Source organism: Dreissena polymorpha, chromosome 5, assembly GCF_020536995.1.
Source record: "Dreissena polymorpha isolate Duluth1 chromosome 5, UMN_Dpol_1.0, whole genome shotgun sequence".
Classification (NCBI taxonomy): domain Eukaryota; kingdom Metazoa; phylum Mollusca; class Bivalvia; order Myida; family Dreissenidae; genus Dreissena; species Dreissena polymorpha.
Window position 1 is genome coordinate 18,896,481 of NC_068359.1, and position 285,679 is coordinate 19,182,159.

General features: G+C 35.1%; 4 protein-coding genes and 2 long non-coding RNA genes across 7 annotated transcripts in view; 4 read left to right on the forward strand and 2 right to left on the reverse strand.

Annotated features, from left to right (window-relative positions):
* LOC127832232 (uncharacterized) overlaps positions 1–492 on the forward strand; it is a 1,592-nt gene extending 1,100 nt beyond the window's left edge. Inside the window, exon 3 of the long non-coding RNA XR_008026754.1 lies at positions 38–492. This is a non-coding gene — a long non-coding RNA (uncharacterized LOC127832232). The remainder of the gene's footprint in view (positions 1–37) is intronic.
* Positions 493–42,785: 42,293 nt separating this feature from the next.
* Positions 42,786–109,706, reverse strand: LOC127831084 (calmodulin-binding transcription activator 1-like). The gene is made up of 21 exons (XM_052356071.1): positions 109,582–109,706; positions 89,600–89,724; positions 84,119–84,219; positions 79,711–79,914; positions 78,698–78,769; positions 77,894–78,032; positions 77,605–77,636; positions 71,840–73,348; positions 70,810–70,936; positions 68,724–68,870; positions 67,858–67,946; positions 66,953–67,140; positions 66,239–66,314; positions 63,380–64,223; positions 62,604–62,798; positions 60,394–60,661; positions 59,162–59,355; positions 57,888–58,030; positions 53,867–54,054; positions 52,434–52,508; positions 42,786–42,945 (listed from the first exon to the last, which is right to left on the reverse strand). Exons 2-21 carry the CDS (start codon positions 89,658–89,660, stop codon positions 42,801–42,803), a joined length of 4,797 nt encoding a protein of 1,598 aa, XP_052212031.1. The 5' UTR covers positions 89,661–89,724; positions 109,582–109,706; the 3' UTR covers positions 42,786–42,800.
* Positions 109,707–110,925: 1,219 nt separating this feature from the next.
* LOC127831627 (F-box/WD repeat-containing protein 7-like) lies at positions 110,926–171,750 on the reverse strand. 2 transcript variants are annotated; one of them, XM_052356606.1, is made up of 12 exons: positions 171,603–171,750; positions 145,230–145,591; positions 137,377–137,453; positions 133,808–133,931; positions 132,348–132,469; positions 131,258–131,344; positions 128,328–128,414; positions 125,150–125,238; positions 123,355–123,577; positions 121,110–121,232; positions 115,749–115,908; positions 110,926–114,176 (listed from the first exon to the last, which is right to left on the reverse strand). In XM_052356606.1, the coding sequence occupies exons 1-12, from the start codon at positions 171,717–171,719 to the stop codon at positions 113,993–113,995; spliced, it is 1,755 nt and encodes a 584-aa protein (XP_052212566.1). In that variant the 5' UTR covers positions 171,720–171,750; the 3' UTR covers positions 110,926–113,992. The 2 variants fall into 2 exon arrangements, with proteins under 2 accessions (XP_052212566.1, XP_052212567.1); XM_052356607.1 differs by having other exon boundaries at positions 171,574–171,697.
* Positions 171,751–174,387: 2,637 nt separating this feature from the next.
* Positions 174,388–199,811, forward strand: LOC127831085 (uncharacterized). The gene is made up of 11 exons (XM_052356072.1): positions 174,388–175,603; positions 179,277–179,432; positions 180,858–181,184; positions 182,730–182,772; positions 188,614–188,685; positions 192,852–193,001; positions 193,277–193,501; positions 193,632–193,778; positions 196,218–196,394; positions 196,995–197,222; positions 199,618–199,811. Exons 1-11 carry the CDS (start codon positions 175,106–175,108, stop codon positions 199,809–199,811), a joined length of 2,217 nt encoding a protein of 738 aa, XP_052212032.1. The 5' UTR covers positions 174,388–175,105.
* A 4,502-nt stretch (positions 199,812–204,313) lies between these two features.
* LOC127880752 (uncharacterized) lies at positions 204,314–205,986 on the forward strand. The gene is made up of 5 exons (XR_008049726.1): positions 204,314–204,458; positions 204,556–204,771; positions 204,894–205,118; positions 205,491–205,667; positions 205,844–205,986. It is a non-coding gene; the product is annotated as an uncharacterized LOC127880752 (long non-coding RNA).
* Positions 205,987–247,461: 41,475 nt separating this feature from the next.
* On the forward strand, positions 247,462–284,100 carry LOC127882411 (acetyl-coenzyme A transporter 1-like). The gene is made up of 9 exons (XM_052431042.1): positions 247,462–247,545; positions 267,649–268,263; positions 269,495–269,649; positions 270,653–270,837; positions 273,198–273,382; positions 274,314–274,434; positions 276,145–276,253; positions 276,970–277,076; positions 278,157–284,100. The coding sequence occupies exons 2-9, from the start codon at positions 267,695–267,697 to the stop codon at positions 278,313–278,315; spliced, it is 1,590 nt and encodes a 529-aa protein (XP_052287002.1). The 5' UTR covers positions 247,462–247,545; positions 267,649–267,694; the 3' UTR covers positions 278,316–284,100.
* Positions 284,101–285,679: the final 1,579 nt, after the last annotated feature.

Sequence of the window (285,679 nt, forward strand, 5' to 3'; positions counted from 1 at the left end):
ATTTCAAAAGGATTTCATATGTATTTCTGTTTTTCAGGCCCAGATGGTCTTATGATGACTCAACAATGGATGACAAGGAAAACACAAGGACACCTTTTTAAGACGAGGTCCACTTTTGAGAACTTTGACTGGAAATCATAGTGCTTCATTTGTGGTGAAAAGTGCAGCCGTCATAGAGACAATACATCAAGAGGTTTTAGCAGAAGTTGGTCCCTAGGGCCAAACAACAAAAATGTGTGTTTCGGGAAACGGCTGAAAAAAAATAGGTAGGGTAGGTGTTTTTTTCTGGTCTTTGCGATGGCTCACATGCTTTTGCAATGGGAATATCCGAAAAAAACATCGTACCGAAGTATGCGCGTCCTAGAAATTAGACCATATTCCGTTTCTTGTTGTATTCTCAAATGCGCATAATTTAATTTGTAATCCGAAACACTCTTCCCTATTTACTTTTTACTCGACGTTATCACATTCTTCAAACAAACTGTAAATGTACAGTGTGTTTTAATCTTTTCTCTCGAGAAAAGCGCGCGCAAATTATTCCCTACATGAACAACGTCACGTCAAACGCATGGAAAGCGTGCGTGCATTTAATTTCCGTTTAATGTTCCGTGGTAAATTTTAACAGAATGATATAGCGAATGATTTGGAATTTGACATTTCCTCAAAATTAATTGCAAATCAAACACACTGTATATTTATCGTTACGGACGTTTACATAAGTCACTATTGAAACGGTTATTGTACTGTATACTGGTGCAACAGAAAATCCAGACGAAACTGGATTAAGTGTTGGGTGTCAAAACGAATCCTGGAATAAACCCCCTTCGAAAGAAACACCCTTCCCTTAAAACAGCATAGCGGAAGAAACCCCCTTTCACATTTTGCATAAACGGAAGAAACACCCTTCCATAGCGGAACAAACGCCCTTCCAGTTTTCAGACAGGCGGAATAAACCCCCTTCATAACTGTTATTCAAACTGTTCGAAAAACATTGACACGTAATTCGATTCACAATTTTCCTGTTTGAAGCAATAATAAACATTTTGTATATTACATGCCCACATTAGTATCACTACATTATATATATAAACTGTGCAGTGACAAACTTGTGTCAAGCTCGTATGTACCAATAGGGGTCGTCGTCAACCGGGTTTCATGTTTTACTTGTATACGTATACCAGGCCACTTTTATGTACTGAAAAGCATTTAGAAAAACAAAATTATGAAAAAAAAGTGGTTGATGTATAACAACAAAAACACAAATAACACTATTAAAAAGTCTTATAAGCAGTACGTTGACCATATGTTGTGTCAATTTCATAGATCTATATGTGGGCTTTTAATTGCTAATTATATTTTTAAAAAAACAGTTTGACATAATTATACACCGAAGTTTGACAGGGAGTTATGTAGGAGTCACGCTGTTGGGCGGTCGGTCGATTGGTTGGTCGGTTGATTGGTTGTTTGTTTGTCCGAATCAAATGTTTAAAAATTGTTGAGCGACTTCATTTGTCAAGCTATCGAATTTTAACTTGGAATATGTAATCTCCTTTAAAGTGAAGATGTTCAAGACACTTTTTCATGAGCAGTGATCCACACGTTCTTGAGTTATTTAGCCTTGATAGTAAACCTATTATGGCAAACGTATACAATTTTCTCCGTTTGTGAAGTGATCTTTTTCCATATTTATCAAGCGAAAGAATTGAAACTTGAAATATGGCAATAACATGAAGTGTATGATGTTCAAGACACAATTTTGTTTGCTGTTTCAAAGTGGTGAGAGGGTATGTTAAGTCATTTTTGTGACAAAGCTGTAGGTTATGTACGTAAAATGCATCACGTATAACGATCATGAAGTTTAAACTTAATTAGTTTTAACCCAATTCCAAATAATGGAACAATTGTTAAGAGTTTAATGGGCGGATATATTGACTTTTATTTAACATAAATGAAATAATGCATATTGCCACTTTTAACCTGAACGTGTTTTTAAATAAACCTTGTAAAATTCTACTTGCAAATTATCTGATAACCTGTGTACTTATTATATTATGCTTGCAAAAACTGTGCATATTTGTTTTAAATGAGACACTCCATACATATATATCAGCGCATGTAATTTAATCATGAATAAGGCACAATTCTAATATTGGGAGATTAATCTCCAAGTATAAACAAGCTTGACATTGATGTCAATAGATGCTACAAAGTGGTTCATTTCTGCAAGATTCTACACATCCATGTTCTCAACAAGATATTGTTCCCAAACAAACGATACTTACAGATAATTCTTACTCACTTAAGATCAAATCCGTCGGTGGATACCGTAATCCTGACAAGTAAACAAAGATGAGAAGCTATTTATCATACTTGATATGGAGAGTCCTCAGTTTATCTGCACTAATCAGAGCAAATTATCAGCTATATTTGTTCGAGTGGACAGAAACCAACGCGTTTATCTTGTAATATAAAAGTGCTCAGTTTAAAAATTATTATAGGGCGGTTAACAGCATTGCTTGTAAAACTTGGTTGACAAATTAAATTGTTGCAAAATTTTGCCCAGCTCTTCGACTTCAATCTGAAAAAGCCATATATACATGAACATAATAATCTGCAATTCTGTCGTGTGTGTTTCTTTCCCCATAGTAATACTGTATTCGAATAGTAAAGCTTAATGCGAGTGAACTCGTTTATATTCGAGGGTGAAGATAGCTTACTTATAGCCCTCTACTGCTTGATAACCCAAGCTAAAATAAGTCGTAGCTTGCTGATTCAAGCCGAAATAGGTCAGAGTTTGCAACTTCGATGATATGCGTGTCACAGTACAGAATGCATGCTTAAATATACGTAGTACGTTTGAAAAAAGAGTTTTGCTTAACTATAATTAGTACTTATAAAACAAAGTGACTTTTATTTCATTGAAACGAATTTTGTTTGAACAAAAAAAAATGTGTCTGTTCAAAAGCGCTTGGTGCGATATATATGTTTACTTATTTTTGCGTGTGTACTTAATCGATTAACTCTTAAGGCTTCTAGCGCAATCGCTTGAATAATTTTATCTATGCAATTAATTATAGCAAATTGTTCGTTATTCTACCGATTACAATGCGTTTTTTTTCAGTAACGTGTTCATCTAAATCAATTTTTTTCTAAGTGTGTTTGGAATTGGATTAAAGGTAGATCCAAAAGTGTGCTTCTGCTCGTTGGCGCTGTTCGGCAAATGTTGCTGTAATTTCACCCGACTTATATTTTAAGTTATGTCCAAATACATCCTTGCTTGAAATTAATTCCTGAGTCAGACAAAAAAATGAGATAAAAGTCATTAAACTTATCCTCGGCGGTAAAACAATTTGGCCGCCTGTGAGAAGTTTGTTTGAAAAGCTCTACAAAAACAAGGATATTATCATTAAGTGTGGGAAATCTTAACTCTGCACAAATGTAAAGACAATTCTCCCCATCAAGTGATTTCTATTGATAGCATGTTCTGATTTCTTCGCCAAGCTGTTTGTTTTCACTGCTGATGTGTGCACAATAATTTTATCTTATCTGAGTACACATTGCTCACGAAGACCTTTTGTGAAAATATTGTGTGCGTCGTCTGTTCGTTATCATGTACCATATTAACACTTCAGAGCACACATGGATTGCTCAATTTTCACGAAACTTTTTCAGCACATTTTTTCGCAATGATAGTTCGGACAACGTCACTAGGTCAGATTTAAAAAAAGGGCTTGTGAAAACTCTAGAAGAAACATGTGTTACACAATCTTCATGAAGCGTACCCAGAACATGTGTTTTTATGATATATCAGCAGAGTGTTTGGAAACGATTTTTGTTCGTTAAAAACATGGCTGTCTTCGGGAGGGGGGTAGCAGCTGTTATAACATGGGTATAGTCAAACCTTGTGACACTCTAGAAGTCTGATGTTTTTGCACAATCATTATGAGACTTGCATAGAACCTTTTTTTTCAAATGATATATCAGCATAGTTTGAAAATGGCCCTTGTCCTTTTAAAAACATGGCCGCCGTTGGGTAGGGCAGTTTTCTTATGTGGCTATAGTGAAACAAGGAGGTGACGCAGTTGTTCGAGGCTATAGTAATATATTGTGGACGCGCTAGAAGACAATCATCATTAATTTCAATTAGAACATTTTTTAATGATATCTCGGCTGAGTTTGTAAATGATTCCGGTCTGGGTTTTCCTCTTTTGCGTCTGGAAAACCATGTAAACACTTAAAAACACATATAATTTTGCCCAATCATCATTAAACTTGCTCAGAACATTAGTTCTAATGATTTCGAGGTCGAGTATGAAATAAGTTCCGGTCCATTAAAAAACACGCTTAGCGGTTCTACTGACCTATTGTGTAGACAGCGATGTTTCAACAAAAGGGATTAAAATGTGCGAAAGCAACTCTTTGCGGATAATGGAGCGTGTCTGTCAAAATCGTCAATACTATGCGTATCCTTGGAAATTTATGAAATTTTACGCTGGATTATAGTGTGCAATCGATAATTGCCGGGCGTAAAATCGAATGATTGATAACGATAGCGGAAGTGGCAAATGCGCGGTTATTTTCGGGCACTATTTTTTTTCAGAGATCTTTTTTTTACAAGACGAAAAAAAGTAGGGTCGGGACCAAAATCGTAGGTAGGGTCGTGTTACCCGAAACACACATTTTTGTTTGGCCTAGTTGAAACTTCTATATATCTTCAGACTCTAACTCTATATATCGCAAAGTGTAAGATATTGCTGCTGCAATAAATGATGTAGCCATTATTGACAGATTGGCAAGTGTTCCAAATGGTGATCTTGTAGCCATTGAGGCTCGATATCATAGAAAAAAAGCTTGTTTGACTAAATACTACCAGTGTTATACTTATGCATTTTCCGGGATGACACCCAATAAGGCCTCTTCTGAAAACCAAACAATTTCATACACAATAATTGATGAGAAAATCAAAAATGAATTTGAGCATTCTAATGTTGTTGATAAAAAGGTGTTCTTCTTTCCTACATATAAAAAAACGTTTTGTTGAAATTGCTGAATAAGAAGGATGTTCAAATGATGCAAACTCTTATAAAAGTCCCAATTTGAAAAGGTTGTTTGAAAAAATATGGCCATAGGTATCCTTTATTCATCAGCATGAAAAGCTTGACGTCAAGTTTGACTATTAATGATGCTGTCAGAAAGTCAAAGGAGATGGAACAGGTCATTCAAGATGACAATTAGTGTTCATACGATGAACAACCAGAGTCAGAGGACGACACAGATGAAGCTGTAGTTCATAAGGCGATGGTTATTTTGAGAAGACGAATTATAGATAATAATCCTAAATTTGATGACTTCTTTTATGCTCCAGAAGAAATCAAATTGTCAGATCAGAAGCAGTTTGTGAAGCCTCTTCTTTACAAGGCAGTGTGTTGGTTACATGACAAAAATGCTACAAGGAAGCTTCTGAGAGGACCATTAAAAGATGTCTAGATGTTGCTTGTGACCTAACTACGCATGTCACGTAAAACCCATCCCCTTAACACCTGGGCTTAGGGATACACCTCAACAACGAGTTTGGCAGCCGCCATCTGATTGAAGATATGTACTCTCTTGTTTATTCCATCTCATATCCAGATCTTCGGTGTTTCTTGACATCAGCAGCCCAACAGAACATTGCATCACACAAAATAACAAACTCTGGTAGTATTGTACCAGACAATATACTACCTAGAGACCAAAGGGGGAAGCTTGTAGTGGCAGTTGCGGATAACTGGAATCTGAATGAGCGAACAGTTGATGATAAAAGGAACACTCATGCGATGACAAGCATGTTGGTCAGCAGTGCGCAAGCCGAGTCAACGAGGATTCCACGACTTCCGAAAGCAACAAGTAGGACGTTTGACATTCAGTCACTTCCTGGTTTACAGGAGTTGTTTTTCAGTGTTTGTAACTTGAAAACATAATTTGTTATTTGCATCATTTGTATTAGTAAATAAAATGTAAAACCTCATAATTTACAACATTTGTAAATAACGTTTATGAGTCTGTATCAAGCACTAATACCTGGTTAGATTTGATTGTTGAATAAATATGATACATGGAACACTGTATAGCTGTTCTTTACATTTGCCTTGATAAGTCTTAAAGTAGTTATTAAAGATTAAAAGCAAACTTATTAAACTTTATGGTTATAATGCCAAATGACTTTCCACGAACCAGGAAAATGGCCACATAGCGTATGTAGTCTTGGTTACCATGGTTACCAACACAATTTTAGGCATTTGCTTTTGTTTAAAATGAAGCTTGAAAATGTGGCTGTTTAATAAAGAGGTTAGTTATCACAGCAAATGTAAAGCATTTGAATTAAAAAAGAAAATGTTATGTCAATACTCAAATTTTCGTTTATTTTTCCATTTTGACCATGAAATGACCTTGACCTTTGGTGACCTTGGTGATCTGTTTGGTAGAAGCCCAATATCAATGGATTACTTCTATCAGATATTAAAGTCAGTACATATAGGTGTTCAATAGACGTATTCAATTCATCTTTATTAGTAATTGAATCATAAAACGGCGGCCATCTTGGACGCCATCCTGGATTTCTAAGCCCTCCAGCACTTTCCAGAAAAACGACATCTTGTTCTGAAATCTACAGACCCTGACGAACATTTTTGTATATTAAACCCTCTGTTTATGAGTTGTGGCCAGTTAGATGTTATAAAGCTTAACAAATTTGCAGCAATATTACTGGATTTAGTCGTGCAATCGCTGGACTTTGGAACGCGGAGAAACTCCCCTCTCCTGCCAATCCAGCAGCTATGTGTGTTCCTTAGAGCAATGGCCACGGGATCCACAGGCAACAGTATCATAAATTTGCCTACCCCCCGAGCTTCTGGGGTTCCAGATTGTTAAATGTACAACTATTGTGTATGGTTTGACTTTTCAACAACGAATATTGACAAAAATACACAGTTTGAAAAAATAATCCTCGTATATGTATTATATATACACAAGGTATGAAACGCACTATATGCCTATTGCTGAAAGATTGTGGAACACTGGACGTGACCTTTTTCATCGAAAACACACATGTTCCCATGCAGTTGCCGACAAAATGCAACTGGATTCGTTAAAACACAGTAAAAGCAACGAGATTACACTACTAACCGATCTCCTGCTCGGCTAATAACTTTAATGTTCAATTAAATTCGACTTTCTCGCTACATGTCTGTGTTGTGCTGTCATATTTTGTCGATCGAATGCTCGGTTCTAAAACGCCATATCAATGGCCAACAAAATAAGAACAACCAACCAGATGACGCGTTATAAAATTAAATGGTGTACATGTGTAGATGAAACACCGAGTGACATATAGCGAGACAGTCAAATTTAATTGAATATTAAAGTTATTAGCCGAGCAGGAGATCGGTTAGTTGTGTAATCACGTTGCTTTTACTGTGTTTTAACGAATCCAGTTGCATTTTGTCGGCAACTTTTACTTTTACTTAGTCAAAATTGGATCTTTGTGTCATTTCGTTGCAAATTCGCAGTTATAGTTATATGATATCTTCATTCCATAATCTAAATGCATTTTTGATATCACTCTATGGAATACAACAGTGTAGTGATTAAATAATTACACATTAATATACCCTTCTTTAATCTCATTTCACTGTTGGTTTTAGCATGCTATCCTCCACACCTGTATATTTATCTGTCTTTGTAATGTCCCCTCGCAAAGGGGGAGGCGGAAAACTACAACGGGCGAGGCATGGTCAGGGGTGATAACCCCAAAAAAGGGTTAGGGTAAGGGTTAGGATTAGGGGTCGGGTTAGGGTTAGGGTTGGGTTTAGGCTAACCCAAACCCTAACCCGACCCCTAACACTAACCCAAACCCTAACCCTCTAACCCCCCCCCCCCCCCTTGCGCAATACCATACCATGCCTCGCCCGTTGTAGTTTTCGGCCTCCCTCGCAAAGGAGGTGTGGGATTATAACAACGCTGTTAGTCCGCCCCTCGGTCTGTAGGTCCTTGATACATATTTTATTTCCGCTCAATATCAATAAGATCATTTTATGCAGATTGTTATTAAAAATTGTACTCCAGTGTTACTAGTATAAAAAAGTTGTGCTGAAGAAATGACTCAGTATGCCATTTTTTTTCTTAAATAAATAAACATAATTGTTCAATTACATATACTTGAAGCCTTGTTGAAGATCACATGTAATGTATGAGTTAATGTAAGTAATGACTATGCAAACAATGGTATTAAGGGGCATGCACTACTTATATTAGTATAACCATTGAAATAACCACTCCATATTTTGAAATATTATTTTGAATAAAACATATATTGCCTATGGGAAATGCATTAAATGTACAAACATAATAACTTGAATAACAAATAATCATGGCACTTTAATGTAACAGCAAATATTAATATTTTGTCACAAAAACAGGAATATCAATATTAACATACATTTTTATGGTGAAACAAACATATATGCACACTGATTGCATTGTAAATTTAACTTATCTAACATATTTTTTTATTCAGGCTTTCCAAATGTAATCGGTCTGATCGATGGTACCCACATACGTATTCAAAGGCCAAAGGACAATGAAGGAGATTTCATCAATAGGAAAGGATACCATTCTTTGAATGTGCAAGTATGTTCTTTTTTTTGCTATTACCACAACACATTTTTAAAGTACTCATATCTGTATTTTTTAACTGCTGTATGACATTAACTAATATTAAATATTCTATTTTCAATAGCACTTAAATTATTTTGAAAATTTACATAAGCTGTATTATTCAATTAATATTTTTATAACAATACACTACTATGTCAGACTTTTGGGTATTTTACAACAGATATGGTAGTTTACAAACATAAAAACTGCCCAATAAGGTACACTGCTGGCTAATACTAGCAATAATGCAAACAAATAAACTTAAAGATAATAAGCTTAGTAATTGCATATTGGTTTAAACATCATGCTTATTTTGTAATTTATTTATGTATGCTTTAATGGCCCTACACATAGCCTGATCTATGAAGATAAAGAGTGTTAATACATTGGCATGTTCATATTCAGATACATAACGAAATACAGTTAACAACAAAAATGATACTTTTTATCAAAAGCTACCCATTTGTACACATACATTATATATACATAGACAAGTATGTATCATTTACAAGTACAGTTGTTTATAGTCCACTATAATATCAGTATGATTAAAAAATAATAGTATAATACATTACTATTTTTCTTTTTATAATTAGATGGTATGTGACCACAACAAAAAAGTGTGCAGTTTAACTGCAAAATGGCCAGGAAGCACACATGACGCTAGAATATGGAGAGAGTGTCATCTACGTAATCAGTTTGAACAAGGTAAATATCAGATACACATGTCTATGGTTATGACCAAGCAAATTACATACAACTTGTGTCATAAAAGTTTAAATACATTTAAAAGATGTGTTTGTGAAACACTATGTCCCCCTCCATATATTTGACCTTTGACCTTGAATGACCTTGACCTTTCACCAATCAATATGTGCAGCTCTATGAGATACAAATGCATGCCAAATATCATGTTGCTATATTCAATATTGCAAAAGTTATGGCCAATGTTAAAGTTTGACCTAACACACCAACAAACAGACAGGGCCAAAACAATCTGTCCCCCAGTTTAGAATTGGGGACATAACAACAATACATTGTACAACAGGATTTAATTGAAAAAAATTGTGTTACGAATGATTAAAAGAATAAAGTCATGAATTATGCAGTATGATAAGAGATAATGGTTAAATATGTACCCCCCATATGAAATATCCAAGGCCAAATAGTAAGCAAGTTCAAAACACTTTTACTGTTGTTAGAACCTTTTTAAATTGATCTTTTGCCTGTTGACCTTAATATTTATAGTCATATTCAAGTTTCTTATGAGTAACCACTATACCAATTTTAATTATTTACCTTACCTGGAAATTCATTCTTAATATATATTGCAAAAAGGATAAACGCTTGTGACATTTACCTTGATCCCAAAAATGCTAAGCCTAAGTGTACACATTGACTAATTTTATGAACAGAATGTTTCATTTCTGAACAGGAACTCATAATGGCTTCATTCTCGGAGACTCTGGGTATCCATGTACACCCTACCTGATGACTCCTTTCCGAACCCCCGAAGCACGCAATCAAGAGAAGTTTAATCTGGCTCTTTGTAAAACAAGAGTGATTGTGGAGCAGACTTTTGGTATCATGAAAAGAAGATTTGCGATACTGCATTACGGGATAAGAATCGACTTGGCGACAGCAGTGACATATATCACTGCGTGTGTAGTAATGCACAATTTTGGGATTGAGCATGGAGATATCCTTGAACAGGATTATTTGGCTGATGGTGATGACGAACATGCTGTTGATGAATATGTTGAAATAAATGCAAACCATGTTGGGAACATTGTTAGACAACAGTTGGTCAACAGATTTTTCAATTGAACAAATAATAAAAAAAATAACGTCCATCTATTTACATAGGAATTACATTTATGATCCTAGGCGTACGCATTCTTCAGTTATCATTCGGAAACCATTTTACTGGTTCAAGTCAATGTGACCTTGACCTTTGACCTAGTGACCTGAATATCAATAGGGGTCATCTGCGAGTCATGATCAATGTACCTATGAAGTTTCATGATCCTGGGCCTAGTTATTCTTGAGTTATCTTCAGCAAACCATTTTACTGTTTAGAGACCCTGTGACCTTGATCTTTGACCTAGTGACCTCAAAATCAATAGGGGTCATTTGCCAGTCATGATCAATGTACCTATGAAGTTTCATGATCCTAGGCCTAAGCGTTCTTGAGTTATCATCCGGAAACCATCTGGTGGACGGACGGACGGACCGACCTTCTGACATGTGCAAAACAATATACCCCTTCTTCTTCAAAGGGGGGCATAATAACTGCTCAGTGAATACGAGCCCTGGCCCAACTTAAGGTTGCTAGGTTACATATTATAGGAAATGTATGAAAACTTTATTTAACTAGCCTAAAAATTCTTATGTGCACAAATATCAATGATTCCGCACTTAATGACTAAATATACTAGTCGTGAACATGCCCTCTACTGCAATTGATAATTATTGTGTGACAGTTTTTTTAACCTCGTAAGAAATGTAGGATTTTTAAAAATTATGAATGATTGTGAAATGGGCAAACCAATGGAAATATGTACAGATTGAAATGATTTTATGGTGGCATAATGCAAAACTGAAGATTTAACTTTCATTATTTGTTGCTTTTAGCATGTTAATCTCTTCCTCAATTTTTTTGTGCCTGTAACCTGGCAACCTTCAGTTGGGCCAGTATTAACCTATTCTTTAGTCTAAGATTAATTTGTTGCAAATTTAAATTTTTCTTCTCCAGTTTCATATTTTCTTCCACTTTCCTGTTAAAACTTGACCTCGCTAAAACAAATAACAAAATTAAATTAATTATCTTAGAAAATTAAATAAATTAAACAAAATTAAATAAGAAGAAAATAAGGTCAGAATTATGTAATTATTGCTATAATTGTAAAACTATACGCATAACACTGTGTGATTACTGTGTATTAAACCAATCCATGTACAATTCTCACGAAATATGTTCAAGAAAGATGTTTATTTCGTGTCTTTTCAGATTAACTGTTCTTTAAAATGGTGTGTGTTTTTTGTGTGTGTGTGTGTTCTTCAAAGCATGCTGTTATGTATTTATATGTATGTTAACGACGATGGGCTTCACATGCTTAAGTCAAAAATAAACTATTCTGTTCTGTTCTAACATTAAATTTAAATTGACATACATAGCAAAGAACATAACATATAGTATGAAATTGTTTAAAAAAATGTAACATTTACTTAATCCATTGAACCTTTTTTATTATGTTAATTTCATGTATATCACATATAAACAAAAACCATTTGAAGAAATGACACAAGAAGTAATTGCTTGTTCACATTTGTCATATTGACATAATAACATTTACATATTTCATTACCTTCATCAGAAGCAGTGCTTCTTGAACATTGACTTACACAAGTTTAGTTATTGTTGTTAATCTAGTTTATATGTATGTTGTGTACCATGATTCAGTTCCATGAATAGTATACCTGTTGATTATCAACATCATGCTAGCCATGAAAGATTCGCAAGTTTTCAAAATGATTAACAAATTAATAAATTCTTTTCATTTTTGGAAATGTTCCTTTTTACTACTTAGTGTTATAATTATGTATTTCTATGCCATACAGTATTAGAAGCACAAAACAAGATGATCACATTTTCAACTCTGTATATATATATATATATATATATATATATAAATATATATATATATATATATATATATATATATATATATATATATATATATATATATATAGCAATAGAATTAAAACATAGAGGCAAAAAATGACTATTATAATACAAATATTTGTATGTGTGAATATTAAATAATTGTTTACCTCTTTTACTCTTGTTTACAGTGGACATTTTCATTGGTTTGATTTTGGTCGCTGTAAAACAATTATTAAATCATGAGAATCCTGGAAAGTGAATTGAAATGGACTTTCAGATTTGGCAAAATGTATACCTCACTTTCATACCTGCACATTGGTCTGAAATTGCCCTTACTAGCTTGTGACCTCACACAATTACATGGATAACATGATCGAGTGATGTTTCATTCAATTGAAAAGTGATATTTTAATATTTCAATTTTTTATTATTGAAAAAAAACAGTGATATGAAATGCTACACATGATAGGGATGAATTGAATATGTATGCTTTAGTAAAATATGAAATAAATTTACTTATAATACTCACAAGTCCCTGACGAACATGGTCCAGCTTTATCTACTGATGCAAGTTGGGATACACAGCATGACGTCTTTTTAGCACCTTCAAATATCAAACAATTTGTTAGTTTTTAATGAAAATAATGAAAACAAGGGGTGTTTGTAAAACACGCATGCCCCCCAAATGGGCTGTCAGTTGTAGTGGCAGCCATTGTTTGAATACATAGAGTCACTGTGACCTTGACCTAGTGACCTGAAAATCAATAGGGGTCATCTGCCAGTCATGATCAATGTACCTATGAACTGTCCTGATCCCAGGCCTAGGCGTTATTGATTTATCATCCGGAAACCATTTGGTGGACAGACCGACATGTGCAAAACAATATACGCCCTCTTCTTCCAAGGGGGGCATAATAAAAATAATGCATCCCTTCATGTATAATTAACAAGGTGTATCATAACACAAAATGTATGCAGAGGCTAAAATTGTTCATGTTATTTGCTAAATTTAAAATGGACTTTTTCAACAAATTTACCTATTTGTCATGTATTTACTTACACAACTTTCATACTTCAAAATGTTTTGAATATTTATTTTTAGTTGACCAACAAATTAACATAAAAATAAGGCCCTTGTCACTAACCTCTTTCATCTAATGTAAATGTCATGCTTGTGGCTCCATCTGTGTAATAAACACAACATAAATACATAATGCATCAGTGTAATTTGTATTCACTCATTTGCAGATTTTTTTTGTTCATCTATCATAAAACCACTTGAAACATTGGGAAAGATAATAAGTACAACCACAGATATTACATTTTGATGAACCTTATGGTAGTTTAAAGAAAACAAAATGATGTTGTATTAAACAATGGATGGTATATGTAATAAAAGAATGTATATACTTTCTTATAAAGCATACTTTGTTTGACAAGACACGTCTTCCTCACTGCATTTTAGCAATATTACATACATATGTATTGAGAATAGAAATATTTAACATGTTATGTTTAACACAAAAGCTTTGCCCATTCGCAAATTATTTAAATAGCAAAGATGGATAGCGTAATCTTGTTCAATTGTTTACCTGTTGGAATCTTGCCTAAATCTATTACACTGGGGAATAGGGTATCCTCTTGAGCTAAGTAAATAAAGGATAAATTTCATTTGAACAGTTTATAATTAACAATCACACATAAATTTTATCTGTACTGAAAACAATGCAATTAGACAGACAAAGGTGAAATATGAATAATCTTTAATAACATACTTTTGTTATGCAGTTAAAAATTATTGTTTTTCATTCCAATCATGAATTAATAGTATCTTTGTTAAGCATTACCTTCATAACTGAATACCAAAGCATAATGCCAACAATCAAACAAGTTCAATGAACAAGCAACCACTTATATTAACTTCAAAAGCTTTAAAAAAAAAAGGTATTATAATGATAAGCAATGAAAAAGGTATGATATTTTATATAAACTGTACAAACCATCAGTGTAGATTGCAATGGGGACCCTTGCAAGCGAGGCAGAATCCCCAAAATGCTCTAGCAGAATGCTTTCTGGTATGGTGAACTCCTTCACCCGGGGCCCTCCACCAGTGCCTGGCCTCCTCATTTCATCATTTTTTGTCCGTGCTATAGTTAATTTGAGAAGAGACTGTGTAATTTAAGAGTCTAAAATAAACAGTAGGAGCAAAAGTTAAACCAATGTTTGATTTGATGCTATTTTAAGCACTTTTCATGTATCTTGATTTGCACATTATGTATGAGTATGCTGGGCCAGTGAAAAATTGCAGTGTAGTTATTTATTTAACAATGTTCGAAATTTCTTTAAATTCCCCAAAGTTAATATTATTTTCAATTTTTTAAATTATAGATCTCTTAACAATATTGCTTGTACAGCATAGGCTAAAAATATAATAATGAACCTATAACAAAAAAAATAAATAACAAATTTTAGCTACTTTTCACACAGTAACTATGATGTAAACATGTGAAATAAATTAAATGTACCTATTATCTTCATTACAGAAGAAACAGCAAGTTCAGAGAAAACTAACACAGGAGTTAATTTATTAAATTTCACTAACTCTTGTCTTTCATGTTGTACAGTATTTCTTTTTCACCTCAGGACCTGTGCGCTTATAGGTGGAAAATTGGCTGAAATAAATGAAATGCAATTTAGCACATTTTTTAAAATCCTAGTCTAAGATATGCATAAAAACAAACAAATGATTTGTTAACTCCTCAAAACAGTTTTCCACATTGCATTCTACATTTCCTGTGTATTTGACACAAACAAATTTATTTTATGAATTAACAAATGTCAAACAAGAGCACCGCCTTGCGGGTGCAGACCGCTTATCTATTTTCTTTTTAAAGGTGAAGGGACTCTCATTTTCAATCACAAAGGAGGGAGGGTCGGAGTGAAGAGGGGTGTATAGTGTGGGTGTGTGGACATTTATTACATTATTTTCCAAAAATGCAAAAAAACTATATATAATTCGGGGGGGGGGGGGGGGGGGGTGGATTCTTGGGTGCGATGGTTGGACGGTATTTCAAACATAAAATAATAAAAATAAATAATTGTGTTTTTTAACCGTTAAAAAAAAATAATTGGGGAGGGGGGGTGGGTGTATAGTGTGAGGGTGTGGTGGTCATTTGTGAGATGATCTGAAAAAAAAAAAAAATTAAGGGGGGGGGGATTTGGGTGGAGGGAGGGGGTGGGTGGGGGGATTCTTGGGTGCGATGGTTGGACGGTATTTCAAACATAAAATAATAAAAAATATATTTGTCTTTTTTAACCGTTTAAAAATAAAATAAAATTGGGGGTGGGGGGGGGTGGGGTGGGGCGGGTATAGTGTGAGGGTGTGGTGGTCATTTGTGAGATGATCAAAAAAAAAAAAAATTTAGGGGGAGGGGGATTCTGGGGGGGGGGGAGGTCACGGGGGGGAGGGGGGAAGGGCACAGGGGATGGTTTGGGGGGAGTCAACTGTGGTATGTCAGGTAAGAGTAGTTTTGTCAAAGTATCAATCAAATCTAATCATAAATAAAGAAGTTATGGCAATTTTAGCAAAATTTAATAATTTGACCTTGAGAGTCAAGGTCATTAAAAGGTCAAGGTAAAATTCAACTTGCCATGTACAGTAACCTCATGATAGCATGAACGTATTTGAAGTTTTAAAGCAATAGCCTTGATACTTAAGAAGTAAAGTGGATCGAAACACAAAATTTAACCACATATTCAAAGTTACTAAGTCAAAAAAGGGCCATAATTCCGTAAAAATTACAACCAGAGTTTTGCAACTTGTCTTTTTACTGTACCCTTATGATAGTTTGCGAGTGTTCCAAGTATGAAAGCAATATCTATGATACTTAAGGGGTAAAGTGGACCAAAACACAAAACTTAACCAAATTTTCAAAGTATAAAGGGCCCATAATTCCGTCCAAATGCCAGTCAGAGTTACATAACTTTGCCTGCACAGTCCCCTTATGATAGTTAATAAGTGTTGCAAGTATGAAAGCAATAGCTTTGATGCTGTAGGAACAAAGTGGACCTTAACACAAAACTTAAACAAATTTTCAATTTTCTAAGTATAAAAAGGGCACATAATTCTGTCAAAATGCCAGTCAGAGTTACATTACTTGGCCTGCACAGTCCCCTTAAGATAGTTAGTAAGTGTTGCAAGTATTAAAGCAATAGCTTTGATACTTACGGAATAAAATGGACCTAAACACAAAACTTAACCAAAATTTTCAATTTTCTAAGTATAAAAAGGGCACATAATTCTGTCAAAATGCACGCCAGAGTTATCTAACTTTGCCTGCCCAGTCCCCTCATGATAGGAAGTTAGTGTATCAAGTTTGAATGCAATAGCATTGATACTTTCTGAGAAAAGTGGACCTAAACGCAAAACTTAACCAAAATTTTCAATTTTCTAAGTATAAAAAGGGCACATAATTCTGTCAAAATGCACGCCAGAGTTATCTAACTTTGCCTGCCCAGTCCTCTCATGATAGTAAGTAAGTGTACCAAGTTTGAATGCAATAGCATTGATACTTTCTGAGAAAAGTGGACCTAAACGCAAAACTTAACCGGACGCCCACGCCGACGACAAGGTGATGACAATAGCTCATAATTTTTTTTCAAAAAATAGATGAGCTAAAAATGGTTTGTTTGAAAATTTGAGAAATTTTTAAACCGGGTTGCATATTTTTAACATAGTGAAGCATTATAAATTTATATTTTGCCTTTTATGGTCAATTTTTGTGTGCTAAAATCATCTACTGGTAACAGGTAAGTGCTTTTTATCATTATTTCACATAATCTTTAAAATTCTGTTTGTTTTTAAACTTTGCACAAATTAACAATGATATATTAATCAATTATTAAAATAAAATAAGGATTAATTGTATAAATATTCCTTCTGCTAGAATTGACAAAATTTGGAAAAGTGACAACATTAAAATCTAAATGTTCAAACCAGTTTAACACATTCGCCACCGCTTCCCAGCCTTTCCTCCGAACCTCTCCAATTTTCTGAACCCCACAACCGGTCATTGGGCCGAACAGGACATCATAGTTCTTGATGATCTCATTCGCAGTTTCTTCCTGTTCGGCCCAACGATTTTTGGTAACAGTAGCGTTTATGTTTACGTTCGCCATTTTGTGTGTTGTGACAGAAGACGCGAAAACGGTTCCGAATTCTCTATGCGTTTCCGCATTTGCCGGGTACCAATGCCGCTTACATCAATAACAAATATCTTTATTCTGTATTCTTAAGTAAAGAATTGTTGGTGAATACGGGCCCCGGGACGTCTAGGTAATGTTTTGTATGCAACGTTTTGGCAACGTTCGGTAATGGTTGCCGACGTTGCGACCTAAATATTACGTTGCAGCAACGTTCGCACAAGGTTTGATGCCCACTGGGTAGCAGTAGTAGTAGTAGTAGTAGTAGTAGTAGTAGTCGTAGTCGTAGTCGTAGTAGTAGTAGTAGTAGTAGTAGTAGTAGTAGTAGTAATAGTAGTAGTAGTTGTTGTTGTTGTTGTAATAGTAGTAGCAGTAGAAGTAGTAGTAGTAGTAGTAGTAGTAGTAGTGTTTTTAGTATTGCTACAATAAAGAAAATCTGGCAAATGATTGTTTGGCAGTACTTACAAAGTCGAAACACATACAACTTTTATTTGTGTATTCTTCTAGATGCGTGAACGATTACTACTTGTCCTTAAATAGGAATTTCATGTTCTATTTAACAGGTAGCCTCAATTATACAAGACTGATGCGCATTATCAGGGGTGTCAAATGGCCAAAATCTAAAATCCTGAAAATAAGCCTAGCATGTGGGGACCAGTGCCAAAAGAGGGTTAATAATTCATTTAATTATGTTAACTTGGTACATGTAACAATACAGTATGTCAACGTAAACTAATTTGTGTTTAAGATGACATTTTGTGACAAAATATTAAAATACCAGGAAAAAATCCTCTAATTTATATTAATATAAAAAGCAGTTTTTGAGGGCCTAAATCCTGAATTCAGGAATAATCCTGAACTTTGACACCCCTTATTATATGTTTTTCCCTCGATGATACCTCACGAAGCTCATACTCAGGACAAGTTTTTAACAAAAGTATATCAATTGCTCATAGCGATATGCTAAAATATGACAAAAGTTAACTTAAATCGCACAAACGAGAAAACCTACTTATATTAACCTGCTTTCTGACAAAGCACTAATATAGCTTACAAAAAAAATACCACAAAAAACTGAGAGGAAACCTAATTGGATTTAAAATGCAAAGGATTGTGCTTCAAACTAGTTTTATTGATCTTAAACTTGCCCAAAGTTATTCTCGTACATGGATTTATGTTTTTATAGAAGTTAACATCTCAATTTAACTCTTCAAATTAAATGTCGGTTAAATACCAAATGTTAATAAAATATTTAACTATTTAAAAGGCTGTATGCAACCCTGACAAAAGCTTAAGTGCCAAAAGAATTTCAACTTAATTTCTATATTAAATTAATTCATTTTAAACAAAGTCAAACATTCTAAGGCCATACGCGTATGGTTATATAATGTCATTAAAAAAAGTAAAGAGAAATGTGTCGTTTTTTTTGTTTTTTTTTTTAAACTCCTAGAAGACAGTACAAGAATAATTTTCAAAAACTGGTATAAAGCTAATATGTGTTGCTGTTTGTGGAATGTTAACCTGTTACCATCTTCATAAATACCGGTACATGGTTTCCAATATTCACACAATATTAGCAATATTAAATGTACCTTTAGTTACAGGTATGCTATTCTGGAACGAGATAGTAATTGTAAATATACATTCTTTGGAATGTACTTACTAGATGTTCAAAAAGTAATCCACGAGGTCAAATTGTTATGACCCATATAAAATATTTTCAAAACCACAAACGGTTAACCGTCTCTATAATAATTATTTGAATGAAATTACAATCAGTACTTTGAAAATGTTCAATGTTGTTTGTACCTTCGTATTAAATAACATATTTCAAAAGTTGTGGAAATCACTTTAACACATCTGTTTCATAGTTCAGTGAAGAAAGAAGTCTTCTATCTAGCAGTACACAGATGAACAAGAAGACCCAAGCTGATCTGAGAACAAAGTACAGACTTTGCAGAGGCTGGCGTACAAAATGCCATGGGCCAATGGTCCGTCCCCACCTGCAAGTAAGAAGGAGAATGTGTCAGTGTCAATTTGAGTAACATTAGCATAATTAATTATATAACATGCACAGTCCGCCAACGTAAACATATACAAACAACATGAAAGATACATGTATATACTACATTTAAAATGTTAAAAAGTTACAATTGCACAGAACCCGTACTTAAAAAAACAAAAGTCGTTCAAAGAAATAACAAGTACTCGGAGTGTGGTAAGGTATATTCCTTTTTCTAAAGAAACGCGTTTATTCAATTTGTTCAAAATGCTAGCGTCTTCTTTATTCTTAAACATCATCGATAGTGCGTGAATCATTCGTTCAAATCACTCTTACAAAAAGGCATCGCTAGTGTGTATTCTAGTCGTATCAAGATTTGCTAGTATGTATATAACTCATACAAAAATCACTAATTCCGTATGCACTTAGTGTGGTTGAACATATAAATTATTCGATAAAGCATTTCGTTTATGAACAAGTTTCCGGTGGCAAACGCATTTTACGAAGTTTTGCATTTATTTATTTAAGATCTATGAATGTGCACGTTACAGAAACCACTTGATTGTTGTTTACACAAACATGTTTAAAGTCATTCCAATTTGCTACATTTAGTTAAATGTACATCATAACGACAGGCCGATATGGCATTTCAGACATTTTTATCGTATGAGGAATTCGTTGGATTAATGCAAACTGCACTTGATACGCTGACTATGATAACTGGGTATTATTTTATCTTGAAAAAATAAACATTTTGTATATTTTGCTTATGTATCATTTTGTTCTTATTGGCATTGTTTTATCGCGAATCAAGTTATCTTACTATGTAACTATCTTACAGAACATATCGGGGCACTGCTGTGACGTCCTTGACATCTGGGAGAATCTGCAGAGAAGCTTCGGTGCAAAACTCATCACTTGTTCTGCAAATGAGTAACACAGAAAATATGTTTGTAAAATATTTTGTATATTTAATTTAAAACAACACCTCAATAGATATACTATAGAAACGATCTATAAAAAATCATTTTAACGTTATGAAAATACTCTACATGTTGTTTTACTTTGCAGGAATACAATATCCACCGTATAAACTCGCACTTAGCCCTCAATAATCGTGCGATAATAACTGCATTATTATAGAAATAGATTATACTAAACGCTTCAATGTGAATTGATTGACATGAATCGGAGTAACGAATGTAACACAATATATTTTCTTTATCTTTTATATCTGAGCATACAATCAGACATGACAAACATCAAATAAACTGTGTGTATTTTGTTTTGCACTTCTCTCACAAACAAGTGAAACTATTATATATTTACCGATCAGGTCCTGACTGTATCCCGACTCGGTTGTGGTATCTGTAAGATGTGATTTATGAAAGAAAAAAGTTTAAAAGTTTTATTTGATTCCGAAGTTTAAAAGAGTAATAGTGTATCTTGGTAAATGTTTAGTATTTAAATGCCATCACATTAATCTTCAACATTGAATATGTTCGTTAAAATATGAAAGATACAAAGGTTTAATTACATTGGAGCGTTGATGCAAACCTTGAATTTAATAATTGTGTTTAAATATTTATTAAAAACACATAAAATGATATATTGATACATTCTTGTTTAAACTTGTACATCTTTATAAAGGGATCGATTCGGTTGATATTGTGCAGTTTTGGTCCATGCTTACCTGCAAGAGGGCAGTATCTGTTTGCAAGGACGTTTTGGTAGAGCTTGGTTGAATGGTCGCAAACCACTGCGCTAAGTACGGAAAAGGATTCGTGGTCTGAAACATGCACATATATTTTGTATTAAAATAATTTATCAAAAACCAGTTTAGGTGCTTTTCTTTTTACAGTGTTCACGCAAAAATAAAACAATGCATGTATGTTTTCGGTGTGTCCATTCTTGCAATTAGTTTGTACTGGTGCTGTTTTGTCGTTTCAATTCACTTATAATACCATACTGCAGATCTATGTGAGGATAATCTGTTTAAGGATATTATAGAGAAACATTTGAACAGAAATTATAGCAGATATCAACAATTGCAATAGGCAATCATGTTGTGAAGCTGCTTTATAATTACTACACATTCAATTGATATAGCTATTTAAACAGACATTAAAGATAACAAGTGTCCCCACTATGGCTCATTTTTAGCAGAATCACAACTTAATTTTAGTAAGAGTAAGCTAAAAACTGAGTCGTTCGCTTCTTTACGCTGATCACTAACAAAGACAACAAGCTTCAAGTTGGTAGTGAATAAATTGCCTTAGTTCAAGGGAACATAAGCAAATAGCGCGACGTACACAAACAAACACTAAAAACAACACTCCAATAAAGTTGTGTTGATACACACAAAACTGTTCGCGTCACAAATATAATGTGACGTAAGGTTACAAAATATACCTAAGTTAAAGGTCACGTTACCCTGCAGGATTTCCATGCTCTAATTCTGCGTATACACAACATGTTGATACGCAGAAACCTGAGGGATTCGTTTGAAACAAAAATGAAACATGTGCAAAGAAGTATGTTATCAAAATTTGCCTTTAGTCAAGAGCAAATAACTCTACAATTAAATTCGCGGAATACATGGAAATAATGCCTTGCACTTTTACGTTATATGAACAAGATATGTATACAATTTCATATTGATACGCTGAAAACTGAGGGACGAGTGCACGACACAAAGCTAACACGTACAATTGTGTAAGTTTCACAAATTTGCCTAGTTAAAGGGCAATACGCTGCAAAGTATATCGGAGCAAAATAACGTATAGACTCTTTAAATAGTATGAATAACATATCTATGAAGTTTCAAGTTTAAAAAATGAGACACTTCTTTGCGACACAACGAACACATGTTCAGCGTGGCAGCTTGCCGACCAACAGACAGGGAAATTCTAGTATACCCCCAACCTCGTTATCGGGGATATACAAATGCCTAATTTAACCAAAACAAACCAGTGAACTTCCGTGTTACCCAGCTTCATACTGCCAGAATGTATAAATAAAATATTCACTATTTATTTACCGATATAATACCATAGGACGTGTCATCGCAATATTATACGGGCAAACGTTTAATGAAAACTGTCGTTATAAACGTACTTACCAGAAACGTTGGCCGTGTAATTTGTTGAAGGGATAATTGTTGTTGATTGCAAATTGTGGGTTGTAGTTGAGGGAACGTTTATTGTTGTTGTTTGCGGTGATGATGCGCTTGTCGTAGCGGCGGTTGTTGACGCAGTTGTTGTTGTTGATGTTGTAGTTGTAGGTAGTGTTGTTTCGGAAAATGTTGTGGATGGTTGCGCAGTTTCGGCGCAGGCGCAGTGCGATTGTGGACAATCTCCTCCGAGGGAACACACGCTGTTGCACCAATCGTCCATCCCTGCAATGGAGACAATATTACAACTACGTTTGAAAATTGAGCCTTATATTGGGGATACTGTGCTTAATACATGTGCGTCCCGTGATCGAATCACTATCGTACTATTGGGAAAAAGAAAAATTCAACACAGCACCTGACAATGAAAATTATAATAAATATTGTATGGTTTGCAAACATATTGCTTTATGTCTAGACAATTCATACAATTCAAATATAAGTAAGAAAAAAAAAACGCTAATGTACTGACAATTTATCCTCACGATAAATGCATCACTGATTAGGAATGTGAATACATATGAAATATTAATTTGACTATGCGTTTGATTCTACACTTTATTCAAATAACCAATATTAACAAGTAATGGATTATTAGCGTTAGGCAATGTTGATGAATATTTTACCCTCGTTGAAAACAGAATAACATATTTATGTCATAAAATTGACAATCATGCAAATTTTCTGTTCAATCAGTAAAACAGAATACTCATTCAGTTGCATTTTCACATAATGAGAACAAAATAATAAAAATGTGCTTTTAAATATGCAACCTTTCACCGCCTGAAACACTAATGAGGCCGTCCAACGGATACACGTGCCAACCAAGATGGAACCGCTTTGAGGGGACTCTGTAATAAATGTACTTGCTTGAATATTGCTTGAATATTGTTTCTTATAAATATATAACTAATTTACAAAGATTGTACTAATTTGTATTCGATGCTTTATGCTGAGGATGATAATTCGACCATAACACGTGCAAAAAAATAACAATATTTGAACAAGGGCTGTTTGTAAAACATGCATGCCCCCCATATGGGCTGTCCGTTGTAGTGGCAGCCATTGTGTGAATACGTTTTTTGTCACTGTGACCTTGACCTTTGACCTAGTGACCTGAAAATCAATAGGGGTCATCTGCGAGTCATGATCAATCTACCTATGAAGTTTCATGATCCTAGGCATATGCGTTCTTGAGTTATCATCCGAAAACCATTTTACTATTTCGGGTCACCGTGACCTTGACCTTTGACCTAGTGATCTCAAAATCAATAGGGGTCATCTGCGAGTCTTGATCAATCTACCCATGAAGTTTCATGATCCTAGGCGTATGCATTCTTGAGTTATCATCCGGAAACCATTTTACTATTTCGGGTCACCGTGACCTTGACCTTTGACCTAGTGACCTCAAAATCAATAGGGGTCATCTGCGAGTCATGATCAATCTACCCATGAAGTTTCATGATCCTAGGCGTATGCATTCTTGAGTTATCATCCGGAAACCATTTTACTATTTCGGGTCACCGTGACCTTGACCTTTGACCTAGTGACCTCAAAATCAATAGGGGTCATCTGCGAGTTATGATCAATCTACCCATGAAGTTTCATGATCCTAGGCGTATGCATTCTTGAGTTATCATCCGGAAACCATTTTACTATTGCGGGTCACCGTGACCTTGACCTTTGACCTAGTGACCTCAAAATCAATAGGGGTCATCTGCAAGTCATGATCAATCTACCCATGAAGTTTAATGATCCTAGGCGTATGCGTTCTTGAGTTATCATCCGGAAACCATTTTACTATTTCGGGTAACCGTGACCTTGACCTTTGACCCAGTGACCTCAAAATCAATAGGGGTCATCTGCGAGTCATGATCAATCTACCTATGAAGTTTCATGATCCTAGGCGTATGCGTTCTTGAGTTATCATCCGGAAACCACCTGGTGGACGGACCGACCGACCGACCGACCAACATGAGCAAAGCAATATACCCCCTCTTCTTCGAAGGGGGGCATAATAAGAAGTATACACCTGTTACATTTGGAAAATATGGTATGCAATAACTACCATCGGCAAATCTGTTAATTTCTGTGAATCGCATTGAAATAGCTTACCATGATAAAACAACCAATATTATTAAAATAAATTGTTAATACACTCCCTATGAACGGAAAATGGACCATATATTGTTCATATAATTAGATTTCAAATCGCTTTCTTTTTACTCTTAATATGACACCATCATAACAGTTTTGAATCAAAGCCAACAAGTTCAATAGAGTGTATTTGTGTTCAAATCCATTTAATAAAAAGTGTTTACTTTAGTTTACATTCATATCGTAATATACCAGTTGTTTCTGTTGGGCAAACGCAATACGTCGCCGGACACGTGACGTAATCGATGTCATGTTTACAGTTGAGGAAACACCATTGGTCCAATCCATCAGCGTTCGCCCAATCAGGATGCGCGTGACATCCGCCGCTATGCCGTGTGCCTTGACTCATGCCTTTTTCTATCGAACGCCGAACAATTCTACTGGAACCTGCAAAAATATTGTACGTCAATGTATTGTCGAAACAAAACTCTCATCAAAGCAAACCCTATTGGCACAATCATCGTTTACAACCTGTGTACGTATCAATTCTCAATAAGTGAAACTATGTATTAGTAACAATCGATAGTACATGTATTCGAAAAAGAATAACTTAACGACTGATTCGGATTGAGGTCAATGCAATCCAACAGAACTGCGTAAAGCATGTTCTAAGTAATAATAAACGTATTGGTCACATCTTCTCTTTTGAAATAACAAGATTGCATTGGTTTAGTGGATACTAGTAGGGTGTCCATCATCACACCGGAAAGCCCCAGACTTTGTTCCCCACTCAGGGTGCGATCAAGAAATCTTTGTACAGTCAATATTTCTTCTGTAGAAACCGCAACGAGAGTGAATAGTTTAGCATAAGCTTAAAATTCATTCGTGCGTTACTAATTAGGTTTAGACCAATGGTACTTTACTCACAATATTCTGAGTGGCATTCCGGGAACAGCGTCCTGAGGCTGCTGCAAAAAGTCTCCATCATTGTTATGGTGATGTTAACAATCAGGCGGTCTGGGGCACCTTTGATAAAGTATAGTGTGCAAGCACGTTGTAATGGTATGCACCGAGCAAGCGCAACATATGAGTTAACGCATAAGTAAAGAATAGGTTTAAATGTTATGAGACCTGCATAACATGACACTGATGGAAAGTGTAATTCAAAGAGCAATTTACACCGTGCCCGTGTGTTATGACTACTCAAATAACGATTTACATATAAATGTTAATTTAAATGTAAAAGTCTCGTATAGCATATGTTCATTGCATCTATGCATAACATGTGCATTTAAATTATGCATAGAAGTGTGACCTAGTAAGGACAGTTGTATCAGACAAATGCGAACCAAAGTACAATAACAGAGTGTTTCTTGATTTCCAAATTTCAAAAGAAAAAATCTTTAAACAAGTATACAAAATCATTTGGACCCTTGGCCACGACATCGGCCTTAATTTATTTTAAATGATAAAACTGTGGGGAAAATGTTGAATTAGCCACCTAAAACAACACGAAAAGATATAATGATGGAAATATATACATGCTTACAGAAAAGACGCGTGCATGTGCTGTCCTGTGGCTTGCAGTGTGCACACATGACCTCAGCCATACCGTGAAGCTTCTCCTCCTTGCTGCCCTCGTATGGGGTGGATACAGCATCCGCGTCTGGGTTTGGATGACATGATATAAGTGTTATACGGTGTTAGGAATAAATAAATGACATGATATAAGTGTTAGACGGTGTTCGGAATAAATAAATGACATGATATAAGTGTTGGACGGTGTTAGGAATCAATAAATGACATGATATAAGTGTTGGGCGATGTTAGAAAAAAACCAACTCCAATTTATTATCTGGAGATAACGTGAATTTAACACCCGCTAGTATTTTAATATTTTATTTTAATGAAAGGGATCAATTGCCTATAAAATACAGGACAAAGCGAACAGAACTTCGTTAAAAAATATAATTGATTTAAGCTGTGTTACCATGTTTAAACGGTAAAATTAAAGCTTCAGTCGTTGAAACCACCGTTTGTTAAATTTTAAATAAAATATGTTAAGGTGTAAAAGATTGGGATGTAAAAAAGCAGGTATATTTGATGGAAACAGATGTGTAAAAATGTAAGAAAATCATTATTAATATTTGAGAAAGAAAGGGGTACAAATACATAGACGGAGAATGTATAATTCTTAGAAAAAAACGCAGTTTCAATGCCCCAGATAATTATTTGGTTAATAGGGTTTTCACCCATCGATTTTGAAAAATAGGGTGATTTCATTCTTGAAATAGGATGAAATGATTTATAAAAATGCATACCTTAAAATCATTGCTGCTTTACTTTTGTTGAAGCTGCACACTTGTATGGATTCAATAAAAATGTAAACTATCATAATTAACTTTAATAAACTGAAGTTTCATAACATCTTTAATCCTTGAAACTGTCCTTAATATAAACTTTAAACTTAACAAGAAATATCTTTAAAAAAAGATATACGGCGTTGATTGTGGTCGATGTTTATGAACGATCAAAAGTTATCTCTATGAGATAAAAAGTAGCGGATGCCGTTTTTCTGCGCAGTTCTTAGCTCCATCACAAGCAAATCAATTACGGGGTGTTGCGCCAGATTTCGTGGCTTATTTTGCTTTATGTGATATTATTACTCAGATATCTATATTTACAGAATAGAAAAACACAAGAAACATGAAAATAAACGAGTGCATATAGGTCAGCCGGCAATACTCGAATCTTATTTGATTGCATAATTATAGTATAGGTAATTATTGTGCTCATGCTTAATAAACTGGTCTAAATGGATAAATATTTCTACTTAATTTTATCAAAATTGGTCCTTATCATGCAAATGTTGAATACATTTTAAAAATCGATGATTGACATACCACAATAATATCGCCGAATATCTTTTTTTAGTATCTTTCTGATCAAAACAGACTTCAAGTGCACAAAGTTTACGAGACGGCGTTTATATAAAGATTTCTGCAACTGACCGCAAACTGACCTTGATACCTTGCGGATTGGAATGCAATGCATTTAAGTTAGGTAACAATTCTGCTGCTGAAACGACGGCTTGTTTACGCCAACTGTACACGACCAAGGCAACAGCTGTGCCTAAAATATTGATATATCGACAAAGCGACAAAGCGACTAAACGAACTATTTACTCCATCAGTCAAAAATAGCATAGATTCCATTTTTTTCCTTCAATGAAAAGATCGCAACCCCTTCTGCGAACTCCGGTGATGAACTGTATATAAACTCTGACTTTCACACACTGGCCGCGAATTGACCCGAAACCTCGCGGGTTTAAATGCAATGCAAGTAAGTACTAAATATGAGTAGCCTTTAGTATAAACGCTTTTGCGCTGGTAATTCTCTGAAAATAAAAGGAGAACGCACAAACTGTATTTATGTCGAAAATTGATTGTAAAACTGTTCTATCTATTGAGCCTTTTCATTAGAGATAAAATTGTTTCATGCAGTAAAACAGTGTTACAAAGACGCGGATATGTTTCCAATGTTCTGGTGTTATACTCAAATCAGCCAATGGAATAAATGAAGTGTATTCATTCGTACCTAGCCGCGGGAAATTTTATTTGAATATTATTGGACACTTACAAAGGTCAAGTCAGGGTGAAAAGCTGGCTTAATACAGCTTACGCCGAAAAAATTCGATAACACGAATATTCTGCACTTATTGGGTCTTGCTTTCTTGATTCGAAAAAGTTTGCAATCGACTGATATTTTGGCGCAACAATCGCGGACGTCTTTCAACCTCTCTTAAACATTCTGATTTCGCATCCTAATAGAAACTGAAAGTACAGACGCTTTACAAATACATGCACAATGAGCGACGAATTATGTCATATTGAAAACGCATGTTTGTCTTCGTCAATTATTTGGTCAGACGCTTTATTTTACTGTGAAATCTAGTCCGCAGAGCGTTTTAATAATATTGACTCTCCGTTATCCGTGCGCTTGCTGAATGATAACGCTCGCCGTGTTATGATAATAATGCCAAAGTTAAGAGAAAATTCCGAAAACGAGCAAAGCATTTTCGATCGAAGCTATTGCATCGTACGCATCAAATTTGACAAATTTGCGTAAAAGTCAAATTGGTTGCGTTTTCAATACGCATGATATTGTATTTCTTTGCGTTTTAAAACATTTTAATAGGGTTAAAGACGCAGATACGCAGCTTATCTGGGGCACTGAGTTTGAAATACACGTATTGCTATCATGAACAGTGAACTAATTAGAGAAAATTAAAAGAATATGAATGAGATCATTTACCAAGTACATGTGTAGGTCATCGAAATTGATACATTAGGTCTAATCGTAATGAAAATACCGTTCTCTCAAATCTGTACAAATGATGATAACGGATGCAAAAAATGCACAACTTCTTCAAGTGCGTAGTATGGCGATAAACAACTTGTTTCCGTTAACATTGCCAAACATACAGGGAATGTATGTCGACAATACTTGATTAGATAACTTTAACGAAACACAAATTATTTCCCACTTTAAAAATGATAATCAATTATTGAAAATTTCCATATCTTTGTGTAGAAATCTTTTCTATTTACATAAGAGTTTACTTTGCGAAAATGATCTTAAGTATGTTTTGTGTCGGAACCAAAACATAGAATCGATAAGGTAAGTGGAAAGAAAAAAACATGTGTATGCATAATGATAATGCAATTTTATGTTTTACGGCTCAAACGTATTGAATTGAATTGGTCATTTCAATACATAAATAGCACTATGTACTTACATCCGGGACAGTAGGGGCTGGCGACGTTACCAAGTGTCTGCTCGTGCGCGCACGTGGCGGTGATCAGCAACTTCGACAATGGAGGTATGTCACTTCCTGTGTTGCGAAACAAGAAACGAAAAGTCCTGTAATAAGCAAAGAAACGTTAAGTGTTTGTCCGAAAAGTGTAAATAACGATATAAGTATGGTCAATCTGAAATTGGATAAAAAACACGTGAGTCGTGTATATATCGAAAAGGAACAAAGCTTTATATAGTCGATGAATCCTCAGCATACACCATCTGTAATGTTTAAGAAAATCAAATAGTTAAGTATTGTTATAATATAAAATATGTATCTCTATAACTAGTGCAATATGAATACAACGACACCGTTGCTGAACGTGTATCAACGTTAAAAATACCTGGCTAGCATACAATGTATACAAAATTATAAATTTGCATATTTTAATATTATACAAATATAGCAAGAAATAAATGTAAAATTGCAGCATCTGTCTGGTCGTAACATGTATCAGGACAATATGTCCACATGTCCATTTTATCCCAAAATGCCACGAGGTTTATCGAATGCTCTTCCAGATTGTGCGGCCTCTTCCACAACGCATAGTTCCACAACATCTCGAACATTCGGGAGATAATTTAACTCCAAGTCCAAACACTGCAGCATGCATCCTGAACTCGCATGTCATTAGTATGGATAAACTGCTATATTCTCTTCAGGTAACTCTGATGTTACTGTAAATATATTAAAATGAAAATATAATGTTGATTAGTGAAATATATGGCAACGAAAAATTCGAAAAATGTATATTTGTAATGTAAATATATAATTGTTATGAATTATTTAAAATAAAAATACATTATAATAATTAGCTATTCTAAAAAACTATAAATACAGTTCAATTATAATGCTTAAGATACAGATGAAAAGGTTTGTTCTATTTTACTGTCATAAACATCATAATTCAGGAAAAAAGCCACACAACATCGAAACATTGGAGTAGTCACTTCTATTAAGGGTTCCGAATTCTTGCAAGGTCGCACACTGTAGCCAGAAGAAGTTACATGTAAGTTTAATTTAGAACATTTTTGTATAGAAACACAGCCGTAAATCCATCGCCGACATACGGATAATGAACAATTAAACATTGAGGGAAAACACTTAAAGGTAATCCATGTATTCTTGAGAATCATGTATATATTCATCCTTGTAAAGCTGACTATGCATTGGTTATGCCACGACCATAATAATAATCCACGGCGCTATACGTCGAACAGCCTGTGTATAATAGTAATTATCTTTTGTCTCTTCTTAACTATTCACTTTTTTAAATCACGTCTGTACATTAATATTGGAAATTTTAAATTCAGCACACTCAGACATTTAGCGCAAAATGATTGGTTCAGTTATGACAAAACCGCAACACTACACTGAACATACTGAATATGTCAACAGAAACACCCTCACCACTTGTTCACTAGACCGAAAACCAGGCCGGTCCGTTTTGTCCTTAGTTCGAAGCCCGAGGCTCGTGCTTTTTACACACTTCATTGAAGTAATGTTTGAGCCATGGCTGATTCGGATATGTGATTAGTTTGATATACTATCAATGATGAATCAGTTATATTTTTATTCGTCCAAAATATATAGCTATATACCTGCCCTAGAGTTATTCACCAACACTTATTAAATTGTACATTTGTGAACTTGATGTTTATATTTCCATTTGTTTTACATGTATTTTCGCGCGTTACGTGTACTTAAATGAACTTCCTATATCATGATGTCGTTTCCTGATAAGTGTATGTGCAAGTTATATAAGATTTGTCAATAAAAATTAAAATATAGTAGTTTTATTTTTGCATGTTGTATGTGTTTTTGCGTCATAAGAATGTAAGACAATCAATTTAACACACGATAACGATTTATTCATCCATAATTAAAGGTGCTGTGGTCGCCAACAGTCATTCCGCTCACACATGTTTGAAAATGTGCGATGTGTTTGCGCTCTTTATTTCAATGGGAAAAATGTATGATGACGCATTGAATGATGCTGACATCATTATAGTAAATATAAACCTTGAACAAAAATACGGCGATAAAGAGTATGCATAAATACTGGCGAAACAAGCGAACCCAGTAAAAGTATGGGTGTGGTCACTGATTGCCGTGCTTGGACTGAAAAACTATTGCACACGAAAAACACCAATTACAAACGATGCGTACCATTTAAACAGACCTATGAAACATACTGAAATACAAAAAGCATCATCAAATTAAAAAGTAGTTAAATTGCGTGTTATTTGTGAAATCGGAGCCGAATTGTATAAAATCATGCAGCAAGATATCACACATGTGTAAGCTCCATAATAAAATTCTCGATGTATTTTCCTGACACTTGCGGTAAACGAACGATTTTGTTCTTCAAATTGGGTAGCAGACATGATCAAAGTAATTATAATGCAATGTCATCAATCAATATAAAGGATAAAATGCTCTATTGTTTAATAAACGAACGCATACAGTTGTGGACGAAAGAAACAATTTAAGTCGAAGAATTAAACGCTGGTTTTCGAGCGGAGACACCGTAATTGACAACCTTTTTGTTTGCAATGTATGGTGCAATAATATATTTCTAAGCCTTTTTGCCGTTTCCATATGCTAAACGTTTATATGAAATGGCATATGACCAAGGCAGCCATAGTAAATCGTTAACACAAATCTCATATAAAGCGGTATAAACGGTAAATTTACGAAATAATAGATGTTTATATATATTTTAATTTGCGCGCGCGTCAAAGTCAAAGGCAGTGCTGAAAACCACCTGTAACATTACACTTGGCAAATCGACTTAAACTGATAACTTAGTTATCTTTAAAATAAATGGAGGAATGCCCTTTTTTCTATAACGAATCGAGATTCCGCATATCTATTTTATAATGTATGCCGACCACATAGAACAATGTGCTGAAACGGCAAATAATTCCAACAAAAAAACGCGATAAGATGTTTCTTTAATTATACGAGATTTCAAGTAAATATCAAATACACGAAAAAGTACACGATACATCGAGTTGTTGAAACATGTTTTCCAATAAGCCCTCTGGGTAAAATGGACATGTCATTTTGGAAGATAACGGTGTCTGATAAGCGTTTGCTTGCACCTCAACTTCGAGTGATTGTAGCAATAAAACTGCGATAAGATCTAGAGACCCGTTGAAAGTACAAGTCATAAAAAAACTTTTTCTTCGTCTATCGCTGTACATCGAACAATGAAAACGGTTTTTCTATGATGCGCTGGAATCCACGATTGGCGTTTGTTGGAGGGATTTAATAGCAATGAACGCATCGAGGTGTGTTTATGGGCAGATAGTTGAAATACTTTATGTGGAATACGTTTTTTTTTCAAATGCCTTTGCAATGAAACTATAGTATGTACATGGTTATATTGCTTTGTCAAAAGCACATTAAGTCAGAATTAGGTGCGAGTTTTTACGTTGTTTGATGGTAGTAAGATCAGTGTGAGTTTTTACGTTGTTTGATGGTAGTAAGATCAGATATGAACCTCGCTCAGGAAATACGCGGCATAATGCGTGTGCGTTAGTTAAGTGTCGCCCCAGCTTTGCCTGTACATTCCGAACATGAAAGTGTGGTCGCTGCGTATCCTGTGCGGACTGCACAGGCTGATCTCGGATGACTATTTACGCACATGCATTAAGCCCGGTTTTCTCTGAGCCAGACTTTTGCTTTGTCAATAGATCAGCATCAATAGATCAAGATCAGCAAGATTTGTGTAAATTTGTGTCAAAACTGTGACCTCAATGTGTTAAAACGAAATAGTCTTGAAATAGATGTTATCAGGATTCAAACTATCTTATAAAAAGAACAACACACCATCTACACCATCTAATTCATTGATATATCTAGAACTGACCAATGCTATTGCCAAATGCTAGTTGCATTCAAATAAAGGTTTAATACATGATTTAAGGGCAATTTAAACACATTTTTCACTAATATTGATATGTTCAACTTTTTTGTGTGTAACTTTTTTGTACCAAAGATCTAGATCTTTGTTTGTAATCAATATCTATAAATAAATATGGTTGTTGATAGATTCTTGTTTGTACTCTTAGATTAGTGGATTTTCCAACAATCTAGCCCATTCTGGAGTACGGGTAAGTACTAGTACATTGCGATAATAGTTTCACCTTACGAGTGTCTTAACCCATTTATGCCTAGTTGACTCTCCCATCCTAAATTGGATTAATTTATTTTCCAAAATTAGGTATGTCTAGTATATTTAATTCTATATGTAGATTATTTCTTACAGAAATTCCTTTAAGCAAAGAGCGCAGACCCAGATGAGACGCCACATTATGCGGCGTCTCATCTGGGTCTACGCTGTTTGCCAAGGCCTTTTTTCTAGACGCTAGGCATAAATGGTTAACAAACGGCTACCTGCCAGGAAACATCATTATCTTTAAATTTGACCAAAGGAATAGTTTTATTTAATTAACGAAAGCTGGCTATGTAAACAAAATAAATAAACAGTGTTTAAATTTTCCAAAGTTTTTATTTTTGTTGACAAATTTTAAGTAAAAAAGAGAGAACATTGAAAACATGTTTTATCACAATAACAAATATATATATAAATATAAACTGTGGACATGGAAAACATGGGATTCACTTTGACTAATAATTATTACAACATATGATGATCAAACATTTACAAAATATTATATCAATAAATTAATCTGTTTATCAAATCAGAAAGTGAAAGAAACATGAAGAACAAATGTGGTAATTTAAAAGCAATATACTGTACTATTCTTAAAACAACATTTTGAATTGTAAATTACTTAACAATTTTAAGCTTCATTTATAAAATATGCATACCACAAAGTGAAAAGTCAAAAAATATGATTAACTACTTAACTATTTTTTTAAGAACATAATGATCATATCATGGTTAAAATGTTCAAATTTGCAATAAATTGTCAAATATAGTTGTTAGGATTAGTGAAAACAATTTGCTAATTCTTTGAAAACAGCATATACATCTCCATAAGATTATAATAAGCAGAGCTGATAATAATCAGTTGCAAAGCTGAATGCTAGTTATGAAGCAGAAAAATACAAAATACACAAACATAACAAATATACCATGTAGCTCCGAAAGTTTTACCTGACACTAAATGAAATAGATCGTATGGTGCCGAACATTTGCTTATTAGCAATCAAGGCTTAAGGTGACCAATTGTAAGAAACGTTTTAGTCAAATAAAAGAAAATGGCTGCATAATCTATGAGTGGTTAAAATAACGTCACATTTGATCATTAAATTTAATAAATCAGCAAATTAAGATAAACTAGAGCTTTGTCACAGACGTGACGAATACCCCCACATGCCGCATAATATTTTGCATGTCATCTTCACAAAAAACAGCGGAAACCATGCTCAATTTTTAAAACACACTAAGTGACCCCTTGACCTAGTTTTTGACCCAGAAAGGCCCATGTTCTAACTTGGCCTTACGATCATCTCCATAAAACTTCTGACCAAGTCTGGTGAAGATCGAATGTAAACTACTTGAATTAGAGAGCGGACACCATGCTGAATGTTAAAAAACGCACCCCGTGACCTAGTTTTAGGCCCGGAATGGCCCATGTTCAAACTTGTCCTAGAGATCATCGAGATAAAACTTGTGCCCAAGCTTGGTGAGGATTGGATGAAAACTACTTGAAAACTAGCGGACAGCATGGTGAGGTTTAAAACGCACTAAGAAACCCCGTGACCTAGTTTTTGACCGGCATGACCCATATTCAAACTTGACCTAGACATCATCTAGATACAACTTCTGACCAAGTTCGGTTAAGATTGGATGAAAACTACTTGAATTAGAGAGCGGACAACATTGTGATGTTTAAAATGCACTAAGTGACCCTGTGACCTTGTTTTTGACCCGGCATGACCCATATTCAAAATTGCCCTAGCCATTATCAAGATACAACTTCTGACCATGTTTGGAGAAGATCGGATGAAAACTACTTGAATAAAAGAGGACAACATGCTCAATGTTTAAAACGCACTAAGTGACCCATTGACCTAGTTTTTGACCCGGCAATGCCCATGTTCGAACCTGGCCTAGACATCATGTAGATACAACTTCTGACCAAGTTTGGTGAAGATCGGATGAAAACTACTTGAATTAGAGAGCGGACACTTTATACGGACCGACAGACAGACAGACCGACCGACAAGTTCACTCCTATATACCCCCCTAAACTTCGTTTGTGGGGGTATAATAAAAGGTGTGGAAATCAAAGTTGTTTAAACGGCTTATTTCTGAAATTTCAGGTTAATTTTATCCAGCCAATAATACAGATAGTATAGCTGAGGGTACCAGTATATGCATTAATAGAGAAACTGTATACTGACAAACATATAACATATACATTCCTGCAAAGGTACATTGAAAAGCTGCATAAGAAGAAAAGAAGTGACAAAAACTGCCCTCAAAAGAAAACTGAGAGTAAACTTTCTAAATGTCAAAAGTAAACTCGTCAAAGTTATAAATAAGTCTCAAGAAAAAAACATTTTTTTTTAAATAAACTTGATCTCAAAACACAACATAATAAATAATGCATCTATGTACAAAACAAAAATTGTTGATAATAATATTTAAGCACATGTATTTTAGTGATAAACACAAAATAAATTGTCAGCATTATTATTATTGTTCCAATATTTTAAAGGGACCTTTTCACAGTTTTTGGCATGTATTGAAGTTTGTCATTAAATGTTTTAAGTAGATAAATGTAAACATTGGAACAACAAAGCTCAAGTAAAAACATGAATAAAACAAGAGACGTGTTCGTCAGAAACACCATTTCCCCTATTTATTTTTTTTTATCTTTGACCTTGAAGGATGACCTTGGCCTTGAACTTCCACCACTCAAAATGTGCAGCTTCATGAGAACGCCGCTTTGAATTTTTAAATTTTTTTTTACCTTTGCCCTTGAAAGATGACCTTGACCTTGAACTTCCACCACTCAAAATGTGCAGCTTCATGCAAACTCCGCTTTGAAATTATTTTTTTTGACCTTTGACCTTGAAGGATGACCTTTACCTTGAAGGATGACCTTGACCTTGAACTTCCACCACTCAAAATGTGCAGCTTCATGAAAACGCCACTTTTTTTTACCTTGAAGGATGGCCTTGACCTTGAACTTCCACCACTCAAAATGTGCAGCTTCATGAGATGCACATGCATTCTAAATATCAAGTTGCTATCTTCAATATTGAAAAAGTTATGGCCAATGTTTAAATTTTCGGACGGACAGACGCCATATATTTGACATTTGACCTTGAAGGATGACCTTGACCTTCACCTTTCACCACTCAAAATGTTCAGCTCAATGAGATACACGTGCATGCCAAATATCAAGTTGTATCTTCAATAGTGAAAAAGTTATGGCCAATGTTAATTTTTTTTTCGGACTGACAGACAAACTGACGGACAGTTCAACTGCTATATGCCACCCTACCGGGGGCATAATTAAAGAAAGAAAAAAATTAATCCTAAACTGGACTCGAACCTCTGACCCTTGGAGCAAAAGTCTAACACTTAAACCACTCAACCATCATACTCATACAATTTGTGGTGTATTTTATACTTTATATAAGCATTAAAGCAATCCTCATGGTGCCGTTAAATATAACAATAACAACATAACCCTCCAAATTACATGTATTCAATTGTTTCGCATGTGTTAATCTTTATACTTGTAAGGTTATTAAATTGTCAAAAGATGCATATAATGGATATTTGAGAGCATGGTAAATGTTTAGTATAACTGTTTCCTCACAAATATCATTACTACAATGAAAATGTGTGATTTTGTCAATTTACCAAAACGTTAAACGTTCCATTTAAGATACAACTATATTTAACAAGAGTGCCAAACTGTCACAAGATACGCCCGTTTGAAGGTTTTGGACAACTTGATAACTTAACCATGACCCATATTTGAACTTGACCTACATATCATCAAGACACAACTTCCGACCAAATTTGGTGAAGATTTAATGAAAACTACTTTAATTAGAGAGCGGACACCATGCTAAATGCTTGAAATGCACTACGTGACCCTGTGACCTAGTTTTTGACCCTGCATGACCCATATTCGAACTTGACCTAGATATTGTCTAGATACAACTTCTGACCAAGTATGGTGATTATTGGATGAAAACTACTTCTATTACAGAGCGGACACCATGCTAAATGCTTGAAATGCACTAAGCGACCCTGTGACCTAGTTTTTGACCTGGCATGACCCATATTCGAACTCGACCTAGATATTGTCCAGATACAACTTCTGACCAAGTTTGGTGAAGATCGGATAAAAACTACTTCAATTACAGAGCAGAAACCATGCTAAATGCTTGAAATGCACTAAGTGACCCTGTGACCTAGTTTTTGACCCGGCATAACCCATATTCGAACTTGACCTAGATATTGTCTAGATAAAACTTCTGACCAAGTTTGGTGAAAATCGGATGAAAACTATTTCAATTAGAGAGCGGAAACTGCTGTGGACGCCACCCGCCCGCCGCCAAGGTGAAACTATAATACGTCCCGTTTTTTTTAAGGGGCACATAAAAATGAGATAATAAGATGTGGGTTTTTTTCAAACAGAGAAAAAAAGTTTACCAGAACCTAAAACCATTCAGCAAACTTAAATTAACAGTAACGAATAAACCTGAAATGCATTATCACATAAAAGTAATAAGTGAAATAACACAATTCATGTCATTATAACACACGCTTAACAAATAGCAATACATAAATAAGGAGAACATGCAAATAGCACAACATTTCTATTTTATGAAATAATGCTTATAACATTTGAAATTATTACCTGATGTCTTATATAAATGATAATTAATTAATTTTTGCTATTTCCTCGTAGAAAAAGAAATTTGCAATGTTTTAAACTGTTACCGGTGAATATCGAACTGTTGACCGGTAAACAGTTTGAACTGTTGCCCGCTGAAATAATGACGTCATTTCGTCGAAAAAATGACGTCATTTTACAGTTAAACAGTCAAAATAATTTATTTTATCGATTACTGTTGTGTGTAAATAAAAATTTAGTTTGCTGTTATTTCTAGGTTGGAAATTTGATCAGGTAATAAAACACTTATTTCATGGATGCTTGGTGAACAGTCAAAACTGTTGTCCCTCGGTATCAGGGCTGACATTTGAAACTGTTGCCCTCGGCCTATCGGCCTCGGGCAACAGTACCAAAGTCATCCCTGATACCTTGGGAAACAGTTTTGACTGTTCACCGCGCATCCATGAAATAAGTGTATAATGTTTAATACAGTGCCTGATTAAGTAGATAAAACACAACAATAATGAAACTGCATGACAAGCAAGACTGGGATGTATATCTGCAAAACAATTGTATTGGTGCTTGGAAAATTTGGTTATTAAAATAACCATCAACATTTACCTTAAGCCAAGAAAAATTAATAAAGATAATAAGAAGCAAATTCCTATTAAGGAATCGTGCAAATATGTTGATATTTAGAAGCTTCTTTAGCCCAGCCTTACATTTGTGTGACACTCTAGCCAGATCCCCAAGAACTGCTTTGACAAATTTGACATTACCAACTTCAATAATGAAAATATATAAATATAAAATATTTATTGTGCATTTAAATGTGCATCACTCCATACGACTGGACATTTCAACAATGGAAAAGTGCTTCAATAAATCATAGTTAAACTTGAATTAACAAGGGACAAAATTGTCACAAAACCAGGTTTTCAATTTTAAAAAAAGTCTGATAAAGGGAGACAATTCAAAATGTGCATTGTTACCCCCTTGTTTCAAATTCAATCTATTTTTACTTGTGGCGACCTTGATTTCAATTTGAAAAAAAGTGTGATAAAGGGAGACAACTCAAACTCAAAATGTGCATTGTTACTGATTTTTCATACATGTAGTTACCCCCCTTGTTTCAAAATCATTCTATTTTTAGTCGTGGCAACCTTGGAGTTATCAATGTAATTCTTGCGCGCAACACACCGTGCAATGATGATGAACAAATGTGCCAAATGATTTTTAAAATCTCACAATGAACGACATAGTTAAGGCCCGGACAAGCTCATTTGTGGCCATTTTTGACCTTTGAACTGGAAAAATCGACGTAATTCTTTCGCGCAAAACACCGTCCAATGATGGTGAACAAATGTGCCAAATGAATTTAAAATTTCACAATGAACGACAAAGTTATGGCCTGGACAAGTTTGTTCCGCACGCCCGCAAGCCTGCCGACATGCGCCAATCTAATAACCAGTTTTTTCCTTCGGAAAACCTAGTTAAAAATCTTCAGTATACACCACTTCAAAACAAGATGTAATAAATAGTATATGCGAATCTTGCTCTAGTACCAAACAATTAAACAGCAATAAAATATGATAAAATATTAGTGACAGTTTTGAATTTTTAAAGAGTTTTTCCACTTGTTCATGTGTTATCTTTAACATTCTCAAAATGACAATACAAATAATAAGACAATTCTCACCAAATCATTTAATAAACTTTAAACATGATTATACAGATAAATAAACAGTTGTAAAAGTATGGGACTTATATAAGGAAAACATTGGCATTTTATATTTGTTAGCACTTTTCAATGCAGGAAATGAAAAAAAAGCAGTTACTATAGCATAACAAAACAAGGGACAAAATTGTCACAAAACCAGGTTTTCATTGTGAAAAAAAATCTGATAAAGGGAGAAAACTCAAACTGAACTTTTGAAATGAACAAACAAAATTAACCCCCTTTGTAAGTTTGTTTTTAAAAAAATCTATTTTTAGTAGTGGCGACCTTGACATTGGAGATATTGACGTGATTCTTTCGTGCGACACACCGTCCCATGATGGTGAACAAATGTGCCAAATGATTTTAAAATCTCACAATGAATGACATAGTTATGGCCAGGACAAGCTCATTTATGGCCATTTTTGACCTTTGAACTCAAAGTGTGACCTTGACCTTGGAGATATCGACGTAATTATTTCGCGCGACACACCGTCCAATGATGGTGAACAAATGTGCCAAATGATTTTAAAATCTGACAATGAACAACATAGTTATGGCCCGGACAAGCTTGTTCCGCCAGCCCGCCAGCCAGCCAGCCAGCCCGCCCGCATTCGCCAATGTAATAACCAGTTTTTTCCTTCGGAAAACCTGGTTAAAAATCTGTTACCCCCACACACAAAAATGTTGATATTACACTTGAAATGTTCTTCCTAAAAGCAATGCCATGCTTTTCTAACAAGAACATGCACAACTTGTATGGTCTGAAATTGATTTTATAAGTTCATCTTATTTGATAATATATCATAAATAAACTGTTTCTGAACAATTGTATAAGTAATTTTATGTAAAAATTAACATTCAATGTCAATAACACAATCAATAGTTGCATACTTACAATTAGTGGCTATGAAAAAGTAACGAGAAGTTGATTATGAACTGTGAGTATGGCCCTTTTTGCAATAAAGGGAGGTTATCCAAGTTTTTGGAAAGCCCTTTGATGAAATATATTTTTAACAAATGAGCAAGAAAATAATCACAACACATGAATGTAGTTCCAGTAACTGACAAGATAATCTTTTCCCTCTATTATCTCTGAATTAAGTCTTAAATAATTAAGTTATTAAAATGCAATTATTTATGTATTATCGTGATAACTCCAAGTTATTGGATATTTTTTTTTATATTTTGTTATGTCCGAATATTCAGGTACAAAAATATTTAAAAAATATAGGTGTCAGAAAATTTAGAGACAAAAAAGGTGTTATAATTTTTAAATACACTCTAACAACATAACATTTTTGATCAGATACTGGTAAGCAATGTGTATAGTGCCAAATTTTTTAACGGATAATTATACGTGCTTGTAAAATACCTCGCTGTAAAGTATACATTACTTAAATTTACAGTGTCTATGTTTCACATTAAGATGTAGGGTGAAACCATTGTCTATTGCTGGTATACACAAGTCATTTACCCAATAACGCAAATGTAACGGAAAAGAGCCTTAAGGAATTCGTCCGCCAGGTTTTATGACCTTAAACCATTTGTAAAAACACATGAACAGAGTGTCATAGGATAATCGCAACAGGGAAGAATTCTAGAAAAATAGTATAATAATATAAACTGCCGGAAAATTTAGTAATTGATAATGGCATAAAAACAGTACGTCAAAATTTTTTTAGAGTCATGACAAAATAATTAATTTTGCTAAAAATGCGGGTGTACGCAAATTTACAGTGAACACTACTAATGGAACGCTTTATTAATAATATAAATGTTTGTTCTGGGAATTATACAAAAACATTAAATGCAATCCTTCAAGAAAAAATTCAAAGAAAATTACTGTAATTTAGAATTAAATGACATAATACCACAAGGACTGAGAATAAAAAACATTGTGCAAAATTCTATATGTGCAATTATAATAATGATGTTCATTAAAATATTTGTATAAAGTTATTAACAAGCAATTTCTGTTCACAAGTCAGGATGACTGTTTGTGATGAATTTTTCTGTATTATGTTCAATTTTCTTTAAATAATTGTTTCCAACTGGACCCCTTCATTGCAGCCATACTTTCTTCCTTTCTTATTACCACAAAATCCTTGTCAATAATAAAAAGAAAAAAGAAAGAAATACTTCTTCAAGGGTATGAAGATGTACCTCGTTTTATACTCCTAATCCCCACATGCAGGGGCAAACAACTTTTATCTGTTATGCACAAAAGAATCAAAGTCACTTAAATCTAAATGACAATACTTAATCGCATCAATCCGTTCATATTTGTTATCCTCATTAGTGTTGCATTTTGGATCACATCCGAGGTCTTATACTCATTCCATTGGAGATTCATTGCAATTTTCAAATCTTTTATTTCCGCTCTGTGGGACTCATTGATTTATGAATGTAGGGGAAATAGGACCCATGACTTGGCAATTGTAAATAAAACACTGCCTCATGTCAATTAGGGAGAAACCAGTTGTCACCGCGTTAGAATTCCAACAATCATCAAAAGAATATCTCTTCAGAGGTATGGGAAGATAACTCAGTTTAGCGGCACCTCAGCTTTATCTCCCTCCATGTCCTGAGTGGTCCTCCCTGCTGATTCAGCCTGATCACCAGATGGCGTCGGCATCTCACTGGAGTCTTGGTGGCAGTCGTCGATGGCTATGTTTGCTTCTTCCTGGCACCTAAAGAAAATACCCAGATTTAAATATATGACCCTTAGATTATTAGCCTGTGCAGTCCAATCAGATGCAGGTATTATTCAACACTAACCTAGCAATATTTATTATGTACATATAATAATACAGAAGAGGCTTAACAAAGGCTGAAATATGAAAAGAAATCCATTAGCACTTTTTTGACTTATCACCTGGGTAAAGGCTGGGTTAACTGTTGCCATCAAGCAAACATTTCCTGCCTATTTTGATTTTTTCCCACAAAACAAGAGGGACCATATTTGGGCAATAGAACGCTCACTTGAAATCATATTATGTTTAGGTATTATGATATATCTCAACTCCTACAAAAATGACCTAATCCGATTGGCTTAGAGAGGTCACATTCCCATGGTGTATTTTCCATACACCCGAGTAATCGAGTAGTCGGTTGAGATATTATCCGTATCGTTACACAGTTAGTAACTGATGGTGTACACCCTCAGTACTTTCATACCATACTCGAGCTTTGCTCTCGCATGCTATGAAATTACTGAAGGTGTATTTCCAATACACCCTCAGTTACAAACAGTGTAACTTATAATATTGAGCTTATGTTTTCAATATAACAATAAAAGGAAAACTTTTCCACCAAGGGATGACTATGTTTGTCAATGTAGTAGAACCATTTTCAAACTCCACCAAGAAATGAGAACAATAGTTTACAAGGCAATTTAAATACCATAAGGCAAAGCTTGTGTCTTCTACAGTGTTAATAATCTTTTAATAAACTAAACACATGGAAACTGCCCCTCCTCCTGGCAGCAATGTGTGTCAAAGAAATTGAACAATTTTGGAACTTGGTACAGAAATCGTTTCAACAAATTTTTAATGTTTTGAGTTTTATAATGATTGGGAAAACACGTGAATTCTGAAGTGATCAAAAGCTTCTACTATGACCATATAAGTAAAATTGCCCCAAAACTTAGCATTATATTGTAAAGTGGAGCTGAAGAAGTTTCAAAACTTGGTTAAGGTCTAGGTTTTGTAAAAAGTTGACAGAGTTATCTAGTTTTTGACCCAACGTGACACAGTTTCACATTCAGATGAGATATCATTAGAACTATTGTCCAAAGATGTTTCACAAAGAATATGAAATGTATGTTACTTATAAAGTTATCAAAAGCTTGATGTTGACATACTTATGGCAACACACAACTGACAATAGGCGATCACAAGAGCTTACAATGAAACCACCATAAAAGCACACACAAACAAAACAAGCATCAAATTCAAATAGCAGACAAAAACTTTATGGAAGTAATAACAAGTGTCTGTGGCACTATTTTCATCTAAATATGCACCATTACAGGTAACCACAGGTATGAGAACAATAAAAGCCAAGTACTGTATATACTTTGTAATTCAAACTGCATGCAGAACTAAACATTAATGACAATTAAGTATATCATGCACACAATATAAAAAAGTTTGAACATGAACTGGCTTAATATTTATAATTATCAAATCTCTGTTTAAATCCTAGCTCTAAACCATTAAAATAAATTTGGCTGTGCTCTGTGAAAAGGGGGTTCAATGCACGTGCGTAAAGTGTCTTCTCAAATTAGCCTGTGTAGTCGTCACAGGCTAATCAGGGACGACACTTTCCACACAAAAAACTAGATTTTTGCTATAAAGAGACTATCTTTAAAATAAAAAAATACCATAAAAGCAGATAGTGTTGTCCTTGATTAGCCTGTGTGGACTGCACTGGCTAATCTGGGACGACACTTTACGCACATGCATTAAGCCCCCTTTGGCAGAGCACCGCTCAATTGTTTTCTATGAAAGTTTCCAGACACATATCTACATATTTATTTAATAAATCAATTGCAACTATATATTGGTACAAATAGCTGATTAATCATATTTCCATGACAACTTTAATTTGGTGGGAAACAGGGCATTTTTGAATGCAGTAAACAAGTATACTGTACTTAAAATAAATTATTGGACACAAGTTTTTCTTTCTAATACCCTAACAATCACCCAAAATAGTTATATCTTTATCGTTTTGCCTGAGGAAACAAAGGATTGTGTAACCAAAGTCAGAGAAAACCAATCTGAAATATGACTGCATCTGTTTGTTGCGTGTTAAACAATATTATAACTTACGACAATACTTTCTTATAAAATTCTTCAGACATCATCTACAGAATAGCTATTAGATGCAAGATAAAAAAGACCATTTTCAGTTTGAAGATTTTTTTTGTATACTGAAAACATTAATTGATTTACATTTAATAAGTTTAATACCTTTTATATGTTGTAATGCATTAAGAGGTTCCATATTCATTCAGGATATGGCAGTTAGGAAGTCATTGTGTTTGAAATACAAATACAACAAACAAGTGTCCACAGAAAAAAGAATAAAATAAATAAAATTCAAATTTATCCACAGCAACATGTTCACAAAACTTCTTTATTTAAAACTTTTACAATTGTGTCTGATTACGTGTAAATATTTTGAAATAATAAAATACTGTTGCATAACTATGTAAGATTTTATAGTATTAAAAATCAGTAGATTTCACAATGCCAAACTGCCTAAAGAATTTCACTTAACTTGCAAATAGAGATATTTATAAGGCATATTGTTAAGTTATTTAAGATTTTATCCTTTTAAACAATCGATGGATTTCATAATGTAACGCTGCCTTGAGAATTTCACATAACCTGAAAGTAGAGATACTAATAAAGAATTTTGTGAATATGAGCATATGAGAACAAATGTGTCTTGTTATGATAAAACTTGGCATAGTGCATGTGCGTAAAGTGTCATCCCAGATTAGCCTGTGCAGTCTGCACAGGCTAATCAGGGACGACACTTTCCGCTTTTATGGTATTTTTAGTTTCAAGTTAGTCCCTCCTTACCGAAAATCAAGTTTAGGCGGAAAGTGTCATCCCTGATTAGCCTGTGCGGACTGCAAAGGCAAATCTGGTACGACACTTTACGCACATGTAATAAGCCCAGTTTTCTCAGAACAAGGCTCAAATGCAACAACAGCAATGACATTTATACCTGGAGGTGGGTCTTAAGTGTTTGCTGTAAAATAATAACATAAATAATTATTTGATTCTAAAATAATAACACAAATAATTATTTGATTCTAAAATAATAACACAAATAATTATTTGATTCTAAAATAATAACACAAATAATTATTTGATTCTAAAATAATAACACAAATAATTATTTGATTCTAAAATAATAACACAAATAATTATTTGATTCTTTTTGAAGCGACAGTTTAGATGGATTATTTTGTCCAATTTATAATACATTCGCCAAAGCAAATGTCATATTATAATATCATCATTCTATTTTAGATAAAAAAACATATTTAATATTGTAAGGAAAAATGTTTTTCGTAGTACTGTTGTCATATGATACTTAATTCTTTTCTATTTTTAACAAATATTATAAAGAAATCTTAATATTGTTACCATAACAGTTTTGATTGTGAACATCAGAGTAACAGACTTGTTACAGAGTATTTAATTTTTATAGGCTAAAAACACAAGGTGCGGTAAAGTCTGACAAAGTCCTGCAAAATTCAAAAGTTACAAGACCTCATATCCTGCAGATTATTTATGTGTTTTTTTTCTTTGGTAACATGTATTCCACATGACTAGAAAGTTGTTTTTTTAAATCAAACATTTCAAGGGACATGTTTACAGATCTTAGCCTTTATAAATGTATAAACATTTGAACTAAAAAACCAGTTTCAAGAGTTGTGTTTTTAGAAACACAATGCCCCCTACTGCGCCACTTTGATTTATTTTTATTTTTTTATCATTTGGCAGGCAGATAATGATCTCCCTTTAAAGCTTATTTTTACTTCCCTTAAATTTGTTTTTTTTTACATTTGACCTTGAGATACACATGCATGCCAAATATCAAGTTTCTATCATCATTATTGCAAAATTTATCGCAAAACTTTAACCAAGGTGAAAGTTTTGGGACAGAATGACAGACAGACCGACAGATTGACAGAGAGACAGACAGGCCAAAAACAATATGCCCCCGATCATAGATAAGAATTAAAGAGAAAGACAAATTTACCACATGTGAACCACTGAGCCTTGGAATAAAATGCTATCACCATACACACTTAGCCAAACTGGCTATTACATTACAACATGCATTTTAAATTTTATACAAGAGTTCCGCGGTCGGAGATGACCGCATTGAAGCCGGATTTTTGATTTAAATGACAGGAAAGTACCTTTCGTGTTTTTGTCAATGCAATACTTAAATTACTGAAATATTGTTCAAAGGTCAAAATGAAATGTAAGTACTTTTCAAGGCATGAGCAAACCTTGTGTTATGTTTTGAATGCATGCATATACATGAACAACAATAACATTTAAGGTCACAAATATGAACTTTAACATTTTTACCTACCAAAGTTATAAGAACTTTAACATTTTTACATTCAAGGTCACAGTGACCTTGACCTTAGAATGAATGACCTTGAAATGACCAGTGGTCATCTAAGTGTGCTTGCAAACCTTCATGTCAAGTTTGAAGACTCTATGTCCAAGCATACCAAAGTTATAACAATTTTAACATTTTAACATTTAAGGTCACAGTGACCTTGACCTTCAAATGAATGACATTGAAATGACCAGTGGTCATCTTCTAGTACTGGCCAATCTTTATTTCAAGTTTGAAGACTCTAGGTACAAGCATACCAAAGTTATAACATGAAATAAGAACTTTAACATTTTTACATTCAAGGTCACAGTGACCTTGACCTTCAAATGAATGACCTTGAAATGTCCAGTGGTTACTTACTAGTTCTGGCCAACCTTCATGTCAAGTTTCAAGACTCTAGGTCCAAGCATACCAAAGTTATAACAACTTTAACATTTTTACATTCAAGGTCACAGTGACCTTGACCTTCAAATGAATGACCTTGAAATGTCCAGTGGTTACTTACTAGTTCTGGCCAACCTTCATGTCAAGTTTCAAGACTCTAGGTCCAAGCATACCAAAGTTATAACAACTTTAACATTTTTATATTGAAGGTCACAGTGACCTTCACCTTCAAATGAATGACCTTGAAATGACCAGTGGTCATCTGTTAATCCTGGCCAACCTTCATGTCAAGTTTGAAGACTCTAGGTCCAAGCATACCAAAGTTATACCATGAAATAAGAACTTTAACATTTTTACATTCAAGGTCACAGTGACCTTGACCTTCAAATGAATGACCTTGAAATGACCAGTGGTTACTAACTAGTTATGGCCAACCTTCATGTCAAGTTTCAAGACTCTAGGTCCAAGCATACCAAAGTTATAACAACTTTAACATTTTTTATATTGAAGGTCACAGTGACCTTGACCTTCAAATAAATGACCTTGAAATGACCAGTGGTCATCTGTTAATCCTGGCCAACCTTCATGTCAAGTTTGAAGACTCTAGGTCCAAGCATACCAAAGTTATACCATGAAATAAGAACTTTAACATTTTCGAGCACGCCGCCCGCCCGCCCCCCCGCCCCGCCCCCCCGCCCGCCCGACAACATCAATCTATAAGCCGAGATTTTTTCGAAAAAAATCCGGCTAATAAGCAATCCACATATTGTCACAAAATAAAACAAAACAACAGAAATACAGGAGATATATAATTAACTGTTTTGATTTTGTAACACTTTATAATTTTTTCAACTAATTATTATGATTAATCTAAATGAAATGTAGTTTTAATTTGAGTACAAACACTCGTACTAAAATTCTTCTTAATTACATGTAGGTTACATTAGAGGTATTTACTGTTGAAATAATAGGGTCTTCAATGTTTTCTAGGTTTTGACCCTCATCCCAGTTGACCCTAATTCAAACTTGACCTAAATACTGTCAAGATTAACATTTAGGTAGAGTTGAATTAACATTTAATAAAAAATGTGGCTTCTAAAGAGGTAACAAGGTTTTTCAAGGTTGTTACCTGGTCATTTTTATCTCATATGACCCAAATTTGATCTTGAACTATATACATGTACTGTTAAGAAAAAAGTTATAACAAAGTTCCATCAAGATGGAAACAAACCTGTGGCCTCTAGAGTTGTAATCAGATCTAAGTTGACAGTGCTACTGAACAAGGTCATACATAGATTATTACAATAGCCCACCTGAAGCACTTTGTTTTTAGGTGAGCCGAAAATTCAAAAATGTTTGTGCACACAATTCAAAACACTTACATTCATATTCTTACAAAACCAGCAAAATAAAGAAACAAATTACATAGAAAAAGAAGACCTTTCCTTGAAAATTGTTATATGAATTATATCAACAAACACCATACATAACTGAACAATTGAACCCCTACAGGAACTTTGACAACTAAGTAAATTAACCTCCCTCTTCAAGACTCATCACACAAAAGCATGTGCAGTCCGCACAGCTTATCAGGGACGACAATTTCCTCTTTCATAGTTTTTATTAAGGACGCATCCTTTTCACAAAAATCCAGTTTTGATTAAAGGTGTCATCCGTGATTAGCCTCTGCGGGCTGCACAGGCTAATCTGGAACGTTTATTAATATGCATGCATTAATCCCAGTCTTCCCAGAGCAAGTGTTAAATGTAATGTAGAAAGTAACCTCTGAACTAGTTCTTACTGCTGTACAAGGACGTCCCTGACCTGTGTGAACAAAACCTATTATAATTGTGTAAAACAATATGGACAAAAGCTCAACAGCCCATGACAAAATATCAGTTAGACTTGAAGTTAAACTTTTTACATGTACCATGATTTTTATCAAGAAAATTTTTTTCCAATTAAGAGATGGACAATTTATGGGTTTTGTTTGGCACTTTCAAAAATAAAACATATTTATATAAAGACAATAGATCCTAACCATTAACCCGTTACCACTTAGATATGTATTTTTACGCAATTGTAGTCCCTTAGAAAGTTAAATTTAATTAAAGACCTTTCTTACAAGATTCAAGTTTTAAAGACTTCATTTCCATCCCTTAGATACTGATGAGCAGCAAACAGTATAAAACCTGGACAGACTGAGAGTTACTAACAGGCTGTTCTAGTCTTAGGATGTTTGCACATAGCCAATTTCACTTTGCTTCTTATGGGGGAAAAGGTTTATATCTAAGCTGAATACCATGTATACCCAAAGTACACCAATAAAAGAATACATGAAAAACAAAAGCAGACTTTTTTCAAAGGCTGTTGTAACAATAGAATGCAGGTGTCCCAATCAGTTCTGTTAAATAGAAGCATCCATCAATGAGCAACTAAGCAGGTTTGTTTTCTGCATTATGAAAAACACTTGAATAATAAAAAAAACATATTCCTTCTTTGGGTAAGAATTTATGTCCTTGGAGAGATGTAAACTGTTAATTATAACAAGTGTGTATAATCTTCAAACAAATGCAGCACATAGTGTTAGAGAGAAAAGATATGAGATGTACTCAGGGAAAAACGTGGCTTCATGCATTTGCATAAAGTGTCATCCTAGATTAATGTGTAGAGTCTGCACAGACTTATAAGGGACAACATTTTCTGCTTTTATGAAATTTTTTATTTAACCCTTTACCACTTAGATACATATTTTACACATTAGTAGTCCCTTAGGAAGTTAAATTTAATTAAAGACCTTTCTTACTAGATTCAAGATTTAAAGGCTTTATTTCCAACCATATGATACTGATGAGCAGCAAACAGCATAAAACCTGAACAGACTGCGAGTTACTAGCAGGCTGTTATGGTTTAATGCTGTTCGCATATACACATTTTCACGTTGCTTCTGAATGAGTACAGGTTAAAGAAAGTCTCTTTTTGACCAAAAATAAACCCCAAAGAATTGTCCCTGATTATCTCTGCACACTGCACAGGCTTATCTGGGATAACAATTAACACACATGATTAAGGCCCAGTTTTCCCTGAGAAGACCTCATAGTTTTACATGTAGCTCTTTGCATTTTAATTTAATGCCTTTGTAACCCAGCAATGCTTTTGTATGAAACAGATATTATATTATTACAGAAAGATTAATACCAAAAATTACACGTCACTGAATTTACATCCATACACTTGATATTGCTTCAGAACTGAGTGTTCAACACTGCACTTTTCACAATAAACGTTACGCCTCACTATAAACGTTACACACCGTATGTCCCTTCCAACCTTTCCAAAACTCTCTGAGCAAGCAATAATAGAAACATCCAGCATTAGTGTCATACATTGCTACATAGCTATATCATACACACCAAAACTATAGTGTATGCTTGCTACAATTAACAATCATATACATGGTCACCTACATAGATACATTCTAACTTTGAATGACATGCATTTGCTCAGGGGTCACTTAAATGAAAAGTATTGCTTATGGTACCAAATCATGGCAAAGAACTTTTTCCCCCAAGTCTAGAGTGATTGAAAATTATAAACAAGAGCACCACATAACGGGTGCCACGCTCGGCTGCGAAAGCTTGTCAGAATTTTTTTATTTTTTTAGAGGTCACAGTGACCTTGACCTTTGACCTAGTGACCCAAAAAGGGTGTGGCGTGTAAAACTCATCAAGGTGCATCTACATATGAAGTTTCAAAGTTGTAGGTGGAAGCACTTCAATTTTAGAGGGAATGCTAAGGTTTTTGTTAAAGTTTTATGTTAGAGGTCACAGTGACATTGACCTTTGACCTAGTGACCCAAAAATGGGTGTGGCATGTAGAACTCATCTTTGATTTTAGAGCCTATGTTAAAGTTTGATGTTAGAGGTCACAGTGACCTTGACCTTTGACCTAGTGACCTAAAAATGGGTGTGGCTTGTAGAACTCATCAAGGTGCATCTACATATGAAGTTTCAAAGTTGTAGGTGGAAGCACTTTGATTTTAGAGCCAATGTAAAGGTTTTAGCACGACGCCTACGGCCGACGTCTGACAAGCTTGCTATGACAATAGCTCAGGTTTTCTCTGAAAACAGTCTCGCTAAAAATCATATCAGCTTTGAAGTTTTCTTTGGTAGTTTAATAAAATAAACGAAGCCTTACGGACATTTCTTGGTAATATTTGGTAAATATTTATTTATATGTATGTTAATGACGATGAGCTTCACATGCTTAAGTCAAAAATAAACTATTCCTTTCTGTTCTGTTCTTAACTACCTTATAACTTTAAGCCAAGACTTTTAATGCAGTTCCCATACAATTCAACTTGCTACATATTCTAGGAAATCTGGGCTGCTTGCATGTGCCAACAGTGTTGTCCCACATGAGCCTGTGCAATCTGCACAGGCTAATCAAGGACCACACTTTCTGCTGTCAGGCAATTTGATGTTTAAAAGATGTGCCTTAACCAAGTCCAATAAAGGCAGAAAGTGTTTCCCTAATAATCCTGTGCAGACTGCACTGGCTAATCTGGGACAACACTTAACGCACATGCATTAAGCCCAGTTTTCCCAGAATGGGGCTCATTAGTCAAACCTACCCGTCAGTGTCTGGTACTATCTGCACAACCCGGGCACCTTTTCCAGCAACAATTGGCTTCCTTTGGTAGTGGCTCCTGGGGAAATATAAGTGCAATGTTACCAGGAAATATAAGTGCAGTGTAACCAGGGATCGTGCTATTAACCACGGATAGATGTGTTAAAAAAATTAGCTTTTTTATTTGAAATACATTAATAATCATTTTATTTTTTACTACTCCCATCTTTGTAATCTTTACTTCTCCCATGAAAGTGTAAATTATTATTAGTCCAGTGTAACCAGCAGGGCTAGTTATGGTCACAAAATACATTAATAATCATTCTATTTTTTACTACTCCCATGAAAGTGTATATTATTATTAGTGCAGTATAACCAGGGATAAATTTTGTTAATAGAATTTGAGAAATTTACTTTGCAAGACATGACAATATTTGTATTTTTTACTACTCAGATGAAAGTGTATATTATTAATTATGCAATGTTACCTGTGATACATTTGGTAAATACAAATTTAGATATTCGCATTGCAAGACATGAAATATGTTTGTATTTTTGTTACTACACTCAGAGAATGGCCGTAGCAGGGATTTCTTGACCGATACCCATACAAGTAATGTGTCTGGGCTGGTGATCAAACCCTAAATTCTTAGTTCTGTAGTCAAGCCCTCTCTACCAATTATGCTAGAAGCACCAATTTTACCTGTCTGTATCTCAAAAAGTCAAGTTGAATTTCATTGTAACTTTTAAAATTATCAGAATTATTAATTTAAACAAGATATGTGTTTGTCAGAAACACTAAGTCCCCTACTGCGCCGCTTTGAAGCTTTATATCTGACCTTTGACCTTGAAGGATGGCCTTGACATTGACCTTTCACCACTCAAAATGTGCAGCTCCATGAGATACACATGCATGTCAAACATCAAGTTGCTATCTTCAATATTGCAAAAGTTATGGCAAAATGTTTAAGTTGGAGCAAACAAACACACAAACCAACCAATTGACAGACAGGGCAAAATCAATATGTCCGCCACTATAGTGGTGGGGGACATAAAAATACTTTTCCAAAATAAACCATGGTTGCAAAAACAACTACTACCCGAATCCTTTTGTGAATATCTACAATATAATTTTCATTATAAAACAATTGTCTTATACTTTGAACAGACTAATCTCTAGAAAACTTGCCTTCAAGAAATGTTCATCATGCGATATTGCAAATTTTCTATAGACCATGAAAACGAAATCTCTTTATGAGGTTGCTGTGGCGTAGTGGATGTTTTGGCCACCTAGCGACCAGCAGGTCATGGAAGCATTCTTTAAAACTCCCCAAATGATACCAAGTACTGGTTCTACCCAGGACAACACACAAGAGTGTTTCAATTAGCTTTAAGCTTTTGATTAAATCGAACTTAAACAAATATTTTATAATTTACCGAAATCTCTGAGTGACAGATTTATTTCCCCCTTTCTTGAGTCGCTCGTGTTCCTTGTAGCTGCGGTATTGGTTCTGTATTACGACGGCGGCATCACGACTCTTTTTGAAGCGCTTCTGTGCATAGTAGCTCCTGAACTGGCTCTGAATGAGAACTGCTGCCTGGGTCATCTTCTTGTAGTAGGCATACTGTGGGGAGAATAGTTTAATTTATCATACCAATACATTGATATCTGCCTGATATAACGCTGCCTGATACATTTTTTACATTTTTTTATATATCAAGTCAACAGTTAGTTGTTATATTAGTAAATGTTTGAAGGTAGGTCTTATTACTAGGAATCAACAAACTGTAAGGGTTAATATTTGAGACTATACTGTTTTTAAATGAAAACTTTAACATGGTGAAATATTTGAGACTATGAGCCATCTTCTGTGAAGACTGGGTTTAATGCAGATGTTCAAAGTTACGTCCCAGATTAGCCTGTGCATTCTTCAAAGGCTAAACAGGAAAAACTCTTTCAGCTGAAACATGATTTTTTGCTAATAAGACTTTCTTGTAACAAAAAATGCGATAAAAGCGGAAAGAGTTGTTCATGATTAGCCTGTGAGAAATGCACAGGCCTTTCTGGGACAAACTTTACGCACATGCATTAAGCCTGTTTGTCCCTGAACAGGGCAAAATACTGACTTGAATGAAAGCTTTAACACATTGAAAACATTTTGAGTATTTACTGACTCACTGTAAGCTATAACATTTGAAGATATCTGAGTCTATACTGACTTTGACTGAAATCTATAACATGGTGATAACATTTGAGTCTATACTGACTTTGACTGTAATCTATAACATGGTGATAACATCTGAGTCTATACTGACTTTGAATGAAAGCTATAACATGGTGATAACATTTGAGTCTATACTGACTTTGACTGTAATCTATAACATGGTGATAACATCTGAGTCTATACTGACTTTGAATGAAAGCTATAACATGGTGATAACATCTGAGTCTATACTGACTTTGACTGAAATCTATAACATGGTGATAACATTTGAGTCTATACTGACTTTGAATGAAATCTATAACATGGTGATAACATTTGAGTCTATACTGACTTTGACCGAAATCTATAACATGGTGATAACATCTGAGTCTATACTGACTTTGACTGAAATCTATAACATGGTGATAACATTTGAGTCTATACTGACTTTGAATGAAAGCTATAACATGGTGATAACATCTGAGTCTATACTGACTTTGAATGAAAGCTATAACATGGTGATAACATTTGAGTCTATACTGACTTTGAATGAAATCTATAACATGGTGATAACATTTGAGTCTATACTGACTTTGACTGAAATCTATAACATGGTGATAACATTTGAGTCTATACTGACTTTGAATGAAATCTATAACATGGTGATAACATCTGAGTCTATACTGACTTTGACTGAAATCTATAACATGGTGATAACATTTGAGTCTATACTGACTTTGAATGAAAGCTATAACATGGTGATAACATTTGAGTCTATACTGACTTTGAATGAAATCTATAACATGGTGATAACATTTGAGTCTATACTGACTTTGAATGAAAGCTATAACATGGTGGGAATATTTGAGTCTATACTGACTTTGACTGAAATCTATAACATGGTGATAACATTTGAGTCTATACTGACTTTGAATGAAATCTATAACATGGTGATAACATTTGAGTCTATACTGACTTTGAATGAAAGCTATAACATGGTGATAACATTTGAGTCTATACTGACTTTGACTGAAATCTATAACATGGTGATAACATTTGAGTCTATACTGACTTTGAATGAAATCTATAACATGGTGATAACATTTGAGTCTATACTGACTTTGAATGAAAGCTATAACATGGTGATAACATCTGAGTCTATACTGACTTTGAATGAAAGCTATAACATGGTGATAACATTTGAGTCTATTCTGACTTTGCATGAAATCTATAACATGGTGATAACATTTGAGTCTATACTGACTTTGAATGAAAGCTATAACATGGTGGGAATATTTGAGTCTATACTGACTTTGACTGAAATCTATAACATGGTGATAACATTTGAGTCTATACTGACTTTGAATGAAATCTATAACATGGTGATAACATCTGAGTCTATACTGACTTTGAATGAAAGCTATAACATGGTGATAACATTTGAGTCTATACTGACTTTGAATGAAATCTATAACATGGTGATAACATTTGAGTCTATACTGACTTTGAATGAAATCTATAACATGGTGATAACATTTGAGTCTATACTGACTTTGAATGAAAGCTATAACATGGTGATAACATTTGAGTCTATACTGACTTTGAATGTAATCTATAACATGGTGATAACATTTGAGTCTATACTGACTTTGAATGAAATCTATAACATGGTGATAACATTTGAGTCTATACTGACTTTGAATGAAAGCTATGACATGGTGATAACATTTGAGTCTATACTGACTTTGAATGAAAGCTATAACATGGTGGGAATATTTGAGAATATACTGACTTAGGCTGAAAGCTCTTTCATGGTTAGGAAATTTCAGTCCATAGTGATATTGACTGAAAGCTTTTACACAGAGGACATTGAAAACTACAAGCCATTCTCTGGGATATCTGAGCTTGAAGTCAGTAAAGTGTCGTCCCTGTCAGTAAAGTGTCGCCCCTGATAGTGATAAGCCAAACTGGATTTTTACTTAGAAGAGCCTTTCTTTCAACCATAACAGCTGAAAGTGTCATTCTCTCATTAGTCTCTGCTGACTGCACAGGCTAATCTGGGACAACACTTAAACCACATGCATCAAGCTAAGTTATCCGAGAACAAGGCTCCTTGTGTTTCTGAAAGCTTCAACATGGTGAGAACATTTGAGACTAAACTGAATTTTGACTAAAAGCTATGACACGGTGTGGACAGTAAAGTCTATACTTTCTTTGACTGAAAGCTATGACATGGTGAGGACAGTAAAGTCTATACTTAATTTGACTGAAAGGTATGACATGGTGAGGACAGTAAAGTCTATACTTACATTGACTGAAAGCTATGACACGGTGTGGACAGTAAAGTCTATACTTTCTTTGACTGAAAGCTATGACATGGTGAGGACAGTAAAGTCTATACTTAATTTGACTGAAAGGTATGACATGGTGAGGACAGTAAAGTCTATACTTACATTGACTGAAAGCTATGACACGGTGTGGACAGTAAAGTCTATACTTACTTTGACAGAAAGCTGAACACATTGAGGACAGTAAAGTCTATACTTACTTTGACTGAAAGCTAGAAAACGCTGTGAACAATATTGAGACTATATTTGACTGAAAGATATAACACATCAGGAACAATTGAGACAATATTAGACGAAAAGTTATAACATGGTGAGAAAATTTGACCCAACCTGTATGTATCTCCTTTAGTAGCTCTATATTTGACCCAACCTGTATGTATCTCCCACAGTAGCTCTGTCTTCTGAGTACCCCACATGTTTTTATCTCCTATATTAGCTCTCTATGAGTAGCCCATCTTTTTTTATCTCGTATAGTAGCCCAGTATAAGGACTTCACCTGTTTTTATCTCCTATAGTAGCCCAGTATAAGGACTTCACCTGTTTGTATCTCCTATAGTAGCTCTGTATAAGAACCACACCTGTTTGTATCTCCTATAGTAGCTCTATATAAGGACCACACCTGTTTGTATCTCCTATAGTAGCTCTGTATAAGAACCACACCTGTTTGTATCTCCTATAGTAGCTCTATATAAGAACCGCACCTGTTTGTATCTCCTATAGTAGCTCTATATAAGGACCACACCTGTTTGTATCTCCTATAGTAGCTCTATACAAGGACCACACCTGTTTGTATCTCCTATAGTAGCTCTATACAAGGACCGCACCTGTTTGTATCTCCTATAGTAGCTCTATACAAGGACCACACCTGTTTGTATCTCCTATAGTAGCTCTATACAAGAACCACACCTGTTTGTATCTCCTATAGTAGCTCTGTATAAGTACTGCAGCCTCGCGCTCCTTGGCCTGCTGCTTGCACTGTTTGTCCCGGTACTGCCGGTACGCACTCTGTATCACCTTGGCAGCCTCGTATAGCTTACGCTGCTCTCGGTCTGTCAGGAGAAGAAATGGTACATTGTATTACATATGATTTGCATTACAGTTTAAACCTATTTATTTCAGCTCAATTGCATCGAAAGCAAAACGCTAATTGAAAATCTCCAGAGTTTGTTCCATGGGTCGAACCATTACTTGTTGGCCTTCGGGGAGCATCTAAGGAATGCTCCCACAATGGTGATCAAACCCATGTTCACTAGTTGCACTACATATCCAATATGCAAAGGCCACTTTAAAAAAATTATTTTGCATATGACTGGCATCCCAACAGTTTTAGGTTTTTGAGCAAATTATAATCACCTAAATAGACTTTTAACACATTTATAAACAGATATCTGCATAAGCCACCATCTGAGGAAACTGGGCTTAACACAAGTGCGTTAAGTTCCATCCCACATTTGCCTCTGCAGCCTGCACAGGCTTATCAGTGAAAACACTTTCTGCCTAGAGAGGATTTTCGTTTAGAAGAGTTGCTTAAATAACAAGAGATGTGTTTGTCAAAAACACAATGCCCCCTATTGCGCCGCTTTGAAATTATTATTTTATTTTTTTGACCTTTGACCTTGAAGGATGACCTTGACCTTGAACTCCCATCACTCAAAATGTGCAGCTTCATGAGAACGCGGCTTTGAATTAATTTTTTTGACCTTTGACCTTTAAGGATGACCTTGACCTTGAACTTCCACCACTCAAAATGTGCAGCTTCATGAGATGCACATGCATGCCAAATATCAAGTTTCTATCTTCAATAATGCAAAAGTTATGGCCAACGCTAAAGTTTTTTTTTCGGACAGACTGACATACACACATACTGACAGACAGTTCAACTGCTTTATGCCACCCTACCTGGGGCATAAAAATTACATAAATTATAACGATTGGAAAGTGACTAATGTGCATTTAAACCTGTTTTCCAAGAGAAAGGCTGATTTACTCCTAATAAAACCCTTTTCAACTCAACAAACAAAAAATGGCTATATGCAACCAGCATACAACCGCAACAGCCTGAAAGTAACTTGCAGTCTATTTAGGCTTTATGCTGTTTGCTTTCTATCAATATCTAATGGGACAACACATGTGTCCAAGTGCATACCCAAACAGTAAAGGGATAACAACTTGAGACATACCTGACAATGTGAGCTGTGAGAAGTCCTTCTCCATGAAAGTGGCTGGTGCGTTGAAGTACTCAATGAACTCTGCAGCTGTGGGCGGGGGCGAGTCCAGGTGGAATGTGTAGGGGCTGTAGGGGCTATGCAGGCAGGTGGAGTCGGGGCTGAGGGACGAGGCTGGGGTGCCCAGGTCACTGTACACGTCCGGGTACCTGTGTGCGATTAGAAATTAGAAATCTCTTAATTGATAGCAGGGTCCAGTTGCTGAAAACTTAACGCGCAAGTTAAGGTAACTTTAGAATCAAACTTTTATGGATTCTAAGAGCATTGTTAATATAAAACATGTTCAAATTCTTTGAGCATACACATTTGCTTACAAGGGACACATATATTAAAGTCTAAATTTTTAGTAAACATAAATAACTTTATCCCCAAATAAACAGCTGTAAGCATAACTAGACGTTACATTTCGGATCAACCGACGCATGGCTCTATAGTTTGTTACAATTAAATGTTTCCTTCCCCAAACAACGTACGCTGCGGGTTATAAGACCACTATGATTTTCTGGGTACCTGCCGGGGAAATTTAGAATTGTAATGATTTGTAAATTTGAATTGTTAATGAAATAGAATTGTAATGATTAATGATTTGTAACCAGATATAGCTTCACAAATTGCAGGGCAACCTTTGATTAGAAAGTGAATGCAGCACCGTTTTCCAAAATATGGTTTACGTGTCTGGATACCTGTGTTATATGAAAAAATCTCGTGATAGGAAAAAAGCCCAAAACCATAACTGATGATTCAAAACTTGTATTCATGTAAGTTGGAATAAATTAGTATGTGATACTTAAATCTACAAATTATTATAACATAAAATACAAAATTAATTGTTTTTGAAAAGAAATGAAATATTTTGCTTGATTACATAACAAACATTAGAGCCTAGTTTTGGGTAAAAAATAGGCATAATGCATGTGTGTTAAGTGTTGTCCCAGATAAGCCTGCCCAAAGTGCGGGGACAACACTTTCATCTTTATTTGATTGTTGCTAAGAAAATACTTTCTTTTAATGTAAAAAGAATAGGAACGAAAATATTGGCTTGGTCCAATTACAAACATTTCAAGCACCTGAACACTTCAAAAGCTGACTGAATAAAAGCGGACTGTACAGGCTAATCTGGGATGACACTTCACGCATATGCATTAAGCCCAGTGTATACAGAGCCAGTATATTTCAAGTACTAGTACCTGTATTCTTCGAAAGCTAGGCTGTCATGCATAGGGGTTGAAATCCCAGAGTCCTCCCCGTAAGAGGACAATGCCTCTCCGAAAGACGAGGCAGCATGAGGGGAGGCGGAGTGTATCGAGCTGTAGGAACTACTTCTTTCTCGCTTGAATTCCTCGGCCAGTGATTCGTCACAGCGACTGGGTGAAGACTTGATTCTCTCTGGCATCGCTGCAATAATCTGTTTGGCCAGGTGAACCATCTGAGACTGGTTGTTTTCAATGTCATCGCCTAAGAGACATAGAATTTTGTAAGGGATCGACCTTTTATCATGGTTTGTGGGGTTAAGATTGGGATCACAATATCAGTGTTAGTAAATTTAAGTGTGTGACCAGTTTTGAACTTTGAAGCTAAATCATTGGAACAAAATAATGTTGTGACCAAATTTCATAAATATTTGATACTAAAATAAGGCATGTTGTAAGCACAAGGCAAATGTTGAAGAAGGATGATGCAGAACGGAAAACAAACATTGGCCGAAATGTAGTCACTAAAGCATACAATTTGGTCAGGTTAGCTAAAAATATATAAAAACAAGAGGGCTTGAAAGGCCCAAAGTTGCTCACCTGAGATAACAAGATGTTATTGGGACAAATCTTCTGACCAAGTTTCATGAATATCCGAAAATATATATGGCCTCTAGAGTGTTAACAAGGTTTTACAAGGCCAAATAAGGAAAAATGCCCCGCCCCCTGGCAGCCATGTTTTTCAACCAACCGGCATCATTTTTGAACTCTTCCAAGATATTATCGAAATGAATCTTCTGACTAAGTTTCATGAAGATCGGACAGTAAATGTGGTCTCTAGAGTGTTAACAAGATTTTACTATTGCCATATAAGGAACAAGAATATATTTATATCAATAAAACCAATGTTTTGACCAAGTTTCATGATGATTGGGCAAAAAATGTGACTTCTTGACTGTTCACAAGCCTTTTTTACTATATAATTATAAGTAAAACTGCCCCGTCCCCCTGGCAGCCATGTTTGTCAATGGACCAGAAACATTTTCGAACTTAACTCACGAATCTAGAAAACAAATGTTCTGACCAAATTTCATGAAGATTGGACCAAAAATGTGACTTCTAGAGTGTAGACATGTTTTCACAATATACATATTGCGAAAACTGCCCGCCCCTTGGTGGCCATGTTTTTTTACCAATTTGGACCATTTTCGAACTCGTCCGAGATATCAATAAAACCAATGTTTTGACAAACTTTCATGATGATTGGGCAAAAATTGTGACATCTAAATTGTTAACAAGGTTTCTCTTTAGCCAAATAAGGAAAACTGCCCCGCCCACTGGTGGCCATGTTTTACAACGGACTGGAACCACTTTTAATTCAACCAACATATCATAAAGACAAACATTTTGACATAGTTACATGAAGATTGGGCATGAAATGTGACTTCTACAGGTGTTTACAAGGTTTTTCTTTTTTTTTTACCTAGTGACCTAGTTTTTGAACCAGCATGACCAAGTTTCGAACTTGATCGAGATATCACTGGGACAAATCTTCTGACCAAATTTCATGAAGATCGCACAAGAAATGTGGCTTCTAGAGAGTTTACAACCAAATATGGACAGACGGACGACGCACGGACGGACGTACGACGGACAAAGACCGATCCCAAAAGCTCACCTGAACAATCAGGTGAGCTAAAAAATCAATCAAACCCCTGTATCAGAACAAAATCATGAGCTTCAATCTAGGGAAAACAGGGTGTAATGCATGCATGTACAGCATTGTTCCAGATAAGCCTGAGCAATCTGTACCGGCTAATCATGGACAACTCTTTCCACTATTAGAGCATTTTCCATGCCCTTTGCATGCTGGGAAATTTATCATCTGCTCAAATGTCATCTGCTGAATTTCTAAAATTAGCATTTTATTTTTTTCACAGAATACTATCAGAATAGCAAACAGTTTGGATCCTGATGAGACGCCATGTTCTGTGGCTTCTCATCTGGATCCAAACTGTTTGCAAAGTCCTTAAAATTCGGTTCTCACACTGAAAGAGTTAAAAAGAATTCTAAACTTCACACAATTCCAAAATAGGCGGAAAGTGTCATCCCTTATAAGCCAGTGCGGACAACACACTAAAAACTAGGATGACACATTATGAACACGTATTAAACCCCGTCTTCCCAGAGCCCATCTTATATGTCACCTTCAGCAAGCATTCTTCTGCGTATGTCCTCATCATCAGACGACACGCGTTCCACATCGATGTCCGAGCTGTTGCAATCCTCGGAGACATTGTCAGTATCCATGGTTACCTGGCCTGAGGGACCGACACCCAGCTGTAAACACTTGTGGCCATGACGATCACAATGGTCTAGCTTCACAAGCATGTCTGGGGAACCTGAGAGGGGGAAAAAAAATCGGAAAAAATTCTTGTTTGTGTTTGTCTATTTGGATTGTCTTCTGATTTCAACAGTATTTTAGCTTACCGTTCCTGCTTGCACTTTTCCTGAACAGGTTGGTTTATCAGTACTAAGGGCACAAAACAAAGAACAATATTCAAATCTTACAAAACACAAAGAACGAAGAACACTAGTAAAATGACAATCGGACATTGTTAGAATTAACTCATATAAAGCTCAAATAAATTCTACTCAAACGAAGAATAACTGATTTCCTGTACTTAATTTACAGTTACTGAAGATATGAAGATTTTTTGCAGGATATTTAATAATAATTCACAAAATATAAATATATTTTCAGCAAATAATACATGTAATAATAAGCACAACTGAGATGCAGAATTTGATATGCCATAGTAAAAATATTCACATCCTTGACTTTGTTGCAAAATATTGCAAAATGTTACAAGCATGTTGTTTAAACAATATTGAATAATGATTTTGTAATAACCCCCTGTCCTTGAGACCTTCTATCAAACATGAACATTCTCTCTGGTAAAAGAGGACATTGACTATTTACCTAAATCCCTGCCCTCAGAAAGCATGGGATTCGACTGACACATAAAATGCTCCAGATTTCCGGCGGCTAAATGCGGCTCAGAGTTTGCCTCGCGCACCGGTCGCTGAAACGCCTCTGATGGAGAAAAATGCACTGGCTCTAGAGTCTGGTTAGAGATTACATCCACAGAGAATCGCTTCTGCAGCTTCTGGCGCTTTTCTGATGCTGACATAGACTTAGAATGCATTTTGTGACTCGTTGGTGTTCTCATTACAGTCTTAGAATTCTGGACTTTGCTAAAGTTTGTTGAGATTTCTATACTCTGAGATTTCTTGTTTGTGTTCCTGTCTTCTAATGGAATTTGGATATGTAATTCCCCAAGAACACTTGAGTTTTCTAAGATTTGATGTTGTGAATCTCCTAAATACCTGCTGGTCGAACATGAGACGTTATCTGTGATTGGTGTCGATGTGGCGTTTGGAAAGTCAGGATCTGTTGAAAAACATCTACTATCTATTGAGCTTTCAATGGAGACAGTTTGCAAGTTTGAACACATTTCACCTGGATTTTCTGAAGTATCAAAATCTGTCACACCTGAAGTGGAGAAGAGAATTTCAGGCTCACTGCCAGAGAATTGGTCATGTGATCTGCTTTTGGCTGGTGATGTCATCACTTCTTGTGTACTACGTGACTGGTCACCTGACGCAGTCGAACCTTCCAATTGGTCGGCAAGGAGGTGGTGGCCTCGCTGTCTGGCAACCAGCAAAGGGAGATAACCCTCTCTATTGAAGGTGAGTAGTGGCCCTTTGTTCCAGTTGTTCAATATTATGGCTGCCTTGGAATGACCCTTGGCACAGGCCCACATCTGATGGGGAACACATAATTATGACAAATAAAGAAAGGTAATGCAACAAACAAATAGGGAATTCATAAAAAAACACACATTTTTTGCATAGACTTTTATGGATGTTTGGATATACTACCTTTTTCAAGATAATAAGCAAAATATTTTAAAGGTCAAAAGTAAACGAGGTAATGTAGATTTGCGGGAAAATAATTATTAAACAAGTATAATTCTGTACATGATTTGTGTTGCATTAAATATAAAAACTCGGATTTTTTTTTGTTAAAAAGATGGCTGTTGGCAAGCCTATAAGTATATAACAATTTAATAATTCTTTGGATGACTTTTTAAAAATAACAAGATGTGTTTGTGAAACACAATGTCCCCCTATATGATGTTTGACCTTATAGGATGACCTTGACCTTGACCCTTCACCACTCAAAATGTGCAGCTCCATGAGATACACATGCATTTCAAATATAAAATTGCTAGCTTCAATATTGCAGAAGTGACATTACATGAGCAATTTTGACCCATATATTTGACCTTGAAGGATGACCTTGACCTTTCACCACTAAAAATGTGCAGCTCCATGAGATACACATGCATGCAAAATATCAAGTTGCTATCTTCAATATTGCAAAAGTATTCATAAAATTAGCGATTTGGGCTACATATATTTGACCTCTGACCTTGAAGGATGACCTTGACCTTGACCTTTCACCACTCAAAATGTGCAGCTCCATGAGATACACATGCATGCCAAATATCAAGTTGCTATCTTCAATATTGCAAAAGTACTCATAAAATGAGTGATTTTGGCCACATATATTTCAAATCTGACCTTGAAGGATGACCTTGACCATTCACCACTCAAAGTGTGCAGCTCCATGAGATACACATGCATCCCAAATATCAAGTTGCTATCTTGAATATTGAAATACTGCAAAAGTGTACATTAAAAGAGCGATTTTGACCCATATATTTGACCTTTGACCTTAAAGGATGACCTTGACCTTGACCTTTCACCACTCAAAATGTGCAGCTCCATGAGATACATATGCATGCCAAATATCAAGTTCCTATCTTCAATATTGATAAAGTTATTGCAAATGTTAAAGTTGGCGCAAACCAACCAACCAACAGACCAACCAACAGACCAACAAACAGGGCAAAAACAATATGTCCCCCACTACTATAGTGGGGGACATAAAAATACCTTGTAACTTTTGCTCAACTCTACTCAATCTCAGGCTTCCTAAAGATATGATGATATGTAATAGGAACAACCGGATATGTCCATATCCATAACATTGAACAAACAAACTCATCTTAATTTGAGCCACACACTGGGAAAACTGAGCTTAAAGTGTCATCCCAGATGTGCCGACTCCACAGGCTAATCAGGTAAGACAATATCCCCTTACACTGGATTTTCTTTTTAAGTTTCAGAAAAGACATCTTTTAAATACCAAATTACATAAAAGCAGAAAGTGCGGTCTCTTATATGCCCATACTGACTGCAGAAAGTGTGGTCTCTAATATGCCCCTACTGACTGCAGAAAGTGTGGTCTCTAATATGCCCATACTGACTGCAGAAAGTGTGGTCTCTAATATGCCCATACTGACTGCAGAAAGTGTGGTCTCTTATATGCCCATACTGACTGCAGAAAGTGTGGTCTCTAATATGCCCATACTGACTGCAGAAAGTGTGGTCTCTAATATGCCCATACTGACTGCAGAAAGTGTGGTCTCTAATATGCCCATACTGACTGCAGAAAGTGTGGTCTCTAATATGCCCATACTGACTGCAGAAAGTGTGGTCTCTAATATGCCCATACTGACGGCAGAAAGTGTGGTCTCTAATATGCCCATACTGACTGCAGAAAGTGTGGTCTCTAATATGCCCATACTGACGGCAGAAAGTGTGGTCTCTAATATGCCCATACTGACTGCAAAGGCTAATCAGAGACCAAACTTTATGCACAAGCATTAAGCCCAGTTTTCTCATTTTCTCAGAGGCTCATATGTTTTACCAGTGGAGTGCAGGTGTTAAGGTCCCCGCTGTTGGCATCCACCTCATATTCCAGCATCCAGTTAGAGCTCTCATTCCTGCAAAAGCATTTCCTTTAATTGCTTACTATACTTAAAATTCTATGAAACAATATATAAATCTAGGACAAAATAAGCTGCAGGAATTATGCAATTACTTTTTTAGCTACATTTTTTGTAGGGAGAATGTGAATAAGTTTTTATTAAATTTCCCCAGGCTGTATGTGAATGCATTTTACTGTAATATACCCTAGGAAGCATTTGAGTACCATTTAAAACAAAAATTTCCTATGAAGAATGTGAACATGTTTTAACTATAAGTTTCCATATGAAGTATGTGAAAACATTCCACAAACAATCTATGTGACTACGCATTTTTTTAAATTAAATTTTCTCAATGAAGAATGTGTATGCAGCCCCATGGCCATATCATGTACATTCTTAATGTTGAGCTTTACACATAATATGAAAATTGAGTTTCCACTCAGCTGAATGTTTGGAAAGTTGGTCAGCAAATAATCACAAGTCTCAACCATCAAATTTTGCACATCATCCGAAAAAAAACTCAAGATTGAGTCAGACCAAAAACTTCTGTGAACTTCAAAATGAGCATGATGATCCAACTCAACTTAAAGATTGAGAGAAAACTCAGAATATTGACTAATGTATGTTCATGATAATGGCCCCAGATGTGTCACCTCCAAGCAATGAGGGCCTGTATGCACTGCGTGAGGCCTAGAGCAGCTGCCAGGTGTAGCAGGCTGAGTCCCATGTAACCACTGTCCGGGGTAGCGTTGTTTTCTATCCACAGTCGGGTTGACAGGGACGCGATGTGCTGACTCAAGCATGGGTCTTGCTGCTCCACTGATGGCATGCTTCCTAGCAACTGAAGTGAGGATTTTTTGGGTTGTCAAGGCCCAGTTGTTAACATTCTTTAAAGTTCAAACCCAAATAAAATTATACACATCTATTCAGTTTGCAAATAAGATTATTAGATTTAGAACATATAACAAAATATGTGCTGTCTTCATACCAACATCAAATAATTTATATGTATTAGTCCATATACATTTTTATATATTGCTCTTCTTATTAATTTTTAACAAATGCAAAAAGGTGTTGAACATCATGCTGATATGTTTAAGCTTCAAATGTGTCTATTAGTGAGAAATTTCCATAAAGAAAAGGAAAAGACTAGAGTGCAATGGAGGAGCTCTTTTTGCATACTAAATGGTTGCTCTTCAGTGAAAATACAAACAATTCTTAATTACATAATTGACCATACTTTAGCAAAAATCTTATAATCTCAACAGACTGGCGTTATCTTTCAAACTACTTTAGCACCTTTTAACAGCTAAATCAACTTTCACCTCTTTAGGCATGAGATCTTTAGTACGAGAAGATAAACAGAGCCTGTTCTCAAGCCTAAACTAGATTTTCTTTTAGAAGAGACTTGCTTTGAACATAAAATCCATGAAAGCAGAAAGTGTCGACCCTTATTAGCCCTTACAAACTGAACAGGCTATTCTGGGATAATACTTAACTCATATAAATTAAACCCAGTTTTACCAGAAAGAGGCTCAATAAGTACAGTAACCCTCACCTGTGACACACTGACTGCGTCTGGAACTTTGCTGAGGGCTGCCTCAAGTTTCACAAGCTTGCCAACGAAACATTCGAACAACTTGGAGTCTAAAACAAATAGAATCTATAGTGAAACCTATTTTCAGAGGTTATGTCTGAAAAACAACTTTCTCATCACACCTAGACCCAATTAAATCAATACTTTTGTATAGAATTTTTTTTACAACTTATATTCGGTTTTACAGTATTAGACAAATGTACGTTTTGTTCCATAAATTATTTTAAGGATCTGTGTGTTTTGGTGTAAACACTCAACAACTTTTCATATTGGTCACTTTAATATTGAATATTGTAATTATCTGCTTTTTGATCTACATGTATTCATTTCATTTTGCTCTAAATGAAGTTCAAGATGAGAAAAATAGTCTCATATGTATATAAAATGTTAACATATTTTTTTTTTATTCCTTATCTTCCATGAGCAACAGTCATTTTTGTAGCTTCCACTGAGAACAAGTCAGATTTTGTTATCTAGCTTCCACTAAGAACCAGTCAGGTTTTGTTATCTACTTTTCAGTGAGAACAGGTCAGATTTTATTATCTACCTTCCACTGAGAACCATTCAGAATTTGTTTCGTACCTTCCAATGAGAACTAATCTGATTTTGTTCACTAATTTTTTACTGAAAACCAGTCAGATTTTGTTTCCTACCTTCCACTGAGAACCAGTGAGATTTTGTTTCCTACCTTCCACTGAAAACCAGTCAGATTTTGTTTCCTACCTTCCACTGAGAACCAGTGAGATTTTGTTTTCTACCTTCCACTGAGAACCAGTCAGATTTTGTTTCCTAGTTTTACTGAAAACCAGTCAGATTTTGTTCCCCACCTTCCACAGAGAACCAGTCAGATTTTGTTTCAGACTGGTTCCCAGCTGGCTGTGTGACAGGCAGGGGCCGGTACTCGAACATTGCATTGTTAGAGATGACAGTGCCATCACACGAAACCTGCAGAGTGACTGGCCCTGGCTTGTGACCTGTAAAACACAAATAATTCACAATCTGCCACCCTAGTGTCTTTACAAATTTGGTAACATCTCTGAGGAGGAAACTTTGCTACACCTTAAACTGGTTGAAATCTGTTTATTGAACCTCTATTGGAACAAAAGCCTCAGGTATACTAAATTAATCTGTTTCATTTGTAGAACCAATACTTAGTGTCTTTAAGAACACTCCTAAAAGAAGATAAATCATTCCAGTCTTTAGTTGGAAACCTTATAACTCTTATTGAGTTGAATATTCAAGCTTGTTGTGAGCTTTAGTGTGCATTTTGACTACTTGAGACAATTGTTTGAGTGGAAAATATGGCGAGTATTAAAATCTTGAACAGAATTAAATGTATTATATAAAAAAACAGTAGCATCCTTTAGTTTTCATAACATGAAATGATGTGGATCATACAATTTGGCTTTTTTGTTTGATCTTCAATTCATGAATTTCTAATATAAAACTTTTAACTTGAGCCTTTGTTGAGAATTTAGTGTCATTGTTGAAAGGACCCACCAAATCCACAAAAAAATAAAAATTCAACGAATACTATTGGATTCACAAGACTTTCCAGCGATTGTCTTCATTTGATTTCTGTGTTTCCTACAGAAAATTAAACCAATTTTTTTAAGCTCAATTGTATCTAAAGCTGAAGGTTATTGAAATGCTCTTAAGGTAGCGCACCTCTAATGATTTCCCGCGATTTATTTTACGATCATTGCCGATCTTCAATGATCGGTTATTTCCGAGAGATGCATTTTATTTTTTTCAAACTTCGAATTTTGTTATATGTGTACGTAATTCCTTTAGAATACATTATTTTCAAAATAAATATTGACTTTGATCCAAATATCATCTGAAAAAATATGATTTCGCGATTTCTTCAAAGATTGACGAGCCTTTTTACCTGTTTACTTATAAATATCTAATTTAAGCTTACATAAATGTGAAGTTGTCGTGGCCTAGTGGTTAAGGCGATGGACAACAAATCTTTTGGGATCTTCCCGCGCAGGTTCGAATCCTGCCGACATCGCAAACTTTTTGCGACACGTTTTATTTCTTTTCTAACGTAATTTGGTGTAATGTAGCATATATGCTATGTTTTTTGTTTAATATGTTGAAATTTTTATGCACATCCTTCAATTTTTAAAATTAAAACAACGTTATGGCTAAATTGGGTGATTTACTGCTGAAAATACGAATGATGCATGTTGCATTTTTATTATTATTTCAAAAAGTAAACGGTAAATCTGTCTATTTCTTGGTATTTTTGCTGTATATAGTGTTTCTATAAAAACAATGTTTAAAATATAACTTAAATGATACTATTTTGAATTTTATGACACTTTGTTTTTAACCGACTCAATTTTTACTTGGCTGAAATCACTTACATTTCATGGCGCTCTTCCATAGATAAAAATTTGTAAAAAATCAATGTCTGTAAAAGAATACTTATTTCATCTTGTTTAACCTTTAAACACCTTTACTGCATCTGTACACACCAAAAGCATGCTCATATTTGGAAATTTGAATGAATTATGGAACTTTTATAAACCCTAGGGTTGAAAATAAACTGGACAAAAGCTAAGCGTGGGGTGGTTTTGAAAAAAACAGTAATTTTTTTTAAAAAGCATGGAAAGCCTACCTACAAATTTGCATGTAGTTCAGTGAAATGATGCTGATTAAGAAAATAATTAATTAGAATATATTTGGACATGTGCCCATTAGAGGTGCGCTACCTTAAGTCCGTTTCTTAGGTACAAACCATATTTGGTGTCTGGGGGAGATCTAAAGAATGCTCCCACTGTGGGAATGGAACCGAGGACGTCCTGGTAGCTAGGCGGAAACCATATATATATATATATATATACACAGAGGCGACCCATACAATTTAAAAGATAATGCATTACCTTAAGAAAAAGCCCGTACCTGGAACGAAACACCTGAGCACGCCCGGCTGTACAAGGGTAGTGGCGACCACACGTCCGTCCATCAGCACCGTGTAGGTGCCCATGTTGGAGTGCCAAGGTCCCGTCACCAGCAGCTTCGTCTGACCCTTCAAACAGATTGCAATAATGTGATAAGGATATGAGCCTTGCTATTAACAGAGCTTGATGCATGTGCATTAAGTGTCGTCCCATTTTAATTCAAGTATGTGTAAATGATTAGAATGAGCAGACCACACAGGCTAATCTGGGATGACACTTTCTGCCTCAACGTTTTTTTCACTAAGAAGGAACTTTCTCTATACAAAAAATACAATAAAAGCGGTAGGTGTTGTCCCTGAAATCTGGGATGCCACTTTACAAACATGTATTAAACTCACGTTTTCCCGGAGGAAGGCTCAAATGCTTTCAGTCTGTTTTTTAAGGCAAGCTAATTAACAATAAGGCTTCAACAGTACTGAAACAGTCTCCACACTGACCCACTGGCCTAAAGCTTGGGGTTAGTAAAGTGCAAATTGAGCATGTATACATTTTGAACACTTCTACTCAGGAAAGTAGCGGATTGTGTAAGTTGACTACATTTCATGATAATCTCTGAAAGTGCTGTAAAGTGTAGCGTTGTTTTAAAAATTACAGGAGTCCATGTCCGTGAAATACCCTTATCAATTAATATAAATATAGTGTGTTACTTTCATCTTATCTCTACACATTTAATATTTAAACCTTCTTCCCATTTGGCAAAGCATTATATATGTAGATGATTTATTTAAACATTTTCTTGACGTTTTACTTCTTAAAGCAAGACTGGTTTCAGGGACCTGTTTGTAAGCGCATTAACATTTATACAGTCAAATGAGTTTGTTGATCTATAAAGATTTCTTTTTATGCACACCAACTTTCAAAATATTAACTTAAAATTATATAAATTGCTACTACTGTGTTTGCTACTACCTGACTTTTTTTAATGATATATATATAATATATATGTATATATATGAGACATGTAATAATACCTCTGTGTATGACCATTCAGGTGAAAAGTCTGTTATTGTTGCTATGGTGTTTGGAGTCTTCGTAGTGTGAACAACACTACTGACAGAGTCTTGTCGACATGACGAGGATTTACAAGGCTGACCTTGACCTTCGACATGAGTCGACCTCGAACTTTGAACATCACAACCACATTGACCACAGGCCATATTAATGTCCGTAACAGTCGCGGCCATCGTTGAAACCCTTGAGACAGAGGTACCCGGATTAGAACTAGCTAAGGAAGATTGAGCGAAAACATTTAATGTCTCTGAATTCGAACTAAGCGTCGTGCAATGGTGACCACTTGAAGACACAGACACGTTAGCACAATCTTGTTTAGGTTTTAGATGGGGCGACGTGCCCCGGCTAGTTGTTTGAGGTGAACACATGCTAACTTTTCGGTGCTCCTCCATTGGTGAAGACGCGTTGAGTGCCATCTCGTGACACATGTGGTCTAGATCAGGCATGTCCATCAGATCCAGCTGGTCCAGATTCAGCTCTGAGCCCTGAATGGTGCTCAGACTCGGCTGAATACTCTCGAAACTATCGCCAAGGTGTCTGAAGGACTTCTTGTTGCCATCGCCGGGGTTGGTCTCGGACGACATTAGCTCCTCTATGAAGGAATTTACGATGGAAGTCGAGCATTCGTTTGTCAGGTACGAGGATGACTGATAATTAGAACTATCACAAGATTGTTCGTGAGATTGTGATAGGCTATCCGTCTGATGTTCCGGTAGGCACAAACCCTGGCTAACTGGTAATGGAGTTTGGTGAAAACCGTTAGAAAAAGACGCGTTTTGATATGACTGGAACATGGCAGTCATGTCCTGCAAGTACTGATAGTTGTTGTTGCCGTACATGCAGTTGTTTTTGCTGTCTGCTGCGTTAATATGCGCCTCGTCACTCTGAGATCGCTGTATTGCCGACTGGTCATACTGTAAATGTTGCGGGTCGCACAGTGATGCTGAACGTGACAGGCATGGTCCACTGTTGCCCTGGGCAACATAATGATTCATCATAATTGCAGCAGCTGCATCCCTGGACATGCTTGACTGGAAACCACTCAGCGGGCTGGAAATACTACTACACAGGGTCGACGAAACTCCTTGAGACAAGTTAGATGAATTGGGACATAGTGAATGCGTCTGCAGGAGCGATAGCTGGTTTGGATTGGTTTGACCCGTAACAAGCATCACTTGCTGACCATTGGGTAGATTACTAAGGTTGACGATGACACTTTGAGCATAGTTCACAGACTTTTGGGGCGGGAAATGATTTCCGCCCATCGAAAGCTGACAAGAACTGCGATCAGAGCAATTTTGCTGTAACGCAGCACTGCTGGACTGCGAATCCGCTCGATGACTGACGGGTTGTATGTGGACATTTCTCTTTTTCTGGGTGGTGGTGAGACCCTCTATTGGATGCTCCCCTCCAAGCTTGTCTTGGTTGTCCATCAGACGCTGAACCAGAGTCTCCATGGTCTCATCCAGCTGAAACATTGACACAGGTCTCACTTAATCCATGTGAGTAAAGTGTCGTCCCAGATTAGCCTATGCTGACTGCACAGGCTAATCTGAGACAACATTTAAAGTAAATGCATGAAGCCCAGTTTTCCCAGAATTAGACTCAAATAATTACATGTGAACTTTATTTATCAATGCAATTGTCACATTTTAAAGGCCATGATTAAGAAATGATCTTGTCTCATTGTGTATTGGTAATATAAACTCTAATCTGTATCTTACATGTTTTTTTTCTTATACTAGCCATGATTGAGAAAACTGCCTTAATGTTAGCGTAAAATCTCTGCTGATACAATTTTCAGATGGGTGCCAAAACACTTTAGTATGATACAATAGGTTAGGAAGGTCAAATAAAGAATTAAATTAAAAATTATTAAGTAAAGTGTTGCTGTTTTTTCAATCTCTCATTGGGTTTTGTTGCATCACCGAAAACTTAATTGTAAGCCTACACAGTGCAGATGGGTATTGCAACTGATCAGGTACGCAACTAATTTATTTAAAAATGTATTCACGTACTTCTAAATATGTGCATTTTATGTGATAGCAGGCAATATTATTTTAGTTTAAGGTATATCAGTAGCGTAAACAAATGATTTGTCATAAATAAACTTTTTATCTGGTACTGGTTCTACCCACCCAGGAATCTGTGTTAATTAATTAAGGTCTTCATTTAAAATGACAAAAAGTAAGATAAGCAATAAACCTAGAAACATGTGTTTACTCAATCAGGATTTGATAACATATAAATCACAACACAAATTAGAGCTTTGTCACATATGTGAAGTATATCCCCACATGCCGCATTGACAAAAAATATTTTGCATGTTGTCTTCACAAAAAAACAGTGGACACCATGCTCAATGTTTAAAACACACTAAGTGACCCCATGACCTAGTTTTTGACCCGGCATGGCCCATGTTCAAACTTGACATACACATCATCGAGATACAACTTCTGACCAAGTGTGTTGAAGATCGGATGAAAACTACTTGAATTAGAGAGCGGACACCATGCTCAATGTTTAAAATGCACTAAGTGACCCCGTGACCTAGTTTTTGACCTGCCATGACCCATGTTCAAACTTGGCCTAGACTTCATCTAGATACAACTTCTGACCAAGTTTGATGAAGCTCGGAAGAAAACTACATGAACAAGCAAATTCGTTGAATTGATATCCCCGCCAATATGCTTCTGGACACAAAAGTGATATATTTGACACTCAAAAAAGCATTTTTTCAAGATACAAAGGGTAATAACTCCTTTATTATCCAATGGTGTACAATGCCATTTGGCGTGCATCATCCTCTTATCCATATATATACTCATACCAAGTTTCAATGAAATCCGCAAAAGCACTTTCAAGATATGGCTCCGGACACAAAAAAGCATTTTTCCAAGATACAAAGGGCCATCACTCTGTTATTAACAGATGGTGTACAATGCCGTTAGGCGTGCATCATCCTCTTATCCATATATATACTCATACCAAGTTTCATTGAAATCCGCCAAAGCACCTTCAAGATATGGATCCGGACACAAAAGTGCCGGACGGACGGACGCACGGAAAGACGGACTGACGGACAACGCCAAAACAATATCAACCATTTGGCGTGCATCATCCTCTTATCCATTTATATACTCATACCAAGTTTCAATGAAATCCGCCAAAGCACTTCCAAGATATGGCTCCGGACACAAAAAAGCATTTTTCCAAGATACAAAGGGCCATAACAGATGGTGTACAATGCCATTAGGCGTGCATCATCCTCTTATCCATATATATACTCATACCAAGTTTCATTGAAATCCGCCAAAGCAATTCCAAGATATGGCTCGGGACACAAAAGTGCCGGACGGACGGAAGGAAAGACGGACAGATGGAAGGACAAGGCCAAAACAATATCAGCCATTTGGCATGCATCATCCTCTTATCCATATATATATACTCATACCAAGTTTCAATGAAATCCACCAAAGCACTTCCAAGATATGGCTCCGGACACAAAAAAGCATTTTTCCAAGATACAAAGGGCCATCACTCTGTTATTAACAGATGGTGTACAATGCCATTAGGCGTGCATCATCCTCTTATCCATATATATACTCATACCAAGTTTCATTGAAATCCGCCAAAGCACTTCCAAGATATGGCTCCGGACACAAAAGTGCCGGCCGGCCGGCTGGCCGGACGGACAACGCCAAAACAATATCCCTCCGCCTATGGCGGGGGATAATTAGTGAGCGGACAGCATGCTCAATGTTTAAAACATACTAAGTGACCCGTGACCTAGTTTTTGACCCAGCATGACCCATATTTGAACTTGACCTAGACATCATCTAGATACAACACCTGACCAAGTTTTGTGTGAAACCAACTTGAATTAGAGAGCGGACACTTAATACCGACAGACAGACAAGCTCACTCCTATATACTGTGAAACCATTTATTTTCGACAGCACAAAATTTCGTCATTTTTATAAAATTGACAATTTCGTCAGTACTTAAAAATTTGCCGATTTCTGATTTTGAATTTTTAAAAAATGGGTCAGTCACTATACGATTTGTGTGTAATACATATTCACCATCAATCGCAGTTGCGAAAAATCGTGGTACGAATGCGGCAACACACTTTAGAATCACTGCAGGAGGTGGGGCCTGTTTGTCACATGCCAATTAACTAGTCTTTTGTTATCAAGGGACAGTAATGGACCCTCTTAATGTATGCCATTCACACGTTCATTGTTATGATTAGCGGACAAGTGGGATCGAATAACCGTTAACAAGTGTTTGTAACAACGAAGCCAATTGCCAATTAGTCTTAAAGCTGGACTGATTTAAAAAAAATGTCCATGTTGTGTTGATGAAACAATGTTGTTTCCTGTTTTTTTGCTCTCTAAATGAAATTTTTTTTTTGCAAGCAAATCAAACTAGTCACTTTTGTTTATTTTCTTGGGTATGTGTTCTAGTTGGTATGATTTTTATTAAAATGCTGTCAATACCGTTTTAAAACTGTTTGTGTTATACGAAAGAGGTTCCAGTTTGTTAAGTTTTTTTTTTTCAAATAAAATGCTTTTTTATTTTGATATCAACATTAAAATTATAAACTCTATGTGTGTGTTTGTTCTTAAAATTTCTAACACGGCACGTGCCAAATTTCATATAAACAAAGAAGAACTTCCGGCCGTGGGTTATTCGACAACAAACTATGGGCGTATTAATGAGAGAACTTCACATAAAATAGTATACAAGAAAATAAGATACATTGTATACGTCTTTAGTAAAAACCGTGTTAGAATCGAAATAATTCTTGTACGTTATAGTTTGTTGTCGAATAACCCATGGCCGGAAGTTTAGATGCATGGTTTCAAATAACTCGTGCTTCGCACTCGTGATTTAATCCCTACGCATCTAAACTTTCGGCTGTGGGTTATTCGACAACAAACTATAACGTACACGAATTATTTCTTAAGTAAACTACCGGTATATAAATCAATAATGTCAATAATTTAAAAATAAATAAATTGATACATATAAAATAGTAATAAATGTGGTTAAACGCAAACAATCAAACAACAAACAGCAATTAAAAAATTCTTTATTAATTTGTGATAAATACGCATGTTGATCACACATCGTCATCTTTTCATTTGGTTAATTGTCTTTTGTGATGGCGGATATGCAACACCCCTGAAAAACACAATGCACCTAATGGGTAATAAAGTTATAAGCAATTAGCGCTAATTCATTACCATTCTACATAAACGAAGTCAACGCATTCGATACAGCTGTACTGCACACGCGTTTTAAAGAAGTGTAACGTGTCAGTTAAGTACCTTGTGTAATCTACATCCCTTTGTGTCAAAACCGGATTAATCTTGATTACGAAACAGCAGTGAATGTGTGCATGGATTATGTTGGAATTTAATGCCTCATGTCTACGGTAAAGTTTTAAAATATTGTTCAACTTAGTGTTTGTTTTTGTTCAAACATAGAGCATGATTGTTCGTTAGGATCTTAAATTCGCCGATCGGTCGACTGACGAAATTTATGAAAATTAATGCCCGACAATTAATAATGGTTTCACAGTACTCCCCTAAATTTCGTTTGTGGGGGTATAATTGGTACAATCTAGATGTTATATTGGTACATTGAGTGTACCTTAAATAAAAGTTACATTTAAGTGAAAGGCAGTTATCAGTATAAACTCAATATAATTGCTCACCACTGAAACATGTTCCTGTTCTGAACTGGAGACTGAAAAAATACAGCAAGAATTTAATAACAAGAAACATAAGCATTTTATTCATAGGATTCATATATATACTTATATACTGTACAAAGGAAATGCCCAATTTCTCAGTTGATTTTCATGGGGTCAATAACGAAAAATCTATAGTAAAAATAGCTCCTTTAGGTTACTCGCAGGCTGTTCAGGTTTTATACTGGTTGCATGTAGCCATTTTCACCAGGCTTCTGAGCGGTAAAGGGATAATGTAACTTAGTCGGCTTACACATGGGTTTGAGCTGTTGTGTGAGCTCTTCCTTGGTCCATTCCTTCTTCTCCATGGCGATAGATAGAACAGGGATGCTCAGTTTGGTGTTGCTTGGATACGGCACATTCAGGTAATGAACAAGCACTATGTCCGGATTCTGAAACAGAAAGCTTCTTTTTTGAGAATCAAGTTTATTTTCCTAGATAAACTCTTTCCAACTCAGAAGCAAATTGAAAATGGCTATAAGAAACCAGCATAAAACCAGAACAGCCTGCGAGTAACTCGCAGTCTATTAATGTTTTATGCTATTTCCTGCTCATGAGTATATTAGGATTGGAAATTAATAAAGCCTTTAAAACATGAGACTTTTAAGAAAGGTCTTCAATTAAATTAAATTATAATTGACTACAAACAGGTCCAAATTCATATCTCAGCAGTTAAGGGTTAATTCTGCAACAGAAATATTGTTTTTCACGTTTTGTAAGCCAGTATTACACAGTTTGTAATACAACAACATAATTTCATCATCAAATTATTTATTACCAATAATGAATATGAATGCAGAGTATCTATGAAGTTTTAAGTTGATATTGCTATTAAGGTAAATTCAATTAATGTATGGATTTCCCATTGTTACCATTAAAATTAAATAAGCAATTACACTTGTGTCTACTATTCTATGCAATTGATGTTACTTTATTAACTCTGATATTTAGATATTTATATTTAGAGTGGTTATTTATTTAGAAGAATATTTTGAAGATTCAGGAAATAATGTGATACTTGTATGTAAATTATAAAATAGCATTATTACATACAAACCTGCAATAACCAGTAGCATCTTCGATGAAAAGTTGGAAGAATGGCCGAGTGGACATAGGAACCATAAATGCACTGAAATTAAAACAAGCCTTTATACCTCATACCATTGGACTCCAATTCTCATATAATGTTCTTATATGGTGACAAACAGATTAAAATTAAGACAGCTAAAATATACCGCCAATACTTGCACTATCAGCTTTATTATGCGACACAGATAATAAGTTATACTTATAGGCCCTGGACTTTCAACTCAGATTTATACCTCTAGGTCCTGGCCTTTCACCTAATATTCATACCTCACGGCCCTGGACTTTCAACTAAGATTTATACCTCACGACCCTGGACTTTCAACTAAGATTTATACCTCTAGGCCCTGGACTTTCAACTAAGATTTATACCTCTAGGCCCTGGACTTTCAACTCAGATTTATACCTCAAAGCCCTGGACTTTCAACTCAGATTTATACCTCTAGGCCCTGGCCTTTCAACTCAGATTTATACCTCTAGGTCATGGCCTTTCAACTAAGATTTATACCTCTAGGCCCTGGACTTTCAACTAAGATTTATACCTCTAGGCCCTGGACTTTCAACTCAGATTTATACCTCTAGGTCCTGGCCTTTCACCTAATATTCATACCTCACGGCCCTGGACTTTCAACTAAGATTTATACCTCTAGGCCCTGGACTTTCAACTCAGATTTATACCTCTAGGCCCTGGACTTTCAACTCAGATTTATACCTCTAAAGCCTGGACTTTCAACTAAGATTAATACCTCTAGGCCCTGGACTTTCAACGCAGATTTATACCTCTAGGCCCTGGACTTTCAACTGAGATTTATACCTCTAGGTCTTGGCCTTTCACCTTATATTCATACCTCACGGCCCTGGACTTTCAACTAAGATTTATACCTCAAAGCCCTGGACTTTCAACTAAAATTTATACCTCTAGGCCCTGGACTTTCAACTAAGATTTCTAACTGTAGGCCCTGGACTTTCAACTAAGATTTCTACCTCTAGGCCCTGGACTTTCAGCTTCATGTGATCCTCCCTGATGGTACGCCCATCCTTGCGTTTCTTCCAGCAGTAGCCGTCCTTCCGGTATCGCACACTGTTCCGGTTGAAGAGCAGCAGACATCCGCTGGGTGGTCGCAGCCTGACCTCGTGGTGCTGCCATTGCGAGTGGCTGGAGAATGCAAGCAGGATGCCGGCTATCTCCTGAAACAGGCCAGTTTAGTTTAGTTGTAACCTATTTGAGACTTGTTCTGAGAAAACTGGGCTTACTGCATGTGTGTAAAGTGTCATCCCAGATTAGCCTGTGCAGTGGTGGTGGTTGTTGCAGTGGTGGTGTGGAGATCTAAATGTGCAGTGGTGGTGGTTGTTACAGTGGTGGTGTGGACATCTAAAGAATGCTCCCACAGTGGGGATTGAACCCATGACCTCCCACTTGTCGGGCGGACACCAAATCCACTAAGCCATGGCAACCTTCAATATATGATTCCTTATAAATGGCTTTAGCATAACCCTTTACGAATTTTGACCACTTTGTTATGCCTTATATACATTTAATATTAATCGTAGCTCACATGAAACAAAATAAAATATTTTGACTCTTAAAGCTCACATATATCAAAATATATGTAATTTGATTCTAAGCTCACATATAACAAAGTATAATGTTTATGTAATTTGACTCTAATGTCACATAAAAAAAAATATACATTTTTGTATCAAAGCTCACCTACATAAATAAACAAGAGGCCCCAAAGGGGCCTGGGTCGCTAACCTGAGAAACTTCAATGGAAAGAAACAAAGATTAAAACTCTTCAGCAAATATTTCAAATTATAAGTATGACAAGACTGACTTTAAAAATAAGGTGTTCCAAAGTATTCACTATGGGCCTATATAGAAAATTACCCCACCCACCCTGGCAGCCATGTTTTTAATACCCAAATTTAAAAAAAAATATATATATGTAAGGAAAATGCTTCTTACAAACATATAGAGAAAACTGCCCCATTCTCTGGCGGCAATGTTTTTCCACTGATCACGACCATTTTCAAACTCATCCGACATATCAATGAAACCAATGTTTTGACCAAGTGTCAAGATGATTGGCCAAAAAATGTGACTTTAAAAGTGTTCACAGGCTTTTTCAATATATAAATATAAGGAAAATGACCCCCCCCCTGGCGGTCATGTTTCTAGATGGATCAAAACCATTTTTTAACTCAACCGTCGTATCCAGGAAACAAGGGTTGTAAACGTTGTTTTGTGAAAAGAAGAGGTTATATATGCACTATCAGTAGTTTTGTGTGTGTGTGTTAATTTTTTTTTAAATAGACCTTTGTTATCCGTTGCGACAAAGCTTAAATTATTTTGGATAAAAGTAATATGAGGACATTAATTCATAATGAGCATCAGCAAAAGAAAATGGAAGTACATTTTTCAACAAATTGTTGTCCAAATTTGAGATCATGAGATAAGCATTTCAGCATCTTATAGGGGATGACTGTTTACAATCTGTTTAGCAAGAACACTTTTAGATACTGAAAACAACCGTTTTTGTTCAAAAGATTGTGTTTTTATAAAATAGTTTTTGCATAATTAAATACAGTATGTTGAATTGTATTCATATATCAAAGTCAGTTATAAACAAGAGATGTGTTCGTCAGAAACCAATGTCCCCTATTGCGGCGCTTTGAAAGTATTTTTTTGACCTTTGACCTTGAAGGATGACCTTGACCTTGAACTTCCACCATTCAAAATGTGCAGCTTTATGAGAACGCCTTTTTGATTATTTTTTTGACCTTTGACCTTGAAGGATGAAGCCTTGATCTTGAAGGATGACCTTGACCTTCCACCACTCAAAATGTGCAGCTTCATGAGAACGCCGCTTTGATTTTTCTTTTTTTTACCATTGACCTTGAAGGATGACCTTGACCTTGAAGGATGACCTTGACCTTGAACTTTTACCACTCAAAATGTGCAGCCTCACGAGAACACCGCTTTGATTTTTTTTTTTACCTTTGACCTTGAAGGATGACCTTGACCATTCACCACTCAAAATGCGCAGCTCCATGAGATACGCATGCATGCCAAATATCAAATTGGTATCTTCAATATTGCCAAAGTATTCATAAAATGAGCGATTTTGGCCACATATACTTGACCTCTGACCTTGAAGGATGACCTTGACCTTTCACCACTCAAAATGTCCAGCTTCATAAGATACACATGCATGCCAAATATCAAGTTGCTATCTTCAATATTGCAAAAGTTATGGCCAATGTTAAAGTTTTCGGACGGAAGGACGCACGGACGGACGGACTGACTGACGGTCAGTTCAACTGCCATATGCCAACCTACCGGGGACATAATAAAATGTTATGTACACAATAATGTTTAAAGTACAATTACTTTAATCTCCATAAAGATTAATTCCAATCAGGTGGCATTTTCCTTAAATTGAAATCAAATTTTATTATTGGTTACACTGCAGATTCGCTTTCAGCCATATATAACTAGATGCCAGGTATTTTTCATCAGAGAATAGAAACAGTCACAATCAACACAAGCTGTCATCATCTCATTAAACTTCATTTACCATTAGACCAACTCAATCTGTAGACAATATGGAATGGAAAGCGTCATTGACTTGATGAATGTTGCTGTTACATACTTTTTCATTTGAATAGATGTCAAAGAGTTTTCATTAAAGCAGTCACTAAAGATCAATAGCAGATTCTGTTGAACCAGTAATCAACGACTTTCCCATTGAGCATAGATTCATTGTAATGTGAAAAAGTTACTTATAAGTGAATAGGTTGAATGAAAAATGTTAATCTGCCATTTCCTCACACATGTTGTGTAAAAATGTGTTACAATAATAAAAATTAGAATGAATTTACATTAATTGCAATGAAAATGCTTTAATGATCAATACGACAATATAATAAAAAGATATGAGAAATATTGTTATTCATTTAATAATTATTTTTGTATCAATAATAAAAATGGAACAAAAGATCAAGAATATAAAAAGTTCAAATCATTGTTTTATGTTGCATATATAAGACCTGGTTTGGGCAAAGTGCATTGTTTGCAAACAATAGCAGAGCCTATTTTCGAAAGGCTAATTAATAAGCCAACAGGTGTAATTAACATTAATATATAAATATATTATGGTACTAGCATCCATATTGTAACCATATTAGCATGTGACACTGCGGCATAAGTATCACTTATACCGCAATACAATTATTTACTTTGTTTAGATACCAAAATAGAAACAGAAGCAGCTAATTGTAGTTTGCATTATTACCAAAAGCAGCTTGTTTATATAGCCTTATTCATCTTCCTTGAATTAATAAGCCCCTTTATATCAGATTGCGGTGCTTAATGATGCTCATTACTATGTCTTCTGAGAGAGATGTAGAGACAACTGAGAACTTGAAGAAGAAGGCAGCTAAGAACTGAACAAAATTAATAGTATATTTCTGATAAAATTGGGCGAAGTGCATGTGGGTAAGGTATCACCCAAGATTAGCCTGTGCAATCTAGAAAGGCTAATCAGGAAGCCACTTTCTGCTTATAATGCAGTCTTTTAATTCAAAGAAAGTCTCTTCTCAGAAAAGATATAAGAAAAAATAGTGTCATCCCTGAATAGCCTTTTCCAACTGCACAGGCTAATCTGGCACTTTTTGCGCATGCTAGTTTTCCCTCAGCGATGCAAAATGAAAATCTGGTTTTCTGACCTGCACTAAAAATGCTGTTACCTTATAAACCTGGATTTAGTCAGTCAATGTGCATCTTAATAAAATTGTGAAGCAAAGGGTTACAAGTACTTATAATGTACATTACAAAATATGAATGATTTTTTTTCAGTACTTATTAGTTTTGGGCTAGAATTTTAATTCTGACCAGCACTCAAAGTTAAACAAGAGATTGCCAAAGAATATGGTCCCCTTTAAGTACGGGTAAAACTCCACCATTGTCAGTATTTTTTTTATTTGTTGCCATAGCAACCAGAATTCTTGATGTATGAACAAAATGAATTGACGTGAATAATCTCCATATTACCATCTGTCCATGTTTTAAGTTTCATGAAAAAAATATGAAGAACTTTTAAAGTTATTGCAGGATCCAATAAAGTGTGACGGACTGACAGACTGATAGACAGACTGAAAGACTGACGCACAGAGCGCAAACCATGGGTCCCCTCCGGTTCCACCGGTAGGGGACACTTATCTAAAGGAAGGGTAAGCAAAAGTCTCTTGGCAGGAAAATTGTGACACTGATTAAGGACAACAAGACTTACATAACCGATGGACAAACCCCTTACAACAAACACGAAAGAAGTAAGCATATTTGTATTTTTTTATTACAATATTTATTTTTAAAAATCTTAAGTAGACTAACCTCATTAGTGTTCCAGCGATGCCTGAACTGTGGCAAAATGTCTGCCGCCTTCACCGCCTCGAGCTGCTTGGGAAGCTGCCCACATCCCCCGGACCCGAGACCTGAATACAGACATAAGCCTCACTCTCGAAAAACTGGTATGTGCGAAAATCAGGGATAACACTTTCCACTTATATTTCAGTTTTTGTTTAAAGGAAGTTTAAGAGAAAGTGTCATCCCTGATAAGCCAGTTCAGACTTTACAGGCTAACCTGGAATGAAACTTTATGCATTATGTATGAAGCCTCGTTATTTAAAACAAAGGGTCCAATGTGAGGTATAAGGGCACCTTAACTGCTTTGCTATATGAACTCGCTTTTGAAGTAATTACAGTGAGCATCTGCCTTGAAATAGGTTAGTCCTATGTTTGATCCTGACAGTTGCGTGGGAGTTTCTCAGCTTGGTTACTGAATAATAATTTTTAGTTGTTTGCTTGCAATAGAAAGTTTGTGTAATAGATAGTTTCATAGTCTGTTTCTATTTTATTAACCTTAATAATACATGTACATTATTGATCCAATTAAACACAGTTGTGTTATTTCCTGTCTGTTAAAATTTCCTTCCTATCAGTTGCAATATATTTGAATAAAGTTGTATTATAATGACTGGACTATTTATTAAAAACCAACCTTCATCTTTTTCAGAGAGCAAACAACTGCAGTGCCTTTAATTCAGCCCTTTGATTAACCCTTTGCAAACTGGGAAATTTGTCGTCTGCTAAAATGTCGTTTGCTGAATTTCTAAAATTAGCATTTTCTTCGATTTTTTTTCAAAGAATATTATCACAATAGCAAACAGTTTGGATCCTGATGAGACGCCACGTTCTGTGGCGTCTCATCTGGATCCAAACTGTTTGCAAAAGCCTTCAAAATTCCGTTCCCACATTGAAAGGGTTAACCAGTGCTTGCATTACAGAATGATGGTAGTAGTGTGGGTTCAATTCCTGGTTTACCATGTTACTACTAAATAGACCTTGCCTTATAATTATCTGGCTTTCATTAATAAAAATGTTAACAAATATTTAATATATATATTAACCTTAAGTTATTACTCACTAATTTATATAAATAACACAAGTTTTGGAAGTTATCATAAAATGTTGATGTTTTCTTGATAGTGGATTGTTTAATTCAGCTTTAATTCACTGTTCAAAAATATTGTTTATGATTGTTCCATTTTATTTCAGTCTTTGGAATGGAAGTTGTCTGCATGGATTCGAAAAGTTGGCATACAAGTAGCTGACATTGCAAATTCTCTTTGTAACCTGGCCAAAGGTTTAAGTCACATTTTTTATATTAAATGCCAACGTTATAGATATGTATTAAATGGCTTTTCATACCAGGAAAATCTACTGAAATGTAACAGAAATTCATTAATGATTCATCACAGCAAATGGGTCTCCCTTATTATTATGATTACCCCTTGAACAGCCATAATTCATCACTTTCAATGTAATAATGTATATGGGCTTTGTTTTCAGCCTCAGGAGACCAGGGACAGGAGCGATAGCAATCAAAAAAGTATCTTTTATACCACAGAAATAACAACATAAAACCAGACTGATCAAAACAGACCATAATTTCTGAATCAGACCCACCGACTGTCAAAAAAAACAACTGACTGTTTAACTCTTTCAGTGCTGGAACCGAATTTTGAAGGCCTTTGCATACAGTTTGGATCCAGATGAGACGCCACACAACATCAGGATCTACAGTGCTCCACCTAGGACTTGAAAAGGGCAGGGCGGGGGGGGGGCCTTTTTGTCAAAAGGGCACTTTGAACACGCAGTATTTTGTCAAAAGGGCACTTTCGAGCACGCGGGCCTTTCTGGAATGCTTCCTTTTGCATGTTTATTTTTATGTTATTAATAATTGTTAGAACATATTATTCCCATTATTATTAAACAATACAAATATATTGTCCACGATGAGGAATACATCAATTACAGTGTATTGTAATAAGAGTTTTATTAATATGTAAAAAAAATAATTTTTTTTTTTGAAGGGCAGGGGGGGGCCTAGGAAGGGTAGGGCGGAGGTTCGGAAGGGCACCCTTCAATTTATGCCTAGCTGGAGCACTGATCCAAGCTGTTTGCTATTATGATAGTATTCTTTGGAAAAAAAAATGAAGAAAATGCTAAATTTAGAAATTCAGCAGTTGACAATTTAGCCGACGTCACATTTCCCAGCATGCAAAGGGTTAACTGTAACTGGAATGATGTATAAGCAGACACCCTTCCATCTTCTTTCAGAGGTTCTCACAGTATGCAACACCATTCAGAATAACGACCACACAACACTCGGCGAAAATCAATATCGCCAGAAGCTTGGTGCTTGTTTTGAGACCCACAGGGAAAAACCTTGGTGGGAAATTCGAGAACTGCACAGCAAAATGAACGATGGTGAAAAGTTATCATTTTATTGATTCATACAATGTAATAAAGAGTTTGTAAACAATAGTTCCACGTTGTCTCAAACATCATTTCAATGAGGACAGAGGTGGAGGTTGTTTTTCATTGATGAATACCGGATATGTGAACAGTATTTTTTTTCATTTTGCCTAATCTTTGCGGTACATCAAAGTGACCAATCACAAAAATTCAACCTTAATATTTGTTCACATTGTGTATTTAAGATATTGAATTTATGATTTTAGGCTACTTACAAATCACATCAACGATCAATATCTATTAACTCTTCAGTGCGGGAACCGAATTTTGAAGGCCTTTGCAAACAGTTTGGATCCAGATGAGACGCCACAGAACGTGGCGTCTCATCTGGATCCAAACTGTTTGCTATTCTGATAGTATTCTTTGAAAAAAATCGAAGGAAATGCAAATTTTAGAAATTCAGCAGACGACATTTTAGCAGACGACAAATTTCCCAGCATGCAAAGGGTTAACCTGCATCTCAATACCTGACAGGAATATCAAGTTTCTTATCAGTGTTCTTCATAAAAATTTGAATTGCCAGTAATATTTTTTAAAGTAGCCAGCGACTTAAAACAAAACTGGCATTTTTATGCTGTTTTGAATACATTTTTGGGGGAAAAGTAGCTGGCGCCAAGGTTGTTAGTAACTGGTGAAATCGCCGCGCTGCCGCTGATTAAGGAGATCAACACTGTCTTATATGTGTATATCGAAACTATTATTGAACTTCCATATTAGTGTAACCACATACCACACACAAGCTTTGCATTACCAGAATAAAGAGTTTCCCCAAGTATTCATTATTGATAGCATCTAATGATAGGTCTAAAGGATTCCTTTCAAAACTGCCGCCTTTATTTCCAGAAGGTCTCATCAGGAGAGGCATGAAATTGAACAAAACCATTAGGGGAGCAGTTTGACTGTTCAGACCTTGCAAGTATCAGTGTCCCGGGGTATTTGTTATGGTAATATCTATGCATAATAACAATTATTGGCTGATTTTAGCATAATTTTGATTATTAGCAATAGTTAACCCATTCATGCCTAGTAAACTCTCCCATCCATCAAAATTGGATCAATTTATTTCCAAAATTAGGGATGTCAAGCATGTTTATTTCTATATTTAGAATATTTCATTAAGAAATTTCTTTAAGCAAACAGCGCAGACCCAGATGAGACGCCGCATTATGCGGCATCTCATCTGGGTCTACGCTGTTTGCAATGTCCTTTTTTCAGGACGCTAGACATAAATGGGTTAAATTCATCAAACCTGGTTTTACTGTTCTTGGCTCTTCTACCAAGCTTTGTATTGGAGACTTCAGAAAAATGCTTTCCTACCATAATGTTAGAAAGCCATTTCATAAAGCATAATTGAGAGGAAGACTGGAATGAATGAGTTTGGGATAACAATGGGAATTTAACATGAAACATAATCCTATGAAAATATTATAATTTAGTATTCCTGTAATCCATTTAAATACTCCCAATGAAAGATTTTAAATGCTGTAAAATGACGATAAAAAGAATGTGTTTACCGAAAGTTAAACAAATTCTTTATCAGTAAGAGTTTCCTCAAATATTCATTATTGATAGCACATAATGATAGGTCTTTAAGATTTCATACACAACTGCCAGCCTTTGTTTTTGGAAGGTCTCATCAGAACCACAAGGAGTGGCACAACATCCAAAAAAACCATTAGGTCAGCAGTTTGACTATTCATAACTTTCAAATCTTGGTTTCCCGGTGGATATCATTATGGTAATATGTATGCATAATAACAATTATTGGCTGATTTAAGCATATTTTGGATTATTAGCAACAGTTACATTCATCAAACATGATTTTCTACCTTCTCATCTACCAAGCTCTGTTTTAGAGAATTCTGTAAAAAATTCAGCATACTAATGACACACATTTCTTTACATCGTTTTTTGTATGGTGAAAATGTTTTGAAGTGTTTATTGTGATACAATAGGTTGTTGCAATCAATTTATTTTTGCCACATTGTAACTTTAGACTGCAGTTTTGAGTCCTATTCATTCCAAACATTTTAGGGCTAATTTGCTGTATCATCTTTTCAAATAATTATGTACATGTAGGCTTTTGCACTACAAAACATAACACTAATAAAAGGGCTCCTATTGAACTATAAATAATCAAAATAGCAGTTCAAACAATCAAAAGCAAAATGCAAATTCTTATATAATTACAATGAGACCAACAAAAGTTACAGGCCTGCATATGTAAGCAAACTTAAAGCAAACCCTGTTCGTAATTGAACAGTGCAGAGATCGTGGGCTTGTATAACAAAAAAAGTTTCATGCTTAACCCTTTGAGTGCTGGAACCGAATTTTGAAGGCCTTTGCAAACAGTTTGGATCCAGATGAGACACCACAAAACATGGCGTCTCATCAGGATCCAAACTGTTTGCTATTCTGATAGTATTCTTTGAAAAAAAATCGAAGAAAATGCTAATTTTAGAAATTCAGCAGAAGACATTTTAGCAGACGACAAATTTCCCAGCATGCAAAGGGTTAAAACTGACAGACTCGTTTGTGACACAAAGTACATGACAATGATGTAAGTATCCAAATGTTCAAGTGCACAAAACTCTTCCAAGAATATCATGATATACAGGAAAATAATCTCTTGCCCTTCTACATGGTTTAAACAATATGTAAAACTTAATACATGTATTTTCATGTTTATACGCAGAAAAACGATAAGACTACTTAAGGACAAAAAGTTTACTTGTGCAGCGTGACAGACTAACTGACTATGCCAAACAACATGGTTATTCAAGTAGACATCGACAAACTGGGATTGGCGCATAATTATCTCCATATAGCGTATACATATATGTTCCAGTTGGCATTCAATATCGTGATACAGGGATTGACATAAGTACTTGTGTAAGTTGAACTGTTAGATTAACATAGTTAGTAGAAAGAATTATCTTTATTTTTTGCATCAGAGTAACAAGGAAACAAATAACTTGCACACTTGATACATACTACTGGAAGTGGCTGACCCCTCTGGCAAGGTCACAGGGGTCAAGGTCACTTCAGTCTCCATGGGTGCCAGGAATCAGCATCAGCCCATGGCGGAAACCTTCCTTCAGTTACACAGGTGCCATCTTCTGTAACAAAAAGAACATGATGTTGGATTCAATCAAAATTCAATGCTGATACCCCTGACAGAAGCCTTTTGAGTCATTGACCTTAGCCTTTTGCATGCTGGGATATTTGTCGTCTGCTAAATTGGTGACTGCTGAATTTCTAAAATCATCATTTTCTTCATTTTTTTTCAAAGACCATATCAGAATAGCAAACAGTTTCGATCATAATGAGATGCCACATTCTGTGGAGTCTCATCTGGATCCAAACTGTTTGCAAAGGCCTTCAAAATTCGGTTCCTGAGCACTGAAAGAGTTAGTCTTGGTCCGAAATTAGGTTAACATCAAAGTCAAAACAGGGCTCGAATTTAACTTTTTTTTCTACTTGCAAAAAATTGCGAGCAGCTTTAATACCAACTTGCAAAATCAAAAACATTCTCGCAAATTTTGATGGAAACATAAAAAACATTAGTTTAGTACTATTTAAACCAAATAAAAGTACTTAACATATATACACATTTTATTTCTGCAACCATACAAAGATATCACTTCCTCGGACCATAAGGGCCCACATCAGGTTGATTGACCGTCTTCATCTACAACAAGTTTTAGTATTATTTTAAGTTATTTTTCCCACTAATTCACTGTTTTCGTAGAAGGATTTAAAATCCGTCTTTTCTAACTAAATGGTTAACTTTGCTTTATCTTGTGTATTATGTATATTTTGTGTTATTTACGTCTGTGTGAATTAAGTGACAAGTTATTTTTCGCTTCAATGAACATGTGTGAATAGTCGACTGTTTCACTTCCTTTGTATCAATACCATCCGCGTATCTGTATATACCAGTCTACATGTACATACAAGGTGTGCGAGTGTTAATTTCGAGCCCTGCAAAATGAGGTAAAGTGACGCTTTGTGTTGATGATATTCAAAGACATCATAAATCCAATGGAAAGTATCATCAATTGTTTGCAAGAAGAATTATCGATATTATACAAAATATGTCGATATAGGTTTACCTTGAATGGACAGCCAGATGGACTTTCATATCTTAATATTGGGGAAATACAAACTAAATGTACCGTATATTCCCTAATTTTTGCTCCAACATAAATTTTAGCAATCCCCCCAATAAAAAACAAGACGGCCTGAAAGGCCCAAAGTCGCTCACATGAGATTCAAAGGAACTGAAATGTTCTGTGCAGCCCAAGATGTCATTAGAACAAAATGTTCTTACCAACTTTCATGACTAGTGAACACCCTGGCAGCCACGTTTTTTCAACAGACCAGAACCATTTTCATACACATCCAAGATATCATTTAAACAAATATACTCAGGGATCATATTTTTTCGGTTATGTCGGTCCTAGACCGATTGGGGTCATAAAAGACCGATTGAAAATCCCAAACAGTCGGTCCGATTCTGTTTGCTATTAAAATTCCCATGTCATGAAATCGATTACACAGTGTACATGCTAACCCACCCTAATGACATTCTTATCTCAATTAGGTGTGATAAACCATTCGCTGCAGCCTCTAAACCGGTCAGGACCAGTTTATTGCACGTCAGACCAAGAATAAAAAACTTGTGAACAGCGGATTCAAGACGCATCCGAAAAGACGCGTCTGAATGCACGCGCTGTAACTAAACAAAACATGCCGATACATTTCCACCAGCGTAATAATCCGGTAATATAATTATGAATGAAAGTCGCGGATCTGATCGACAGAACAGCCGAAAGTTATTTTTATGGGCGGAACTTCACATAAAATAATACACAAGAAAAATAATATAAATTGAATAAATCTTTAGTAAAACCGTGTTAGAATCGAAATAATTTGTGTACTTAATACTTTGTTGTTGAATAACTCACGACCGGAAAATAAGTTGCGTGGTTTCAAATGCTTCGTGATTAAATCCCTACGCATCTAAACGATCGGACGTGGGTTATTTGACAACAAATTATTTCTTAATTATTTGGTTTGTTGTTGTCAGTAGCCAACCTACGCACAGACATTTGTTTGGTTCAGTGCATGTTTGTAAGATATTATCGAGTCGACAACAATTTAAAACATTGGTATAGACTTACACAGATTAATAATATTGACAATGATGAAAAAAGTCTGATAAAACAGCACACGAAACAACAATGAAATACCAAATGATAAAACCAGTTGAGAAAACTCGTTCCGTTTAAAAAAAATGCCTAAGGAAATTTTACTTGTACATGTATTATACCACCTTCATGAGTGGCAAAATCAATGGTATATATTTTAACGTAATTTGTCATGATTTCGGATACACATTTTCGGATACTTTTCCCCATTTATATCCGGACCAATTGATATTGCGGGAAAATATGATCCCTGATATACTGACAAAGTTTCATGAAGATTCATAAGTCCATATAAGGAAAAATGCCCCGCCCACTGGTGGCCATGTTTTTCAAGCAACTGGAACCATTTTCGAACTTGTCCAAAATATCATTGGGACATATTTTCTGAAAAAGTTTCATGATGATCGTACAATAAATATGGCTTCTAGGGTGTTAACAAGATTTAACTATAGCTATATAAGGAAAAATGCCACCCTCTTGGCGGCCATGTTTTTCTACCAACCGGAACCATTTTCGAACTCATCCAAGATATCATTGGGACAAATCATCTGACCACGTTTCATGATGATCGGACAATAAATGTGGCCTCTAGAGTGTTAACAAGGTTTTACTAAAGCATGATAATAGCCATATTAGGAAAAATGCCCCGCCCCCTGGTGGCCATGTTTTTTAAGCAACCGAAACCATTTTTGTAACTCATCCAAGATATCATTAGGACAAATCTTCTGACCAAGTTTCATAAAGATCAGAAAATAAATGTGGCCTCTAGAGTGTTAACAAGGTTTTACAATAGCCATATAAGGAAAAATGCCCTGCCCCATGGTGGCCATGTTTTTTTAACCAACCGGCATCATTTTTGAACTCGTCCAAGATATTATTGGGAAGAATCTTCTGACCAAGTTTCATGAAGATCGGACAATAAATTTGGCCTCTAGAGTGTTTACAAGATTTTACTATAGCCATATAAGGAAAAATGCCCCGCCCCTTGGCATCCATGTTTTTCAAGCAAACATAACCATTTTCAAACTCATCCAAGATATCATTGAGACCAATCTTCTGACCAAATTTCATGAAGATTGGACAATAAATGTGGCCTCTAGAGTGTTCACAAGATTTTACTATAGCCATATATAGCCATATAAGGAAAAATGCCCCGCCCCTTGGCAGCCATGTTTTTCAAGCAAACGTAACAGTTTTCGAACTCATCCAAGATATCATACAGACCAATCTTTGACCAAATTTCATGAAGATTGGACAATAAATGTGGCCTCTAGAGAGTTAACAAGGTTTTACTATAGCCATATAAGGAAAACTGCCCCGCCCCCTGGCGGCCATGTTTTTTCACCAATCTGAACCATTTTCGAACTCGTCCGAGATATTAATGAAACCAATGTTTTGACCAAGTTTCATGATGATTGGGCAAAAATTGTGACTTCTAGAGTGTTCACAAGGTTTCTCTATAGCCATTTAAGGAATACTACCCCACCCCCTGGCGGCCATGTTTTTCAACGGACCAGAACCATTTTTGAACTCAACCAACATATCATTAAGACAAACATTTTGACAAAGTTACATGAAGATTGGGCATCAAATGTGACTTCTACAGTGTTCACAAGGTTTTACTTTTTTTTGACCTAGTGACCTAGTTTTGGACCCAGCATGACCCAGTTTCGAACTCAGTCGAGGTATCAATGGGACAAATGTTCTGAACAAGTTTCATGAAAATCAGACAATAAATGTGGCCTCTAGAGTGTTCACAAGGCAAAATGTTGACGACGCACGACACATGACGCACAGCGGACAAAAGGCGATCACAAAAGCTCACCATGAGCACGTTGTGCTCAGGTGAGCTAATAAAACAGGGGTCGGTCTTGGCTTTTGTTTTTCTCCAACCTTCTATTTTTTTCTTGAGCCTTTTCTTGAAATAAAAATATATGTTGCCGCCCATAATTGCTCCATTATAATCTATTAGAGACCCTCGATTACTTGACAGTTGAAGTGTGATTATCTATTGTTTGATTAAAGCAAAGATGTGAAAATAAGCATGTGTTTATCCATGTTTCACGTTCTAATAGTTATACTATCTATGTGCTATTGAATCTTTTGAATCATTGAAAATTTTGCAATTTTATCGAGGGGTGTTTCATTTCATGGTTATTTGTAGACAATATATATTTTTTAATTGTCCGATAAAATGCAATTGAAAACGTAACATGCAAAGGGAAAAACATGTAAAATAAGTAATCCAGCCAATTAAGATACATACAAACACAGGCTTATTGTTCACAGAAATTCACTTTCATTTTGCCCAGTTTTCAAAAAATAAAGTGTACATGTTGCATTCGATATACATTTAAATTCAATAAGCTTCAATATAATTACCTGAGAAGCACACATTTCGCTATTTGTTTTGAGCTTTTAACCTCTGTCCCATAATACACTGTACATTGTAGATTTAAAGTTCTAAACAAAATGGTATATGTTTGTGTTTATGGAATTCTTAAACACATTTATAGTCAAAAATGGCCAGAATTATTTTTTAATCGAGTTTGTGATTACATGGGATTGCCTGATATATATATACACACTAGAAAAGCAGTATAATTACATTAGGTACAATACACAATGAATGTATTGGAGGATGACAAAACAAAATGGAAAAAAAAAGCTTAAAACGCCGTTCCGTTTATAACGCAGTGATGTGGCTTTGACCTCATCTTCAGCTTTACATTGGAGTAATGGAGTTACAGCGTTTATTGAATAGGATGCAATTATGTGTTCACCTAGTAAATGCCCCCTATTGGGAAAATGTAAGGCCTCCTCAGGAATACTTATAATACAAATACATAGCATTTATATAGCGCAAACATTATGTACATATTCTATTGCCTTTCACCATTACATATTTGGCATTAAGATCAAAACTTGTTAACAATAAACATATATGTTCAAAAATGTTAAAACAATCAGAATTTACTATTTAAGTAAGTAAAAATGCAAACTTCATACTAATCCTACAAGCAGATTGTAAAATTGTACAAAGACATGTGTTTTCAGCCTTGATCTAAAACTGGCTTCAGATTGACACGCCTTAAGATACTCGGGTAGATTATTCCACCATTTTGGACCAACGACGGCAAGAGCTCAGTCAGCTTATTTTGTTCGTCAGCTAGGGATGTAGAATTTTGTGTCATTGTGTGACCTTAATTTGTATTGTGCTCCAGCAGGTACAAAGGGAATATATGGTACTAAGATTGTTCATATGCAGGGCCAAACAAGATGTGTTTGTGAAACACAATGTCCCCCTATATGATGTTTGACCTTGAAGGATGACCTTGACCTTGTGAAGGATGACCTTGACCTTGACCTTTCACCACTCAAAATGTGCAGCTCCATGAGATGCACATGCATGCCAAATATCAAGTTGCTATCTTCAATATTGCAAAAGTATTTATAAAATAAGCGATTTGGGCCACATATATTTGACCTCTGACCTTTAAGGATGACCTTGACCTTGACCTTTCACCACTCACATTGTGCAGCTCCATGAGATACACATGCATGCCAAATATCAAGTTGCTATCTTCAATATTGCAAAAGTATTCATAAAATGAGCAATTTTGGCCACATATATTTGACCTCTGACCTTGAAGGATGACCTTGACCTTGACCTTTCACCACTCAAAATGTGCAGCTTCATGAGATACACATGCATGCCAAATATGAAGTTGCTATCTTCAATATAGCAAAAGTTATTGCAAAATGTTAAAGTTGGCGCAAACAGACCAACAGACCAACGGACCAACAGACAGGGCAAAAACAATATGTCCCCCACTATTATAGTGGGGGACATAAAAAACCTACTTCTCAATAAAGGGGCCTCTTTTTCTTCTCCTTTTTACCAAAAAGGCCCTTTCCCCTACAGAAATTTCTTTAAAATCATGCATTTTTCTCTTAAAATTTCCCATCTACCTCAGTATTTTATATTTGCCAAAGCCAGAAAATTGTGTCTTTTTTCCACGAAAAAAAAGGCTGTGGCCCTTTCCCCAAAGTTGGTGTTTTGGTCCCGATATGTGATCATACGTGAAGATTGAAATTGAGGAAAGCTGTATAATGTATCTCGCTCCAACATAATTACTTTATAAGAATATACATAACAAGAAACTGTCTGAGACGTGATGCTCCCCAAAGTTGTTTTTTTGTCACAATATTGCACTATATATTCAGATAAAAGGAAACGTCTTGAGGGCACAGTAGTTGGGGGGACAAGAATTTTTTTTTAGAAAATTTCAAAGGGCCATAACTCTGTGAAAAATCATCCGACCAGAACCCGCTGATAATATAAACATCTCCTCTTGGTAGTGAAGCTTCCCATAAAGTTTCATTGAATTCCGGTCATTAGTTGCTGAGAAATAGCCCGGACAAGAATTGCACTATATGTATGTAGTTAATAGAAAATTTCAAAGGGCCATAACTCTGTGAAAAATCATCCGACCAGAACCGGCTGATAATATGCACATCTCCTCTTGGTAGTGAAGCTTCCCATAAAGTTTCTTTGAATTCCGGTCATTAATTACTGAGAAATAGCCCGGACAAAAATTGTGCACGGACGGACGGACTCAAGGACGGACGAAGCGGCGACTATATGCTCCCCCCAAATTTTTTTGGGGGAGCATAATAAAGCTAAATACGGTTCCTAGAAAACCATCCATTTAACATTTGATGCTCTTATAAACCAACTGCTAGAACAATTTAATGCTGATAGTTAGAATAAACCATATTATTATGAGGATTATTCATGAAAATTAATTATACATTGCAAGAGTTAATGGAAGTGAGTTTCCCTGAATATCTACATGAAATTGAAAATACATGAGTCTGTGAATTTACATGTAAAACCCTAAAGAAATGTATTTGGCATGTGCATGCACTTCTGCATACTTGAATACTTAAAAATGGCCTAATGGGCACTTTAAAATGTATTTGTAAGATAGCATGTGCATGAATATTGCTTTCAAGTGTTCAACAGTTTATTGATTTTTAAGCGTATAATTTCACTTCATATCTTTGCTCAATAGATTGAATTTAATTTTGATAAAAACTTTAAATTAAAATACATGCTAAATTCAATTAAATTTAATTTAAGGCAATTTAATTGTACAAGACAGACAGGAAGAGAGATGAACAGAGGTCTGTGGTGAATGATCTGTTCACCCCTCACCCCTGTACTAATTTTGTTGCACATGGTATAAAAAATATTGTCCTTGCTTAATAGAGTTTGCATAATTATTATTCTCACTAAATTGAATGTATCAGGTACTCACTAACATGTTTCTTCAAGTTTTTTATAATTATGGTTAGAGGAATGAAATATTGGTTCATGGTTTATGGCTTTCATGAAGAATAAACAACAGTTTTTTTCCTAAATTAATAATATCATTAATATGAAATATATTCTAATGCATGTACTTCTGCAAAGAAGTTAATGCAAACATATATGTGTTCATAAAAAATAGTGCAATAAAATATCTGATATGAACGTTTGCATTCGTAATTGGTAATCTTAAAGCTAAAAAGGTCTGTTTAACATAAAGGAGCAAATAAAAAGTTGACATCAAAATAATATATATTTAACACTTAATTACTTATCAGAACAATGTCTGATTAATTATTTGTTTCCGTTACAATTTTATTTTTTTCTAATGTTATATTATATATTTCAACACCTTTAAATTGCTTATAAGATTAACATCCAATTTATATATTAAATTTCTCTTTCAAAGTTTTATATTATTCTAAAGAGTTTGGTTATTGCTCACCTCAAGTTAAATTTCCAGTGTCTACCAATAATCTGAACATAAATTTCAAAAACAAATTCTGAGATCACAACATTTTGAAAGTAAGCAAGTTCAAAAGGAGCCATATTAAGTTGCAACACACATTTTCAAAAACCTGTATACATGTAAGGTCATCAGAGAATACAAATTTTGAACTAAATCTAAAACCACACACTGAAATTTACAGCATTATTTTAAAGGTGCCTTTTCACAGATTTTGGCATTTTTTAACTTATTCATTAAATGCTTTATATCGATAAATGTAAACATTGGATCGTAAAAGCTCCAGTAAAAAATCAAGAATAAAATTTAAAAAAGAAAAAGGACATTGCCCGGACCAGGTTTCGAACCAGTGACCCCTGGAGTCCTGCCAGAGTCCTGAAGTAAAAACGCTTTAGCCTACTGAGCTATTCCGCCGAGTACACTTGATAGACGTATTTTATACATTATATAAGCAATCTTCGTAGTTTCACAAAACTTAACAACAAAAACAGAACTCTCCAAATTATTCAATCGTTTTGCGTTGCAACGCTTTATAATTTTTAGGTGTTAAAATCGTCAAAAGATGCATATAATGGCTATATTAGACCATGGTAAATGTTCAGTATTACTGTTTCCTCACAAATATCACAACTAAAATGAAAATTTGCGAACCTGAAACAACTTTTTTCAATTTTGTCAATTTACCAAAGCGTGAAAAGATCCCTTTAAAGTAATCACTATTAACCTAAACTGAGCTACAAATCCTGTTCCCTTATATCTCAGTTTATATGCACAAGATAAGAAACCACAAGCTTGAGGTCTCACCAATATAAACATGTGTCAATAAATTATGCATATTTTCATTAAAGTTACCTTCCTATGAACGAGAATTTACAGACATAAAATAATTCCAAACAGATTTAAAGTGATATTATGGGCATCTAACAGTTTATAGGTGTCTATCGCAACCGTTGTTTATTTTTTGTGTTTTCACTTCATGTACACTTATATTTGTTAATGCAGCATCAACATACTAAAACAATAACCCGGAAAGAGAAAAATAATGCATTTGAATATCAACCGTACTTTCGTTTGACTTTGACTGATCATGCATTAACTTGTGAACCTAAATTTAGTTTTAGTGCAGATTCGTTCATACGACACAAAGACACAATTTTGTTTTACGGATCATTTCGGCTTAGAGGACTGGGTGGGTCACGTAAGAATATTGAATATAAAATATATTTTTATAAATAACTGGTAGCAAGATGAGTTGCAGATAATTGGTCAGTAACCACATTTTAACTTACTCTTTTGACATGTTAATTCTTTTCAGCTCAATTCAACAGTGCAAAATGCCCATAATATCACTTTAAGAAATGACTTCTTTTTTGGTTTGATATAAAATGAGTGATTATAGATTTCTAAAAACCTGATTAAATTTAGGGAAAAAACTTTTGGTAAAAACAAATATGAAACATTTAAAGTCCTTTTTCAATCACCTAATCACATACATGTGTATTATATGCATTAAACCATTATTGTTTAAATAAAACTATAATTTAAGTGGATGAATGGGGCAGCATTGTTTTCTCCTAAGGATTATACATGTAGAATTATTGGAAATAGATGGGTCTTTCCCAAGTTGTGTATACCACCTATTGTTTACTGTTTTTAATTACCAATTGTTCAACAATGTCATTCAAGTGTTGGCCTTTTAAAAAAGTAATTGTAGAGTTGATATTAGTGGAGATATGTATAAGGATAAACCCATTACCACTTAAATACATAATTTGACGCATTTGTACTCCCTTAAAAGTTCGATTTAATTTCAGACCTTTCTTACTAGATTCAAATTTTACAGGCTTCATTTGCAACCCTTAGATATTGATGAGCAGCAATTAAACGGCATAAAACTTGAACAGGCTGCAAGTTACTTGCAGGCTGTTCTGGTTGTATGATTTTTTCACATGAGAGGGAAATTATTAACTTATTAAAGACTGTGTCTTCTTGCATTTCAGATGTTTTTTAAATGAAGGACAGCAGCTTCTTAAATGTCATAATGTTTAGATATGCAATGTTATTGTGCAAAAATATAAAGTAATCTTACAGATATTACAGAGCTCAGTTAACACACAATTTATCATTCCCCTTTGTTGAAACTGTCTCTATACAAAGGTACATGATATAATTTTTGTATCAGGTTAGTAGGCATTTTTATCAGTAAAGGATTGAAGGTACATGTACAAGACATTAGTCATGCAGAAGATCATTTTCAGAAGAAATGAATTATATTTAACAAAGCCAACAAGCGGATAGAAAAATGCAGAATATTTTACACAAAAAGCAACAAAAGCAGTTAAAAACATATTTCACTAATATTATGGTGAAGTGCTTTTGACGTCATTATTATCACATCAAATGTTGCACAACAGAATTCCGACCTGCCGAAAATGTAGAGTCACACATATTACATTAAATGTTTTATGATTTCTTTAAAAATTATGACGTAGAGTTAAGCATAGAAAAACAGGTAACTGCCCTATCCTCTTGTATTACATCAGGCTCGGCATGAATAAGAACAATAGCTAATGTCAGTTGTCACAGTAGTGCCAAATCCCCGCCATGTGTTTGCTTGTATGACAACATTTGTTTTAGAGAGTTGAATGATATTTGTAAAACACGGCACCTGTGTCATCTATTTATATTTCAAGGATCAATTAGTTATACTGTATAGTGTTGGAGTTATTCTGTAGAGAATAAAATATATGGAAATATGAAAGAAAGGAAGGTATAATAGACCAGTTTCACAATACTACCGCTGTTGCTATTTTTAGATATCACATGACACGCCGATTTTCAGAACAAGGCTTAACGTGTATAGATCTTTGGCAGAAAAAATAGATGATTATAAATCAGTTGATTGTCATTAATAACATTCTGGATTTTCATGAGCACTGACACTGGTTGCAATTACGGCAAACATATGCAAACATGCATGTGTTGTTTAGTCAATAAATTGATGAGGGGTTATAAAATGAACATTCTTACACCTAAGTCTTATTTCAAAGCCATAGTATTTAGTACCACTATGCACTAGTGTATATGTGTATATACATTTTATTTAATCTTTATTAAAATTCAAGATACCCATGATCATAAGAGCAAATGTGGTCTGATTATTTTTCATTTTTACTGATAAATATCATAGCCATATGCTCATAGTGTATTGCATTGAACACTATGATTTTAGAATGGTTGCATAATGGCTGCTATTTTTTTATAAGTGGCAAAAAAAAAGGTACACCTGTAACTTATATAAGATTCTTGAATAAGATTGTTGTAAACAAGTAAACAAATTTTTCTGTTTATTATTTTGCAACAAATTGTCAAAATCAAAATAATTTTATTTATCATAACACACTTTTAAGCAAATATGTAAGAATAATTGTCACATCTTTAAGGAACGCAAATGAAAATCCACTTACAAATGTTTAATGCAATTACAATCCAGCGCACAACATACATGTATTCATTCAAAAACTGATATATATTATTTTGCAGCGACAATAAACCAGCAGCACTCCTCCACTTGCAGCAAGCGACTCAAACAGCCTTTCTAACAATCTATTCTTCTCAATGTCTCCCAATATGGAAAGGTCTCCAGCTATGACGCAAACACAGGCTGGCAATTTGCATTAACGGGAACAACATCAGAGAAAGCTGAGAATTGAATGTACTGTGAAGAGGCTTTGTAAAGCCCTGGTAATGGGAATGCAGTCTCACATGTCCATTGAGAATGTGTTGGCAAAACATGGTCATAATTTTTGTAACATTGTTATCTACTCCATAAATTCTGCGAAATTCAGCTTTTTGGAGCCAAATGAATAACAAAGTAATCAATTTAGATACAAACGCAATAGTACCATTATCTTTAATATTTTCAACCAACCACGCTTTGTAAGTGTAAAATAAAGTACATAAAAGATATTGGGACCATAAAATAATATATTTTCTATAATTCCTCATGAATTTAAATCAATATTCCACCAAATGCAACTAATTTTCTTTTTATTTAATGCTTACAAATGATTATTTTTGTACATAAACTGGAAAAATTACGTTAAAATAATGATGTCTTGACATGAAAAAACATTATTTTAGTGAAAATTTTCGATAATTTTCACTTTTCAAACAGTTAATAATCAGCTTTACACAAGAACTAGTTACTTGAATAATAAGGGTGTCCATCAAGCTCTTTAGCAGCTTCTATTTCTGCCTTTAACCCTATTAGAGGCATAATTATTTGTGTCCTTTTCAATGCATTTCAGAAATAAGGTCATAATCTGAGTTTGTTATTTAATTCGCTTAGAGAGGTATATGTATTGATATAGAATCTGCAGCTTCTCTTACAAGCATATATCAAACAGAATATCAGACTCCGTGAACAATTTACACTATCTAAACAAGTTATTTGCAGTGAAAGCTTTTCAGAAACCTAGCCTGCTTTTGAGGACTTTAACATTCTTGTATAAATTAGGCCCATCTATTCTAAGGATTTCTTACTTAAGCAACTTTCTCCAATCAACTAACTTGATAAAGATGATAGAAATAATGGTAGTTTTGCAATACGATTCTGTCCCTTGACATTCCTCAGTGACAGGTCTAATCCTGCTAACTGCCATTACCCTTGTCAAGGCAAAGCCATGGTTATTTGATGGTAGACAATCGCTATGAGAATACTCATTTACTGGTATATCTGGTATCAGATTAAACATTCTTCCTTTTGAGCACTGTCAATGCATTCAGAGACTGAAAACACTGTAAGTGAGGACAAGCTAAGTATAGTACAAGAACAAAAGGTATATTGAATGTGCTTACATGTACAAATGTTAAGATAAAGATTGGGCATTATATCCATTGTTTGACTATCTGAAAATCTGATAAGATTTTTTCCATAATGAGCTTAGCAATTCTATAACTAGTTAGCCATGAAATGGTCCAAGAGGGGATCAACTGAGTTGAAACTGAGTTCAGAGTAGAACAATAGGACAATACTAATGACCTGATAAAAAGGGAAATTATATTTTTGTTGAAAAGTATTGTTATATGTTTATGTTTTACTTTGTTATAGAAAATTTATAACATCACGATTTATTATTATAAGGGAACATAATACAAGTGTCTTGAACATTGTCAAATCGGGTCCAAATGTACTCCTTTTTCACAATAAAGATTAAATTGAGAGGGGAATTTTAAATAAAGTCATTACAGAAGAAAAATGTATACCTTTAAGCATGGTAATAGGGGTGCATTTTTCTACATTTAAGCCATAAAAATAACTGGAATGGCAGGAGAAGGGGAAAAAGGGTCATTGTAGGTTTGAAGTGATTCTGTAGCCAACCCATGCGAAAGACGTCGGACCTCGGACATTTCCGATAAAATTTGCTGAGGTCCGATATAATTCCGGAATCTGTCAGACCTCGTGTCCGACAAAAAGAACTAAGTAAAATGTGTTTTAGTTAAAAATGAAATATGTTTAAAAAGAACGGATTGGTTTATCTTTATTTTACTTCGATCAATACTTCAACTATTAAATAAAACGGATTTTACCAGTCAAACTTGCTATTTTTGCTGGTGACGTAACAAACTACAAGCGCGATTCTTAGAACCAGTCAAATATTGCACCTGGTTTGTATTGATCAAGCGGCTCAGCAGGGTTAACTGGCGATCATTATTTTTGGTTGATGTCAGTCTTGAAGTTAGCGTTTATCGCAGATTGATTGACAAGGAATCACAGTTTTAAAATTTTCGAAATATGCAACAGTTACTAAACAGACCATGAAAGACAGTGTCGGGTATCATCATCACACCTATTTACCGTAATCAATTGCTTAAACAATTGTTCCTTATGAGAAGTTAAATGCAAAGGGTGAGCAATTAATTACTTATGGCCTGTAAGTTGTGAAAACAATATTATATCCTTTACAAAATGAATGCGGTAACAATTTAATTTCAGTACAATTTCATCATGTCCATTTATAGAACTGAATTACACTATTTTTCTACAGCCACGTGATATTATTTAAGTCAAAACAGACCATGTGCCGTAACTACGGTAAATATTGACATGCAACTCTGTACATTTAGTATTATACAATGAAAAAATACATCGCAATTAATGCACAAAATGAGAAAATATTGACACATTGAAACTTAGACAAAATACGTAAATTTACGAATAATGAATTAAATTAAAGTCACTCATTAATTGGTCGTTATGATAACCAAATATGAACATCGCTAGATGCTCGCACATTGCGTTACTTGATATACGCATGTTCAATGGGAATTATCCCATCCAAACATTAAACAAATCAGCGTCAATACTGGTCATATTTTGGTTTTGAACATTGAAATCGCAAATATACTGGATTATAGAGTAATGGATAGTGATGGAACATGAATGTATCCAGCGATCAACAAATTCGGTAGGTTTACTAAAATATTCATTGAAATACAATTTGGACTTCCAACTGTATTATCTGGGACGTCCAAAATTTAAGGCTTGGAAGTCAGAACTTCCAACTTTTCAAAGCTAGTGGACTTAGCGCTAAATAAATATTTTCATAGAACTGTTTTAAATTTAGTTTTTATTTTATTGTATTTAGAATTATTAAACGTTGTGAACGTCATTATAATAAAAATAAGCTCTATAAAAGTTTTTTTTTATTGTTTGGTTAAAGATGAACAAAGTCTGGTAAAATCTGGTGAAGTCCGATATTTTTTTAAAGTTATCGGACCTCAAGATTTTTTAATTAAAATTTCAATATATCATTCGGCAGGTTTAGAAATTATCTCCCTTTTAAAGCTAATCACTTCCCTTTGATTGTATTTTTTTGACTTTTGACCTTGAAGGATGACCTTGACCTTGATCTTTCACCACTCAAAATGTGCAACTTCTTGAGATACACATGCATTCCAAATATCAAGTTGCTATCTTCAATATTGCAAAAGTTATGGCCAATGTTAAAGTTTTCGGACAGACGGACTGACAGACTGACGGACAGTTCAATTGCTATATGCCACCCTAACGGGGGCATAAAAAGAAATTATATTAAACATGAACATAATTATTGCAAAAATGATCACCAGCAGCTGTTATATATCAGCATATTAGAATTAGTCTAATGGCAACATTCCTTCATAATCATAATGAGAGAAACACACAATTACAACAGCTTGTAACAATATAATGATTTCCTTTGCAAACATCGGCACAAATGCTGGTATTACAGCTGAGGTAATATAAACTAATATATATTGGATTGTACATTTACACGTTCCATTGACAATTTCTGTACAAAAAATGACAAATTGGTTTTAATCAGTTTAAGTCAGTATTTGTGTCAAATTCCTGTATGGGTCAACCAAGGCAACCAACAAGCTACATGTACTGTCCCACAATGTTTTTTTTACAATATCTATGTATTTCATAGGTGAACAGTAGTACAGGGTTGAATAATCCAATAAATGCTCATTAATATCCTTGGACAAACAACCTCTGAGTCTGACAAACAAACAACCTCTGAGTCTGACAAACAAACAACCTCTGAGTCAAACAAACACACAACCTCTGAGTCTGACAAACAAACAACCTCTGAGTCTAGCAAACAAACAACCTCTGAGTCTGACAAACAAACAACCTCTGAGTCTGACAAACAAACAACCTATGAGTCTGACAAACAAACAACATCTGAGTCTAACAAACAAACAACATCTGAGTCTGACAAATAAACAACCTCTTAGTCAAACAAACACCCTCTGAGTCTGACAAACAAACAACATCTGAGTCTGACAAACAAACAACCTCTGAGTCTGACAAACAAAAAACACCTGAGTCTGACAAACGAACAACCTCTGAGTCTGACAAACGAACAACCTCTGAGTCTGACAAACAAACAACCTCCTAGTCTAACAAACAAACAACCTCTGAGTCTGATTAACAAACAACCTCTAAGTCTGAAAAACAAACAACCTCTGAGTCTGACAAACAAACAACCTCTGAGTCTAACAAACAAACAACTTTTGTGTCTGACAAACAAAAATCTCTGAGACTGACAAACAACCATCTCTGAGTCTGACAAACAAACAACCTCTGAGTTTAACAAACAAACAACCTCTGAGTCTGACAAACAAACAACCTCTGAGTCTAACAAACAAACAACCTCTGAGTCTGACAACCAAACAACCTCTGACTGATGATCAAACAACCTCTGAGTCTGACAAACAAACAATCTCTTAGTCTAACAAACAAACAACCTCTGAGTCTGACAAACAAACAACCTCTGAGTCTGACGATCAAACAATCTTTGAGTCTGACAAACAAACAACCTATGAGTCTGACGTACTAAGAGGCAAACAAATCTGTATTACTTGCATCTAATTAATTTTTATAAAAATTTATGTATCCAGGCACATCTGGGTGAAAGTATGTGATCTTACAGTTTATAATGTTATCGGTAGAATTAGAATGTTATCGGTAGAATTAGACAACTAGTGAACCGTTCCAGAACAGATTTTAATATCATTATCTCCAATTGAAGGTCAAATTATCCAAATCTGAGAGAAATAAATTAATATCAAAAGATGCTAATGCTTGTAAAATATAAATTTCTATTGCATTTTCTATTTTCAAAAGCTTTAATAAGCTATAATATGCATAACTCAGATCATTTAATTCTAATACAGTTAGGGAGGAACCAATACTGAAACTTTTCTTTTACATTATTTGATTTTTTTTTTAAACCTTAAAGCGTGACTGCATGACTTTTATATGTGTTTAGTTGTAATATATTGATAAAAATATGTTACAATAACACAAAACAGGCAAGAAAAAGTATACATTGAAGATGAATTTCATAAAATGCAGCAAAGACAAATTAGCGCCCCAAGCCGATTGTGACGAGATATTTCGTATATATTTTCCTACAATAACCGTTTCTTTTTATTAGAAACGGAGTTAGTGTTTGTGTGATGTATGAGTAAATACATGTACCATTGCAGAAAATTAAAATGATCCTTAAAACTGAATTTAGATTCACATCGTACATGCATGATAAACATGCTGGCGAATTCGACTGTACAGACATTTTTTATTTCAGAATTAAATATCTGGCTTATTTCGGAATTTTCCATGCATGTTCCTCTTAACTTTTATTTTAATTTATATTGAAATATATGTATAATAAGTTTTTCATGCATTTTATATAAATTCATAAATATTTGACAAAATTGTGCAGTCCTGCTTTAGATTAAAATGTCAGAACTTACCAAACTTGGGACCAAAGTTCTGTTTCTGCTTGCATCAAACACCACACAGTATTTGGATATCTTCGGCAAGATATATTCTCTTTGTTTTTAAAACAAGATGGTGGCAGCGTGGATTGCTTTAACTTTGTAGTAGTGAGAATCTTAACGTGAGACGTATCTACAATATATTCCTTGTTTAATATGAACTCTCTCTAGCCTACATAGATACTTGTTGAAAACAAAGTTAAGTGGTTAATATTTACTGTCCAGTTACGGCAGTTGTTTGTACATGCGCCTCTCAACGTCCTAAGTTCAAACCTCCATCCTGGCAGTATGTAAGATTGGTTGGTGGTATCAATAACAGAGAGGTGGGATTTCCTCTATGTACTCTGGTTTCCCCCAATAGCAGTGCACAAGAACACGCAAAAAAAAAAATATCTTTCTGAAATTAGTATAAAAATACATAGCTGGAAAATGCACGATTTCAAATTTGACCCACTTTTCATGATTTTAGCAACTTAATTATCTATATGTATATTATCAGGGGTTTTTTTTAGAAAAAGGGGAAGACGCTGGACGCTGGGTAAAAGGGGAAAATCGAGCGCGAAAGAGACATATTTGGGGAAAAAATAAAAACTGTTCATTTCAATGTCTATAACTGACCTACAGACTTCAGGGTTTTTTTTAGAAAAAGAGTCATGTCTCTGACCTTTTTGTTCTTAAACACATGAACAAGTATGATATTAAAGTCAAAGTCCTAAATAAAGTTGCAGGGGTAGATCTAATAATGGGAAATGTTTTCAACTTGGGCCGGGGAACGATGTCAATATTGTGATTTCAATTTCATGATGAATGGGTTGACGATCTAGATCTGCTACAGTATTGGAAGGGAAAGGTGCGGCAGCTGCCGATTGTCTACTTTCACTTTCACAATAATCCGACAGTATTAATCGATGTTGATTACATGTACCTCCGAATCCTGCTGGGTTTCAACGGTTTTTGATGATTCATTCTTAAAAAATACGTCAACGCAATTAATATTTTCCGAGTCCGAACGTTTTATTTTGTTCATGTATGAACGCCAATTGTGAGACTTTTTCTGTTTTAACGTTTATATCTTGGCTTTCACATAACCCGGATGAAAATTCGACTGGTTTCCGGTAATTAATTGACGAAACACCCTTCTCGCGCAAGACCGGAATCCAGTAAAATAGTCACATGATTAATACGATTAGTTGCCCGGTTTCCATGAAGTAATTTAAGAGCTATATATAGAATCACTGGGATTCCCAGATTTGAGTGTTCGTCGGGAGAGAGAGAGAGAGATCGTTGTACATGGTACAAATTGGATAAGCGTCGACTTCCCAAAAGAAAAAAAAAATTTCTTTGAGGGTAAAATATTATATTTTGGTGAAAAATTATATTTTTGGAGGGGAAATGGTATTTTTAGGGGAAAAATTCTGGTAGGGGAAGACGCCGAATATCGGCGTCACTTTCTTAGTAAAAAAACCCCCTGATTATACATGTATATGGGACTCAGGCCTTGACACTAGCTTGTTTTACCTACTGACCCAAAGGACCACCAGCTTTCAGAAATTACTGGTCCTCCAAGATTTTAAGTGGTCCCACAATTTCTATGTTATTTTACCTAAATTTCAACTCACTTTCCAGACTATCCTCTATGTGTTGTGCATTTATAAAAAGAAAACTATACTATCTACTAAACTATCTCTTATCAAAGCCTTTTAAATAAATTATTCAACGGCATTCTCGCCGCGATTTGGAAATTCTTATATAGCGCTATTACTTCAACGATCGCGGCATTATAAATTATTATTTTAGGTAAATAAAATCGAGATTTTGTAAAAGCATAATTACTTATGTTTCTATGAAACTTTATTTTTTTTAAATCGGATCATTATTGACCAAGTTACAGCCGCCTTTCTATAGCGCCTTAACATTTTCGCATAACTTTGCTTGATAATCGTAGCCGTTGCTACTTGACACGTCGCTATTATATCGCAATCGTGATACATCGGCTATCTTCAGACTTCTCCGATTGATTCATGGAATGAATCTTCTGCTGATCCTAAGTGTTCTTATCAGTTTCTTGACCACGTGACCCCGCCGCGAGATAACCCGATAAGGCGCGAAGTTTCCAATCTGTGTATTCTATAGGTCTTTGAACTAATCGAGCCCAGGCATGGATCACTTTTTTCTTTCACTGTTTTATAATTAAACTTTTTAGTTTCGATGTTTACATTTACAATTAAAAAGCATTTAATTACAAAACATGCTAAAGTCTGTGAACAAGTTGCTTAAAGGTAAGGTGCAAAAAATAAACATTTCACTTATGAAAGTCAGATTATGTTGATTATGAAGTGTCAGTCTCATTAAAGGAAATACTGAGCAACATACTGTATTGTCAATATATCCCAGATTGGTTTTTTATAAAATTTACATTCAATGTGTTGCACGCGTGGTCTATAACTTAGTGTAAGACAAAAGAAAGCCACAACCTGCATAACTTCTGTGAATAAAATTACCAAAATGTCCATGTTTACCGGCCGTTTTAAACATAAAAGCAGGTTTAGGAATCAACGCAAGCATAAATTAAATAACAATTACTTACCAAAAGATAAATTAAATCAGAAGTTTCGTAAAAGAATCCTTGCTTTTTGCACTAAATGAGGAACTATTCCAAAATAATTAATTTAATTTAGCTAGCGCAGACTCAACCGGAAGTTTACATTAGAGCTATTTATCAAATAGTGCGAATAAACGCAACTGTATCAACATTAAGTAGGTCAGCAGACGTTATCATCACGTCATGATCAAACACCATCACCTCAATTATCATCATCATCATAATCATAGCCGTCGTCGTCTTAATCATCATCATTGTTAGTAAGCAAAATTTTGTTTTCTAAAGCATCAATGAACAACATTTTAAACACTTTATTTAATCTATATTGATTGATAATATATCCCATTAATAGGAGTATTCCACTACGACCCGATTCATCACGATTTGTCCCGATTTCCAATATTTTGAAGTCGGAGACATTTGTAGCTCAATCGGCGAAGGTCCTAACTCATTCATAGCTAGTCGTGGGCCGGTCATAAGTGATTCCTGCAACTCGTGAGCTCCCGAAAAATCGTAGCCAGATTTTAAACATGTTTAAAAGTTGGCCAGGACCTCCAAGACTGAATTTAATCGCAGTTGACTCGTAACAGTGTCGTAGTGCGTTCTTGGGCGTCGTAATGGAATCGTAGGTAATTCGTGACTCACTCGTGAAATCGGTGATCACGTGATCTGTCTACGAATCAGCTACGACTTTGTCAAGACTCACGAGTTCACCCTGAGTGAGTTGCGAGCAATTTATATCAAGGCTCTCACTAGTTCAACCCGAGTGAGTTGCGAGCCCCGCTAAGATTCTCGGGATATTATACATGTGCATCAATATCAATAGATATTGGCGCCTAATCATGGGTGTGTTCGGTTAGGTCCTAGTTTAGTCGTGACCGATCTGCATCGTTTGTAGTACAGTCACAGTAGATTCTTACACATCATAGTGAAGTTGTGACCCTATTCGCAAGACTTCAACCGGACCCCACGATTCGTCGTAACTCAATCGTACCAGTGTCGTTACTGAATCGTAGACTGTCACGAGTCTTCCCGATTGAATAAATGTGATAAATCGTAGCAAATCGTGGGCTTGTTTTCGTAGTGGAATAGGGCCATAAGGGAAAATATTTGTCTTTTAACATATTTTGCAGGTTTACATTTCTTCATTCTTTTAAGATATGATCATTATTGTGACGATTGTCATTTTTCCAGTTCGTGTATCAGCGCCTCACATTAAATTACTTGACAAGTTTCAATGTTCAATAGTTAAATATATGAATAACCTAGCATAAAAAGCTCATGTATTCTTCACAAAAGGGAGGTAATAAATAATAACAAGAAAATAAGTTCATAATTTAGCGATTTATGTATTAACTGACTTCATAAATAAATCAATATATCACCATTCCATTCACATTCAACATGCTCTGTATTTAATACAAAAATAAAAATGTATCTTACAATTTATTTGCAGCTTTATGAGAATTGATTAAATGAAATGCCTGAAATCAAATGCAGACAGCAATAATATATGCATAGTTATGTAAACAGTTTTAACAAGAATCAAATTTACGCACATATCAGGCTCTCCATGAAGTGAGCAGTAATAAAGTAATATAAAATAACAACTGAAAAATAAAAACACTGTTACATATTATCTTTAACCCTTTACCACTTAGATACATATTTTTACACATTTGCAGTCCCTTAGAAAGTTAAATATAACTTAAGACCTTTCTTACTAGATTCAAGTTTTAAAGGCTTCATTTTCAACCTTTAGAAAATGATGAGCAGCAAACAGCATAAAACCTGAACAGACTGCGAGTTACTCACAGGATGTTCTGGTTTTATGCTGTTTGCATAGAGCCATTTTCACTTCTGAGAAGGAAAGGGTTAACCCTTTGCATGCTGGGAAATTTGTCGTCTGCAAAAATGTTATTTACTGAATTTCTAAAAAGAGCATTTTCTTTGATTTTTTTGAAAAAATAATATCAGAATAGCAAACAGTTTGGATCCTGATGAGACGCCACGTTCTGTGGCGTCTCATCTGGATCCAAACTGTTTGCAAAGGCCTTCAAAATTCGGTTCCAGCACGGAAAGGGTTAATATATGGTCTGTAAATGGTAAATCCACTAATAATTTTCTTACATTAGGTTTTGCATACAATAGAATTGCTATCTTTGTTTTAATATAAATTAACACGATACTAGTAAATATATATAAAAAAAAAACAATACAAATATTCAAAAGAAAAACGGATATGCAATACAGTAAAAAGTATGTACTTTCCATAGGCAAATTATTTCTATTTGTTAGAGGCAAAATGATTTTTGCATAATTGTTATTTATTGGCCTGTGAACAACCCTTCGTTGTTTTATGTACACAATGTAAGTATTTCTCGACTTCTGATACAACAAGAGTATAAAGGGTTTAGCACTGAAACACTGTGGCTTGCAAAAACTTTTCATATTAAAATTAAGGGCCATGTAAAGATATAAGCATTTTTCAAGAAAATCGGCATTTCATTAAAAATTAATGCATTCTGTTAATTTATAAGTGTCAAGTTGTTGACATGGTTGGTGTTAATAATCAATTTAACCCTTAACCACTTGAATACGTATTTGAACGCATTTGCAGTCCCTTAGAAAGAAACATTTAATAATAGACCTTTCTTACGAAATGTAAGTTTTAAAGGCTTTATTTCCAACCCTAAGACTGATGAGCAGCAAATAGCATAAAACCTGAACAGACTGCGAGTTACTTGCAGGCCGTTTTGATTTTATGCTGTTTGCACATAGCCATTTTCACTTTGCTTATGAGTGGGAAAGGGTTAAGAATGCACATAATACGACAATGTATCAATGATGCAAACAACGTAATATAAACCAGACCACTGATTTGTTTTTCACATCACCTCTGTGACCAGTTCTCTCCCCTGCTTAAGAACATTTATGGCAAGTGAAGCAAGGGAGCTTACTTTTGCAGTTTTAAAGACTGGCTGTTTCCAGTCTTGTGAGTTGTTTTCATAGCCAAAGCACACATGCATATCTGTTAAGAATCTCAAATGCAACATTCTTTGTCAATTTAGATACATAAAACCTTCACTCTATTGCACAATTTAATTAAGTTTTGAGATTGTTGTTTTCTTACAACATACATTAAATCTAAACAAGCATAACAGTCACAATCTTTTCCTTCAAACCCATACAACATACTGATTTAAGACCTTTTAAGTGTTAACTCACACTTTGACTATATTAATAATAACATAATAATTAATAATGATGATGAAAATAAAGGAAATAATTATAAACAATAATAAAGCAATGGCGAATAGTCCCTTGACAAACCTTTGAGAAATGAATGCAAAATGACACACATTCAAAATTTATTTGAAATATTTATTTATTTATATGAATTAAGGGGTGTTAAACCACCAAAATGCTTGCAATATTCATATACATGTAATACTATAAACTATAATATAATTACCATAAAATGATTACATGTATTATGCTCTAATGACCATAATGACATTTAGTCAATGGTTAACAAAATACAAAAGCATGTGATAGTCATACATTGCACATCATTATTTCAAGAAAAAGTTGTTCACCTATACCAATAGCAACAAAAAAGATATACCACAGTTTGAAAGAACAACAAAATAGTTAAATGATGATCATAACATCATTTTACACAAAACAAAAGCATAACTTTACTGCCCATCACTAGAAATCCCTTTTTAATTAGTTATGACTTGTCCTTGATAATAGATTGCATAAGAATTGAGCAATTTAAAGAATTTTTCAACATACCACTTTTTTTCAATTGTTTAACAAAGGTAGCACCATAACTTTCAGCACTTTGAACTTGATAAATTTAGTATCACACCTCGCAAAATCAGTAAACACAAATTAATGGCTCTGACCTCTGACAGTGATATTAACTGAGGGGTATTACCACATGCACATTAACAATTACTCAAAAACTTGACAGTTTTTATGCAAGAACTTGGCCTAGTTTTAATGCCCATTTAAACATCCATAAAATTTCAAAATAACTGCACAAATATGGATACTTTTCTAGATATTTTTTTTACAGAATTTTGTTGTACCATATTTCTTACAGAAAATCACTTATATATGATACAAACTATTAATACTAAATTTATTTATAAAAATAAACATCAGAATGCAATTGAATCCTAAAGAACATCTTTAATTTATTGTCAATACAAACTGAATAAGCCAAAGATAACACAAAAAGCAGTTGGCATAGCGTCTCTTATACATGTTAGGCCCATGTGAATGTGGCAAAGATAGTTCCCTCGTATGATACAAGCAATTGCATGTACACTGGAGCCTAAAAAAAGCATGTTAGGTCCATGTCAATGCCGTCAAGATGGTTGGCTCAGACCAATGAACACCAGGACATCCAGCCCTGGCCTTGACCTTGCACACTGGTGCGCCGGGAACCAGAATGGCTACTGGCATCGTCTTCGGTCTCGGAGAATTCCGTCTCGGACTCGAGGTCTGAGTTCTGGGCAAACTGGGTAAGTTGTGGGATAACCCTGGCTTGGACATCATTTGTACCACTGCAAACAGTTCAGTTATTATTGTAATTCTTATCGAGAGGGCCAAGCCCGCTGTAAAATAAATTTGGCTTTGACAACATTTGCACCACTGACAAAAGATAAACAAGGGCTGTTTGTAAAACCGGCATGCCCCCAAATGGGTTGTCAGTTGTAATGGCAGCCATTGTGTGAATACATTAGAGTATGGTACTGTTTCAAGTCACTGTGACCTTGACCTTTGACCTAGTGGCCTGAAAATCAATAGGGGTCATCTGGCAGTCATGATCAATGTACCTATGAAGTTTCATGATCCTAGGCCAAAGCATTCTTGAGTTATCATCCAGAAACCATTTTAATGTATCGAGTCACTGTGACCTGGACTTTTGACCTTGTGACCTGAAAATCAATTGGGGTCATCAGGCAGTTATAATCAATGTACCCATGAAATTTCATGATCCTAGGCCTAAGCATTCTTGAGTTATCATCCGGAAAACCATTTAACTGTTTTGAGTCACTGTGACCTTGACCTTTGATCTTGACCTTTGACCTAGTGACCTGAAAATCAATAGGGGTCATCTGTCAGTCATGATCAATGTACTTATGAAGTTTCATGATCATAGGCCTGAGCATTCTTGAGTTATTATCCGGAAACAATTTTACTATTTTGAGTCACTGTGACCTTGACCTTTGACCTAGTGACCGGAAAATCAATACGGGTCATCTGCCAGTCATGATAAATGTACCTATGAAGTTTCATGATAATAGGCATAAGCATTCTTGAGTTATCATCCTGAAACCATTTTACTGTTTCGAGTCACTGTGACCTTGACCTTTGACCTAAAAATCAAATAGGGGTCATCTGCCGGACATGATCGATGTACCTATGAAGTGTTATGATCCTAGGCCTAAAAGTTCTTGAGTTATCATCCGGAACCATTTGGTGGACGGACCGACAGACAGACCGACTGACATGTGCAAAACAATATACCACATCTTCGTCGAAGATGGACATAATAATTTTAATTCATATCACGAGCTCCAATTCAGCTGTAAAATAACTGTGGCTGGGCAAATATCATAAATAATTGTAATTTATACCAAGATGGCCAAGTCAGTTGTAAAATAATAATTGACAAAACACAATTTGTACCCTCAAAAAATAAATTATAATTTATAATTGTTTACTTTTTACAAGTACCAGGTAGTTTCCAAAGACATTGGGCAATACATGTGGCTTCTGGTGTGTTCATAAATCTTGACAGTCGACAAAAGACAATCACAAAAGATCACTGTGAGTTAAAGTGTAAGTTTTAGTTTTTGTAGATTTGCTCATCTTGTTGTTTCATGTGAAGAAATCAGAGAAATATTGAATCAAACAGATTCAAATGCATATTGGTCACTTTTATAAATTACCATTGGTTTGGATAATTCACAACTCGTCAATACACCTATTTAAAAAAACATTCTTTATTATCATGTTAAATGTTTCAATAAAATAATAACAATGTACCGGTAGTTATCATCATTTGAATATCTTAATTTTTATTTAACCCAATATAATTAAACAATTTAACTTATTCAAATTAATTAAACCTTTTTTTTGCAACCTTTCTCCACACAAGAAGATCTACCCCTGCTGTCACTATGGTGATGACTCCTTCCTCTGTTGCATGGCAACAAAGGTCAAGAATTCTGCCTGTCTCCCCGTCATCGATAGTTGCCAAATAGACGGCTTCTTTGGAGATGTCAAACACTAAATATATACATAGTTCTTATTATCAAATAGGCTGTGGTCAAATGTACACATTATAAATCAAATATACAATTTCTGCAAGTTAAATATAACCAGTGGAAAATGCTTGACAAAAATACATAAAAATAAAGTAAAAAATACATTGTTCTTGAATTGTGTTACAAAGAACTATCTGCTTTACTCCAATCTTTTACATAATATATACAACAATATCTGTGTAACATCAAGTAAGCTAAAAACAAAAGAAGTAAACAAGAGCATCACATAATGAGTGCTAAGCTCGGCTGCAGGTGCAGTTTTGAATAAATGAAAGCTGGTCAGAATATATAAAAAACAAGAGGGCCATGGTGGCCCTGTATGTACTCAAGCATGTGACTTTTTCTTTCTATCCCTCATCCCACTGGGCGCTTAAAGTTGGAAGGGTGAGCATTTTTTATATATGGAAAATGTTACTACGGTGTTAATTAAACAGACTAAAAAGTCCGGGAATTGTCACACAGGTCCTTTGCTTATAACGTAGGTACATTTATCTCTCCAAAAGATATTGTCGTTCTTTCTATTTCACATATTTTTAGATGCTGAAGATCAAATCTACACATGTTCTACAAGATTAATGAAAGTTCCTTCATTCAATCATGAATCTTTTTCAAAAATTCCAAAAACTGTTTGTAGGTTTCAAAGTTTCTGTTACTTATATAGTTCATGACATATGCAAAATACCTAATGACGTAGATCACCTGAACTTAACTTCATTCTTGAGGCATTAGTGAGTGTAGCAGGATTGTTAACGTGGTGAAGAAATTGTTTATTGTACAAAGAACATATTTGCCTGAGGAAACATAAAGTTACGAGTTTTTCAGGTTCATGAGGTGCCGAAAGGCAGCAGGAATGATAACTTTGTAGAGGTTGTTTGTTAAACAAAGTAAATGTTTATGAGACAAAAAAATTGAATTATAATTCATCAAGATGCTGCAATCATGGCAACACTACTTGCATATGGCGTGAGGTTTAAAGAGATATCATGACAAACAATTAGCTTGACCTAACTTTCCTTTACTTTTTCCATCTGACATTGGTTACCTGTAATGTTTGTTTTTGAAAAATACTAGGATTTCCATATATTGAAATAAGGTATCTGACCTATTCTCTGATAGGTTGCTAGTAATACACTTAGCGGCAGTCATGTTATAAACAAGGGGATTGTTCACAGCATTGGTGGAATATACTTTTAATAGATACATCTTTTTTAAGTTGGATTCTCCTTACTTTTTTGCTACTGAATATTAAAATCACTTAATTTCAATGTAATAATTTGTTGTTAAGTTTATTTTGAACAAATATTTTTTGCAATCTGTTTATAAATCATAAAATGATGTCATTCAATTTTTTTTTGATAAATAGGGCCTATAATAAAACAAGAATTTTGAGAATGTTAACATAAAATAATAATACTAACAATTTGGTGAAAACAAACAAAACAATACATTTTTTTTATAAAATGTTATATACAAACAAGGTTAATGGACTAAATATAAATAAACACACTTGAGTGTTCTTCTTGTGTTAACGATGTATTAAACTGAGTTAAATTAATATGTATAATTTGTTGACCTTTCAATATCTTGCATTTCATATCTTTAGTTAAATGCTATTTCAATTAACTGAAAAGCGTTACAAACATGATAAAGCAGAATATGCATATGAATCTGATTATACACAGATCCACTATCATATAAATCAAATCATGTTTGTCTATTTCCATGTTCGAAAGATCCTCTTTTAAATTGTTTTACTTCGCGAGTAGACTGAATTCCCAATTTGCAAACTGGTTTCTGTGACACAAATTCACTGTGCACATTTCCAAACAAAATATGTGTTTCTTGTATCTAAATCGTAGTATTTTTCGTTGACAAACACATTTCATTATTCCTATCAAACTATATGAGGTCATTTGTTAATTCGATATTTGTCATTTCAATAATCTAAATTTTCGCTTCACAACGGCGCCATTTGCATACGAAATACCAAACACATTTTATGAAACCAATTTAATTGAAAGTTTGGGAAACGACACCCAATTATATCGCTCGTTTTAAAAATGCTTCGGCAGAATCTACCAGTGTAAAATGCGGAGAGATTTCGCAAGCCGCAGATATATTAAGCATATGTTCATTTTTGTGACCCCTGGGGCAGGGTCAAATTTGACCCCAGGAGCATAATTTGAACAAACTAAGTAGAGAACTATTACATGTCACTACATACCAAAATTTGGTAGCCCTAGGCCCTACGGTTATGGACAAGAAGGTTTTAAAAGTTTGCACAAAATAGGCCTTATATAAGCAAATTTTCAATTTTGTGACCCCCGGGGCGGGGTCATATTTGACCCCAGGGGCATAATTTAAACAAATTTGACAGAGGTTCACCCAAGGAACATTCCTGAGAAATTTCATCAGAATTGGACCAGTACTTTAGGAGAAGAAGATGTTTAAAGAAAAAGTTAACGCACACATGGACGGACACACGCACGCACGACAGACACAGGACCATGACATAAGCCCCACTGGCCTCTGGCCAGGGGAGCTAAAAATTATAGGTCAGAGTGACCTTGACCTTTGACCTAGTGACCCAAAAATGGGTGTGGCATGTAAAACTAATCAAGGTGCAGCTACATATGTAGTTTCAAAGTTGTAGGTTGAAGCACTTTGATTTTAGAGCCAATGTTCAAAACCTTAACAAAATGCTTTTTATGGTTTTAGCATGACGCGGACGGTGGACGGCTGACAACGAGCTGGCTATGACAATACCTCAGGTTTTCTCAGAAAACAGCCGAGCTAAAAATGTAAATGTAAAGGCTCAGGACAACAACATATGATATTACACACCTATTTAAGACAAAAATGTAGTGACCTGTATGTTCCATCATATAAAGTGATGGGTTAAATTTAGAAGAATACAAATTCTGACTTTTCCCAACCTTAAACTTAGAGAAAATCATGAAAACAAATTTTAAAGGTCAGTTGATAAATGTTAGAATTGTAAATGGTGTAACTACAATAATTTCGATAAATGTCATTAATAAAACATCATGAAAAAGTAATTGCATGTTAAACAAAGCACTAGAAGATTTACATTTCCTATCCAAATTTTTTAAAGGATTCTGCAAAAACTGATTTAGGAATTTTCTATCATTTAAATCAGGAAAAATAAACCAAATTTGGCATGGGAAACTTGTCTTCTGAAAAGAACCAGAAAAACTGTTACCGTTATGTATCTTTATGTTTATTTTTTATCATCTAAAGATGATATATAGATTATATTGCAAAAATGTTAAAGATTTGTAAATGCTCAAAATCAACAAATACTTAGTGAAATAAAGTTAACCAATAAAAAAATCTGTGTTTTCTATAGCAATAGCCAAAATTTCAACACTACATTCGGTCTGGTAAAATTGATTTAATGAGATACAAAATGCTCATTTTTAGCATAGGTGCGTTTACGCACCTATGCTTATGGTATATACCACATTTAGAAAATCCACATCGATCGGTTGCCCTTTATGAAGCCTTACCTGATCAAAAATCAGACGAAATATCTATTTAATTTAATATATGGTCATTCTTACAATTTTTTTTTTGGAAACGTTTTTCTAACGTTTTCTTCCAAGAATATTGCTGACACCGTTTTTAGTGAATTTTTCTAAGACCGTTTTATGTCAAAAAATCTTCTTATAACCTAAAACAAATTTCGTTCGTAAAACCATTCTATCTGCACTATAAATCTCAATCTCCTACGCAGTGGCCTCCCTTATACTAGAAGTTACTGACCGGGCGAAGCAAGGGAAGTAACTGCTGTGAGGAGTTTCTATAAAAATCTGCATTCAGAAATCTGTATTCAGAACTCAATCTGCTGTGCACGTCTGCATCTAACGCTTACCACAAGTTTTACGAAAAATTCTTGACGCAGACGAATAGGGTAGCGTCTATTTTCATTTGTGAAAAGAATAGTTCGATACAGATCTGTCCGTGCTTAAATTTTGAAAGGCTTGGGTAATTATTTTTCAAAAGCGTTTCAAACACTGATGTAAATGGAAAGATTATCTATTTAAAGAGTCGGTAATTGTTTGAAATTATTGATTTGAGAAATTCGCGGATGGCGATATCGAACTACATTATACCACGTGATGCCATTCTTCCCTGTATCTTGCACCTATGCTTTTAACGCCATCGGCGCTCTCGTTATCTTTTGTGGGACAATATATTCTATTTGAATTTCACACAACAGTATCCAAACATTATAGAGTGAACGCGTAAGAAGCATGACACAGTTCCATTAATAATCACAATTTTATTCATGAGAAAATGGTCGAGGACGTCATGCTCTTAGTAATTCAGCAAGAAAAAAAGAAGAGAGCGTGCTATCAGTTTGCAAACACAGTTGAATTTTATGACAGCAGCTGCAGATTTCTTGCTTGCATAAATTATTCAAATTAATGCAAACTGAATGAACCCGATCCTGACTAAAGATCATCCGTAAATCAAAACAAGATGCCATTTTGAAACGATTTTTTAAAGCTAAAAAGCTGCAGAATGTTTGCATTTTATCAAATTTGCACCAATGTTACTTGTTAAAGGATCTTGCTTTTGTAGTTAACCTATGCATGCAGTGTTTTTTTTTCACCAATTCGGGAATGCGGCAAGGTCCCTTTTAATTGGGAAAATTCGAGGAGTTTTGACTCAAATTGGGAAATTAGTGTTGTTGCTGTTTTGCTAAAAAAATCTCCAAATTTAGAAAAGAAGTGTTGTCAGCATTATTTTTACAAAGGCTGAACTTATAAGGCTGGATATGGATGGGAGATGAGCAAAATGTTGAAATGTAAAAAAAAAAATTTTTTTTTTTTTGGAAACCTTTAAATGGGAATTGTTTAAAAGGTCCCATTTGGGGGAAAAAATGTACTTTTTTCCATTGGGAATGAGGCCAAAATACCGGACCCGATTTAAAAAAACAACAACACTGGTATGGCATTTTTGGTTGTTTAAAGTTTTATATAGCATTAATAGTATTGGGCAGTGTTTACGGATCTTTAGCAGTGAAAATAGGAGAATGGCACAACCACTTTAAATATCACTAACAAAAGGACAAATACTCCACGGGTAGGAAAATCATGAAAATAGGTGACACATTAAAAACAACTCCCACCTTACCATTAAGATATCCTCTGCCGGTGTCCAGGTCATAGGCAGACGTTAGCATGATGTCCCCACACTGGCATAGGGCATCAGTCATACCGCACTCACCCTTGTGGTTGGATAGCTTCTTCACTAGACCTAAAATGCAACCACATTGTATTAAGAGTTAAAAACCCCGTCCAACAAATATCATTGAGCCTCATGCTTGGAAAACAGGGCTAAATGCATGTGCATGAAGTGTTGTCCAAGGTTAGCCTGTGCAGTCTGCACCTGATAATCATGGACAACACTTTCCCCTTAGACTGGATTTGGCTAAGAAGAGCCTTCCTTTAAACAAAAAATACCATTAAAGAAAGTGTCATCCCTTATTTGCCTGTGCAGACTGCACAGGCTTATCTTGTTTGACACGTCACGCACATTCATAAAGCCCCATTTTCCCAGTGTACGTCTCAATTCTATCAATTATAAAGTGGCATTAGTTTTTATAAAAACAAGCAAATTCGTTGAATTGATATCCACCGCTAATTTCAAAATTGTGTGACAGATGGATGGACTGATAGACGGAATGACGGACAGGCAAAATGGCGGGCATACTGAAAACGCCAATTCTATATCCCTCCGCCTTTGGGGCAGGATAAAAATCAATATTCACTTCAATGAAATCTATTTATTTTGCAAACAAATATTTAAGTTTGTTAATGTTTGAAAGTGCTTTAATCATAATATTTTCTGTGCGCTCAATATGACAATCGTGTTTGTCCTTCATTAATTCACACTCTTTCATGTTTGCCAATACTACTAATAGAAAAATAGTTACCAAATAATAATTATTTTACTGATATCAACAGTGTTTTGGTATGTTGCTTGATAAGATGTCCATTGGAAAGGATCTCTACAAAGTGTATTGTTTCACTGCACTTGTGTTCTGTGGCTTTAAGCTGATTGGTGTTTTTTTTAAACTTATTGTTAGTGTAGCGATTATATTTTTTTACTAGTTATTATTTACTTACATTAAAGTTACACAAATCTGGAAGCTACATATTTATTTAGAACATTTAAACTGACTTTATTATCATTAATTAAGAAAAACCTTAAAAGATCAATTATTTTCATTGATGTGTTAAAACTTTCATTGAGTTTACACAAACATCATCCTGTACCACATGCCCTCTCCTGACCATTTTTGGAACAAGAGCTGTCAGAGGACAGCGCGCTCGGCTATTCAAGTGCTTGACAGTATAACGTAAGCCATCATGGGGAAATTGTTCATATTCAATAATTTATTAGACGATCCTTCAAAAATAAAAAAAGGAAAAAAAAAAATATTTTTTTTTTGGGGGGGGGAGGGTAGGGGTATGGGGGGTGAGAGGGGGTTATAATGTGGGATGTGGTAATTTATTAGATGATGTTTAAAAAAAAATATTGGGGGGGGGGGGTTGAGGTTGGGGGGGGGGGGATGGGGTTGGGAGAGGGGGAAGGGATTCTGGTAGGGGCGTGGGGTATTGTTTGGGTGAAATCCATTGTGGTATTCAGGTAAGTGTTGTTTTGCCAAAGTAATAATAAAATGTGATCATAAATAAAGAAGTTATGGCAATTTAAGCAAAATGTTCAATAATCTAAGTGTAATAGTGGCCATAATTATCTCAAAATGCTTGATATATTTGGGGAAGTACGCAAACTTTAACATAGATTTATCAATAATATGCATATTCTAAGTATAAAAGGGGCCATAACTATGACAAAATGCTTGATAGAGTTGTCTGCTCTTGTTTATAGGTTGGGGTCATGTTGGTATACAAGTATGCAAAATATGAAAGCAATATGTCAAGGGACAATGAAAATAATTGGGGTAGTACAAAAACTTTTAACAGTTGCACGCTGACGCGGACGCTTACGCTAACGGTAACGCAGACTGTCTAGCCGACGCTGGGGTGAGTAGGATAGCTCCACTATATATATTTCATATATAATAGTCAAGCTAAAATATGCAATATCCCAATTGGGAATATTTTCTTGCAAACAACGTGAGAAAAACTTATTCAATATAACTCTTTATAATAATTTAAATTATAATTAAAAAATCAAATTTTTTTAATTAAATGTTGCGTTAGATGTAATTCAAATAAAATTAAGATATAACCATCATAAGACACGTCTTTTTTTCTTATAATTTTTTTTTTTTAATTTCCCTTTGGGAATGGGTCTGTTTACAGGCGACAAAGATACACCAGGAAAAGGCCTGAGTACCAGTGTACCATACCTTGTCTCCAAGACATTATCTTAACATTCACACCATCATCGCCATAGTACAGGTTGTCTCCCCTGCCAAGAAGTGATCGCACTTGTCTCATGGGTACGGCGTGTCCTGCCGCATCTTTCATGTTCTCTGACACAAACACGCAGTGGAGTTTCCTGTCTCGCACTTCAAACACCTTGATTTCCCCAACAATACCACAGGAGGAACATATGGTCTTGCCAGATACCTAGTGAAAATGTTTCAATTTGAAGAATTTTAAACATCAGAATTATATAAACTTTTGTTATATAAAAAATATGAGACTATAAGAATTACATGGATTTTGTTATTCTAAGCATATCTATTTTAAACATATTTTACTATGAGAATTAAATGAATTAAGTCTCACTACTTTTTTGGCTTATTTAATAACTTTTATTCATTCATATTCGTATGTCAAAAAAACTTTGTTCACCACATCCAGTCTTAAAATTCCAAACTGATGATTTTACTTTCAGATGTTTAGAAATAGAGCTGTTAAGTGTAGAAATAGCATGCTTTGAAGTTGTTTTATCCATTTTACTGATATACTTGGTACTTAAATTTCCTTTTTAATTTAAGTTGTATCAAGAATATTTCAATTTTTATGAACTAAGATATAATACATTTTTCAAATTTAAAATAAATTGATTCTAAAATTCCCAATTTGACAGATATTCCCAAAATGGTGAGACAAGCTCCAAGTATGCTGTCTTTTATGATGATAAATATATTCACTATCAATAAATGATATTCATTTTTTTTCATTTGATTCGGTATAAATAATGTCCGTCTGTATGTAACAATATTGTAATTTAGCATGAAACAAGAGATGTGTTTGTCAGAAACACAATGCCCCCTTCTGCGCCGCTTTGAATAATTTTATTAGTCCCCTACCGGTTTCACTGGAGGGGACTTATGGTTTTTGCTCTGTGCGTCTGTCTGTCTGTCACACTTTTCTGCATCCTGCGATAACTTTAAAAGTTCTAAATATTTTTTCATAAAACTTGAAACATGGATAGAGAAAAAATGGACATTATGCACATCATTTCATTTTGTTCCTACGTCAAAAATTTTGGTTGCTATGGCAAAAAATATAAATATTTTTTTTTTTTAATTTGACAATGGTGGATTTCTGACAATGGTGGAGCTGGTAGGGGACATGTATTGCTTGACAATAGTCTTGTCACCGTGGTGTAATGGATATGGTGTCCGCCTAGCGACCGGGAGGTTACGGGTTCGATCCCCACCGTGGGAGCGTTCTTAAGATCTCCCCCAAAGACACCAAGTACTGGTTCTAGGCCCAGGAAACGGACTCGAAAGCGTTAATATAAGCCTAAGGCTTTTGATGCAATCGAGCTAAAATAAATAGGTTTAAACTAATAGTCTTGTTTTTTTTTTATTATATCCCTTTAAAAAATATTACTTCCTTTGTGAAAATGATCTGTACCTGCCAAATGATATAAAATAGAAATTATCTGCCTTTAAAGCTTGTTACTTTCCTTGGATTTTTATTTTTTACCTTTGACCTTGAAGGATGACCTTTACCTTTCACCACTCAAAATGTACAGCTCCATGAGATACACATGCATGCCAAATATCAAGTTGCTATCTTCAATATTCCAAAAGCCAATGTTAAAGTTTTCGGACGGACGCACAAACTTACAGACAGTTCAACTGCTATAAGCCACCCTACCGGGGGCATAAAAACTACCAATCAAGGCAATTAGCTACAGACTTTAAGTCCAGATTGAATAATCTCTCTTCTGTATATACATACACACACTCCAGTGACAGCCTCAGTATGTGCGTGTTCTGACGCTACCATCTCCTTGGTCACCACATCCCAGAGTTCCACCTTGCCACCTCCTGAACACAAACATGGCGGCTTATAATAAACATGTAATGAGGGTTTATCCTTGAGGGTGATCAAAAGATGCAAATATTTTTGCCTGGCTATGGGAAAAGTGGGTTAGTGCATGTGTGTAGTGTAGCCCCAGATTAGCCTTGTGCAGTTCACACAGGCTAATAAGGGACAACACTCCGCTTTAACAGGATTTTTGTTAAGAAGAGACTTCCCTAAAATGAAAAATACCATAATAGCGGAAAATGTAAACAAGAGGGCCATGATGGCCCTGAATCGCTCACCTGACTAACCTTGCTACATCAACTTAAATTCTATCAGACCCATATACAATCCCAAGCCAGATTTCATTAATTAATACATTCTGACAAAATTTCATTAAGACGAGATGAAAACTGTGACCTCTTTCATCTACACAAGGTTTAACTAGAATTGGCCCGGTGACCCCAGATGACCCATATACGATCCAAAATCAGATATTATCAAGATAAACATTCTGACAATATTTCATTAAGATCAGATGAAAACTGTGACCTCTATTGTCTACACAAGGTTTTTCTATTATTTGATCTAGTGACCTAGTTTTTGACCCCAGATGACCCAAATACAATCCCAAACCAGAATTCATCAAGATAAATATTCTGACCAAATATCATAAAGATTGGATGAAAACTGTGACCTCTTTTGTCTACACAAGGTTTTTCTATTATTTGACTTAGTGACCTATTTTTTGACCCCAGATGACCCAAATACAATCCCAACCCAGATTTCATCAAGATAAACATTCTGACCAAATTTCATAAAGATTGGATGAAAACTGTGACCTCTGTTGTCTACACAAACAAATTGTTGACGGACACACGCACACACAACGGACGCCAAACATCACACGGTCACATAAGCTCACCATGTCACTTCGTGACAGGTGAGCTAAAAAAAAGCAGACTGCAAAGTAAATTTGGGACAGCACTTTACACATATGCAGAAAACCATATTTTCCCAAAGAAACCCTCTTTTAAATACCCAACCAAAACACACCTACACACCACATATTGTAGCTTGAAAATTATAATTATCACCATTTTCATAAACATTTTATCATGTTAACTTTTCATTTACTTCAATATTATGTCCACCTTTAATTACTTAATACATAATGATTGAATGAACATGTGAATGTGATGACCTACACTGAACACAAACATGAAGAGTTAGTACGAATCATTAAACATGTATTTCATGGTTTGGAACTTTCTTTTTAAGTCCTTCCACACGCGATCACAATAATATATAACAACTGAGTGTCACTCCAAATAAAATAAATACATGTTTTAATTAACAAATTTTTACTAATGTTCTCATCAAAATATTACTTCAAGTATCAATACTCTTTAGAAATATTTATCATGTTATGTTGAGTCATGGTAAATTATGACAATCAAAACAAATTATTGTAACCTATATACAACTCTTAAAAGATACCTAATAGATCTATGTATGTATTATCATTTTAACTAATTTGTAACTGTACACTTTTGACAATTGCATTAAAAGTATTTATTTGTAGAATTCGTATTAATGTTTACCCATGAGCATAATGCCAAAAGTAAAGAATAAACAAGGGCTGTTTGTAAAACATGCATGCCCCCCTATATGGGCTATAAGTTGTAGTAGCAGCCATTGTGTGAATACGTTTTTTGTCACTGTGAATGTTGGTGGTGGTGGTGGTGGTGGTGGTGGTGGTGGTAGCAGAAGAAATAGTAGTAGAAGTAGTAGTAGTAGTAGTAGTAGTAGTAGTAGTAGTAGTAGTAGTAGTAGTAGTAGTAGTAGTAGAAGTAGTAGTAGTAGTAGTAGAAGTAGTAGTAGTAGTAGTAGTTGTAGTAGTAGTAGTAGTAGTAGAGTAGTAGTAGACGTAGTAGTAGTAGTAGTAGTAGTAGTAGTAGTAGTTGTAGTTGTAGTAGTAGGTAGTAGTAGTAGTAGTAGTAGTAGTCTAGTAGTAGAAGTAGTAGTAGTAGTAGTAGTAGTCGTAGTAGTCGTAGTAGTAGTCGTCGTAATAGCTTAGTAGTCGTCGTAGGTGGTGGTAGCCCGAAATCGTAGTAGTAGTAGTAGAAGTAGTCGTAGTAGTAGTAGTAGTCGTCGTAGTTAGTCGTAGTAGTCGTCGTAGGTAGTAGTAGTAGTAGTAGTAGTCGTAGTCGTAGTCCGTCGTAGTCGCGTAGTAGTCGTAGTCGTAGTAGTCGTAGTAGTAGTAGTCGTAGTAGTAGCCGTCGTCGTCGTAGCCGTAGCCGCAGTCGCCGTAGTAGTAGTCGTCGTAGTAGTAGTAGTAGTCGTAGTAGTAGTAGTAGTAGAAGAAGTAGTAGTAGTAGTAGCCGCAGCAGCAGCAGCAGCAGCAGCAGCAGCAGTAGTAGTAGTAGTAGTAGTAGTACGCATTACAAAAATGCTGTTAGCCTTACATTTCGTAAAATTTAAATATATTACAAGGGAGGCAAATCTGTAACAATACATTTTAACTTATTGCATTTGTTTCCCCTGTAGTGTATTACCTCCCCTGTCCTGCTTATATTTATATTAATCAACAAAATTAAACATTAACACAATATTTAATATACAAAATATACAAAAAATCTCATATTCTGATAATATTTTTACTGATCCACTGTATTTTACTAAAAGGATGATGTTTCATTGGACTGATAATTATAGATTTAGGATTACAGACCAGTCGCTTCAGTAATATTGTTCAGAGTGTGCCCTGTTGGCCGCGTATGCATAAGTTGAATTATCATTCAAAAACCATTTTACTATTTCGAGTCACCGTGACCTTGACCTATGACCTAGTGACCTCTAAATCAATAGGGGTCATCTGCGAGTCATGATCAATGTACCTATGAAGTTTCATGATCCTAGGCCCAAGCGTTCTTGAGTTATCATCCGGAAACCACCTGGTGGACGGACGTACCGACACCTGGTGGACGTACCGACCGACCTACCGACATGAGCAAAGCAATGTACCCCCTTTTCTTCGAAGGGGGGCATAAACATCTCTATATATATACATGTAAAGTAAAATATCTATACATAATATTAATATTTGTACCTGAGGCTGTGATGATCAATCCGTCCTCTGGGTAGTAACACACCTTGGTGATAGGGCTGTATGTGTAAATGGATTGCAACTGCTCACCTGGTGATGTTAGAAACATAGAAATGCGACAATGTTTAATTCCATTATTGTATGTTTGAGTGTATAAGATACATGTATTTCAAAATGACCCTCATTTATGCTTAAAAAATGGTTTCTTATGAAAATGGCTTCTTACATATAAATACATTTGCATTTAAATAATTCTAAGACCAACAGAATAATATAGCAAAATATGCAATTAAAAAAAAACATATGCCCCCAGTGAAAGCTTTTAGAAGCATTTATTAACGCTTTCAGTGCGGGAACCGAATTTTAAAGGCCTTTGCAAACAGTTTGGATCCAGATGAGACGCCACGTTCTAGACGCCACAGAACGTGGCGTCTCATCTGGATCCAAACTGTTTGCTATTCTGATAGTATTCTTTGAAAAAAAATGAAGAAAATGCTTATTTTACAAATTCAGCAGACGACATTTTAGCAGACGACAAATTTCCCAGCATGCAAAGGGTTAAAAAAGTTCCAGTTCAAAACAAGGTCAATGTCAAGGTCAAACATGAGGAAAGATGCTGTGAGTGTGTTGATAGGTCAAAATGAGGTCATTTTACACGAGTGTTAAATGGAAGTCTAAAGGCTTTGTAATAAGTGGTATTGATGTTGAGCGAACAGTATCTTCAGGGGTCGACAAATCCACTTGCCCGCTCGTAATTACGAGTAGAAATAGGCTCCGGACGAGTGAATATTCCGGCAGCACTAGTCCTGCAGGGCGAGTGGCATTTCTTGACAAAAATATTAAAATTTCAAGTTTTTACACATATTTACCAAACAAAACAATGTTTAATCAGCAATTAGAAATGAACCGGATGTTGATTATTGCACACTGCGCTAAAATAAGTCCTGTTCCCGTTATGCGATAATACAGGTATGTTCTGTGAATGTATCCTATACAGTACGGTATACGGTCTTTTACTGCTAAAATATTTGTCTAAATTCTTCACATCTTTAGATTTAAAGAGTGGCTATTGGCAAGTTTAATGGACGAAAATGACAAAGAAAAAACAGCCTTTTGTACACACAGAGGCTTGTTTGAGTTTAACAAAATGCCTTTCGGACTCTCCAATGCTCCTAAAGTGTAATCATAATGATTGTGACCATGAGGACAAAATGAAAAACAAACAAGTTAAAAGTGTGTTAAAACAGTTAATTAACTTCATTAAAGTTCATGAGTTAACAGTTCTATATGATAACAAATAGAAAATCACAATAAAACATATTAGTTACCGATTTGTTACATTTTTTCAATAAATTGCAGGGCAAGTACATATTTTGGCAGGGCAAGTGAAAATGCTTAGCTACTCGCCCTGCAGGGCAAGTTGCTGAAACAAAATTTGTCGACCCCTGATCTTTGGTTTAGCAAGTCTAAAAGTGAGTCCATGGTATTGGTAAGGTTAACAACAAGAATTTGGACCTTCTGAATTAAGCTTTGTAAAAAACTAGGTAAATATAAAAGTTCAAGTAAAATTATGTGATTTGGGGGTCAAATAAGGTCAATATAAAGGTGCAAGTGAAGTCAGGTAATGTGGGGGTGTGTTCCATGAAGTTGTTCATTTAAGTATCAAAGCTTTGCTGGATACTAAGCATAAAACTGATATTAGACAAAATATAATTGAGAACAAAATGTTATTTTGGATAAACCCCATACATGCCATAATTTTTCAGACCAATTCCGGGACATTGAGTTAAATTGTCTGGGACTTTTGCCGATTTTCCGGGACATGTATAAAATGTAGCGATATTTATAGACATATGCATTTTTGGTACGTTTTTTTGTGTTTCGCATCGTTAATTGCAAAAGTTCAAAAGCCTATCCGAAATACACTTGACCTATTAACGTCAAATTAAACATTACTACTTCGATTACTAGATACAAGCCACGTGCTTTCAGTGTAAGCGTTCTAAACATAGATGGTGACGTCACTGCGTTATTGTTATTAAGACCGGTGTGTAACGCGTGTTTTTGATACGCCTTTATTCATTTATAACATTTATATAATAAAAAATACAACAAAAGCTGCTGGGACAAGTGGATGAATCTGCTGGGCGTTTTGACATGGCGAACACAATTCAAATTCACTTATTATTTTTAATGTTATGTTTACTGGGGGTTTTGAACAAGACAATAATAAACCTAGTGAGGATGACGTTTTTATATGCTTACTTTTTTACTCAACTTCTTTGTCGGTTAAACGTGAGAACATAATCTGCTTTTATTTTTTTTACTCAGCGATGTTGGACTTCAGATGTGTGAACAACTATCCTTTGCCCTTACGCAGCAGGAAATAATGACGTAGTAGATTAAAGTCAATTAACAACCACATTAAACAATGCCGCATTTTCGGTTTGACCGCGAACGTGAGACAATCGATATGATTACAGGACCCCTGTTAATTGAGAGATTTTGACACGTAGCGTACTCTGCCTATTCGGGTAGGCATTGTCATGGAGACGCTGCAGATATACACAGATTCGAGGTGCAGTTAAGCCTAAGATAAGGTACATGTATAAATGGATTTTGTAAATTCCGGGACATTTGACAGATTTCCAGGACAGCGGGACAAGTTCTTCATTTCCGGGACTGTCCCGGACAATCCGGGACGTATGGCATGTATGATAAACCCCATACAAACGGAAGAACAAAATAATAATCAACAAGACAATCGCTTTAAGCCTCTCCACATCTGTAGATGCTGGGTGCATAAATGCATTCTGATTGTGAAATATACAGGTATTTTTATAAGGAAAGAACTGCAACCATACAAACGTTGTAAAAAAAAACTTAAAATCTTAAAACACAGGAACAAATCAAAACAAAAGAGTTTCACTTACCAGTGTCTGCAGACCATACTTTGAGATAACAGTCTGTTGAAACACTGAAAACTAAATGGTCGCTATCAGACACCTCAAATGCAGCCCCTGAAAGAAAATGTAAAAAGTATATACTACAATAATAGACTGATACCAGAATGAAAACTATGATTATTAATCATTTAAATTTGGGATGCAAGAGGTTACTAAAAACATTAACCCCTTACCTTTTTGTCGTAAGTGGTTATTGACCAGTTAACCGAAAAACCTGTAGTAGTAATAATGTTTAAGTAAACCTTAAACATTTCATACCGCTCATACATGTACTATATAGAAACGAAAGTAATTTGAGATTGCTTGCGTTGATAACATATCAGTTTCTTTATACAAATGTATTACAGCATTAATTTTAATATTCTTTTAAATGTCTTCTTTCTTTTGTGCGCATTTTTCCTGCATAAAGGCATGTAAAAACATTTTACGCACTACACACTGTTCAGTCTGAATATCAATATTTATCGTCGAACAATTATACCAATAGTATTTTAGAATATAACCTACATTTTGATCAACTGAAAAGGCTGAGTTGCAGACATCAAATAAGTCTTGATTTTGATTGGTTGCTTTAAACAATCCCAAACCCAAGCTGTAGCAAACATTACCATTGTTAAACAAACACTATTAACATTTTCCAGTGATGTATATGTGTCTGACCAATCAAAATGTAGGTTACATTTAAAGTAAATTAGAACATGTAAAGTAAAATTGTTATGCGCAAGCTAAGGTTCTCCTGAAACAATAAGATTTATATGTTATATGTTTATATATGAGCCTAGGTTTTTGAAAACTGTGTTAATGTGTGTAAAAAGTTGTCCAAGGTAAGCCTTTGCTGTCTGCACAAGCTAATCAGGGACAAAAATTTAAGTCTTAACTGGATTTTCAGTAAGGAGGGACTTACTTTAACAAAACATAATATTCAAAGGAAAAGTGTCATCCCTGATTAGCCTGCTCAAATGGCACAGGCTTATCTGGGATGACACTATACACAAATGCCTCAAGCCCGGTTTTCCCAGAGTGAGTCTAATGTATATACTTCATTAAAGTAACCTACCCAAGTTGGGCACCTCCTTGTATGGTTTCACAAGGACATCAGTGACAGAGCCCGTGTGTCCCCCAAGACTTTTCAGTTCCCTTAGACTGTCCATGCACCAGATCTTCACAGTCGTGTCACGGCTGTGAAAACACACTGAATAAGTCACATGCATGGAACTCCCCTTATACCACGGCTTTTTTCCCTTCTTTGGAAAGCTGACTTTGACCCCTGATTTAGATGGAAAAATGAGTTGAAAACTCTTCAAAATTATCGAAAAATGAGTCGCAAACTTTTTTTAAAATTCTGAATAAATGAGTTCTTTAAAATTGCACAATTTTGAATGTTAAACTTCTAAAATTGTGAAATTTTAAATGTCAAACTTCTAAAACATGTGAAAAACATCATTATGTAAGAAGAAAAAAAGGCCTTGCTTTTGCACAAGTTTAGACACCAACAGCTGTATGATGGTTTTGCCAGATGACCCAATTTTTGCAGGCATAAAAATCAAGTAGAATTATTCTTTGTTGGAAACTTAAATTTATGATTTGTTTCAACCGCAATATCCACACAAATTAGTGACCATGGATAATAGTCTTTTATAGAGCACTTCGCAGTGACCTTTTCATGTTTTGGTAAATGGGCAAAATTAAAAAATTGTGTAGCTACAATATTTGCGATGAAACAGTAATACTGAACATTTACCATGCTCTAAAATATCCATTATATGAATCTTTTGATATTAAAAAAAAATGAAAATTAGATCAAGCGTTACAAATGCTAAATTATTGAATTATTTGGAGGGTTTTGTTGTGATCGTTATATTGTGTGACATAACGAGGATTGCTTAAATAATGTATCAAATACTCCACTCATTGTATGAGCAGGGATGGCCGAGTGGTCTCAGTACTAGCCTTCAACTACAGGCATCAGCGGTTCGAGCCCAGTTGCAGATTTATATTTTACTTTTTTTTCTTTCTGTAATTTTATTCTTGTTTTTTACAGAAGCGATTTAGTTCCAATATTTAGATTTATCAAATGTAAGCATTATATGACATACTTCAGTACATGCTAAAATATTTAGAAAGGTCTCTTTAAGTTAGCTTTTTAGGGCTTTAATGGCTCTCCACAAAGATTAATGTTCTAGTGTAATTGACCAGTTGCACTCGTTGATCAAGAAGACAGCTGACATATTTTGGGTCTATGTCACCTAGTAGTTGCATCATAAAATTAACTTACTATAAATCCATAGATAAACCACCCTATACAAGCAGAATGGCAGGTTAGAAGTGTTGTTTTTTACAAATGGTCATTTTTTTATGCTATAAACAAACCAGTGTATTCTAGAATCAGCGTGTAAATATAAATACACTCATCAATAATGTTTACGAAACCAATTTATCACAAAATGTAGCAATTACCACTATCCTCAGCATATTTTTCAGATCCAAAATAATTTTATCAAAGAGACATTGTTTTACCTAGCTGACACAATGAGCTTGTCACAAATGTCTGTTGCCAAGGTGATGTCATTGTGACCTTCCAGGGCCGTCACGCTGAATATTGAACTTCTCCATTTCTCTGCCACACTGTTCTGTGGTTTAGCTGAAACAAAGAAGCTCTCCTTTACTTGATCGTCTATTGATCTATCCTAACCAAGGTTTTAGGAATGGTTTCAGTACTCATTAAATTTAAAATATTGGCCTTCTTTCAATCAAAGAGGAATGTTATGTATAGCAAAATCTGACACACTCTAATAATTCCATTAATAAAAAAAAATTATTAAAAAAAATTAGACCGTTAAATTTAATTCTATTATAAAAACAAACATACTGTTTAAGTAATTATTATACATAACTCCGCCAAACAGGTCCCAAGCCCGTGCTGAAAAAAAGGAGGGTTAGGCCTAGGGCTAGCAACCCCACCCCGTGAAAAAATGCTTGCTACAGAAATGACAACAAGGGAACAAACGACAAACGGCGACGGGAGCGAAGCAGATCAGGCAACTGGACTTATGAAGGATGGGGATCAAAGCCGCATGGACGTCTCCACCCCGATAGCAGAACTCTTGAGACAAAGCAATGGATCAGAGTTGGATGTTGAAACGTGCGAACACTCTACCAGACTAGAAAGCTAGTGTTGAGTGAGCTGAACCAATACAACCTGACCCTTATGGGAGTAACAGAAGCAAGATTGACTGGCTCTGGCAAGCAGAAGATGAGTTCCGGAGAAGTCATCATCTGGTCAGGAAGAACTGACAACCACCACCGGGAAGGAGTTGCCGTCATCATCAGCAAGAGCAAGGCCAACACCGTGCTACAGTGGAAACCTGTGAACGAGCGCCTGCTGCATGTCAGGATGAACTCCAAGTACGCCAAGCTGTCTCTTGTTGTGGGCTACGCACCAATAGACAACGCGGAAGAAGAGGACAAGGATGCATTCTACAACGCCCTTCAAAGTGTTTTAGAGGACATCCCCCAACACGATGTTGCTCAGCGACTTCAATGCTAAGGTTGGCTGCGACAACAAAGACAGAGAGAGGACCATGGGACAACATGGAGTGGGTGTGATCACCGACAAGGGGGAGAGACTAGTCAACTTCTGCCAACAGAATGACATGGTCATAGGAGGGACCCTGTTTGCGCACAAGGAGATCCACAAACTAACATGGACATCACCAGACGGCAGGACCCAGAACCAGATCGACCACATCATCATCAATGGTCGGTGGAGGCACTCTCTGCAGGACGTGCGTGTGATGCCACATGCAGACATCGGCAGCGTCTTCTGGTGGCCAAGGTGACTTTGAAGCTCAGGAAAGCCAAGACAGGAGACATCAAGAACCAACGCTACGATGTGGTCAAGTTGAAAGTAAAAAAAGAGTTCAGGCTAACCCTCAGGAATAGATTTAGTATTTTGGAAGATGAGGCAGCACTGACCATCGAGGGCTTCAACAGAGTAATGAAAGAGACAGGAGAGGAAGTTCTAGGCTTCAGAAAGAGCAAGAAGACAGAATGGATCTCAGAACAAACGTGGTCTCATATAGAAGAAAGAAGACAAATCAAAAAGAAACTGCTGGACACCAAATCCCTAAGACTTAAGGAAAGAATTTAAAAGGAATATAGTGAGAAAGACAAGGTGGTGAAGACATCAGCCAGAAGAGACAAGAGGAGGTACATAGAGAGGCTGGCAGAGGAGGCGGAGACAGCAGCCGAGCACAATGACATGAAGACGGTGTACCAGAACACTAGGAAGCTGAAGGGCAACTACGGCCAGCACCATGACCTTCCCGTGAGAGCTGTAGACGGAACACATGTCAATGTGGATGAGGAGAAGCTGAAGAGATGGAAGCAACACTTCAAGTCCATCCTAAACCGCCCAGATCCACCAACCCTAGCCGACATTCCTGAAGCTGAAGAGGACCTTGACATCAACCTCGGCAACATCACTGTAACGGAAGTCAATGAAGCCATCCATTAGCTGAAGAATAGGAAGGCGCCATGGAGTGTGCCCTGAGATGCTGAAAGCAGAAGACACAGTGACGCCGCAGCTTCTTTGCCAGATTCTTCAAAAGTTTTGGAAAAGTGAAGAAGCGCCAAGCAACTGGAAGACCGGCACCATCGTCCAACTGCCCAAGAAAGGAGACCTGGGGAACTGTAACAACTGGCAAAGCATCACTTTACTATCTCTCACCAGTAAGATCTTCAGCCGCATCATCCTCCAATGCATCACAACAGCAGTGGACGGTATCCTTCGCCAGGAACAGGCAGGCTTCAGGAAAGGCAAGTCCTGCATTGACCACATCTTCGTCCTGAGGCAGATCCTTGAGTAGTCTCATGAATGGAATGGATCCCTCTACCTGGTTTTTGTAGACTTCCAGAAGGCCTTCGACAGCCTTCACCGAGACTCCCTCTGGAAGATTCTGCTACATTATGGCATCCATCAGAAACTTGTCAACGTCATCAGGTCCCTGTACGAAAACTTTGAGTGCAGAGTCATCCAAAACAACCAGCTCACTGAACCATTCAAGGTGGAAACTGGAGTGAAGCAAGGATGTATTCTCTCGCCGCTCCTCTTTTCAATGGCAATTGACTGGATCATGCGCAGCACCACAGAGGGAAGGAGGCAAGGAATACAGTGGACGCTGACATCACTGCTAGACGACCTGGACTACGCCGACGATATCGGGCTACTTGCTAGCACGAACCAGGACATCCAGCAGAAGACACAACAGTTGGCACTATCAGCAAGCACCATAGGTCTCAGGGTCAACATTGGAAAGACTCAGGTCATGAGGAAGAACACCAGAGAGGGCAATCCAATCACCATCAATGGCCAGCATCTGCAAGATGTTGACGAGTTCATTTACCTGGGCAGCAAGGTCACCACAGATGCAGACTGTGCAAGGGAGATCAACACAAGGATCAGCAAAGCCAACCAAGCCTTCGCGATGCTGAAGCCCATCTGGAGGACTACAAGTCTTAGCATGCACACCAAGCTCCGCATCTTCAAGAGCAACGTGCTGAGTGTCCTTCTATATGGGTCTGAGTGCTGGAAGACCACTGCTTCCATCGAGCGCAAACTGGAAGTCTTCCAGAACAAGTGCCTGCGCCGGATCATGAAAGTATTCTGGCCAAACATGATCATGAACATGGAACTGCGTGAAAGAGCTGGCGCAAACAGCATCGCTGAGACCATCGCTTTGAGGAGATGGAGATGGCTAGGCCACTTCTGCAGAATGCAGACTTGCTACCCAGGGTGGCACTGAGATGGACTCCACAGGGGAAAAGAAACCGTGGACGACCGAAAGAGAAGTGGCGCCGAATCGTGGAGCAATAACTCAAGAACAGAGGCCGCACTCTGCAGACAGCACCCGCAACAGCAGCTGACAGACGAAAGTGTTGCTCCCTTGCCGTCGCCTCAAGCACCAGACGGCCCAGAGAGGATTGATGATGATGATGAATTATTATACATAGTATCACAATAGAACCAATTTCTGAGATGAACTAACAAGATTTGGAATATAAAAGATCATATACACAGACGTCACCTGAGCTGTCTTTTGGTTTCTTGGTTGGTGATACACTGCTGGGTCTCTTTTGCTCAGGTCTGGCAGGGAATGAGGATCTGAAAAAAATCAAATTAATTACACAGTGATTTTTTTTTGCTTTATATTTTAAAGGGAAAAAAGCGCCATAGACATTGACATTGGGATAAATTAAAACATTATTAATATGATTATAAATAACAATATGTATACCAATTGTTAATAAGTGCATATCTAACAGCTTTCTGAAATGTATACAATAAAGTGCTAGGGAATTAAACTGCTGTATGATTAACTCAATAAACCAATTATTGAGTTTATTGAAAAAGTTTGGCATATTTTGGGGGGAAATTTTTGTCAGATTTTTTTGGAAAAAATGCTTCTTTTTGCCATTGGGAAACAGCCTTATTTTACTTTTTGCAATTAGGAACAGCCTGTAAGAGGTTGTAATAAGTGGCAAAAAAATCACTGTTACACGATACTATGTGTTTACTGTGTAATACATGTACAACAACATCATTTAAAATTTTACAGCATGATTCTTTTTGAATTATTCCCCATTTTACAAAATATCATAAACAAGGTATGTGTTTGTCAGAAACACAATACCCCCTATTGTGCCGCTTAGAAATAAAATTTCAATATATCATTTGGCAGGCTTCGAAATTATCTCCCTTTTAAAGCTTATTACTTCCCTTGGATTTTATTTTTTTACTTTTGACCTTGAAGGATGACCTTGACCTTTCCCCACTCAAAATGTACAGCTTCATGAGATACGCATGCATGCCATATATCTAGTTGCTATATTTAATATTGCAAAAGTTAATGGCCAATGTTAAAGTTTTCGTAGGACACACAGACAAAAAACGGACTGACAGTTCAACTGCTATATGCCACCCTACCGGGGAAGCATAAAAAGATCGAGCACTGTATTTCACAAACCATACATGTATTTTATTAAACTCGTCCACAAACTTTGATAGTACTGTAAGTATGCCAAATGCTTGCCTGCCAATTACATGTATATATATATATAATTCCTCAACTGGTTTTATAAATGTATTATAAAAGACAACTTGTGTTAGATCCTATACACGTGAAGTTGCAATATCACACTATATTGTAAACAGTAACAAGGTTATGACACTTGTGAAAATGCTTGCTTTTACTGTAATCATTTGTGAAATAAAGTTAGCTCACTCACCAAAGCACATGGTCATTAAAGGGGCCGTTTCAAATTTTGATAAATTGACAAAATTAAAAAATAATAGTTTCAGAATCGCATATTTTCACTGTTGTTATATTTGTGAGGTAACAGTAATACTGAACATTTACCATGCTCTCAAATATCTATTTTATCTATTTTGACGATTAAAATAAACTGAAAATTGTAAAGCGTTGCAATGCGAAACAATTGAATAATTTGGAGAGTTCTGTTGTTGTCGTTATATTTAGTGATACTACGAGGATTGCTTATATAAAGTATAAAATACATCACTCATTGTATCAGCACCGATGGCTGAGTGGTTTAAGCTAAATACTTTTACTCCGTGGGTCAGTGGTTTCAGCGCAGTTGAGGGTTGCTTTTTTTAAATTTCTTTAATTTTGTTCTTGTTTTCTTTACTGCAGCTATTTAGATCATATGTTTACATTTATCAATATAAAGCATTTAATGACAAACTTCCATACATACTAAAATCTGTGAAAAGGTCCCTTTACAAAAACCCACATATCCTCAGTATCAAAACGTGCAAATCAACTACTGGTGTGCATTGTAACTCCAGATAAGAGACCACATGGGCCTCTGTATCCACAATAAGTTGTTCAGTGTGTATTGTTAACTTATCAGAGTACTCAGAAGTGACAACCTTTTTTTTCACCATTTTTAGAATGGGGCCTGGCCGGGTCCCTTGGGAAAATTGGCGGTGTTTTGACTAAAATTGGGAAATTAGTGTTGTTGCTGTTTTGCTAAAAAATGCTTCAAATTGAGAATAGAAGTGTTTTCCATACAGTAGATTCCACTTAATTGAATATCGGATAATCGAATAATTTGGTGTATTGAATAGATATTGAAAAAACCAAACCATTTGCATCTCTTCCCGTTGTAAAAACTCCACATATTCTGATAGGAAATATGGCGTATTTCGGTTAATTGAATAGCCAATTTTCTATTGCACACTATAATCCACACTATAATTCAGCAAAGAATGTCATAAATCTCCAAGGATACGCATCGTATCGACGATTTTGACCGACACGCTCAATTGACTGCCTTTGTTAACATTTCACACCATGCATTTATGCAGCGTCTGTCAAGCGTCACGTGACTAACAGGTGTAGTATGCTAGCAAGTACAATACAAACACTGGAGTCTCCGGTGTGCAGTCAGGTGCTAACTTTCGAATGCAAACTGTCGAGTAACGCACTTCAACAGTTTGTTGTCGCTTAGAAACAATAAAAGAGTGTGTTGCTGATTAGAAACAAACTGTTGAAGTGTCTTTCTCGACAGTTTGCAATAGGTGATGGAATGTTACACTTTATTCTCAGTTCGTGTATATAAACCTACACAAATGCGTCACAGTAAATCATATCTAAACATGATGGCGAACAATCGAAAACACGCACATTTGTCAAAACATCACAGTCTTAACACTGCTGATCATGTTTTCACAATAACCAAAATTAAATCCAGTATTGACCAGATTTTCCAGTAAATCAGTACACAGTACATTATCTGTTTCAATACCAAACTACCTGAACGAGCGTAACGTCAAAGATACTGCATTCTCCACGCTACAATGTTTTCCTTCGACAGTGTATATACACCCACGCTAATTATTGCACGCTTTTTACAAGGACAATACATGAGCAAAAGATGTTGCTAGCGTAAGCGTTGGGTAAGCAATAAAATGACAAGGGCTGTTTGTAAAACATGCATGCCCCCCTATATGGCTAGAAGTTGTAGTAGCAGTCATTGTGTGAATACGTTTTTTGTCACTGTGAACAACGGTGGTGGTGGTGGTTTGTCCGGGGACAAGTAAAATTTCCATGGAAAATTTTGTTTCGAGAACAAAACTTCAATATTTTCCGAAAATATAAAACAAACTAGCACACTTTTTTAACTGGAGGTAGGTTATTTTCCGATAATAATTATTTAATGTAGTAAACAAGTCCACGCGTATATAGCAAAAGCCAATCAAGCATAAGGTAACATTAATAGTAGAGAAACCAGCGCACGTGTACAGCAACAGCCAATCACGCATTAGATAACATTTTTCGTAAATTGCAAATGGCCGCAAACATGTTTTATCGACCTGCATTCGATTTTTTAAAATAACACCACTTTAACGTCAAGCCATGACGCTAATCACACCAATGATTAAATCAGTTCGGCTTCGGAAAAAAAGAGAAAAATCAAGTATGAATATGATAAAGCATACGACTCCAAGCGGAAACGAGAATTTATTGAGTCTTGGCTAATTGAATTTACTTGGATTGAAAACGTAACCGGTGTGTGTAAATGTAAACTTTGTAAGGAGTTTTTTTTATAAGCGGATAATTAAATACTTATATTTAGCAGAGATTATTTTATTTCAAGTGAATTTTCTAGTCATGTTGAGATTATTATATATCCGAGATGGTATCATGTGTGACTTAAACGTGTTCTTATTGTTTGCACATCTTGCTTGTATTTTCTAGTTAACTATGTATATAATCAAAAATAGAACTTAACAAAAGTGTATGTTTGTATTATTTGCTTAATTAGTAATGATGTTTTCCTTTATTTATCTTAAAAGCACGGACAAGTACTTCTTTGGTACGGACAAGTGAATTTATGGGTCCAACTAGTCCTTGGACAAGTAGACTCATAAAATATTTCAGAACCCCGGCGGCGGCGGCGGTGGTGGTTATTGATACAATGCATTACAAAAATGCAGTTAGCCTTACATTTGGTAAAATTTAAATATATTATTAGGGAGGCAAATGCTGTAACAAAAAGAACATGCATAAACGGTAGTTGTTTCCCTTGTTTGAACCATGCTAACTCCTTAAAATGCCTATTTTCAGTAACTGTGACCTTCACCTGTGACCTTGACCTTTGACCTAGTGACCTCAAAATCAATAGGGGTCATCTGTGAGTCATGATCAATGTACCTATGAAGTTTCATGATCATAGGCCCAAGCGTTCTTGAGTTATCGTCTGACAACCACCTGGTGGACGGACCGACCGAGAGACAGACTGACAGACCGAGGTACCGACATGAGCAAAGCAATATACCCCCTCTTTCTTCGAAGGGGGGCATAAAAATGGGAAAAATCATTACATGCATCGTATGGCGTGACATTGAACATTGCTGCATAGTTTTCGCTAGCTTTTTGTTGGGGGCAAAGGAAATACATGTGGATGTTTTATTGAAAGATAGAAAGTGTGTTTTTGATTACAAAATTTGTATTCTCATTTGGGAATTCAACAAAACATTTATATTATATTTATAATGGATTCAATATTCAATTCCAATATTAACTTTTTTTAAACACTTTACGTGTCGAAACGATGTTTTGATTACGCATGAAAAGCACAATTTCCAGGATGATTACACCCGGTTAGTAATAACATTGGAAATATAACTGTTACCGCATAACTGAATACTCCGGATAATTGAATATTCGACGTGACAAATGGGCTATTCAATTAAGCGAAATCTACTGTATTATTTTTACTGAGGTTGAACTTATATGGCTGGATCTGAAATTATCAAAATGTTGAAATCTTATAAAATAAACAAGAGTTCCAAACTGTCACAAGATACCCCCGTTTGAAGGTTTTGGACACCATGCTCAATGCTTGAAATGCACTAAGTGACCTCCAGACATAGTTATTGACCCGGCATGCGCCATATTTAGACTTGACCTAGATATCATTTAGAAGTAACATCTGACTAAATTCGGTGAAGATCAGATGAAAACTACTTCAAATAGAGAGCGAACACCATGCTATATGCTTGAAATGCACTAAGTGACATTGTGACCTCGTTTTTGACCCGGCATGACCCATATTTGTACTTGACCTACATATCATCTAGACACAACTTCTGACAAAATTAGGTGAAGATCGGATGAAAACTACTTCAATTAGAGAGCAGACACCATGCTTAATGCTTGAAATACACTAAGTGACCTCATGGCCTCGTTTTTGACCCTGCATGACCCATATTAGAACTTGACCTACATATCATCTAGACACAACTTCTGACAAAATTAGGTAAAGATCGGATGAAAACAACTTCAATTATAGAGCGGACACTATGCTAAATGCTTGAAATGCACTAAGTGACCTCATGACCTCGTTTTTGACCCTGCATGACCATTATTTGAACTTGACCTATATATTATCTAGACACAACTTCTGACCATATTAGGTGAAGATCGGATGAAAACAACTTCAATTAGAGAGCAGACACCATGCTTAATGCTTGAAATGCACTTAGTAACCTCATGACCTCGTTTTTGACCCGGCGTGACCCATATTCGAACTTGACCTACATATCATCCAGACACAACTTCTGACCAAATTAGGTGAAGATCGGATGAAAACTACTTCAATTAGAGAGCGGACACCATGCTAAATGCTTGAAATGCACTAAGTGAACTCGTGACCTAGTTTTTGACCCGGCATGACCCATATTTAAACTTGACCTACATATCATCTAGACACAACTTCTGACCAAGTTTGGTGAAGATCGGGTGAAAACTACTTCAATTAGAGAGCGGACACCATGCTTAATCCTTAAAATGCACTAAGTTTCCCCCATTGTGACCTAGTTTTTGACCCAGCATGACCCCTTATTAAACTTGACCGAGATATTGTCTAGACACAACTTCTAACCAAGCTTGGTGAAAATCGGATGAAAACTATTTGAATTAGAGAGCAGACACTGCTGTGGACGCCGCCGGCCAAGGGTGAAACTATAATACGTCCCGTTTTTAAAAACGGGCTTAAAAAAATTAATGTTTATTTTGGAAACCTTCCATTGGGATTTTTAGGTCACATTTGGGAAAAATATATACTTTTTTTCATTAGGAATGGGGCTGAACAACGGACTAAATTTGTAACGAAAAAAAAACACGAGTGACAAATACCCTTGAGGCCGCATGACACCCATATTTCGCAAGTTGTAATAATAATGTTTAGTGTTATAGAAATTGAAAAGGGGATTTAACTTAAGCAACTTAAAATGAAACAAATTGCCCACTAGTTTGTTTCTATGAACAGACATACAGAGTTTACAAGGAATTGACAGACATCTATGGTGACCCAAGTAAAACATCCTTTAAAAGCATGTCATAAGAAAAAATAACATCATATATATCAAACAAGAGCACTGCATAACGGATGCCACGCTTGGCTGCGAAAGCTTGTCAGAAAATTATTTTTTTAGAGGTCACAGTGACCTTGACCTTTGACATTGTGACCCAAAATGGGTGTGGCGTGTAGAAGTCATCAAGTTGCATCTACATATGAAGTTTCAAAGTTGAAGGTTGAAGCACTTTCATTTCAGAGGCAATGTTAAGGTTTTTGTTAAAGTTTTAAATTAGAGGTCACAGTGACCTTGACCTTTGACCTAGTGACCCAAAAATGGGTGTGGCATGTAGAACTCATAAAGGTGCAACTACACATTAAGTTTCAAAGTTGTAGGTGGAAGCACTTTGATTTTAGAGCCTATGATAAAGTTTGATAATAGAGGTCACAGTGACCTTGACCTTTGACCTAGTGACCCAAAAATAAGTGTGGCGTGTAGAACTCATCAAGGTGCATCTACATATGTAGTTTCAAAGTTGTAGGTTGAAGCACTTTGATTTTAGTGGCAATGTTAAGGTTTTTGTTAAAGTTTTATATTAGAGGTCACAGTGACCTTGACCTTTGACCTAGTGACCGTTAAATGGGTGTGGCATTTAGAACTCATCAAGGTGCAATCACATATGAAGTTTCAAAGTTGTAGGTGGAAGCACTTTGATTTTGGAGCCTATGTTAAAGTTTGATATTAGAGGTCACAGTGACTTTGACCTTTGACCTAGTGACCCAAAAATGGGTGTGGCGTGTAGAACTCATCAAGGTGCATCTACATATGAAGTTTCAAAGTTGTAGGTGGAAGTACTTTGATTTTAGAACCAATGTTAAGGTTTTAGCACGACGCCTCTGGCGGACGGCAGATGTCGGACGGCGGACGAGCTGGCTATGACAAGAGCTCGGGTTTTCTCCGAAACAGCCTCGCTAATAAAATTTCAATACAATTAAATTCAATACCATTCAGTACAAGTGAAAACCTTTTCTGTATATACAGAAACTGATTCTTACGTGTATATCTCAGGATTTTTCCTGGCAATTTTGGGAAAAAATGCAATTTTAGGATTGGGCGTTTTTTGCGCGAAAAGTCCACTGATTTAGGAAAAACTAATTTATTTTGATTAACAAAATCATATGAATTATAGTTTTATACTTTATTACATCAAATTTAAATAAAATAGATAGATAATAATAGTAAGACACTCTGCAAAAAAATAAATATATTTTTCAATTTGGAAAAAAAATCTAAATGGGAATTTTGTTTAGAATTACGTTTTTGGAATGGGTCCGTTTAATGGACCCGTAAATACGCTAGGAAAAGGCCTGTATTAATTATAATTTTAAACTAACCATCCGCAAAAAATGTATGTAAAATACAATGAACAATGCTATTTAACCTCTTTTTCCAAAACTTTTTTGTCGGTTATTCTTGTACCGATTATGTGAATGAAAAATATTATCTAGCACTTACTTTCCCAAATATAGCCCACTTACAATAAAGCTAATTTACCCTGTGACAGTTGTTGTTTGTTGTTGTCCACTATCATCACCATTGTTTTCATCTTTAACATTGACTAGGATAGGAGCATCACCCCTACTTTTGTCAGCATCAGCATTACTGTTAAAATTAGTTTCTTGATCTCCTGAATTGTCTACAGCAGCCTCTTCTGTTAGCTCTATCAAACTAAGATCCGATTCCCGATCTTGTGGACTAGTAACATGTGTAACTAGAGCATTGTGATCACAGCAACTGACATTGATGGTTGACCTTGTAGAGTTGAAGTCTGATTCTCCCACTGGGCTAACATTGTCTGCATTGTAGTCCTGCAGTAAGTCAAGCAGCTCTTCCCTGATTGAATCTTTCTTCATGCACTGCAGAACATAAAAAGAAACTGAATACCATTTCGTAGTGCTATAACTGCATGGAAGAAGTACTCACTCTACGGTATGAACATAAAATTACAATGTTTTCCCAGGACTCCAGGGTTTGCACTGAAGCTAAAAATTGTTTTAAGCCGCAATGAAAATAGAACAAAGAATTGCAGCAAATTTCAGGTGCTACAAGTGTGATTCAGATTGGATCGGCCTTTTAGCCAATGGTGGATTTAGTTTGCAAATGACAAAAGAAATAAAATTCATTGTGGCTAATGGGCTGACAAATATACTGTTCGTCTTTCAGTAAAAGTTACAATTTTAGGATTTAGTTAACTACATGTACAATGGAGTTCAGAATTTAAATATCGAAAATAATAAATTATGGAAACTGTGGGAGGTAGCAATCTGTTTACAGGTTCATGTAATATTCAATCTTAATTTAAATTCACTTAAAAATTAATTGTTCATTTGTCTTAATTACTAAATATGAGCAGTGCTTGATGCTCGCACATACTGGGTATGTGTGATTCTCGCATGTTCAAGGGTAATTCACTCATTCCACATAGGTAAAATGGTGGATGTTTGTTTTTATAAAATTCTTACATTTATAGTCATTGGTCATTTTTTGGTTTTGAAAAAAAAAATCTTCATTATATTGGAGTTTTGGGTAATGGATAGAGTTCGAACATGTATGTATCGAGCAATCAACACATATGGTATGGTTTACTATATATATATATCTATGTATAAAGTATGTATCGAGCAATCAAAACATATGGTATGGTTTACTATATATATCTATGTATAAAGTCTAATTTTTGCATGCTTTTAATCAGTACAAAGGATTAACACGAAATATAAAATTTGATACAAGATAAATGTTTATTTGTTATTAGAGTAAACCATAGAATATGGCAATCTTTTTTGGATGAAAACTTAAATAATTCCAAGTTGAAAATACTTCCGAATCGAAATTGAATAATGTTTTTGTTTAACCAACATATAACATTTGGATATAACACATTATGCAATGAGGTAGGTAAATAACATGTTTTGTGATTATTAAACTATACTAATGCATACATATTTATGCATGCATGACCTGGCAAGTTGTATCGCCATCTGGATATATCCTGATCACAATCCGCAAATTCTACAAACAGCTTTATAACGGAACTGCTGAGTATTTGTCTATTTTTTTTTTATCTCCCTAAGATGTTTAAAGTCCAGCTCGCGGTTTTTAAATTCAAATGGATCATGATGTAGTTCTTGAGATTTAGCATTTGCCAGATAATGACATGATAATGATAACACAATACTTTGTAGAACACTCAGAACACAAGTAATGCCTCAGTCACAAATAATCTGGTTGCTGATTGATGTGTCCAGTCTCCAGGCATCGGGAAGATTGGAAACGTCGGAGCCGTCCACCGAGTGACACAGTTTAATACCTCAGTCACAAATAGAGACCAATAACCATCCAATCAGCGGACAACATATTTTTCTACACATTGGGCTGGTGCCCGGCCAATGATCCCACGGTCATCCGGTCATTTTGTAGCATCAGGTCGCGTGCAGATTAATTTTAAGTCCCACTTAAAATTTTACCCCACGTTGGGCCTGGGAAGGAATCGAGTTGAGATCGAAACAAGAGATGTGTTTGTGAAACACAATGCTCCCAGTGATCTTGACCTTTGACCTAGTGACATCAAACTATGTTTGATTGTATATCTCAAAAACAATATACCCCCTGATCATAAAAAGTTCGGAAGATCAACGCATGGTTATCGCTCGACATTAAATTTGTTGTATGTGTATCATGACAAGCCCTGTATATGCCCCTGAGAAATACCTAGGTCTTAGCCCATACACATACAATGTATCTGATGTCAGGCGATAGCTGGGCGATAACACTGCATTGATCATTCAATCTTTTTTCAATCACAACTCGATTCCTGTCTTGGCCCAACGTTGGGTCAAATTTTAAGCGAGACTTAAAATTAATCCGGACGTTGGAAGATGCTACATTGTACAAAATGACAGGGTGTACGTGCATTCATCCGCCGGACTCAAGCCCGGTGAGCGTAAAAATACGTCGTCTGCTGATCAGACAGTCAACTGTAATCGGTCTCTATTTATGACTGAGGTATAAATAGGTGTGATGTCAAGAATATAATAGAAGTCTACTGATTTATTACCACTCAAACCCATAATTGCAATACATATATACGGACTGTTGTCGTTTTCATGATAATGTCTCCGTAAAATAATAATATTTTTTGGCTATTTTGAAAGTTTTATAGCCAACTTGGCTATTAAAGGGATCTTTTCACGCTTTGGTAAATTGACAAAATTGAAAAAAGTTGTTTCAGATTCGTAAGTTTTCGTTTTAGTTATGATATTTGTGAGGAAACAGTAATACTGAACATTAACCATGCTCTAATATAGCCATTATATGCATCTTTTGACGATTTTAAAACCTAAAAATTATAAAGCGTTGCAACGCGAAACGATTGAATAATTTGGAGAGTTCTGTTTTTGTCGTTAAATTTTGTGAAACTACGAAGATTGCTTATATAAGGTATAAAATACATCAAGGATGTGTACTCGGCGGAATAGCTCAGTAGGCTAAAAAGCGTTTTTACTTCAGAACTCTGGCAGGACTCCAGGGGTCTATGGTTCGAAACCTGCTCCGGGCAATGTTCTTTTCCTTTTTTTATTTTTTTTCTTGATTTTTTACTAGAGCTTTTACGATCCAATGTTAACATTTATCAATATAAAGCATTTAAAGAATAAGTTAAAAAAATGCCAAAATCTGTGAAAAGGCCCCTTTAAGATGATAAAGTAAGTTTTGCAGATTATTTTTTGCCAAAATCAGATGTTTTAAAATGCGCTACGGAATATGAAACAAAATTCTCTTTAAATAAAACCTGCAGTAACATCCCTTTTTTAAGTATGAGTTTTCGATAATAAAGAGGCCATTTTACAAAATATTGACATACAAATGTAAAATTAATTTGAAAACAATAGCCAACAACCACCAATTTACTATTATTATTCCCGGATAGGATTTAGTTCATTTTCTGTAGCTGTAGAACATTTAAGTATACTTAAGAGCAGGTCTAGCGCTGGCCAAAAATTACTTTGAGCCAATCAGTTTTTGTTTTTGGCCGCGCGAAAACTGGTTTTGAAATAATAGTATATAATATTAACTTTTTTATATTTCTTTTAATGACATCTAGGGCATATCACATATCATAATATAACAAACAGTTTTCTATATAATAAGCAATGATTATGGTACTTGTCAAAGTAAAAACATAATTTAGTGAATACATGTACATTTAACAGCGGTGTCAATTGTTCCAAATTTGAAATCCTGAAAATTAGGACAGGATCTTGGGCCGCAGGAACCCAATGGGAATAAAGGGCAAAGCACCCCCCCACACACCCAGAGCCCTTACTAATTGTACTTTTTATAGTCTTTCCAATTGCAATTTCTGGTGACTACAATTCGAAATATTATAATTTATAATCCACACCGTCCATATCACCACATGTGTATTTGTCATTCTATTTTTCCTATTATCTTTTAATATGACTTTTTGCCATAGGTAGCAATCTTGATAGAGGGCGTCAAGCTAGACTCCAACTTTTAGGAGAAGTTATTCTCTCTAAGCTCTGGATAGGGAGAAGTGAGGCAGTGTTAGGGAGAAGTGGATCTATTGCGATCACCATACTGTCAGGCCGTTCATAAAAAACAAAATGTTTGTTTGCAGTAACGCTACATACCCATCAAAATCATCCCTACTCGGATGTTTTTTTTCAACATGTTTGCTTTTATGACTATAGCTACTCAATTTGTTTACAGGATTTTTTACAAAACAAGAGGGCCAAGATGGCCCTAGTTCGCTCACCTGAGAGGAGTCGGTTCATTCAATCTTTACCAAATGTCAAACTTGACCTAGATATTGTCCAGACAAACATCCTGGTCAAGTTTCATCATTATTTTATCTGTGAGTCATGATCAATGTACCTATGAAGTTTCATGATCCTAGGCGTAAGCATTCTTGAGTTATCATTCGGAAACCATTTTTCTAAGTTGAGTCACCGTGACCTTGACAACCATTGTGTGAATACAATTTTTGGCACTGTGACCTTGACCTTTGATCTAGTGACCTGATAATCAATACGGTCATCTGCGAGTCATGATCAATATACCTATGAAGTTTCATGAACCTAGGCATAAGCGTTCTTGAGTTATCATCCAGAAACCATTTACTATTTCAGGTCATCGTGACCTTGACCTTTGACCTGAAAATCAATAGGGGTCATCTACGAGTTATGATCGATGTACCTATGAAGTTTCATGATCCTAGGCATAAGCGTTCTTGAGATATCATCCGGAAACCATTTTTCTGCTTTGGGTCACCGTGACCTTGACCTTTGACCTAAAGACCTGAAAATCAATAGGGGTCATCTGCCAGTCATGATCAATGTATCTATGAAATTTCATCATCCTAGGCATAAGTGTTCTTGAGTTATCATCCGGAAACCATTTTACTATTTTGGGTCATCGTGACCTTGACCTTTGACCTAGTGACCTGAAAATCAATAGGAGTCATCGAGTCATGATCAATGTACCTATGAAGTTTCATGATCCTTGGCATAAGCGCTCTTGAGTTATCATCTGGAAACCATCTGGTGGACGGACGGACCGACATGAGCAAAACAATATACCCGCTCTTCTTCGAAAGGGGGGGTGGGGGGCATAATGAGAATACTGCCCCCCTCCCAGCAGCCATGTTATTCAACTGACCGGAACCATTTTTGAACTCAACTCTCCTATTAAAGAAACAAATGTTCTGAGCAAATTTCATGAAAATTGGGCCAAAAATGTGACTTCTACTGTGTTCACATGTTTTCACTACATACATTTAGAGAAAAATGCCCCGCCCACTGGCGGCCATGTTATTTCACCGATCCCAACCATTTTCACTCTTGCCCGAGATATCAATAAAACCAATGTTTTGACCAACTTTCATGATGATTGGGCAAAAATTGTGACTTCTAGAGTGTTTTCAAGGTTTCTCTATAGCCAAATAGGGAAAACTGCCACTTAGTGTTTTTTTCCAGGCCGTTTTAGCGTGGCGAATCGCCATGCCCCTTTTTTGTAGCGCCACGCTGCCCCTTTCAAAGCCATTTAGCGCTATGCTGCCCTTTCCAAAGGCTGCCGCCCTGCCCTTTCATGAGCACCTGCTGTTTTCTGTCCATATTGATAACATCTTAATTGTCCCTTGACCAAATTTCTAAGCCGACTAGTATCAGATTATGGCCTCCGAGGCAGCGCATTTGTGAATTAGTCATGCGTGAATAACCCCATGTCAGTATCAATCGATATGTTTTACCACTAATCGGTCGGTAATGCGTATTCCTCCACGATAAAATTGTGGACTGTTACTTCGGAGACTTTTGATGAAAAGCTCGATGTTATCCTCGTGGCATTTCATACATAATTCAGTTATATCAAAACATATATTTTTACCCATAATTACATTTAAAAACACAAACAAATTAATTATTTGTCGATATCGTCTTCAAGATAATTAATTATTGAATTAATTACTGAGATGTATACTAATTTAACAAAATGAGAATCGCGTATTAGGCGGACGTATTATACGATTTTACGTTGCTATGCGCATCTGTCGCTTACATCATTTGACATTTTGACAACATTGCGGACATACAGAATTAAACTGTGACTTGGCAAACATAGCAAATAACGTCGTAAACGATCGAATTAACGATGGAGATATACATTCAGAAGGAATTAATGAAATGTCTGTGATAATCAACGATGCATAAACATGTTTTTTTATAGCAACAACATACTTATTTGTATTCTACTCAGTGGGTGTATCACGATATTTCACGGAAACGAGTGCTTGCATATTGTTTGCGATCAGTTTACCCGCAATCTAAACATCTGCCAAGATTATCGTTAGAAATGGGAATGGTTTCATTTATATGTTAGTGGATCTGTGTATAATCAGATTCATATGCATAAATTGCTTTATTATCCCCACATTTTTTGGAGAAAAAGTGGGGATATTGTGGTGGTGTGCGTCTGTCCGTCCGTCCTGGCCACCTGCTCCTCCTATACTATTAGCACTAGAACCTTGAAACTTACATACATGGTAGCTATGAGCATATGTGCGACGGTGACAGTGATAGAATTTTGATCTGACTCCTTGGTCAAAAGTTATGGGGGTTGGGGCGAGGCCGGGTCAGAGATTTTCACTCATTTTTTATGTTATTTTACATTAACTTCTTCATTTCTGCACCGATTAACTTCAAATTGATACTGAGCCTCTCTTATGACAATACGGTCAATCTCAACTATGCATGGCCCCATTACCAACCCTGGGGCGCCCTGGCCACATAGGCCACCCCCACCCAAAATTGCCTTTTACTATAATTTCTTCATTTCTACACCGATTCACTTCAAATTGATACTGAACCTCTCTTATGACAATACGGTCAATCTCAGGTATGCATGGCCCCATTACCAACCCTAGGGCACCCCGCCCACATAGGCCACGCTCACCCAAAATTGCCTTTTACTATAATTTCTTCATTTCTTCACTGATTCACTTCAAATTGATAATGAATCTCTCTTATGACAATACGGTCAATCTCAGCTATGCATGGCCCCATTACCAACCCTGGGGCGCCTCGCCCACATCGACATAGGCCACGCCCACCCAAAATTGCCTTTTACTATAATTTCTTCATTTCTACACCCATTACTTCAAATTGATACTAAACATCTCTTATGACTATACGGTCAATCTCAACTATGTATGGCCCCATTACCAACGCTGGGGCGCCCCGCCCATAATAGGCCACACCCACCCAAAATTGTCTTTATCCCCACGCTTTTTGAAAAGCGTGGGGATATTGTGGTTATCTCCGCCGTCTGTCTGTCCGTCCGTCCTGGCCACTATCTCCTCCTACACTATTAGCACTAGAACCTTGAAACTTACACACATGGTACTATGAGCATATGAGCGACCCTGCACTATTTGGAATTTTAATCTGATCCCTGGGTCAAAAGTTATGGGGATTGGGGTGGGGCCGGGTCAGAGATTTTTACTCATTTTTTAAGGTTATTTTACTATAATTTCTTCATTTCTACACTGATTGTCTTCAAATTGATACTGAACCTCTCTTATGACAATACGGTCAATCTCAACTATGCATGGCCCCATTACCAACCCTGGGGTGCCCCGCCCACATAGGCCACGCCCACCCAAAATTGCCTTTTACTATAATTTCTTCATTTCTACACCGATTCACTTCAAATTGATACTGAACCTCTCTTATGACAATATGGTCAATCTCAGCTATGCATGGCCCCATTACCAACCCTGAGGCGCCCCGCCCACATAGGCCACGCTCACCCAAAATTGCCTTTTACTATAACTTCTTCATTTCTACACCGATTCACTTCAAATTGATACTGAACCTCTCTTATGACAAAACAGTTAATCTCAACTATGCATGGCCCCATAACCAACCCTGGGGCGCCATGCCCACATAGGCCACGCCCACCCAAAATTGCCTTTGACTATAATTTCCTTATTTCTACACTGATTCACTTCAAATTGATACTGAACCTCTCTTATTACAATACAGTCAATCTCAACTATGCATGGCCCCATTACCAACCATGGGGTGCCCCGCCCACCCAAATTTGCCTTTAACTATAATTTCTTCATTTCTACACTGATTCACTCCTAATTGATACTGAACTTCTCTTATGACAATACGGTCAATCTCAACTATGCATGGCCCCATTACCAACCCTGGGGCGCCCCTTGGTCAAACATGTGTCGTGGGGATACGCGTCGGCCTCTGCCGTGCCATTTCTAGTAATTTCTATGTTTTCAAGTGTAGTTATACTTATATAAAACTGGTAAAATTCTGCAGTTTTATAAGTATATTACTTAAATGACATTGTTCACAAATGCACAAATCTCTGAACAAATCTCTTTAGGTTAATTACGCAATGTGCAGATTTGCTATACAGTATACCAGACACCTGTAAAATAAATTAATTTGGGTTCTTGTTATTTAATTGACTACAATAATAACATTGTACGCGAACACAATTATTACCTTAATCAGATTACACATTTTATTTACACAAAGTGTGTGTATTACAACACATTTAAAAACGCTTATGGTACTCATTATGTTGAATATATGCATATGCTTTTAGAAACCCCCACCAACTGTTTCAATGTGTAATATTGTGAAAACATGTTTTTTATCTGTTTTTTGCGGATTTTAGAAATTTGATTGTTATAAATTCATTAAAAGCAATATTATTGCACATAACGTATTATTTATTAATTAACTTTGGTAAAAGAATATACAAATACGACATGAAGGCAGATATTGCTGATCTCTACGAGATATTGCTGATCTCTACTGTTATCATGATAGTTTCCCGATATCACATACATATATCTATATATGAATTCTGGGATCTGTTAAGATCCTTTCTTGTTAAACGGTTTCAGCTCAATTACTCAGTTGAATGAAACAAAAAGAGCTAATTTATTAAAAAGTGATCATTGAAAATGTGAAACTTTATATCATGGTTAATAAATTAAAATGACTTGATAATGGTTTGATGGCTGGATTCAAGGTCTATATGATAAGTGTAATGAATAACACACAACTGGCTTAAGCCCAATAAATTGAGATTTATTTATGCTATTACATGTATAATCGCACTTTGCATTGCACATGGTGTTTGTTTTGCAATTCAAAATTACTGCAGTAAAAATATTGTTTCCGCTCAATAGCTTTACACATGAAATTATATTGTCTATCTTAATTGTCAATGCATTATTGGTTCAAAATATTATCTATTGTTTAAGAAGTATAGCTTTACATATTCATTGAAGGTACCGGCTTGTCACTTTAAATGACTTTGTAGTTTGAAATTCAAATTAAAAAGAAATGTCAGAATACAAAAGGCAGCCATAAGCATATAAGCACACTGTTCTTCAATAGGTTTATCATAAAAAACAATCAGTGTTTCTTTGTTCCTGTCATTGATAAAACAAAGAAATGAACTTGGTGAAGGTTGATACGCCTCAAATAGACTAAACATGATATCCCTCCCCAGTGAATTCCGTTCAGCTTAATCGTCATGCAAGCTCAATAGAAGATATGTTATACCTATTGAAATGTTACTATAATAGAAATAAATTTAATGTTACTTATCATTTTGTTAAGTTTAAAAATACAAATTTTTCTGTGTACGTATGCTAACCATGATATCTATTTTCTGCACTACTGTTAACTGGTATTGCAATAGGTTTTGAAAACAATGAATACATTTTGATAAAAAAAACAACATGAAAAACTAGAACACTTAAAATTCTTGAGCATATATAAGTTGTTTTCCACCTGCCACTTTTTAGTAATGCATTATTTGCAGTAAAAACTGAATTGTTACATGTATTCTTGTAAAATTGCAAATTTTAAGGTAGCGCACCCATAATGATTTCTCGCGATTTCTGCGAAGATTGAAGAGCCAGTGTAAAGTTGCTGTGGCCAAGTGGTTGAGGGGAAAGACTTGAAATTTTTTGGAATTTTCCCGCGCAGGTTCGAATCCTGCAAACAACACATACTTTTTGCGATGCATATTATTTCTTTTCTAACGTAATTTGATTTAATATAGCATATAAGCTATGTTTATTATCCCCACATTTTTTGGAGAAAAAGTGGGGATATTGTGGTGATGTGCGTCTGTCCATCCGTCCGTCCTGACCACCTGCTCCTCCTACACTATTAGCACTAGAACCTTGAAACTTACATACATGGTAGCTATGAGCATATGTGCGACGGTGAGAATGACGGAATTTTGATCTGACCCCTGGGTCAAAAGTTATAAGGGTTGGGGCGGGGCCGTGTCAGAGATTTTCACTCATTTTTTTATGTTATTTTACATTAACTTCTTCATTTCTGCACCGATTTACTTCAAATTGATACTGAGCCTCTCTTATGACAATACGGTCAATCTCGACTATGCATGGCCCCATTACCAAACCTGGGGCGCCCCTGCAACATAGGCCACGCCCATCCAAAATTGCCTTTTACTATAATTTCTTCATTTCTACACCGATTCACTTCAAATTGATACTGAACCTCTCTTATGACAATACGGTCAATCTCAGCTATGCATGGCCCCATTACCAACCCTAGGGCACCCCGCCCACAAAGGCCACGCCCACCCAAAATTGCCTTTTACTATAATTTCTTTATTTCTACACTGATTCACTTCAAATTGATACTGAACCTCTCTTATGACAATACAGTTAATCTCAACTATGCATGACCCCATTACCAACCCTGGGGCGCCCCGGCCACATAGGCAAAGCCAACCCAAAATTGCCTTTTACTATAATTTCTTCATTTCTACACTGATTCACTTTAAATTGATACTGAACCTCTTTTATGACAATACAGTCAATCTCAACTATGCATGGCCCCATTACAAACCCTGGGGCGCCCCGGCCACATATGCCTTGCCCACCCAAAATTGCCTTTTACTATAATTTATTCATTTCTACACCCATTTACTTCAAATTGATACTGAACATCTCTAATGACAATACGGTCAATCTCAACTATGTATGGCCCCATTACCGACCCTGGGGCGCCCCGCCCATAATAGGCCACACCCACCCAAAATTGTCTTTATCCCTCGCTTTTTGAAAAGCGTGGGGATATTGTGGTTATCTCCGCCGTCCGTCCGTCTGTCCTGGCCACTATCTCCTCCTACACTATTAGCACTAGAACCTTGAAACTTACACACATGGTAGCTATGAGCATATGAGCGACCCTGCACTATTTGGAATTTTTGTCTGACCCCTGGGTCAAAAGTTATGGAGGTTGGGGTGGGGCCGGGTCAGAGATTTTTACTCATTTTTTAAGGTTATTTTACTATAATTTCTTCATTTCTACACAGATTGTCTTCAAATTGATACTGAACCTCTCTTATGACAATACGGTCAATCTCAACTATGCATGGCCCCATTACCAACCCTGGGGCGCCCCGCCCACATAGGCCACGCCCTACCAAAATTGCCTTTTACTTTAATTTCTTCATTTATACACCGATTCACTTTGAATTGATACTGAACCTCTCTTATGACAATATGGTCAATCTCAGCTATGCATGGCCCCATTACCAACCCTGAGGCGCTCCGCCAACATAGGCCACACCCACCCAAAATTGCATTTTACTATAACTTCTTCATTTCTTCACCGATTCACTTCAAATTGATACTGAACCTCTCTTATGACAATACGGTTAATCTCAACTATGCATGGCCCCATTACCAACCCTAGGGCGCCCCGCCCACATAGGCCACGCCCACCCAAAATTGCCTTTTACTATTATTTCTTTATTTCTACACCGATTCACTTCAAATTGATACTGAACCTCTCTGATTACAATACAGTCAATCTCAACTATGCATGGCCCCATTACCAACCCTGGGGCGCCCCGCCCACATAGGCCACGCCCACCCAAAATTGCCTTTTACTATAATTTCTAGATTTCTACACCAATTCACTTATTCACTTGTAATTTATACTGAACCTCTTTTATGACAATACCGTCAATCTCAACTATGCATGGCCCCATTACCAACCCTGGGGCGCCCCTGGGTCAAACATGCGGGTGGGGATACGCGTCGGCCTCTGCCGCGCCATTTCTAGTTATCCCCACGCTTTTTGAAAAGCGTGGGGATATTGTGGTTATCTCCGCCGTCTGTGTGTCTGTCTGTCTGTCCGTCCTGGCCACTATCTCCTCCTACACTATAAGCACTAGAACCTTGAAACTTACACACATGGTAGCTATGAGCATATGTGCGACCCTGCACTATTTGGAATTTTGATCTGACCCCTGGGTCAAAAGTTATGGGGGTTGGGGTGGGGCCGGGTCAGAGATTTTCACTCATTTTTTTATGTTATTTTACATTAACTTCTTCATTTCTACACAGATTTTCTTCAAATTGATACTGAACATCTCTAATGACAATACGGTCAATCTCAACTATGCATGGCCCCATTACCAACCCTGGGGCGACCCCGCCCACATAGACCACGCCCACCCAAAATTGCCTTTTACTATAACTTCTTCATTTCTACACAGATTTTCTTCAAATTGATACTGAACAACTCTTATGACAAGTATGCATGGCCCCATTACCAACCCCGGGGCATACCCCTCCCCCCACATAGGCCACGCCCACCTAAAATTGCCTTTTACTATAACTTCTTCATTTCTACACCGATTTACTTCAAATTGATATTGAACATCTCTTATGACAATACGGTCAATCTCAACTATACAGGGCCCAATTTCCAACCCTGGGGCGCCCCCTTGGTCAAACATGCGGTGTGGGGATACGCGTCGGCCTCTGCCGCGCCATTTCTAGTTATGTTTGTTGTGCTGTACATTGTATTGAAACAGCATGGAACTTAAATGTACATTGCAAGGTAAATATATTAATATAAATCAAAGTGGGTTAAATACATCAATTACTATATGTATACCATTAAATGTGCTTGTTTATATTTTATGTTTTTCCACAACTGCCGCTGATGCGATTACATGTTTCTCCCTCATTCTGGTATTCACGGATCCTGTTTGCCCTTTTTTGCCTAAACTGTGCGCTAAAATGCCCTTTTTGAAAGTAATGCGCCATGCCCCTTTGCCCTCCTGGGAAAAACACTACCACTATATACATATAGAGAAAAATACCCCGCCCACTGGCGGCCATGTTTTTTCACCGATCTCGACCATTTTCGAACTCGTCCCAGACATCAATTGAACCAATGTTTTGACCAACTTTCATGATGATTGGGCAAAAATTGTGACTTCTAGAGTGTTTACAAGGTTTCTCTATAGCCAAATAAGGAAAACTGCCCCACCCACTGGCGGCCATGTTTTTCAAAGGATCGGAACCACTTTTGAACTCAACCAAGATATCATTAAGACAAACATTTTGACAAAGTTACATGAAGATTGGGCATGAAATGTGACTTCTACAGTGTTTACAATGTTTTTCTTTTTTTTGACCTAGTGACCTAGTTTTTGACCCGGCACAACCCAGTTTCGAACTCGGCCAAGATTTCATTGGGACAAAGCTTCCGACCATCAATCAATCAGGTGAGCTTATAAAATTAGAATGAACTTACCTACACATCTTAAAAATCTTGGGTAGGGTTACAGCAAACAATTTTTTAACAAGAGGGCCATGATGGCCCTGAATCGCTCACCTGACTCATTAAGATCAGATGAAAACTATGACCTCTATTGTCTACACAATGTTTTTCTATGATTTGACCTAGTGACCTAGTTCCTGACTCTAGATGACCCAAATACAATCCCAATCCAGATTTCATCAAGATAAACATTCTGACCACAGTTCATAAATATTGGATGAAAACTGTGACCTCTATTGTCAACACAAGGTTTTTCTATTTATTTGACCTAGATTTTTACCCCAGATGACCCAAATACAATCCCACCCAGATTTCATCAAGAATTCTGACCAAATTTCATAAAGGTTGGATGAAAACTGTGATCTCTAATGTCTACACAAGGTTTTTCTATTATTTGACCTAGTGACCTAGTTTTTGACCCCAGATGACCCAAATAAAATCCCAACCCAGATTTCATCAAGATAAACATTCTGACTAAATTTCATAAAGATTGGATGAAAACTGTGACCTCTATTGTCTACAGAAGGTTGTTCTATTATTTGACCTAGTGACCTTGTTTTTGACCCCAGATGGCCCAAATACAATCCCAAACCAGATTTCATCAAGATAAACATTTTGACCAAATTTCATCAAGATTGGATGCAAACTGTGACCTCTACTGTCTACACAAACAAATTGTTGACGGACGGACGCACGGACACACGCAGGCATGCACAACGGACGCCGGACATCACACGATCACATAAGCTCACCGTGTCACTTCATGACAGGTGACCTAAAAATATGTGTCGGAGATAAACATGAACAGTTGTGGTTAAAATCCCATAGAAACAAGGGCTGTTTGTAAAACATGCATGCCCCCCCCTATATGGGCTATAAGTTGTAGTAGCAGCCATTGTGTGAATACGTTTTATGTCACTGTGAATGGTGGTGGTGGTGGTTTGGTGGTTGTGGTGTAGTAGTAGTAGTAGTAGTAGTAGTAGTAGTAGTAGTAGTAGTAGTAGTAGTTGTAGTAGTAGTAGTAGTAGTAGTAGTAGAAGTAGTAGTAGTAGTAGTAGTAGTAGAAGTAGTAGTAGTAGTAGTAGTAGTAGAAGTAGTAGTAGTAGTAGTAGTAGTAGTAGTAGTAGTAGTGGTAGTAGTAGTAGTAGTAGTAGTAGTAGTAGTAGTAGTAGTAGTGGTAAAAGTAGTAGTAGTAGTGGCAGTAGTAGTAGAAGTAGTAATGGTGGTGGTGGTGGTGGTGGTGGTGCTGGTGGTGGTGGTGGTGGTAGTAGTAGTAGTACTAGTAGTAGTAGTACTAGTAGTAGTAGTAGAAGTAGTAGTAGTAGTAGTAGTAGTAGTAGTAGTAGTAGTAGTAGTAGTAGTAGTAGTAGTAGTAGTGGTAGTAGTAGTAGAAGTAGTAGTAGTAGTAGTAGTAGTAGTAGTAGTAGTAGTAGTAGTAGTAGCAGTAGCAGAAGCAGTAGCAGCATTACAAGACCAATACTTAAGAATGATCAAATGGGAAAAGGTAACCTAGCACTGGCAGTAAATATGGGGCTCATTTACAGGTCAGATTTGGAATCTCTGCTGTAAAATGAGATTTTTAATGAATTAAAGGGAGGCAAATCTGTAATAAAAAGAACATGCATAAACCGTAGTTGTTTCCCTTGTTTGAACCATGCTAAATTCTTACAAGTTTGGAAAGAATTGGATGAAAAATTTGGACTTTATTGCATAAACACCATTTTCTCAATTCAAGGGGAGGTAATTCTGTACTTCATGGACCAATAATGCTCATTTTCTGTAGGGTTCGTGTCCTCATTGATATAAAGACACTGTGCAAATTTGGAAAGGATTGGACAAAAGATGTGGAAGATTTTTGAAAGTTTTCACAAAATAGGCAAAACGAATAAACATGCAAAGTTCAACGAGCTCCTGCGGCCATGTTTTTTGACGAATCAAATTTCTTTGAACAACTTTTTCAGGGGAGCCTTCAAAGGTCATCCCTGTGAAATTTTTTGAAAATCTGATGAGCGGTTTCTTACAAGAAGATTTTTTAAGGTTTTTACCATATATGGTCATGGCGGCCATCTTGGTTATGCGATCAAATTTTTTTTACAATTCTTTTGTCCCATGACCTAGGGATGCTCCACATGAAATTTAGTTGAAATTGGCTCAATGGTTTAGTAGAAGAAGATGTTTACAAATTGTCTACAGACAGACAGACGGACGGACGGACGCCGGACGCTGAGTGATCACAATAGCTCACCCCGAGCTATCGCTCAGGTGAGCTAATGATGGCCTGAGGTTTTTTGGTATTTGGGCTTTCATATTGTCTATGTTAGAATGGACCATTGTGAACCATGACCTGTAAATGTTTTTGAAGTAATAAAATAATTCCTTTTAATAAATTTATTACTGATAAAAATACTGACATCAAATCAGAAGAATATACTTTTGAAAAAGAATGAGCACTAATTTATCAGTTCTTTCTCAATCAGCACTACCAAACATACTTTAACATACCAGTCAAAAGATGCCTGATTCAGTGATTTAGAAAACCTCTTTTTAGGTGTGTCAGACAAATAAGATTCAGAGTCAATCTCAGACAATTTACGTTTCATAGAAATTGGTTTGGGCAAATCGCCCTGTAACTAACTCGTTAGAGACATTTCAGATTAAGCAGATGTAATTTTGTGTTTACAGTCCGAGTTCGCGATACAGAATGATAATGACCAAGATAATGAGCATTAAGAATCATCATAATTGGGGACATACGTTAATTGTTCGCAATTTTCGTCAGCATCAACTCATCTTTTTCAGACCGGGACCATTTTAAGGCATCTACTACTCCCGAAAAGCAAGTTTTCATGATTTGAAAAACGGACAATACAGGCGTGGTGCATAAAATATACATACCTGTCTACCAAGAACAGATACCAAACTAATACATAGAGACTGACATTCTTTTAATCCACGATGTTTTGCGATCACTGAATGCGATAATTGACATCAATTAACAAAGTGTCTCGCCCGGTGTCGTAATTTTTTTCTTTCTATTAGCCAAAATGGAGTTTGTAACCCACGCTCTGATTGGTCAAGAGAGATTTCTGTCAGATACCCATATGACGCTTGCTGCAAATGATTGCTTATCAATTTTCAAATAATTACGCCAGGGGGCGGAGTTTCGTCGATTTAGTCAGTTGATTGACATCGGTGTGTATTCGGTAATAAACAGAAGCCACTTTGATAGCGCTGTGGATTATGATCCCAGATTTTAGGGCAAAGTGCATTATTGCCGGTGCTTTTGATCCAGGCGATTGAAAGGAAGACGCGGCGATCTAATCACTCACTTTGCCCAGTTGCTCGATCCCTTGGTGTATTTGTGTAAAAACGCAAATTAAATTATGTAAATACGCATAAAAAATATTTCGTATGCGTATCAACTACGCTTAAAAAATGTTGATTGCGCATTTGTTTCTTTTTGACTGCATACAGAATTTCGAAAAAGTATGTGGATATTAACAACTTAGCAAGGGAGAGAACTGCAACTTGTTTAAATTCAGACTGGTTCGCTATAATATTGCCCCCAAATTGTAGTATTCGCCGATCATACAATCTGTATATTTTTGGTGATGGAAAAATGGTGTCTGGTCGCGTTGCAGGACCTTTGAAAAAGGCAACAACAATCATAAGTACTTCAGCAAGGACAGTACTGTGCAGTTTGATGTAGGAAAACATTGTTTTGCTCCAACATTGAAATCTATTTTGGAGGATGTGACTAAAAACTATGACAAAACTTTATGCGAATGGACAGCACTGTTTCCGTGGCATTGTACTTAAGCATATGACAACTGTCCTCATTAAAATATGCATGCTCGGGCCAGAGCCCTGTGTTTTTGATCCAACCAGGGCAATCCATGTGTGGCAGCAAGTGAAAAAAGGAAGAAAAAAAGACTGATGACTGAAGTTAACTTCAGCCACGACAAAAACTCAAAGAGTAAATTAAGTTAAATGTAAACAGGGGTCAATAAAAGTATGGATAAATGATTTTTATCTTTTTGTTTCGCAAAACCCTCCATAGATTCTGTCTATAAAGTACTCATACTCCTTCTTTTTCTTTGTTACTTCTTTTTCTCTGAGGAGTACATTATCAAGATTGCTGCATTGGCCGCTATATTGTAGGCAGACGACAATATCAACTGTGTATTCCAAGTATACAGTATCTGTGCATGAATGACCCAATATTACCCAATAGCTCCACCCATTCTTATGTTTTATTAAAAAAAGTCATCTCATGTGTAGCAGTGTATTGGAACTCAATGCAGGCATTGAAGATTTTTTCCAGAGCCACTCGCCCTGCAGGGCGAGTAGGCCTGACAATCCAATTGCCGTTCACTTGAATCTACTCACCCTGCATTAAAAAAAAATATCAATATTTATAGTTATGATCAACCAGAACCTTTTTAACCTACGTAACATAGTGACACTTAACTGCAAACAAATTAACTACATTATCTGATGGATTTTATTTGCTTTCCTTACGTTTTCTGCACCTGTTTCCTTTTCTCAATACTTTCCGCTTCTCGTTTTGATGACCTTTTTTTCTGTTCCCTGTCTCCACCACTTTGCAAATATATTAAAATAGAACCCTTTTCCATGCTGAGTTTTAATATATTATTTCAGACCAACTTTTACACTCTCTTACACTGCGGTTCATTGCATTCATGTATGGTGAGGAACGAACGACAATTCTGCTAGGAGAATGGAACTTTTACTGAAAGACACGCTTGATTGACAAATGGTTACAATATGGTAAATTTTGGCTAAGGCTTCTGTCAGATCACGAATTATTCTGTTTATTAATAATTATTGTTTCTGTTTATTTTTAATTAAATATAAGAAGTATTATAATTAACCAGTTATGTATTTATTTTTTTATTGATATTTACATTTAAATGAAATTGTATTCTTCACGGAATGACCAATATATTAAACTGTTGTTTTTTTTTCACTTTTAATCGATTAGCTAAGAGCACTGACACCCACGAAAAGAGCGCAGCCGATTTCGAGAATTATTTTTACTGTGCCCGTGACGTCATTTTTCATTGTCAAAACGAAAGTGCAGTTTTTTGTGTACTCAACCTATTTTTTGTTCGTTCGAAAAATTGTTCGCAATTTGTATCGAAGTGGCAGGAGTTCTGGAACTGAATTTATATTTCTCAACTTGAAAAACAGCACTCACCTGGTCGGTCGAGTATTTAACTAACTTAACTCGCCCAACCGTCAATAGTGTTTTTCCCAGGAGGGTAAAGGGGCATGGCGCATTACTTTCAAAAAGGGCATTTTAGTGCGCAGTATTGGCAAAAAGGGCAAAAACGTTCCTGGAATACCTGAATTACGGGGAAACATGTAATCGCATCAGAAGCAGTTGTGGAAAAAATAACATATAAACAAGCACATTTAATGGTAATAGATGTATTTAACTTACTATGATTTATATTAATATATTTACCTTGCACTGTACATAGTTCCATGCTGTTTCAATAAACTGTACAGCACGACAAACATAATAAAGCAACATATGCATATGAATCTGATTATACACAGATCCACTAACATATAAATGAAACCATGTTTGTCTTATCCCATTTTCTAACAATAATCTTGACAGATGTTTAAAATAACATTGCGAATAAATTGATCGCTCACAATATGCAAACACTCTTTTCCGTGACATACATACACTGAGTAATTTTACAAATAAATAAATAATGTTGTTGCTATCTAAAACATTTTTATGCATCGTTGATTATCACAGACATTTCATCAATTCCTTCTTAATGTATAATCTCCATCGTAAATTCGTTCGTTTACGACGTTATTTGCCATTTTTGCCGAGTCACAATTTAATTCTGTTTAGTCCGCTATGTTGATAAAATGTCAAATGATGTAAGCGACAGGTGCGCATAGCAACGTTAAATCGTATACGCGATTCGCATTTTGTTAAATTAGTATACGTCTCAGTAATTATTTTAATTATTAGATCTAATTATTTAAAAGACGAAAACAATTATAAATTTGTTTGTGAATTTAAATGTAATTATGCGTAAAAATATATGTTTTGTATTAACTGAATAATGCATGCAATGCATAATTGCCACAAGAATAACACCGAGTTTTTCATCAAAAGTCTCTGAAGTAATGATTTTATGGTGGAGGATTACACATTGCCGACCGAAACGTGCGCTTGGTATAACATAGCCTCCGGCATTATTTACTGACACGGGGTTATTTACGCATGACTAATTCACGGCTTTGGAGAATTCAGTTTGACTACCTATAAATCGAGCACTGTTATAGATTAAATCTACTCGATTAATGTAGTCGATTAGACGTTGACGTCTCTCGAGTAAATCAAGCACAGTCGGAGCGTCACAGACAATCAAGGAAGCTGATTTTGCGGACCAAGTTAGATCGTAAGGCAATAAAGATGTTATCGATAAGGGCGCGTGGCGAAATTTGCCTTTGAAAAGAAGGGCGCGTGGCGAAATTTGTCTTTGAAAAGGGCAGAGTGGCGATCCGGGAGGGCGGCGTGGCTTTTCGCCAAGCTAAAATGGCCTCGGAAAAACACTAGTCAACTTCACTCGCATATGCGAGCGGTTGAGTTGATTTTTCAATGCCTGCAATGTTGATTGGCCAGCTACCATGTACGCTTCAATAACAATAAGAACAAGCGATGTCTCATATTCTGGTGCAGACTGGTTTTGGTTTATTGTTCCAATCGTGAACACTTTCATTGAAACAAAGAGAGAAATATAGACCAGTTCATTGTTATTGTTTCGATCTCGGATTTTTGCGCATGCGTAATGCACTGGTAGGCAAAAGGTCTGTTTACAGTAACGTAAAACATATGGATAACGACACTTGTTTAGTCAATAAATCGGAAGAAACTCCGAAAAAAACACCTAAATACTATTTTAAATATATCATATGTGGCACCAATATAACTTTATTAATACATGTATGTGTTTCTTGAAAAAAAATATGGGTCATTATCCATCAAAGTAAAGATGGTCTGAAGACTGAAATACCGACATTTAGACACATCAAAAATCTCTATGCATTAGCCGTTTTATTTATTTTGCAGAAGAGCTCCAATAAATTACAAAAATAATAATACATCCATTTATAAAATTCTTATTATCAATGGAATTTTTACGCTAATGTAAACTGATAAAAAAAATGAGTGACAGAAAGCGTGTGGGGTGCATTACTGAATATGAATGACACATATCTATCATTTTAATGCAAACATACACATATCTCTCTCTATATAAATATTGTTGGTATTTTTCGAAATTTATCATTATTTAAGACTTTACTTTTTATAATTTAAAAGAGCTAGTATCTTAACAGTGTATAGTTTTTGATAATCTATATGGGACATATGCCTTAATCTTGTTTTCTGGTTTTTATGATGTTGTACATGAATTGCTGTAACAATAAATCTTCATACGGAATGACGTGGTTTTTTATAACCAATATCCGCTAAATACGTAAACAGTTTTTAAATACTTTATATAAAATGGGCTAGTTTTTTAACAGTGTACAGTTTCTGATAATCTTTATGGGAAATATATATATATATATATATTTTACAATATGTAACAGATCTTATTTAAGAAACACTTAATTCCTTTCCTGGTAAATAATTCAACCAAACGATTGCTTAATACTACCAGAACGAGAAGACACTGTGGCATCATCGTGTTTAATTACCAGACTGTCATCTGCCACCCAGTGTGGTTTGTGACACAATGCTGTTAGTTAAGTCTCAACAATATCTGATCAAAACGAGATAACAGGTTTGTGCTGAACAAAGGAAATAAAACACCGGAATACAAAGGCTTACAGGATTTTAAGAATGACGCAAAAATGAAATCAAAGCAATGAAATAAATGTTTATTTAATGTGTCAACGAGTTGGTTTTCCCAGACAAATACCATTATGGTTAATTGTTATATGTTGTTTATATCGAATAGATCTATTTATTGCTTGTTTTCAATTTTATTTGTTTCAGTACAGTAGAACAACTTGATGGATTGCTTAAAAATAAAATCTTATTATAGTCATTTAAATATAAAAGATCACGCTCTATTTCTCCCCTTTGATTTTGTCCTTCTTTTGCCTACCAGTGTAGTCCGGATGTTAGCATGCAGTAGTTCTGGCTACCATAACTTTAAATGTATTTTTAATGATTTTTGACTGGCGCAACTTTATAGTTATGGACTATAGGGACCATTAAGAAATTCAACCAGAAATTCCCGAAAAGTTGACAGTTAACAATCCCGGTCCAAAGCAGCTTTTTAATGCAGTTGTTGGCCCAAATCAACCACTTGATCGAAAAGATTGACATTTTTCACATTTAACTTATATATTTTTTCACAAAATACTATCTTAAACATTTAAAATGTATCTATTCTGCTCTTACATACAGTACACTCCACGCGTTTTCCCCAATTTCCCTCCATACTCCGCGGGGATTGACCTGGAGGGAGATTAAGAAAATCCCGCGAGACGCGGCGTTTGCATGATTTTGGACGCGGCGGTTAACGATCGGCAAAACTGATAAGCCGACGCGGCGGCCCTCGTCGTTGGCAACGCGAGGGAAACTCCGCGTTTTACGAGATAACGATCAATTTAATTTTGTTTGACTTCCTGATTTTCAAATAAAATAACATTTATTACAAGTACATACATGTAGTATAATATTAACAATAAAAAAAACCAACCAAGATAGATCGATCCCGATGTGGTTGTAGAAGTAGTTGTTGTTGTATAAAAAACTCGTTGATTTACGACAAACAAAACGTCATCTTTTAACTACATGTAATACTTACCAATTAATATAAACACAGTTTGCAACATTGTTTTTATTTTGATAATTTAATCCAAAGTTTTCATGTAAGCAGGTGAATTTCTATACTGAACATGTAAACAAATGACCAAGGACCCTAAAAATCTCGCAAATCTGTGTGAATTGACAGTTTGACGTAATCAAAGAAAAGCCGCTTCCTGTCTAAAGGCATAACTTACTCAAGTAAACACGTTCAACGAATGCATAAGGAATGGTTTTAATTGTCGAAACAAAGTCAATTCTCTGCTCGCTAATGCATTTATTTTCTCTTTGTAGGTAGGTTATTCCATTGATTGCTAAAAGAAGGTGGTAACTATTGAGTTGATAGTTGCATTTAATATTCACAGTTGTATTCTTGTTGCATTGACATTCAAAACAATGTTTACCAGTAATTATGGACCAAATCGGCAGAGTGACATTCACACATGTTAATCCCTTTTGTCAAAACACCGCAGACAACAGGCTACACAATAGGTCAGTAGACAAGCTTTGCGTGTTTTCATAACGTCAAACACTTAAAATCCAGTTCCGCCCAGATGTCTTCTTTAATCAGTTTACAGTATAATTACTGTTAAAATAATTACTCTACTAAAAAACCGTAACAATAAAGATTCGGCGTGTTCGATTTGAAATTATTTTGGAGGAAATATCAACTTATTCGCGACATACTTTTTAAAAAATACCAAAAAAACTTTTAACCGAAATCAACAAAATTCAATGTTCTCTGCGCTACAAAGTTTGTATCAAAAAATCAATACACGCACGCTTTGCAGGAGTATACCTTATCCTTGTACATTGCAGCATAATTTTGCGCTTTTGATGGGAAATATACATGATGACTGTATATTGGAATCATTTGTATACGTTGTGTTAACATAGAAATAGTATTGTGTTTCGGATTACTAATTATTATTCTCATTTGGAAATTTTACGGAACATTTATTCTTGTGTTAGGCCAAAAAGAAAAATAGTTGTGTTTCAGGTCATCTCCTGAAAAAAAGTAGGGTCGGTAGGTAGGAAAAACTTATTATTATTTAAAATTCTTTTTATTTTTCATGTTTTCCATAAATCAGTGTAAAGTGTTGAACACTGTTCTAATATCTAAATATAGCAGTTTGGATCAGTTATATCAAATATTTGTTGTTAGATATGTCACACAATGTTAACTCTTTACCATCTGAAGGTGAAAATTTTCATTTTGCTGCAGACTACTTTTAGTTCTTTAAAATTGTGAAAAACCTTTTATATGTAAATAGTTCTAAAAAGTAATGTTGCAAAAGGAGGTAGTACTTTTGATAAGCATTTTCTTTTTTTGCCACAATGCTTTTTGAAAGTTGTCTGCTGTATCAAATATTAAGGCACATATTAAGATACTGTAGGATATTGTACCAAAGTTATTTAGTTTGTGCATTTGCACTCAAGTTATTGTCTCTAGATGGTTATTCAGTTGATTTTGACCCACGGCAAGCTACATTTTAAGATCCGGAAGTCCTGTTTGCAAAGGAAAACAGAATGAATTATGGTCAATTGGCAAAATTGTGCACGAGAGAGATATACATCGATCTTTGTGCTATACATTTAGGGACCCATTGTTCAGTCTCAAGTTTTAATACCTCTCGCCAAAACTAATGACATGAAAGACGACTGTCGCCGATTTACACTTGAAAATACTATAAAAGTCATTGACTACATTTAAATTGATCCTCGCTGTTCGTCAGAAATAAAATGATTGTTTTTGTTTATCTCTAAATTACGTGTTGCTACAAATTAGTTGACAGGAGCAAGCCAATCCCGAAGGAAGGCTCATTGTAAGCTCGACTGTCCAACAAACAAAAAAACTCACCTTTTCTTCAGCAGAAAAACCCACGAACTTCCAGTTTCGATCCCTTTGACTGTGCTGGTTGGTATCTGTGCCATACATTCTTTAAAGTCATGGAGTTTGAATAAGAATTCAAAGACTTTGTTCCGGCATGATTAAAACAGTTGTTCAAATTGACGGACAAAAATGGACGACGCCATGTTTACAATCAAACGGAACGCCGGATATCGATTTTGCGGGAAAATCAGGCTTGTCCCCCGATTGCACAATGTGTATAATACAAAGCGTTCGCGGCGACGGGATGTTATTTTGCAGGTCACAATAATTCTGGTAATCGCCGAATTCGACCGGACGGAGATGGAAAAAAATCGCCGAACTCGGAACTCGACGGGGAAAAATTAACAAAAAAGGCAAATATTGGATAATAAGTTTTTGGGTCGGCCCCAAAAAGATAGGGTCGGTCGGGTGACCGGAAACACAACTATTTTTCTTTTTGGCCTTATATGTGTTATGATTTAAATATTAATTTGTCAAATGTCTTATATTCATTCATATTGTAGACGTACCTGTGAATTAAAAAACATCATTTTTTATACGCATTAATTTTGTAAACAATTATCTTTTTTTTACATGTACTACAGTATTTAAACAATTTATTATAACAATTTCTTTATTTTCTGGCATGCCCAGTAGCACACTGCTAACGCGGCGTTGCGCGGCGATCACTGATAAGAACGGAAATTGTCTGCATTTACCGACTAGGCTAAAGTAATACACGCCGCGGGAATTAGCAAACGCGGCGTAACGCCGAGCGTTTTATGGAGTTCACCTCGCTCTCTCAACGCCGCATGAACACTCGCTAGCAGAAAAAAATCCGCGGAGGGAGCTTGTTTTTTGGGGAAAATGCGTGGAGTGTACTGTATCGAGAAAGGTCATATGACGTGATTTTTATTTTTAGTAACTAATCATGTGCTCAAGTGCTTTCAAATTCAGAATGACATATCCCGGTATTTTAATTATTCTGGCTTATTTTGTAAACAAATTGTAGCACTTGTCAATACAAAGTCAAAGTAAATATTATATAAAACTACCTGATTCACAATGAAATCAGTCTTATAATCCACCAGACGTAAGTTGTTTATCACAAATAATATCTTTCAGAAAACGAAAGTAATGTTTACAATTTCAGCATAAAATGTCAAGGTCGATCCGAAAGTATCCAAATGAAAACTTGTCACATGACAAAGCGACAATGGTGTCAAAATTGTGAATTTCAGACTGATGAGTTATTTTCATCTTTTGTAAGATGCATTTGAAACATTTGAACCTTAAAATATTCCTCGATGCAGTAATTTATATTCATTCACCAATATCTGTAGAAATGTATCCAAGAAAATGAGCTTTCTTTGATTTATAGCGTGACATAAATATGTAACGACTCTGGTTGACTTTCGATATGGGGTTGGCTTCAGCGTACAGGTATGTCAATACTATATAAACTGTATGCTGAAGTTTCTTTAGCTAAGCATGAACTAAGTCACTTGTGAACTGGTCTATAGAAAACCAGTCCAGATTAAAATGGGGGATGTTTTCAATGAAATTTTACGAGATTAAACATTTTTGCAAATCAGATTTTTCTTGAGATAAATTCTAAATATTTTTGCAAATGGCTCAAATGGGGAATGAAAGAGCGAACCCTGCTTAAGAGTACCTGAGCCAACAAGAACTTATCATGCATTAATACACCTGTTTTAGGAAAGTGGGACCATTCTGAATCACTATTTAAGAAGATGATGCAGTCAAATAAAATGATCTTCATTACAATTTCATTCTTCGATTATTTTTTTTTATTTAGGAGCTAGAATCTAAGACTATTTACTTAGGGCACCGATATAGAGACTGTCCGAAATATGGTGCAATTGTATAGGCATTTTAGAAGTTTACTTTGAGGCATTGTGGAGTTGTGCTGATACCTTAACCACCTCCTCGTTTGAAAGGTCTCGGTCAATGCTCTCTAAATGTTCGATTTGTCTCAACTTCTTCCTTAGCTTTCGAATTTGTTTATAAATCGATATGTCCGCCGTCGTCATTGTTGTTGTTGTTGTATCCGGTCCTCGATATTCTGCGTTAAGGTTAGTTTACACTAAATCATATTCTCAAAAAGTCCCATTACGAAACGGCAAAATTATGTATTGCCTTTTCCTAATTTTAGATCGCACAGGACTAATTTAATTTAAAGATTCATGTGTTTTTAGTGGGGTTTTTTAAATTACAATAAAAAATCGAAAATTTATTCGAAAATACCATACGCCCAAATGGAAAGACCATCGAAGCACAGTATACTTCAATAAACGCACTAAAACACTCATCTGTCAATGTAGTCCCCAATAAAATGTACCAAAATGTTGCAGACAAACATTGGATAAAAGAAATAACAAAAATACATGGGTTCAAGCGCTTATTGGATTTTTGAACCAGACGAAAAAATTAATTCGTTAGAAATGGGCGCGTAGGCATACACAGTAGTTTAGTGGGATGTAACCTTAAGTGTTTTACAGTCGGGATGGCCAATATGTAAGGCCCAAATGCTTACCGATCAAAATTCATGATCCATTACAACCACTTGTCATGGGGACAGATAATACTTGTCATGGGGACAGACAATGCTTCTTTGGAAGTTTATGTCGTAGTCAATACAGAGGTTATTGGTCGTAATCAACACAGAGGTTATATATTTCTTCCACACAGTTTTACTGTGTAAGTTTTAAGCGTCTTTGAGACCCACATATCGTAGACACCTTAATTATCATAAAATGTAGCGAATTATTTGAAATGAGTGTACAAAGTCAGAGTCTCTCTTTGGAAAATCAAGAAACATTATTTTTATTGTGTTCTACTCATAACAAGTACTAAAAGATGTTGTGCCCATCCGTAACTATATACTTTGATGTTATCTCTGCACGCTTTATATTTATAAAGAGATATTATTTGTTTTTGTATTTGATATCGTAGAGCGTTGATATCGTATAAAGCCATACACAGCTTCAAATCACGGGAAAGGAGATCCTACATGTAAAACACAAAATCAAACGTGTCATGTCCAGCATTCGGAAATGCTAAAGATCGCTATAAATCATAGTTGATACTTTTTCTTCTTGTTTGTTTCGGTTTCTTCACCATGGCTTGAAACAATATACTTGTCATTCAAACTACAAAGTCATATCACGGCGGTCAAATAACCTACCCACAATATCTTAGTTTAGCCGGTCTAAAGGTACCTACAGTTCATACTTACTAAAAAAAAACTGAACACTTTGAGTAAGAGGTACACAAAGAAATATCGTATAAATAATTCCATTACCATTGTCTGTCATGGAATCAAAACTGCGATCCACGGTTTTGTGGTCCAGCCCTCTTCGAACTAAGCCAATTTTTTGTTTTTCGAATACATCTTGCGGCTCGACACAGATTCTGTTGTTGTTAATCTATTTCTACCAAGACCCGAGTAAATAGGGCCGCGAACAATTATATTTGAGTTCTGATCAGTGTCCGAGACACAATTAAAATATCCAATTGGGCTCAGTTTGTTATAAGCCATTGATTGTTAATGTTTTGCATACTATATTGAATAGATTGTATGCTACCACTAAAATTTACTTTGTCGTATGAAATAATGAAAAAATATGAGATTGAGTCCATTTACTTAAAATAGATGGATATATTTCACTGGTGTCTGATATATTTTCTTTTCGAGTTTACTTGCATTTTTATGTTCATTTTCATAATGCCAATAAAGCCTTCATTATTTGTATAGGTGTGTCTATAGATATTGGTTTGATTCATAGCTAGTAATCATCGGTAAAATTATTGCAGTTAACGGGGCAAAGTTTGTGTGTTCATTCATGTCGTCCAAATACTATTTACACATTCTTATTCCACTATAAATTACACGTACAGTAAATTATATATTTATATAACGTGTTAAAGGAACCGTCAACCGCGAAAATATAAAAGTTCTAAAATACCATATTTTTTTACAATTATTAGTTTATATTGATTTGAAAATATCACGACTGGCATATAACATTACTTGAAAAAAGTTCATATTTTCAGTATATTCGCTAATAAAATTTCGCGATGTAAAATCATAACATCGTGACATAACGATAAACATACTATAAATAACACAAGTAGATTGGTCATTTTAAATATAAAATATATACAATTCACAACGCATGCACAATTGTATTCTTGGGTTTACCACGTGACGATGATGATCAATCTACTTGCGTTATGTATAGTTCACTGGTAGTTACCTGGTACCTGTACCCAGTAAGATTTATTACCGAATAACTGAAAATATGAAAACTTAACAACTTTTTTATAGTAATGTAATATACCAGTCGTGATATTTTAATCAATATAAACTCATAAAACGGTATTTTAGAACTTTTCTTTTTTCATCAATCGCGGTTGACGGTCCCTTTAAAACCAATTCGCGAACATGAATATTCAATTAAAATTCTTACGGGGATCAAACTCACGACTAATAAGTCATACAAAGTAATGACAGAAGAAAATAGTTTACTTACCAACTTGCTTAATATTTTGTTTGAATTTAATGATATTACTATACGAATTTTCGAATGCCTCCATCCCCTTGAGAATCTGTTCGATACCAAAGTCTATTTAATTGGAAGATGTATCCATTTTTTAGACCTTTAGGATCATGGGTCGTTTAGAATGTTATCATCTTAATTAGCATTTGTACTTTCGATTTCAAAGTGGTTTAATTAGATTGGAGCCCATTAAACAAAACAAATCTCGTTTATATGTTGCAAGAGTGATAAGAATAATCTAACTCATCAGCTGGAATAACGTCGTGTATAGTTCATTGACCTTTATGTAGAACCTTTGCGACATTTTCATCTAGAGTGCATAAGATATATATATACATTTAAATCAGTCGCAATTTGTTTTTAAAATGGATATCAGAGGCATTTTTTCAAAGTGTGAGATTAAACCATACTTTACAATATATATGGATACGTAACTATACACGAATACATCTTTGTTTAGGGAATTCTCCATACATGCATCGTATTTTGCATTGTTATAATAAAACAGTTTCACTAAATTTATGTTCGGGAATCCCCGAAACAAAAATAAACAAGCGTGAAGAGATGAAGGATAACACTGCTATATCTAATGGCACATACATTTAATCTTTCGAATGATATAAACTTATTTATTATCAAAACTTATGTGAAGGTTTAAACATAAAATTCCAAACATATTATAAAACATGTTTGTGCATGTACAGCACAGTACATGTAATTTGATCGTTTTGCGTGTCTGATCTAATGAAAATACGAAGAAAACCGGTGTTGTGTTTTAATATTTACTTTACGTCATTCAGAAGGATTTATGTCAGTCGTCCCATTTGAAAATTAAGTTATTGTGCATGGACTGAAGAATGGATATTGAACTCAAGGACATAGGTACACGAAACTGGGTGAAAACGTGGCTAGCGCTCAGATGTTTTAAAGACGCTATTCTACCTTTTATGAAAGACCAATGTGCTAAACAATACCTGAAGGACATTAGTTATATTAAACACCTTTCGGGATCGAAAGCATATACGTGCAATTTGTGTAAAGTTGATGAATTAAAACCACCCAAAAAGAAAAAGACAAACAAGGTTTGTCCAGACAACGGGAGTTGTGGGTATTTATGTGATCGGATAATAGACGTGCACGTCAAGAATGCTCCCAACTGGTCCAATACCAATTCCGAATTTTGGTCAGATGATACACGTGGTCCATGGGAAAGGATCAAGTGCTTCATTCATACTCCAGGGTACAAGGAGAAGAAAGACATTTCAGAGGCGGATATAACAGCTTTTGTGCAGATTTGCACCAGCAACGAATTGTTGAAGACGGCATTCGGCACCGACTTAGAATGTCTTGAAAAGGTGTGTCTTATTTTTGTTTATGTGAAATACTTAAAAAAATGTATTGGTAGTAAATGGTCATAATTTGATATTTTGCAAGTGTTAGTTTGATTCCTATTTGTTTTGTTGTTCAGTAAGTCTACAGTACAATTGACATGACGCCTTATCTATGATCGCTCCGCCCACTAGAATTGATCCACCAATCAGCAATCGATTAATCGGGCGCACTCGTTAGCAACGACCTGTCCGCCATTTTCTAGACAAGCTACATGTTTAGGTTCACTTTTATTCCAACGAGTTTCGTTTGTTTTCCTCTTTAAAAAACGATTAAAAATGGTTAAACGGTGTCAATGGGGATTATGTAACTCGGACAATCGATATCCTGAAAGATTAGTTGGTGACATTTAATTTATATCGTTTCCAAAGCCGAAAAGAGATCTTGAGTAGTGTAAGAGATGTATAAATACACGCAGTCGTCACCACGAACAACTGAACGTCAACACTGTCAAAGACAATTATAATATATTTTTATCGGATATACTAGCAGATTTAAATAGTTTATGTTATCGATCTGATTATCACATAATATTTCACTTTTTTAAACATAGTTTTATCAGTTACTAGGTCAGAAGCGAGGTTCATCTGCATTACTTAAAGAGAAATAAAACCCAGCATGAAGCCTAATTCATGCTGTATTTTATAACTTTGATAGTAATGCACTTAATTGACATCATACATGTTATTGGAAGGTGACATGTGATATATTATCTTATAAACGGTATCTACACATTTGCACTCATGTGGTGTCACCAAAAAACGCTTTTGATCCACACTAGGAGCTCGAATGCCTAGATCTCATTTTTTAAACGAGTTTTGTTTATTTTGTTCGGATTTAAAAAACGGAAATGAAATATGGCGAAAACGGTGTAAAAAGGGTTAATGCAACTCTGACATTTGGTATCCAGAAAGATAAGTTAGATGAATTAAATTTATACCATTTCCAACGCGGCAATGCGGTCTTGACAAGAGCGAGTGGAAGCTTCAAGAATTACCGAGATCCCCTTTATAGAACATTAATTTATTTCACAAACTTGAAATGTCATATAAGCAATAACTAAGCATTACCGGGTATTAAGTATGTATTATGTCACGTGTGCATGTAAAATAATTGATAATTTCGGTACCCAATTCTTGTAACTTTACGAAATCCCCGTTAAAAATCGCGTTTCTGTGTGTGTCAGAAACAAGTGAAAACCATTTTGTTATTATTTTAATAAAGACGTTTCGATAAATGCTATTGTAAAAGAGTTATTATTACTAATATTAGTTAACCAATAAATGCGGTAACTTCGGAGAAGTCGGTACCTGCGCGAGCGTCTGATATTGGTAGCCTTATTAATTTATAATAGCCTGACCGTATTCCATTTCGTACAACGCTATTTTTATATCAGACAATGTCCAAACTTACTGTCTTGTTTTTGCGCTTTAAATTAAAGTGATTTATAAATGTCCCATAAGCAATGTTTAATATGATTAATATCACTTTTATACGCAATAACATGTGGGATTGAGGTACCCACCCGGCGTCAGAAAGCCCGTAAAACTTCAACGAATTCCCAGTTATAAAGCGCTATTTCGTGTCAAATACACGGGTAGGGGGGAATGTTTCGGTAATAATTTTGTTAATAACACGGGTAAATACCGGTGAAGTGTTAATTTATTGCAAATACCACCATTACACGTAATAACGGGTTCGATTTTGGTAAGCGCGCAAGCGTTTGAGAGCGTGTTTAATGTACCGATTTACCCGTTATAAATAGCTGATGTTCTCTTTAATCGTATATTTTTTGCATTTGCAGAATAACTAAATGGCATCAACCCCTTTACAAGTGTAATATGGTGTTAAACAAGTCCATACAATCATCCGGAATATCGCGTAAATCTATATGCAGTCCATAGGCAAAGAAGCCATTTTGGTGTTAGCTTGTCTAGGTTTTCTTCCCGCTGAGCCACGTGATTAAGTGGGCGGAGCGATCACTGATAAGGCGTCATGTCAATTTATAGACACACACCGTTTATTTATAAAATTAATATAAATACAAAAACGCAATAACAATCAGGAAATTACTATTGGTTTATATGGAAAATTTCAAAAATATTGCTTTTCCGGAAAGCTCTTGAACAAGCGTACTTTTAAATATCCAAACCTAATTGATTAACATTTTGTAATTTGATGTACTTTTGATTGAATGGGGGTTGGGCAGGTAATACGTATGTTTAACATTGACATATATCGTTTAGATTTTGTGTTTGTTAAATTTAGATGGTTAAGATGGTTAATTATAAACTAAAATATGTTGTGCTTATCTTAACAGATATAACGTACATAACTATCATAACCGACACTGCACAGTGATTATTTAATAGTAAAACGTTTACAGGTCGAACATGTGTTAACATGACTTTAATCATCTCCTTATTGTTTTATTACCGTACGAAATAATAGTGCGTTCATACAAACACGCTTCCATAGTGTTTTTATTTCGTTCCAAAAGGATACAGGTTTTAGACATTCAAATTGAAGATTACAGCATGGTAACTACAAATCTGAATGAATGTTTTAAATCCGTCAATTATCGAGAGGGTTATGCCCCATAAACATGTTTAAAATTGTTATTTGCCTGCTAGAACAAGGTCAGAAATCTTTAAAACACTAACAATTTGGGTGCGAAATATATCAAATTAATTTATTTTAATTAAAGGCTTATAATGCAAACTAACAATGGTTACATGTATAACAATTAGTACTGGATACATACATTCAAATATTCAGACTTTTTTATCGACTTAATAAAGTATTAATGACTTGGGGTAAAACTATATTATTTATTGTATTGTGAAATAAGAATATTAAAGGGACAGTCAACCACGAATAACGAAAAAAGAAAAGTTCTAAAATATTGTATTTTTGTACAATTATTAGGTTATATTGATTAAAATATCACGACTGGTATATTACATTACTTGAAAAAAGTTCATATTTTCAGTATATTCGGTAATAAAATTTCGAGATGTGAAATCGAAAGTACATCGCGAAAATATGTCACATAACTATATACACACTATAAATAAAGCAAGTAGACTGGTCATTTTATATATATAATATATACAATTCACTCTTTTGATGGATCTATTCTTAACATAACATAATTAAGTTCAACTTACTAAAGGTAAAAAGTGCGTGACATTTACTTTTGTCAATAAAAAAGGTTTTGGGTCGTCATTATTATGGAAATTTGTTTACACTTAAACTGCTTTTTTATTGAGGTCAATATGTAGCAGTTTGTCCCCTTAAGTTATTCTTGAGTCCCTTTTTTACCTGTCCTTTTTTACTTGAACGTGATCATGTTTCATTTCATCGTCGGATACCCACGTTCGACCCCTTCCGCTACTCTCCATTTATCATGCTGGAGAGTAACGGAATGAATTAGTCGTGGGTATCCGACGATGGTTTCATTTACAAGGCGTAAAGGTGTTTAACATAGTATTGACGTAAATGACCTTGTTTTTTCTATGTTTTATCAACGTAGTTTAAATCTTGTTATTATATTTTTATATAACATTTAACAAAATAAACTTACATTTATTACACACTTAAATCGTATTCTCATTCTTTGGCCTGACTCTTTTTCAGGTTCGGGATATTCGGAACGGAATGTGTCATTCAGGATCAATGGCGGTGTCTGGGAATGATTTTCTGACATACGTGAGACTTATTGAAAAAGCACTCAAGCTTACTATTTTTGATGGCTATCCATCTGCCAATGAAGAGCTTAACAAGCTGCACACTGTACGTACATTTTCCTTTAGATAAATGTTTAGTATATGTGAATCTTTAATTTACATAAACCTCTACTTTTTTTGGCAACAGAAGTAAACTGTAATTCAAGGTCATACGAGTATTTGTCGTCCGTCAAGTGTCTAGTCTTCAGCATTTGCCCTGTGAAAACCATATTATTTTTCTAATCGTAATGGAGCCTAGTCACAACATGTGTAAATGTTATAATTCGTTTTTGTTTGACACTTTTTGATGTGAGTAAACTATTCACTAGGTCCAATTCAAGAAAACAGTTGACCACTCCAGATGTTAATTTGAGGTTAATCTTCATGAAAATTGGTCAGGACATTTGTTTTACAGATATCTCGGCCGGGTTTGAAACTGGCTCACTTAAGGTCGAATACTATGTCACTAAGTGAAATAGAAGAAAAAGCTTATGAACATCCAACAAATTACATGTATGGATAGACTTCCATGAAACTTGGGCACAACGTTTTGTTTCAATGATATTTAGGTCGAGTTAAAAGCTGGGTCACATGGGAACATAAATAGGTCACCTAGAAAATCGAAGAAAAAGCTTGTGGACACTACAAGTGACATTGTAAGTCCAATCTCCGTGCAACGTGTCATGAAATTTGTCTGAGTGATAGTTTGGTCGAGTTTTAAACTGGGTCATATGAGTTAAACCATATGTAATGCGTCAAAATTATAACACAAACATGTTACACACCTTTTTATACGTCAGATGTTTCATGATCTTCATGAAACTTTTTCCAAAGATAACATAGACGAGCTGGAATCTGGGTCATATGCGGTCAAAACATAGGTCACTGGGTAAAATTACATTAACGATTGGGACCACTTTAGAAATCACATTTATTGACCAATCTTTATAAAAGTTGGTAACATCATTTGTCAAAATTATATTTTGGCTGATTTTGAAACTGTTTCAAATATGGTCACACATAATAAAGTTCCTTTGGTCAAATTAAATAAACAGCTTGGGAACGCACCATATACCACATGTATTGCCCACTTTTTGTTAAACTTTGTGCAAACAGTTTTCTCAATGCGAACTCAGCCTTGTTAAAATGGATCACGTGGGGTAAAACTATTTGAGAACAATTATCCTAATAATTCATCAGAAGAGTTCTAAGCAGGATCAAAGGGTTCCAAAACTAGGTTAGTAGGTTTAATATAAGCAAAATCTCGTAAACCTGTTTGCGGTTGGTTCTCAACTATAGTCGTCAGGTGTTGGAGCAGTTTGTCGTACAAGTCTATTTTGGAATATTGTGAACAATATATGCTGAGAACAATTTGTTTATTGGGGTCTAGGTTGAGCGCCTTCTTGAAAATAAAAATTCACATCATATATAGAATTTGTTCCATATTTCGTGTGTAGCTTACTTTGAAACATACATGTTCTTTTGATATTAGTTAGAACATGACAACGGAAAAGTAACAATAGAAGACGAAATGACTGCTAGAGAAGAAACTATTGAAGCCATCAGAGAGGTGAAAAAGATGTTAGAGCAACAAGTCAGTACAGACCTTTTCAAAAAAGAAATAGCCAATTTAAAAACTAACGAAGACGAACACATACGATTACTAGAACAAAGATTTATTTATATAGAGAAACATTTGCTAACATTACAAGAGGACCACACGAAAAACAAAACGCGTTTGGAAGAGCACAAGAAAATCGTAAGCAACATACAAAAAGGAATTGCTGCTCAACATACGACCATTAACGAGATTGCTGTTGTAAGTGTGATTGTTTTTATAATTAGCTCTACACAGCACGAAGTTTTCAAAACGAGCTATTGCAATCGCTCGTTGTCTGGCGTCCGTGGTCGTGCGTTGTGCGGTGTCTGTAGTGCGGTTTTCGTCGCGAACTTTAAGCTTGTTTCCACTTGAAAGACCCCATTTTTCATACAATCTTGATGAAACGTGGTAAGAATGTTTATCTCGAATTTGTGTACGCGCGTTCAATAAGTTGATAAACAGGTCAAATGTTAGAAATAACCTTGTCACCACTCAATAGACATTTCCAACTAAAAATTGATAAACCATCGTGATAATAATTATATTGACCATATCTAAGCCGAGTTTGAATCTGGGTCACCTTCGTCTTTAAACTTGGTAATACGATCAAATTGTTTGATCACATTGTTTCCACTACCAATGCAACATTTATTACTCAATCTTGAAGAAACATGTTAAGAATGTTTATCTTTACTTAACATAGACCGAGTCCTCATACGGGTCGCGTACGTCTATAAATTCGGTCACCAGGTTCAATGTGAGAAAAGAAAAACTACGATTTCCACTCTAGAGACCATACTTTTAACACAATCTTGATAACATTCATCTTTGGATTGATTACGCCGAGTTCAAATCGCTGTCACGTTCCTCCGGAAAACAATGTCACCGAGACAAATCATATCAAAACCTTTTTACCACTTCGAAAGCAGCAATATGTCTCAGTCTTGATACAACTTGGTCAGTATGTTTATTTTACAATATCTAAGCCGAGTTTGAATATGAATTACGTGCGTCCACTGGGTCAAAATGTCAACTCTTAGAGATAATCTTGTTGCCATTCTAAAGGCCAAATCCATTACTCAATTTTGATTACATAATGAAGAATGTTTATGTAAACAATGTAGACCTCATGCGAATCTTAGTCATGTTCATCCCAAAATTGGTTCACCGCGTCCGATGTCAGAAAGAAATAGAAATTGTATCCACTCTAGATGTAATATATTTAACACAATCTTAATAAAACCTGGTCATGTTTATCTCGACCTTTCCTACTGCGAGCTCGAATCTAGGTCACGTGCGAACATAAACCAATTCACCAGGTCAAATACTATAAAACCGTTTACCACCATAGAGGCAACATTTATGACTCTTTTTTTTATTAAACTTGGTCAACATCTTGACAATATCTAAGCCAAGTTTAAATGTGGGCCAGGTCTCCAGCAATTGATGTCCCATGAACACATGTGAGCCATCATGACCCTCTTGATATAGAGAAACACGTTAACGCCTATACACAAAGTATCGATTCGTGTTGCGCAACATACATGTGCTATCAGACAATTCTATATCTCAAAATCCATGCAATAATAATTTTCCGTCACATTACCAAAGTCTAAATGCTAGTCTGCTCAACTGTTTGCAAATAACAAATGAAGACGGGTGCAATTTTGTAATACGTATTTTATTGAACCATATCACGCTAAATTGCTTGTTGTATAGTTAATGGTTTATTTGTTAGTTAATGCTTTATTTGTTATGTTACAGGATGCCAAGAAAATTTTAGGTCACTCTGAACAGATTCCTCAAAGTAAGTAATCGATCACAGTTTTAAGGGTATAATTAGCTATTAGTTTAGTTATTTTAAAGTAGATACTGCCTTGAATTAAATATGATATAAATATAATGGATTTCATAACATATTAATCTGAAATTAAATTGATTTGATAAATTTAATAATAATAAGAATTGTACTTATCGATCGTCCCAATGCGGCGCTCTCAGTTTGGACCATTTTATGCTTATAGTTCGTGTTTTGTTATGAACGATTTAGATAATTGCAAGATATTTCCTTCTGCTAGAGTTTCTGAAGGTTCGTTGTTTGCTTTATTGTTCGCAGAGTTTCCTTAGCGCTTTAAAAACTTATGTTTCTTTCGATGCCGGTGCCAAAATTTCGTTCACAATACATGGTTACATATATTGAAAAGTCGTTGCAGTTTTATTTAAAAAAAAAAGAAATCACACACATAAAAACATATGGGTGAGTCCAAATATAACGAAGCCTGAAACATGCCACTTACTTTCTTCACTTCATCGAATCGGTGGATACTAATTTTAGTCCAGTCAATCACTTTAGTTGAGGTATTCCCAAACTTCACGTTATGCCGATGATCCATTAAAATGGCATTTAAAACCCATACTTAATTATCCTAAGTGTACTTGTTTATGCCAGAAAGTAGAAAGAAAAGTGTTTATTATTTTATTATTATTTAAATAGCAAAATATATTAAAATGAACGATTCTCTTTTAAATCCAGATTCATCTCGGAGCTAATAACTCTTTTAAGCAACAGGTATAGGATGATCCCCCCAAAAATAACTTACGTTTACAAATTTAATTTGCATAATTTAGGGATTAAATACGCCCTTAATAAACAGCACCGCGGAAATCACCTTGTTTTAAGATTAAACGCGGATAATCGTGGCGTGCTTCAAACGCGGATAATCGTGGCGTGCTACAAACGCGGATAATCGTGGCGTGCTACAAACGCGGATAATCGTGGCGTGCTACAAACGCGGATAATCGTGGCGTGCTACAAACGCGGATAATCGTGGCGTGCTACAAACGCGGATAATCGTGGCGTGCTACAAACGCGGATAATCGTGGCGTGCTACATGTAGTTTGGAAAAGCTAAACATTCTTAATGTGTTACTTATAACATCAGTACCAATATTTCTATAAATGATGCTTTGATTCATAACTATGTATTCATAAATGAATACAATTATATAACAAAACAAAATCGAAATAGTCTGAGTATTCATACTTCTGCTAAAACAAGTTGTTTACTGACTATTTTGTATAGATTGCGTAAGGAAAAGCACAGTTAAAACTGTCATGAGATAAAGTATGTTAAAACATAAAAGAAATCTCTCTTGCCACTACAATAATACCTTTCAATTCTCATAATTGCTTAAGACAGTAATACAGCTCCTGCACACTAGATATACCCTATTGGCTTAATGTTAGTTAATAAAAATTGTCGGCATCTCAAGTTTATATTCAAAATGTTTCATTAAAGATATGATTTTGTAATAAGATTTGAACAAAATTAAGTTTTGCAAACTTTGCAAATACTTAAAATCACTGTTTCCACAACATATTAAACCGCGCCGAGCATAGTAATTTCAATCAATAGAACGCAGACTATGTTATGTCATATTGCCTGAATTACGTTAAATTTAGTGCACAAGACTGTCCGCATTGTACGCATGTTGCGTTCCTCTTCTTTGCAGAACTAAGCTGACCAAGTTTTTATATCGCCGCTTGAAATTAATGCATTTTAGTGAATGTTAAAAGTGATTTGTTGGGGTTATTTTAGCCGCTAATGATAGTCTAGACGTTAAAATGACTGACAAAAGTTCTTAATAATTCTTTGTTAAGTACAATTAGTAAAATGCTCAGCTTACTATTATGCGTGTTTCAAATAAAAACCAACCCTCGTGATTCCTGCAATAAACAGGTATTATTGTGTGCTGGAATTTGCGTCCGCATTTGTATGAATCACAACCTTCGTCATTACAGGATCTCTGTTTTGGTTGGTCATTGCGCAATTCACCACACATAATCGGCCAAAGTAGACCATAATCTCATAACCAAAACCTACCATTGTCAATGGCCGGCTTATGATAAAACGATCTAATGTATTTACATTTTTAAAGAAGATATTATTAATATATTATAATTGATGTGATTTAATACCCTTAAAAGGACTCGCCCACAGTTTGGTAAACTGACAAATTTCAAAATAATTATCAAATATCAAAACAGAATGTTTAAGTATATTTACTTATGTTTTAACAAACGAAATAACTTTTTTTTTCTAAGAATTAATATGGATGATCATCATGCGCAACTAGTATTATAATCAAAAATCGTTTGTAACGCTGAAAATTGTAACGTGAAGTGCTAACATAACGTTTAAACGTGACTGCTACAAATACTAAAGCATGCGTGTGGCAAATGTAGGGCACCGGCTATTGCTTCCAGATGTCGCGGGTTCCAATCCCAGGGACGGTACTGTTTTTATTCATCTTTTTTTCTTGCTACTATCATTAGTTAATACTATTAAACACATTATAGATTTATTAATAAAAATACTGAATGGCATTTTTCAAAAATAAAACAATATGTGAGCAAGTCCATCGCTTTTATCGATATTGGTAGATTTTGTCAAACATGTTATTATATTCTATGATTATATTTCACAAGTGTAAACATTATCATGCCATTTTACTGTATTTTTTACCTTTAATTACTTCAATTTGATAAAATAAACAATATAAATAACTTTGTTCAACATTAACAAAGGAGAAAAGTATACAGCAAATTCATATCGGGTGTTTTAAAATATTAATAAGTTAAATACTTCGACAAAGAAAGTGAATTGGTATACAACCAGCAGGGTGCAGGCTCACGTGACATTGTTGGGTTCACAATTAAACATTAATAGATGTAGTGTGTTTTTTAAATACCTTTTTAAAACATTTTTTAAGAAAGTCAACTAGTGCATAAAAGACACGTTAATTGTTTCGTCTAACGACTTCGCCTTCTGAATCGCTTCGAAGATATTAATGATAATACAAGAATGGTCATTGTGTGACTCTTTTACAATGTGTTTCAACTAGTTCCGATCAGTTGCAATTGTAGATCTCAAAACAGATTAAAAAAATAAAAATAAAAAATAAATCGTCTTCTTCATGGGTTAGGGCTTTAATATTTTGTATGTTAGATCGCCTAGCGGTCATCTTCTAAAGTTGTTCATTCATGCCTCTTGGGTATTAAATGGCCACGCCTCAGGGTTCACGTGATGTCTGTACACTTATTTAGTAAAATGACCTAAATTCATTCTCTTTAACAACAAGACTAAGCAGTGTACTTTTGTGCATATAACACATATTGGTGGTTTTCTGCCAAGCTTGTTTAAATCATGCCATTAGAGTTCGAATTTGCCGCACAATGGAGCTATATTGTTGCCCATATGTGAGCACACAGTGTTCAATAATATAAACATAACACTTTAATTGAATATAGCTAAATCCTGATTCCAAATGTAGTGCTTTCACAGTGATATAATTGGTGTTCTAAGTCTTCTGTGATGGATCCCATCTGGACACGGAATTTAGGTAGGGACCAGCACAAATGAACTTTTTGAGAAAAAAACAAAGGAATTGTTTTCGAGGATAAACAATGGTGTTTCTCTCGTTCTACCCTAGGGGTAGACCATTGGCTGAAATGTTCCCATAAAATTACAGTCAATTTCACCTCAAAACAGCAAGGTCTGTGTTTGTTGAAACAGTAACTCGATTACTCTTTTTATGTTCGAATTCATCAGCATTGAGGACAGACAGTTTGCTAAAGTTCAGAAATCGAATCCAGAAACATATACTAAGGTTGCCATAGTGTATCTTCTCTGTAGGTGAGCATGGTCGCCTCAGTTTTGAATAAAAGAAACCTTTTGTCCACATCAAAACGATGCTCTTTTGTTTTTTTATTAGTGTTTTTATTTATAAAACTAATTATGTTTCAAAGAATATATGTCAAATTTAAACTAATTGGAAGATTGTATATCAGAACAATTCATGCGCACAAATTTATATATATTTATAATATTTATTTATAATTTATATAATATATATATATATATATATATATATATATATATATATATATATATATATATATATATATATATATATATATATATATATATATATATATATATATATATATATATATATATATATATATATATTATTGTCCAAGAGCACCATATACATTTAAAAGAGAAAACACAATTTATGCCACTCTCGGTGTTTATAAGATTGTTAAAAGGTTTACGGTTCGGGTTTAGAATCTGTTATGATGACTTGTGTATCATCAACATACTTTCACATTCACTCTCTGATCAATCGGATAAGTCTTCCGTTTACAATCAGCGCAGTAAGCAGCCACGGCTCATTTCCCTCAAAGGTACCCCTTTATACACCTGGGTGGAGAGGAGCAAGCGTGTGATTAATTTTGTGCTGAGAAAAATCCATTGACCTTTCGATTCCTAGACCAGCACTAGACCACTGTGTCCACTGTCAAATCAAATAAATAGTATTATAACATTTCTTTTAATATGCAATTTTTCTCACTACATAATAACGATATATATCATTGTAAAAATGAAATAGTGGCGAATAATTCTGACTCCATGTATATGAATACTCTGTATAATTGAATATTCGGGGTTTTAAATGCCTGAAATGTGCTATTCAAATAAACGGAATCTTTCTAATGTATAAAATCTTATATTACGCTGCAAGGCCCAGAGATTGTGTATTTGGTATAGAACATATTTTAGTTTTGTCCAGATTTTCCAAATTTATTTTTCAAATCATTTTAATTTATGTGACAAATACATTTAATATGAATATGTTTTTGCTTCCCTTATTATCCCGTCTGAGCATATAGTGTTCATTGGGGGCATTAAGGATACCGTGATATTTATCGAGTCTAATTGTTCATCCGTTAACTTTCTTCTCACCATTTCTCCACGTGAACCGATGGGCAGATTTTAATGAAACGTTACATTTGAGGAATAATGATACAGAATGCTCTTTCAAAATTGTAAGTCGTTCCGGCCCGTTGCATTTATTGGTTCCTGGAGCTAAAATAGATTTTGAAAATAGAAACTTAAAACATCGCTTATAATTGTAATGGTTTCGGATTTAATGATTGGTCTGTAAAATCGTACAGTGTTTCTTTACTTGCTACGTTAAAAAAATTCCCATTGTGTCAAAACTATCCAAACCCCAGGGATATCATGATTTATATAGACTGATATTGTATGTACCTTTTTGATCATCTATGTAACCTCTTGCGCCGGGGGTTTAATATTTGTTGTGTAACATTATTTGGTTTTTAATCTACCAAGTTTGTTCAAATAATGCTCTTGTGTTACTGTTAGGTTTGGTATTTGGCATATAACAGTTTATGGTAGACCTCTATCATGTTTGTTAAGATAATGACCCTGGGATAAAAACTGGCCAAGCCCCATGGGTCACATGATATATATGGACTTAAATAGTTAATAGCTTGCACTATTAAATATACACATACACGTTTAGTTTCTTCATGTCTCAGCTAAGTGAACTAGTATTTCAATAGTCCGACGTTATGCTCAAACGATTGTTATGCAATCTTTAACAACATACCTTTAACCTACCCCATTTGTTGTCTTTACTCTTGTTTAACTTACACATATACACTATATTGTTAATTGTTTAGTGATAAACAACCCATGATCATTTTAGCTTGTTCACACAATGACAAAATGCATCATATTATACTCCTATTATGATACTTGTATTTTTTCTTTTTCCAGTTTTGGCAGTAGTTAATCAATTGTTCGAGAAGTCATTGCAGTCGCCAACACCTATTACTGTTCAAGTACCAGGTAAAAAAACATTTGACGTTTGCTTTATGAACTGATAATGAACTGTAAATGTAGCTGGTCAAACAAAGCATTTTGACCTGGTTTGTATATTATATATATTCTATAGAACTTGGTAATGGATTTATATTACATATATATTTTGCAAGCATGGCAAGAAACATGTAAGAATTTTGTAACAATTTGTTGATTACCCCATGAACATGGTTGTTTTATTTATTTATTTTATTATTTCTGAGAACAAAACTTAAATGTTGCTTTTTGTTTAATGCATAAACAGTAACACTGAACTATCGGGTGTGCCAAATCGCATACATGTAAACGGTTAGGGGTTAGCGCTTGCTTAGATAAAAAAGCCAACTTGCAGAAGGCTTGATCGAGAAGTCACAATGGTCGAGATTGAGTGTGCGTGTTTGCATCCGAGCTCCTCTGGACTTAAACTTTGTGCAGGGTTCCTAGCCAACCTGGAAATTAGGGAAAACCTGGAAAAAGACTTTCACCTTTTCCAGCCAGGGAAAAGTCAGGGAGTTTGGAAAAAGTTCCTGAAATTAGGGAAAAATAAGGGAATTTGATTGGTCTGATTTTCCTGACTTGTGTCGAAAAGTCCATACAATTAAAATAGCAAATCGATTTCCCCATGCATGGCTATGGTGGCTTTGTAGTATACATGTAGCTTAGTATACTATTAGTAAATACCTATAATTCATGTTATTGTCTGCAGCTGCTATTTATTGAGGACGTCTAAAACAAGAAATTATGATCTTGTAATTTTTATTTTCCATCAGGAAAAAGTCAGGGAATTGTGTTCATACAGCAAGTTGGAAAGCCTGTTGTGTGTGCGTGTGTGTGTGTGTGTGTGTGTTTCGACATTACTCACCAAAACTTTTCACAATCTTTAGCCGACATGTCGCGTGTTTTAGCTTTCGCCTTATTTCAACGGTCACGGTAACGATAAGAAGTCAAATGTCAAATACAACTGATTGTCAGCATTGTTAATTTGTCATTTATCATACAAGTTAATAATATCTTACTTCTGATGATTACCATGATGGGACGGTGTGCCGCATGTAACAAATGTATCCCATCCTCAAAGGTCAATGCCATACTTCAAGGTCAAATGTCAAAGCATACCATAAAAAATTTTGACCGAAATGTAACATAGCAATTCAGCCTGAACTTTAAAAAAATACCACAAATGACAACCACATGAGGTGATGGCGTGTCGCGTGTAATACGCGTGTGCCTACCTCAAAGATCAATGTCACAAAATTTAGCATCGCAATAGTTTGTACTGGCTGTAACTAAATCATTCACCTTGCGCCTGTAAAATAACACCATAAATGACAACCAGGATTTGACGATGTGTCGCATTAGACACTCTTCTCCGCATCTCTACCTCTCCACCGTCAATGTCACATTTAGTAATCAGATTTTAAATTTGGCAATAAAACCGATTGTCCGGACTTTAACCATGTCATTCATCATGCAACTACACCATTATTTATAACAAATGTTTACCACGTTGAGACTGTATGTCATTTGTCAGTTTCAACTCTCGTCAACTTCACAGATTAAGGTCACTCAAAAAGGTCAAGGTTCAATTTGCTTATAAGGCAGTTGGTCCAAACCATAACCACGTCATTCATCATGCAATTGTAAAGTCATTTACCAACAATGTTAACCATGTGGAGAAGAAGTGTCACCACTTTGCTAAATGTCTTACATATGTATTGTTAAGCTTGTAAAAGAGAAAATAAAAAAATACTGACGATGTGTTCGATTATGAAAGTGAATATCCGCTAGTCCATTCATGTTGCTAAATGACAATTGCGTAATGAAACTTGAGCACTATACACACAATGGCTATTTTCGTTGAAAATTCCTGTCTCTGCGAGTCAATAAAATGCAAGTTTTGTGAGCGCAAGCAAATCAATGCATGTTTAATACGTTTGTCTGTCAGTACTTTCATACGTCCATGTTTTCCTGTCAGTAACAAAGCTCGCCCATTAATAACACAGCTGAACACATTGGAATCCTACATCGATATTTTGTTGACATTACGCAGTTAAATGGTTTCACAGATATTTTAACATTTTAAATGACGTGGGACTGTATCGGTTATGACGAACTACTGTAGATAAATTTTTCAGGGTTGGGTTCTGACGTTATCACCTATGTGGTTAGAGTTATATCGTGTTTGACTGATTAATTGATTGTTTACTTGATTAATTGAATGATGCTTGATTGCTTGATCCAAACGTTCACGAATCTTTAGTTTATCATTCTGTGGTCTGTTTAAATACGTGGTCCAGTACATTCGATCTCCCAAAGGCCAAAAGTATGTTTCTTTTTGACTTTGAAAGCCTGATGTTGCTCACTGCGTAACAACTTGCAATCGCCACATGTTACATGCTGGTTTGTATATCCAGCAGACCACTGCTGTTACTGGGAGACATGCAATGATATAAGTCTGCATTTCGTGAATTGCTTTTCATTACACACAATTTTACTTACATATATAAAACAACAGCACTGGACCTTACTTGGTGCCAACAATAATATGACCATTTTTATGCTCCCTAATTTTGTGTCGCTTAATCATGTATACACGCGGCTTAATGTGTCCATATGCAGTGGTTGGTACACGCAATTCTCAACTCTGTGGACTTTGTTCAAACCCATTTATTATCGCGCCAAGTAAAAAAATAAGCTTCGAAATATATTCTCGTTTAGTCGTCGTAAGCATTTAAACACACACGAACACACACAACACAATCAAATCGGACTCGCGGACGCAAGTGTAAACGCACGCATACATGTGCAAGCACACACGTAAGTATTGAGCATTAACTACGTGGGCGTACGTTCAAGGGCCCGTATGCTTTGAAATCTGCAAATTAATCATATCCTTTAGTATTAACTAGTCTGAACAAATACGAATCTCTTTGTGAATTGTACTATCACAACGACCAGCTCGGACATCAATATTATTGTCAAACGTCTTCACACCGGATGTTATCGTTAACTTGCAAGAGTAGTCTCTCTGTATAATAATGTGCGCGATAATGTTTAATTAATTATGTGTACGATGAAAAAATAAAACCCAGTACATGCGTAGACTAATCATCAATGGAGACAGCAACAAAGCCAAATGCACTTAGGTTAGAGTTTAAAGCATATGTCATTCACACACAAAACAAATGATAAGTTTAAAATGACTGCACGTTAGTATTAAGGCGCATGAACGATGAATTGTTTCTACAGCAAATGCAAGAAACACAAATACAGCTGTTATGTAACACAATTCAAATGCAGGTTTTATTATGTCAACATGGATTTGTCAATAAGCAATATACAATTGTCATTGAGCAATATATGCAACTCGTATTTAGCAACAAGCATGTAGTAGCAGAGAGACCCTTCCATATTCGATATTCTGTCGCCTGGCTAGATTACTCTTTCTTAATCATTATATGTGCGTCATTTTGCGGCGTACATTAATAATCTTAAATAAGATATATATGTATCGAAATCCATGGAAAGAATTAATAAACACAAGCTAGTCATACAATTATTTGATGTTCTCGAGAAGTAAAAATGGTATTTACTATATAAAAAAAATCGGTGCCTCTATTTGGACTTTCCGACAACGTTCATTATTTCAAATATGTTTCCCTTGAACTGTATCACATCTTATGCGGCTTTGGAAATACTTACGTCGAGTTATGCGCTTCTGCTCGACTGTTTTGTGTTCTTCATTTTTGATCATAAACTATGAAGCTGTTAATGGCAAACGTATATCATGCTATGGAAGCTATTGAATCCCTTCTAAATTTTGATTCTATTCAATAATGAATTTGAGTCTTAATGCGTACGAACTTTAAGACGATGAGGTTGTCCCGAGTAGAAACATAGACAAGCATCAGCGCGGGTTGTATGTTAAATGATAAATAAATTAAACAAAATTAAATTGTACCAAGGCTTCATAAGTTTTTTTTCAGTTTAAGATAACTTTATTGTTTGCTTTTCTGTGCTCGGGTCGGAATTTCCTTCTGCGTTCTGTTCGAGTATTATACAATGCTTTTTTTTATATGTATCTATATGAGAATTAGCGCGAATAAAACCTATGCACTTTAAATTACTTTATGTGTCATATGTAAATATCACAGATTCAAAACTCGTGGTGAACGTGAACATTTCTCAGGGCGAAACACTCGTTTCCGATGTGTTAGTAAAATCCATGAACGGTGTTCGCCAGGGTGTACCAATAACTGTTCTGCAGCAACGACTCCAAACAGTAGTTGATGAACTATTTAAAGGTTTGCTTAGCATTAATACCTTTACTGCCGGCCCTCAAATAGTTTGCATGTGTTAAAATATAGTTGTAAAAAACATATGCTACTAATTGCTTGAAGTAATGTTAAAATATGATCCAATAGAAGGGAATACCTTGTAAGTGAGTAAATCAGACCACCATATGTAATGTAATATTATTAATATCGGCAAAACTGACTTACGTGTAACATATTCTTTTTAGTGAGCGTTTATATTTCTATGCCTTTGCAATATCACTATAATGAAGTGTATTTTGTAGGAGGAGTCGACCTCATAGACGTAAAAAATGAATGCATGGCGCTTTACATAAGATTTGCCAATTTTAACAGCTGGTTAGAATTTTTAAGCAAATATCTGACTGGAATAATAGCGAAGGCATTTCTACCAGTTCAAGAACACCTACGGACATATCTTGGGTTTGAAGATCTCGAACTAAAAGTAGACGTATATGAAGAGGATTTCGAGAAGTGTGTCCAGTCAATCCGTAAGTATGAAACAGTTTTATTGAGGATAAATTCGATTTAAAACTATCATTATCATATAATTAATTATCATAGTTAAGCATTTATTTAATTGCACTTTTTAAGTAAAATTAATTTAAATTTCATTTTCAGTCTATCAACTGGCACCAACCATGTTGACTGTCTGTGGGCAAGATGGCGAGAGGAACGATAAAACTCATACAATTGACCAATTGTCACTTTATGTTTCTCCAGGAAGACCAGTCGAGAGTTACGTAACACAGGGATACGTGTTAACTGGTAATGTTCAATTCTGTCAGTGTCTGTTTTCAAATTACTGAACCATTTCTTTTTATTAGAACGCTTTGATCAATCCGACAATCTTCCCGCATCGCTATTGCAGGTGGGTAGGTCTTTGGCAGTCGGTATATTGAGAACACAACCAAAAGTATAAAAAACGAGATATGTATACTCTTGTTGATCGCGTTCATATTTATATTAATCTTTAAAATTGTGAACACTATGTCACACTTTTTTAAGCTCACCTGAGCACATCTGTCTCATGGTAAGATATTTAAAATCGTTAGGTCCGTCGAACGTCCGCGCATGATGTCTGCCCCAGACTTAATTGACGACAGTTCCTCATGATCTGCTGTGAATATTTCGACCACACTTCACAGGAATATCCATTGAGTAGTCTGTTATGACAAATGTTGAATCTTCACAGTACATTCATAATAAAGGTCTTTGGGCCAAAATATGTTTTTTAAGATGAACAATTTAAAAACCTCTTCTTTAAAACCGCAATGCTCAAATATGTTTTAGTTCCAATATATCATCGTATTGTGGTTCTATTAAAAGTTTGATAAAAATCATTTCCCTATCATAAATACTGGGTAAATCCCATGGTTGACACGTATTACACTATATCGGAGAAACTATAATAAATCTTGTCAGAAGCAGAAATGCTTACAGTTTCATATTTGGTATGTGTCATTATCAAGGGTTCTTGTACAAAGTTTGTTAAAAATATGCATATGCCACTGGTTCACCAGTTTTGCATGGACTTAAATGAAGAAAATCTTTTGTCTGTATTTGCAAATTCAAAGGCGTTCATTTTTGGTATGAAACTAAATGGGTTTTCTACATAGTTTTTGTTAAATTCATGTTCAAGGTTTTTAATCTTATTCCAGGAAAAACATGGCCAAGAGTATTCTACAATTTATGTGCTAAGAATGTTCCGTAGGTCAAACTGTTCTTAAAGTAACTCACAGATTTTGTTCTTTAAAAACACAGTTCCAATAGGTTAAATATGTTTATGTAAAACCGTACAGTGGCTCACTTATGTTGTTCAAATAATACCATTGTGATTGTGTGCGTCCGTCCTAAACTTTTTATTCACACCACGAGTCATCTTCAAACGCTGAGTCAAATTTCGCTGAACTTAACAGGAATTATCCTTGAGTGACCCTTTTGCAAAGTTTTTTATATTGTTTCGGTACTCTGCATATGTGCATGTGATCACCTTAATTTAGATTGTAAGGAGGTGATCCCAATTTTAATCATGTTATGTAATGTTTATAAATGAAAATCGATTTTCAGCCGAAATCAAATAATTGTAAATACCTTTCTTACTAACATTGGAAGTTACATTTTACATGTATAAGTTATGCTGTTTTAATTATAATGGTAAACAAGATTTTTAATCTTCTAATATAATTGGAAACGAAACCTCCTTAAAGGAGAGTCATTGTGATGTCATTGTGTAAATCTATTTTAGCTCATCTGAGCACGATGTGCTTATGGTTAGATATTGTGACCACTACATTTCCGACATCCGTAGTCGTGCGTTTAATTTTAGCTAGTAAAAATTTTAGGGGCAACCTTTTTCTAATTTTGATGACATTTGGTTAATATATTGATATTGACAACGTACAGGCCAATTTGAGTCAAGTCACAGCGAGGTCAAAATGTATTTTTTAAGAAAATCGTCTGGTTGGTTATTTGTCAAAGTATCGTAATTTTTTTGGCCACCAATTGGGTTTCGTATTCAAGCGTTCAATCAAATTTAATTTCAACCGTATTTACCGCTTTAACTCTTATACTCTAATATTAAAGTTGGTTAAGTAGTGCACAGGCTTAGCGAAATAAATCGACGAAAAGCGGTAACATGGCATTTAGTGGATACGTACCGACTACTTGCTGATACTAGTACAACGCATGCCTAGCGTTATCAATCGTAGAAAATATGTGAAATACCATGACCGTGTACAGTCTGCTTCCTGATAGTGTATAGACCTATGATCACAATTGTAATGGAAAAATACTTGTCTATAACATTCCTGCCCATTTAGGAAAGGTATTTTTTTCGCACAAATGTTGACTATTATGTATCTGTGTGCCGCAAATTAAACATCCATGTACCATTCTCACGAAATATGTTCATGAAATATGTTTATTTCGTGTTTATTTAGATTATTTATTCTTTAAAATGATGTGTGTTTTTGTGTGTACTTCAACGCATGCTGTTATTTATATGTATGTTAATGACGATGAGCTTCACATGCTTAAGTCAAAAATAAACTATTCTGTTCTGTTCTGTTCTGTTCATATCAACTGAACCTTACTTAAGGACCATTCATTGTTAACATGTAAATATAGTTTAGCTCACCTGAGCACGAATATCATTTCTCAACGTTAACATGTTGGCAAATATGGTTGACATTGATATTATTTCAGATGAAGATTTAACTTACCCGAACAAGTTACTTATTAGGGGAATTCCCTTGTACAATACCGAGATACACATAGCCAAATATATGCTTGCAACAACTGGATACATCATGGAACAGGGGTCGATGACATTTCATACACGTGACCCCACTGTTGCCTTGGCAACTTTCAAAGAAAATATTGGTATTCACGTAGTTCTTATGTTGCTTCGTATTATAAGTAATATTCATTATGCAAAACTTGTTAAACATTTAAACATGTTTTAATTTGTTTGCATTTAATATCATGTTTAAATGAAGATTCAAGTTTTGCTATGTCAAAAGGCAATCAAATTTACATTTCAATATATGTAATAAACATATTAAAATTTAGAAAATTAGCATTAAGTAAAAGAATAAAACACCATCTTTATCGATTGTCATGACATAAATCATAAATTCCATTTTACATGTAAAATAATGTTTCACACCTACACTTGACTTGTCTTAGACTGTGCTATTCTGGAATATAGGTTTTTTTGCAGGTAATGAACATTTACTTATAAATTATGTTCTTAAATTTTTGTTTAAATCGGTCGTCGAATAAACAAATAAATTAACCTATTAAATAATATGTTATTTTTTAAAATTGATACCCGTTTAAAAAAAAAAAAAAAAAAATTTAAGCATTTGATCTGCAACTTGGAATGGCTACAGTGTACGAAAAAATAACAACTGTATTGATACGCTTTGTAGAATTTATTGCAATATGTAAGTTCAAATGATTTGTGTCATTGTGTGACAGATATCAATAAAGTAATCAGGACATGCACGGCACGTCCGTTGGACAACGCAGAATTGTTATTCAGCCCAGTTCCTATGACAAGAAATGTGTACATCACACACTTACCTGCTGACTTGGACACAGAGACCATCAAGTCGTATTTTGATAGTCAATCGAAAAACTCTGTATTAGAAGTGAACATGAAAGAAGACAGAGTTTCGTGCATAGTAATCTTCCGAAATACAGCGAGTAAGTTTCCTTACATTTGATAATTTTGTTTTGTACTTTCCTCTAAGTTATTTTGTTTGTTTTTCGATTTCATACCATTTCACTGTATTATTATATAATAACGAACATAATGTTAACTGGCTCTTTAGTATAAAATGCCAAGTTGGGTATACTATACAGCCAAAGCAAAGGTCCATTAAGGCATTAAACTCGCAGGTTGAGAAACCCAATAACATAATTTATTACATATTTTTTTCTTTCAAAACATGGAGTTGTTGGAATTGCAAAATATTCGTATAGTCGGATTACTAGATCATTATGCATTTTCAAAAGAGGGGAGTCGATGTCAAAAAGGTGGCGCTGAGAATAAGAGAATGCGCTGTTGCACAATAACTCACATGATTGTCGCTTAACATGACACTTTGATAAATCAATACAAGAATACCTTAGATTGTTAAAATTTTCATTACAGTCGAAACTGACCTAACGGCCACCTGAATTTACCGGTCACCTGCAGACAACGGTCAGTCTGGAATCCCCCCGACGAAAAACACTCTATATTACACTTGAATTTAACGGCCACCTGACCATAACGGCCAACGGCCACTATCTTCCACTCCGAAATTCATGTTTAACCTGAAATCAACGGTCACGCGTCAGTCGTCTCGAGTCGCGAAAATTAAAAACACAGCACATTATTTGTCCGTCTATTTTGCGTTTAAAGCGTCTGAAAGCGGTAATTGTCTATGATATTATAAAAGCGGTCCGCTGCAAGTAAACGTTTCTTTCCGGGGATAATTGTGGGGGTATATTAAACTTGATGTGCTTTTCAAGTTTCTTTATTTCTGTTGTGTGTACACGATTGCAGATTATGTCGACTATATAAACGTTTTGGATACGTTACGTATGACATAAAGAAAGCCAACGATGGCTTAAAATGTTTAAACGTAAGTCTTGTTTAAGATTTAAGAACAGAGAATGCTATACAAATGTTACCGTCTCTATGTTCAAGAACAATCCTGTTTGCTTATTGTATAATACGGCGGCTACTTAAAACAATGTTTATATCATGAGGTATATTATTTTTAAATACATACCAAATCCTCGTTAAATAGTATAGATCACACTTTTTTAAATATTGCACGAAACGACAACTGGTTTTAAGACTATATATATTTTATCATTTTTTGCCACAGTATGATAAAAGAAAGTTGTATTCAGTAAAAAAATAATTAAACGCCTTCTTTCAATTACGGTAGAAAAAGCTTATCTAATTATGCGACACACGGGCGAATCATCGAGCAACCACTTAGACATGTTTGCAAAAATACATAACGTTCAAGTAGATCGACTATACGAATGGCTAAGGCAACTACACGCTTTAAAATGTATATAAAGATACATTCGGGAAAATGTTAGACTCTTAAGTATATCGACGATATAATCAAACGTTTTTTGTGAATGTAGCAAACATTTTTGTCATTTCTGATATGAGTTTGCATGGGGTCTTCATACAGACACAATCCTAATAACGCGTTTCAAATTCATTTTTGTAAGAACTTACACATGTCTTCATGTTTAAAATTGTGCTGTAGTTCTTATTTTCGGCGAAGCTGTTTAATTTGTTTTAACATAGATGTGTTACATATTTGTATGCAGCGATAACAATAAATGAAAAATAGAAATGCGCAAATGTTCATGTTTTAGGAATTGCACACTTACAAAACATGATTTTAATATGTATGTCATATTTATACGATATGTTGCACAATCAGAATGATATAATTATTCACAGAAAAAATAACTATTTTCTTTATCCTACAAACATGGACTTACCGAAGTAATCGGAAAATCAGAAGTAGCATGCATTCGCGGCGCAACGTCTGGCTTAGTAATAAATATTTTAGCTTAACAGTTGAAGTTTAGTATTTATGGTAGATTTGTGAGCTGATTTGAAAATAAATAAATAATATAATAGCACATTTGATCAAGTATATATTTCCTTTCATCATTCTGTACAAATAGTATTTCAATTTGCAACTGTCTGACCAAACGTCGAGAAAAAAGTGAAAGATTCTTTCTATAAAAAGCGACGAACTGTATTTATATAAAGAGATGTAATAAATGTATATACGAATAGTTAACACATGCGATTTCAGATGGAAGTTGTTCTTTTGTTTGAAAGGCAGATTATTGCTGAAATATTTTTTATGCATTTTTGTGCAATAAATATGTTACCTAAGGCTATATATTGAAGATAAAAACGTCCACATCCGTTCCTCGTTTGAGAAATGTCTATTGTAAGCAATCAAATATATATATATATATAATTTTGTTATATTTTTAATAATATATATACTTGGTTCAACAGTGTGTGCATTAATGGAGCATAAGGCACAACACTCGTTTATTTCAGTTGTTGACATACTGTTGAGGCTCACTCACACCATTGCGGGACGGCATATTGAAGTATACAGATATTTTCCTTGTATCGAACGAAGTGAAACTGCTATTCTGACAAGTGCCGTGTATGAACAAACAACCGTTTGCGTCAGTCGACCTCGAAACGAGGAAATGGATGTTCTTGATAGTCAAAACTACGCTGGTTAGTTATTTTATGAAACAAATTATCTTTAGAGACACACTAATATCAATATAATATAAGTATTACTATGCAATAATACATGGTGAGCATATGATTGATTTAAATTTAAGTGAATGTTTATTACACTGCGCTTGATAAAAAATTCGAAAAACGCATGTTCGATCCCCGACCTGGACGCATAACGTGTGCCGGTATTTGTCATGAAATCCTTGCTACGGCCATTCTTCCATTACATTTGATGCGACCTCCACGACTGTATTTACTGTTAGTGACTCGAAATAAAAAGCTACTTACATAATATGCAACAAAACACGGTCAGCATATGATTAATTTTATTTAAAGTGATCCCCGACCCGGACGCATAACGTGTGCCGGTATTTGTCATGAAATCCTTGTTTCGACCATTATTCCACTACTTATGATGCCAGTAAGACAGTTGTCAGTTATTGGCATAAGTATGTGTACTAAATACTGCGATACCAGGTAACCTAGGAAAGAGTTTGTTGGTCAACCGAACGTTGTGATATGACAAAAAACTGTCAGCAAGATAATATTTTTTGAGAGCTTAGCCCAACCTAAATCACAATTTCCTATCCTGTATCACATCGTGCGGGGTCAGTACGACGCCTTGTAACAAATTCATGTCACCAAGTACCATTCTTTCCCCAGCAGCAACATACTAACATGAACAAAAATAGTTATACTGTGAATTTGTAATTTAGCGATTAATAACGTTATCTGGTCTTATTCCATAATCCGCGACTGTATTTACTGTTCGTGATTAGACATAAAGCTAATTACCTAATATGCAATTATACACGGTCATCATATGAATGCATAGCCAATTAAGCATAATTATTGTGTACGAGGTAAAATCAATGTAAATACACCAATTAATTTGAAATGGTATTACCAAATATAGCCAGGGGAGTTTGAATGACAACTGTCTATAAATACTTTACTTTTTTCAATAAAAGGTTTTCTTGGTGATGAGGACTTCATTTTTAAACGTGAAATCCAGTGTGTACACTTAGAATATTTTCTACCGTATCACCTTGATTTATTGAACAACCACGATGTAGGCGATTACAGATCTATTCAACTGAATATAAACGGATATCGCAGGTATGTAAATTAAACAAATGTGTTATTTTTATTAACCGTCACGTGCGAAGATTGCACCATGGCATTTGGTACATGCTTATGTACGTGTGTGCGTATACCATTGTTTTCATTATTGTCAAGTCAATACTTTTAATAAAGTTACTTTCTGAAAATTCTATTTTGAAAACACAAGGACCATATGGTTCATTTGTGGTAGGACTTTATTGTAAATTGGTCAAGTAAAGTAAATATATATTATAAATGACGCTTAATTAAAAAAAAGCATGTTATTGAAGTCTCATGATTTAGAAGACGTGAATTAAAATGATTATTGTCCCATTTGAATTATGATATCAATTTGATTTCGTCATTTAATATCATATTCCAAAAAAGAAATGATTGTTCAATTAATAAAACTAACAATTAAAATAAAGCCACTCGAGTGATTTTTGACTGCGCCTTTATCCTGTTATGACCTAAAAACAGTTGGTAAGGAATCGTGTTTAAGCGGGAGACCTCAGCATATATATGATCAGAATTTGATTTAAAATTATTTGTGGCATGTTCGTGTGGCCACCAAACTGGATTTACATCATAAGATTTTTTAATAGAATGCCAATATATATGGTCTGATAGTATATAGTAGAAAGCTTAATGACTCAGGCTTCACCGTTTCATAAAACGCATGTATATAAACAAGAACATTTGTTGGGATATCATATGGTGTTGCTGGGTCAAATCCACACAAAACGATTTCACTCAATAATTGTGACCTGTGGCACATAAACACCTGCATTTATGGTAGATGGTACCAATGTCAACTTAACGCTGAATATATTAACAATTATATTAGACATTTCTACAGTTTTTAGAAATCATACTATATTAAGCTCTCGCTCGTGATTGCAAATGTGGTGTAAAAATCAATATCAATATCATCATGGAAACTACTTTACCAGTTTTAAGTTGTCCCAACATGGGTTTATATTCGTTTTGGTAATAAAATGATTTTACTTGCTGGCTTTGTATGAGTATTGAACGTTCACCGAGTCTAAGTGATCAATTTCATCGTGATAAAGTAGTGTAATGGCTCAGAGTTTTGGTTCTTCTTTTAAGCATTTTTCACTATAAGCATTGGTAAAAGTGAAGTATATTTAACGTCTTATTTATTAATTTTAAAATAAGGAATACCCCGTCAAGCCTCTATATTACGTAATATGTTAGGGCAACAAGTCAAATTCCAATATTCGTAGTGAAAATATTTCTCAATTTTTTGTTCATTTATTTAATTGTGATATATATTTGTTTTCATCATGATTACATCCGTTTTTCATTGAATTCATTAAAACAAGGCATACATACTCTTCTTTGTTTTTAGTACTGACCTGGATTTACCAGTTTATTAGTTATATAGTTATATTTTTCACGCTTCACTTCACTCTTGATTTTGTAAATTTTTACTTTCAAAAAGATAATTATTAAGTCAGGTGGCATACTTACAAGAAAATACTTTAATTATATTACAAGAAGTAATTTTGACGCCCCTAAAATGATTCGAAGTAACTTCTAGAGAGTTCTCTCACGACATGCGTTATGTAAAACTCGTTATAGAGCGTTTGAAATAATAACATTTGTCGCCAACACAAGGCTAATCAATTAAGCTTGATTCGTTGGTTTTTACCTTCATTTTTATAAATATTGATGCTTTGTTAAACAGCATTCTATATAAAATGTAAAATTGATTTACGAAACATGGACTAATTCAAAAAGTGTTAATAAGGTTAAAACCTACATTCCCAAACTTAAAACGTACTTTAACATTAAAAAAAACAGACTCAAAAAAGCATTGAAATAAACGTACAAACATGTAAATAATTTATGTTCATTGTGTTTCACATTGCTTATTTAATTTCACACTGCGTTAATGGAAAATATTTTTTTAAACGCCAATATATACACAACGACTTATTTATCTAGTTGCGATTTTACCAAACGTAGCAGATGCATGCATCAAACATGTTTTTTTCCGTAATGACCAATATGTTGAATGAAATATTGTATTAAATACAACATGTATTAACCGTGAAAATAAAGATATGTATACACATTATAATGGTCATGAAATGAACGTTCCCACATTTTTTAATACTAACTCGTACACTGTTGAAAACAGAGTACGTTACTTTAAAAACGGGATTGTAAAATGTCGTATGCAATGATCGATTTCATATATATGTCACGCTTTTTAAATTAGTGTTCTTATAGTGTACATGATAAAGCGCATTTCTGTTGTTGTACTTCAATCTTATATGAAAACACATTTTCACAATTGATTTACGCCAGTTACCAATTAATACAATTTTTATGCGTTTTGGTACAATGACCGCGTACATTGTCAATTTATTCCGCTCCATTGATTATCCAGAGGGGTTATTACATTTTGATTTAAACAAAACAACGTTTAATATTGATATCATCACACCGCGCGATATAACATAAACTAATCATAACTTGTTAGAACGTTTTATGCAATATGCTTGGAAATGCACATTTTATAAAGTCGGCTAGATACAATAATTTGTCAGGAAGTTATTACTCTTTGACTCATAACATGACATTTTACCTCAGGAACAAGTGGTCCGAATTAGAATACAGTATGTGTGCATTGTGTGAATATTTTCATGAAGTTATTATTATTTCGAAAGGTGTGCTTACACTTATATTCATAGCACGAGATTTAAATTATAGATATGGTTATCAGTGATTGCAGAAAGTAATTAATAGAATAGTTAAACCACTTTAACTTCTTTGCCGTTACGTTAATGGTTTTTTATGGTTGTTATGTCCCTTTATTTGCGATACGGTATTTTCTTTGAAACTTTCCGTATTTGCTGCAACTCTCGTAATAAGGTGATTATGTACATATTGTAAAGTTATTCTAAATCAATGTCTTCTCTTGACGTTATTGTCCGTTTAGTTCAAATATGTCACTTCATACTGTAATACTTGTTTTTGTGCTAACGATGCTTTCTCAATTTAATTCGGCCTTTAGTTTAAACCTATTTATTTAAGCTCAATTGCATCGTTCCTATAAGCCTGATGCTTTTGATGCAATTAAGCCTTTCAATAAAGTATCCTTAGCAGGTTGACCTGCGCATATTTTCGTGTAGTTTCGCTCAAATAATGTTAAGGCGGTTATTGATCTTGTGTGAAACGTAGGACTTTTCGTAGAATAATGCATTTTGTTTTTGTATCAATACTTACCTTTAACACTTTTATTGACAAAATTAAAAAGCGGGTATTATTTTTCAGTTTGACGGTTATTCTAAATAACTGTTTTTGAAAATAGTATCTCTTCATCAAGAAAATTTTCATATGAGTTAAATTATGTTTCAGACTAAACGTGACCGAGTTTATCCACTTTTTGAAGTATGAAACTGAGCATAGCCACATTGCCTTGGATAAAATATATTTCTGCACGTCCAAACCCGAATTATTGCAATCACTGACAGAAGCGATACAGCAAAAAAGTGCGTCAACCACAATCGGTGAAGCTTATTCATTAGTTTTAAATTGTTATTCCTTTCACTTATGTCATATGAAGTTGTGTTTCTATACTTTTGAAGGCTTATATTTGTTTTTCAGATTGCGATCAGCCCACTTCGCTTGCACAGGTGGAATCTTCATCTGCAACAACATACTCTGATAAACTGTTAGTTACAGGACTTTCAAAAGAGACACAAGAAACTGATATGGAGCAGTTTCTTTGCAGGCATACAGGACACAAACTGAAAACCGGTTCGATGTTATTTCATGCGACTAGAACCGACACGGCTATGGTCACATTTGACAATGCATTTGGTAACGTATAGGTTTATTTTAGCAAAGAATATATAACGAAAATTGGTAAGTTTGAGTATCTATTTATTTTTTGTTTCTGGCGAATGGTTTTGGTTAAGTGCTGACTAATGGTTTTGTTTCAGAATATCAGTCTATCGTAGATAAGTGTAAATCCCATAAATTACACGGATGCGAACTACGATTTTCAAAAGTGCAAGTTGAATACTGCGTTATCCTTTCAAAACTGAAGGAAACGGTGAACGAAGAAATGATTTTATCGTACTTTAACCGAAATGGACCAATTGTTCATAAAGTAGACGTGAAACAGAGGAAGGGGCGTTGTTTAGTTTTCTTTGATAAAGAAACTGGTATGGCTAATGTTATTCTCGTACTTAATTTAATTTAAAAGGATGTTTACACATACACTATAATAAAAATGATACATTTAACCAATACATTGTATAAAACAAAACAATGTAACATTTAATTATTAAGATGTACTTTTTCTTTAGTAACATATGATTTTCAATAATTTTAATCGTTCTGTTTGCACTCTGCAACCAAATAAAATATTATCAAATTATCATTATTTTATTTACATGCATAACAAGAAGTAAATGTAAATCAATGGATTAATATGATTATAAAAATGCTTACTTTGCGGAAGACAAACATTTGACCAATGTATTTCGCTGAAGAACAATAATATGGTTCTAGTATGTTATATTATGCATTTGCAGATGCAAACGAAGCTCTGTGTACCGAACATAATTTCGGCGGACAAACTGTGACCGTTCATCGATATTTTACTAGCATTGAGCGCAGTGAACCTGACATAATTAGCTGCAAGCGGATACATGGTTTAACTGTGTGCGTTTCGCATGGAAATTGGAGCGAGATGAGATTTGACAAAATAGGTTAGCTGTCACTATACTCTTTTAATTTTGTTCACTATAGTTTGATGCGGTTTTGGCATTAATAGTTTATATGAAATGCAAGCACATAATGGAACGGTTTTTAACAATATGATAAGTGGTAAAAGTGTTATATGATAAAAGAGGTTTAAACGTCATTTTAACTTCCTAATTTTTAGAAAAACATAGTTTTAAAGGTATTACCGTTACCAACTACGGACTGCAATACTTCCACGCACAATGTTTTTGGAAACCGTCTTTGAATATTGAGAAAGTAATCAACTTGGCGGCAAAAGGTCCTTTTAAGTCGATTGGGTTCATTCTTGATGAGGCTGATGTGGATGAGTCCATTGAGAGGTATTGTACATTTAAGTCAGCCCCCTTATATGATATAGACATATTGTTCTTCTTTTCGAGTCAGTCCAACTTTCTATCCGTATGTTAGTCTTGTTCTATTTCGTTACGTTTGCTCGTGAACTTTTTGTATTAATAGACAATACCGTAATTATCTATTATTAAGTTACAGCGTGGGGTTTTTAAATGCACAAGCACACAATATTAACACTTATACATCTTTTGACATTTGTATACGCAAACATGAAGTCGAATATATTTTCATGAATACTATTGGAAATAAAATATGATGCCTGTGTAGCCGAGTTGTATGTTCGGTTCGAACATTATTATTGATTGTAAAGTCTTTCCAAATAGAATGGGTATTTTCTAACCTGTAATCATTCATCACGTGTGTTTTGACATAAAATATGTGTATAACAATAAACCTTTTGCTATGCATTCAATCATCAGATTATACAAATATTTTCAAACGGCAGTTTAAAAATTTTCCCCCTGACCCTAAAACAGTTATTCGTAAAAATTAATAAAAAAATATTACCAAACGCATTTTATACATGCTAATTCGGATTTGTGTCTGTTTGTTTACATTTGTAAATGTTGGACTTTAAACATGATTTGCCATCGAGTTATGGCCCTATTCCACTACGAAAACAAGCCCACGATTCGATACGATTTATCACATTTATTGGATCGGGAAGGCTCGTGACAGTCTACGATTCAGTTACGACACTGGTACGATTGAGTTACGACGAATCGTGGGGCTCGGTTGAAGTCTTGCGAATAGGGTCGCGACTTCACTACGATGTGTAAGAATCTACTGCGACTGTGCTACGAACGATGCAGATCGGTCACGACTAAGCTAGGACCTCACCGAACGCACCTATGCATTAGGCGCCAATATCTATTGATATTGATCATTCTTTACAACGTGACCTACATTCTTCTGTGTACATGTACATGTGTAAGAAGGCATCCGAAGGCATCCGTTCCTTTTTTGGCGCCAAATCAAAAATGGAAGTTCGACGAAGAGCAGCTGAAGTATTTGTACTAGAGCTTGAACATCAACACCACGTGTTGATGGCAAGAGGAATAATAAGGAGGAGAGGGCGAGCGGCACCTAGTTGGTGGGTTAAACCATGGCTTACACCGACGAGAAGGCTAACAACTGAATGACTGAAAAAACCGATAAGCTCTGTTTATATACCACGCCGATTCTCCGAACATCGTAACTGTTTCGTAACTAAATCGCGAGAATCTTAGCGGGCTCGCAACTCACTCGGGGTGAACTCGTGAGAGTCTTGACAAAGTCGTAGCTGATTCGTAGACAGATCACGTGATCACCGATTTCCCAATTGAGTCACGAATTACCTACGATTCCATTACGACGCCCAAGAATGCACTACGACGGTGTTACGAGTCAACTGCGATTAAATTCAATCTTGGAGATCCTGGCCAAATTTTAAACAGGTTTAAAATCTGGCCACGATTTTTCGGGAGCACACGAGTTGCAGGAATCACTTACGTCCGGCCCACAACTAGCTACGAATGAGTTAGGATCTTCGCCGATTCATCTACGAATGAAACCGGCCTCAAAATATTGGAAATCGGAACAAATCGTATCTCAATGTATCTAACTCAATTAATAGTTTACGTTTGGTTGCAAATGCACTAGACGCTATTGAGTCCTAGTGTTTATCACATAACAAGAAGCAATTTCCTCCATTCCATTCTGGCAACTCCCGGACAATGAAAATCATCAATAATGTGAACGCAAAAATTACGTCATGATAAGACATATTTGCTCCCTTAGTTCTGTACTTTGTCTCGTGATCTTGCGGATTTTATTGCACTCGTTTATTGCGTGAAATGTTATCCCGCTTTCCCTTCGTGATCGTGTCACACAATCAAAGTGGTCAAAAACAACTCATCGTTCAACCTCAGCCATGTAATATATACATTTCATTAGGTAATAGACAGTTATACCATTGATATGTGGAACAGTTCTAATCTTTTGGACGGTGATGACAATTAGAAATGTTGCACACGGCATACAAGCTTGGGATCACTAGTTCCAAAGTCATCCCCTCTACATCGGCACAATATCTGTGTGTATTTCTATGATATCAAGTGAAGCTATATTTTCGAAACTACACATTCACTTGAACTTTTGTTTACATAAGACAACCTGTTAGAAGTGTTATAATGATTATAATGAAATTATTATGTACCATACTGTAGTAATGATTTTCACAAACATAAACCGCCTACAAGTAAAACATGAATGTTAATATAGTATATTCTTTGATATTTTAATACCAGTGGTAATGAAATAAATTTTATTTTACTATAGTTTATGTTTAAAGTCCATGCAAGTTTAGAGAAAAGAAAAATCTTAGTTTTTCTACAACACCGTACATCACCTTTCGGTGTAATAGGAGTTGTTGAGAGATATTTCGGGATCAAATGAATAAACACAAATTACTTAACTAAAACTTGAAAAAAAGACTTGTTTTATCTTTATAACATTAAGCAATGTTAATAGCCATTATTATACAAGATATTCCCTTAGTTCATTTTATTAACACGAAATTTATGACACCTTAATGCTTGAGATAGAAGTTAAGTCTTTACAAACTGTTTTAAATAATAATATCATTACTTCTTTTTTGTCGTTTGTAGAATCATTTCCTGGATCACTAGACCAAATTACAAATTGTTATCGTTGAAACAATGTTTGGACAAAGTATACTTCTGCTGCACGGAAAAGTACGTTTTAGAGAGGCTCCACTTTGTCCTATCAAATCGTAAGTTTGGCATTTCACTTTGGATTAGTGGACACTTACCTATCTCCTACCTACCTACCCACCCACCCACCCAATAACTTACCCAAATGCCGTATGTTGCGGACACTTACTTCCCAGCTAGTGCTCTAGTCGCAATACTGTAACTGTCCGTGTATGTCAAATAGTCTGCCGATTTATACGTGTAACCGCCCAGCAGCGTTTACCGAAAAATTGAGGAACATGCTCTCCATGAACTCAACTGAACAACTTTTCTTCAACTGACCAATAAAATTAGACATAAATCGATCATATACAAATCACCTAAAAGCGTACGACTACAAGCGTAAATTACTGAGGCCCGTAAGTCTTACTTTACAGAAAAACATAACAATTTTCAAAAATATAAAGAAAGAAGTTTCTTAAAACTAAGCGTATTTAATCGTGTTTTGGCTAAAAATGTATCTTCTACCACACTGAATAATGTGCCTAACAAAAACTTGCTTAAAACCCCTGTTATGACCACCAAACAGAAAAATCTGAAAACTTACATAACATGACAAATGTAAAGTTCTTTGCAAATGAGGCCCGATCATTAACATTAAATAACAAAGAAATGGGTTCTATCGTAACACTACCTGCCTGCCTGTCTGCCTGTCTGCCTGCCTGCCTGCCTGTCTGCCTGTCTGCCTGTCTGTTTGTCAGGCTATCTATATATCTATCTATCTATCTATCTATCTATCTATCTATCTATCTATCTATCTATCTATCTATCTATCTATCTATCTATCTATCTATCTATCTATCTATCTATCTATCAATCTATCTATATATATATATATCTATGTCCTGAACAAATACATCGTGAAACTTAATAATACCAGTTGGTACTTAATTTATCACAAGGAAGCAATCACAACACAATATGACATTTAAAAATTGAATAAACATTACACATACATAAATATACACAACACAACACAAACAAACAAATATTAAACTATGACAACCGCTTTAGAAATAGATGCAGAACATTTCGAGGTTTAATCAAGAAGCCTCAAACCTCACACTGAGTTATACAATGCACCTCGTGGTAACACAATTTAAATTTATGATAAATTTATGAGAATGTATTTTAATTTAATTACCACAAAACCACTCAAGCTTTTGACGAAAACAAAGCAACAGAATATTAACTTGTGCAGTTGGTATCAAATTATTTAAACGTATTAATCAACTAGACATATGTCATTACAATGCCTCGGACAAATGTAGCTTTATATTCAGTTCATCGTCATGCATTTTAAAGACGTCGCCGATGGTTGTATCAGGAACAAATAGCATAGCTTGATTTTGTACGTGTATTTTCGGTTATAAATAATATATCCTTAACATATCCTTAATTGTTTAAAAGCTATTTACATGAGAAAAATGCACACTTGGTGATTAACATAATGCATCTATCATAGGCACATTCATCCGCTCATTATGAAAACACATCTGTCCGTCCCTCATCGTCATAGCCTTATGGCTTCTTAAATTCCCAAGACAACGTTCTTTCTGGTTTGCTTTGTACATCATTAAAAAACAAAAAATATGAGCACACTCATTTTATATTTTCAACCTGTATTGAAATGTATACCTTTTCCTGAAAACATATTTTACGTAATATCACAGACTCAAACATAGTGATTACTTAGATTTTGTAAATACTTTACAAACCCAAAATTGAACTGGATAATACCAAACAAAACATGTTAACAAACTGCCCGTTTATGATTTTGTTCTAAATTGTCAGTTCCATGCAAGCTTTGAATCATGATTGGTTCGTATACAATTTACAAAGTATTGAAAATAATATTAAAATATCTTTATTAAATAGTTAATAACGTTCAATTATAGTTTGCGTACACGTTTTTTTTTTCAATAATAAATGTAGGCATTTGATGTCATATATTGAGTGATTAAATATACATGCATTTAAAATGTTGACAATATCATACGTTAACAATATTACATTCATGAATCCGTTTTCAATGTTTATATAACCGAGCCAAAAATTTGGATTTTTATTTTCATTCAATAATTAAGTCGTATAATTCTCATTAATTGGAATTGATTGCTTATGAGAATGTTGTCAGATTATTTTTTTCATTGTATTCAAATCATGCCGATAGTGACTTACATAAACAATAATAAATAGGGAAAGAAACATTTATTAAAACATGCCACTTCTATGCTTTCATATCGAAGATGCATCACAAAGGTGTGTTATAAAACATAATTAATGTAATTCTTATAATAATACGAGTGCATTCATCCCCCGCCCCCCCCCCCCCCATTTTTGACATGGACATATTATTGTACGATTGCATCAATATAAACGCTATGGCTAATAAAGATGTACGTAGAAGAAATAGGTAACACGACGCAACTTAGAACTATTGTTGATGAACTAAATTTGAAGCCGAGTCTGAAATTGTTTAATAAAAGAGAACTAATAACAATTAGATATGAAATTAATTTCCAGCACGTTTTAAAATAAGTTGAATCCTCAACAAAGTCAGTTTGTGAAAAGGATTTACACATTCTCTTCTTTTTTTCATGTTTCTCTTCAATAAGATAACATACACTTTCATAAACTTCTGTAATTTTGAGCGCAAATTTCAAAACAATATCTGTTACTGAAACGATATTGTTAAAGATTCATTCCCTAACATGTTCCCTGGTCCAGATGTTATAAGGTGCGCCATGATTGTTGATTTTAGACAAAGCATAAACAGACGGATTCTAATTTAGTCTGATAACCTCAAATAGTATTAATAGCCTGTTTGGTTATAGCTTTTTTTCTCCCTCCCTGTAATCAGTGCTTTTATAAAGCGTTTCTATAAAAGCTTGATTTGCGCGAATCATCTGCATTTAAATACGCAAATATAACACCCATAGCACTCTTGGGAAATATTCCTGTCAAGAGTGAGTCATCAATCGAATTTTAACGAACGCACCAATGTTAGCACAGCGAGAAGAACAGTTTACAAGTGAGTCAAAGATTAACCACTTCTATAGATAACATGCGATCCGGTGTTGAAAGCAATAACCAAACATGGATTCATTTGCGTTAGACTTAGCAAGTGTTTGTAGGGACTTTGCACATAAAAGGGAAGATACCCCATTAATAAAAATGAAACCATAATCAGTTCCCTGATCACACAGTTCGTGTATATTGCTATAGTATAGTGACGATACCCATTTACTTGATCCTCAGTGTGGCATTACGCTTGACAAGTAAATTCAGTTGTTTCCCGACCGGACACCAATTGCTTCCAGAAGCATCGTTACAGATAGTGAATCTTGCTGAGATAATTTATCTTAACTACATTTCGGGCGATTTCAAATGTGCAACAAACCAGATTACGAGTTCTACATAAAAAATAATGAAGCTCAAGAGGATACACTCAATACGAAGAGTTCGTTGATCATTTTGACGACGAACGATCGTAAACTAGGATAAAATAAATGTTTTACTGCAACCATGTTGAACCTTGCTGAAAAATGTACTGTAAAATTAAGCTCCCCAGACCAATATACATAATAAACTTGTGAGAATTCGAGCTGCCAATAGTATAAGAATCTTATTTTTGTATGAAATTGTTGTTCTTGTGTAGAGTAAGATGTTATGTCATAATATTGATAGGCGAATGTCTGTTTGGTTTGTAAAACTATTTTATAGCAAAAGATATTAGTGGTAGACCGCGATTTAAACTTAGTCAGCATATTTCGATTTGCTGTCTTAAGTATTTATTTTATATGCTTTTTTGTTTATGACAAATTCGCTTAAATACCATATTAATGTTATTGACAATGTATCTATTTTGATGTTACATTGCAGTTGTGGGCGATTGGTCGTCGAGTGACGATGATGTAAGGATGCTTTATATTAAATGAAATATTTATTTTAATAATAATATATTGTTAATTTACTTAAATATGTGTTAATTTTGATTATATGTTTTTTTAAAAAGATGGAGAGACTATTTCGGGTAGTGCAAAATTATACACAAAATGTGATGACAAATAATATTTAAACCAGTATTTACTTACTTAAATATGTGCTTATTTGCATAGAATTATATGTATTGTTATGGAATATGAACTAAAATGTCGAACATTATTTTATTATACTTTTTTGACATTTTGAATAGTAAAAGCTACAAATATGGCCTGAAAAAAACACGCTAAGTATATGCAAATTCATACCCATCAACAATCCGTTTAGTTTCACACATCTTTTTCGCTCGCTATGTTCAGGTAATATCAAATCCGGGACCTATACAAACGTTTGTATAGGTCCCTGATCAAATTTAATAATTTTAAAACAATACCTGAAATGCCAATTATTTTCAGAAATATCGTAAAATTGCACGAAAACACAAAATAATAGAGTTTTATGTTAGAAATAATTTAAAGGATCTGTACATATAAAACAAACAAAAAAATAAATGAGTTTAAACTATTGGTGAAAGTAAAACATGAATACATGTACTTTGTTTGCTGATCGCTGTTTTTGGATATTGATTTTCTGTTTTTCTGTTTCATAAGTATTTAAGCCATATGGACGATGCCAAACGGACGACGCTCTTCGACTCACATATGATTCAATCACTGTTTGACGATACGTTGTATGTTTTACATATTTCATTTACGTAATGTTTTTAGCTAACGAATCCATGGTTTTTCCGGAAAGGAGTCAAGTCGACACATTATGAAAAATCTCAGCTATCAACCAGCAGGTAAGTTTGCTGAAACTAAGCGGAACTCATTTCCTTTGGATTGAGACTGATTTTTTATGGTGAGTATGATAATCTCATTCTCTGTCAACTAGTCGGTTATCATTTTACCAATTAACGTTAAAATATACTGATTTATTTTTTCTATTTGAATAACCTAAAACCAGCTTGTGCGTATACAAATATTATTTCAATCAGTAGCAAAGTCGTTAATACATCAGATATAGATAATATCGTGTCATTAAAAAGATACTTGTTTGTTATCAAAATATAATTTGCGAAAAGTATCAATAAGTAAATTGATATAGAAAGGGAATAAAATTGATTTTGAAAGTTTAAACAACGACAATAAAATTTCATTTTATGTTGTATTCACAAGGTAAACTTAGACCGCATGTCCTTTAATTATGTGTGTTACTTAGAAACGTCTGTAATCAATTCTAAAGTTGTTATATTGTGCTTATTTTTAAAGAATACCTGTCACACCAGAATCGAAGGGCCTGTTAAAGAAACGGAGCATATCTGATAAAGCAGGTAGGTTATCGTCTTAAAATTCCACTCAACCGAGGTATTACTCTCGATAAAACAGTTCTTAAATAGTTCGATTAAGAAGTATTATCATACTGGGCTAAGTATTTACTTGCGCACGATCTAAATCTTGTGAATACTAACAATCTAATAAGTAATGTACACATTTAATTGGAATGATGTTCGTTATTCTCGTTAATTGCGTAGTGTAGGGACATGTTACAATGTTTTCACATTTTACACGTCATTATATAATTTAACTAACAACGGATAATATTTGGATTGATTTCCAATAAGTATTTTCTTTAGCAATCAATTTGAATAAAATAGTTTGCTTTTTTTCGGGTTACAAATAATTGTCATTGCGAAGACATATCTAATGAGCGTCACCGAAAAACTCAGAATAAGTATTAAATTACATGTATTGTACTTTAAATGCTATATTAATGGCACACGCATGCTGCTTTTGATGGACGATTACCTTTTCACGAAAAGACATATTGTTTGAGCATTTTTCATAGTCCTGCGGGGTATTATGCTTTTTTGAATATAATGTGTACTTTCAATTTGGAACCTCTTTTGTTTGGAAATATTCATTAAGCCATTAAGTCAGCTGGTTAAGAAATTGAAATGAATACGCCACCATATATTTGTTTTACACGTGATCTTTGGTTTGAAGCATGATGGTGTCAAATAAGAGCTAACAAATTATCATATTTAACAATAGCTCGACACAATTCAGAGTATTATGGTTCGTTGCATATTATTTTGTTAACATTTTACCTACCGTATGTATTTCACTTCAAACTGTTTGACGTGCTTTTTTCAAATACATCGGATTTTACGGATGCAACATCAGGTGTGTTAATATATTATTAATACCAGAAGTGTAAATTTAAAATAGCAATATATCGATATAATAATGCAACACTTTTGTATATATTTTCAAAAAATAAGTTAACACATTCTTAAGGGAACTAAAGCAAAAACCTCAAGAATTAAGATAAAATAGAAACATATAATTAGTTGATATGTTGTATATCAATCAAAGTTAAAGAAACAATAATGTTAATGTATTGTCAAATTTTACAAATGTATTTACTGTCTTTTTGTCTGTAAAATTTTAATCAAAAAAGTAAGTGCGTGTATTCAGTATGTTTTTTATTACGCATATCACTTTTAATGATGAGTTTGTTACTTGTGATTGTACTTGTCCGGTTAAGGGTAAAGGTAAAATGAAGAATAACAAAACATAAAATTATTTTGACAACAAAAGTTAATATTCATTTAAATAATTGTGCAAATAATTCGAATGAATTCTGTTTGAATATAAAAAGTATAAATTCAGTCAATTGCTTATTGTACACATAAGCTTGTTACGACGTTGATAAATGCTTATAATCATGTCGCATAGTTTGTTGATGGAGAATACAAAAACACAATAAACATAAACAGAGGCCAATTCTGTTTTTTCGTGTTATTTCTGCCTTTTAACACAACGCAACGTTTTCAAATGTTTGTCAAATACAAGATAAAACGCGAAGACTCGCAACGGGCCCCGCCCGCGACAGCAAGCAATAATGCGTCTTCTATGTTCAGCTGCGCTCGTAAGACTGACTATGTACGACCAAAATACAGAAGTTGATTCAACGTGCGCAATTCTGATTGGCCGTTTGTAAAGTCACTTGTCTGCAACGTAAATATGACGTATGCGACGGACACATAACGAATACATACAGTATTAACCGATTTTCGACGATCTTTATGATACGTAAAAAAGACAAAGATTCATCAAGTATAATAAAAATCCGAAGTGTCTGAAACTTATTAACGTTTGATAACCCGAGGCTACTGAAATGTTGATCTAGGTGACTGCCTTTTAAAGAATGTATGAAATTTGGTTTATTACGTTGCTACAAATTTCGATTATTATATAAATTCAATACTGCCCAAAATATCCGTTATGTTACAACCATTTATAATTTATTTATTTATTTTTATTTAATCATTCGATTCCAAAATGAAAACATACAATTTACTCTTAAGTGACAACACAAATATAAATCTTATCAAATATATATATCGAGCGTCCCCTCGTATCGATCATTGTGTTAATATTTAGAACGAGACTCCAGTGATTACGTCACACGTTTACGCTCCGAGTATTTTTTTTTCTTAACATTACTACGCTTGCATATAAAACAAATAAAAAACTAAAATAACAATTAAAAAAAAAGTAAAATTGCATTTAAAAATTTTACTTAAAAAAATTAATTAACCCAAATGTATCCTTATTACATACATTTAATGGTCCTCTTCATTTAATTTCCACATACATTGCAAAGTGAAGCAGACTAGTGCGCTAGTGTAAACACATTTGTTTGATTTATTAAAAACTTTCACTGCCCGATTTGCAGAAAACGTAACACGAAATCATCGTAGATTCTAGCATAAGAGCTAATTCTATTTCGCTTATTAGAACTACTTCGGTATTAAATGAGATGTGTGTGCATGCGCAATCAGTGTGCTCCGCGCTTCCGGTCAATGGAAGACGTATGTATTTGTGTATCGATATTGTCGAGTTTATAGTGGCATTGAACGCACGTAGTTCGTACGCATTGAATTTTTTATTGATCATTAAAGGTATTGCCACACGTTTGTACGAAGTACGAACACTGACATTTATTTCAAAGAGTTAAATTTGCAAAAACATTTGCCACACGCGGTTTGGCAAAAAATGGCGGAACCGGTGGTTCCAGTTCAGACATGTGAAAAAGAGAAAAGTCAGACTGTAAAACAGTCGTCAAAGGGAAAACAGCCTGCCAAATCTCGTACCACAAACGAGTCTAAAAACTGGCTAATGTTTCTGATGATGTGAAACCATCATTGGCGAAAAGTTCGTCTTCAAAACCAACCGACAAAAACGAGGATTTTTTTTTTATTTGAAAGTCACTTCGTCAGGAACAGCCTAATACAAATAAAAAATTAAAGGCATACGGGCACAGGTTTAATCAAATTGAGAATTATGAGTATTGTGACGACGATGGTCAATATGATGAAATGTATCAAGAACAGGGGTCTGAGTTTGGTTGTGAAGATACACGAAGTGTGTCTGACGTCACTGCTGGGGTAAACGCAAGTCGGATGACAATAATAATGAAGCTGTTGCCAGAAGCAGTCGTTTTGACATTCTGTCAAAGAAATTCCGAACGGTTGAAACAAGATTTAGATCCTGTCATAGCAAACAATGTAAATGAACTGTTCAGACAGGGTATGGAGGAAGAACAGTATAACCAACTGACAAAAGATGAGGTTAATGCCCGCCCGTCAAACTATGATGGTTTGGTCGTTGTAAAATTAAACCAGTTAGTGTGGGACATTGTTTCACCAGTTGCCAGATCCAGGGATAAGAAACTGCAAACTCTGGAGACAAGTATAGTGAAATCAGCAAGTGTACTGGTAAAAACTGTTGATAAAGCAGCTAAGATTGAGTCCCAGGCAAAACAAAGGGGTTCAGATATAGGACCTTTAATTGATGGATGTAATGATGCATAAGCCTTGCTAGGCCATGCCAAAAGACACTTGAATATTCTTCGAAGGAACCTGTTGAAACCTGAAATGCGAAATGAATATGCACATTTGTGCACACACTCCTTACCTTACACGAGTCAGTTATTTGGGGACGTTGTCTCCAAGGCAGCGAAGGAAATTGAGGAGTGTTCGAGGATTGGTTACAAGCTCCAATATGGTACAGGCCGTGGCAGTTTCAGAGGTTGACCTGGTTTCCGGCCAAGAGTTCGAGCCGGCATGAGTCGTGGTGCTTTTAGAGGACGTGGTGCCTACGTTCCTGCTGACGAGTCATGGCCAAAACACTCCCAACGCCGAAGGTGAGTGAGGAGGATGTAAATTCACAGGTTAATGAGGTATTTGTTGCTGGTAGATTGAACTATTTTGTTGACGTATGGAAAAATATAACAAATGATCCATTCATTTTAGACATTGTTGAGCATTGTCATATAAATTAGAAAGGTTCACCACCTACTCAAAATCAGTTTTCACGGCAAAATTTTAATGTACAAGAATCACTGATAATTGACAGAGAAATTAACAAACTTTTAGACTTGAAAGTTCTTATACAAGTAAATTGGCATGAAAAACAGTTTATCTCCCCAATTTTCTTGAGACAAAAGAAAAATCAGGAGTATCTAATGATTTAAATTTGATAAAGTTTAATAAAAATGTATCATACCATCATTTTAAAATGGATACTTTCGAGACTGCACTTACTGTGGTCAGAAAAGGCATGTATTTTTGTACTTTGGATACAAAACATGCATATTACTCAGTTCCAGATGCAAATGATGATCAAAAGTTTTTTCGGCTCCAGTGGCGAGACAAAATATATCAGTATACCTGCATTCCAAATGGCTATAGAGATGGTCCTAGGTTGTTTACCAAATTGCTAAAACCAGTGTTTGCAAAGCTTAGAGCAGAAGGCCATATTTGCACAGGTTTCATAGATGATAGTCTGTCAGGAGGAACTTCTTATAAAAAATGTGTGAATCATGCGTCTGTAACTCGAAATGTGTTGCAAAATTTAGGTTTCATTATGAATGAAAAGAAGATGGTTTTGATACCCTCTCAGATTGTGCTATCCTTGTGTTTTATTCTTGACATCATTTTGATGGTTGTTAGATTGCCTAAAGAAAAGCATGATAAGGTTATTGACATGTGCAACAAGCTTTTAAGAGCTGATTAAACAACAGTAAGGGAATTAGCCCAAGTAATTGGTGTTTTGGTGTCGACTTTTCCGGCTGTCGAGTTTGGAAAATTGTTTTATAAAGAGCGCGAAAAAGAGAAAATAGAAACATTAAAAAGAAATAAAGGAAACTTTGAGGCATATGTGCATATAACACAACCGATGAAACATGAATTACATTGGTGGGTTTTTAATATCCATTCTCAGGTCAGAAAGATACACAGGGCAAATCCTGTTTTGAAAATTCAAACTGACAGTAGTCTTCTAGGATGGGGTGTTGTTTTTCAAGACTTAAAATGTGGTGGTAGATGGAATACTGAAGAAAGAAATGAACATATTAATGTTTTGGAACTGAAAGCTATATACTTTGCTTTGAAAACACTGGTTGAGTATTTGAGAAACAAACATGTTAAAATATTATCGGATAACTCTACAGCAGTGTGCTACGTCAATAGTATGGGTGGAATTAGGTCAGATAAGTGCAATCAGGTTAGCAAGGACAGTTAGCTGTTTGCCAAAGAAAATGACATCTGGATTACATGTGCCCATATACCAGGTGTAATCAATGAGGCAGATACTCTCCCTCTCGGCAGTTCAATGATCGAATAGAATGGGAATTAACAGGTCGGTCAATATTTGCAAGATATTTGTAAAATTTGGCCAGGATGTGATATTGATCTTTTTGCATCAAGGTTGAACAATAAAGTACCAGTTTATTGTTCGTGAAAACCTGATCCTTTTGCTTCGTATATTAATGCGTTTACAGTTGACTGGGGACATTTCAACTTGGATATGTTTTTCCTCCTTTCAGTGTCTTAGCTCGTTGCATTCGCAAGATTCAGATCAGGCCTGAGCAATTCTTCTTGCACCACTGTAGCCAACACAGGCATGGTTCAGTTTATTAATGAAGGTACTGGTGGATGTTCCAGTTATACTACCGAGGACAACACAGTTGGTAAAAGCGCCAGACAAAGGTTTAAAGCATCCAATGTCGCAGAAACTGGTAATTATTGCATGCAAAGTGTCCGGGAATCATTCCGAGAACGAGGCTTTTCAGACAAGGCTACCGACATTATCATGTCATCATGGCGCGGTTCCACAAAACGCGAGTATCAAGTGTATATTTCAAAATGGTTACAGTTCTTTTGTACACAACAAATTGATTCGGTTTCAGTTTCTCTCCAAAATGTTATAGAATTTTTAACATTGAAATTCCATAAAGGATTGACCTACAGTTCTCTTTACACTGCTCGTGCTGCGTTGCCATCGCTTGAGATAGTACTTGGTTCCCATACAGCAGGAACACATCCTACAGTTGTACGGTTCATGAAAGGTGATTCAAATTCACGACCACCGAAAACAGCATATTCATGCACATGGGATGTTGATGTTTTTAAGGAAACTCTCACCAGTGAAACATTTAACTTTGAAAGATTTGACATTAAAATTGACTATGTTAATGGTTCTTACGAATGCAGCGAATGTGCAGACAATACATCTGCTTAGGGTACATAACATTCAAAAGTTAAGTTCTGAGTTTATTTTACAGTTTACAAGTTTGCTTAAGCAAAACAGACATGATTTTGATTGTTTATTGTTCCATTTGAAGGCTTACCCTCAGGATAGGAGGCTTTGTGTTTACACAGTTTTAAAGGAGTATTTCTGTAGGACTAAAATGTTAAGAAGCAAAACTGAAAGTACATTGCTGTTCAGCTAAATCAAACCATTTAAGCCTGTACACAGAGACACGATTGCTAGATGGATAAAGACGGTAATGATTCGGGCTGGTGTAGTGATACGTTTAAACCACATAGCTCGCGAAGTGCAGTTGTATCAAAAGCAAATCTCCGTGGAGTTCCAATTAAGGAAATTTTATGTAAAGCTGGTTTGTCAAATCAGAGTGCATTTACAAAGTTCTACAATAAAAAAGTGATCAAGGGAGACAAATTTGACAAAACTGTCTTGAAGTGTTCAGGTATGTTTTTTGCCATTATTTGCTTTAAAATCTCATTTAACACCGTAGTAATTCTAATAAGCGAAATAGAATTTAAAAATTAAACGAGACTTGCCTTGATAAAGCCGATGTTTGATTGTAAGTCTATGAGGGTATAGAATTATTGAGGGATTAAATGCCTACATCCCTCCCGACAGAGTTAAATTTACAATTCAGTTTGCAAGAAAGTAGAAATACTGCAAAAAAGAGCTTTAAAGACTGATTACGCATGCGCACACATCTCATTTAATCCCTCCATAATTCTATATACTCATAGAATTACAATCAAACATCGACTTAACCAAGATAAGTCTCGTTTATTTTTGTAATTTTATCGAATCTTTGAATAGAAACATATCTGCCAAACTTTATTATTAGGACAAATAGCGAACGTGTGTGTTTATGCACTTATCTTGAGCACTATAATGAACGATAAAACAGAACCATGTGAATATATTTGAATATACTATGTTCAGTTAATCAATTGTTTATGTTTTCTTGGACTAAAGCCTATTGCAATTGAGCATTCTCGCTTTTCGGTGTGACGTCTCTAGAAGTGGTAGCAACGCGCATAGTAAATGCTATGCGGGCGTATATGGAACTAACGGCTTTGCATGGTTAAACACGCTGTAAATAAACAATTTGGATATTGATTTAATGTGAAATAAATACATCTTTAAAGGTAAATTGTATATTTTCCATTAATTACATTAATTCAGAAATTATGTTACTCGTTTCCTCAACCGCTCGATACACGGTAACCGACGATTATATTGTCACTGTTTATATCACGAGTGTTACAGTTTAGTTCATGATACATTGTAAGAAGTATGGACATAAACAGTCATTTAAGGAAAAAGAAATTAAATGCAAATATTATCAACTCGTCCAACATGCAAAATTCGGATTAGCACTAATACCATCAACTGTATAAAGAAGTGTTGGTGTAGTTGGTGTTTATTTAATACTTAAGTGTTAACACATACAATTACTAATAACCAAAAACATATGGTTGGAAATGTTTTGGCGTAACTTTTTTAAATGAGTTCTCGTATCGATTTCTTGCAATATATATATATATATATATATATATATATATATATATATATATATATATATATATATATATATATATATATATGCAGTATTGCATGCCAATTAAACAAAATTTGGTTTTATGGAATGCAACCATAAAAATGATTTTATCTACACCAATTAATATTGAATAGCGAATAGGTTTTGATACTTCATTTTACAAAATTGATTATAAATGCAGTCCAGTTACATGTAAAGCTGTTGTATCGACCTCTATTTCAAAATAAATAGTTTAAATATATTTATGAATATTTTGACTAACTGTATGTGATAAACAGTAGTAAACGATGTTGTAGTAGTACTAGTGGTGGTAGTTGTAGTAGTAGTAGTAGAAGCAGAAGCAGCAGTAGTATTTTTGTAGAAGTCCGTATGTTTCTGAATCTTACAAAATCAAAAAAGGCATTTAAGCCAAAAGTCGGTATGGGTGAAGAGTGTTCATGCTTATTCTTTCTAATATATGTATTAGAAACTTTTGACATTACATTGTCTTATTGTATGTCTAGATTCCAAGTTTGCAGTGCACACAGCGACGAAACTTGAGCGCGCAAAGGAGACAGATCAACCTCAAGAGATTATTAAATTACGGGATTCCGTAAACCTTATTTTATGAAAACCAGCATAATTGTATTACATTGTTTCATCTGAATGAGAATTATAGGTTCAATACCATTTATGGAAAGAAAAAAAATGATATCATTATGATGCTTCGGCACGCATTCCAATCTGTTTTCACATTATTCGGTCATGTATAATTTATGTCTGTTGCAACTAATTAGAAAATAGTTTGAAATTCGCCTCGCTCATGATCGAATTGAATTTAACTGGCATTGACTCGCTATTGTATCAATCGAATTTAGCTGGTAGAAAGAGTATTTAATTGACCATGATCAGTCGATGTTCCGCATCCATTTTATTGTCGGATGTAAAGGATTTATGTAACAATTAAAGCTCGACATTCTCATATTTATTCTATGCTTGCCTTCACAAAAGATACAAATGTATGTCATAATTTCGATATTAAATCGGGATGCTTTTCGCAAAGACAAGAGAGTGCTTGAAGACAAAGTTTCTCATATGCCAACATTTTCAATCGTCAAATGTTAACATTTATCAAACGTCTTTATTTTACAGTTAAATATGAAAAATGTAATCTATAGTTATAGTGCAGAACAAATATCTTATGTAAATAAAACAAAAATACATTTTTTAGAAATTGGATGACATTACTGTGTTTGATAGCTGTATGACATATTGAACACCATATAATCAAGTATCTATGTGTGTATTCGAAACCTGATTGTTGCATTTACTTGCACATATAAACTACCGCATAAATATTTTATGTGCTTCTTCGACAAATTTACATTGCAATGTTCACTGGGTGTTAAATGTGCGTGTCTCTTCTTATGTAAATAGTACTGTGTGCATTTTGATTTTGCTTTGTTTACATGAACTTTTTATTGTGTTTTTGTTGTTGACTGAAAATACATTTATCATATTCGGATCGAATTTACCTGGTACTGACTCGTCCATGCACGGGTAAAAAGTATTTAATTGTCATTGAACAATCGGTGTTCCGCTTCCAGTTGTTCTTTAAGGTCATGGATTAATAAAGCAATTGAAGCTCGAACTTTCAATATGAATTATATGTTTACCTTTAAAAATAGGTACACATAAATGCAACGATTTCGATATTAATCCGGAATATTATTCGGCCAGACTAGACATTACTTAAAGACATCGTGTCTCATATGCCACAGTTTCATCCGTCAACTATCAACATTTATATAATGCCTTTATTGGTCGGCTTTATATAAAAAGTGTCCTCCGCTTGCGCTCATTGTTTTCAATGTATCTCCAATGTATCTTGTGATACAGTCACTTGTTTCGTTCAATACACTCAAGAATGTCGTAATAAGCTTTAGGATTTTGATGCAATCGAGCTTAAATACATCGGTTTGTAAAAGATCTTTACATTTCATTAACAAAGCAATACAAAAGCGATATTCCTCTAGCTTACAATTGATATTTCAAGAATATTGGTCAGTGAATCATATGCGTTGGTATCTGCAATAATTTCGGAGCATTTTGGTTACTGTATATTGATCTGTTCTATAAAGATCGTATTGACAACATGAGTTTCAATATCACTTAATGCACTCTAAGTGACATGACAAGCACGTTTATAATATGGTGAAAACTCAATAGTTTCATCTATAACAAATACCATATGAAAATTTAAAATAAAACAATTGTACTATATATAATTATTCAAAGCTAAATTAAGCATTGACCATGCGTTCATCATAGTTTTTACTAGAACAATTAATTGTTGATATCGAGATCGTCAAATATTTGTAATTTTGCTTAATACAAAGCGTGTAATTTGTTCTTCTGTTTCTATTTGAAACACGTTTTGGAAATATATAATGTCTGAGTGATGTTTCATGTTTGAAACACAAAGATTTAGTAATAATTGCTTTACATCGTGTATCATAAGCAGTTTTGCGGATATTAAAATATTAAGTTATTATTTGACATTAAAGTGTGTATAGTATTGAATGTTTTGTTTTTGTTTTAAGGGAATGTATGTAATTAATAAATAAAGACATTTAATGTCGTGCTAAAAATATATATTAAATAATCATGATGTGTATGATTAATACGATTAATAATGTCGTTTGTCTACAGAATTTAATATGCCGACCGCTACCATAATGTTTCTGTATTCTAAAGATAAGCATATTTAGGTCCATCATGAATAACTGAAGTGAATACCTTCGCATTGTTTATATTGAAAAGGTTTTTATAAAGTTATTATAAATACAATCTCACTCCAGGAATGTTTTATTTTACTATAGAATTAGCATTATATTGGTATTGGTATTTATATCAAGGATTTGTAAAAATATCATTATATTATTGTATTATGATAGCTGTATGACATATTTTACACTATATTCTCTAATATCTATGTGTGTATTTTCAACCTGTTTGTCCATTTACTTGAACATATTAACCGACGCATAAATATATACGTGTGTGCTTCTTCAACATATTTACATTGCCTTGTTTGCTGGATGTTGTGGTCATCTATTATCTATATTTGTTGACTGGAAATGCTGTTATTTCGAACTTTGACTGGAATATGCCTCGCCCGTTTTCGGATCGAATTTACCTGATACTGACTCTTCCATGCACGGATCGAAAATACCTTATACTGATTCGTCCATGCACGGATCGAATTTACCTGGTTAAAAATTGTTTAATTGTCCATGATCAGTCGGGGTCTCGCGTCAATTAGTCTTATTTGTGGTCAAGGATTATTTTTACATTAATCTCGAACTTCCAATATGAATTCTAAGTTTACCTTGAAAAAAGGAACACATATCTGTTATGCTTTTGATTTTAATCCGGAATATCTTTCGGCAAGACTAGACAGTGTGTATCATATGTCAACAGTTTAATCCACCAAATGCAAACATTTATAACACGACTTTATTGATCGGCTTTATATGAAACGTTTCAACCTTTAGCACTCATATCTTTTTTGTATGCCTTATGTCCCTTGTTGTGTAGTCACTTTTTTTCATTCAAAACACTCAAGAGTGTCGCTATAAGATTGACGATTTCGATGCAATCGAGCTTAAATATAAAGTTGTGTACAAATCGCTTCACATTTAATACCAAACCAATACACTGACGATATTTCACTTACTTCAAATCGATATGTCAACATTATTGGATAATGAATAATATGTGGTGGCATCTATATACAATTATTTGCAAGCAGGCAAGTTGGCGTGTACATAGATGTTATAATGTTATATTTGTTAAGCTAATTGAGCTGTTCTATGTGGATCATTTTGGACAACATATCACTTTATGCTATCCTATTGATTTGGCAAGCGAGTGCTTAATATGATAAATACTCAATAGTTATAATACAGAACAAATACCGTATGTTAATTTAAAAAATACCGTTTGTACAAGATTATTCAAAGCTAAATTGTGCATTGGACATATGTACATCACAGTTTTCAATAGAAGAATTAATTGTTGGCATTGAGTTTGTCTAAGGTTTTTATTCTCGTTTAATACAAATTGTAAACGTGTTAGTTTTTCCCTATTTATATTTGAAACACATGTTTGAAATCGATAATGTCTGAGAGATTTTTCATGCTTTAAACTAAAGGATTTGGTCTGAATTGTACTACTAAGTGAAGCATACGCAGTTTGTCGGATATTAATATAACACGTTATTATGTGCCATTATAGTGTTGTCTGTAATGTATTGATTTTTGTTTCTTGAATGTCTTCTATGGAATTGTTAATTATAGGCGGCTCCAGGGGAGGGGGGGGGCGGACGCGGCGTTCCTTAAATCGCCAATGTAAAGTCAATTCATTTGATGTTTCACACTCACCTATTTAAAGCCTTCAAATTAACTTAAATCGTGGAGCTTCCACAAAACTATAAACTATGCACTTTTTGGCATTATAAGAAGGTATTTTGATGAAAGTATATAAGGCGTGACATGCTTGAGAAGTGGTTGTCAAAGCCTTCAAAATCATTAAAATCGTGAAGCTTCCGGGGGGCTTCGCCTCCTGGACCCCATACACGATAAACTATGCACTTTTTGGCTTTATAAGAAGGTACTTTGATGAAAGTATATAAGACGTGACATGCTCGAGAAGTGGTTCTCAAAGCCTTCGTAATAACTAAAATCGTGGAGCTTACGGGGGGCATCGCCCCATGAACCCCCACCAGGGTCCTAGCGGCACCCTGGACCCCTAGCAAATCTTTCAATACCCCGCCCCCCTAACCAGAAATCCTTGATCCGCCCCTGTTAATTGTTGTATAAGATTGTTGTCATATTTTGTAAATGTTCCATAATACATTTTGGCATACAATGTGTAAATCAATATAATAATAATCATGATTCCTATAATTTATACAATTAATGGTGTTGTTGGTGTGCAGCGCTTTATATGCTACCCGTTAACATATGTTACTTTATTCTAACAGATAGATAGATTTTAGGCCCTCATAACTTCGCGTCGTGTTTATTGAAAACGTTTTTATAAAGGGATTATTAATACAATCTCAATCCAGGAAAGAAATATTTTACTATAGTATTCTCATGATGTTTTGATTTTTATATCAATGAATTGTAAAAAGCATGATATTATGTTCTTATGATACATATTGTATGACATCTTGAACACTTTATTCTCTAATAAATATGTGTGTATTCTCAACCTTATTGTTTTTGAATTTACGTGCACATATAACCACCGCATACAAATATATTTATGTGCTTCTTGTTCATGTTAACTTTGTGTTTTTGTACATGCCTTTTTGTATGGTCAAAGTACTGTGTGCATGTTCATTAAACTTTGTTAACATGTTTTTATTGTGTGAAAGGCACTAAATCGTAATACATAATGAAATAGTAAGGACCAATTATGGGGTGTCTTTTTTATACTGTGCTCGATTCAGGATCAACAGTTTAACTCGAACGATGAAAAAGAGCACAGTTGTTAGCTTGAATGTAACATCCTACTACACACTAGAGGCGGTCGAAAACAATAAAATAAAACAATAAATAAGAACTAAATTGATTCACACGAAACATTACTTACGTATTAAAAAATATCTGAATAAATGTTAAATACTGCTGAAGTTCAGATTAAATCGTACATATTGAAAATGTGACTTAAATATTAACATGTGCATGGTATAGAATACAATACTCCAGATACAGTCAATTATCACATTTTATTTAAAAAAAAGTGTATTAATAACCACAAGCTCTAACGTCTGTTAGCACGTTTGTTTTCAATACTTCTGCAATCACTACTAAGAGTTTTTATTTTGTAAATTTACCGTCGGACTTGTCTTTAAAAACAAAATCCAATATTTGTCTGTTTTTGTCTTGGTCATTTTCTTGAGCGACTACATATTGCCCTAGCAAAAATTACATCATTGGACATCTTAAAACGGTAAAACTTCCGTACCACGAACATTTAATTGTGTTTGCTTTGCTTCTCTAAATGCTCCTTGTAATACATGGCTTATATATTTTATTTCGGTGTTTTGTTAACTTTTCACTATTGACATATATTGATTATTGTCTGTGTGTGCATGTTTCGATTTTTGTGAGTAAAAGATATTATTCATACTAATGTTAGAAGAATTGTAACTTGAAAATTATTATCCGCTCCAAAGGTGGGCGGAATGTAGAATTGGCGTTGTCTGCCCGTCTCTCACAAAATGTTATCATTATCCTTAACTTACTGAAATAAGAGTTATTCCCCTGTGTATTTTTATGATTTACGTTTTGAGGACTATATATCATACCATACACGATTTCAACATGAAACCTCATTGTGTATTGGTATCAATTAGGAGAAGTGTCATGCTTGTGATGAATAACAAAACACGTTCTAAAATAAAAGTTATTGCCATTTTTATTTTTATGATGTTCCTTTTCAAGGCTATATCAAATAGATTATACACAATTTCAACATGAACATATATCGATAAACAGAATTGCACTGCATAAAACAATTACCCTACACTTAATTTATTGTTTTAGGATAATACCGTATATCAAGGGATTGCAATCATCTATTAATAATATTTTGGCCTGTGATATTTATTGAACAAATTTTATTGTTTATCTTGTAGTTTGTCTTGAACATGTGAAGACGCTAAGACTGGTGACACTGCATTTTATCTATAAACGACCACTAAATAAAAACAATAACAAAGAATATGTTAAATACATTTTCATCAATGCATAATATTATATATGGTTAAATCACCGTTCTTCAAATGTGATTGATGAGTTTGAACCGCATCTATCAAATATGAATAGAAAGAAAGATGGCATGACAATTTTTTCGCTAGAATTAAGTGTATACGGTTTATAAGTCAATAATAATGCTTGTATATGTTTATAATTGTCGTATCGTTTATTCTTAACTTTCCTGAATAAATAAACAAGTCTTACTTCATAATTGTTCTTGTTAATTATGTTTGCATCCCTTTATTGTTTTCATACATTTGCCTTTGTATACGTAATTGTTTTGGCCCATTCACACTTGCTCGTAATTAAGTATGTGTAACAAGCAATACACAACACCGTTTTTATAATTGTCTTATTAGATATGTAGTTGTGATTGCGGCAGATACCGAACAATAAGAGGACGAGGATAGAGGAAGACAACTTGTAAAATGCCCTTGCAATTGAAAGAAAATGTAATCGCTTGAATAGTCAGTCACCTGTTAACACATTGTTCTGTGAAGATACATTACAGTACAAAGCTGTCTTAGATCATATGTAAACGCTAATACTAACAGTGAACGAATTGCTCGTCAATATAAAACTGCATTTGAACTAAATTTAGGGAATGCGAACTTACCAAAGAAATGAAATAACTGTACAGGTTTTTAGTGACAACGCAAGTGGTTGACTAATGTTGTGTTGTTGTTTTTTTTCAAAATATAATTAAAGTATTTTGATGGAACAATATAAATTTAACGACTTCCCTAATTCACATGCCTTCGTTAACTGCCATTGAAGTCATTTGTGACGTTATTCCGACTGTCGAACTTTTAACCGCGTTGATTGGCTTACATTTTACATCATAATTTAAGAATTACATTCTAAGTGTACTGATACCAGACAAGCAATTAAAACGCTTCTGAAATGCTTTAAAATAATATCAAGGCTTCGTGCCAAAAGTAAATAGAATACCAAAGTGAAAACATTTACTTTCTCATCATATGCGGAAATAAATTCCCATTACTGGTTGACTCGCTTTTTACATTTAAATTTTACATTCAACAACCGAAACCATTGAAATAATAAAGAAATGTATATGCTCTGTAAAAGAAGAAAAAAAGATTATAAGAAGCTATTGCCAACACAAAACATCCAATTTGTTATAGACAGAAAGGATATTGAAAAGTTGAGTTTGAAAACCGGATGAAGGGATCAATTTAATTTGAACATGTAATGTTATTAGGTCAAAACAAAATATTCACATTAATTTGTATTTGTGTATCGTATTGTATATATAATAAATTTATTTCCCGAACTCCTTAAAAATTAACGTTGCAAAGATTGTTTTGAAGGGTCATCCTACCGACCATCATTCAAAAGCAGAAATCGAAATCGATACAATAACAACAATTATAATTAGAAATAGATCTCCTGCAAACAATAGTTGGAATAGTTACCCTTTAAAATGCACTGCACTATATTAAGATGAGTTCCACAGGCGCTTATATTGCTATTTTTTGGGCACCGGTGTTAGTATTGTCAATATTGAATACTGCTTTATGAAGATTGGTGTGTTTGATTTAAATGTCCGCAGGCTAGCGTCAGTATTTAACTCTCATAGAAAAGAAACGCTTTCAAAATAACCTTTACTGGTCTTAAAAGTCTTATATACTGTTGTTTACCGTTGTACTGGCCAGTGAGGCGCTGCAAAATACTTAACAGTTTGTGACCCATATACTTCGTCAATGATACCGTTAAGGTAAACTGATCAACCTGCTCAAAAACGTTCTACATTTCTGAATAACTATATATTATTTGTTTATAAAAAGTCCACTATGATGTTCTGATTAAAATAAACTATTTACTATTCGTTTTAAATATGTTTATGGTTTAATTGATTCTGTTTGTGGTTTCTTTGTATTGCGATTGAAGACTGTCCATGTATAAAACACTATTGAAGCTTGACACTAACTTCTCGAAAAATCATGGTCTTTTGCTATTGCCATTTGACAAATTTTAGTTTTTACACAGTAGGCAAGACACGTTAGTCACCGTTTTAAGCAGAGAGTGTTAGTCATAAAGATAATGGCCCTATGTCGTATATAGATACTAAGAACCAATTACTCTGTAAATCAATTTGAACTAAATACACTTGCAACAAAATATTATACAGAAAATATTCGATTTAAAAAATCACTTAAATAAATTGTGAATACTTAAAATCTCAAAGTGGCATGCAGCTAAAGACTTGGAAATCAAAAAGCGAAATACCAAAGGACAGCGCCTTAATCAACCACCCTAGTGTACCTAATAAGTAAAATGCTTATAGAAAATACCACGTGTATGTTACATAAAAAAGCCAAATCAAAATATACCAGTGCAATTGTTTTTAGCTTACAATGTTCGCATTTGTCAATAAAAATAGCCAGTTCCGACCATTAGTACAAGTCACATTTAATAAATTAATTTCAGACTATTGATACATTTATTTCCACATCAGAGCCATTATAACTGACACAGCCACTATAAGAGCTTTCCACAACAAAATATCAATCAGCTATTTATAATCCCAATATATATAGAATCGTACACATTTAATAAAGAAACAGTAATTATATTGAAATATTTTTTTTAATCAAAACGTGTTTGAACAGTCATTGGGAGCTGGCAATAATTCATTCAACTTCAAATGATACATAGAAGGTATTTGTTGAATTCGATGGAATATCGATTTTATTTCACGAGTGATCATATAAAATAATATTTTCACGAGTGACTTAAAATCGATATTCCATCGAATCCAACAAATTCCCTTTTTATTTTATGTTGCTTTTTTTCAACGTTAATTTAAATTGTAAAAGTGTTCAACTGGATAATTTCGCTGTATTTATGACGTCATTTCGTCGAAAAAATGACGTCATCTCACAGTAAAACAGTAAGTAAAAATATCGATATTTGTCACTGTTATTTTTCAATGTTTATAACAGTGAAATATCAGTTTTAATTCACTGATATTTCTCTTTAAACCACCGGAAAGCATATAATAAAAAACTATAAATTTAAATATGATTGTATCAATAACCATACTTTCGGACAGAAGGATCCACACTTGAAACATGTAACTAAACATATGGCCCAAAATGTGTTAGAGTGTGTTCCTAAGTGATTGTAAACAATTCAGTTTTATTCCCATTCAAGGGTTGTGTTAGTTAAAGTATCTGTTAACTATTTGTGGTATAATGTCTTATGTTTTAGAACATAAAACATATCATTTAACTCCAATCTTAATTATAGACAAATGTACAAGCCGAGTCACATCATTTAACATACTTATAAGTGTTTTTTGCGAATTATAGATTTTTACAGCAGAGTATAAGAGACATCTCTTTACAGAACATGGTAAACGACCCAGTTCACATATGACGGCAGCATTTGATGTCTGTACGCGGACACCTTATATATATATTTACAGAATTTGAAATGTTTTTTGTCAACCTCTATGCTTTCATAGACCCCCAACAACTTCACAAACTTCAAGCATATGTTATTAAAGGTTCACTTAGCTAAAATAAATGCGTCAACAAGTAACCGTTTTTGCTTTAAGACCTTAAGATGCTATAAATAGATTTAAAGATATTAAAAACTTGCTGTCTTCTTTGATACCTTTCCTGATTAATGCAATAATTAACTTTAAGATTCTCACTTAAATGTTCAATTGGCATACTGGAAATGCTCCAACGTATTTGATTGAACTGTTAACATCAAAAGTTCAACGACGTTCCACCAGATCATCAGAGTCCTGAATCGAGTGTATCACCGTTCCATTCAATAAACGCAAAATATTTAGCGACATAAGTTTTAGCATAATTGGACTCAAACTGTGGAATAATCTACCATTGAGTCTAAAACAAATCTCCTCGATTGACTGTTTTAAAAGAAATCTGAAAATGCACTTCTTTAAAGACAATTCCTCATTGTTTTTACAAGTCAATGAACTTTAAAAATAGTGAATTGTGTGACAGTTAACTAGAAGATTAATATTTATCTGTATTTATATTAATATTCTATATCTTAATTGGTTTTCAGATATTGTGATATGAAAAATTCTTATATTTTAATTTGTTTTTGTTTTCATTTATATAGTTTTATTTATATAGATTTAGTACAACGCCATTGACTATGTTTAAATGTAGAAATAGGCGTTTTAGCAAATATTCCCGTTTCAGTTTCAGTTTCATAAACAAAGACATAAATTGTCAGGGACACACGAATCAAATGCTTTAAAGAAGTCAATATAGAACACCTACGTTCTCTCCCTTTTTTACACAAGTATTGTTGAATAACAGCCTGCAGGTTAAATATACTGAACACCGTAGAATAATTTCTACTAAAACCAGCTTGATATTCATTAATTATATCATTTTCTTCCTAGTATGGGCCTTTACCAGGTTGTCTCTTCTACTTCTTTTTAAACCTTCTTTTTTCTTTCTACTTAAGTTTTTAAACACGTTTCTGACATCAATATAACCCTGTAGATCTTCTCGAGTGTCTATCACTCGCAACCGACGTAATAGTTTATACTTGTTTTGCTTTGCTTTGCAACTTCACTTTCGCGGCACCACCAATCAGACAGGTAACATTCTGATTGCCTTGCTGTACACATATTTCAAGCATTTTTGTTCAAATATAGTTATAAAGCCATTCAGTTTTTTAATGGTATTCGTTGTGTTGATTGTATTGATAAACGCTTCATGTAATCTGTCAAAAAATTATTTACAAATTCATCTTTGCCCTGCTGACGCCATTTATATTTTATACATTCATGTTTAGCAGACATATTATTCTATTCCGTGCGCATATGATTATCATTGTCATAACAAAACAAAGTAGATTACAATGGAAAATGATATGAGAAATCAAACAAAAAATCAACACCAAATGAAGAAATGATGTGAAAAATATCAGATGAAGCCAAAACATAATCTACAATACTATGACCGTTATTTGCAACACAAAAAATTTTCCGTCTTAACCATCGAACGGTCGACCATTTAGCATATGTACATCATGCATACAACAAAGTTCGATTAGAGAGTACCCGAACTTAAATATTTACCGTCAAGTCTTTCGAATAGACTGATCCCGGAAAAGCACGAGTTTAGATAAACCCACTAATCACCCCGGTACAAACTACGCTGGTACATTAAATCAGCCAATGATAGCTTACTTTATGTTTTATATTCCATTACATTTTATGACAAACATAAATTATTTATCATCTAGCCATTTAGAATAAAAACAAACACATTTGTTTAGGTGTCATGACAAGCAGGGTATTTTATTTCTTGAAACACACGCACGGAGTGGGTGTTTGTATCTGACAGGGCTTTCTTCACATAAATGCAAGAAACAAATCTTCTGACGATCGTATGTGTTCAATGAGCAACAGATATCGACCCCAATGGCACCGCTCAGTTGAAAAGTCTCGAGACGTCAGTAAACGTTGCGACATCCTTCTCATATATTTAAGAACTGAAACGATACTAAATCCATTCTGTAGAACAAGTCGTTATACGTATCATTAAACATGCTCATGCATTACATGTGAATAATTGAATATTATTAATACCCATCAGACGTCAAGCCTAAACTCAAAATCATACAATTGCACAATTTAACTACACAATTCAAAATCACAAGCCCAAACAAGGACGCCACGGCCCTAACAACCGCCCGTCCGCCGCCGATGCCCAAAGCGCACCGAGGACGCCCCCTATGCCCATCCACAACGCCTATTTGCGAAAAGTACATAAAGTGAAGCATTAGTTTTGATAAAACAGCTGCGATAATTACAAGATTTATTCATTACCATCAATTAAGAGAAGTGCACATGACTTCACGTACACCCCAAACAATAATCGTCGGTAACGAACGATTCAGGTGTAACCGCGAGCGGGATACGCAACCCTACTGCTCATTTTTCATTTTTCTTTTAATGGCAGGGGGACGTATGAGGACCCATGGCTAAAGACCGGTGTCTAGGTGCCTTCATCACCTCCTGAAACCTCTAATTTTAGAGAAATCTACAAATAATCAGCTGTTACTATATCGTAAACGTTAAGTATTCTTTTTAGAAAACTATGTAAATCCCATGGTAAAATGTCCGGAACCAATGCCCCTTTCTATCTCAAGTCAGTCATCCGTCTGCTCTCATAAAACTCACTGAAACACATAAAACATTATATTAACATCAACACACAAACAGAGCATAAATAAATAAAACGATTTAAATTAAGTCTTCGCTCTACCCTGCTTGCCTGTCGAATGACTAAACCTACAAATCTGTGCACGAGGAAATCTTGATTTCCAGACCATTGGACATATATCACCTTCAAAAACCTGTATAACCAGTTTATTCATTCACACAACGATAATAAATACATTTAAATAATAACGGTTGATACGGTGTGTGATTTTGAAAGGATTATAAATGGGTCATGTTTATTTGTACCAGCAGATTAGTGGGTTTTTCCAAAAAGTTGCTTTTTCCGGGATACATATATTACGCTGCAGGCCAAAGTTATCACCTGGGTAGTCGGTTTCTGTATTATAATTAAATCAATATCGTCTTGGGGGATGTAGTCAAGCATATCTTTCATATGAACGTTCAAGACACGAGGTATCTGGGAAATCTGAATAAGTGGAGTTAATTTGTCATTTAATAGACTTATGCCGTCACTTTTCTCCAAGTAATATATAACAGACCCCTCTGGAGATACATATGTAAAGGACATAATCAGATCTTTTGGTAAAGAAAGCATTTCCTTTTTTACATATAATACAATACAATCCGTAAACTGATTGTATATTCATGTTATCATGCCGTTTCGACAAAAAGATTCTCTCATTAACACTAATACACCGCCTGAATTGCAAATACCGCTTTTACTCTGGGATCTTATATTTTAAAAAGCAATAGAATCACTGAGAACATCACCATATTCATACAAACGCGATTGCCAAGTTTCGTATATAGCTGTAACGTAACGAATATTTGGGGCATTATTGAATAAATATAATAATCAAACTTTGTATCAACGCAATAACCCAATTTTCATACAATCGTCAATAGGCAGTCATGCCTAAATCATCATTTCATTGCCTCGGGTAAAAAACGTCAAACATCGTTGAAATCTGTATGTATTCGTTATTTGTCCGTTGCATACGTCATATTTACGTTGCAATTGTTAGACAAGTGACTGTACACATGGACCGTCAGAATTTGCACACGTTGCAATCAACTGTTTCATCGTTTATATCTGAATTAGTCAGTATCAAGCACAAAGAACACAATTTGTTTTGTAGCTGGCGGCTTCGGCCGTTGCGCCGTATGTAACTTGTAGTTCAGAATATTGTATGAACATGGGAAAGCGTTGTGTTAGAGAACTAAATACGCAAAAATAAATCACACAAAAAATAAATTGACGTTCATGTTATTGTGTTCTCCACGAAATGTTACAAAGCTATTAAATCAAATTGATTAACATAATTTTGCAATCTATGTCATTTGTGAATCTAACTAACCCTGTAATATTCAGGGAACATACTTTTATAGAAGTTTCATCAAGGTTGTATTTTGAGCCTTGGCCACACCCCATTTCATAAACGCAAACGGGCTTGTTCTGTTCTTCGTCGTATTTGTAAGTTATGTTTTCAACAATAAGTTTGTCAAACTTGAAATGCACACGCGTCTTCTCGACGATACACCGCTGAAATAGAGGACATAACCCGCGATTCTCGGAGATAGAACTTCACCTATTCGGAATCAAGGATCGCCTTCCTTCCACTTCCTCCGGAACGCCTTCAGAATGCGGTCTCGATCTTGAAGAAGGGCGAATCGAACAAGAATCGGCATGTTGCCGGTTCGCGACGGTAGGCGGAAAACGTCGTCGATCAGAAATGAATCACAGTTAATGCGAAGTTTCTCCGTTAGTAGATGTTTTATAGTGTTAATTAAGATCGATCTCGTTTTGCTTTGTGGGAACATTATGTTTACTTTGCTTTGACTAATTTCGGAGACAGATTCAACTTGCTTTAGACGTTTTGATAAGTCATTGACTGTTTGCACGAGCTTTTTTTCAGCTGTCTGATTTAAGTTGATTTAAGTATGTGTCATGATATCAATGATATTGTTATGTATTCCTTGTACGTCCGTGTGTATTTCCAGAAGAATAAGACCAATGTTAAGATCTTTGTAATATAGTTAATCGTCGCCGTCCGTGTCGGTATCCCCTGTATTCGTTTCCGAGATCCCCGTTGGATCCCGGAAGTGTAACATGTCTGTAATAGATATCTGGCTGGTCAACCGCCCTGATGTCCATGTGCGTGGCGGCCGTGTCAACGTTGCTGTGACATCTCCGTACTGCACGGAAGACCTAGTCGCGGTTGCGTCGCTGCGACCGCGTATTTTGCCGCTGTTAAGGCTTGTTTTGGGAGGGCCTGATTTTGGTTCCACGCACTGCGCTAAAAGCATATAAAATAACACAATAAATTGCCAAATACAGTCCCATTGGTTTTTGTGTTTGAAATGTGTTGGTTTTTTTACATTTGACTGGCTAGCTTAACGTATTTCATTAATTCATGCGATTGATTGCTCACATCTTAGATGACTCGACATAAGTGCTGTACTTCATATTATTTGTCTTTGTTTCCATTCAATTATAACTTACTTCACCAATTTGAAATTATAATTCAACGCCGCTAAAATGTCAACATTCGCTTAAGGCTACACACCACCATGCATACATTTTGGCATCGACAATATGAAGGAAAACTATTGCCCACACACAATAAACAGTCTTAAGTCTAATTTAAAAACGAACTTGCAGATACAGTAGACTCTGCCAATACCGGACTCTCTGAATACCGGAACTCTCCCGATTCCGAACGGTCGGGCCAGTCCCGTATTTTCTCCTTCTATTGATTTGTTAAAAATGTTGAATAAACTGAACTCTCTCAAAACCGGAAACCGAACGGATATCTCCGTGAATTTGGTCATTTTCAACGTAAAAAACATTGAGTACACCGGACGGTCCAAATTCTCAAGATGCCCGAGGCGTGAAAATTACAATACCTGGTCAGCACAGCGCGTGCGGTGTCACACATTTTGCTCGCGCAATTGACATGACGCCTTATCTATGATCGCTCCGCCCACTAGAATTGATCCACCAATCAGCGATCGATTAATCGGGCGCACTCGTTAGCAACGACCTGTCCGCCATTTTCTAGACAAGCTACATGTTTAGGTTCACTTTTATTCCAACAAGTTTATTTTGTTTTCCTCTTTAAAAAAACGATTTAAAATGGTTAAACGGTGTCTATGGGGATTATGTAACTCGGACAATCGATATCCTGACAGATTAGTTGGTGACATTGAATCACCAATGAACGCTTTTAATCCACACTAGGAGCTCGAATGCCTAGATCTTATATTTTAAACGAGTTTCGTTTATTTTGTTCGGATTAAAAAACGGAAATGAAATATGGCAAAAACGGTGTGAAAAGGGTTAATGCAACTCTGACATTTGGTATCCAGAAAGATAAGTTAGATGAATTAAATTTATACCATTTCCAACGCGGCAATGCGGTCTTGACAAGAGCGAGTGGAAGCTTCAAGAATTACCGAGATCCCCTTTATAGAACATTAATTTTTTCACAAACTTTAAATGTCATATAAGCAATAACTAAGCATTATTAAGTATGTATAATGTCACGTGTGCATGCAAAATAATTGAGAATTTTGGTACCCATTTCGTGTAACTACGAAATCCCCGTTAAAAATCGCGTTTCTGTGTGTGTCAGAAACAATTGTAAACCATTTTGTTATTATTTTAATAAAGACGTATCGATAAATGCTATTGTAAAAGAGTTATTATTACTGATATTAGTTAACCAATAAATGCGGTAACTTCGGGGAAGTCGGTACCTGCGCGAGCGTCTGATATTGGTAGCCTTATTAATTTATAATAGCCTGACCGTATTCCATTTCGTACAACGCTAATTTTATATCAGACAATGTCCATACTTACTGTGTTGTTTTGCGCTTTAAATTATAGTGATTGATAAATGTCCCATAAGCAATGTTTAATATGATTAATATCACTTTTATACGCAATAACATGTGGGATTGAGGTACCCACCCGGCGTCAGAAAGCGCGTAAAGCTTCACCAAATTCCCAGTTATAAAGCGCTATTTCATGTCAAATACACGGGTAGGGGGGAATGTTTCGGTTATAATTTTGTTAATAACACGGGTAAATACCGGTGAAGTGTTAATTTATTGCAAATACCACCATTACACGTAATAACGGGTTCGATTTCGGTAAGCGCGCAAGCGTTTGAGAGCGTGTTTAATGTACCGATTTATCCGTTATAAATAGCTGATGTTCTCTTTAATCGTATATTTTTGCATCTGCAGAATAACTAAATGGCATCAACCCCTTTACAAGTGTAATATGGTGTTAAACAAGTCCATAAAATCATCCGGAATATCGCGTAAATCTATATGCAGTCTATAGGAAAAGAAGCCATTTTGGTGTTAGCTTGTCTAGGTTTTTTATTCCCGCTGAGCCACGTGATTAAGTGGGCGGAGCGATCACTGATAAGGCGTCATCTCAATTATCGATAATCGGATTAAACATACCATAAAGGTGTCAAGTCGTTACCGCGCTTAAGAAGTACGATTAAATAATGTAAAACAAACTGTGAATGTCTATAATAGACGTGCGGTAACACCAAAACGTGATTGACTCGATCGTTTTATGAAGCTTATGTTAAACAATTTAATTGAAAAATTAATGCATGCCGTTGTAACGATCACTTTCGTTTGATCTTCTCGTTTAGTTTAAAGTAAGTAAGTAAGTAAGTAAACAGTTTATTATAGTGACATGTGCATTTCGTATGGTATAAACAATAATATATACATATAAAAAAGCACCCGGCCCATCGGACCTATAAGTCACCTTAGCTGTTAAGCTCAATCTACACGTAAAGCATATATATACAGTTCTATGTCATAACAAGTGATGTACGAGTGGGACTGAGAAAACAGATAGCATATATACAGCAAATATATACAGCTTCAAGTGGTCCCGATTATGTCGTCAATGTTTAAAATATTATAGTTATTCATAGCAAAAGCCGCATAAAACAATTGGGTATACTGTAATATCAAAAAGCTAATATACTTTTATCAATAAGAGTTACAGCACTGATACAGATTCAAATTTACAGTGGATACATTACGGACTGCCTGAGCAAATATGCTTTAACATTGAACTTTGCAGTCGTCCTGGGGTATACATTTAATATATGACAACACCTTTGTTCTGGGTTAAGATGGATAAAGTCGTGATTTAAGAGAATATCACCAAACACGTCAGTCCTGATATTGTTATATAAATCACATACAAGTAGAAAATGTTTCTCATCCTCTACGGTCGCTAGATCACAAAACCTACATGTTCGATTATCAACTGGTTCACCAGCGTATCTTCCTGTCTCTATTCTCAGTGGTAATATTCCCGATCTAAACTGACATAGTAATGAGCGTTCATGTTTTGAGAGGTTCATCCTCACATAGTATTCACACTTAAATTCCGATTTGAATGTTGCGTATGTTCTCAGTTTTGGCATGTTCAACATGTCTTGTGACCATTTGGCTATATAATGTTGGGTCATCAAAGATTTTGCTGCATCCAGATCGATACATGATTTAGCGTGAAACCGATCGATAATCCCTAACGTTGATAGTGTCTGCTTAACGTCGCTTGACCAATTATTCACACATTTGGTATAATCAAAATTAAACACTTTTTTGGTGAGTCTATTGTCATCCTATTAGCCTATTCCAGAACCTGAGGACACATACCCATCTTCCATACAAGGTTGGTTTCCAGCCAGAGTCTCCATAAAGTGCCGGTAGTGGGGTAAATCTATGCACGCCCATGAAATATCTTAATGTTCGGTTGTGTACATTGTCAAGTGATTGATATGTCTTAGAGCCCCACACCGAAGCACTATATTCAAGAATTGGTGTAATACATGAGGTGTATAGTTTTTCAAACGATTGGAACCGGAAGTGTTTCATGTTATGAATCTTGCTAATTAAGCTTCCAAGCGCCCGACCTGCACCCTTTGCCAACGCCTCGCAGTTCGCACTAAAGTCTTTTCGTTCATCGAAATTCACTCCAAGGTATCGGTACTGCGCTACTGTTTCCAGGATGTTTTCACCCACTCGGAATTCCTTTTCCGTCCGCGATGTTCTGCCCCGCCGGAAGTGAACGGTTTTCGACTTATTGGTGTTAATGATCACGCGCCAACGTTTGCACCAGTCGTGGAGGGTATTAAGCATGATTTGTAACTTTTCCTCGTTGTCTGAAACTAGCACAATATCGTCCGCATACATAAGAATGGACACGTTTGCATCTCCCATTGAAATACCTAGGTCAAGGTCATTGATTTCTTTCACAAGGTCATTAGCAAAGATAGCGAACAAAGTCGGCGATAAACAACACCCCTGTTTGACCCCTGTATCGCAGCTGAACCAGTCTGTTAATTTATTATTTATACGTATACACGATGTGGCACTTGTGTAGATATTTCGTATGGAGTTATAGACCTTTCCATCAATGCTATGTAGCAGCAATTTATAGAGCAGCATATCGCGGTCTATAAAATCGAAGCATTTTTTTAAGTCAATAAAAGAAGCAAATACAGAATTATTCTTCCTTATAATGCTGTTCAAAGTGTAAATGTGGTCTTCGCAAGATCTCCCAGCCCGGAATCCATTCTGCTCGTCCGCTAATATATCATCGTTATCCAGATATGTTGTAATTCTTTTGTTCAAGAAAGCACTATAAAGTTTGCTTGTGCATGTCAGTTAGCTTACTCCTCGGTAGTTAAGCGGCACACGTCTATCAGAGTTATGGTCCTTGAGTATAGGACAAATAATGGCTTTTCTCCAGCAGGATGGAATTAAACTGCTATCAAATATCAATTGAAATAAGTGTTGCAATGTAACTATGACCGACGGGAATTTAAGCACTTCATATGGTATGTTATCATGACCACACGCCGAACCAGACCGTGCGTGCATAATAATAGTCGTTAATTCTTCAATACTTATGTTACGGTTCATTTGTTCATTGGACACATATAGGGGGTCCTGCATGTTCATTTCCAATAGATGTTTATGAAGTTTCGCTCGGTCATAATGTTCCTCATTAAAATCGCCGTTGTTATCCCCGTTGTACAAATAACTAAAGTCTAATCTCCATCTCTCAAACACTGTTCGCTCATTTCTGATTATGTTACCATTGTCCACTATTTCTATTGGTATGGAATTGTCTTTTCTAGGCCCAAGATTTTGTATTTTTCGCCAAAACTCCGTAGGATTGTTACATGACATATCCTCTATTTCGAATGCTTGTGCCGCTCTATATACGCGTTCTGATTGTCGTAATTGTTTGTCGAACCTGTTTCTGGCATTAACATAATCTAACCGAAGTATCGATTTCTGTTGATTATTTCCCTTGTACTTCAGAAACGAGCGTTCTTTGATGCGCAAAACGTCCCATAATTGCTGTAACTCGTCACACCAGTATGGCTTTGACACTTTTCGCCGTTTATTAGTCTTTTTACTGGCATCATAGGTTGGAATATGAGCCTTCATTTCGTCTGTGATGGCGTTACACAAATTGCTATATATCGAGTCTATATGTTCCTGGTTTTCTCGTGCACTTTCGATCTGTGAGATGATGGAAATAATAGCTGTTGCCACCCTTTCATTTTGCATAAAGTCTGGTGGTATGCAATGCAGTTTAAATCGCACAGTATCGGTTGAAGTAGGATTACTATTGTCATTGCTATTCGTATTATAATCCCTACATTGAAACTCGGTCACGAGCGCAGAATGATCGGGTAATCTTGCTCGTTGACCTAATAATCCAAGTAGGTCATTGTCACTCGCAATCTCTTGTGCCGTTAATACCTTAAAGTCACTACATTTCGACAGTGTCTCGTGCGGAACGCATATGTAGTCCACCACCGCCCGGCCTTTATTTGATATTGAAGTGTAATTATCATAATTGTAACGGCCATTTAGAACACAACACTTTGAGTCGTTCAAAAAGTCTATCAGCTCTTGACCATGGCGATTACCTGTATTGTCACGTGTTCTGCGCGCGGGAATAGTATCGCATTGATATATAGTATCTGATAACGTTCCAATTCTTGCATTAAAGTCTGCGCCGATAAACAGGTCATCGCAATCATTGTGAGTATATAGCTGCGTTAAGAGATGTGCGAAAAAAGATTGGGCGTCTCGGCCTCGTGTTGAATTTTCTGGCGGCAAGTAACAGGAATAAACTATGAAGTCCGACCCTGTATAACTATGCTCAAAACGTAAGCCAAGTATTCCCTCAAAAGATTTATCCACAATTGTTATATTATACTGATCACTGAGTCCATTTCTCACTAAAATGCCTACTCCTCCAGACGCCTTTGGAGCGTCCCGGTGAATATTTGTTCGATTTAAACCGAACCACGAATAACCGTCTATTTTTACACAATCATCGGTTTTCAAATGTGTTTCACACAACGTAATTATATCCGCATCTAGCGCATTAATAATTCCAGTTCGAAGCTCGTGATTTTCACGTGTCCAACCGCATACGTTAGTGTGCGCTATACGAATAATTCCAAAGGGTCGGGATGACTCCTAGTTCACATTACCTCGGTTGTCATGTTGTTGACGCGGTTGAATTCTGCCATTAGCATCAACCCGGAAGTTCTTTCCGTCGGGCATCTGGCGCAGTAAAGCACGTGCGTTCATTTCAATCAGTCTTTCCGCGTGCGATTTACAACTTTTTACATATACGTCACTATATTGCTGTAAGTCTTTTAAACACATCTTGCTTCTGAGAACTTTGATTTTTTCTTGAACATTACGGAAGGTTATTTTCACTGGCCCTGGTTTATCCTGTATTCGTGCTCGGAATCTTACTACTTTTATTATTCTGACCTGTGTTTTGACTTCATGGCCTAGGGCGTCGATCAAATTCTGAGCTTTCTGAAGTAAGTCCTCGTCGTTATCATATGGTAAACCAAAAAGATCTTATAGCCATGATTTTAACGCTTAAATGTAAAATAATTATGACGCTGTTCTTTTGTGTGTGTGTATGTTTTGTGAAATGTGTTATGTCTTGAATAATAAATCGTGTGTCCACAACAATCGTATTTGTGTCGTTATTCGTCAAAATTGTCTTTGAGGTTTAATTAATTCATAGCTTTTTATAGCGAACTCGAACACGACTCACTCGCCTATATGACAAATGTCACGTTCGTACATGTATAAAGCACCACGCTTAGTTTGGGATTAATCAAAACAAGTCGGTATGGAATGTTTTTTGCTTTTAATCAAACACAAACACATTTTTTAAGAATGCTTTAAGCATAAACATTACATGAGTACAGTTATCACATGGTACGTGTAAATGCATATGGTTTGTTTTATTCTTATATGATTTTGTACACAATGCATACAGTGTATATTTCGGCAATACTCTTGGTAAACCGGAACTCTCTGAAAACCGGACGATCAGGCCGGTCCCCAGACCGTCCGGTTTACAGAGAGTCTACTGTATGGCTCTTTGCATTAATTAATATTATTGATTAAAACTAATAACATTCATGTCTTCAAAATAGTGTTTATGTTGTTTATTTAATATGTTTGTCTTGGTCAAAAAGTAACGTTTTTAAATTTATTTAAATACCCGGCATCTCTCAATGACAAGTTTGCTTTAATGTACTGCATGTTTATCAAGCTGCAGTTCATTTTGGCCTAAAGAAATAATCGACGTGTAAGCGTTGGTTATTGCGGTAATAACCAACGTTTTGGAGTTCCGATGCGCTGTAATTAAACCACAACTATTTTGCTTATTGATTCAAATAAAAGGGAAATAACCATAACACAAATACATTAAATGAACGAAGCACGACAGTTTACTACTAATTTGGTTGAAGTGAACTGCAGTACGCGGATTTTTTCCGAATCGCGCTTTAGCGCACGTGCATTTTAATGACCATATTCATGGAATTTCCAGAACTGTTTTCAAAACATTTGTCTTCGCCCGTGGTTTGTTGCAGAATAACCAACGGTAGTCTTCCTTCGTTGCATGTAGAAAACAAGTCACGTGTCGTGTTAGAAAAGCCGTTTTACTGAGACAGTGAATTGTTATCATTAATTAACTTAACACATAAGTATGTAGCCTCTGTATGGGGAAATTAGGTAGAGTCTGACAGCTCCCTGTACAATTTGGGTTAAAAAAAAGCACATATTCCAAGGGCCATAACTTCGTAAATAATAGGCAATATATATACTTCCCGCATTAACAGCATGGCGCCATGAAGAATGACTATGCGTTTGAATGAAAATCCATTGAAATTTCACAAAAAAATAATCTTATACATTGACACAATAATCCAAGGGCCATTATTTCATTTTAATGGTAGGTGATATTTAAATTTCCGGATAAAAGAAGTTCAAAAAACAAAATCGACATTATTGAAAACATACATAATATAAATCATTATTGTACATGTGTTCTGATTTCTAGTGTGTTTTCGACATGTAGGCCCTATGAGCTGAATTGATTTATTTTAAGCTCTTACGCCTCATATGAAATATTAACTCAACGAGTTTTGCTGATCATTGCGCTGTACTAGTTTGCATAAATGGCAAACGCCTCTTCAGTCATGTGCGATGAAGGTGAGTCATAATTTAAGTGCAATAAATCGCAATTGGCTAAATTTCTTGATTACGTCAGGAAAAAGGCGGGTCTTACACATGAGCCGGCCAATCATATAAATACCAATAACATCGCTTTAAGATTCATGGAAAGGCTCTTCAATTTAATTGGTTGAATAATCAATTTTGATCGGTTCGGAAAATACACAAATTAGGATTAGATTTGAATGAAACGAAATATTACTTATAAATATTAATAAATCATTTGGTAAATACCACTGTTATGGAAATTCCAAGTATGGTAAGATTAAATAAAAAAAATAAACTTGCATTTACTACATGTCATCATGAAAAAATAAATTTCACAATTGGGAAACTTCACGCATCGTTTTTTTCACAATTATTGAAAGCTCGCAATTCTGAAGAATTCGCACCTCATTTTTTTAACAAATTAGCGGCCAACGGACTACTTGCTATGCAACATGTATCAATCGAGGATGGATCTATTTAATTGTGGTTCCCTCTTTGAACTTATGTTGCCTGTAATACTTGTAGAATAATGTGTCAGTAATAAATGTATATGTTCAGATTCACATGTTTTTTTAAGAAATAAAAGATGCACGTGTGTCTTTTTTCTGTGTATTGAATGTTTCTTATTTATATGTGACTACGTGTTTATTTTTTTAAAGAAATGAAATATTCAAATGTGTCTTATTTATATTTTATCCATGTCTTAAATGTGTCTTATTTATATAAGACTACATGCTATATTGCCAGTGTCATGCGAAAATGGATCTTATTTCTTTATATCAACATCAACACTTTATGAGCGCCGTCTTTAATTATGCTATCTCTATTTAAACAACTGTGAGCTTAATAAAATTGTGCAACGGTGATGTGGATCCATTCTCGTTGTTAATTTTAAATGTACACAACCATTTGGAAATAAATTATATTAGTTATTTTGGCAGTAAATCCATTTTTCCAGTACAGTAGCCATCTGCCTGTGTATTGAGCTGATACAATAGGGTTGCTAATACACTGTATAGACTTCCCCTGTTTGATTATTATCATTGTTATTTACCTGATTGGAATAAATAAAATGTATTCATTCGGGTCTGCTGGTGTTATCATAAAGGTCATTTAATGTGAAAAGTTGGGTTTCTGGCATAATTTCAATCGTTTTGCTTTTATACACAATTTCATGAAACAATGAATACATTGGCGCGATGGAACATGATTTAAAAATCAAGCTGACAGAATAGTATCAGTTTTTAATTACGCGTAATTTAATTCGCATTTCTCGCATTCGCATCGTTCAATGGCGCGCGCACTTAACGAATTAAAAAAAAACATCACGTGTATCATTTTTTTCTTTTTATAAATTATGTACATATATAATATGTATAAAGCGCTTTACTTTTGCAAAATTCTACACTCCTCATTTATCCTTATTACCGTTTGGGAAATAACAAAACCGTATACATTGTTAGTTGATCAAATATAAAATAAATAAAAAATAACTATAAAACAAAAACAGTTTGTGGTAGCATGGAAAGTGGTAGCAGGGAAAGTGTTTATCGTTCCTGTGGGTAGATCGTATCATCTTATCAATCAATAAATCAATGATACCGCACTCTATTTTGACCGCAGAACGGCCGCATTTAGCGCCGCAGATATGGCCGCAGTGGCCGCAGAATAGTGATATCCCTTTACGTGGACCGTTTTTAACCGAAATTTAATAGTTTGTTTTGACAAAGACCTATAGAATACATCTATAGATCTTTGGTTTTGATTCTAGGTCCCAACATTTGTTACATGTAAAATAAACTAGTAATAAGTTATTGACTCGTGTATGCGTTGCTATGTACTATAACACATTTAGTTGAGTGTAACCTTTCTAAAATAACAACAACAACAAACAGCACACAAAACAACAACAGCAGATTGTTGCAGCCACGTCTATTTTATAATATACATTTGAGTTAGTATAATTCTACTTATAGTTTAATTGCACGTTCAATGGAATGAATGGTGGTCTAAGAAAATTCGGTTTAAAATATCTCGTAATGTTCTGGAAAAAAAGTCGATTTGAACAGTGCGGCAATCGACCATCTGGAACTGTTCTGGAATTTAGAAAACCAACATTGCAAAATGAAAACCATAGTCGCTCGATGGCAATGTTTTTAAAAAAAAATTCTATACAACGAAGTTTAGGGGGGTATATAGGAGTGAACTTGTCGGTCGGTCGGTCTGTCGTTCCGTATTAAGTGTCCGCTCTCTAATGCAATCCACGAGTGCCCAATTTCGACGCATACAAGCAGTTTGTTAAATTTTTGTTGCTCAATATAGGGATTTATGTAATTAATTTTGTTATTTCATTACACATGTACCTTTTATTTACACATTTAAAATTCAATTGATTGTGTAATCAACAGAAATTCGTTGAAAAACGAAATGAGCCAAGTCTATGTAATGGCGGCCATATCTGTTGAGAGTGCCCTAAAACGACGCATCTGATTGGTTACATGATTTCAATGTAAATATCACTCCTGTGGAGACTGATTGAATAAAAATATTAACTCATGGTTGTTCTACTTAAATGTGTAATTGCTGTAAAAGTAATATGAAATTGAAATTAATTAAATCAATTAAAATTTTTAATTGTGTGATGCCATACTGTCTGGCAGTGGTTTTAATAGGGGCCTGTGTCAGCAACCCTGTCATAAGCTGTGTTTATGGAAGATATGTGAATATAACCTGTACTTCTTTTATGAACCTGCTCTTATAATTATTTAAATGAAAATTAGTTATAAACATAATATGCAATTACCAACATAAACACTTGCTACATATAGTTAAAATTGCATTACAGCATAACCAAAAACATATCCGGACTTCAAATCAAAGTTTACGCGTACACCTTTTTCATAATGAAAATAAATCTATTTATACGACGTTTTGTCAAATGGCAGTCACGTGACTTATGAATGAAATAGTGAACTTTTGCAGACGAAACCGATGCATTATTAACAAAGACAATTGGGTGAAAAGTGTTCAAAAGTTTTGCATTAAGTAAAATACATAAAAATCCATCAATTGCAAACAGATCAACCATATCTAACCTTTTAACCTGCTATTTTCCACATAACACACGATAACTATAGTAAATTGTGCGTAGAGTACCATGTGCTTTTGTATGACGTCAACAGATGTCGCTTATGTATCAAACAAAGGCAAAACAAAAAATGCTTCGAATTAGGGCAGCGTGGATTTGGGTCACTCAACGAAAGTAGTTTTCATGCGATCTTCTCCAAACTTGGTCAGAATTTGTATCTACATGATGTCTAGGCCAAGTTCCAACATGGGCCTTGCCGGGTCAAAAACTAGGTCACGAGGTCACTTAGTGCGTTTTTTAATATTCAGCATGGTGTCCGCTCTCTAATTCAAGTAGTTTTTATCCGATCTTCACCAAACTTGGTCAGAAGTTGTATCTACATGATGTCTAGGCAAAGTTCAAACATGGTCCTTGCCGGGTCAAAAACTAGGTCACAGGGTAACTTAGTGCGTTTTAAACATTCAGCATGTTTTGCGCTCTCTGATTCAAGTAGTTTTCATCCGATCTTCACCAAACTTGGTCGGAAGTTGTATCTAGATGATCTTAAGGCCAAGTTCGAACATGGGCCTTGCCAAGTTAAAAACTAGGTCAGGGGGTCACTTAGTGCGTTAACATTCAGCATGGTGTCCTCTCTCTTATTCAAGTAGTTTTCATCAGATCTTCACCAAAATTGGTCAGAAGTTTTATCTACACTATGCGACCCGTGATTGTTGCCTAATTTGCGAAGGCAAGGCGGACATTATGCTTTTAGAGTGGAAAATCACCGCGATTTCACGTGATTCGTCACTCTGCCTTCGCGTGAGAGCAAGATAATATTCGCCCTGATTCCCCTCAGTTTTGCGGTGATTCGCCACCATTTGCCGTGATCGCAGTGGATATCGGTGACATCGATGATTCGGCAATTCATGCATATAAACCGAATCGTATCGATAACTGTATACATAACCAGGCTTTTTCCGCCCTATGCCACGGGTCCGAAATTCGGCCCCATTCCCAATGCAAATTTTTTTTTTTCCCAATTGAAAAAAAAATCCCAATTCCAAAAAAATAATTTATTTTTTATTTTTTTTTAACCTTAAAATATATGAGTTAACCTGATCCAGTGTAGAAAATAGAAAGTATTGCATAATTTAACTATTTGTTGCCTTGAATTTTAGTTTTAAAACTGTAAAATATGTAAATGATTATTTAAGACTTTCCTCTTATTTTCCTCACGCGATTTTTTTCACCTAAAAAAATTCAGGCCTTTTCCCCAAATTCAGATTAAAAAACCTGCACTTATTAAACATGTTCATAATATTTTGTAAAATTTTAATAATAAGTTATCAAAATAGTCGTTATTTACCAGTTAACGGCTTCAATGAAATATAAGAAACAATTTTTACATGCGATAATTTTTCGCAATTGAGCCAATTTTGCGATTAATTTTTTTCCCAAAATGGGGGTTTTCACAACGCGAAATTCACAAAATTCCAGTGTGGCGTTTTTCCAAAATGGAGCGGAAAAAGCCTGATAACGCTTTCCTAATGTTCACAATTATCAAATAATCCAACATAATTACAACATCACTTACCAAAAAATAATCTTAAACATTTATGTCGGTAAATATGTTTGAGAATTTTTATTAACACAACCATATGACTACGCCATTTTTCAGAAGTGTAAAGAGTACAGTGCATAATGTAGGACGAGAGTAATTAAAAAACTTATATCATATTTCTTGTAAATTACCAAATTACCGTATGTTTCCTCGTATAGCGCGTAGTGTTTTACCTCCAAAATTCAAATTAAAAAGCTAGTGCGCACTATACATTGATACTATGCTTTCCTGGCTGCTAAATAGGTAAAAATATGTTTGTAATGGTATATAATCAAAATGGCCGCCATTTATTTTCCAGAAAACTACCACCCTATAATCGTACAGACTGAGGGGCCATTGTCGAAACAACAAGAAGTCACTACTGGTACCGTATACGTGCGCTTATAAGACGCATTTTTGAGACTTAAATTAATAAGTTACAGTTGGGGTCGCGTCTTATAAGCGAGATACTGGTGAAAATAAACAAAAAAAATCAAAATATCGAGTTTACTGGGCTTATGCTAGCCAAGTTGGACACTTGTCAATTGTTTTGAATCATCGCGGCAGCCATTTGCATTTTCTCTAAAGTCTGTATTGGCCCGTACCGTGTATCGGAACGCTATGTTCAGTTACCGATTTATTTGTAATAAAATGTATTGTTACTGATTTTGTTGTCTATTATTTTTAATTTGAATTTTGTTATTTTTGGGGCGTAAGACGTTATATTGTCCGTGATTATTCTTGAAAAGTTTTTATCACCTGATTGTCTGCACACGACGTCGTTAAATGCCATATAAATTGGTCATTACAGTATACGTGTGTAAGCGGCAACACGATGCCAACATGCTTAAAACAACAGCAAAATCAATTCTCAGTAAACACGCTGCCGATTACAAATGCTATTTGACAAGTTTGTATCACCTGATCGTCTTTGTTCCACGTTGTTAATTTTCAATTAAGACATAATTGGCAATAAGGGTATCCTCTGAAATAAGTTACCAGTTTGCAACTGTCAATTGTTAAATAAACACGTTTATTCAGACGAACCACTAATACTGATGACACATTATTTATTAGGGGCCAACAACAACGGGAGCAAAGAGCAACCGCATGCAATTATCCGCATATGGCTTTCTTCTTGACACGTGATTTCGATCTGCGCTTCGGAGTCTATCACTCTATCAGGCGATTGGCTAATTTTATGAAAGTAGGCGTTACCTATTGTTGATAGATAATGGGCGTAAAATTTGCATAATCTAGGTAATAAAACTAAACGCTTTCAAAATATCTGCGTATTAGATTTCAATACCTGTCAAACAATACAATTAAGATGACTGACACAATCAATTTTGCTTGTGCATTGATATTACGAACGTAATATGTTTTATGTTTGCAATTGTTAGGGCAAATGATTTATACGCAGTTGTTAGAAATTTTGTCAATTTGATAATTATTTTTATTGCATGAATAATACTTGAAAATAAATTAAAACCCACTAATATACCATAAAATAAACAAATATTATTTACTTTGTTGTTTGATTGTTTTATTTTTCAGACTTGCGTGAATTACTAATTGTATGCAGCGCGAGTTTGAAAAATTCTCAATGTTTTACTAATTGATGATTATCTTTAACATTCTGCCATTTTTCGGCCATGTTCTGGCCGATGAATACGGCAAAATTTGACCGCGTCTTACACGCGGGTCAGTCTCAAATCCACCCATTATAAAGTCCGAAATCGGGGTGCGTCTTATAAGCGAGGGCGTCTTATAAGCGCACGTATACGGTAGATATGAACGCGGTAGAAGAAGTTTTGGTCAAAAATAAATTTGTTTGAATAAACTTGCGGACATTTCTTTGTTTGTGTTTTTACACTTCTTAACTGATGATTTCCGATGGGGACTGTTGTCGACATTCCGTAGTGCAGGCAAGGGTAGGTGCGAACAAGGTCTTTTTGCTGGTAACGGTAGGTGTGAAAGGGGGGCATTTTGCACTTTGTAATTAATTGGCAGATGTTATTGAGAAATATGTGCCACGACTTGTTAAGTCGCTAATTGACATTTGAGACACTAATTGACACTTGAGAACGTGAAAATATGCAATCGCATTTTGTGTGTATAAATATTGAACGTTCAACAGTGGCGTTTCAAACATTCGTTAAAATTGTCAAAATATAGTGCTACGCCCGCATACCTCAACAACTGTATACCTGTCTCCCATGCGACATTCAAATTTAATGCCCATGCTTTCCCAAAGGAAAAATCACATGATGTACACTAATTCTTATTTTCTCACGTTTTTCATGAAATGCACGTGTACTGTTAATCTTTTGCTAGAAAATTACAAAATTGTCAGGAAAGTATAGTGCTATGCAACCCATGCTCCTAATCATAATGACGCTTCCTATTTTGAATGCTTAATAAAGCTTTCCAATGCCCCGGATTATTGGATTGTGCAATAGTAAAATGGCGGCCATTTTCGGTCCGATTTGGTGGTTTTATTGTCTTTTAATATTTTTTTCTTCATTTTTGCATTAAAAAAAAACAGCCTGCACCCTATACACGGGAGCGTGCTTTACGAGTAAACCTACGGTATTAGTTTTGTCTAAATCAAATACCATGTATAGAGAAACAAGGTATTTATAACCAGCGATTTTCCTTGTCCAATTGGGAAAAGTACCCGTACCGGTCCAATTGGGAAAAATTGAGTCGTGAAAACCTCAAAATTGGGAAAAATCGAGTCGTGAAATCCTTAAATTGGGAAAATCGCGTCGTGAAGTTTGTGTCTTATTGAATACATCATACAGTTCAAACTTAATTGAACATACCCATTAAAATAATCATTTGCAGGCATGCCTTAATGACCATTACTTAAAGTAATAAAGTTGATATAAATAACAAAATATTATATAGAAGACACAAAATCAATTACTAGTTGTTTTAATCTCTTATAAAGCAATGTCTCTCTCTTTCATTTTTTTGAAAATTTCAACAATCTTTGATGTTTGATCATCACTCAGTTGCTGGCATCCCTCTCTGCACAGCATCATTAGAGCTGTCAATGTGTCCTGTGATAGACTGTTCGGATTGGTCGTGCAAAGATTGTTCATTAGACTGAACAACCTTTCCACAGAGGCAGTGCTTGAGGGCATTTCAAACTACGATAAGGTTTCAAACCGACGTCAAACAGTACGCTGGCTGCCTGACAAAAGAAACGCAAACAGTAACGACTCTATTGATTGAATGCGCTGAATAATAAAACCCGATATTAATCGAGCGCGTGGTTACACACAACTATACGATTTTCTTTGTTCGCTCGCTGATAGTTGGGTTTTGTTACGAAACTTTCGATCATTTTGAGAAAAAATTCTGACGCCGATTGGGATTTTTTCAGATGCCGATTGGGAATTTGGGAATTTTCGCTCGATTGGGAAAGTACCGTTTACCGGTACATTATAAAGAAGGAGGAAAATCGCTGTTTATAACCGACCAATGACGAAACACTATGCAACTTTCAATTTAGACAGTGCTACATGTATATGGCAACAATATGGAATTTGAACAGTGGTAGTGTATTCGGGCCTGGAATATAATTAAATAATGTTTACATGTTACAGTACACTCCACGCGTTTTCCCCAATTTCCCTCCATACTCCGCGGGGATTGACCTGGAGGGAGATTAAGAAAATCCCGCGAGACGCGGCGTTTGCATGATTTTGGACGCAGCGGTAAACGATCGGCAAAACTGATAATCAGACGCGGCGACCCTCGGCGTTGGCAACGCGGGGGAAACTCCGCGTTTTACGAGATAACAATCAATTTAATTTTGTTTGACTTCCTGATTTTCAAATAAAATTACATTTATTACAAGTACATACATGTACATGTATAATATTTACAATTAAAAAAAAACAACCAAGATAGATCGATCCCGACGTGGTTGTAGAAGTAGTTGTTGTATAGAAAACTCGTTGATTTACAACAAACAAAACGTCGTATTTTAACTAATACCAATTAATATCAACACAGTTTGCAACATTGTTTTTATTTTGATAATTTAATCCAAAGTTTTCATGTTAGCAGGTGATTTTCTATACTGAACATGTAAACAAATGACCAAGGACCCTAAAAATCTCGCAAATCTGTGTGAATTGACAGTTTGACGTAATCAAAGAAAAGCCGCTTCCTGCCTTAAGGCATAACTTACTCAAGTAAACACGTTAAACAAATGCATAAGGAATGGTTTTAATTGTCGGAACAAAGTCAATTCTCTGCTCGCTAATGCATTTATTTTCTCTTTGAAGTTAGGTTATTCCATTGATTGCTAAAAGAAGGTGGTAACTATTGAGTTGATAGTTGCATTTAATATTCACAGTTGTATTCTTGTTGCGTCGACATTCAAAACAATGTTTACCAGTAATTATGGACCAAATCGGCAGAGTGACATTCACACATGTAAATCCCTTTTGTCAAAACACCGCAGACAGCAGACTACACAATAGGTCAGTAGACAAGCTTTGCGTGTTTTCATAACGTCAAACACTTAAAATCCAGTTCCGCCCAGATGTCTTCTTTAGTCAGTTTACAGTACAATTACTGCTAAAATAATTACTCTACTAAAATACCCTAACGATAAAATTTCGGCGTGTTCGATTTGAAATTATTTTGGAGGAAATATCAGCTTATTCGCGATGTAATTTTGTTAAGAAATACCAAAGATACTTTTAACTGAAATCAACAAAATTCATATGTTCTCTGCGCTACAAAGTTTGTATTAAAAAAATCAATACACGCGGCAGGAGTATACCTTGACCTTGTACATCGCAGCATAATTTTCGCGCGCTTTTGTCGGGAAATATACATGATGATTGTATATTGGAAGCATTTGTTAACGTCGTGTTAACATTAAAAATCGTAGTGTGTTTCGGATTACTAATTATTATTCTCATTTGGAAATTTTACGGAACATTTATAATTGTCTTATATGTGTTATGATTTAAATATTAATTTGTCAAATGTCTTATATTCATTCATATTGTAGACGTACCTGTGAATTAAAAAACATAATTTTTATACGTATTAATTTTCTATATACAATTATCTTTTTTATACATGTACACAGGGATGTATAATAGATTATACATCCCTGATGTACATAAACTACAGTTTTTAAACAATTTATTATAACAATGTTTTTATTTTTTTGGCATGCCCAGTAGCACACTGCTAACCCGGCGTTGCGCGGCGGTCACTGATAAGAACGGAAATTGTCTGCATTTACCGACTAGGCTAAAGTAATACACACACCGGGAATTAGCGAACGCGGCGTAATGCCGAGCGTTTTATCGTGTTCACCTCGCTTTCTCAACGCCGCGTGAACACTCGCTAGCAGAAAAAAAACGCGGAGAGAGCGCGTTTTTGGGGTAAAACGCGTAGAGTGTACTGTATGTTCAATAATTATTGCATGATCATTCTGCGCTGTTATATTAATTGACCCTTTTCACAATAAGCCAAAATCGATAAGAGTGCGAAGTCACGTGACTCGCAGAAATCCAGAATGAGGCGAAACGTGATGCCGTTTATAATACCACGCAATGCCGCATCTAATTTCAACCCATCACGCTTTTGACGTTACGATATTGTCAACACAAGATGACATCGTCAGTAAATATATACTTCCCATTTTAAGTGTCAATACATTTTCTTGATTAAAGTACTTGTTTTTATTCACATGTTTGCACAAATTTTGACACTGTTAGATTGAGCCTTTTTATCGCGGTGTTTAATCAAAGATCTATCAATAATCTTGTTTATTGGTATATCTGTTGTTTAATCGTCCCTTTTTCAGCACAAACCCATTATCTCGTTATGATCAGATACTGTGCCGACATATATTAAATAACAGCAAGGTGTCATAAACCACACGTTGCGGATGTCTGGTCATTTCCACATAATTTATGATACCCCCGTGTCTTCTCGTGGTAGTAGTATTGCATAGTCATTTCTTAGAGTTGTTTAAAGCCAAATACTCAACTGTTGCTTTAATTAGATATGTAAGATTTTGTAAAAATTGAAAGTTATTTTTGCCAAACAGATTGGCAGACACTAAATACTGTATACGGTCAATCGTTCCTACGCTAATTTTGACAATAAGGACATTCGTTCCTACGGGGGTTTTTTTCATCCCGGACAATCGTTTCCACATTTTTTCCTAATCCGGACATTCGTTCCAACGTTATTTTGACAGCCTGGACATAAGTTCATGCATTAAATTGACAGCCCTGACAATGGTTCATTCATTATTGTAAGCAATTACATTCGTTCCTTATTTACATTTACTAGAATAAGTGAAACACCTACGGAATAAAACAATTAGAACCGCATAAGAAGTTGATATGTTGTTCTTTATTAAACTTATAACTAGGATGGTTTGCCTAAGAAAGGCATCGAAGAGGCTTTTTGTGAATAACCATCGTAGTGTAGAGTAAGACACGAAGATTTATTCTTTATAATAGTCTCAATTACATACAATACAACAATACAAACATTCAATTATATATATATATATATACAATAGACAATTGTAGGTAAACTTTCTAAATTAGAAATATCAGAGACTTTTGCATTTCTAATCATGTAAACCCATATATATATATATATAAACATGTATACAATCACCAGAGTTCCAATTCTGTACAAATCAGTTCTATATTACATGATAAGCCTGTTGCTAATCTTTTTTTTTAAACATCGTTAAAATAATTGATTTAAAATATTGAGTTCAAATACGAGCACTATTGCGCAATAAAGAAATTGTTTAGAAAATCGAGTATCACACACATGTGTTTCTTTGAGTACGAATGACCCACAGACCGACCGCGATTGTTCGTTAGAAGTTATATGTTGGAAGTGAATTTTAAGGAATGGGCCATTATTCAACATACATATTGTTTTCACAGTTTGCTTTATTAAAGGTATATAATCGACAAACTGTTTGTAATCGGCTTAGAGCTAACAAGTTGCGTTAAATGCATTGTCGACAAAATGTCAGTTAATTAATTAGCCAACTAATCAATTAAAATCATATTCGCTGGCTTATTCTGAATTGGCTTACTGTAAACAAGATTGGTTAATTGAATAGGCTTATCAAAGAAGATACGCTTTGCTCGGAATATTGCTTTTTTGTTTAGTTTTGCATTTACTTGTAGGAACCAATGTCCGGACTGTCAAATAACAAAAACTACAACAACAACCTTTATAGCATATAAGCACAATACAATGCTTTTTTGCCACAAAACAGAAAGTTACGCAATAACATAGGAACGAATGTCCGGGCTGTCAAAATAATATTGTCCGGTTTGTTAAATACATAATTCAAGCGAATGTACGCCTTGTCAAAATTAGCGTTGGAACTATTGTCTGTGTGAACGAATGTCCGGATACCGTACGGAACAACATAATTAAAACAAGCATTTTCGTTTAACCACAACGGGGTTAAACATTTTGATAAAAAATGCTATACATTTTCACTCATAATCTCTTATAAAGAAATTTCATTATACATGTTTAGACAGTTCAATTTCCACCACGTCCGTTTGTTTCACTTGGTTATAATAATTCTTCAATATTGTCATTCACTCTAAAATACATTTTATTTAATGTAAAAGAAAATTAACATACAATTTAAATAGTGTCATGTACTTCCCGTTTATAGTGTTTTGTCTTATGGTTGATTCAACACCGCTTACACGTTCGACAGTTCATGAAAAATAGCGCACACCAACACACCCATACCTTTGAGAATTATAATCATATATTTATATGTATGTTAATGACGATGAGCTTCACATGCTTAAGTCAAAAATAAACTATTCTGTTCTGTTCTATAATACTATTTATTTTATTTTGCGGCTTTTATTTATCTTTGTTTTGAGAAATTATCCATGTTAGGTCTTCAGACCACCTTTACTCTGATGTGTTAATGGGTTATTCGTATTTGTATAAAGATGATTTTTTTTAAATATTCACTATTTGTACTAGATAGTATGTCGTTGAATTATTATGATGGTTGTTATAATGTTTATTTAAGAAGTATTTATCAATTTATTGACTTAACACATACTGTAATAATGTTATAACCGTCCTGAATGTAAAACATTACAGTCAACTGCTCTATAATGATCGATATTCTCAACCATTCGCATAACATAGGAAAAGAAAGTTGTCACGTTCCGCCTCGTTCTGAGATTCGACTCGTCACGTGATATCTAATAATACAACAGTGTTCGTATTGTGAAACTGGTCTATTTGGAGCCGTTTATGCTTCCGACATTACTTCATCAAGTTCATGTCGGAACGGGAGTATTTTAGCTAATACGCCCATTGTATACAACAATAACAAAAGCTTTACTATTGCAATGTATAATGTAAGTGTATACATATATGTTACATGTACATGTTAGTGTAACCCTCATCGTAACTCGCTTAAAAAGGTGAGCCACGGCGGTTCGCGGTGATTTGCGGTGATTCACGCTGATTGCGTAACAGCGAGATACATCGCGTGACGGTCACCATGGAGTTCCCGAGACATCACCCAAATTTTCTTGTCGCTCTGAATCACCGCGATTAGTCACGTTGCATCGATTTTGGTGATGCAAGAATCGCAGTAAAAATCAAGGGTCGTGTAGTGTTGATGATCTGAAGGCCAAGTTCGAACATGGGCCATGCCAGATCAAAAACTAGGTTACAGGGTCACTTAGTACGTTTTACACATTGAGCATGGTGTCTGCTCTCTATTTCAAGTAGTTTAAATCCGATCTTCACCACACTTGGTCAGAAGTTGTAACTAGATGATGTGTAGGTCAAGTTCGAACATGGTCCACGCGGGTCAAAAACTAGGCCACGGGGTCACTTAGTGTGTTTTAAACCTCACCATGTTGTCCGCTCTCTAATTCAAGTAGTTTTTATCCAATCTTCACCAAAATTGGTCAGAGGTTGTATCTTGATAATGTCTAGGGCAAGTTTGAATATGGGTCATGCTGGGTCAAAAACAAGGTCACGGGGTCACTTAGTGCGTTTTAAACATCACAATGTTGTCCGCTCTCTGATTCAAGTAGTTTTCATCCAATCCTCACCAAACTTGGTCACAAGTTTTATCTAAATGATCTCTAGGACAAGTTTGAACATGGGCCATTCTGGGCCTAAAACTAGGTCACGGGGTCACTTAGTGCGTTTTTTAACATTCAGCATGGTGTCGCTCTCTAATTCAAGTAGTTTTCATCCGATCTTCACCAAACTTGGTCAGAAGTTTGATGGAGATGATCTTAAGGTCAAGTTAGAACATGGGCCTTTCTGGGTCAAAAAACTATGTCAAGGGGTCACTTAGTGCGTTTTAAAAATTGAGCATGGTGTCCACTGTTTTTTGTGAAGATGACATGCAAAATATTATGTGTCAATGCAGCATGTGGGGGTATTCGTCACGTCTGTGACAAAGCTCTAGTTATTATTATTAGCTCATCTATTTTTTGAAAAAAAAAAATGAGCTATTGTCATCACCTTGGCGTTGGCGTTGGCGCCCGGTTAAGTTTTGCGTTCAGGTCCACTTTTCTCAGAAAGTATCAATGCTATTGCATTCAAACTTGGTACACTTACTAACTATCATGAAGGGACTGGGCAGGCAAAGTAATGTAGCTCTGACTGGCATTTTGACATAATTATGTGCCCTTTTTATACTTAGAAAATTGAAAATTTGGTAAAGTTTTGTGTTTAGGTCCACTTTATTCCTACAGTATCAAAGCTATTGCTTTCATACTTGCAACACTTATTAACTATCATTAGGGGACTGTGCAGGCAAAGTTATGTAACTCTTACTGGCATTTGGACGGAATTATAGGCCCTTTATACTTAGAAAATTGAAAATTTTGTTAAGTTTTGTGTTTTGGTCCACTTTACCCCTAAAGTATCATAGATATTGCTTTCATACTTGGAACAATCGCAAACTATCATAAGGGTACAGTAAAAGGACAAGTTGCATAACTCTGGTTGTCATTTTTACGGAATTATGGCCCTTTTTTGACTTAGTAAATTTGAATATATGGTTAAATTTTGTGTTTCGATCCACTTTACTTCTTAAGTATCAAGGCTATTGCTTTCAAACTTCAAATACTTTCATGATATCATGAGGTTTCTGTACCTGGCAAGTTGAATTTTACCTTGACCTTTGAATGACCTTGACTTTCAAGGTCAAATTATTAAATTTTGCTAAAATTGCCATAACTTCTTTATTTATGATTAGATTTGATTGATACTTTGACAAAACTACTCTTACCTGACATACCACAATAGACTCCACCCAAACCATCCCTTGTGCCCTCCCCCCTCCCCCCTCCCTCCCCCCCCTATTTTTTATTTTTATTTTTTAAAGATCATCTCACAAATGACCACCACACCCTCACACTATACCCCCACCCCACCCCCAAATTTTTTTTTTGAAATGGTTAAAAAACACAAATATATTTTTTTATTATTTTATGTTTGAAATACCGTCCAACCATCGCACCCAAGAATCCCCCCCCCACCCCCCCCCCTCCCCCCACCTGAATCCCCCCCCCTCTATTTTTTTTTTTTTTAAGATCATCTCACAAATTACCACCACACCCTCACACTATACCCCCCCCCCCCCCCCAATTTTTTTTTTTTTTGAAACGGTTAAAAAACACAAATATATGTTTTTATTATTTTATGTTTGAAATAACGTCCAACCATCGCCCCCAAGAATCCCCCACCACTCCCCCCCCCATCCCCCCCCCCCCCCCCCAGATTTTTTTTTTTCGTTTTTTTCGCAGTTTTGGAAGATAATGTAATAAATTCCACACCCTCGGTGCTCTTGTTTTCTTTTTTAGCCCTACTTTTTAACAGTAAAAATCCCTACTTTGCCCTACTTTTTGCTAAAATCTTCCCCTACTTTTGCCCTAGTTTTTTGTGGAGAGGCAGTAGAAAGCCTGCATCTCATATGAATTGGCACACCTATATAGAGTTTCAAATTAATATAATCTAGAACTTCATTATGCAGCAATAAGAATTACCAAATAATGTGCGGAAAACTGTCCAAACATTTCAGTGTAAAAAAAATGTAATTTTGCAAGCAGCAAATCAGTGATGTATTTATAACCCTTTGTTACTCTAGCTATCAAGATAATCACAGAGAAGTTTAAGCTTTAAGTAATGTTTGCCCTGAATTTGAATTTGCGAAGTCCACTTTCAATAATATCTCTGGATCTTGTGCGCTATAAACAAGATGACATCTATTGATTCCTGTAAACAGTCATCTCTTCCAGGCCAAATTTGCTTAACTTTCAAAATAAATGTATTTCAATCTGATTCCTGTTCCAAAGCAAACACTAAAATGTCCTTTGATTCCATTCTTTTGCTCTAGCCTAGCAGCTACGAAGGCATCATAGTTGTATTTTAGCTTCTCATATTTTCGTTTGTTCTCCCAATGCTTGACCTTCATGCAGCCAAACCTAGTCTTATTTTATCTTTTCGTTTTTGCTTGATTTATCTTTGCTTCCTGAAACAAGAACGGAAACAAAATTCATTTTCCTTTCTTCAAAGTTTCTGCTACTAATTAAAGTATGAGAATGTTAATTTATATACATGTAGTGTAAAGCATACAGTGCGCATGTCTTCATTGATCCATTCATAAGCAAAGGAAATGATTAAATGCAGCCATTTGGATCAAAGTAAAAAACAGAAGTTACTTCAGACATGGTTAAAACTCATCACTTTAGCTTTAAAAATGATTTCATATGCTCTTTGATAGCATGAACAATAATAAGTTAAATGTGTAGGCATTGTAGAGTCTGTAACCATATGATCATCAAAACAAACTGTTTGATATTGTGTCTGATCTCAGTAAATTCTCAAATGGTTTTGTTTGGATTTACTGTTCTCATGATATTAAATGCAAAAAACTATGTTTCCAATTGCATATTCCAGGAGATAATTGAAAAAATGCCAGTTTATAGAAAGCTACACTATGAAGACAATTTATTTACATTATTATGATAAATATTTCAAATTTCAGACAGAAAATGTCTAAATAATGCACCTTAGACATCAGCAATGTAATACAAATACAATTTTGTTTCATTTTACTCACATATAACAAAAAAGGTTTAAGGCTTACAGAAGGAAGTTAGTGGTTACAGACACTATGAATTTTAGTGTAGCATAATCAAAATGGTAGATACATACCTGAGTCATAACAAGAGGTTTGTTCTTGTCTTCTCTCCATATTAAAGGGTTGTATCATCGTAAAGAACACAAACATATTTAGATAAATCATTTTAGAAAAAGAAAATCAGGTTATATTGTTCCTAAATAAATTGTTCATAAAATAATTCCACAAGAAGGCTTACAATATTTCATCCCAAGAGGTCTTGCATTACCTTTTTTTGCACATTAATCTATTGCACAATGTATGATGTAACATTACAACATAAAAGATGGAACTATCTCATGAGTAAAACAAAATATTTATGAGAATTAGAACAGGGATTTTTTTCCTTCATTTTTGACACATTTTTTGTAGTGTCTGTAACTTTTTCCAAGTAGTATTTTTTCAATAATGATAATATTTTAGCAAGGCAAATTTCAGCCAACTTAGACATGACATGAATACACATTAGCAAATGTAGTATTTATACTTTTGCATGGAAAAACTTCTAAACTATTGCCACATAAAACTTTCAATGGTTACAGACACTACAGAATTTTAAATAAAAAGATTTACCAATGAACTATCATTATTGCTAAAACCCCGGCTTTTAGTAGTTTGAATGGGTTTTGTACTTATCCTAATACATAACTGAATTTTTTATGTTAATACAGGTTTAATTTACTGAAATTTTAGACCAATAATTGGAGTATAACAATAAGTATATGTTTGAATTTTAGTGTTTAAACAAAATCCCTGCTGGTAGTATTTTACTTATAAAATCCATAATATTTTACCTATTTCATTAATTCAAGCAGCAAATCGTACCAGATACAAGTCTGTGTAAGATTATACCAATGTTTGCATCATTTGTTGCTGATATCAAGAGCATTTCTCATTTAAATCAATAGATTTTTTCAAGTGAGACTGCATAACGCTAAAAAAAGGCCATTTTTAGAGCATGTTTCAAGGTATATCTCAAGAATGTGTAGCACTAGCCTCTTGAAATTTTCAGGAAAGTAAGATGGGTATATGCCAGTGTAGTGGACCTTAAGAATTAATTCCTATCTTGCATATTTTTCCTTAGCCATAGATATAACATAAAAAAATGCAAATCAGCACCAATACCGTGTTTTAGCCGTTTATCAAGTTGAAAAAAAAGTTATTTATATACAAATAAAGCTTATTAAGACTTATGAAGGTATCACTTATGAAGGTACTTTTTTTTGTATGAACATTCTTTTTAAAGTGATAATACAGTATTGAAATGGCATTAATGTAGTAAGGTTTCTTTAAATGGTTTTCCTAAATGATTGTTCTTATTACCTAATAAGGTTGGAATAACCGACAGTTTTCATGCAGCGAAAAAGTGACAACAACTTTTTTTGGGCCAGTGAAACCCCTGGGTCATGGTTAACAATGGTCCATTGGTGATCACAAAAGATCCACTTCTCCCTAAAACTGCCTCACTTCTCCCTCTCCAGAGCTAAGGGAGAAGTGACTTCTCCCCAAAATTGGAGTCTAGCTTGATCCCTCGACCTTGATCCCCAACTTTTTTTGGGCCAGTGAAACCCCTGGGTCATGGTTCACAATGGTCCATTGGTGATCGCAAAAGATCCACTTCTCCCTAAAACTGCCTCACTTCTCCCTCTCCAGAGCTTAGGGAGAAGTGACTTCTCCCCAAAATTGGAGTCTAGCTTGATCCCTCGACTGGTGGTGATCAATGCTTAACAATTGCATGCTAAAACATGTACAGCATTTGCATGTAGTAGAACAAAACAGTTATATTAACATCTATTCATCAGATACAAATGCATGCGCGCACTCACACGCGCTCTTACACAGTGACAGACATATATATTTATTTACATTTACATACTTACACAAATGCATATGTAATGCAGTGTATATACAATGGTATAACCCCTGCATATTACCTAAAAAATGCTAAAAACCTGAGTAAAGGATAAAAAAAACATAAAAATTGTAAAGGGGAATTTAGGTTATATAGCTAGTGCCTATATATATTCGGCTCGCTTCTGTGGCAGTGAATGAAACATTGATGATAAGTAATCTCTGTAGAGAACCGAGGGCATTCAGTAAGCTTCATCAAACGCAAAGGGAATTCAGTAATGCTTGCAAATTGGCACTTTGGTCATTTCTCCTGTGGTTGCAAGCAGGACAACATCTTTAAAAAAAGGGACCTACACTAAAGAACAGTACTCTGGAGCACTTTGTTAACTTCAAACAGTGCTTCCCGGGCTGCAGATTTCCTGTTGCAAGTGTAGATGTTTTTCAGAGGGTTGAAGTCTATGGAAGTCTTAAAGGGAGTGGAAAAAGCTTGACTGAGGGCTTTGTAAATGGTTACAGCTTAGGTGAAGCTGGAAGTCATTGAAAAAAGAAGCTTTGTGGAAGAATGGTCCCCTGTTTGTCGCCTTGTACATATTCATGGTGACTTGAGTGTTTTTAGTTTATAATCATAAGGTAGGCAGCCTGGAAAGTTTTTATTATACATTGTTTTAAATGTGTAATTGGCCTTCTGAGAGCTCCGGAAGTCAGATCATAAATGTGAGGTCGCGCACATAGAGCTCGGTGGTGGCCTTGGGAACTCTGCTTCACTTCATGATTATGCTTATTTTAAAGTACATTTCACAACTTGTGTAATGAATACTACCTGATTTCAAAACAAGATAAATCTACAACTATGTTGGCACCAAGAGATTTGAAGCTGTAGCTATTTTCTTGTTATAGGGGTTTTAGTTAGTCAAATGTGTGCACACAATGCAAGAAAAACTTGAAAATTGCTTGTTTATTTTTGTGTTTAAAGATTTCAAAAATCTGTAATTGCAAATTTGCAGGTGGTCATTTCACCAGTTTTGTACTGAATGCCACCAGTCAACAGGCCACATACATGTATATAAAAACATTCACTAAGAGTAAAAAGCCTGAAAAATTTAAGCCTTTCATGTGGTTAGTGTACATTCAATACAGTCATATAAATGTACATGTATAACTGGTAAACCTGTTAACCTACCAAAACGACCAGTTAACTGGTTAGATTTTTTTAAAGGTTAACCTGAAAAATAATCTTAGTATGCTTTTTCCTTGGAATATTTTTTTTCTTATTCATAATACAATTTGTACGATGTTACCTTTTGTGCGCGACATACCCGGTACTGCCAATTTGCGCTGGCGACTTATAAGAACAACATGTGGCACCATCGACTGTAGTAAATAACAAGTCAACAAACAAGGCAATACAGCAATAAATCAGTACCTTTGTGGTAACAAACAGGGGGTACGTTTTGATAATTGGCACTGTTGTTTTGTTTAACTCGCAAAAATTTAACTAGCGAACTGCGGGGAGTGGGGGCTATTAGCGAAGACGCAATTGACACATTTATCAAACTCGCGATAAAGTTCAGTTGAGACATTGGATGGCTTATTTTTATATTCTTTTACGCAGGAAAAATAAATGCAATATGTATCAAACATTTACGACATTATGAAAATAAATGTTACGATACATTTTATTAAGAAAAAGACATGTTATCAACGCAAGCAATCTCAAATTACTTTCGTTTCTTTAGAGAGTAAAGGTACAAGCGGTATGACATTGTTTATGTATACTTAAACATTTAAACTACTTAAGGTGTTTTGGTTAACCGGTTACTAACCTGTTACGGCACAAGGTTAACCGGTTAATGATTTTTATACGCCCGTCTATGACGGGACGTATTATGGTATACCCCGCGTCCGTCTGTCCGTCCGTCCGTCCGTCCGTCCGTCTGTTAATGTCGTACGCTACGTCAAATATCCTTTGACAGATTTTCTTCAAATTTTAACACAATCTTAATATTGATAAACCCTGATCCCCTTTCGTTTTTGACGGAATTCTGAATTGTCGTTCCAGAGTTATGGGACTTTGTTCGTCAAAATTTCGTGATTTCATTGAATGTCCTACTGTAGCTCAAATATCCTTCGATGGATTTTTTTCAAATTTCAACACAATCTTAATATTGATAAACCCTGATCCCCTTTCGTTTTTGACGGAATTCTGAATTGTCGTTCCAGAGTTATGGGACTTTGTTCGTCAAAATTTCGTGATTTCCATGCTCATGTACTTATAAAATAAACCATGTATTCAAATACAAATAAACTGAAGTAAAAAAATGATTCAAAGGGTTATTTATTACCTTACTACTTCATTGGCGAACGACGGGCGTATCATGCGCTCATGGCGCAGCTTTTATTGTAACCTCTTGCATCCCTTGAAATAATGGATGTTTAAACACTTAAAGAGGTAATTTATTGTGTCTATGATAATGTTTTGAGATTGCATAAATAGGCTAGCCTAATGAATTAACATTTCAGTGAACTTATAAAATTATCGGTAACCATAACTAAAGATGTTGTATATTTAATTATTGTTAAATTATTTCCAGCAGACAAAGTGCAGTTGTAAACATAACTGATGTTTTTATTATAGAAAATTTATAATTTAATAATTGTACTTCTTTGTAAATGTTGTATTAAAATTGTGTTTTTCTTTTTATGCTCCCCCAAATAACATTTTGGTGGAGCATATAGTTGCCAGTTTGTCCTTCCTTACTTCCGTCACACTTTTGTTACAGTTTCTCATAACACCTTCACTTCAATACTTAACCGATCTCTTTCATATTTGGCATGTAGGTACCTTGCATGGACCTCTACCTTTTGATGAGGTTTGAGGTCACTTGGGTCAAGGTCACTGAGGCTAATAATAGATTCTTCTGTCACACTTTTGTTACAGTTTCTCATAACACCTTCAATACTTAACCCATCCCTTTCATAATTAGCATGGAGGTACCTTGCATGGACCTCTACCTTTTGATGAGGTCACTGGGGTCAAGGTCAAGGTCACTGAGGCTAATAATAGATTTTTCTGTCACTCTTTTGTTACAGTTTCTCATAGCACCTTCAATTCTTAACCGATCTCTTTCATATTTGGCATGTAGGTACCTTGCATGGACCTCTACCTTTTGATGAGGTCACTGAGATCAAGGTCAAGGTCACTGAGGCTAATAATATATTTTTCTGTCACTCTTTTGTTTAAGGTGTTTATTAACACATAGATTGCAAAGCGCATCATCGTGGAGCATCCATCAGTTTCACCGATATTCTTGTTTTACAGAATTTTGCATTGATCATCCAAGGGAAAAGCATCCCCTAGCATCACGATGTCAGAAAACACACGAACCAGATCAAAAGGTCGCTCAAATGCTCAAAAAAAGAAACAAGACATTGAAGACTCAAAGATCGACACTGAAAGTCTTGAAACCTCACAAGAAAATTATGATAACCAAAAAATAGACCGGCGAGGTTTACAAGGAGACTACCTAAATATCCTTCTTTTGACATTCCTTTATGTGTTACAAGGCATTCCACTAGGGCTTGGAGGCAGTTTACCTATGTTGCTTCAGAGTCGCAAAGTCAGCTACAGTGACCAGGCAAAGTTCAGTTTTGTACATTGGCCCTTTAGTATCAAGTTGCTCTGGGCCCCACTGGTTGACGCAGTGTACGTGCATTGGATGGGACGTCGAAAGACTTGGCTGGTCCCAATTCAGTACTTGATAGGCGTGTTCATGTTGACGTTGTCGACGAGGGTCGATGATCTGCTGGGAACAGAAACTTCCAATGACACAAAAGTGGACATTTTCACGTTGACCGTAGTGTTCTTCTGTTTGAATTTTTTGGCTGCTACTCAGGATATTGCTGTGGATGGGTGGGCACTCACCATGCTTGCAAGGTTAGTTTGTTTTTCCCTTTCTCAATCAGACGTGAAGTGACTATAGATGGCTTTATGCAGCAATTTTTTGTTGCCTGATTGGGAAAAGTACCAGTACCATGCCAATTGGAAAAAGATACAAATACCCTGAAATTGAAAATTCACATTGTAAATTCATCAGATTGGATATTATGGATATTTTAATTGCTTGGTACTTAATTGCACCAACCAATCTTAATATTCTTTGAATTGCAGTTTTGATTCAAGTTTAGAGGGGATCTGTTCAAGAGGGTTAGCGACTGTAAAATTCTATTGACAAACATTCCTAGCATTCCATTATTTCACATGCACAAATTGTAGGATATATTTTACAATCAAAATATAGAACTTATGTAACAAGTTGATTGTGGAATAATAATCATTCCATCGGATTCATCGGAATCTCTTCAACAGAAGCAACATTTTTAATTATGACTTCTTTTCATGATTAACAACTTACAGATAACGTATTGTCCTTTTATCTATTACCAATCATAAAATGACAAGTATAACTAGTATCATAATGCATATCTTAAATTAACAATCTTACCATATGAGCTGTGCTCTGGGAAAACTGGGCCTAATGCATGTGAGCACAGGCTTATCTGGGACAACACTTCACACTTTTTGTAATTTTTCGTTTCAAGGTAGTCTATTTTGAACAACAAATCCAGTCTAGGCTGAAAGTGTGGATCTTAATAAGTATGTGCAAACTGCACAGGCTAATGTTGGACAACACTTAACGCACGTGCAATAGGCCTAGTTGCAATAATAACTGAACTTCCGGCTTTCAGCTGTATTTATGAACTCATAACAGCTCAAAGCATTCAAGAACACCTTGCATTAACCCTTTCAGTGCGGGAACCGAATTTTGAAGGCCTGTGCAAACAGTTTGGATCCAGATGAGACGCCACAGAACGTGGCGTCTCATCAGGATCCAAACTGTTTACTATTATGATAGTATTCTTTGAAAAAAATCAAAGTAAATGCTAATTTTTGAAATTTAGCAGACAACATTTTAGCAGACGACAAATTTCCCAGCATGCAAAGGGTTAAGCCCTGTTTTTCCAGAGTAAGACTTATATTCTAACATTGTTTCTCAGGCAAGTTGGTAATAACAGAGGAAAGTGGTGTCCTTGATTAGCCAGTTCAAAGAGCACAGGCTAATCTGGGATTACACTTTAAGCACAAGCATTCTTCCATTCTTACTCAGACGTAACGTGGGCTGGGCCAGCACGTGCAACACAGTGGGTCAGACTGCGGGATACTTCCTGGGAAATGTGCTCTTTGTGGCCCTGGAGTCTGCAGACTTCTGCAACAAGTACCTGAGATCTGTACCGCAAGATGTGGGCATCGTCACCCTGTCCGGTAGGTTGTCATACAGTGTTTCAAGTTGTTTTTTCAGCGTCTTTTTTCATGCCCCCGGATTGAATGATCAGGGGTATGTTATTTTTTGTCTGTCTGTCTGTCTGTCATTCTGTGGAAAACTTAAACCTTGGTTAAATTTTTTCAATAACTTTTGCAAATTGAAGATAGCAAAGTTATATTTGGCATGCATGTGTATCTCATGGAGCTGCACATTTTGAGTGGTGAAAGGTCAAGGTCAAAATGTCAAATATATGGCTTGAACGCGGCGCATTAGGGGGCATTGTGTTTTTGATTTACACATCTCTTGTTTATTAATCAAACATAATCACGTTTTTACATGATCAGGGAGGGGGTAGTTAGGAATCACTCTCCGTTGGTCTCTAAGTTGTTCTGTCGGAATATGTTTATGGAGCAAACTACTTTAACATTTTACCAGATATTAAATTGAAACTTTAGATAATTTATGTCATCGCCACTAAGTGTAGCTGCACAAGCAGGGCTTTTTCTCTTGATTTTGGGAAAGGGCCTTCCATGTTTTGGGAAACAAATATTGAAAAAGAGGAAGAAAATTCCCAAAGTGAGCTTGAAATTTGGTGATAATTGCAACATTTTAAATCCAGCTAGGATTTGAAATGAGCTATGGGCAACTTTGTGAAAGAACATTCCGGTATTTTCCTAGGCAAATTATCAATTTAGCATGTGTAATATATAATATATACATGTCATATTAAATGTATTTTCTCTTTCTTTTATAAAATCAATAAAACTTGTTTCACTGTAAAAACTTTGTTTATTAATTTCAACATCCAATAAAATTGCTGTTTATAAATCTGACTAGATCAAAAAAAGGGGGACCGAGGAGGCTGGTTGGGACTTTAGGGTGGCTGGATGCTGCGCCCTTCCATTTAGACCTAGCCGGAGCACTGATCAACATTTTCAGGTTTCCTTTTCTTCTGGGGTTTGTTTTTTTGTTTTCTCTATTTAATGTCATGAACATTTTCAGGCTTCCTATACTTTTGGGGTCTGGTGTTCTTCATTTCGACAACACTGGTGTGGATATTCAAGTCAGAGAAGGTGGACCCGGAGGTTGACCCTGATCAAAGCATTTTGGAGACGTACAAACAGCTGTACAAGGTCATCAGACTCAAGCCTGTCATTGCCCATTGCATGGTCTTGTTGACTGTCAAGGTACTGTTGTACAAAAATAGGGATAAATTATATATAATGCAGTCCTTTCCAAAATTATAATTTATTGCCGGCAATGAGGTCCTTTAATCATGCAGCCATTTCCGGCCCAGACTGATTATTTCAGGCCCAAAAAGTAAAAAATGACGACGAAAGACAAAGATGACATTTTTAACAATATTGTAATATTATCAGATTAATATACAAAGCATGCATTTAATCATTCAGAATTGCCAAGATTTCTTTAGCATTTGTCTCTTCATCCTGGATATCTGATTTGAAGACACATCCTTTGACTAATCTTTCGTTGGATACCCATCAGGCATAGCTTTGGGTGAGCGCTAATAATTAAATCGACGAAGACCATCTCCCTGTATCATGAGCATACAATACTTAATCTTTTTGCTAAGCTGTTGTAGGCTAGCATACCTTATAATATTATACTAGTCTTAAAGTAAATCCCAATAATCCCAATGCTTTTGAGTGAATTATTTGGATGATTTCTTTTAATTATGGTAGACAAATTTAATGGTCCTGTATGTAGGTGTGACTTTGTTACTTAAAAACCTCATTAAATATTTAATTTTACATAAAACCATCGAATCTGAACAGCCATTTGTCTACAGCTGCTGAATGGTCATAAGCTGTAACATCTGCAGTGCTGACTGCTGAGTTTGATCATCATGAGAGTTTGGTTTGGCTCCTTCACCAAATTTTAATTGAAACATTTTAATATATTAAAAATAAAATGAAAACAAAATCACCAGTTATATATCTGGATACTCTGTTTTCCGTCGAACTCCTGTGTAGATATTGTCAGATCGCTTCGAACTCCTGTGTAGGTGTTGACAGATCGCGGGAAGATCACAATGACCTATGTTAATGCCCTGCTTGCTTACGAATTAATCGGATATAACGGGAACCAAAAGTATATGGTATAGATTCTCTCTCTTTGCGAATCTACTCATATAGTGATGACGTAGTGTGTAATTTGCATTGATGACACAGCAAAAATCTTCAGAAGCCATATATGCACGTAAGTCATTCAAGAAATGCAACCAATGAAAAAATGTTTTACATGATTGGAGTATTCATAAATAACTCGGTAAATTCCCACTTTTGCCTTCAAACTTTTCTGGAAATAGCTTATGGAATTCTAAATTTCGCCATAATTTTATTACTGGACACGAGGTCCGGCAATATTAGAATAATTTCCGGATTTTCCAAATTATTATCGGAAAAATATGAGGACGGATGGCATTTCGGAAAGACTGTATAATGAGCCTCGTTTTTGGAAAACTTAGCTTAATACATGTGCCTAAACTGTGGTCCCAGACTGTACAGGCATATCATGGACGACACTTTTGCTTTTATGGACTTTCATGCCCCTGGATCGAATGATTGGGGGTATATTGTTTTTGGCCTCTCTGTCTGTCATTCTGTCTGTCTGTCATTCTGTCCCAAAACTTTAGCTGCACATTTTGAGTGGAAAAAGGTCAAGGTCATCCTTCTAGGTCAAAGTTCAAATGTATGGCTTTAAAGCGGCACATTTAAGGGGGCATTGTGTTTCACAAACACAGCTCTTGTTTGTTTAAAGGAAGACTCTATAAACCAAAATCTATGCTATGTGGTAAGTGATAAGTGATAAGCCTGTGCAAAATGCACAGGTTAATCTGGGATGATAGTTTATGCACTTATATTAAGCTTAGTTTTCCCTGAAAGAGGCTCAAAAAGCTTTTAATAACAGTTTATGCTGGGTCATGCAAATTTTGTTTTTGATATAGTTATAACACTTTCCCCACTGTCATTGGATCTGCCATGAAGGCCACGATTGGGAAAACATAAAGGATCATGGTCATTCTCTGAGAATGATGGCGATGTGTAACAATAAGTTATAATACACTGATTTGTACTCTGTTGACCACCTGTCAAATGAAAATTGCTTGTTAATTTTCGTGTTCACAGATCTCAAAATTCTGTAAGCGCAAATATGCAGGTGTTCATTTGATTAGTTTTGTACTTTATTCAATTCTTACTTTTTGTATGCCTCTTAATATTTTAGCCTCACTCGGGGAAAACAGGGTTTACTGCATTTACGTTAAGTGTCGTTCCAGATTAGCCTGTTCATTGTGCACAGGCTTATAAGGGATGACACTGTCCTCTTAAACTGGATTTTAATGAAGCAGAAATTTCCTTTTAATCAATTATTCCGTAAAAGTGGAAAGTGTTGTCCCTGATTAGCATTTGCGGACTGCACAGGCTTATTTGTTACAAAACATTAGCAAATTAGCACAAGGCATTAAGCCCAGTTTTCCCAGAAAAAGGCTCATAAGAATTCATGGAAAAAAATCTGTTGCTTACAGGTCACGTTTGCAGCTGCGGATGCATTATCAGGCTTGAAGCTGATTGAGGCCGGCATGCCCAAGACCACGCTGGCCATATTTGCGGTACCCATGGTGCCCATACAGATCATACTGCCCCTGCTGATATCCCGATACACCTCGGGGCCCAGGCCTATGAAGCTGTTCACATGGGCCATAACTCCCAGGTTAGTTTAATTAAATCAATGTTTTCCTATGGATAATTAGCCTTGTGCATCACAGAATGGTAGATAGTAACAGATATAGTGGCTGGATTGTGATATGGGACTTTGAATCCAAAGAACACCCTTCTAAAGGAGCCTTGCTTATAGAATCAAGTTCTAGTAATTTTGTACCTATGAAGAGCTGTAAAATCATTTATATTCTATTGGGATGAAATATTGTGGGTTTAAAAAAAGATAATTTTTTCTGAAATATGTGAATTTGTGGACTTTCAATTTGGCAAAAAATAGAACTTTGAGTTTTACAATTTTAATGTTGGTATTATTAAATACCGATTCATATTGAATGTTATGCTAGTGTGGAGTTAACCAGGAGACCATGGTCATGTAATGGTCATGTACATGTATAACAAGTACTGATGAGACTTGTCTGTGAGTCTAAATTGTATGACTCACAGTTCATGCCATTGTCATTATTGAGAATACTTTCAGCATTTCAGAATACTGATGAGGTTTGCCTTTTCCTCTATTGTCTTCATCTCACACAGCGATTTGTTTGCCCAATCGGGAAAAGGACCAGCCCATTTGGGAAAATTTTTCGCAAAACACCCTGAAATTGGGAAAATTTGTGTTGTGAAGTCTTCACGTTGGGAAATTGGTGTATTTTATTTTTTGCTCCTAAATACTTTATTATTGATAACTAAGTGTTGTCAAGTTGCCAATATTATTTGGGTTCAAGCCATAGAGATCCATAGGGAAACTAACTAAATGTTGCATTTTATTTCTATAAAATAATAAACAAAATTGAAACTTTCATTTGGGAATTTTTTGGACAGCAATTGGGAAAGTGTCGTTTACCAGTAAGTTATAAAGGAGGAAAACAATCGCTGTCACATTACATGCTTAGTCATTATTTAGAATTCTTTGGTCATTTCAGGATCTTGATGGGGCTTGTCTATGCCTATATTGTCTACATTGCCCATTACATACAGACCTCACCTGGGGTGTTTCCTACATACTTCTATCTCCTTATCCTTGGCAGCTATGCAGTACATCAGGTGAGCAGATATTACACTAGCATCTCATGCTGTGAGATTAAAGTTTTATTTTTTACCTTTTTATGCCCCGTTTGAAGAAGAGGGGGTATATTGATTTGCTGAATGTCTGTCGGTCTTTTGTTCAGTCTGTAGACCAGTTTGTTTCCGAGCAATAACTCGTCAACAAATCAATCTAATCGCTTAATACTTCCCATGTGCATTGGCCTTGGACAGAAGATGACCCCTATCGAAATTGGGGTCACTTAGTCAAAGGTCAAGGTCACTGTCACAATAAGTGTGAAATTTGTTTCCGGCCAATAACTCGTCAACGAATTGACCGAGTGTCTTGATACTTTGCATGTGCATTGGCCAACAGAAGATGACCCCTATTGAAATTGAGTCACTAGTTCAAACTCTGTTTTGGGGGGCATATGTCTCCGACTGCGGAACTCTGGTTTGGAATATTGTCCGGCCATTTGGATTGGGGAAAATCCCATTGTTTTGACTTACATGGGGAAATAGGTGTTTGTTTTATTTTGCTCACAAATACTTTAAAATTAATATTACATTTACTTTGGTTCAATTTATAGAGATATAAATGGCAAATAAGTAAATGTTATTTTTTATAATTTCTAATTTGGTCAGAAGTTGTGTCTAGATGATATGTAGGTCAAGTTCGAATACGGGTCATGCCGGGTCAAAAACGAGGTCACATGGTGCATTTCAAGCATTTAGCATTGTGTCCGCTCTCTAATTGAAGTAGTTTTCATCCGATCTTCACCAAATTTAGTCAGATATTACATCTAAATTATATCTAGGTCAAGTTCAAATATGGGTCATGCCGGGTCAATAACTAGGTCTTGAGGTCACTTAGTGCATTTCAAGCATTGAGCATGGTGTCCAAAACCTTTGAACGGGCGTATCTTGTGACAGTTTGGCACTCTTGTTTAATATAATTTATTTGGGGGAAATCTTCATTTGGGAATTTTAGGATGTCATTTGGAAATATTATGAACTTTTTTAGATTTGGAATGGGGCCACGTTTTGGCCCCTAATTTTACCAAAAAAACAACACTGTATTACTATTGTTACCAGGAATATTATTGTCTTTTATATGTTTTTGTTTAAAGATAATATGTTAAGCTTTAGAGTTGGCTACTGTCCCTTTTTGCAATCTAGTCAATGTGTGTTTTTTCAACATTTTTGTAATGGGTTAAGGGCCTTTGAATTGGGAAAAATGGTTCCAGTTTGACTAAAATTGGAGGGAAAGTATATTTATTTTTGTGTTAAATGCTTTAACATTAAGATTTAAAGTGTTTGTAATATTGTATTTGCTAAGGTTGAACTGTTATAGCTGGATAAAAAGAGGAATTGAATGTTTTTATTTAAAAAAAATGGAAACCTTCAATTGGGAATCTTCGGCATGAATTTGGGAAAAAAATATTTAAGAGATTGGAAATAGGACTGAATTTCGGCCCCAAATTTATCTGAGTGATATGTTGTTATCATGAAATGATGTCATCAACATTAAAAGACTTTTCATCAATGCTAAAATACTTCAATTGAAACAATATCTTTTAGTAAAATTTGATGTTTTTATGTTGTACAACAATAAAGATATTTTTTCCTAAAATTTAAGTAAATTTTAGTAATATATTTTATTAACTCATTTAGGAAAAAGAAAGGTTTTATTACAACTTGTGTCAGATATTATTTTGTTGATATTTGTAGGTGTTTGTATACTGTATGTTCGTCTCTGTAATGGGTTTCCACGCCAAGGTCAGTGACCCGGTCATCGGTGGAACCTACATGACCCTGCTCAACACTGTGGCCAATCTGGGTTAGTACTAAACCCTTTACCACTCAGAAGCAAAGTGAAAAAGGCTGTATGTAAACAGCATGACATCACGACAGTGCATACTGTTAAGGCATTATGCTGTTTGCTGCTCATCTGTACCTTAGGTTTGGAAATTAAGTCTTTAACAGAGTTGGTCAACATTTTAGTGGATAGACACTTGAATGAGTTAATAATATCAAAGAATTTAAAATCAATTAGAAAGTTTGAATCGTAATTTTAAAAGGTGTAAATGATATGTAAATTTCAAATAAGATAATAGTATTTTTCAAATAAGAAATAATTGTTACATTAAAATGTTTTATATTAGAAATGTAACAAAGGTGAAACAAAGATAAAGTCATGCTGCTATTTTAAGAAAAGAAAGACCACATTGCTAATTTTCTAGCAGGCATTCCCAATGGAGATCAAAATACACTTGAAAAGCATATATATTTGATTTATTATTTATGTATAACAATTTTGTTAATGAAATGCAATTGCAGTCATATTTATGTTAATTGATTACACATTTTGTGTATTAAATAATGCAAGATATAGGGTAGATCTCAAAGACACCAAGTACTGGTTCTACACAGAAAATGGAATCGATAAAATCAAGCTAAAATAAATAGGTTCAACCTTAAGCTTAGGGTAGGGGATACTGCTATTATGCTTGACCTCTTCACCTAACTGAGCATTCCTCTTCTTTCTGTTTCTAGGTGGTACTTGGCCGACCACTGTGGCTCTCTGGGCGGTGGATACCCTGACATGGAAGTCATGTGATGGAGCTAGCAACCAATCGTGTTATACGGCTGATGAAAGCCATGTGAGTCATCAACTAAGCCTGGCAATGGGAAAATGGGGTTTTATTCATATGTGTTAAGTGTTGTCCGAGATTAGCCCGAGCTAATCAGGGGAGCTAATCAGGGGTGACTCTTCCGCTTTTAAATGGATTTTTGTTAAGAAGAGACTTTCTTTTAATGAAAAATTCCATAAAAGCAGGAAGTGATGTGATTGATAAGCCAGTGTATACTGCACAGGCTAATCTGGGATTACACTTTATGCTCTTGACTTTAGCCCAGTTTTCCCAGAACAAGGCTCAACAAATCCGCATGATTTGGACTCTCTTTTTTTAGACAATATAATGTTTGCAAATAGAATTCTTTTTTAGACAATTCTGGATTGTTAATTTAGTGAATAATATGCATATATCGAGTTCTCATTTTCTAGACCTCTCCTTCGTGTAACAATTTCCAGTTGTAATTTTTCTTGGAAAAGGCTAAAACTATTGTATCTGATGTGGGACGGTTACACAGGTACCACAGTCTTGCGCTTTCGCCCATAAATCGAAATTCAAGTGCTTTTCATGCATCTAAGCTAAATTGCTAAAATACACAAAATTCACAATTTTCCTTCAGGTGGATGAGGCAAGATAGTTGCTAGTAATCCGGAACAGTATCATGAATTCATAAAAGTACTGTAGAATTATTTGTGGAAAATTAATTTTGATTGAATTCGATTGTTGACCCGTCAACGAATTTAACACAACGCATAAGAAAACTGACACAACTTTTATCTTTTTTTTCCAAAATCGACTATAAATGATTTAACAGTATATGGGTAACTACATCCCTGTAATAATTTCAAAATAATTAACCCTTTGAGCGCTGGAACCGAATTTTGAAGGCCTTTGCAAACAGTTTGGATCCAGATGAGACGCCACAGAACGTGGCGTCTCATCTGGATCCAAACTGTTTGCTATTCTGATAGTGGTCTTTGACAAAAAGTGAAGAAAATGATGATTTTAGAAATTCAGCAGACGAAATTTTAGCAGACGACAAATATCCCAGCATGCAAAGGGTTAAATTTAAATATAAATCAGTAAGTTTTGACTTTGCAATTGCAGGCCTGTAAGGAAGCTGGTGGCACTTGTATTACAACGCTAGATGGCTACTACTTGGAGTCAGCACTGTGTATAGTCATAGGATTCCTGTGGTTGCTATGGGGACGCAAGAAAGTGAAACAATTGGACGATCTAGATTTGAAGGCTTGGAAAGTGTCCTGATACTAGGCTGATTTTTCATAGGACGTTTTAAAGCATTAAGCCTCATTCTGGGTAATAGAGAATAATAGGTTAGTGTTGATTATAGATCAGGTTTATCATGCGAGGCTTAGAAAACAAAAAGCACGAGCCTTGGCGAGTGCTTTTTCGTTTTCGTGCCGAGCATGATAAACCTGATCTATAATCAACACTAACCTATTATTCTATTTATCCCACTTTTTATTTTGTAAACCTTTTTGTTTAAACAAAATTAGTTTGACTGGATTATTTCGCTGGATTTATGACGTCATTTCGGCGAAATATTTACGTCATTTCCTGCCGTTGATTATAGATGATATTTAATCAACGGGGCTTTAATCAACGGAATTCGCTGTAAAAGTGGGATAAATTGGAATTAATGCATGTGCTTTAAGTGTCATCACTGATTAAATTGTGCAGTCCACACAGGCTAATCAGAAAAGACTCTTTCCGCCTAAACTGGATTTTCTTTTTAAAGAGACGCCTTCCATAAAAGTAGACAGTGTAATCCCTAATAAGCTTGTGCAGACTTCACAGGCTAATCTGGGACGACAATTCGCGCATCGGCATTAAGCCACCTTTTCCCAGAGTACAACTTAATTGCTCAGCATAAATTTGAATCATGAAATTGAGTCTCAGGAGATACATTTTATTTATAAATGTTCTTCATGAAACAAGTGATACTCATAACGAATGAGGGTTTGCATTGCAATAAATCTCTGCCATCATTTGGACACGTTTCTATCTCATCAAAGATGTTAAGACACCATTTAGTCATTACTGAAATTGTTGTTTTGTGATAGAGACATATATGACCTGTATGTGTTGAAATTTAATTTTAATACAGATATCAGCTTGTGTTTGTTATATTTTAATTTATTTTTTCAGTATAAATCAGTTTATCTTAAAAGACAATACAAATACTTTTGATGAGTTTCATCTATTTCTATATGTCTTTTTGTGAATATTGAATTGAATAAGCTGAATTGTCAGTATAAACTGACAATGTGTTAACCATAGTCACACAATAAAATGTAATACCGGTATATCGTATAATTAAGCATTATAAGCAAAGACTGAAGACCTATTTTGGTATAACAGCACTGAGTGACAATTTTGTAATTATATGAGGAAACTGTAAACAAAATCTTATGGTTAAGCAAACAAGAATATTTGTTTATTTAACTTTTCAAAACCATAAATCATTTCATGAGTTTCAGTTTTATATTGCCACAATTGATAATCAACTCAATAAATAATTTCTATCATATCTAAATTATATTTATTTATCATATGCCTTACCCTGTTTCCCATGTAATATAACAATTACGAATATTTGTATCTTGCACATGTGTAATATACTTTTTAGGCATTTTCATTGGCTTATTTTCGTTCCATTGACCAATCGCATTTTGTTCTTTTGCTGAAATGACGTTGCAACGTCAAATGACGTCACGAAATGTAAACAACATTCGGGATTAATCATTATGTTTGCGTAAATATTTACTTAATTTGCTCATTTAAAAGCATGTGATAAAAAAGATCTCACACTCGTTGTCATTTCATACTATATTTTATTAAACTCATCCAGGAAGCTCGCTTACTAACAAAATTCCTGAAGTTGTTTAAAAAACTATGGAATGATATGACAACTTGTGCCAGATACTATATATGTGTATTTCCTCATGCATTTTTCAATATAGATATAAATTATTTAACAACCATTGTGCACAGTTTTATTGAGAGAAAAAATGCTGATATTGTCAACTGTTGTCGACTAAATAACTTAATTGCTATGTTTGTCAGTCATTTCTTCTTTATTTCTATATAATGCTTGGTAGCTAGAGGTGATGGCTATGTCAATTCTTCTTTTTTGTCACCATCATGGTTTGAATTAGTATTGGTTCATCTTGAGACTAAAAACTGAGTATGAAATACTCAATAATGAATAATTTATGTTATTTTATTTAAATTAATAATTATTAAATACAAGATTTGAATAAATGAAAATAAAAGGTTTTGAATATTCCTTATTTTGTTGCTTTTTTGCCAAGTTTTGAGCTGTATCTTTAAATTTGCATTTTTTCCTCCACCAAAGATAACAGTTTTGTCTTATAGGTGTATGTGTACTTTATTTTTCGTGATTGCACCGGAAATTTCACGAAAAGCAATTGCTCCCAGAATGCTTGTTAGTCCCTTAACGGTTTCACCAGTGGGACTTATGGTTTGCGCTCTGTGTGTCTGTCAGTTCGTCAGTCTGTCACACTTTTCTTGATCCTGCGACAACTTTAAAAGTTCTTCATGTTTTTTCATGGAACTTGAAACATGGACAGATGGCAATATGGATATTATATACGTCATTTCATTTTGTTCCTACGTTAAGAATTCTGGTTGCTATGGTAACAAATTGACTAGAAATATTGCTAAAAATGGTGGACCCTGCGATAACAGGTAGGGGACTTTTATTGCTTGGCAATTGTCTTGTTAGTTTTGTTACAGGGAAAAGAGTGAGCTACAGGAAATCCCCGCTCCAGAGACAACCCAGGGCCTTTTAGTACCAGGTTTGAAGCATCTAGTACACTTGACCTCAGTTAACCCTTTACCACTTGGATACGTATTTAACCCTTTAATACTTGGACACGTAATTTGACATGTTTGGAGTCCCTTAGAAAGTTAAATTTTATTAAAGACCTTTCTTACTAGATTCAAGTTTAAAAGGCTTCATTTCAATCACTTTGCCTCTGAGTGGGAAAGGTATATATGTCTCGTGCAAAAGACAAGTAACTGAGGTATTGTTGATCGGGTTATTGAACCTGCAACCCTTTATTCTGGTACCAGTTTTTACCAGAGAAATGCTCTAGTCTCTCTGGTCCAATTGGATGCTTTTGTTCGAACAATTGGGTATAAACTAGTTGCAATAGATATTGTGTCCGCCAAGGGACTGGTAGGTCAGGGGTTCGATCCCTACTGTGTGAGCCCTCTTACGATCACTCCCGAAGACAACAAAACACTTGTCTTACCCAGGAAACTGACTTAGTGAGCATCTTACTGGCTAGTATAACCATATGAAAGAGATTTCTGCTATAAAAAGTGTCTTGTTGTTTGTTATTGTTTCTTAAATTTGTGTGGTTTTGATAAGTATATACATGGTAATGATATAGGTTATAGCAATTGAAAGAAACCAAGTGCAAAGTTCCAGTTGGATCCCAATTTATCTGAATGTAACAAAAATAAATTTTTGAACTGACAATCTGGCATGTAAGAATTACGCAATATGGTACAAAAATGCTTAGTATCCTGGACGCTGACTTATCAAAGATCTTTGGACAAATTTAAGTATGCTTGATTGATTTTTGTCGGCTTTGGTACTACTTAAATGTAACCCACAGGTACGGACAATTTACTACAACGTACCTCGGAATTCTAATGCTAAAAAAGTCAATGTCGGCTATTTTTTGCATTTAATTGTGTTCATATTTATGTCAGTATTTTGTAAAATGGCCTCACTATTATCGAAACTCTTACTCAAAAAAAGAATGTTTAGGCAGGTTTCTTTAAAAGAGAATTTTGTTTCGTATTCCGTAGCGCATTTTATGACATCAGATTTGGAGCAAAAATAAAACTGGTGCATTCTTAATTTGTTGGGTATGTTTTATGATATTTTTCGTACCTTGGGTACATTTAAGTAGTACCCAAGCTGAACATGACGAATTGAGCTTAAATAATGGCTGCATATCGGGTTCACAACACAAAAGCATTTATAACCCGTATGCTCCTTAAATAATGAGCCTACAAACCTTTCAAGGCTAGGAATATAATAACCTGAATTAATTGATCATTTAGGTTGGTACTCAATTACAATCTTCACAAAATTATATTGTTCCTTAAAATTGAGTTTTGTTATTTCATAAGATGGGTTTCAGATTCTTGTGCTCTGAATCTGAGTGTATTGCATTATGCGAAAATAGGTATTATGTCATTTGTGCCAAGCATAGCTCTAGAATAGCCCAGTCTGCTAATGAGACCACAAAACCTTGTGTGACTGTATAACAGAACGGACATACTGTATAACAGAACGGACATACTGTATAACAGAACGGACATACTGTATAGCAGAACGGACATATTGTATAGCAGAACGGACATACTGTTTAACAGAACGGACATACTGTATAACAGAACGGACATACTGTATAACAGAACGGACATACTGTATAACAGAACGGACATACTGTTTAACAGAACGGACATACTGTATAACAGAACGGACATACGGTATAACAGAACGGACATACGGTATAACAGAACGGACATACTGTATAACAGAACGGACATACTGTATAACAAAACGAACATACTGTATAACAGAACGGACATAATGTATAACAGAGCGGACATACTGTATAACAGAACGGACATAATGTATAACAGAACGGACATACTGTATAACAGAAAGGACATACTGTATAACAGAACGGACATACTGTATAACAGAACGGACATCGTAGCCCTTGACCTGACTTCGCAATTGCACAGGCTGGTATGGATCTACACTGGCATTATATGGCATTAGACCCTTTTTTGCATACCATGGGACACTGATCTACACTTTGTAAACTGATAAAATATTGATGAATGAATGAAAAACTGTAATTTAAGTTCAGAAGAAGTAGCATCATAAAAAAGATCAGTTTTATTCAATTGCAAATCAGTTTCTATACAGCAGAAAACTCTTTCATGTACATTAGGCATGTAGATTGTGGGGACATCACCATAAGTCTTAGCACATTCTTTCATACGTCACAGAAACACAATTTAGGTTCAGCAACAAACACAACGTTTTTTGTTGGTGGTTATTTGCTTGTTATAAATTTCTTTGAATTAAACAATATTTGATTGTTGAAGCACTAATCATTAAGATCATTAATTTATGAATTATCCCAGTAATGTTATTTAGCATTCCTGGCTCGAAATCATGTCAGTTTAATATTGCAAGAATAAAATGTTTACATCGTATATATTCGCTTAAAAACACTATTTACACCAATGTCATTTCCATATAATTTAATACATCAACAACATTGGAAATGCTGTATCTGACTATTTCTTTTATTTGAATCTCAAAGTAATTCCCCTTATTCAAATTGTTGACTATTCCTGAATGAGCAAGTCCTTCCTAGAAAATGGAGAAATATGCAAGCCTTGGCCTTTGATGTTAACTGTGAATTTTAAGAATAGATCAATATTTTTTTTAATATGCAAAGTAATGTTTAGAAGTTCAACATTCTGTGCAGTGAAAAGGATTTTTTGCATTTAATTAAATATTAACAGATTTTTTTTCTTATGTCAGCGTTCAGGCATTAGCAAGCCCTGCTTATTATACAAATAATGGACACTTGACCTAAGCTGCAATACCACCCAACAACAAACATTTCCATTTACAAATATTAACCAGATCTTATATTCCATTGTTGATGGGCAATATACATTGCTAATTACGAAATAGTTTTACGATGTTGCTAAAGATTATAGTAGAAAGGGATTAGTCCTATTCAAGTTATTTCTCAATAAAATATGTGTGTTTTTCCTATATACATGTATAACTTCATGTTGACCTTGGTTATAGTATTTCATTCCTTTTAAAATCGATCTTTCTTCGAAATGATGTTTGTTTTGTATTTAATTGAAACGCATTATGTTATTGCATATGTATGTTTATGCCGATGAGCTGTATATATGCATCAGTCAAAATAAACTATTAATTTCTGTTCTGTTCTGAAATATGTCAGATTATAGTTCAGACGGACTCAAGAATTTGGATATTGTCGCAAGAAACCTGTAAATAAATAAAAACAGATGAAGAATTGCATAGATTTTATTTGGTATAACCAACAAGAAAATAAGACACTTATTAATATCACAGAAATATATAAATGGTAAAAAGACATTATTATCTATTTAAATAATTTACATATATTTTACAATTTACTACATTCTTCCTTGAACATATTTAAAATGTTGATAAAATAAATAACAACAAATAAATGCATAAAATGTGTTAACAGTATTGTGGTAGTACAAATAAAGTTGCTCATTTGTACAAAGTAATTTCTGCTTGTAAATACATCAATGATTGTCAAAAATAATGTAGAACAGATGGTTATGAACAAATCAGAACAGTACATGCACATGCAATTTTGCAACATGTTATGAATATGACAATAGTCATGGGCAGAATATCAGAAATTTGAGACTAGTGTTACATTTAAATGAAACATATATCTATAAAGTATGACATTACTACAGAATAATAATGTTACATTTAAGGAAAAGCAGTAATTTTCTGGTATATACTACAATATATTATGCTAAAAATAAAACTAACAATTATTGTCTTCTCTTCTATTCATAGTAAGAATATTAGTCAAATGGGGGTCTTAATTTAATAACTATACATAATGTACATTTAAAGTTATAATTGTCATGTGTAGTCAGAACAAAACTGCATGGTACTAATGACTTTATAATTTAATGTGTACAAGAAACTTTACCTACAGTCTTTCAATACATTGACTGTCAAATACTGTATTGCATGTAACATCCTAATCCCATAGCAAAAATTAAGCAGGGTATAATGGAAACTTTACCATACAGGACATACATTTGTCACAAGTAGCTGAGAAAGGAGAGCACAAACAGCCCGCTTGATTGTCCTTGCCCTTTGAAAGTATCATTTACATTTTCATATGTTGGTCAATGGAACCAAAGGTTTTAGCTGGCAAATGCGAACTGTAACCTAAATTTTAAGTTAAGAACAAAAGCTGCATTTTTCCCCTACATTTCAGGACAGAGTAACTGCCTTGGTCAGACACTATAAATTACGACTACATGCAAATAGATTCATTTTCAACTGAATATCTTTAGTTGGTAGAGATCTATAAAAATTGTTGCACACCAACTTTAAAATGATTATTCTACAAACAAAAAGGGAGATAATTCCTCTAAATTTCAAGAGTTATTTGCCTTGATCAGTGACCTTATATTATGATGCAGAGGACAAGTGTGAAGTTTCCATTAACTATCTGTAGTAGTTACAGATGTATGTGCTTGTAGCACACAAGCGTAACCAGAAATCCATCTTGCATGCAAACCATAAAGCCAGTATATATGATCTTTTTTTTTTCAAAACAGATAAAATGCTGATGAATAAAAAACTGCAATAGAAACCTACAATAAAAGTTCTGAAGAAGGAGTAGCAAGAAAAAAGCAAAGGCACAGCACTGTATTTTCCCTTGTATAGCGCGCGGTTTTCACCTCCAAATTTCAAATAAAAAAGTTTGTGCACGTTA

What these genes read in the sequence shown, in the direction of transcription:
- LOC127831084 (XM_052356071.1), bottom strand. Translation starts at nt 89,660, where the DNA reads ATGGAGACTGAAGTGACCTTGACCCCTGTGACCTTGCCAGAGGGGTCA. An exon ending in ACGCAGTCAGTGTGTCACAG is followed by an intron (nt 67,141 to 67,857) that starts GTGAGGGTTACT and finishes TCCTCACTTCAG; the next exon opens with TTGCTAGGAAGCATGCCATC. An exon ending in TTAACACCTGCACTCCACTG is followed by an intron (nt 64,224 to 66,238) that starts GTAAAACATATG and finishes GTTCCCCATCAG; the next exon opens with ATGTGGGCCTGTGCCAAGGG.
- LOC127831627 (XM_052356606.1), bottom strand. Translation starts at nt 171,719, where the DNA reads ATGACGACGGCGGACATATCGATTTATAAACAAATTCGAAAGCTAAGG. An exon ending in CAAGGAGGTGCCCAACTTGG is followed by an intron (nt 131,345 to 132,347) that starts GTAGGTTACTTT and finishes ATTTTCTTTCAG; the next exon opens with GGGCTGCATTTGAGGTGTCT. An exon ending in ATTGATCATCACAGCCTCAG is followed by an intron (nt 125,239 to 128,327) that starts GTACAAATATTA and finishes GTTTGTGTTCAG; the next exon opens with GAGGTGGCAAGGTGGAACTC.
- LOC127831085 (XM_052356072.1), top strand. Translation starts at nt 175,106, where the DNA reads ATGGATATTGAACTCAAGGACATAGGTACACGAAACTGGGTGAAAACG. An exon ending in AGTTGATGAACTATTTAAAG is followed by an intron (nt 193,002 to 193,276) that starts GTTTGCTTAGCA and finishes TGTATTTTGTAG; the next exon opens with GAGGAGTCGACCTCATAGAC. An exon ending in GAAGTGTGTCCAGTCAATCC is followed by an intron (nt 193,502 to 193,631) that starts GTAAGTATGAAA and finishes TTTCATTTTCAG; the next exon opens with TCTATCAACTGGCACCAACC.
- LOC127882411 (XM_052431042.1), top strand. Translation starts at nt 267,695, where the DNA reads ATGTCAGAAAACACACGAACCAGATCAAAAGGTCGCTCAAATGCTCAA. An exon ending in GCACTCACCATGCTTGCAAG is followed by an intron (nt 268,264 to 269,494) that starts GTTAGTTTGTTT and finishes ATTCTTACTCAG; the next exon opens with ACGTAACGTGGGCTGGGCCA. An exon ending in CAACACTGTGGCCAATCTGG is followed by an intron (nt 276,254 to 276,969) that starts GTTAGTACTAAA and finishes TTCTGTTTCTAG; the next exon opens with GTGGTACTTGGCCGACCACT.